The following is a 288,358-nucleotide window of genomic DNA, read 5'->3' on the forward strand; positions in this document are numbered from 1 at the left end:
TTCTCTTTCATAGGTTGTTTACAGCTATTTGGTAATATACATTTATGTTCTTGGATATATATTCTTGTTCTTACCCATGTAGGAGCATATATATATATATATATATATATATAAAAAACTCAATTAATATATTGGAAGAGAGAAATGCATGCACAGAGGCATTATTAGTGCTTTTTGCTGAATGAAACTCCAACCTTTGTATCTTACTAAAGCACAGGACCCTGAGAAAAAGAACAGAAAACTATACACAAGTCAGATCTTTGTCTTCTTGGGATAATCACACTTCATGGATATGGCAGTAGGATGGTTGAGCTTTGGTACGCTATAACTAAGCTTTTGTCTCTTGTGTGGTACTTCTGCTGTTCACCATAAACAAATTCTCACGCTTGTCACTCAGTTTTAGATGCATTTGATGCTCCCTCATCCAAGCACACTCTTCAACTCTTTGTGTATGGGATAACTATGACAGTCATTGTCAGGAGTTAAGATCTAGATCAATAATATAGGATGTCAAGATTAGTGAATGCATTTTGATAGACTAAGTTGCTGAGAGATAGTCTTGCTAAACAGAACTCAGCAAACATTTTGTGAAATATTCAGCAGGGCAGCCAGCATCCGTGGAGTGAGGAAGCAATTTGATGTTTCTCATCAAAACGTAATTGACTGGTTCTCTCATGCACAGATACAGCATCTGCAGTAGTTTGCTTCTAAAATACTTACTGTGACTAGACTTGAAATAAATGAAAAGGTGTGGCGGCTCACCACAAGACAGGCGAATCGGCCCCACTTGTAAGCCATGCGGCGGGGCAGCCGGCCAAAATGGCGCCATCGGGAGTTTCCCTTCCTCCCAGCATGGGGATCAGAAGCCCGCGCTGCGGGACCATGTGATGCCCGGGTGACATCAGCATCCTCCAGCGCGGTTCTCAGCCAGGACTGGGCTGGGAGTATAAGTGCAGCCCAGCAGCCTGCAATGAACCAGTCTGCTCACTGAGCTCAACCCGTCTGGTTGTGTGTGTTCTTTCAGGAGCAGAGTAGCTGCTGCTACAATTGGTGACCCCGACTGGTTCAAACGTCTTTGTACCTATCATGAGCCTGGAATCAGCGCTATAACCGCGAAACTGCCTGAATTCTGGGATCAGGAGCCGGAGACCTGGTTCGGCCACACAGAAGCTCAGTTTCACCTCTGCCAGATTTCGTCCGACACGACCAAATTCTACTATGTGGTCGCTGCCATGGACCAGGCCACCGTCAGACGTGTGCTGCACCTCGTTCAGCACCCACCCGCCAAAGACAAATACGAAACCATCAAGCGAGTGCTTACCAATCCCTCGGACTATCCAGACACCAGCGTGCCGCTTGAATGCTGCACCTCGATACCCTGGGGGACAGGTCCCCGATGGAGCTGATGGACGAGATGCTCACGCTCATGGGTGAGCACACCAACTGTTCACTCTTCGAGCGCATTTTCCGCGACCATATGCCCGGGGACATCAGGCCGCTGCTGGTCCAAGAGAGCTTCACCAACCCGAGGAGGGTCACCCAGAAGGCACAAGAGCTATGGCTTGCACGATTCCCGGAGGGCTCAGTGGTCTAGCAGGTCACGAGGCATGGGCACGACCACACCAAGCCCGCCCCTAGCACTGCGGTAGAGCATCCGGCCCTACAGGGGACCTCAAGAGCATAAGCAAGGCCACAGCATCTGCTCAAAGCCTCTGCTTCTACCACCAGCACTGGGGAGCCAAGGTTCAGAAGTGTCATCAGCCCTGCTTGCTCCAGGGAAACACCCAGGCTGGCTGCTGTTAATGGCTGCGGCGGCTGGCCAAGGACACAGCCTCCTCTACCTGCGGGACTTAGTCAGCGGCCGGCAGTTCCTCGTTGAGACTGGAACCCAGATCAGCGTCATCCCAGCCACGGCCGTCGAGTCCAGGAACCGACCTCATGGAACTCCCCTCCGTGTGGCCAATGCAACAGAAATCCAGATGTATGGAGACAAGACAGTCCACTTCCAGATTGGTCAACGAAATTTTGCGTGTAGGTTCACCATCTCCTCCCTCCCAACTGCCATCCTGGGTGCAGACTTCCTCCTCGCACATGGGCTTCTGGTGGACATTCGAGGTTGGCACCTGGTGGACGCCCGTACCTTCCAGGCCTTTCGCCTCGACACCTCCCACTCGGAGCAACTGCAGATGGCCATGATCAGCACGCCCAGAGATGAGTTCCAGCAAATCCTGAATGAGTTCCCGACACTCCTCGAGCCACAGTTCTTGCTGCCTCACTGCGCCACAGGGTGTTCCACCACATCACCACCCAGGGCCCACCGGTTCACGCCAAAGCATGCCAGCTCCTGCCTGACAAGCTCCAGGTTGCGAAGGAGGAGTTTTTGCACCTGTTGGAACTGGGGATCATTTGGCGGTCCGACAGCCCGTGGGCCTCGCCACTTCACCTGGTCCCGAAAGCCTCCGGCGGCTGGAGTCCCTGTGGAGACTATTGACGGCTCAACAAGGCAACAGTTCCTGATTGTTACCCCATCCCGCACATCCAAGACTTTACGGCCAACCTGCATGGTGTGAGGATTTTCTCCAAGGTTGACCTGGTGCGCAGATATCACCAGATCCTGGTGCACCCTGAGGACATACCCAAGATGGCCATCATCACCCCCTTTGGCTTGTTTGAATTCCTGCGCATGCCGTTCGGGTTCAAGAACACCGCTCAGACCTTCCAGCACCTCATTGACTCTCTGGGTAGGGACTTCGATTTTGTCTTTATTTATTTGGATGACATCCTCGTCGCCAGCAAGGACTGGGGACAACACAAGGCCCATCTACGCGCCCTTTTCTCCCAGCTGGCTGATTTCAGCCTTCCATCAACCCGGCTGAATGCCAGTTCGGGAAAGAGTCCATGCAGTTCCTGGGCCATACCATCACGGCCGATGGAGCCATACCTGCTGCTGCGAAGGTCGCCGCTATCAGGAAGTTCCCATACCCGGACAACCTCAAGGGGCTGTAGGAGTTCGCGGGTATGGTCAACGTTTACAACCACTTCATCCCAGGAGTTGTGCGCATCATGCAGCCGCTATTTGCCCTCATCGCAGCCAAGTAAAAAACTCTTGGTTGGAACCCAGAAGCCTGCACCGCATTCAAGGCCACCAAAGATGCCGTCGCAAAGGCGACCATGCTCGCCCACCCACACACCAACCTGCATATGGCACTCTCTGTTGATGCCTCTGCCACAGCCATCGGTGCCGTCCTGGAGCAACAGGTGAATGGATATTGGAAGCCGTTTGCATTCTTCAACCACCTACTCCGCCTGCCGAAACGCAAGTATAGTGCCTTCGACCGCGAGTTACTGGGCATGTACCAGGCAGTGCGGCATTTCCGCTATTTTTTGGTGTGGAGGACTTTTACCATCTTCACTGACCACAAACCCCTCACCCAGGTGCTCACGATGGCAAAGGATCCCTGGTCAGCCCGCTAGCAGTGTCACCTCTCCTTCGTGTCAGAGTTTACAACCGACATTCGGCAAAAGACCGGGAAGGACAATGTGGTTGCCGATGCACTCTTGCGACCAGCCATCTGCGCACTGATGCCCGGCCTTGACCTCGACCAGCTCGCCCAGGACCAGAACTCTGATGAGGAAATGAGGGCCTTCAAGACTGCCATCATGGGCCTGCGGTTCCGAGACCTCCCGACTCAAAGCGACGAAGACACCATCCTGTGCGATATCTCCATGGGCACCCCACGACCAGTAGTTCCCCAGTAGTGGCGCAGGCAGGTCTTCTATCATATCCACGACCTTTCACATCCGTCCATCAGGTCCACGGTCTGGATGGTGGCAGAACAGTTCATATGACATGGGCTGCATAAGCAGATTGTGGGCTGGGCGAGAACTTGCACACATTGCCAGATGTCCAAGGTGCACAGGCACACCAGGGCGCCCTTACAGGAGTTCAACCACGTCCGGGAATGGTTCAGCCACATTCATGTGGACATCGTCGGGCCCTAACCCATTTCCAGGAGCAACTGTTACCTGTTCACGATGGTGGACCGCACCACTCGATGCCAGATGCCTCCACTGACTCCTGCTCCTGAGCACTGTTGCATGGTAGGGTCACCCGGTTCGGCGTCCCGGGTCACCTCACCAGCAATCGGGGTGCCCAGTTCACATCTGCGCTCTGGGCACAGCTCACCAACAGATTGGGGATCCAGCTACACTGCACCACGGCCTACCACCTACAAGCCAATGGACTAGTTGAACGTCTGCACTGCCAACTTAAGTCGGCACTCATGGCTTGCCTCACCAGTCCTGACTGAGTGGACGAACTGCCTTGGGTGCTCCTGGGCATCCGCTCCACTCCCAAGGAAGATCTACAGGTGTCATCTGCTGAGCTGGTCTATGGCGCACTGCTGGCACTAACTGGTGAGTTCGTCAATGCACCTCACAATCCCCAGTGGTCGCCACACGATCTACTTCCTCACCTCAGGGCATGCTTGGACTCGTTCGAACCCCCACCACCGCCCAGGCATGGCACCCGCCTGTCTCACGTTCCCAGCGAACTGCTTTCCGCGGAGTACGTTTTCATTTGGCGGGGCCCGACCGCGGCACCTCTGGAGTGACTGTACAAGGGGCTGTACAGGGTTGTACAGCGTTCCGGCTCCACGTTCACACTGGACATTGGCGGCAGGCAGAAGCTGTTTACCGTGGACAGGCTGAAGCCAGCGCACCTCGATCCCACCAAGCCCGTGGTCGTACCCCAGCCTAAGAAGCGAGGCCATCCAGTGAAAAAGGACATTGGCGCTGGTTCTTGGGGGCGGGGGGGGGACGGGGCGGCTATATGGTGGCTTACCACTAGGCAGGTGAACCGGCCAGGCTTGTAAGCCACGCGGCAGGGTAGCCGGCCAAAATGGCACCGTCGGGGGTTTCCCTTCCTCCCAGCTTGGGGCTCAGAAGCCCGCGCTGGGGGACCACGTGATGCCTGGGTGACGTCAACGCCCTCCAGCACGGTTCTCAGCCAGGTCCGGGCTGGGAGTATAAGTACAGCCCAGCAGCCTGCTATAAACGAGTCTGCTCACTGAGCTCAACCCATCTGGTTGTGTGTGTTATTGCAGGAGCCAGTGGAGCTGCCGCTACAAAGGCTACATTTTTTCCATAGCAAGGCAGGCATATATAACAACAATTAAAACCTAATTTATTTTGTTTAAACAACTTATATTTGAGAAATAATACAAAATAAAGGATAAGACTGTTGGGTTGATTATTTTATCACAATGAACCAGAATTTTTTCTGCATAAATGCAACACTTTGAAGGTACAAACTCTAAATAAAATCTGATTGTGAAACATAATCAAAACCTTTGTGAGTGAACCATCCAATATTCCTGTGTTGTGAGGAGGGGAGTGGGGGAACATGAAGAACATGCTAAGGGAGATAGATGACAGACATACACCAACACAGAGTGACATCAAGTGGCATGCAATGAATGCCTTGACATCACTTGTGCAAACATCATTTATCCATCTTAGGTCCCCATCAGGTGCCAATCATTGATATAGATGTAAGCCTTTACAAGATAACTGGGACTGCTTTGCCACTTAAAAGAGACCGCCTTTACCTCGCCCTTGTTCTTTCTTCAGGTGAGCCTTTTTTAAGGATGTGTTCATTCCCATTCACCAGTTCTATCCCCTCTCCTGATCATTTCCCAGCTCTTATTATTTTGACTTTTGATTCAGATTTCAGATGTTAGAGTATATAGATCATGTACAACCCTGAGATTCTTTTTTTTGCAGGCGAGGCAGAATTGCCCCTATTGGCAGTGCAAAAAAACCTCATTGCACACATGAAAACAAGTAAAGAACTGTAAATAAGCTGGCTGCAATACAGAGAGACAGAGAAAAAAAATAAAGAAAGAACAAAAGTAATAGTTCTTAAATAAGTTTCTGATTGAGTTTGTTGTTGAGGAGTCTGATGGTGGAGGGGTAGCTGTGGGTGCAAGTTTTGTGGCACCTATACCTTTCATGATGGTAGCAGTGAGGACAGAGTGTGTGCTGGGTGCTGGGTGATTTCTGCTGTTCTCTGATGGCACTGTTCCCCGCAGATGTTCTCGATGATGGGGAGGGTTTTACCCATGATGTCCTGGACTGTGTCTACTACCTATTGCAGGGATTTACGCTCAGGAGCATTGGTGTCCCCATACCTGTCTATAATGCAGCTGATTGGAACACTATCCACCACGCATATGTAGAAATTTGCCTAAACTCTGGAAATGACACCAACTGAAAACTCAACCTTCAAAGGGTTCTCATTTCCCAATGCCCAAATTTTACGATTTCCCTCCTCAAGATTCCCTTCCTAACCACAAATATACACACACTTCCCTCTCATTGCTATAAGCTGTTTCAGTATGTTTTTTTTTTAGCTTTTTCCACTTTTTGAAATTTTCTTTCCTCTAGAATGGTCACCATGTTTTCAGCTGACAAACTAACTCTGGACATCTATCAGCCTCACTGCCTGCCCTGTGGATATTCTTTTATCGCCACTCCATTCATCATCCTTTGAGTTAACTGCCCTGCTGTTGTGGCTCAATGTCATATTTAAAAGTAACACTATTTTGCTTTTGGGATATCTGATTATTTCTAACCATCTGAGCTTCTATGGAGCTTTTCTCAGATGTAGGATGAAAGATGGTCTGCTTGTGAGTTCCTGGATGATTTTTCATGTTAATAATGATTTTCACAAGTTTTCAACTACAAGTTGTTTATAATGAACATTTTGGAAAATTCCCATTGAAATTTATATTGCTTGATTCCTCCCCACAGAAATAGAGACGAATGGACCTTTAAATACAACAGTTGAACTTTTTACTCTGACGACTCAGTGAATTGCTTATTTAGACAAGGGCTGAGGGAGAGCAGATATTAACAATACCAATGGTACCAATGGTGTCGAGAATCCTTCACATTTTTCTGAGATTTTCAGGTGCACTTTGCTTCAAAAATCATTACATCTTACCCTGCAAAAATTACATAAATCTAACTAATTTTTCCAATATATGTTTTAGATGCAAGTTCTTACTTACATTCTACCTGGTCATGTTCCAAATTGAAACCCTTTTGGGAAAATTTAAGGGTTTTACTGAATCAAATTATTGGGAATCGAGTCCAGAATTGTTTCACTTAGGAAATATTGTGGAATTAAGACCTAAAGTGAGGCTGTCAGTTAGAGTTTCTTAAAATTGCTTTGGCAGGGGCCAAGAAACGAATTGCAGTTACCTGGAAGTCTGATTCTCTTTTGGAAGTAGCCTGTTGGAATAATGAAAGGCATAGTTATCTTCCCCGGGAGAAAAATCACTTACAACTTAAAGAATACGTACAACACGTTTTTGCAGGTATGGGAAGCTTACTTACAAAGTGTAGGGGTGAATTCTTAATAAACAAGATATTCATTCTATTTATTTTTTGTCCCTTCATTTTCCCTCTTTTTTGTTGGATTGGATAACTTTGTTGATCAAATCAACATAAAATATTTTTAAAAAATCATTACAGCTAACTCATATTTCCTGATCTATTTTGAAGAAAAAGTTACAAAATTGAGAAGCATGATTAGTATCTCTTAAATAAGCAATTTGGAGGATATGATGAACGTTTTATGAAGTGTTAAACAGAAGTATATAATAGAAATTACAGTAGCTTGCAGAGGATACAACAGTGAAATGTTTCTGTTGCTGTAATGGGAAAAAAAAGCGAGGGAATGAATAAGAAATCAAGAGAATTTTAGGGTAATTTCTGTTGCAGATCCAACAAAGTTATTGTCAATTTATTAGAAATCATTTGGTAAGTTACTAAACATAAAGCATCCAATACGACTTACTCACATGCTCTGTTTCCAAACACAGAGGCCGGATTCCTGTGTTCACTTTCCACACACAGGGCCCTGTTTCAACACAGAGGTCTTGGTTCTCAGTCTGCCTCCCCCATCCACTGCACATTTTATTATAATGCTTATAAATAATGTGTATTGGGGCATTACTTGAAGTAACATCCAACAGGCTGTAAAACCTACCAGTCCAGTATTCTTATAGTCTTGAATGTGTGGGATCATAAAGCGTTATTACAGAAAAAAAATGAAGCAAGCTACTTAAAAGGGTTTCTTTTAACACTGTGGCAAAGAAATATCTTTATTTCAGTTCCACACATGCATATTGCCAGTGTTTAGAATCAATCAATCCAGTAAATGGCTCAGGTGAAAACTAACCCAGATTGCGGACGAGAATGTGGAACTCTCAATGACTGGTTGAGGTCAATAGCAATGATGCACTTCAGTGGAAACTAGACATTGGCATGAAGAGAAAGGGGTGGAAGGAGTAAATCTTGATAAGATGACACAATAACATGTTTGTGGAGGCTTCTGTCAAGTTTTATCACCATTATAATTCAAAAGATTTATGTCTTTTAAAAAAAGAAAATCAATGTAGCATCACCTCCATTTTCACCACAGGTCTGAGTAATATGAATGATAATTACAATGGTTATGTGGCTCTTGCCTACATTATGTTTCTGAATTCGGCATTTCATTTTGAGTGACATATAGTGAAGCATATTCAAGGAGAACTTTGATAGCAAAGATTTCTTGTACGAGCAAAGTCAATTTGCGTTGAATATAAATTCAGTTTTTTTTATTAAGAGAAGATTGCTGAGTATTATAAAATTAAAAGTCAATTAAACCTGAATATTGCAAATTACTTCTGTAAATCATATTAATAACCAACTCTCATTCTAATTTGCTACTTTGATAAAAAATTTTTTAAAAAGTGTCAGAGAAAGTACCATCAGTCACGATACAATGTGGCTTAAAGATTGAACCTGATAGCATACCAATCTTGTTCATTTCTGGGTTTCCTTGATTTATGCCATATTATAAACTCACAAGGTTAATGAGGTTATTGTCTTTCTGTTGTGTGCAGATATTAAATTCACATTAAGCTTCTACAATTTTGTATTATTCCAAGAACAATCATAGTTTAATACACAAAAGTGCCAGGGAAACTCAGCAGGTTATGTAGCATTCTTTATGGCAAAGATAATAACCAAAATTTCAGGACTGAGCCCTTTGTCAAGGAGAACTCCATTTGGACCCACACCTCCTCCCTCGTCACTATTTGGGGCCAAGTAGTGTGGTATTGGTTGATAATATCATGAAATAAATGAGCTGTATAAGTGTAATAGAGTTAATATGTTGGATACTTTGAAACAATCATTATAACTGTATTAAGTAAAGGTAGAGTAGACTTTTAAACAATTGCTGTGTCTGTACTAAGAAATAGGCATTAGTCATGAAAACCCCCCTGGACAGGGCAAAACTATCACAGCGAAGCAGCATTTCACTTATGAATCTTCAGCAATAACTTACTGCATCCATTTCTCCTGTTGTGACCTCCTCTACATTGGAGAGACTGGACGCACATTGGGAGATCATTTCATTAAAGTACCTTTGCTCTGCCTGTGTGATAGCAGGTTCCTCCCAGTGGGCAACCACTTCAATTCTGCACCCCACTCACACATTGACATGTCCGTCTATGGCCTCATGCACTACTAATTAAAGGAACAACACCTAATATTCCGTCTGGGATCTCTCCTTAGCATTATCAACTTTTCTGGTTTGTTACGCCTCTCCCTTCTCTCTCTCTCCTTTCCTCCAGCTTCCCACCACCTTCCCACTCCGTTGAGAAAGCCATCCCCTTCCCTTATCACTTCACAGATTTTTTTTCTTCTGCCATCCCATCATTATCCAGCTGTGACCTCTTGCTTATGGGCCTGTGCTCCTCCCTGTAGTGTGTGTTGAAAGAACCAAAGACTTGTTGATCCAAACCAAGGCTTTTATTAACTAAAAGACTGGAGCATATCACAAGTAGGTCGACCAGTCCAGAATGACCTGGTCTGGCTAGGAGCAATCCTTTAGGTGTGACTACACTCTCAGCCAATCACAGTCATCCTACACTACCATCTGTACCTATACACATTGGTGATAGAATCTGTACTATCACACACCCCCAACATTTTATTCAGCCGCCTGCCTGCTTTTTGCTCATACCTTGATGAAGGGCTCAGGCCTGAAATGCTGGTTATGTCATAAAGAATGCTTTATGTCCTGCAGAGTTTCTCCAGCACTCCTGTATATTAAACTCCATCACAGCATCTGCAGACTTTCCTGTTGAACAACAATCATAATTTATTCCACTCTATGTAAATTGTGACTGAAGCACATTCCTTTGTGTGCTCACATTACTGCTTTACACCTACTGAAATTGATTTGCCAACTCCCACTCAAGAGCTACAAATATTACTGTTAAAAATAATGTTATTCCAGTTTCCATTTTGTTGATAATATCCACAAATTTCTGTGTTCTGAGTTCTAATTTATTGCAATGATGAGGATATCATTTTTGAGCTGCATCAACCTTCAGGATTCAAAGTCTTTTGAGAAATATCAAAGATAATCTTCCATAATCCCTTCAATCCCTCAGAATGTTTCAGAATGCTTCCTGATCAATCAAATCTTTTAAATTGCCTGTGCTACATTACCTCGTTGCTAATTTTCACACAGCAAAGTTTTAGTTAATGATGAAAAAAAATACGAAAAAAATCTACAGACGCTGGAATAAATAAAATGAAAATACACAAATGCTGGAAGAACACAGCAGGGCAGGCAGCATCTAATAGTTTTGGGTCAGGACCCTTCGTCAAGGCTGGTGAAAGAAAGTAATGTTCAGAGATTTGAAAAAGGGGGTGGGGGGAGAGAATGGGGGGGGATCTGTGGTAGGCTGAAGGGAGAGAAATATAATCGGAAGGAATGCATGGAGTGCCTAGGAGGAATGGAGGGGGAGGGGAGGTTAGGAGATATTTGGAAAATATAAATTGTGAAGGGTGTTATATACTGAGGAAAATATGTGTGAAAATCATAGGATATGTGTGAAAATCATAGGGTAGTGATCATGGGAGATTTTAACTTCCCACACATTGATTGGGATACCCATACGGTTAGAGGGCTGGATGGGCTGGAGTTCGTTAAATGTGTTCAGGATTGTTTTCTAAATCAGTTAGTAGAAGAACCGACTCGGGATGGTGTAATACTGGATCTCCTGTTAGGGAACGAGCTAGGTCAGGTAGCGGACATTAATGTTGGAGAACCAATTGGGTCTAGTGACCATAATTCTTTTAGTTTTAGGGTAGTTTTAAGGAAGAGCAAGGAGAGGCCTAAAGTTGAGGTTCTGGATTGGAAAAGAGCAAATTTTGTAGGAATAAGAAGGGATTCGGGGAGTATTGAGTGGGACAGGATATTTTCAGGTAAGGATGTTAATGAAAAATGGAGGATATTAAAAAAAGAAATTTTGAGGGTACAGAGTAGTTATGTCCCAGTCTGGATCAAAGGAAAGGCTGGAAGTCATAGGGAGGCTTGGTTTTTGAGGAATATTGGAAATTTGGTTAGGAGAAAAAGGGAGGTGTACAAGAGGTATAAAGAGCAGGGAGCTGAGAAGTTGAAGGAGGACTACAAGGAGTGTAGAAGGAATCTTAAGAAAGAAATTAGAAAGGCCAAAAAAAGGCATGAAGAGGCTTTGGCTGACAGAGTAGAAATAAATCCAAAGGGTTTCTATAAGTACATTAAAAGTAAAAGATTAGTGAGAGATAAAATTGGACCCCTTGTAGATAGCGAGGGTAGGCTGAATGAGAAGTCTGAGGAAATGGGGGAAATTTTGAATGATTTCTTTGCCTCGGTATTCACTAGGGAAAAAAATGTTGAACCAGTTGAAGTAAAGAAAAATAGTGGGGAGGTCATGAAGCATATAAGGATAACCGAGGAGGTAGTGATGGCTGTGTTAAAAAAGATAAAGGTGGATAAATCTCCCAGACCGGACAAAATATTCCCTAGGACACTCAGGGTGGCTAGTGGACAGTTAGTGGGGCCATTAACAGAGATATTTAGGATGTCACTGGCCACGGGGGTGGTACCAAAAGATTGGAGGGTGGCGCATGTGGTTCCTCTGTTTAAGAAAGGGTCCAAATGCAAACCTGGGAATTATAGGCCTGTAAGTCTGACGTCTGTGGTGGGCAAGTTGATGGAAAATGTTCTGAGGGATGCTATCTACAAATTTTTGGACGTACAAGGATTGATAGGGAGTAATCAGCATGGTTTTGTCAGGGTTAGATCATGCTTGACAAATCTGATTGAGTTCTTCGAGGGGGTTACAAAAAAGGTTGATGAAGGGAAAGCTGTGGATGTTGTCTATTTGGACTTTAGTAAAGCTTTTGACAAAGTTCCCCACAGGAGGTTAGGAAAAAAGGTGGAGGCATTAGGTATAAATAAGAAGGTAGTGAAATGGATTCAGCAGTGGTTGGTTGGAAGGTGTCAGAGAGTAGTGGTAGACAATTGTTTGTCCAATTGGAGGCCGGTGACTAGTGGAGTTCCTCAGGGTTCAGTCCTGGGTCCACTATTATTTGTTATATATATTAACGATCTGGATGTAATGGCAGAGAATTGGATAAGCAAGTTTGCGGATGACACAAAGATTGGTGGTGTTGTGGACAGTGAGGTAGATTACCGTAGATTAAAAGGTGATTTAGGAAGGCTGGAGGTGTGGGCTGAGAAATGGCTGATGGAATTTAATACAGATAAATGTGAGGTGCTGCATTTTGGAAAGGCAAATTTAAATAGGTCATATACATTGAATGGTAGACAATTGAGGAGTGCAGAGCAACAAAGGGATTTAGGAGTGATGGTAAATAGTACCCTCAAGGCTGATACTCAGGTAGATGGTGTGGTGAAGAAGGCATTTGGAATGTTGGCCTTCATAAATCGGAGTATTGAATTCAAGAGTAGGGAGGTTATGATGAAATTGTACAAGGCATTGGTGAGGCCAAATTTGGAGTACTATGTACAGTTTTGGTCACCAAATTATAGGAAAGATATAAACAAAATAGAGAGAGTGCAGAGAAGGTTCACGAGAATGTTGACAGGATTTCAGGGTCTGAGTTACAGGGAAAGGTTGTGCAGACTGTGACTTTTTTTTCTCTGGAGCGTAGAAGATTGAGAGGGGACTTGATAGAGGTGTTTAAGATTTTAAAAGGGACAGACAGAGTAAATGTGGATAGGCTTTTTCAATTAAGAAAGGGGAAGATTCAAACTAGAGGTCATGGTTTAAGATTGAAGGGGGAAAATTATAAGGGGAACATGAGGGGAAATTTCTTTACGCAGAGGGTGGTGGGGATGTGGAATGAGCTTCCGGCAGACGTGGTTGAGGCGGGATCATTGGTTACATTTAAGGAAAGACTGGATCGTTACATGGATAGGAGGGGACTAGAGGGGTATGGACCGGGTGCTGGTCAGTGGGACTAGGAGGGTGGGGATTTGCTAAGGCATGGACTAGTAGGGCTGAACTGGCCTGTTCTGTGCTGTAAGTGGTTATATGGTTATATGGGACTATTTTATGCTGGAGCATGAACACTAACACTGTAAGAGCCACATGACACTTGAGAGTGGTGCATGCACAGTGAAAGACATTGTATCTATATGCAACCCAGTAGCCTGTAAACCTATAAGCCTTTCTAGTGTTTATCAAGAATTCAGATGGTTCAACCAGGACATAACATGGTGGCAGCGGTGGGATCGATTGAAACTCACACTATATAGAAAAAAATTCAAAATAAACACAGAAAGAAGGAAACAAAGAAAAAGCACCACTATCTCATGACTAGTGCTGGAGAATAAGGATGGCCTCAGCATTAAACCCAGTAATGGGCAGGGAAGCCAACTGCGTCATTGAGGCTTTCAAAAAGTTCAAGCAGAAGTGCAACCTGGCATTCAAAAGTTTCCTCAAGGGAATCACACCTTCTTTGAACAGGGGAGCGAGGACTAGACCTATTTAATAGCTGGGAGCTGACTGAAGGGGAAGAAAATAACCCAGAAAGGATATCAGAAAAATTACAAATCCAACCATAAAATAAAGTGATATGAGTTCCGGGGATTACAACAAGAGTCTGATGAGTCAGTAGATAATTTCCTCACAAGGCTAAAGAACATGGCTGCAAAATGCAAGTTCAAAGAAATCGAGGAGAGAATAGTCGACCAACTAATCTGGGGAAGTGCTCATCCTGAAGGGCAGGAAGCTCTCATAGAAAAGACAGTTTGAAACTAGCAGATGCCGTAGATGCTGCTAGGGCCTTCGAGGCCACTCGGAGGCAAATGCAATCCCTCTCCATGCAGGCCAACATGCATCACAGAGATTGAAGGGTCAATGCCATAAAGCGCACGCAGAGAAAGCCGCAGACATTTGAGGACTGTAGGAGGTGCGGCAGAATACACCCCTTCGATGACTACAAGAAATGCCCCACGTATTGTTTGAAATGCAGGACCTGTGGAAGGGCCAATCACTGGGAAAAGTTGTGTAGGTCTGGCATGAAAAGAGAAAGAAAACAAGAATACAGAAGAAAAGTACACCACATCAAGGGAAGCGACAGCAGTGACACCGACACACTTATGCTCAATATCAAAACAATACTCCTTCATGAGTCACCCAAGAAAGGGAAGCGAGAAATAAAATGATTGCACACCAAGATCAAGTGAAAAGAAACATCAGAACCAAACCGACAACATTCAACTTGAAAATAAAAGTTGGACACTGAATCACAAAGCAATGTCCCACCGCTCAACTGAGAGCATGGTGTATGGATACCCGAAGCCATAAATGTCACGCTCAAAGTCTATGGTGGCTCCATAATTAAACAAATAGGAAGAGTCAAATAAAAGGCAGACATAAAGAAAAAAGCATCACATGCACATTTTTCGTGGTTGATGCTGACAGACCAGCAATCCGAGGCCTGAATAGTTGGCAAGATCCCCCAACTCTTCCTCTGGTACATCGGGGCGGCCTCATGCACCCGCCATGAGCTTGTCAATTTCATTAATTTCCACCCTGACCTCAAACCCACCTGGTCCATCTCTGATGACTCTCTCCCTTTTCTGGATCTCTCCGTCTCCACCTCATGAGACAGACTCTCCATTGATATTTATTACAAACTCTCCACGCCCACAACTACCTGGACTACTCATCCTAACACCCTGTCCCCTGCAAGGACTCCATCCCCTTCTCTTAATTTCTCTGTCTCCACTACATCTGCTCCCAAGATGAGGTCTTCCAGTCCAGAGCCTCTGAAATGTCTGCCTTCTTCCACAAACATGGCTTCCCCTCCACCACTATTAACTCAGCCCTCACCTGCATCTCTTCCATTCCCCGCTCATCTGCCCTAGCCCTCCCTGCCCCTAGAAACAATAAACACAGAATCCCCCTCATCTTTACCTACCACCCCACCAGCCTCTGCATCCAACACATTATCCACTGAAATTTCAAGCAATTACTACAAGATCCCACCACCAGATACATTTTTCCTTCCTCCCCTCTCAGCCTTCCATAGGGACTGCTCCCTCTGTGACTCCCTTGTGCACACTTCCCTCCCCACCCATCACCTTCCATTGTGATCATAGGAGGTGTAATACTTGCACCCTCACCTCCTCCCTCACCATGGTCTGAGGTCCCAAACAGACCTTTCAGGTGAAGCAACACTTCAGCCATACCCCCAAAGAACTGATTTACTGCATCTGGTGCATCCTCTGTGGCCCTCTCTAGATTGGAGAGACCAGATGCAGATTAGGAAATCGCTTTGCCCAGCACCTCCTCTCTGTCCGCAACAAAAGCAACCTCCCCATACCACACCCTGACCACCCGCAGATTGGAGGAACGACACCTCATTGTTCATCTGGGCATCCTCCAACCTCAGAGCATGAACATTGAGTTCACTGCATTCCATTTTTCAGCTTGCTTTTTCCCCTCCTTTCCTTTAACTAGTTATTCCAGTTCCTACTTCCTTTCTCTCTCCACCTAGCCTAGACTCCCTCTTCCATCTATCGTCTCCCTCCCTCCCCACCCCCTTCTGTTCAGTCATCTCTTATGTTCCCCCATACCTTGATGAAGTGCTCAAGCCAGAAATGTTGGTGATGTATCTTTACCTTTGCTACATAAAGGCACTGTTTGACCTACTGAGTTTCTCCAGCATTTGTGTGTTTTTTCACTTAACCACAGTGTCAACAAAATCCCGTATTTTACCTTGTAAACAATGAGATCAGAGAGAAGAAAATGTCCAAGAGGATCAATAGATACATCTCGCTTGAGCAACACCCTCTGATCACAAACAAGGCTGAACTCATGGACATGTACATGACACAGTTGGGTGCTTTTGAAACTTCGAATGCCATATAACTATAGACCCAGAATGCAAACCAATAATCCACTCTCCACAGAAGGTGCCAATAGAGTTGAAGCAAAGACTAGAGCAGGACCTTAAAGAAATGGAAGAAAAATGAGTGATAGCGAAAGTGGTTGAGCCAACCGACTGGGTGAACACCATTGTAATAAAGGAAAAACCAAATAGCTGCCTAAAGATGCCTGGACTACAATGACCTAAAACCAAGCAATCAAAAGAGGTCACTATCCAACACCAATGCTGGAAGACATCACTTCTGAACTATAGGATCCAAAATCTTTAGCAAATTAGATGCAAAGAATGGATATTGGACTGTGAAACTGGATGAAAAATCGACACTACTCACAACATTCATTACTCCTTTCGGCTGGTACAAATTCCTGCAACTACCTTTTTGCCTAAAGGTGAGTACAGATGTCTTCCAGCAAAAGATAGATGAGACCTACAGAGGATGCAAGGGCGCAGCCGGCAACATCCTGGTCTTTGATAGAGACGGGAAAACCCATAACTTTCACCTACACAAAGCCTTGAAGAGAACAAGAGGGGCTGGCATCAAACTCAATGGAGACAAATGCATCATTAAGGTGGAGGAGTGCCAGTTCTTTGGAATGGTGTACACACCTGATGGGGTCAGGCCAAGCCCAGATAAGGTAACAGCCATTGCTGAAATGGACCACTCAAAGGACATAAAAGAACTAAGAAGCTTCCTTGGCCTGGTCCAGTACATGGGTTCCTTCACCCCACACATGGGAGACCACACAGCCAACCTCAGAGAGTTTCTGGAAGAGGATGTGGAGTTTCAGTGGTCACCATCGCATCAACGAAATTTCGACAAGCTTAAGGAAGTGGTCTGCAGAGAAACAGAACTGAGCTACTACGACAGAAAAAATGCTGTCACATCACAAGTAGACAGTTCCATCAGAGGCCTCGGGGCAGCATTGGTGCAGGAAGGAAAACCGATAGTCTTTGCCTCAAAAGCCCTGACAACAGCAGAGACCCGATAGGCCAGTATTGAAAGGAAGATCTTGGCAGTCATATATGGATATGATAAATTCCACAAATTCCTCTATGGGAGACAGTTTGTTGTAGAGGGTGATCAACGCTTACTAGATCACATCCAGAAAAAGAATCTTAGCAAGGCACCAGTCAGATTACAGAGGATACTCCACCGGCTCTAATGTTATGACTTCACCTTGAAGTACAGGCCAAGGAAGGAAATGGTGCTCGCTGATGCCTTGTCACGTCTTTCCCCAAATAAAAAATACAAAATAAAAGACAAGAAGATCAAGGTACATTACCTCATCAGCGTGACCAGTAATAAACTAAACCTGATTAAAAAAGAAACCACAAAGCATGAGGTGCTGCAGCTGCTCTCACCACAGGTGATACAGGGATGGCAAGAAAGGATAAAACAGGTGCAGCCAACAATACATCATTATTAGTCTATCACAGATGACATATCCTGGAGAACGGTGCACTGCTGGCAGGGTCACAGCTGATAATACCAGACACAATAAAAAAATTCTCCAGAAAATACACCAAGGCCACATGGGAATGGAGAATGCAAACTCAGAGCAAAGTCAGCTGTTTATTGGGGAGGCATGTATAAGGACATTGAAACAATGGTGGCTACATGTCAGAAATACAGAAATGCACAAATGATTCCCGCTGAAATACTCGCCAGGCCATTACACACTGTGGGAGCAGACCTATTCACAGAAAACCAAGAGTGGTATCTCATCGTGTCCTGCTACTACTCCAAATTCCCCTTCATCAGGACAGTGAAGAACCTGAGACCTGCTGTATGAGAGCTCTTCATGGAACAGGGGATTCTTGAATAAGTGATATGTGACAATGGGACCCAATTCACATTGCATGAATTCAGAGAAATAGCTGCAGGATATGGGTTCACCATCACTACATCATCAACATATTACCCCAAGGGCCATGGATTAATTGAGAGGCATGTTCAGACAATTAAACCCACTCTCACTAAGTGTTGAGAGACAGAGGAAGACCCCTACCTTGCTCTTCTGTCACTGTGAGCAACACCCTTGGGGGCCGACATGAAGTCCCCAGCAGAGCTTCAGAATGGCAGAAAGTACAAGACAACCCTACCAAGCAAAATCTATCCACCAGACGACCAAGAGGAAGTAAGAAGAAAGTTGACTAACAGACAAGAGGGAAGTCGTCAACATTACAACAAACATGAACAAACATTACCAGAACTCTTCACAGGGGAGCATGTGCATGTTCAAGAGCTAGTGATAAAAACCTGGAGTCCAGTAAAGATTGTTAGAAAAGATGAGATGCCAAAACCATACTTCATTGAGACAGAATCTGGCAGGCAGGTGAGATGAAACAGGACCCACATTCTCCCAACACCAAATCTGACACAAAAAGAGCTAGAAGCATCAACAACTTGTGAGGGAAAGTGAGATGAAACCCCAACCAACAACACCGCAACGACTGCACAGCAAGCAGCAGGAGAACCGCAGAACCAAACAGTTGCAACAAGGTCTACGAGGTGGAGAAACAACATCCTACCACCAGTGCGATTCTGCTGAAAAGAATATAGATCTGCAAATGTGTAAATAGAATAGTTAATTCTTAATGACAGTTGTAGATAAAGAAGCAGCAACGATTTATTTTTAAGAAACCTTAAGTTATAATAAATTTTTAAAATGTTAATAATTTTTTTAAGGAGGGATGTCACATACTGAGGAGACCTGGGACTATTTTATGCTAGAGCATGAACACTAACACTGTAAGCGTCACATCACATTTGACAGTGATGCATGTGCAGTGAGAGACATTGTATCTATGTGCGACCCAGTAGCCTGATGTGAGTAAAGAAATGTGCTGTAAACTTACAAGCCTTTGTAGTGTTTATTAAGACTTCAGGTGATACAACCTGGACACAAGAAGAGGAAAAGAAGAGAGGGAGGATGGGGTGAGATGGGGGAAAAAAGAAATGGGGTGCGATGGTTAACAGAATTGGAGAAATCAATGTTCATGCCATCAAATTGGAGGCTACCAAAACAGAATATAAAATGTTGTTCCTCTAACCTGAGTGTAGCCTCATCTTGATAGAAGAGTCAGCCATGGATGGACAGATCAGACTGAGAATGAGATGTAGAATTGAAATGTGTGGCCATTGGGAGATCCTGCTTCCTCAAGTAGACAGGGTGTAGGTGCGCAACAAAATGGGCACCCAGTATGCGTCGGGTCATGTCAATATACAGAAGGCCACACTTGGAGCACCGGATGCAGTCTACCAACCCAACAGTCTCTCAGGTGAAGTGTCGTCTCACCTGGAGGGACCGTCTGGGGCCCCGAATAGTGGTGAGGGAGGAAGTGTAAGAATGGGTGTAAAAGTGATGGGGGGGAGGGATGAATGGACATGGAAGTTGCGTAGGCAGCGGTCTCTGCAGTAAGTGGTGGGGAGTGTGGGATCTCACTAGATATAGCTGAAGTTGTGGAGAATTATATGTTGGACATGGAGGCTGGTGGGGTGTTAGGTGAGAACAATGGGAACTCTATCCCTAGTAGGGTGGCAGGCAGATGTGGTGAGAGTTAATGTGTGTGAAATATGGGAGATGTGTGTGAGGGCAGAGTTGATGGTGGAGGAAGGGAAGCCCCTTTCTTTGAAAAAGGAAGACATCTCCTTTGTCCTGGAATGAAAAACCTCAAGTGCAGATGCGTCAGAGACGGAGGAACTGAAAGAAAGGGATAGCATTTTTTGCAAGTAATGTGGTGGGAACGAATAGTCCAGGTAATTGTGAATGTTTGTGGGTTTATAGAAGATATTGGTAGCTAAGCCATCTCCAGAGGTAGAGGCTGAGAGATCAAGGAAGGGGGGAGTGTTCTAGTTAATCTATTTTGGAGATAGTTGTAATCCAGATGTACACACAAATCCCTAAATTGTTCCTAAGCAGACAGCCATCAGACTTGTTGGTACAACTGCTCTCACAGTGGTTAGCTGTTACTTCATATCTCCTACTGAAAGAAGAATAACAAAGCTAGGACAAGCAACTTACTTGTGTTGTATTTTTTATTCAGTAATTTTATTCAGTAAAGTTGAAGTGCATCGAAAATGCCAGCTGTTTGTGTGAATGATAATTGTCATTGTTCTTTCTCACATAAAGTCAAATATAACGTGAACTTGTACAGTTATTGCAGAACACTTCAAAACACTGATGTGCCGAGGGATCTCGGTCCATTGGAGGTGGCCATGCAAGAAGATAAGGTGATAAAGAAGATGAATGGCATGATTGCCTTCATTGGGCTGAATATTGAGTACAAAAATAAGAAAATAATGTTTCAGATATATCAAACTATGGTTAGGCAGCACTTGAAATTCTGGTTGCGTCATTACAGGAAGCATGTGGAGGATTTGGAAAGAGTTCAGGAGAGGTTTATTAGTATGTTGCCTGGTTTAAAGGGTATGAGATGAGGGGAGACATTGGAAAAACTTAGGTTGTTTTCTCAGGATTGTAGGAAGTTGAGGGAAAATCTGATGGAGGTTTATAAAGTCATGGGAGGCATTGTTAGAATGGACAGTCAAAATCTTTTCCCCAGGGCTAAAGCATCACATGCTAAAGGACATGTGCTTAAGGTGAAGGGGAGGAATTTAAGAGGATGCGTGGGGTGATTTGTTTAAAACACGGAACAGTGGGTGCCTTTAAAAGACTGCTAGGAATAGTGCTGGAAGCAGATACAATAGTAGCATTTGAGGCTTCTAGATAGGCACATGAAAATAAAGGGGATTGAGGGATATCTATTGTGCAAAAGGAAGGTTTGATATGGACATCATGGTTGGCACAGACATTTGTGCTGAAGGGCCTGTTCCTGTGCTGCACTGTTTTATGGTCAACAATACTAAATCATTGCTAAGTTATTTAAGCAGCCATGCCTAATACCAATAGTATCCCTCCCTGAGAATATGCCCATTCTTACATATTCTGCAACCCTTACACTTAACTTGAATGGTTTACTGTGGCCTCTCCTGCACCTGATATAGATACACCAGGAATTTGGTTTAGACCAATGGTTCTTCACCCACAGAGCACCTCAAGTACTCTTTTATCATGGTTCACTTATATCAAATCCATGCACCACCAATCCTGGGGTTTTGGTGGGGGGTTGGGGGGGGGGGGGGAATCAGGGGAAACAGGACTGTGGTGAGCTCGAGACTTTGGAGGAAAAATTTGGTTGTCAAATTTACACCCTTGTTTTTATATTTTACTAATTCATCATGTCAAGTTGATTGTCATCTGATTGCACAAGTTCAACCTGACAAAATAGTGTCCAGTCTTTGATGCAAAACATGCAGACACACAACCAGACAACACACAGACAGATAAACAGAACAAGCATTTTTCATATATACAAATAAATTGTAAATAAAAATAGTTTCATAAGTATGAGAGTCTCGGATGGTTAGTGTGAGCTGTTCCTTTGATTGTTCAGCATCCTCAGTGCCCATGGGAAGAAGCTGTTTCTCAGCCTGGTGCTAGCTCTGATACTCCTGCATCTCTTCCCCAATGGGAGCAGCTGAAAGATACTGTTTGTGGGATGGAAGGGACCCTCAATGATTTTGTGCGCCCTCCTTAGACAACGATCCCAGTAGATCATGTTGATAGGAGGAAGGGAGACCATTATGCCAGTAATATTTGTCTTTATCCCATCCATAAAAGATGGGAGATCTATCTATGGATCAGCACGTATGTGGATGACAGGTTGAAAAATACTGCTTAATGGTTTCAAATGTTGTCAATGACCCCTATTGTCTAATACTACATTATCTAAAAAATTGGCTCTGGCTTTTGAGCTATCGAATGTTCCATTTGAAATGTGAAACATAATGACTGTCACAAACCACCACAGTGCACTTACCAATGAATTGGCCTGTTATTGACTGCCTGGGTAGTGGACAATTGTTTTGATGAAAATGGAGATTTCTTTTCAAAAATAAATAAAAAGTCAGTACTTTGGCTCCACATACACGTCGTGGATTGGGACCTGAGGCCAAGGAGGGTGACTCAGATGCCTGGAACTTGGGTCCACCGCTGGAACGGACAGGAGGCTGTGTTGAATACAGAAGGGGACAGCAGGATGCACAGACACTCGATGTCTCTGAACATTTCTGTTTTGCTTCTTTCTCATCTTGATAGGGACACTGGACTAATGGCACCTCTTTGTGTGTCCTTAGAGGGCAAACAGGGAAAAACAAACCTTGTGTAATTTGTGTAGATGAAAACAAAGGAACATTGAACAGACCTGCCTCATTTTTGTTTGGCATTCAGAGGGATGCATTGGCACATCTTATGATAACTTTGATGAATTAAAGGGTACTCATCATGAAGGAGAAGATAACAATATTAATTCTAAGTTCATGCCTCAATTCCGAACCTTTCCAATTGATATTTTATGCTCTAGAAATTCTCTGGAATCGTGGGTACATGAAAACCAAACATCTCTCATTTTCCCAGGTATACCTGAAACCTTCGATGTCATTGGCCATGCCCTTTTCTTTGGATTCTCCTATTAATATGGTTCAATGCTTCAGTGAGACCAGGCATTGCGAAGGGGGTGTCTTCCAATGCCATTGCTTCTCACTCAATTTCTAGGTTCTCCCTTGACTCCTCCTATGCCTCATCAGAATGTAGCCCATTTGGGCCATCATCTGATGGAATGATGTCTGATTACATGTTTATGGTGTCAACACTCAAGTTTTACCTCACCACCACCACTCTCCAGCACCCACTGCCTCCCCTTAGTTTCTTCTATGTTTTGGTGAATCAATGTTGACATGAGGAGCAATTTGACAATTGCTGTCTGTAAGGAGTTTGGACATTCAGTGGTGTATCTAAGGTATGGCAGATATGGCATGTGCCCTGGGCCCCACTTGAAGGGGAGCACTATGAGCAGTTTCTATTAAAGTCAGACAAGCCATCCTCAGATAGTGGAAAAACAATTTTCTTCAGATGTATGATCTGCCTTTGATTATCATGTGTGAGCAGCATTAGGATGGCCATATTCTTAAATCACATATAAATTATTATGTAAAATCTATTGCTGGGATCTACATGACCACATAGTTCACAGAATCACTGCACAGTGTCAACTGGCAGTAAGACCATTCTCCTATATAAACTAGGGGGGGAGTCTAGAATTTATGAAATTCTATGAAATTTAATGTTCTCATTAAAAGTCCAAGTTTGTTAAAATCCAAAGGTGATGGCTGGACACAGTGGAGTTCATCAAATAATATGTGATAAAAACTATCTGGTAGTGTTTGTGAATTGTGAAAATCACTCACTCAACTTGGTGGGTGCACATGCAGACAAGCAGGAACCAATGATAGCCATGTTCTTTGGAACCATAGAAGCTCCCTACATGTTTTTCTCTTGTTCAGCACCGTGCTGGGAAAACCTCAAAAGCTCCATACCTGTGTTTGTTAAGTCAGAGTCTGAAACCAGGTGGATTGCAAGGACAGAGCTGTGAAACCCATCAACAAGTACCTTGAAGAAATACTTCAAGTTCTCCAGGACATGATAGACAATGGAAATAAAGCTAATGAAACAAGAAGTGATGCAAGGCAGCTGTATAAATGCATGTGGAGTTACGATTTTCTTACTTTGCTAGGATTTTGGAACAAAGTCCTCATTCGCATTGACTGTACGGCTGTAGGATTCGAGCATGAATTTCCATGATGCTTCCCTGAATTTGAAATCCCTCCGAGATAATTTTGATGATGAAAGAAAAGTGTTGGTCAGTGAAGAAGGACTTGGTCTCTGTCAAGAATGGAATTGAAAGATGTCAGGGACGAAAGAAATGAATGGCTGATGAGAACTCAAGAGATGCTGGGTTAACAGCTGAGGAGGAAAGATTCATGAAGGAAACTCTCGACTGTCTTGACAGTCATGGATGAAAGATTCGCTTGTCTGCATGACACTGATGCCAAGTTTGGGCTCCTTCTTGATGTTGAGAGATTGTGTTATGGCATCAACAGTAATGACCTAAAGAAGAAATGTGAAAATTTGAGCAAATTGCACAGTGCTGATGTTAATGGACAGCAGCTATTTGAAAAAAAAAATGGATTGCAGTATGTTACTATCAAGGCGAGCCAACATAAAAATATCAAGACCTGAAGAGCTTCTCAAATTTATCATTCAGCAGGAGATGAGAGCATCTTCCCCAATCTTTGCATGGCTATTCAGATAATACTAACCATCGCAATTTCCATCACCAGCTCTGAGAGATCATTCAGCAAGTTAAATCTAATGCTTTCATATTTGAGAGCTTCCATGAGGCAAGGCTGACTCTGTGATCTTGCTCTGCTGAGTATAGAAAGAGAAAAAACTGACGTTGATCACATCATAGACCAATTTGTATCAGTGAAAGCAAGAAAAGTGCAGTTATAATTTTCATGTAGTGCCATAATTTGTTAATTAAAATATTAATGAGTTTGACTTGTATTTTTTAATTGATATTATGATAAAGTTATCTAAAAGATGGGTGTCAGGACAGGGGTGCATTTCAGTGCTTGCCATAGGCTCTATTTTCTGAAGATACGGCCCTGTGTACATTCTCCCCTCGTCTGTATGGATTTTCCCATCGCTTGAAATATACCGGGGATTGTAGGTTAATTGGGTGGCACGGACTCGGGCTGAAATGGGCTGTTACCATGCTGTATGTCTAAATTTAAAAATAAATATGCAGATATCCAAAAGAGAACCATAGAACACAAGAGTATAGAACCAACCCCTGAAGCCCTGCTAGTTTGTGCCAAACTATTATTCTACCTAGACCCACTCACCTTCCATCTGTGAACATGTCTAAATTTTTCTTAAAATTGGAATTAATATTGGAATTATTAACATTTGGAGCTACTCTCAAGTATAAAAAATTATAGAACAAAATACTAAGAGCAGCTACATAGTCCTGACCCCCCCTCTCGCCTATCATATGAGGTTCCCATTCTGCTCAGCTACCTTTGTGAGAAGTGACATTGCCATTCCCAGACACAATGCAGATGGGATCAGGAAATAGGCTGGAGACACAGTGGATGGGACAGAGACACGGAGAGGGAGAGACATTGAAGATGGTGTTAATTGAGAGCATGTGGGTTGGGAAGACGGGGGGGGGGGGGGGTGGGGGGAGGAAGAGAAAGAGAGAAACATATGGAAAAAGAATAAAGTTCAAAGTGAACAGGAGGGAAAGGGAGACAGATGGAGGCTTACAGAATGTAAAGGATGGAGTGAGGGAGAGACACACATAGAGATCAGGGAAAGGTGACGGGAGAAGAAACAAGCAGAGCAACCAAGAAAAGGAAAAAGTAAGAGAAGCATAAAAGAATGAGGGGGACGAGACAGGCAGTAGGGAGAGATGGAAGGAGAGGAAGAAAGAAGGCCAAAACTTACTATAAATGAAGATATAGGCAAATTCTATGAGATTGTGGCAATTTTTCAAGCACTGATCACCTGTGTGGCCAATAGTTGCTTTGCAGATTGTTTCCTGATAATATTTGACCAATGGTGACTGCAGGGAGCCCTAGAGGGTCTCCTTGCCCATACTCCCCTCCCAGGTTAGAAGGTTCCATCCTTTTGTTGCAGTCCCTTTCCCTAAACCTGGGCGCAGTCTCTGTCCTCTGTGCAACCACTTGCAATTAAATGGCCTTCTGCAGAGCACTTCAAGGACTGGATGTTGAGGTGGTAGTTGTGTGGCTGAGTCCTGACACCAGACACAATGGGTGGTGTATGAAGGGGCTGATACCAATGCATATTAAATGATGCACTGCAATACTGCCAGCTTTTCAAAACAACATTAGAAATACATACAATGCACCTTATCATCAGACCAGTGAGGTGTTTGGAGGCTGAAGGACTCACATCAGGTTGTGCATTGCTGGAGACTGGCTTGTGGGAATCTGGTGATGGGATTGGGATCTGTGAGGATCCCAAAGATGAGATGGGCTCCTGAAAGAACTCGGGCTTTCACAGCTTCCTAGTGGTATTGGATGTTTGGAATCACTACTGGAATGAACAGGAGGCCCATGGGGGCATGGGGGTGCAGAGGTTGGAGGGATGCAGGAGGAAAATCTACGGGCACTCATCTTCTCTGAAAGGACTTGCTTTTTCTTACTGTTAGTTGTGCCGGACAATACTAGTGGTGCCTCGAAGTATGCCTTAACGACCATCAAAAGTTGACTACTTTCTTTGTTTTTATGTGCTTAATAATAAAGGAATCTTGAACAAATCCAGGATTTTATCTCTCCTTATTCTAACCTCTATCAGACTAAAAAGCTCAGTGAGATCTCTGCTCAGGATGTGTGATTAAAATGCCATGAGGGTTGGATGCAACACTGCAATCTCATCTGAACCATTGAAGGAAAGACCTGTCAACTGCATCTTCAGCAAAAGCCCATTCAAGCTGGAAGTCAGTAGGATTTGTTAATTGTGAGATTACTCAGCTGTCCTATCTGTAAAACTTAATGGCAGTTTGTCTTTTATTCTTGCTTTCAATCTATCTCATGGTAACCCTTCTTTTAATAAAGTTAAACTTGCACCAATTGTTCTCACATTCAAAGGTCATGCCTTTCAACTTGGTTATTTTTCTTGCTTCTGAAAGTTCAGGGGCTTAAAATTCTACTGTGTCTCAATACTCATTGGCATGATACAATGAAAACTTTTTTGTAAAAGTCGACGTTAAAACACAAATAATCAACACAAGTGGGACATTGTTGGTACTGGACAGGTTTTCTGGACTACTGGATGTTATTTATGTGAATGCTTGGACATGAGTTTCCTTTTAAAAGTTCCAGAGAACCTAGTAACTTTGAAGTGTGTGAGAGACTGGGACCCTGCCGAGTTTAGAGGGAATATGGAAATCAAGGCCTGAGTAAATTTCAAAGGAACAGGAGATCCCACACCCCAGGTGAGATACAAGGGAGAACAGGAGCTGAGCGTAAGTGCCCTTGTCATGAATGCAGGCACTGGGGCCCAGGTGCGCTGAAGAGAGTGCAGGGATTCAGGCTCCTGGGAGGTTCTAAGGACCAATGCAATGAGGGCCCACCAAGATTAGAAGGAGAATGGCCTGGTGAGACATCAGGATTTCCAAATAGACAGACAGTAGATTATCAATGTTGTACTGCACTCGGTGTGCAGGTGGCTCACATCCGTAGGTTAAACACAAGCCTTTTGTGCACATAATACAAATGTACTTGGATTCCAGCCATGAAAAGTGGCATCACATGGTCTGTAATGCTTGATTAAATGAAATATAGAATAGGACAACATAGGAAAAGGTCCTTCAGCCTACCATGTCAGTGATACCATAATAAAATGAATTCCATCTGCCTGCACATTGTCCATAACTGTCCACACTCTGCCTAAGTGCCTCTTATATTCACTGTCCTGTTTGTTTCCACCCCCTTAGGCAGTGCATGCCAGATACCTTCTACTCTCTGTTAGAAAAAAAAACAAGCCTCATATCTCCCTTAAACTTCCCCCTCCCCCCTCACTTAATGAACATCTAACTTTTGGAAACCAATCCGGTTGAGAATGAAACAAAAAAGGGTGCAAATACAACTTGTATCAGCTATGCTGAGCAATAATCAGTAGGATCACAGAATGTTAACGACATCAAGCTGACCCACATTTCACCACTGGGACTTTTAGTTCATGCTTATTGCATTAATATTTCTTTACCTACTGATCTACCAGTTACATTAAAATTAATATGCGAGGTTAACACTCTAATTAAACTACTAAAGAAATGCATTAGTGTTTATCTGCTAATATCCACAAGATTAATTTCTAGGCTATTAACATCAATATTCTAGAATGTGTCACAAATTGTTCTCAATGAATGCATAATATCTCATAAAGATCAAGGATAGAAAATTATTAAATGGTGGGAAGAGTATGAAAATCTGATCATTTTCAAGGACAATCATTTTTCATCATCATGCTGTTCGTTGATAATGTTATCTAAAAATAAAGCTGGCACCAATTCTACACAGGGTCTGCAGATGCTGGGGTGGAGGGGAATGCACAAACGAACTGTAGAAACTCAGCAGGTCACATAGAATCCCTAACAAGTAAAGGCTAAAGAACATTTTGGGCCTGAGCCCTTCGTCAGGAAAAAGAAAAATGTCAAGTGTGGTCCATAGAATACGGCAGGAGAAACCAAGCAAGCTGGTAAGGGTGGTCTGTACAATATGAAACAGGATGCAGAACAACATCTATTCCATCTGGGTACATTCCAACCAGATGACATTAACATTCACTTCTCTAATTTCCATTAACCACCTTCCCTGTGTCTCTCTTTCCCTTCCCTTCCTATCCTCCAGCTACTCGACCCTTCCTTTCCTTCTATCAGAGAGCTACCCTTCTCTCTCCCCATCATATCAGCCTTTTTTCTCTTCTATCCTTCCAACTGTTAGCCTGTGCTTTTCCCCTTCTCCTCCTCCCCCCCACCTTTTTATTCATATCTATCTGTTTTTTCTCATTCTTGATGAAGGGCTCAGTTCCGAAACAACGTTTACCCTTTATCTCCCATTGATGCTGCGTGACCTGATGAGTTTCTCTAGCACATTTGTGTATTGTATGCAACAACACCCCAAGTTCTTAATTGCCACAATATCTATTGATGCCGTCAACATGTTTCCCATCCTGGCTGCAAGTCCCTTGGCCAGGAATGAATGAGCAGAGAATATTTACAACACTATGAAAACTAAAGTTGATGTCAAGGACCCCTGCTGGAAAAGAGCCACCAATTCTTTCCATCTCTGCGAATGGCAAGATTTCAGAGGTAGAAATTCTGCCTGGGCCATTAAAAAGAAACTCAGGGTTCAGATTTATTGTCAGAATACATACATGACATCACATCCAACCCTGAGATTCTTTTTCCTTTGGGTGAAGCAGAATTACTATTTATTGGTAGTGCAAAAAAAGCTGACTCAATGTACACAAGTAAACAAATAAAGAAATGTAAACAAACCAACTGTGCAATAAAGACAGAGAGAGAGAGAAAAAAAATCAAAAAGTGCAAAAGTAAGAGCCCTTAAATATCCCTGATTGAGTTTATTGTTGATGAGTCTGATGCTGGAGGGGTAGCAGCTGTTCCTGAACCTTGTGGTGTGAGTCTTGTGGCAGTCTTTCAGTTTCAGAAGCAGGATGGGATAGGTTCCTGGGTAACCTCAGCTACTCCCTTTGCAACTGAATCACAGCTTCCTGTTCTGCAGACTGCAATCCCTGAGGATTGGTGACATCAACTCTTCCACAATGAGCCTTTAACACCCGTGCCCCAGAAAGCTCCTGTACTCAGTCAACTACTACGTACACCCATGAATGTGCAGTCAAACTTCCATCCATAAATTTGTTGACTGCGCCTTTATTGTTAACCAGGTCTCAAACAATGATGAATCAGAATACAGAAGGGAGATAGAAGGACCTATTCCTTGTGCCAGGACAACAACTTCTCCCTTAACATCAGCAAGATCAAGGAGCTGGTCATAATCTATCAAAAGAGAAGTGATGTTCATTTCCATGTTCACATCAATCTTGAGATTGACATAATGGACAGAATTAAATTCTTAGCTTTAAGCATTTGCCTATGATCTGTCCACATTGATTCAATGCCCAAGAAAGCACACCTGCACCTCTAATTCCTCAGAAGCCTGGGGAACTTAGCAGGTTGCTTACATCCCTCAACAACTTCGAAAAATGAATCACTGAAAGTATGCTGTCTGAATGCATCACCGCATAGTACTGGACCACCCAAGATGACAAGAAACTCCAGAGTTACGAACAAGGATCAGACCATTCCATACAGCACTCCCACTGCATCGATACTGTCTACATTTCCCACTTCCTTGGAAATGCAACCAGTGTATTAGAAGATTCATGATTCATCCCGGCCACACTCTCTTCACCCTCCTCCCATCAGGAAGAAGATTCATGAGTGCATGATAATGTACCAAGATATTCTTTTCTCACAGTCATCAGACTTCTGAATGAACCTCACATTGGTAAAATGATGTTGCCTTTGCTCGGTTCTAACTGATCGCTCTCTGTAACTCAGTAATCTGCATTGTGTTTTTATTGCTGTACCTCATATAGATCAACTGACTGGATTGTTTGCAAAGCCAACTTTCTCATCATAGCTCAGCACATAAGACAATAAATTGAACTTGAAACAATGCACCTGCTTTTCTGTTTTGCTTCATTTCCACTCATGGGGCTGCACACTTTCTAAAATGGGAAAAATTTCCAACATCACTTGTCATGATATTAACTAAAAGGAATCCAAGCTAGGGGAATTGATTCATGCCTGGAAAAGGAATAAAGTCTCAGTTTAGCACCCAATGGAATATTACCCACATTCTGAAAATTAGCACTCTCATAAAAAACAATTTAAATAGAGTGAGACACGAAAGACTGCAGACATTGTGATTGTGAGAAAAACATAGAAATGCTGGAGGAACGCAACAGGTCTTGCAGTGTTCATAGGAGGTAAAGATATATAACGATATATATAAAAAGATATATACTCAGGACCTTCATGATGCCATCATCATCACCCTGTACAAAAACAAAGGCAAGAAATCAGACTGCTCAAACTACAGGGGAATCACGCTGCTCTCCATTGCAGGCAAAATCTTCGCTAGGATTCTCCCAAATTCCCTAGTGTCACCGAGAATGTTCTCCCAGAATCACAGTACAGCTTTCGCGCAAACAGAGGAACTACTAACATGGTCTTTGCCCTCAGATAGCTCCAAGAAAAGTGCAGAGAACAAAACAAAGGACTCTACATCACCTTTGTTGACCTCACCAAAGCCTTCGACACCGTGAGCAGGAAAGGTCTTTGGCAAATACTAGAGCGCCTCGGATGCCTCCCAAAGTTCCTCAACATGGTTATCCAACTGCACAAAAACCAACAAGGTCGGGTCAGATACAGCAATGAGCTCTCTGAACCCTTCTCCATTAACAATGGCTTGAAGCAAGGCTGCGTTCTCGCACCAACCCTCTTTTCAATCTTCTTCAGCATGATGCTGAAACAAGCCATGAAAGACCTCAACAATGAAGACGCTGTTTACATCCGGTACTGCACGGATGGCAGTCTCTTCAATCTGAGGCGCCTGCAAGCTCACACCAACTTGTCCGTGAACTACTCTTTGCAGACGATGCCTCTTTAGTTGCCCATTCAGAGCCAGCTCTTCAGCGCTTGACGTCCTGTTTTGCGGAAACTGCCAAAATGTTTGGCCTGGAAGTCAGCCTGAAGAAAACTGAGGTCCTCCATCAGCCAGCTCCCCACCATGACTACCAGCCCCCCACATCTCCATCGGGCACACAAAACTCAAAAAGGTCAACCAGTTTACCTATCTCGGCTGCACCATTTCATCGGATGCAAGGATCGATAACGAGATAGACAACAGACTCGCCAAGGCAAATAGCGCCTTTGGAAGACTACACACAAGAGTCTGGAAAAACAACCAACTAAAAAACCTCACAAAGATTAGCGTATACAGAGCCGTTGTCATACCCACACTCCTGTTCGGCTCCGAATCATGGGTCCTCTACCGGCATCACCTACGGCTCCTAGAACGTTTCCATCAGCGTTGTCTCCGCTCCATCCTCAACATTCATTGGAGCGACTTCATCCCTAACATCGAAGTACTCGAGATGGCAGAGGCCGACAGCATCGAATCCACGCTGCTGAAGATCCAACTGCGCTGGGCAGTTCACATCTCCAGAATGGAGGTCCATCGCCTTCCCAAGATCGTGTTATATGGCAAGCTCTCCACTGGCCACCGTGACAGAGGTGCACCAAAGAAGAGGTACAAGGACTGCCTAAAGAAATCTCTTGGTGCCTGCCACATTGACCACCGCCAGTGGGCTGATATCGCCTCAAACCGTGCACTTGGCGCCTCACAGTTCGACGGGCAGCAACCTCCTTTGAAGAAGACCGCAGACCCCACCTCACTGACAAAAGACAAAGGAGGAAAAACCCAACACCCAACCCCAACCAACCAATTTTCCCCTGCAACCGCTGCAACCGTGTCTGTCTGTCCCACATCGGACTTGTCAGCCACAATCGAGCCTGCAGTTGACGTGGACATTACCCCTCCATAAATCTTCGTCCGCCAAGCCAAAGAAAGAAGAAGAATATACTGTATCTTTATCTCCAATGGCACTGTGAAATCTACTGAGATCCTTCAACATTTCTGTTTTTTCATGATTTAAGTAGTTTTTTTCCCAATAGAAAAATTATTAGAATTGTTAAAAATTATAATGTAAGTGAAATTTTTGATGGCACATCTCTGTTCTTCTCCCGAGCTATGGAACTTCAGTCTGTCAACATTCCTGCCTAACAGAGGTGGGGGAGTCACATGATACAGGGAGAGTAGGAGGAGGTAGAATCCCAGAGCTCCCAGGATCATAAGAAAATAAACTGAGAAAAAGAAACTTCAAAAAAATCACCAGAATACCTGTAAGGGATGTAGGAAGATGTCTAGAATAGAATGATGACCAAAAAAAGCAAACTCACTGGCAAAAATACAAAGGAATCAGCTTTGAAACAGGAAACCAGACTCAAGGTGCTTCATGGTGGGGAAAAATTGTGGGGCCACATCATAGCCCACTGAAGGAGTTGATGCTCCAACCAAACAGCTTGCCCAGCAAGAGATGAAACACAGGAGAAGACATCACTCCAGACTGGCAAGTAGCAGCTGAAAGCCCTGCAGGAAGCCTTGGGGAGCGGGAGAGGCTTGGGACGCCAGGTCAGGTGTCTTCACATTGTGTACAATGACTGTGGTAATACTGATGTGTGCAGCAGTCGCCGGGTGGAGAGGCTGGGGAGCACAAAGAGGAGCTGGGCTGAAAATTTATGAAGCCAGGAGGAACCACCATCGGGGCCAATGTAAGAATGAATGGCACAGCATATCTCAGTTCCAGTGGTGGGTCCAGCATCAGATCGAGTGGAGCAGTCAGTGGGATGCGAAGGAGTAGGCGGTGTCGGGTTGTGCGCGGAAACAAGCTCCAGCAGCAGGTCCAAAGCTGGGTCAGAAGCAGAGGCGAGTACCAGCAGTGGGAACAACAAGCCTGGGGGCTGTGATGAGGATCCATATGGCGATGGAGGAAGGATCCATAGGACCATAATAAAGAATTCTAATGAGGCAAAACATGCGGGGGGGGGGGGCTCAGAACCCTCCCAGCGAGATGTTATGGAGGCATTAGGCCTCATGGAGGACAGACTCTCCCAGGCAATGGATAAAAGGATTCAGGACATGGGAGGAAAATTAGATAAAATGTAGGGTGCCCTCTCAGGACAGATGGGAAGGATGTCAGAGGTAGAAGAGAGAATGGGGGCAAGCAAAGACACCATACATAATATGGGGAATAAATTAGATACACTAGAAGGAGTGGGACCATATATGGAGGAAGTTAGAAGCCCTCGAAAATTATAGTACGAGAAATAATTTTAAAATAGTGTGGCTAAAAGGGGACAGAAGGACAGAACACTGTGAGATTTTTCCAAAGCTGGATCCCTGAGGTGCTGGGTAAAGGCATATTAGGGGAAAGGGTAGAAATAGCGAAAGCATATAGGTCCCTCCTCCTGAAACCAGGAGCCAGACAGAAAATACGTTCCATACTGGTGAAACTATTACGTTACCAGGACAGAGAAAAAAATACTGGGGGCAGTGGCAGCCAGCACAAAAAAGAGACGATGTCCTATGGAAATAGAGGGGAACAAGGTTTTCTTTTACCCTGATATTGGTCCTGCACTTTTGAAGGCCGGGAAGGTGCTTGCACCAACCAAAAGGCTGATAAAGCAGAAAGGGTACAAATGTGTGTTGAGACACCCAACCACCCTGGGGTGGGGTGGGGGGTGCAGAAGTTTATTACTGACCCTGAGAAGGCACAGCAATTTGCTGGAGATTTGCGTACACTTGGGGGTAAAAAGAAGAATTAAAGCCAAAATGGGAATAACTCACAATTTTGAATATTTTTCTTGTGTATTGTAAAGTATTCTGGCATAAAAAGATGTAAATTCTGTGTTCATAGCAAATAGAAGTGAAGTGATAAGTGTAATTTTTCTGTGAGTCCATGGGAAGTGGATGGAAGAGAAGATGGGTGCGAGGTGCACAACTTGTTATAGCGGCGGGGGGGGGGGGGGGGGTGGGGGGGTGGGGGGAAGAGGATGGTGATGACCTAAAGGATCCAGTCACTGAAGGAGGGAGGGGAATACAATGCGGGCCAAGGACCATGATGGGACAATCGTTTTTGGATAACTAAATATGTTACCTCAGTATGCATTTAGTTATTTGTTTTCTTTTTTCCTTTCCTATGGTTAGTTATTTTAGTTTTTGTCTTTTTTTCCTCAGGATCTGGCATGGGTGGCTGAAGACAAAGGGCTGGATGAGACAGGACCCAGGGCAGAAGAGGTATGAAAGAAATATAACTATAATAACCCCTAGGGCAATGGCTAAAAGCATAACATTTTCAAATTTTAATGTTAATGATTTGAATGGAAAAATTAAGAGAAAAAGTGTCTTGGCACACATTAAAAAAATGGGAGTGGATCTGGCCTTCCTCCAAGAACCTCATTTAACAGAACAAGTGCATCAAAAGTTTAAAAAAAAGGATGGGTGGGCCAGGTATTAGCCTCCTCATTTGGTTCAAAGTCAAGGTGGGGTGGCAATTCTGATCAGGAAGAGTGTTCCAGTGAGAGTTCAGGGTGTGACTACAGACAAAGCAGGTAGATTTATAATGGTGCCCTGTCAAATTTATTCAGAATCCTGGACCTTAATGAATTTATACACCCCTAATAGAGATGATGAAAAATTTATACAGGATATCTTCCTGAGATTGGCAGAAGGAAAAGAGTATATTCTAATTGGGGAGATTTTAATTTTTGTCTGGACCCTGTTTTGAACAAGTCAACAAAGAAAATGGCAAAAATAAGGGAGGCACATGCCAGTATTGATGGTATGAAAGAGCTGAATTTGATTGACATCTGGGGGTGGAAGCATCCGAGTGAGAGGGATTATTCCTTTTACTCAAGACAGCATGACTATTAGTCTAGAGGGTAGGATCATGGAGGGTGAGCACATGGTGAGACTTCATTCAGAGCATTCATCCCTAGTAGTTGAGATTGAGATGCCAGATAATCAGGAGACAGTATACAGATGACATCTTAATGTATTACTGTTAAAGAAGCTGGAGTTTTGTAGTTTCATAAGAACGCAGATAGACACATTTTGTGAGGCTAACTGTACCTCTACACCAGATAAAATCCTTTTATGGGACACCCTCAAAGCTCATTTGAGGGTTCAAATAATTGGATATACTAAAACAATAAAGGAAGAATACAATAGGGAGGTGGGAAAATTAGAACAAGAGATCACTCATTTAGAAAAGGATTTCCAATAATTGGGCTCAGAAGATCAATATAGGGTTTAACAAACAAGAAGCTGAAATATAACACACTTCAAACGTACAGCATGGAAAAGCAAAAGTACTACGAATTGGGAGAAAGAGCCCATACAGTCCTTGCATGGCAGTTGAAAGCAGAGCAGGTCTCAAGAATGATCAATACGATACAAACTAGGGATGGCAGGACTTCTTACAAACCAAAGAAAATTAATGACACCTTCCAGAAATTCTATGAAGGTTTATATAAATCAGAATTGGTAGGGAAGCCAGGTAAAATTGGTGAGTTCCTGTCTAAGATAGAGTTGCCAAATTTAGATCCGGGAGGGGAGGAAGGTTTAGACTGTCCCTTCGTGGAAGAAGAAATAGTAAGTGCATTGAATTCACTGCAAACTTACAAGTCTCTGGGGAGGATAAGTTTCCACTTGAGTTCTACAAGGAATTCAAAGATTTGTTGATACCTCTTTATGTGGAGGTGATAGATCAAGCAATGGAGATCCATAGACTCCCACAATCTTTTTCGACAGCAATTATTACAATGATCTTGAAGAAAGATAAGGACCTGTTAATGCTGTCTTCTTATAGACCTATTGCACTATTAAATATGGACTATAAGATAAATAGCCAAAGCCCTGGCAAATAGATTGGTGAAGCATTTGCCAGAAATAATCAATAAAGATCAAATGGGCTTTTTCCAATAAAGATAGCCGATGGATAACATTGGCAGATGACTAAATATAATTCATTTGGCGCAAACTAGAAATGAGAGGGGTTTTTGCCATAGCCCTCAGTGCAGATAAGGCATCTGATAGATTAGGGACTTTATATTCAGAGTGCTGGAAAAAGTAGGTTAGGGCCAAATTTTTTAATTGGATAAGGGTGCTATATCAAGGTGAAAGGTGTGACTGATGGTCGAACTTCTTCAGCCTTTCCACTAATGAGATCAAGTAGACATACTCACTATCTCCAACTCTGTTTGTACTGGCTATAGAACCATTGGCTGAGGCCATTCGCCAGGATCCAGACATCAAAGGGTTTAAAGTCATCCAGGAAGAACACGATCAGCTTATACGCTGATGATATATTTGACAGACCCAGTTAGCTCGTTATCCAAACTGCGCTCAACTTTGGAAGACTATGGGGGAGTCTTCAGATACAAGATTAATTGGGACATGAGTGTAATTATGCCAGTTACAGTGAGGGGGAGGGGGGAAATATAGCCAATGTCAAGAGAATAGTTACCTAAAGTGGTTGCAAAATGGGATGAAGTACCTAGGAGTCAAAATAGATAATAATCTAAACAATTTGTACAAATTAAATTATACTCCCTTGCTGGGAAAATTTGAGGAGGACCTAAACAGGTGGATGACACTGCCCATATGCTGATGGGCAGGGTCAGCTGTGTGAAAATGAATGTGTTGCCAAGACTTCAGTATCTCTTTCAGACATTACCCGTGGCATTGCCCAGGGATTTTTTTTCCAAACCCTGCTCTCACAACTAAGAACATTCCTATGGAATGGAAAGGTAGCCAGGGTCTCTATGGAGAAATTGACCTGAAATTACAGTTTGGGCAGATTGCAAATGCCAGACTTCAAAAAATATTAATGGGCAGCCCAGTTGAGATACAGCTCCTCACTCTTTGGCGGGGTGGGAGGTGGGAAGAGGTACCACCCTGGGTATAAATTGGTCAGGACTTGGTGGACGAGAGGGTGGCAGAGAACTTTATTTATAAATGGGATTCCAAATTGTTATCTGGAAAAACCTCATATTAAAACAAATTATTCATATTTGGAACAAAGTTAATTAATATTTAGGAATAAAAGTGGAACTGTCTCCAAAAAAATCACCAACTCCAAATCGATTAATACCTTTGACAGTAGGTGACAAGATCCTGGACAACTGGAATTGAAATGGCATCAGGTGCATAGAGGACTGTTACGAGCAAGGGCAGTTAATGTCATTTGAACAACTTAGTCAGAAGTATGATTTATCAAATAAGACATTGCACTGCTACCTTCAGATAAGATCTTTTCTACAGGACAAATTAGGTCCAACCATGGTCCTACCAAAGTGCAGTGACATAGAGGCCATGATTTGAAGGGGGATCACATGGAAATTTTTTTCGGCAACGCATTTTCTGCTCCAAGTGAAAGGACCTAAATGAGGTTTTCATAAGTCAAGACAGAGATGGGAGTCAGACTTAGGAATAACAATTGGTGAGCGGTGCTGGTCCAACTTATGCTGGGCTGGCATGGCTGTGGTAATCACTGCGAGGTACAGGCTAGTGCAATACAATGTTTTGTACCAGCTGTACCTGACACTGCAAAAGATTAATGAATCTAAGCCAGAACTATCAGATCAATGAGACAGGAACCTTTGTGCATGCGACCTGGACATGTGCCAAGGTGAGGCCCTTCTGGGTGGAACTAGGCAAAGTCCTAGGGAAAATCATAGGTAAGGAATTCCCACAGGATCCAGAGTTGTTCCTGTTGGGTAACATAATGGACATAAGACATAAGCTGTCCAAATTCCAAATTCAAATTGTAATGATTGCATTGGCGGTGGCCAGGAAGTGCATAGCAGTTACCTAGAAGTCATTGCGCAGTGGAGCAGGGAAATGCAAGCCTGTGTTCCCCTGGAGAAAATTACCTATAACTTAAGAGGAAGGTATGACACTTTCCAAAAAGTTTGGCAGCCATACCTGAACCACATAGGAGCACGGTCGTGGAGAGGTCTGCTCCAATTCCTCCTCAACTCGGGAGGGGGTGAGGGGTCCATTTCATTCCAGCCTGGAATGTCAGACCTATAACTCCCTAATATGATTTATTCCTATGGTGTAAATATTTGTCATGTCTTAAGTGTTTTTCTTTGATTGGTTGCGTGTCAAGTGTTAGGTGTTGAAGGATATGGGTGGGGTGGGGGAGGAGAGAGGGAGGGAGAGATGTTAGGCTTGGACTCGATAGAAAAGCCTGTACAGAATAGTAAGGATAAGTTGCAATCGGTATAGATCTGTAATTACCGATAATGACAATGTTGTAAACTGTTTGAGTCCAAACTTGGAAAACTATAAATAAAATGTTCAAGCATTCCTACCTAACACAGATTATGACGTACAAAATGTATTTCTGTTGTCCTGTGACATTTGCTGAATTAAAGATATTTCAGTATTTTTATTATTTACTTTTAGAAACAATGCCATTACAGCGTCAGTGACCAGTCTCTGAGTGCTCTGTTTTTCTCCCACCCTCCAAAAATGCACAGGGATTATAGGTTAATGGGTGTACTTGGGCAGCCCTGACTCATGGGCTGGAAGAGTCTGTTTCCATACTGCATCTCTAAATTTAAAAAAAACTATTATAAATTATTTTAAATGTTAACAGTGGCATAGTTCCAGAGACCCTGGTTTAATCCTGAAGTCTGGTGCTGTCTGTGTGGAGTTTGTCGCTGTATTGATATTCTCTGGGTTCTACAGTTTTCTCCAAAGTGTGAGGGCTAGAATTTGGGTGCAGTTCTTGAGATTGTGGGGAGATTAAATATAGGATTCCTGTACATGTCCCCTGGATGGTCAACAAGAACTCAGAGGGATGAAGAGCCTGTTTTACTACTCTGTAATCCTTTAAATTTTTAAATAAGAAACAACATTTCATTGGTTGTTATTTTTATTGGAACCAATTCCAATACTGATCTGAAGTAAACAAGATCCCGAGGGTTCATGAATGGATGGATGTAGAAAAACACCTCTTCCTCTTGTGGTCCAACTGGGCCCACTATTTAGAATTAAAAAGTCATTTGTGTAAGACAAAGATGTGACAAAATCATTTGTCTCAGAGGATTGCAGATCTTTAGAATTCTCTCTCTCTCTCAAAGGACACTAAAAGCAGTTTTGAATGTGTTTAAGGCAAGGATAGTCTGCTCCTTGATAAGCAAAATGATGACCAGGTTTATAGAGGAATGCAGAGTATGAGTGGCTGTCAGATCAGCCTTTATAGATAGATGAAAAGATAGAGCAGGTTGGAGGAGATGAGTGACCCATTCCTACTCCAAACTTATGATTCTGTGAAATGTCATTTCAAATCAATTTTGTGGAGCTCTTGCCTCCAAGAAGAAGTCATCCTGAACAAACAGCGAGTTTGGTGAACTGACAATGTCACTTATCTTTGTTGTAACACAATGCTTATAGAGGTTTATAAAATCATGACTTTTTCCCAGGCTATGGCGAATCTAAAACTGGAGGGTATCAGTTTGGCATAGGTGGGGAAAGATGTAAAAGAGGCCTGAAGAATGCCCTCTTCACATAGAGAGTGGTGGGTATGTGGAATAAGTCACCAGTGGTGTTTCAAAGAAGGGACAATTGTAACATTCAAAAGGCACAAGAGCATGAATAAGAAGAGTTTAGAACAGCCATCCTCAACCTCTTTTTGGCTATGGCCCTTCTTCCCTATAAAGCAGTCATTTAATTGGTTTCTTCTGTACTTCTTTGCTACCAACTACATAAAAACAAAATTTTTTAATAGTTTCAGTCCATGTCTCCCCTTAAATATGCTGTGGCCCTCAGACATGGATCTGTTTACAATGGCTGGTTTAGAGGGATTTGGATGAACACAGGTGAATGGCATATGCTTGATCGGCATGGACATGTTAGGCCGAGAGTGTGTTTCTCTACTGTTGGATTCGATGATTTAGATTGTCTATCAGGTAATGAAGATGTAGAGATAGACACATATGGTTAAATTCATGGATGACAGCACCATCATAGGCAGGATTTTTAACAAAGATGAGATAGTTTAAAGAAAGGAGATTGAGAGACGTGTCTTGATGCCGAGAAAACAATCTCTCTATCAATAAGATCTGAGAGTTCTGGAAGAGAGGTGGAGCTCACTTCCCATTCCACATCAATGGTGTTGAGGTGGAGAGAGAAGTTGGTTTTGAGTTCCTGGGAGAAAACATCTCCAGTGACCTGTCCTGGTCAATGCTCTTTGACACAATGGCCAAGAAAGTGCCCTAGTGCCTCTACTTGCTCAGAAACCTGAGGAAATTTGTAATGTTACTGACTTCCTGAAACAATTTCTACAGGAGCACTACTGAAAGTATCCTAACAGGGTATGCAACTGCATGGGATGGGAACTTCTCTGCCAAAGACAGCAAGAAAGCAAAATATTGCAAATGTAGCTCAGGCCATTATACAAATCCTCCTCCCCTCCACTGACTCCATCTATAACTCCTACTGCCTTGGAAAAGCAGCCAACATATTAGAAGAGTCACAATGTCTTCATCCCTTCCATCTGGAAGGAGAGATCATGCACCACCAGACTCAAGGACAGTTTTTTCCTGTTGTTTTTGGACTCCTGAATGATCCTCACACAGGTAAAATTATGTTGCCTTTGCTCTGTTCCAACTGATCTTCCTTTAACACTGCACCTTGTAACGTGCCTTACCTGCTAAACTATGTGTGAGATTTCTTGCTTGTCTGCTTGCAAAACAAACTTTCTGACTGCAGCTTGGTGACAATAAACTTGAAATTAAAATGATAATGCCCCTGATTAAATATCACACCAACAGCTCTTACCACCATTCACTAAATTCCCTGATGCTTTGTTACTTTTGGTAGGTGGCTTTTAGGACTCATTAACATTTCAAACCAAGCAATAAGAAGTTTCAGAGAATGCATCCAGATTTTGCATGTCTCCAAGATCTATCCTAATGTTTTAACTCACAGATGTAGATAAGGTGCTCAAAACTACTGTTATGAGTCCAAAGAACCCCAAAACCCAGCAGCAATTGACATTCACCAAGACAAGTAGTTACTTAAATAAAAGTTGGTTTTTAATTATCTTTAAACATGAAAACAGAATCAAACTTTAACTTATCTCTATTAACTTAACTAAACCCAACTTAACCCCCTTATAATTCTAAGTGCTCATGTATGTAATGTGTGTGTAAATTTAAGAAAAGTTCTTTGGTTCACAGTTTAATCTCACTTCTCATTCTTCCATGTTCTCTGGTTGCAGGAAATTCTTATACTGTGCACAGGATGTAACATGTATAGTGTTCACCAGGTTTTGGTGCTCGAAAGGTAAATGTTTACCATTCAGGAAGGTTCTCATAGGGTTTTTAGTGAGAGAGATTTGTTGTTCCAGGATTTCCACAACTAATGATTTCCCCCATTAGTCACCTCAATGTCTTGCTGATAAAACTTGCCCTATCAGGGTTCTCCAGATGATAACCTCTTTCTTTCAGGCTACTACAGAGTTCCTTTCTGTTCCACTTATTCCAAGAGAAACATCAGCCATCTGCCACTCTGTAGTTTGTTTCAGTTCCAACCAGCTTCACCTGCTTGTTCCAGCTGCCTGTCTGTCTGTCTGTCTGTCTGTCTGTCTGTCTCTCTCTCTCTCTCTATCTCTCTCTCTATCTCTCCAACTGTCAGAAAGCCCATGTGACTCTCTCACTTGCAAAACTGCTGACCTTCTCCAGCATACAATAGGAGTTAATCTTCTTGGTCAAGCTGTTGTCTTTAGGTAAACAAAAATCCAGGAGTGACCTATCTGTGCACTCTGTCAAAACCCTTGGCAAAGAGCTTTTAACAGCCAGAGCCTCTTCTGCTTGTTGACATCATTTAAATCAGCATCTACTTGTGAAATATGCATAGCATTCTCCATAGTTTCTGTAAATTCACTGAATATGAATTCTTCAATATTTCAAAGTTTTAAAGTGTGTGCATGTATGTAACCTACTCTAATTTTACCAATTTATCTCCCAAATATTCTATTACACTACAAAAAGCTTCACTCCCTCCTGGCACTGAGTGTGTCTATTTTCCCCTCCCTTTGTCAGTTCACCAAACTCGCTGTTTGTTCAGTAGCAACAGCAAGTGGGTTAATATAAAGCTTAGGGAGGCTCTCTCTGACAACACTCACTGCCAGGATTGGGAGTCAATCAGAAGCATTTTTATCAAAATTACACTGCTTGGTTTTGACTGACCTGAATCAATAATTCTATTTCTCATTCTATAGATACCATCTAACTTATTATGTGTTTCCAGCATATTTCACATTGCAACCATCTGAAATATTTTGCTTTGATCTCTACAATCAATAAAAGAATATAAACTTCTATATATAGGCTATGCTCAGGTAACAAACAGATGTCCATCAGTCAATTTTGTCCCCAAGATGGAATAGACACCAAAGCTATTTGATATAGTGACTATACCTCCACACTACTGAAATGAATGGCATCAAAGCACTTTAGACTTTTAAGAAAGAATAATTACTAAAAGTGGAGAGAGAGGATGAGGGAGAGAAGGGAAACGGTTCTGCCATTCTGCCAATAGGTACATATGTCAGACTTTTGAATTTAACAATAGTGCGGGAGCTTGCTGTTATCCAGCAGTATCCATAAATTGGGTGTTTGTAACTCAGGGACAGCTTGAATACCCTCATGGAATTGAAGCTGGCACTTGTCCAGCAGAGGTAGGAAACTGAAGATAGTAATGAAAGTTAAGGTAATATTGATTCAGGTTCATACATTTAGATATTTTATAATCCTCTTAGACTGCATATTTATGATTTCACAAATGAAACTGCACAGTTAAAACATTGCTTGCTTTTATACCTTTCATTAAAATCTAAGGTGAAAGAATTGGCTACTGACCCGAGATTAAAAAAAACCCTGCAGATAATAAAAACCAGAAATACTGGTGATTCTCTTCAAATCCTATGGGAGAACTAATGTTTCAGCTCCAAGAATTTTCATAAATGTGAAACATTAATTCTATCTCTTTTGCCACAGATGCTGAGTGACCTCATGAGAACTTCCAACATTTCCTGTTTTTATTTTGAATGTGCATGTATCCAGTTCTCACTAAATATCGCAAAGAAATTTGAGCAAAAAGAGTATAGACTAAAATTTTAGTCCTTTATTGTGGGAACTGAGGACCAATTTTTCAGGTCAAATTTGGGGGGTGGAGGGGAGGGTAGACTTTTACACGGGAAATACTTTTGAGAGACTAAAATTCACACAAGAATCCAAAGGTACTGTGTGTGTGATAGTACAGATCTATCACCAATGTATATAGTGTATATAGTTACTGTATCTAGACTGTGCTTACAGCGATTGGCTGAGAGCTAAGCCACGCCTATTGTCTGGGCCTTAAAGGGTTGTGTCCCTAGCCAGGTCGGATCATTCCGGACTGGTCGGCCACCTGTGAAGAGCTCCTGTCTTTTGCTAATAAAAGCCTTGGTTTGGATCAACAAGTCTTTGATTCTTTCGACGAGCTCTACACTGTGTATGTAGCAGAAGTCCAAATGATCTCTAAATGAATAAAGAACTAATGCACACCAAATTAAAGTAATGATAGTCTGCGCATCAAAATACTCTGCCACAACCATACCGTACATGCTTTAACCACAATTTCATATTAAGCACTACAGTATCACTTTCTTTTCTGCATTTTTGTTTTTAATGCAATCAATGCATCTTAATCCATAAATTATAAAACTACACAACAATAGAAACAAAAAGAATTACCGGTAGTAATTTTTTATTCATGGTATGCATGCAAAATAGTGAAGTAAACATTTACCATAATAAGGCTTCCAAACTCAAAAGTTCATTTAAGATCTTCAGCATCGAATAAAGCGTCATAATCAAGATCCTCTTCAATTTCATCTTCTGTGTGTTCTTATTCTAAGTTACTACATCCATTCCCATAGATAATTGTCTTCTGTACTATCCAGTGCATTTGAACTTCCATATTTCTTGAATGATTTGACAATAATGTCGGTTTTTATTTTTCTTCCACGAATCAATGATCCATTCACAGATCTGATGCAGTGATTGGAGCCTGCAGACTGCCTCCTTTTGTGTATGTTTTTCTCCTTCACCCATATCTAGTAATTCCACCTTATTCTCATCATGTTCTTAAATGGCTTATTGATACTAACTTCCAAGGTTACAAAATACTTGTAGTCTGCCAAGAATTACAGCCATTTAAATGTTTTGTAATTGGAGATCATCAACCTCATTCTTCATTAGATGTGCCCTAATCTAATCCCAGATGAGCATTGGCCACCAGGTTGTAACTTCCCAACTTCCTTTATCCATCTTCTACATCCACCTTAATCTATCCAGCCTTGTGGATGTACATGGATTCTTTTTGGCAATTTCTCCTTTGGCCGAGTTTTTCTCTGAAAATCAACCATTGGCTTTAACTTAGTACCATTGGCCATAAAAGAAAGAACTAAAGTAAATCTAATTTTCTTGTGACCATTGGTTTTCACAAATACTGTTTTTTTTCTCCTTTTTGGTTACTTATTTGATTCTCTGGCATGCTAAATGTATTGGTGTTTCCTCTATGTTCCCAATACATGATAAATTGAAGCCTTCCTTCTTCCAATGTCTGATTACAAACTGGTGAAATTGTATTATTTTATCATCCAGATCAGCGGGCAGTTTTTGTGAAATCTTAGTTCTTCGCCGAAGTGCAAAGTCATACCACCTCATGAACCTCGAGCACCATCCAACACTTGCGGTGAAATTCAAAATTCTTTTCTTCTTTGCTTCATTTCATGCATGGATTCGAATGGCACCATGACTAACACATCTTCTATTTCTATCTTCACGATTTTCAATCACCCACTCAGTAACTTTTATTCTCTCTCCCCTCCCCCCCCCACTCCATTTGTGGCCACATTGTTCTTGCTGCTCCACAGTTATTTGTCTTCTCAGCAATTTTAACAACTTTTAATTTAAATGTTGCTCTATATTTGTTTTTTTTTCTGGAGTGCATTTTTAAACAACATGGAGGCAATGTTTTGAAACCATGAGTGCAGAATACAAGCTGAGGGGAAGAGAGGTGTGACCCATCCTTGCGCTGACACATTTTTGTGCCAAATCTTTACACATGATATCCAGAAAATAAGTGATTTTTGGGCCAAAAAATGTGGAGTCAATTTTTATACATGATTGAATATTACACAGTATATATGGTAGCTGAAACAAGAGGATTGCCTTTCTTGCTGTGCTACAGCTTCTCGAACAGATCAAGATCTGGTTCTGTATGAATGTGTTTATGTGATCCTAATGTGGAAGCCATCTGAAGAAACTTTGATTAAAAGTGCCTTTTGGTGGAAATATCACTGAAGGAGATGATACAAAGATGCAGGCATAGGCTATTATGTAGTTAAAACACCAGTTTTTCCAAACTTCAGATACTGCACCTTCAGGAATAGAGCAAGTATTAAGGTTTAGGAAAGTCTTTCAAACATTTTTCATGAAATAACATCTTTCAATTCATTGTTCATCGTTTGATTACTGAGTGAACTCACTGAGTACAAAAGGAGAAATTTGTACATCATAAAGTCATCAAAGTTCTCAGCTTCCTTTTCCATATTAAGGCTTTCTAGCTGTTTATAAGGTAATGATCTCTGTTAGAAGTATAGGTTGCATTGTGCTGGATCCAGTCAGTTGGTTGAACTGACAATGCCTCACCACCTGCGCATATCATCTCCAGATGTGGAATCTAGTTTGACCTGACCCTCCACACTCCAGGGGAACCACAGGAGACTGCATGAGCTCTGAGCAGGCCTGCTCAAGAATGCCCTAACCTCCTTCTATAGTTTCATGCCATCAAACCGTTCTGATCTGTTATTAATTCTATCTATTCAAATAGATGTGAATAACTGGCCTCACAGGTCATTCAGCCCACTGAGTCCATGTTGGAAATCTCACAAAATCCCTTTTTAAAAAAAATTCTCCCCACACTGTCATCAACTCCCCCAGATTCTACCACTCACCTCCACACTAGGGGCATTTTACAATGACAAATTAACTAACAGGGACATCTTTGGGTTTTGGGAGGAAACCAGAGCACCCAGAAGAAACCCACATGGTCACAGGGAATGTGCAAACTCAACACAGTCTGCATCGGAGGTCAGGATTGAAACTGGCACTATGAAGTAAAAACCACAAAAATAACAAAATCTCATTAAAAGACTGTAAAAACTCAGTCCCACCCCGGCTATTTTGTTCTGACAGCAACCATTCCCGCAAGCTGCCTTCAATCTTGCTTTACTTTACTTTATCAGCATTCTTTCACTTTTACCCCAAAGGGTCAATGACCCCATTGAGATCAGCAGCATTGCCCTCTTTTTTCTTTTCTCCAGTACAGAGCAGGCCCTCTGGCAGAAAGAAGCACCTCTCCAGCTCAAGAAACCTCAATCAAATCCCTTCTCACTTTTCTAAACTCCAATGGATTCAAGCCTGGATAGTCAAACCTTTCCTCATACGTCAACATGCCCATTCTCACATTAGTAGGGTAACCTTTGAACTAATTCAATTGATTACACATCTGAAAATAAGAATATCAATTCTGTAATACAAGTCAGATTCAGATTTATTATCAAAGTACATATGAGTCAAAACAAGTCAAGTGAAGTTTTATTGTCATCTGATTGCACAAGGTACAACCTGGCAAAACAGCATTTTCCAGTCCTCAGTGCAAAATACGCAGACACGTAACCAGACGTAACACACATACCATATAACCATATAACTATGTACGGAGCGGAAACAGGCCATGTTGGCCTTTCGAGTCCGCACCGGTTCACTGATTTTGTGCGCCCTCTTCAGGCATTGGTCCCGGTAGATCTTCATTCAGTAATGATGGATGAATTCAATGCAGGTGGAATCAGTTGTAGAATTGTTTGTGAAACGTGCAGTGCAATACATTTTACAAAATGTTATCTCAGACAAACAATTCATATGTAGGACAAGTATTCATATGTACAAATAAATAAATATTGTTTCATGAATATGAGAGTCCGGGTGGTTAGTGTGACCAGTTTCTTTGGTTGTTCAGCCTTCTCAGTGCCCATGGGAAGAAGCTATTCCTCAGCCTGGTGGTGCTGGCTCTGATACTCCTGTATCTCTTTCCTGATGGGAGCAACTAATGGGGTGGTTGAGGAGGGAGACTCTAGTGATCCTCTCTGCCACTCTTATGGTCCTGTGGATTGACCTCTGATCCATTTTTCTGCAGCAACTGTATCACATTGTGATGCAACCTGCCTCGACACTCTCGATAGAAGGTTGACAAATTGGTGGCCGGTAGCTTTGCCAGCCTCTTTCTTCTTAGGAAGTGCGGTCACTGTTGCGCCTTCCGGACAAGTGAGGAGATGTTGTGAGTCCATAATAGGTCACTAGTTAAGTGACTCCAAGGAACTTGGTCCTCTCCACTGTCTCCACTATAAAGTTGTTGATGTATAGTGGAGGATTGTCCTGAAGTCACATCACATACAACCCTGAGATTCTTTTTTCCTGCAGGTGAAGCAGATTTATCACTTAATGTTAGTGTGAAAATAAAACTACTCAATGTACACAAGCCTTTGTTATTCCTGGAAAATAGAGGCATAAACTTCTGAGGGAATAAGGGAATAAAAAAAAAATACAGGTACAATTGCCCTCTCCTTTGTATCTAAAACACCTCCAAATAAACAGAAATAAAGAATTAAAACAATAAACATATATAAAAAATGTTCAAACCTCAAAGGATGTGATAGCAGTGAGATTCTCTCTTGAAATTATAAAATGCAGCTGAGTGAAGATCACTTTTTATTAGCTCAGCACACAACAAGGAGCCACTTGATACAAATGGTATGGACACTGATGACTCTGTACAGTATTATAGACAAGTGTGTTGGAGAAAGTCAGCAGGCTATACAGCATTCAAAGGAAGCAAAAGAAGCAAACGTTTCTGTAGAGATACACCACTAGCCTACTGCAGGGGGCAACCTGTGTACCTGCAGAAGGACAAAGCAACACCTGGCCGGCTGTCAATCAGCAGACCTGAATGGACCAAGCCCCACCTGGTCGGCTGCCAATCACCCTATAAGCTAGATCTGGCCGTTTGAGGTCAGTCTCAGAGCCAGTACAGTCACTCTAAAAGCCAGCTCTGTGGAAGTTTATGTGGAATAAAGCCTGTTGAGCTGACTTTATGTATGTGTCCACTTCTCTGCTTGATAGTGCATTGCAATTTATTCCACATAAAGTTGAAGCTGTAATGGAGAAGCTCCTGAGCGCTGGGAGCCTCGAAGTCGACCCATGTCACCTGGAAGCACAGGCACACTTCAAAATCTGGAGGCACACGGTCGAAGTGATAATTGAGGCACATGCCGACGACACCCTCGACTCTGACAGGAAAAGGCTCAGCCCTACGTGAGTTAGCCTGACCGTGCCTGGCAGAACACAGGGTGAACAAAAGGGAGGTCAAAAGGTTGATCAGAGATACCTGCATCCAGGGTCTATGCTTGAGAGTTGTCAGGCAGAAGCTGCTGGAGGGCTATATCTACTCCCTGGCCAAAACAGTGGAGGTAGTCCAAGCCCTGGAGGCAGCAGTCCTGCACACCAAAGCCTCCAACTCCAGGCTTCCCCAGGTCTCCACGTGGTCAGCACAGACAGCATGCCTTTCAAAGCCTGTCGGAGGCTCAGCGGCCCTCTACGACCAGGGCCCCTCCTACCCGGTCCCGGCCATGTGCCATTGCCCCCGCAGCAACTTCTGGCCTCCCCAACCTTGGCAGCCCTACTTCTGGCCTCGCTGGCAACGATCTCTGCATGCATGCCATGTGCCCAAACCAGCCCTCGATCATGCCAGCATCACCTCGCTAAGACGCCACATCCGCAGACTACAACGATGTCACTTCTGGTCCACGGAATGGTGTCACTTCCGCCACCTTCAATGACATCACCAGCACTGATGGCATGACGTCAATTCCCCTGGCGCAACCAGGGAGGAAGGCCAGTCAGGCTGCTGCCATGAACCCCCACGCGGTGCCACCACCTTGTGCTGGGCAGATGCGGATGCCACAGCCACGCAGGCCCTCCCAGGCCTACAACAAACACAGCACAGATGACAATGACGACGTGGTCAACACGGGCACTGACCATGCCACCCTACTGACACACCCCAAGTCTCCGGATGCCGCCGATCACCACCCACCACACCCTACGAGAGCACCACCGGCCAACACTCACCTCTCACGATGCACCCATGCCTGCAGAGGATGCTGTCGGCTGCATCTTATCTCCGATGTTGGGCAATGATGACTTGGACCCCGAGATGGTCCTAGCGGCCACCACACTACCAGAGACATCCCTCATGATCTTGAGTGCTCCATGAAGGACATCAAAATCAATGGGCAGGTAAGGAAGTTCCTAATTGACAGTGGCAGCACCGAAAGCTTTATTCACCCGAGCGTGGCCCACTCCCTAAAACTCAAAATCCACTCCACCACCTTCTCTATTGCCTTCACCGCCCAAGACCGAACTATTAATACCCTCGGGTGCTGCTCTACCGATCTGACTGTGGGGGGGGGGGGGCGGGGGGGGCATGCACCAGGTTCAGGCTCCTGGTCATGCCCAAACTCTGTGCCCCAGTCCTCCTGGGCTTAAACTTCCAATTTCACTTGCAGAGAGTCACCCTTGCCTCCGGGGCCCCCTACCCCCACTCACGGTCCACAGTGCACCGTCCAACCAGCCCCAGCCAATCTGCGACCTCCATGCTGCGCATCACCCCTCCTGCCCTCTTCTCACACCTCACACCAGACTGCAAACTGATAGCTGCCAGAAGTAGGTGCTATTGTACCGTGGACAGAGACTTCTTCAAGGCAGAGGTGCAGTGGCTTCTGGCGGAAGGTGTCATAGAGCCCAGCAACAGCCCATGGAGAGGCCAAGTCCAGGTGTTCAAGGCATGAACTTCCTCAGCAAGCTGAGGATGGTCATGGATTACAGCCAGACCATCAACCAGTACACCCAGCTAGACGCTTATCCCTTACCGAGGGTAGCCGGCATGGTCAATGAGATAGCCGGCTACCGGGTCTTCTCCACGATTGACCTGAAGTCAGCCTATCACCAACTCCCTATCCACCTGCAGGACAAGCCTTACACCACCTTCGAGGTGGACGGGCACCTCTACCTGGCCGGCAGGAGGTTCACCCTCCTCACCGACCAGCATGCAGTGGCGTTCATGTTCAACACCACCCACAAAGGCAAGATCAAGAACAATAAGATCTTGCGCTGGAGAGTCGAACTGGCAACCTACAGCTGCAACGTCTAGTACCAGCCGGGGAAGTTTAACAACTCCCCGACACCCTCTCCCACACCTGCATGTCGGTCCATGTCGACCAGCTGCAGACACTGCACAAGTCCCTTTGCCACCTGGGCGTCAGCTGTTTATACCACTTTATCAAGTCCAGAAGCCTCCTGTAGACCATCAGGGATGTCAGGACCATGACCGAGGCGTGATGGGTCTGCATGGACTGCAAGCCCCGCATCTTCCGCCCATCCCAGGGCCATGTCGTAAAGGCCACTCAACCCTTCAAGCACCTCAGCATTGACTTCAAGGGTTCCCTGCCTTTGATGAATTGGAATGTCTATTTCCTTGCAGTCATCGATGAGTACTCCCGCTTCTCTTTCGCCATCCCATGCCAAGACACCTCCATGGCCACTATCATCAGGGCACTGACGCAGATCTTCACCATGTTTGGCTACTCTGCGTTCATCCACAGTGACCGGGGGGGTCTAGCTTCATGAGTGAGCAACTGCGCCAGTACCGGAGAGCAAGGGGCATCGCAAACTAGTCGCATGAATAGTTACAACCCGAGAGGTAATGGACAGATGGAGCGCGAAAACGGGGTGATCTGGAAGGCAGAACGTCTGGCCCTTAAATCAAAGGGGTGGTCCATAGAGTACAGACAGGACGGCCTCCCCTAGGTGCTCCATGCCATCAGGCCACTCCTGTGCATGGTTCCTAATGAGACCCCTAGTGAAAGCCTGTTTTCGTTCCCAAGGAAATCATGGACGGGAACATCACTCCCAACATGGCTCACGTCCCCAGGACCAGTGCTCATGCGTAGACACATGCGGGCCCACAAGGCCGAACCCCTTGTTGAGCAGGTGTTCCTCTTCCATAACTATGCCTATGTTAGGTTCACCAGCGGCAAGGAGGACACCGTCTCAACCAGGGACCTGGCACCAGTGGGAGCATCTTCCACAGCATAACAGCATCCTTCGTCCCAGGACCATGCCGACCCAACATACTCCCCTGACCCCGGACAGATGTGGGACACCTACGACCATTCCGGGCTCCCTGGACTCACTCCAACCGTGGGGGACGAAACTGCCCCCCACCCATCCAATGCCTCACACACACTTCAATTTCAGCCCACCGCACTCCACCACACCAGCTGCTCTGCCCCCCACCCCCACCCCCCATGACTAGCCCCTGCTTACCCTCACCAACCTTTGACTAGGAGCCAACCCTGCGACAGTCGCAGAGATTCCGATGGCCGCCGGATCATTAAACTTGTAAATAATGTATATATATTTGGGAATGTAACCTCACCCACAGGACAATTTTAAAGAAGGGGTGAATGTGGTGATACACCACTAGCCTACTGCAGGGGGCAACCTGTGTACCTGCAGAAGAGCATTGGAGGCCAAGGCAACTCCTGGCCGGTTGTCAATCAGCCGACCTGAATGGACCAAGCCCCACCAAGTCAGCTGCCAATCATCCTCTGGGATATAAGCTAGATCTGGCCCCTCAAGGTCAGTCTCAGAGTCAGCTCAGCCCCACTCAAAGCCAGCTCTGTGGAAATTTATGTGGAATAAAGCCTGATGAACAGACTTTATGTTTTGTGTCCGCTTTTCTACTCGAGAATGCATCACAGTTTTGAGCCTGGGCCCTTTCTGAAATGAGGATTACCCTTTAATTTTTATGGATACTGCATGATCTGCTGAGATTCTCCAGCACATTTGTGTATGGCACTTGACTGCAACATCTGTGGGTCTAGTCTTCTGGGTACTCTGAGAGAGGAAAGGAGAGGAGAGGAGGAGAAGGGAGGGAGGGGGGATAGGGGAGAAGGGAGAGAGGGGGAGAGAAGAAAGGGGGAAGGGGATGGCTGTGTGAGTGAAGGTACTCATGGATGAGGCAGGTCTGTTTTGGGCAGCAGAGATGGATGATTGAAGTTTAACAAAGGCATTGACGCTTAAACCATCTGGGAGAAATGGTACATTTGATGGAAGCCATCAAGACAATGCTACCTGATTGTATCATATATCAGGCACGTACCATTAGGGATATTGCACAATGTTGTGCCCACTCCATATGTTCTCTTTGAGTCATTGATTTTCCAATGTTTATTAAAATGACTAAGTTGATCATAAGCTATATTTTAAAATTGCAACTAATAATTTATCATAGAACATTACACAGTACAGGACCTTCGGCACATGGTGTTGTGCCAACCAATTTAAACCTACTCAACCTTCCCTACCTTACACCATAACCCTCTATTTTTCTTACATCCATGTGCCTGTCTTTTAAATATTATTCAGCAGCCTTAGCCTGTTCTCATTATCAATACCACCAACAGTTTTTGTATCATCTGTAGGCTTATTAATCACACTCCCTACATCCACATTCACTGTATCTGGAGCACTGTGAAATTGTGAAAAGAATTGTCCAAATGCAAATAACAATGCTGAAAATACATCAGTATACTGCATGAAATAATCTAGCATTCTCACATGGTATATTAATCCTATGACTGAATTATGGGAAGATAGCAAATGTACTGGAGGGAAGTGATGTTAATTCCTATCTTCAGTGTGATGGCACAACAGCACCTTTCAGCTTGAAATAACTGTGATAAAGTGGGGAGAACTCATCAAATTCTGTGGAACATAAAAGTACTGTTGTAGAAGCTGATATCACACAGAGAAGAATATCGTCAGCTTTTTAAGCACTTGCTATACACCATTGTTATAAATACAAAGTAAACTTGGACCAAACTTGGCTTTTTGAGGGATCTCTTCTTGGGTGTCATCATAAAATGGCCTGATATTTATATTCACCAATAAGATCCTGTCAGCTGCTGAGCAACATTTCAGTAAACCCAGAGGTAAAAGATGCAGAGATCAGGATGTCATCTTTCTGAAGGATCATATTTTGTGTTGGAAACAGAGTAGTATAGTTGTGGACAATGAAAAGAAGATCACTACAAAATAAATAGTTTGATCTGAAGCCAAGTACTCCACTGACTGTCTGCAGATGTTTCCCTTTGTGCTTTCATGGGATTTGATGTGATGGTCAATAGTAATGATGGCTTGTGGTTCTTGTGGTTTGATTTTGATCTCTTAATTTCAATGAGAACATGTTTTTTTAATTTTCTTTAATGATACAGTATTGTTGGTTCAAAACCATTGAAATTAAAAAGACCTTTGTAAAGTTACCAACTTTAGGCATCTTTAATAGAAAATGAAAATTCATAAGATGCAGGTCAGGCAGTACCTGTGCAGAAGGAAACAATTGATAGTTCAGGTCATTAACCTGAAATATTTAGCTTTCTTTCCACAGTTGCTTCCTGACCTGCTGAATATTTCCAGCAATAAACAATCTGCTGGAAGAACCTGGGGGTCAAGCAGCATCAGTGGGAAGAAAAAAATGTTTGACATTCAGTATTGATGAAGGTCCCAGACCAAAATGTAGACCAGTGGTTCTCAGCCTTTTTTTCCCCTCTCATATACCACCTTAAGTAATCCCTTACTAACCACAGAGCACTGTGGTATAGGATGCCATCAGTGCTCTGTGGTTAGTAAGGGATTACTTAAGGTAGTATGCAAGTGGAAAGAAAAAAGGTTTGAGAACCATTGATGTGGACCATTATATTTCTCCCACTGGTGTTATTCAACCCGCTGAGTTCCTCCAGCAGTATGTTTTGCTCCAGTTTTCTCCAGATTTCAGTATCTGTAGTCTCCTGTGTGTCTCAAGTAATTCCAGAATTCATTGCTTTTAATTGGAGTCTCTGTTCTCTGGTTGTACATACAGCTAGAGGAAAGGAAAAGATTAACTTATTCATTCTTTGTTGCAATGGAAGGCAATAGACAAGGATTTATTCTTTACCTTTTAATTCGGATTATATCTCTTTGGGTATCTACTTTTAATTATATTTTCCCCATATAATGAGCCATACAAGTACTCCCAGAATTACAACCTACTCAACTTGTGTCCATCCACACATAACAACCAATTTTTTTTTAAAAGTAAAATTTACATGGTTTACATTTTATTTGATGAACTAAAGCAAGGATTCAGGGCATGTAAAAGCCAAAATGTGTGTACTTACTTTGTTAATCAGCGTCCTGGTGTCCATAGGGTGGGCACAGCCATCTTGATTCTTGTGTGCATGCGTGAGTCTTCGGTTGGCGCATGTACAGTGGATTCGTGTATTGTTATTCAGTTCGCGCAAGTGTAGTGGGTTCGCATATTGAAATTTGGTTGATGCAAGAGTTGAGGGCGTGAATTCAAATTGTCAGGGCACTTAACTCTTGCACATGCACCAACTGAACTCCAATACACAAACCCACCGTGCATGCACCAAATGAAGACTCGTACATGCACACAGGAATCAAGATGGTCGTGCTCAGCCTATGGACCCCGGGACGCCGACTTCAAGGTAAGTACACACATTTTGGCTCTTGCATGCCTGTATGCCTGTTATAGTTTGTCAAATAAAACAAAAATCTAGGATGAAAATAAGATTTGATTAAAAAGTTTGCTTTAAGACTTTGGTTTTCCACACGCCTGGGCAAAATTCTGACTTACATCCATTCTGAGATGCGACCGATCCCTTGGTCCCAATTATGGTCATAAGCCGGGGATTACCTGTACATTTAACCCACTGTTCACATTCTGGGGCAAACGTAACTTGCGACAAATGATTGATAAACTTAAGAGTAAGAAATATGATTATGCTCTGCAAACATGACAGAATGACTGTTTTAGCTGAGGCCTGGCAATGAATTATCTTTCCATTTGTTTGGTTTGGAAATAGTACAATATTTTAAATCTCAGACAAGTTGCAGGAGCCCAACAAATCAAGGAAGAGAATAGTCAAAGTAGATGTGTATGTGAAGGAAATACATTTAGAGAATGAAACTGCATTGCACAGCAAGAGAATATTCATAGTTCTCGAGGGAATAGACACTCAGGAGGCCAAATGACAGTAAATTAAGAGATCCCACAGACTTAAAACAAGCCTTGGCTCTCAGAACGACAGTGTGTTGCATGTCTCTGCCATTTGTAGGAGCACAGCTCAAAACGGACATGCAATGGCACAGCACACACAAAGTCCACTTGGTCTGTTTTACATATACTGCCTCTTTGAAGGAGCTGAATAATTAATACCCTTTGAGTGAAACACAAAAGTCTGTAGATACTGTGATTGTAGTAAAAACATACAGAAATGCTGGAGGAACTCTGCCAATCGCGCAGTGTCCATAGGAGGTAAAGATATATACATTTCAGACGCTGTGAGACTGGCCGAGTTTCTCCAACATTTCTGCATGTTTTTAATTAATACCCATTCCCTTGTTTTATCCAACCAAGCAAAAATTCCCTTTTAAGTAATGATTCCTAGTTATTGAATCTACTTCCACACTTTACAGGCACATAAATTCAGAAGTACCAGATGTAGGAATTATTTTCCTCACCTCTTCACTATTTTTCTCATTTATTTTCCTTCTGCCCTTGTCTGCTGGATGTCTAAAACTCTGCCAATTAAAAAAAGTTTCTCCTTCCTTACTTGAGATTTTGAACATCTTTGCCAAATCTCTTAGTCCTTCCTCAAAGGGAAGGTCATTGAGACACATTTGGAGTAAAGGGTACTGTTTTGGCTTCTTATTTAAGATAGAATGTGCTGGCATTGTAGTGGGCTCAGATAAGATTCACAAGAATAATTCCTGGAATGAAGGGATTAGCATATGAGGAATGTTTGATGGCTCATGGCTCTTGGAGTTCAGAAGAAAAAGGGGATGGGGGGTGGGGGGGGGGGCCCTTAGAAGCATTTTGAAAGGTGAAAGCTTGGACAGAGTAAATTTAAAATTAGACATACAGTGTAGACAGCTGCAATCACATTGCAGCCACCATACTCACAATAGTGCACCGGCATGCGCGAGCACCCGGAGGGCATGCTAATTGAATCAAGAACCAGCAGGGAGTAGACACCACACTGTTGGCTCTCTTTCTCCCTATTTTGTTTATTATGTTTGGTTGTTTCCAATAAAGTCTTTTATTTGGTTTACCTCACTCGCCAACTTGGCTTTTTATTAAGCACACAATAACGAATATGGTGTCAGAAGTGGAATCAAGAGCACCCCAAATCCGAAGCCTTCCAATCGCAAACTGGACACAGTGAGTAACCACAACCCCGTTTGTCATGGTCGCCATAATGGTGGATGGATTTAGGTGGCCTGACTCCCTCATGTTTGATGGAAATATAGCAGAAAACTGGTGCATCTTTGAATGACATATTTATTGCAGCAGCACATAGCGACAAGGCTATAGGCTGGCGGCAAAACTCTGCATGCCAAACTGCATGAGTTTTTCAAGCTTTGTTGGGACCAAGGTAAACTGCCTCAGGATCTTCGTGATGCCACCATCATCACCCTGTACAAAAACAAAGGCGAGAAATCAGACTGCTCAAACTACAGGGGAATCACGTTGCTCTCCATTGCAGGCAAAATCTTCGCTAGGATTCTACTAAACAGAATAATACCTAGTGTCGCCGAGAATATTCTCCCAGAATCACAGTGCGGCTTTCGCGCAAACAGAGGAACCACTGACATGGTCTTTGCCCTCAGACAGCTCCAAGAAAAGTGCAGAGAACAAAACAAAGGACTCTACATCACCTTTGTTGACCTCACCAAAGCCTTCGACACCATGAGCAGGAAAGGGCTTTGGCAAATACTAGAGCGCATCGGATGTTCCTCAACATGATTATCCAACTGCACGAAAACCAACAAGGTCGGGTCAGATACAGCAATGAGCTCTCTGAACCCTTCTCCATTAACAATGGCGTGAAGCAAGGCTGTGTTCTCGCACCAACCCTCTTTTCAATCTTCTTCAGCATGATGCTGAACCAAGCCATGAAAGACCCCAACAATGAAGACGCTGTTTACATCCGGTACCGCACGGATGGCAGTCTCTTCAATCTGAGGCGCCTGCAAGCTCACACCAAGACACAAGAGAAACTTGTCCGTGAACTACTCTTTGCAGATGATGCCGCTTTAGTTGCCCATTCAGAGCCAGCTCTTCAGCGCTTGACATCCTGCTTTGCGGAAACTGCCAAAATGTTTGGCCTGGAAGTCAGCCTGAAGAAAACTGAGGTCCTCCATCAGCCAGCTCCCCACCATGACTACCAGCCCCCCCACATCTCCATCGGGCACACAAAACTCAAAACGGTCAACCAGTTTACCTATCTCGGCTGCACCATTTCATCAGATGCAAGGATCGACAATGAGATAGACAACAGACTCGCCAAGGCAAATAGCGCCTTTGGAAGACTACACAAAAGAGTCTGGAAAAACAACCAACTGAAATACCTCACAAAGATAAGCGTATACAGAGCCGTTGTCATACCCACACTCCTGTTCGGCTCCGAATCATGGGTCCTCTACCGGCACCACCTACGGCTCCTAGAACGCTTCCACCAGCGTTGTCTCCGCTCCATCCTCAACATCCATTGGAGCGCTCACACCCCTAACGTCGAGGTACTCGAGATGGCAGATGTCGACAGCATCGAGTCCACGCTGCTGAAGATCCAGCTGCGCTGGATGGGTCACGTCTCCAGAATGGAGGACCATCGCCTTCCCAAGATCGTATTATATGGCGAGCTCTCCACTGGCCACCGTGACAGAGGTGCACCAAAGAAAAGGTACAAGGACTGCCTAAAGAAATCTCTTGGTGCCTGCCACATTGACCACCGGCAGTGGGCTGATAACGCCTCAAACCGTGCATCTTGGCGCCTCACAGTTTGGCGGGCAGCAGCTTCCTTTGAAGAAGACCGCAGAGCCCACCTCACTGACAAAAGGCAAAGGAGGAAAAACCCAACACCCAACCCCAACCAACCAATTTTCCCTTGCAACCGCTGCAATCGTGTCTGCCTGTCCCGCATCGGACTGGTCAGCCACAAACGAGCCTGCAGCTGACGTGGACTTTTTTACCCCCTCCATAAATCTTCGTCCGCGAAGCCAAGCCAAAGAAAGAAGAAAAGATGGACATAGCGACAAGGCTGCCTGTACCAGGGCATACATTCTGTTAAATTTGGCAGGCCCATAAGCCATTGAAAGGGAGAGGTCATTTGTGTATGTGGGTGAAGTGTGTGACGGAAACCTCGTTACCAGCCTGGCTGAGTCAAGAGAGGACCCAGAATGTTTAAAGCATAAATTCAGATATATGTGACAATGGAAAGGCACAAAATTAACATGAATGACCAAAAGCCTAGTGAGTCGATACACTCATACATCAGCAATTTAAAAATCAGGGCAAAAACCAATAATTTCAGAATGCTTTGTGACAAACTAATAAGAGACAGAATGGCCTGTGGCATTTGCAATGATAATATTGTTACAGAGTTCTGTGTTGTGTATTGGCCTATGTGTTGTGTGGTTTTGTGTTGGAAAGTGACAGTTTGCCTTTGAGAGCCAAAGTGAAGGTGGACTGCTGAGAGAGTGGGAGACGGACTGGGCATGTGCAGAAGATGATCTGGAAATTTCTGGACTTGGAAGACAAACCATCACTGGGTGTGGCTGTGAAGAGGAAGGAGGCCCAAGCAGAATCATTGTCTGGGAGGCAGTTTAGAATGTTGGGCATTTTAAAAGGGATGAACATTCTGAAGGCAGCCAGAAGGATCTGGACCAAGCCATTGTTCCTCTCTCTGTAAGCAACACAAGAAGACAACTTTGAATCTTGTGCTCTCTCTCTCTCTCTCTGTGTCTCAAAGATCTTTTGGCTTCAGTTTACCAAACAAATTGAATTTTGTTTATGTTCTTTGCTTCGGTTGAGATCGAAGTTTTGCAAGTCTTGTGTGTTTTGTGTCTAAGTTTTACTGTGGGCTGGTTGGAAATATAACTTAGACTTTAATTACATATGTTATATTTAGGCTGGGGAATTTATTAGTTTTACACTGTTATAGAGATTTGCATAGTAACCAGTGGGCATTGTTATAAAAGGGGGGATTTTGAATTAAAGTTTGAAGGTGAATTTTCGTTAATAAAATAATTGTTCATCTTTATCCTGTGTGATATGCCTTCTTTGTGGTTGCTGGTTTAATCTTGTAAGAATATGTGGAAGGCACTCCTGTGAGACAGTAAAAGGCTCACAAAACAGTAAAAGGCTGACCGCTTCACTACAGCAGGCCACAAGCATCGACGTGATACAGGCAGGACCAGCGAGCAGACAATGGTTGGAGGGTAGAAGAAAGAGCCAACCAAGCCACCCCACACCCAGGACAATATGCAGCAATTGCAGAGGAGACCATAAACTGAGAAGGGCGATGTGCCCAGCGTTCAGACAGCTGTTCAGGAACTGTGACAAATGGAATCTCTTCAGCAAATGCTACAAATCCAGGCAGCAGACAATCTCACAGACCAGTCCCAGGAGGACCATCGACTATTTGGAACTGGAGCAGAGAGGGAGTGATGAGTACTATGTCAACGGGTCACCATGAGGACGGAAGGCAACATGGCACAAACCTGGATCATTGGTAACAACGAGGCCTTTGTGTCCATGAAAGTCAATGGCAAGACTGCCGAGATGAAAGTCAACACTGGGGTCAAATGCAATGTCATGTCACTGGGGACATTCAGCTGGCTGAGAAAGATGGAACTAGTCAAACCATGCAGCATGACCATGAGCCTACTCACTTATGGAGGCAGGAGAATCCAGACCAGCAACACAGCATGACTGAGGTGTTTCATACAAGGACGGCTTCACATGCTAACCTTCTTCATGGTCTGTGAGAACGTCATGCAAGGGGCTTGTTTCATTCAGCACAGAGGTCCATCAGATAAGCCCATCTGAAGACGATTTCTCACAGGTCTTTTCTGAATACAGTGAACTTTTCAAAGATGAGCTGGGGAGGCTGCCAGTGAGGTACTCCATGTGGATTGACCCGCAGATAAGACCCTTAGTCCAGCTGGCACATCGCATTCCAGTAGCATTGAAAGATAAAGTCAAGGCCGAGCTGGATAGAATGCAGGACTTGGGCATCACCACTCCAGTCTCAGAACCAACTGAATGGTGGCCACCAAGAAAAAAGACAGACAGGAAATCCAAATTTGTGTAAATCCGCAAGACCTCAATGTGGCCCTAAAAGACCACATCACCCCATATGCTCCTTAGAGGAGGTTGCCACACAGATGCCTGGTATTCTCGGTCCTGGATGCAAAGAACAAATTCTGGCAGGTCTCACTCGACTACTGTTTCTTGCTACTGACCTCATTCAGTGTCGCATTTGGTTGGTACAGGTTCCTGAGGATGCCATTTAGTATAATTTGGCCAGCAAGGTATTCCAAGGTCTATGGAACAAATTTTTGCTGGGTATCCCTCTGCCATCATAGTCGACAACATACCAGTAGGTGGCAGGATACTAGAAGAGCACGAAACCAACCTAAAGAAGGTGCTCTACTGGGCACAGAAGGTAAACCTGCTGCTCAACCCTCAAGTGCAGTTTGTGTATAAATCAAGTCAGCTATATGGGACACATGTTCATCAGCAAGGGCCTGCAGGTGGACCCATCCACCATCAGTGAAATGCTGGTGCCAATGAATGTGGCTGCCCTGCTATAGTTCCTGGGCATGGTGAACTACCTGGGAAAGTTCAGCCCCAACTCCAGTGAACTGATGGCCCCGCTCAAACAGATGACCCATAGAAATGCGAAATGGACCTGCCATGAACAACAACAAAATGCCTTTGACGTCCTAAAGAAACACACATCTTGCCCTCTGGTCCTCGCCTACTATGATGTATGTAGACTGGTGATGCTGACCTGTGATACTTCACAGTATGGCTTAGGGACAGCAGGCCTGCAAGATTGAAGACCAGTGGAATATGCTCCAGGTCACTTACAAACATGGAAAAGAGATATGCTCAGAAAAAGAGCTATTGGCGGTGGTTTTCCCCTGCTTGGAATTCAATGATTATGTCTATGGTAGGCCGGTGACCATAGAAATTGACCATTTATTTCTGGTGACCACAATAAACAAGCTAATTCATGCTGCACCGGCGAGACTGCATTGTATGATGCGCAGGCACCAGAAATACCATATTACCCTTGTACACAAATGTGGCAAGGAAATGCATTCAGCTTATGCTTTATTTTGGGCTTCTAGAAAATGCCCAGTCCAGCATGTGAAGGAAGAGGAAACTTCCAATGTGATGACAGTAAACCATATAACCTCAGCCTGGCTGGATGAACTAAGAAAGCACATGGCAGAAGACACAGGCCTAAACATGCTGGGCACCTTCATTAATGGTGGCTGTCTGGCCAAGCAATGCAGCCTATCACCAGGGGAGCAACCCTTCCTTCCTTACCGCAGTGAACTGCTTATTGATGAAGGGATAATCATGAAGGGCCTAACATCAATCATCCCAAGCACACTGCAGAATACAGATATGGAAATCCTGCACAGAGGACACCCTGGTGTAGAAGTGATGAAACGCAGAGTGAGGGACATTGTCTTCTGGCCAGGTATGACAGAGAACATAGAGGATGAGGTACAGTCCTGATCGGTGTGCAACAGTACCAAGCCACTCCAGCAGAAAGAGCCACTGCAGCTACACCCGATACCCAGCCTACCCTGGTTGAGCATGGCTACTGACATCTTTAAATGGTAGAGCCAACAGTAATACTAATAGACTCATATTCAGACTGGTTTGAAATATACCTGGTCCAGGATGAAATCTCTGCGGCTTTCATCACCAAAATAAAACAGCACTTTTCGGTATATGGGGCATTCATACACTTCTCTTGGACAATGGCAGACAATTCACCAGCCATAGGTTCTGCAACTTTGTGACAGCATGTGACATTACCCACATTACCAGCAGCCCAGCGTACCCACAATCAAATGGGCTGAGTGAAAGAAGGGTGAGAAGTGCCAAGCAGCTAATGGACAAGTTTCACAGAGAGAGGACAGACATCTTCCTCAGCCTACTCAACTTAAGAAATGTCCATCGCTACACCACCCTGAGCTTGTCGGCGCAATGGTTAATGTTGAGGCAGACCAGGACTACCCTACTATTGGGAAGGAGACTTCTGGAGCCCCAACCAAATGACCCGTATGATCTCAAGGCCCAGCTGCTAAACAGAAGGCTAGCACAAAAGTTATGATAAAACCAGCTGGCCACTCATCCCATTGACTGAAAGGCAAGTTGTATGGATGCAGACCACTCGGGTATAGTGGAAATGAGCTGCCAGGAACCCAGGTCATACTTGGTTTGTTCAAGGGGGAAAATGTACAAGAGGAACAGATGACACATCTTCCCAGTAAGAGAGTCAGCCCCATCTCAAACCGACCCAGACAAATTGGCATTTTTGGATATGGAATATGAGCCCGGATGACGCGAGTGGAGAAGAGAAGGATGATGCCCTTCAAACTATGGACAGCAGGGAGGAGTAACGTGATGGAGTAGTGGCCGGTCGGGAAAACCAGCCCTCTCCAGGGAAATAGGAAAAAAGTTAGGAAAAAGCAAAGCATAACAAAAATAGAGTATAAGAAATAGAAGATAAAGATACAGAGAAAAGAAAGAAGATGGCTTCTAATAAGGAGAAAATAAGAACAGCTAGAAAAAAAGAAGTTAAAAAAAGTCACCGGAGAAGAAGGAAGAAGGCCTTACCTGCAGGAAGGAACAGGATGCTGCGGTGATGAGGAGCGCCTGACCCTCGAGGTCAATACCTGCCCTACAGAGTCGCAACTCACCAGGCGGTGCACTACAAAAATGGCTCTCGGAGCCAAACAAAAGTGCGCAACTGCGCATGTGTGAGAAGTCACACATGCGAAGTGTGCAATCAGAGGAGAAAGAGGACACTGGCGGGAGGGGGGCTCAGCAGAGGAGCGGGCTGTCACAAACCGAGCAGCTGAGGGATGCCTGACAACCAGGGCTCTCAGCTGGAAGATAAGGAATACAGCAGAAGAGGGTGTGACAAAACAGACGTGGAAGACAGACGGAGGGAAGATCGACAAGAAGACCAACGTCAAGAAGCACAACAGACGAGCAGCCCAAGAGGAGAGCAACAGCAATGAGAGGCCCAGCGAGAAGAGGCCCAAAAAAGAGATACAAGCAGCTCATCAGGAAAAAACAGAAGAGATACAGACACAAAGAAGATAAGAAGAAGATACAAACACAGATACAGACATAGAAGAAGAGGAAGAAGAAGACCAAGATCTTCTCAGAGAAATAGAAGGTACAACTGATGGACAAAGAGAAATAAAAGGTAAAACTGATGGACAGAATATAGATAAAGTCTTTTTTGAAGAACAAATGAGATCACTAAAAGAATGGTTTTCATTAGAGTTTAATGCAATTAAAAGAAAAATGAAAAGAACAGAAAATAAAATGCAAAGGTTAGAACTGGTAATGACAGAAATAGGGAAAAGAGTAGAGAATGTGGAAGAGCAGGAAATGGCTGTAGAAATGGAAATAAATGACTTGAGAAAAATTGGAAGAAAGTGACAAAAAATTAAAGAGACACAAGAGTTGTTATCTCAGAAAATTTATATATTGGAAAATTATAGTAGCCGAAACAACATAAAAATAGTGGGCCTGAAGGAGGGTGAAGAAGGCACAGACATGAAGGAATTTATAAAAGGATGGATCCTGAAGGTCCTGGGAATGACAGAAATGCAGGAAGAAATGAAAATAGAAAAGGCACACAGAGTAATAGCTCCGAAACCACAGACACATCAAAAACCATCTTAGTAAAATTTTTGAGATACACAACAAGAGAAAATATACTGGAATGGGCAAGGAATAAAATTAAAGAAGATAATAAACCATTGGAATACAAGGGTCAAAAATATTTTTTTACTCAGACATAAGTTTTGAACTCTTAAAGAAGAGGAAGAAATTTAATACAGCGAAATCAACTTTATGGAAAAAGGTTACAAATTCATGTTAAGAAATCCAGCCGTGCTTAAAATATTTATAGCCGGGGAGCAAAACAGACTGTTCTCAGATCTAGAGAAAGCACAAGAATTCGCAGAACGTTTGCAGGACAGGAGAAGAGATGAAGAGATGTAACAAGAATGAAGAACAACGATAAAGTATATATAAAGATGTAAAAACAATGTATATGTAAAGAACTAAAGAGGGAAATGAGAAGGGAAGGAAGGGAGTAAGGAGGGAAAAAAAGAGAGAGAGCTTTGTTATATGTGTTAAAAAAATGTTTTCTGAAGAGGGCTGGGTGGAGGGGGGAATAATCGTCACTGCAAAAGCAGTTGACGCTGTGAACAAGATCGCAATCCAAATGAAAAGGGGATTTGTGGCTGCCCAACAAGGAGTATGGGGCAACTCAGAAAGGGAGGGGGAACTTTTGAGGTTAAGGTATTAGTGGATGTGGGAACTGCGGGGGTACTTTATGTCTTAAATGTATTGTCGTATATTTAGTGTAATAAGAGAAAACTAAGAGATGAAAATGGGGAAAAGGGGGATGGAGGTGGCAAAGAGGTGGAAAAGAGATGTATGCAAGATATTAGATGGCCATGTTGAACTATATGACTATAAACATTATTGGAATACATAAACAAATTAAAAGGAAGAGGCTACTAAATTTATTGAAGAAGGAAAAAATAGATACACCATTTGATCAGGAAATGCATCTAACTGAGGCAGAACATAACAAACTAAAGAGAGACTGGGTAGGATACATAATGGCAGCATCCTATAATTGAAAAGCTAGAGGTGTAGCCATACTAGTAAACAAAAATGTATCAATCAAAATAGAGGAGGAAATAATACATCCGGCAGGAAGGTATGCAATGATAAAGTGTCAGATATACTCAGATTTTGGAATTTTCTCAATATTTATGCACCTAATGAAGATGATCAAAAGTTAACATAACATAACAATTACAGCACGGAAACAGGCCATTAGGCCCTACTAGTCCGCACCGAACCAAACACCCCTTTCTAGTCCCACCTCCCTGCACAATGCCCATGACCCTCCATCTTCTTCTCATCCATATACCTGTCCAACCTTTTCTTAAATAATACAATTGACTCCGCCGCCACTATTTCTCCCGGAAGCTCATTCCACACGGCTACCACTCTCTGAGTAAAGAAGTTCCCCCTCATGTTACCTCTAAACCTCTGCCCCTTAATTCTTAACTCATGTCCTCTTGTTTTAATCTCTCCTCCTCTTAACGGAAATAGTCTATCCACATCCACTCTGTCTATCCCTTTCATAATCTTAAATACTTCTATCAAATCCCCTCTCAACCTTCTACGCTCCAAAGAATAAAGACCTAATCTGTCCAATCTCTCCCTATACTCTAGATGCTTAAACCCAGGTAACATTCTGGTAAACCTTCTCTGCACTCTCTCCACTCTGTTTATATCCTTCCTATAATTAGGCGACCAGAACTGCACACAGAACTCCAAATTAGGTATTTATCAGTTTATGCAGGATAATTTTTTGAAGGTTGCACACAAGGAAATATATTGATAGGAAGGGATTTTAACCTTAATTTGGACCCAATGTTAGATAAAACTAGACAAAAGACAAGTAAAAAGAATAAAGCAGCCAAATTTATGATTAAATCAATGCAAGAAATGAAACTTATGGATATATGGAGGAGGCAACACCCAACAGAGAAGGAATTTTCATATTATTTGAGTAGGCACAAAACATACTCAAGAATTGATATGTTTTTGTTGTCAGCCCATATTCAAGGGACAGTTAGGAAAGCTGACTATAAAACTAGACTACTATCAGATCATTCACCCCTATTATTAGCAGTAGAACTGGAGGACATCCCACCAAGAACATATAGATGGTGATTAAACTCCATGCTACTTAAAAGACAGGAATTTAGGGAGTTTATTGAACACCAAATTAAAACTTACTTTGAAATAAACACAGGATCAGTGAAAGACAAATTTATACTATGGGATGCAATGAAAGCCTTCATTAGAGGGCAGATAATAAGTTATGTGACTAAGATGAAAAAGGATTATAATTGGGAAATAGAGCAGTGGGAAAGAGAAAAAGTAAGTACAGAAAAGGAATTAGTAAAAAGGGATGATATAATGAATAGGAGAGAATTGGCGGACAATAAAATATTAAATATGAAACATTACAAACGTACAAGGTGGAGAAGAACATAATGAAAACAAAGCAAAAGTATTATGAACTGGGAGAAAAAACACAAAATATTAGCTGGTAACTTAAAACAGAACAAGCTAAAAGAATGATACTGGCATCAAGGAAAAAGGACAAACAAATTACATATAATCCAACAGAGATTAATGAAAATTTTAAGGAATTTTATGAACAATTGAATCAAACTGAGAATGAGGGGAAAGATGATAAAATCGAGGAATTTTTAGCTAAAATTGAACTGCCAAAATTGCAAGAAGAGGAACAAAACAAACTAATAAAACAGTTTGAAATAGAGGAAGTGCAGGATATATTAAAAAAGCTGCCGAATAATAAAACACCAGGAGAGGATGGATTTCCAATAGAATTCTATAAAACATTTAAAGAGTTATTAATTTCTCCTCTCCTTAAAGTAATGAACCAGACAGAAGAAACACAAAACTTGCCAGATTCATGTAAGACAGCAATAATTACAGTAATACCAAAGACGGGGAAGGATCCACTAACACCAGCATCATATAGACCAATATCTCTACTTAACTCAAACTATAAGATAATAGCGAAATTATTAGAAAACAGATTGGCTGATTGTGTACCTAAAATAGTAAAACAAGATCAAACTGGATTTATTAAGAAAAGATGAACAGTGGACAATGTCTGCAAACTTATTAATCTAATCCACACAGTTCAAGGAAATAAGAAACCAACAGTGGCTGTTGCTCTAGACGCAGAAAAAGCCTTTGACAAAGTAGAGTGGAATTACTTATTTAAAGTATTACAGAAGTTCAATCTACCAGAAAAATATATACATTGGATGAAAGCATTGTATAATGGACTGTTGGCGAAGGTAACAGTAAATGGATATGTATCGAGTCACTTTAAATTAAGTAGGTCAACTAGACAGGGATATCCACTATCCCCCTCATTGTTTGCCTTAGCAATAGAACCTTTGGCAGAACTGATAAGAATAGAAAATAAAAGGGATAAAAATAAAGGTGAAGGAATATTAAATCATCTTATTTGCAGATTACATCATAGTATACCTAACAGAACCACAGGTATCAGTAAAATAATTACATAAGAAATTGAAGGAATATGAAGAAATATCGGGTTATAAGATCAATGCAAATAAAAGTGAAATGATGACAATGAGTAATGCGGATTATACAGAATTTAAAAAAGAATCACTATTTAAATGGCAAGCACAAGCAATCCGATACCTAGGGATCAGGTTAGATAATAACTTAAGCCACTTGTACAAACTAAATTATCAGCCATTATTAAAGAAATTGCAGGAAGACTTAGAACATTGGAAAGAATTACCGCTAACATTGATAGGGAGGGTAAATTGCATTAAAATGAATGTGTTCCCAAGGATACAATACTTATTTCAAACATTACCAATTCCCTCAACAGAAAAATTCTTTAAGGAACTAAAGAGAATAATAAGGGAATTCTTGTGGAAAGGAAGGAATCCAAGGGTAGTGTTAGATAAATTAACAGAGAGGTATAATCAATGTGATTTACAGTTACAAAATTTTAGAAATTATTATAGAACCACACAATTAAGGTATTTATCAGATTTTTACCAGACTGGACTAAGATAGAACAGATAAAATAGGGAAAAAGGTACTGGAACACCTACTTTATAAATGGGATGAAAAGCTGGTACAATATAAAAACTCACCAGTACTGCATCATTTACTTAATACATGGAAGAAGATCCACTTAGAAAGGAAAAAAAATGAATTATCAAATACCAAAATTACTATTGATGCAAAATTCGCTAATCCCTTTTACAATAGACAACTTTTCCTTTAGAGAATGGGAGAGAAAAGGAATCAAAAGATTAGAAAACTGTTTTTTGGGAAATAATTTATTAACCTTTGAACAGTTGAAGTACAAATATGGAATAACTCATGGTACAATGTTTGCATATCATCAATTGAAAGCTCATTTAAAGGATAAATTTGGAAACAGCTTGAGATTACCTAAAGGAAGCAGCTTTAAATACGTGATTACAGACACAATGATAACCAAAAGATTTATAACCAACATGTACATCAAGCTGCAAGATAAGGAAAATGAAATAAACTATAAACCTAAGCAAAAGTTGGTAAAGGATCTAAACATAAAGATAAAAAATGAAGTATGGGAAAAGTTATGTTCTGGAACTATGAAGAATACAATAAACACAAGGTTATGCATGATACAGTAAAATTGGTTACACAGGGAATATATTACTCCTCAAAAATTAAAAAATGGGATTCAACATTATCAGATAGATATTTTCATTGTCAGAAGGAAACAGGAACAACATTACATGCAACTTGGGCATGTACAAAAGTAAATGTGTTTAGGGAAGAATTAAATCAGATATGAAATAAAATTACAAAAAATAACATACCAAAAAAGCCAGAGATATTTCTTTTAAGAAGCATAAGAAGTAGAGAATTAGGCCTCAAATTGGATAAAGTGCAAAAAAAATTCATTATGATAGCCTTAGCGATAGCAAAAAAATGTATAATGTCAACTTGGAAAATGGAAGAGCACATTGTACATGGAAATGAATAAATGTATTCCATTGGAAAAAATAGCATATAATTTAAAAAATAAAGTCACAATGTTTGAACAAATTTGGGAACCATACATGGAACATATCAGAGAGAGTTTGCCTATGACCTCCATCCCCTAAAATGAGAATGAAAATGATAAGAAGACAAAACGATTAGATTCAGTGTGTAATAAATAGATGACACATTTTTCTTGTTTATTTTCCTTTGTGTGAAAATATTGCTTTATGGTTTTATTGTATTGTATATGTTGAATATTTATGGGGTTTGGAGGGGGGGGTGTAGAGGGGAGGGAGGGAAAGGGGGGAAAAAAGGTAGAAAAGACTCATTAAATTTAATGAGATATGTTTGTACATATTTTAGTTGATATGGTTCATAGTGTGAAAAATTTAAAAAAATATATAAATAAATAAACTATGAACAGCAGAGACAATCAGGACAAGGTATCATATCACCAGAGGGCTATTACAAAACACGTGCTGGGCATGTCTGTAAGCTGAACCCAAAATACCAGGACTGAACTTGGTTTAATGCATATATTGTTGTACCAGTGAAAGTTATACATATTCACTGTATCATGCAGGGGGTGGTAGCTCAAGAAAGGGGATGTAGACAGCTGCTGCCATTGGCTGGTCTGCACCTGATGCAATCGCATTGCAGCCCCCGTACTCACAAAAGTCCACTGTGCATGCATGAACACCACAAGGGCGCGTTAGTTGAATTGAGAACTAGCAGGGAGCAGATGCCATGCTGTGGGCTCTCTCCCTACCATGTTTATCATGTTTGGCTGTGTTCAGTAAAGTCTTTTATTTGGTTTTCCTCCCTCGCCGACTTGACTCGTTATTAAGCACATGATAACGAACAGTCATCATGTTAACAGGCCCTTCTGGCCCATGAGCCTGTGCAGCCCAAATACACCAATTAACCTACAACTCCATACATTTTAAAAGGTGAGAGGAAACTGGAGTGCCTGGAGGAAACCCACACAGACATGGGGAGAATGTACAAACAGTGCCGGATTCAAACCTGGGTTACTGACACTGTAATAGCGTTGTGCTAACTGCTATCCTAACCATGCCACCCAAGGTTAGATGTGGGAAGGTTGTTTCCCATGGTAGGGAAGTCTAGGACAAGTGAATAAAACTTAAATATTGAAGGCTGCGCATTTAAAACAGAGATGCAGCAGAATTTCTTTAGCCAGAGAATTGTGAACCTCTGGAATTGGAGGCTCAGTCATTTAGGGTGTATATAAGACAGAGATTGATAACTCTCTAAATATAACCATAGAACACTACAGCATACAAAACAGGTCATTCAGCCCTTCTAGTCTGTGCAAAAAACACCATACTGCTAGTCCCACTGATCTGCACCCATTCCATAACACTCCAGACCTCTCCTATCCATGTATCTAACCAGTTTATTTTTAAAACTTAAGAGTGAGCCTGCATTTACCATGTCAGATGACAACTTGTTCCACACTCCCACCACTCTCTGAGTGAAGAAGTTCCCCCTAATGTTCCCCTTAAACCTTTTCCCTTTCACCCTAAAGCCATGATCTCTTCTATTTATCTGTCCTAATCTAAGTGGGAAAAGCCTATTTGCATTTACTCTGTCTATATCCCTCAAAATTTTGTCAATCTCTATCAAATCTCCCCTCATTCTTCTAAGATCCAATGAATAAAGTCCTGATCTGTTTAATCTTTCCCTGTAATTCAACTCTCAAAGACCCAGCAACATCATAGTAAATCTTCTCTGCACTCTTTTAATCTTACTGATATCCTTCCTGGTTACCAGAACTGCATACAATACACTAAATTTGACCTCACCAATCTCTTATACAACCTCATCATAACATCCAAACTCTTGTACTCAATACTTTGATTTATGAAAGCCAAGATGCCAAAATCTTTCTTCACAACCCTGTCTACCTGTGATGCCACTTTCAGGGAACTATGTATCTGAATTTCCAGATAGCACTTCTCAGTGTCCTACCATTTACCGTGCATGTCCTACCTTGGTTGTCCTTCTATGCCACACCTCACATAGTAAGGGTATCAATGGTTATGGAGAGAAGGTAAGGGAATGTGGCTGAGTGGCAGAATGGATCAGCTCATGATGGAATGGCAGAGAGGAATTGATGGGCTAAATGGCCTATTTCAGCTCTGATATGTTCTTATAGAACAGTTTATGATATATACCTATGGTATTTTAAACATCCTTAGCTACGGGTGAAGAGCTGGAGGAAAGCTGATGTTCTGGTGTTTAAGAAAGGCAGAGAGGAATTGATGGGCTAACTGGCCTATTTCAGCTCTGATATGTTCTTATAGAACAGTTTATGATATATACCTATGGTATTTTAAACATCCTTAGCTACGGGTGAAGAGCTGGAGGAAAGCTGATGTTCTGGTGTTTAAGAAAGGCACTAAGAATAATATGGTAAATTATAGGCTGATGAGCCTGACATTAATAGTGGACAAGTTACTGGAAGGCACTCTAAGAGACAGGATAGATAAGTACTTGGATTGACAGGGACTGATGAGGGATAGTCAGTATGGCAGATCACAACTAACCAATATGTAGAGATTTTCAAGGAGGCTTCAAGGAATGTTGATGATGGAAAGGCAGTGGATGTTATCTACATGGAAAGTAAGGTCTTTGACAAAGCCCCACGTGGGATATTGTTGAAAATGTTTAAATCACATGGTATTTAGGATGACACAGTAAACTGGATTAGACATTGGGTTTGTGGGAGAAGCCAGAGAGTGGTAATAGACCATGACTCTCTGATTGGAGGCTTGTGCCTTGTCGTTTTGCCTCAGGGATGGGTACTGCATGCATTATTGTTTGTCATTGATGTTAACAATATGGAAAATAATGTGGTAAATTGGATCATCAAATTTGCAGATGACACTAAGATTAGGGTGTAGTGAACCCCAAGGAAGGCTTTCAAGCTTGAAGCAGGATATGAACCAGCTGGAAAAATGGGCTGCAAAATGCCAGATGGAATTTGATGTGGACAAGTGTGAAGTAATGCATTTTGTAAAGATGAACCAGGGCAGGTAAGGCACTGCAGAGTGTGGTGGAACAGAGGGATTGGGGATACAGACACATAATTCCTTGAAAATGGCGTCAGAGGTAGAGAAGGCTGTAAAGAGGGCTTTTGGCCCATTGGCTGTCATAAAGCAGAGTTCTGAGAAAGGATATAGGATGTAATGAAGTTGTATAAGACAGTTTGGGTCACCTGCATACAGGAAAGATATTAATAAGATCAAAAGAGCCTAGAGAAGATTTACAAGGATGTTGCTGTGACTTAAGAAGCTGAATTATAGGGAAAGGTGGAAGACTTTATTCCCTTGCACGCAGAAGAATGTAGGGAGCATTGATGGAGGTTTACAGAATTTTGAGGGGTGTGGATAGGAAAACAGCAAACACGATTTTTTCACTGAGGTGAGGTGAGACAAGAACTAGAGAGCATAGTAAGGGTGAAAGATGCAATGTTTAAAAAGAACATATGGGGGGACTTCATCACTCAGAGGCTGCTGAGAGTGTGATTGAATTTCAACATTTAACAGAAAATTGGATGGGTACATGGATGGAAGGGATATGGAGGGCTGAGGTCCGGGTGCACTAGCACTAGGGGACTAAGCAGAATAATAGTTTGGCATAGATTAGATGGGCCAAAGGGCCTGTTTCTCTGCTGTAGTGGATTATGAAACAGCCACAGCCTGGTATCCCCTATCAGGCAGTCTTACTTTGGGATTAGTTGGTTCAGGAAATAGACCTCATGCAAGCTTAAAGTTCATCATGAAGCTAAAAGGCACTAACTTTGATCTTCTGCCCAGGCAAAATGTGCAAGAGAATGATAGAATGTAATACATTCAAAATTGGACAAAAGCCACCAAATACTTAGCCAAAGTATCACACTCAAAATGCATTGCATAGAAATGGACTCTTTAGTCTAATGTATGTTTACATCCCTTCACTACTTCTTTGACTCCATTTTGTTAATGGATTTACAAAAAGATACTGGAGAAATGCAGCAAGTCATGCAGCGTTCTTTATGTATAAATGATAAATATATATATAACCAACGCTTCGGGCATGAGCCCTTCATCAAGGTATAATCTAAAAGTAGGCAGGCATCTGAATACAATGGTGGGGATAGGGGCAGGAGGAGGAGCATAGGGCCATAGGCATGTTTCTCCAGCATTTTTGTGTAAAATACAATCACAATGTTTACAGATTTTTGTGTTTGACACTTGTTAAAGATTTTTCCAGTTTCCCCTTAAATCCATCTGTTCCTACTTCAGCTACTTCTCCATCTGTTGTGTTGGGATTGTATCAGTTCGGTGGGTTCATGGACGTTCTGACACAAATTTCACAGCCAAGGGTACTTTATGGGACACAGAAAGGAATTAAACAGGGAAAGACATCAAATTCTTAAATGTTCATGATCAAACGAAATATAACTAGATAGGCATTTACATCAGATCTGGTGGACTAAGATATCAATGGTCGCTTAATCTCTGCACAATACAGAATTTAATAACTGTAGCAGCGTAAGCTGGCACATTGAGTGTGATGATCCTGACCCCACCACTCTCTCCCTCACATGTGTACACTGCCACAAGATGGAGTTCCACACACACTCCCAATTCCCTGTACCAACTGGGTGTGGCTCTCTGCAAGTATTGTTCTAATGCAATACTACAGCCCAACTAAGTGTAGTGCACACCTTACCCATGACTCCTCCAGTGATGTCCACAGCTGTGATGTGGCATAGAGCAGTGTTCATGGCTAGGACCAAAAGGAAGAAGAGAGGCAGGAGGCTCGTGGCAGTGCTGGCTCAGTGGCCTGCTAAACTGTGTAAATGCCGCCTGCTCCTGGCCCCAGTGAAATGCAATCTTCTTCCTGAAGATGGCATAGAGCTGGTGTAGCAATATAGGAAGGTAAGGGATGTGCCACCAGGAGTCTAAATGGCCAACAAAACTGTGTTTTGGCCTTTTTGGAGGGCACTGCTATAACATTTTGTTATGTGCCATCTCTGGGATGTCCCTCTGCCCTGAGAGCCACTGGATTCCCAGGAAGAGGACCATCTGTTTGGGACCCTGTATATTTTCTGGATTGACTGCCCAGCCACAGGCATAGAGTCCTGACATCAAGGAATTCAATGTCTGCACAATATCCTCCTGCATGGGGCTCTGAAAGAGTATGTCATCAATGTAGTGGCTTACATTGACGTCAGGGAGGAGGATTGGACAATATTTTATAAAGCCCCGGTTAATCAATCCATGGCAGAGTGTGGGGCTACGGGCATATCCCTGGGGCAGCCGAAAAAATGTATATTGACTCCCTCCCCAGCTAAACACAAACTGGTTTTGGGAGGAGGGGCACAAAGAGATGGAGAAAACAGCATTAGCAAGGTCCACTACAATATACCAGGTTTGCCCTCCACTAAAGTGACCACATCGGGAACGGCCAGAGCAAGGGGGAAAGAAATTTATTTAACCTTTAATAATCGATTGTCGTACACCATGTGACGTTTTTCGTATGGACGGAGGATGCGTCGAGAGACTCTGTGGGATCTAATTATCCTTCATTAAGGAGCCCATCAATCGCCTCTGCAATTTCCTTGTTTCCTCCTGGCACCTGATACTGCTTGGTGCAGATTACCTGAGAGGAGGCGGGAATGACAAACATTGGGGAGGCCAACGGTTGGGGGTGGGGGGGGGGGTTGTCCTTGGGTACATGGGGGGATGTGTAGTGGGACTCAGCCTCTTCAAAGTCATCATTGTCGATTCACAAGTCTCCATCCCCCGACCATACATTGCTTTCTCCCCAATGCAGGATAATAGTGTAATGATAATCCTGACAACTGGAGGGAGTCCAAGATGAGTTGTTGCAGCTGCAAGTAAATTCAAAATAGATGCCTCCCATAAGGTTGTGAAAGCTATAGCTAATATAGTTGTTATAAAAGAAATCAAGTTTCTTTACTACAATAAAAAAAAAATCACATGCTAACAGGAATGGAAGAAACACCAGAAGTGTGCAGAGTGAGAATCAGTCAATAACATAGAAAGTGTAAAGTGTAAAGACTGCCGTAAATTGGACTGGAAATGTCGACCACGAGTGGAGTTTGTTCAAACAACAACTTATGCTGTACCTGCAGGCCATTGGACTCGATAGCAAACCTGATGCATGGAAAATTGCATTGCTACTTACCATTGCAGGTCCTCAAGCACTAGAGGATTTCAACACATTTGTTATTGCCAAGGCAGCTGACCAGGGTAAGTTCGACAAGTTTATGAAATGTTAACCAAAGATAATGAAACATTCCAGAGGTACGTGTTTCACGTGCGCACACAGCTGCAGGGATAGAGCTTTGATACCTTTTTAACAGGCTTGAAATTAAAAGCATGCAATTTCAGACTGCTGCAATATTCAATTATCCATGATCAAATTGTGTTCAGGATTATTGATAAAGAAACGAGAGAGAGGTTGCAGCTGCGAGTAGATTCAAATGGATGCCTCCACGAGGTCATGAGTGTTATAGTTAATAAAGTTTAGTTGTTTTAAGAGAACCCAAGTTTCTTTATTACAATAAAAGAAACATCACATCTCACCCTGATCTTAACGGGGTCTACCTGCTGGTACCGCACTTATAAACCAACTGGCAGGCAGCTTTGGTATATCAGGCTTCAAGTCTGCTGATGCATGCCGGCAGTATATAATGCCTCCTTCAGTGACTCACAGTGGTGTTTCAGGGGCTTGATCTGGTCATCTTTCTGAGTACCCTGTTTCTTTAAATCTAGTGTGATATCCCACTGGTGCCTCAATAGGGATACAAGCAATCACAGGGATCCCCCCAGGGAAACCCTGATTTCTCCAAGAGGGAGGGCGTCCTATCTTCTATCTGCAGGGATCCAGCGTGTCAACCCAGTTAGCCGGCAATGGCACGGCCTGCCAGAAAGCTGCTAACTTGCTGAACCCCTGACTCTTGTGGGGTTTTTAAATTCTGCCCCCAGTATTGCCCTGCAACTTGAGGATCACTCCCCTGCCACCTCCATTCATACACTACAACACATGCACCTGACTGAATACTCACAAACACACACTTGTTAGTAAAATCTCCCACATGGTGTGTTCAACCAAAACTCGTTGAACTCTGTATGCACCACCAATTGTTCTGTTGGGATTGTTTCAAGTTCAGTGGAAGGATGAGTCCAGCCAACTTTATTGTACACAGAAGGGAATCAAATAGGGGAAGACACCAAACGATACTCAATACTCAAACTGCTAATATAACTAGAGAGGCATTCATATTGTACCCAGTTGACTCTGATACCACTGGCCCCCTATTCTCTGCACAATATAGAGCTTAATTACTGTCACAGTGTAAGCAGGTACATTGTGTGTGATGAGTCCCGATACCAATGGCTGCTTACCCCATCACTCTCTCTCTCTTGCACGTCCACACTGTCACAATACAGGGAGTTCCACACATACTTCCAATTTCCTGTACCAAGGCAAGTATTGTTCTGATGCAATACTAGGCCCAACTAGGTGTAGTGCATACCTTACCCATGACTCCTCCACCAATGTCCACAGCCACGACCTCATGTGGAGCAGCGTTCATGGCTAGAACCAAAAGGCAGGAGAGTAAACGGTTCTACGTGTTGGACTTGACCGCGTTGTTAGCTGGGCGTCTGGTCAATGATAATGAGCCAATGATAAGGTTCCAGGGAGGGAGGTGGCCTGATCCTCTGCAATCTACATATAACATCGTCCCAACCATTCTCCAGACAAATAAGTTCCTCTTTAATTCCTATTGGAGTTTTTTTGTGACTCTTTTGACCCTATCTTTGAGCTCTCCACCATTGTGGCAGAATTGTCTCAGCCAACTACTGTTGGTGGTTGATAAGGTTGGATTAGAGCAGTGGTTCTCAACCTTTTTCTTTCCACTCACATATTACTTTAATATGCCATCAATGCTCTGTGATTAGTTATTGAAATATTTTGCTTGAAAAAAAAATTGTCGTTGGCCCATTTCCTTTGGATTTATGAAACCGTGGACATAACAAGTCAATTAGATACAATTAAAACAGAGGTTTTCAAACATTTTCTTTCCACCAACATACTACCTTAAGCAATTCCTTACAAATCACAGAGCACCTCTGGTGTCGGGAATACTTAAAGTGGTATGTGAGTGGAAAGAAAAAGGCTGAGAACCATTGGATTAGAGATACATTGACGTCATCAGCAAGGTTCCTTGTAAACCACCTCTACGGCATATTACAGGCCACCAAACTGTTAATCGTTCACATTAATTTTAAGCTTGTTTTTCTGGTGAACAATGATGTGAGATATTTTCAGTGTGATTATTGTTGATGGAAGATTAACATTGGAATGGATGGACCACATCATGGTGTATCAATTGAAAACCTTCAGCAACCTAAATCCAACTGCAGGAAGAGCTTTCTGGAGGAAAGGACATGGAAGGCATTTAAAGAGGAGGTAGATAATTTCTTAAAAAATATCAGAGAATTTTGAGCTGGACGAAGTTCTATCTTCAGCCTACGTAAGGGTGGAGTGGCCTGTTTTGATCCGCATTTATGATTTTTTGTCAAACATTGCTGCTGCTTGTTGGACAAAGCTTTTCACTTATATCCCCTACCCTGTTATTTCTCCTTGGCCTTTCCATTCTTTAACCTTAAATAATTTACTGATACTCTTTATCGAATTATGATTGAACTTGCCTTTGCCTCCTGAGGGATCCAAACCAAATGGCCTGGCTGCAGAATTCCAGACAATCTGCTGCAGCTGTAGCTCAGCATCTTCTGCACATGGCATTGGTTCACAGAAAGTTGTCCATGCATCCAGGTTGTAAGTGAGTATCTAATTTGGTAACACTGCAAGTGCCTCTTTGAACATTTTTTGCTTCCTTTGGCAGGAGTGAAAGCTTTTCTCTGTCAGAAAGTGTGCATGTGCACCCCTTCTGGCCATTTCCACAAGGGAATTATAGGGTCAGCAGGGGACAACAGTGCATGGCAAAAATGCAAGAAAATGAGAGCAGGAGCAGGACACCTCGCCCTTCATGTCTGCTCTGCTTGTCAGTATGATTCTGGCTGATCAATATTAGCCTCAACTCTTCTTCTGTCCCAGTACCACATAACCCACACTTCCTTTAGCTTTCAAATCTTTATCAATCTCTGCCTTAAGTACATCTGACCTCCACAACCCTCAGGTGTTCCAGAGAGAAGAACTACTGAAACTCAATGACTAACCCTTATTTTATAGCTCTGTCCCTTTGTGGCTCTCTTGCTGGTGAAAACATCTCAACTTCCGCTGTGTCAAGCTCCATTGGGATCTTATGTGTATGAATAAAGTCACCCCTCATTCTTCTAAATTTCAAGCACTGCAGTCTTTATCTGGTCTACTTCATGCAGTGCACAAAGGTGCTGGGGGAACTCAGCAGGACACACTGCATCCATGGATAGCAATAGGCAGTTGATGTTTTGGGCCTGAGTTCTTCTTTAGGGCTCAAAAAGGTAACTACCTCTTGCTTTCCATGAATGCTGCATGACCAGATGAGCTCTTCCAGCAATTTTGTGTATTCCTGCAGTCCTCCAGCATTTGCAGACTTCTTTGCCTCCACTTTATGACTCAGTTTTCAGAAGGCAAGGACACCAAAGAGGTTCCAAAGGACTGCAACAGGTTGCCACTCAAGTGGCAAGTGGGTGAAGCACAAGATGGGGTACACAGTGATGCAAGGAAGTGTGTTCAGTACACTGTGCGGTAAAGCAGAAGGATGAGCCTTCAGAGAATATTCCTACATCAGCGTCATCACCTGAGTAAGGTGACAAACACAGAGACATGTTGACACGTGTGCTTGGACCCTGGAAGACAAAGAACTGCTCATGCAGTAATCAAATAAAAGCCATCTGCCAAATATTGGCTTTCATAGGTATTGTGGCAGTCAATGGGCTGGTATTAGGGATGGGGAACTCTTTCTCAACTAACATGGACAAAAAAGGGTGGAATGGCCTCCTGCCTCATACACTATTGATAACTCTGCACAGATTGCTCTCCACCCTTCCTTCAGGGTGCTGGAGCTCATCCTTGCTGGCACTCAGCACTCATTGGAACTGGATCCTGGACTTCCAAATGGAAAGAGCACATTCTGTGTGGGCCAGCAGCAGAATATTGAGCACCATCATGCTGAAGCACTGGTACATTTCAGGGGCTGTGCTCTCAGCCCATTCCTGTTCATTCTATTGATCCTTAACTGCATCGCCAGATCTAGCTCCAATAGTGTTATCAAATTTGCAGATGACACAACAGTAGTTGACCTCATCAGCATCAAGGATGAGTCGCACTACAGAGAAGAGGTGGAAAATGTCGTGAAATGGTGCAAGAGTGATAACTTGAGTCTCAACCTGGACAATATGAAGGAGATTATTGTGGACTTCTGGAGGACCACAAACAACTACCCTCTTCCACTCTCTGTAGAGAGTGTGGAGAGAACCAAATTCCTTGGAGATAATGTAACTAGTGACCAAATGGGAGACTCATTTGTCATGAAGATGTAACAGCAACTGCACTTCCTGAGAAGACTGATGTGGGCAAGTCTACCAGCCATCATTATGTCAACCTTCTATAGGAGCTCTATCGAGAGCAAACTGGCTGGCTGCATCATAGTGTGGTGTGGTTACTGCAGAGAAATGGATTGGCGATCAATCCACAGGACCATAAGACTGCAGAGAGGATCACTGTAGTCTCCCTCCTTCCACTGACATGATCTTCCAGGATCGTTATTTGAAGAGGGCACACAAAATAATTGAGAACCCCTTCTACCCTGCACACAGCATCTTTCAGCTGTTCACACCTATGAAGTTCCACTGCTTTTGGCAGGACTGAAATACTTGTCCTGCATTTGTATTGTTTGTCAGTATGTGTGTTATGTCTGATTGTGTATCTGCATGTTTTTGCACCGAGGATTGGAGAACGCTGTTTCATCGGGTTGTACTTATACGAGGAGATTACAATAAACTTTATTTGACTTGAACTCAATAGACTTCAATATCTAGCAATCTATGAGATGAAATTTGGGCTGACAATGAAAGAGAGACCATCACTCCATCTATCTGGGTGTATCTCTAAGTGGTACTGGAACTGACCATAAGAAACTGCAGAGTTGTCAACACAGCTCAGACCATTACTCAAACCAACCTTTCCTACATCAGCTCAGTCAATACTTCCTACTGCTTTTTAAAAATAGCCAACATATTTAAAGACTTATCCCATCCACATTCTTTTCATCCTCTCTTGTTCATGAAGAAGATTCACGAGTGTGAGATCAACGCCAATCACATACATGAACAGTTTCTTTTGCACTGTTATCAGACTCCTCTAGGATCTTCACAGTGATCTAATTACTTTGCTCTGTACTAATCAATCTCCCCCTGTAATTCAGTACTTCTGCACTGTGTTTTATTTGTTGTATGGGATGTTCAGTTGGACTGCTCAGAATACGTGACAATATAAATTGAAACCAGAGTTCCACACAGGCTAGAAAGATAAAAATTTAATCCAGCAATTCATTTCCAGCACAAATATTCTCTGCCTCGATGAATGCAACAAATCCCTCATCAACAGCATTAACAATTGGAATGATTTTCCCTTTTTTTTCGTGTTGACAATACTATCACAATGCCATTGCATACGCTTGGGTTCAAGGTTCTGTCCTTAGCATCATTGAATTGTGTATGATGTAATTGCATCAGCCTGGAACATAAATCTTAAACAAAGATATGCAGAAGCCTCTAATACTCTAGTAGTATTTACAAATTTGAACCATCAGCAAAAATATTTACAACATATACAACACCACTGATGAAATGGGATACAATTTTTGAGTATCTGTAGGATTCCCTCTCATTGTCTCATGATAACAACTGATAAAAGCTCAAACTAAAAGAAGAAAGCATATATAAATGTTTAAACATTGTTGCCTACTGGCTGCTAGCTACCAAGTCACTGTTTGTTGAATATTAGAATTCAAAACTCTACATAAAATCATCATAAATAATGGTATTATAAGTAACAGAATATAGTTCAACATACTATAAATACAGCAAAATCTATAATTATGCCATCATAATCTGTGCTTTTGCTGGAACAGATTTAAATATCTCAATATTTGTTCCACAATTTGTTCAGGCAGTTAGATTTTAATACTTATCAAACAAATTCTGTCTCTATGCAATTGGTAATTTGTGCTATTATCACTGATCAAACCAGAATACCTATCAAAACACGTGTGCCATAGATTAAAATTTTAATTTTCTTTTGCAGCAGTAAACAATAATGTACTTTACCTGAAATTTAATGATGCAAAGCATTTCATAGATTTTTCAGGAATGTTGTCAAATAATATTTAATGACTATATCGTGAGGAAGGAATGGTGAAACATGCCAGTCAGTTTGCAGATTCTACTGTCACCACTTTAATTTATCGCATGTCTTTCAACAGCACTGAAAGAAAGTAACTCACCAATTTGCAGAAAACCAAGGTGCAGACCTCTAGCTTCCACTTTCTCAGGGTGCTTTCTTGTTAATTTAACTTTTTACGACTTCTAGCTGCCTGTCATGGTCTCATCAGTTCCATTTTTGGACTAATTTCCTTTATTCTTCCTTGGAAGGTGTTGACTTCCAATAATATCCTGTTCCATGAGGAAAAAAAAATAACTCTGTTAATATTGTGTGGCATAGTGTTTATAAGTAAAATACCTGAAGGGATGACAAAGGTAGAAATTTCCCCATGGACCGTGGGAAAAAGAATCTCTAGGTTCAAATTTCAGGTTTATTGTCAGAGTACATACGTGACATCACATACAACTCTGAGATTTTTTTTCCTGTGGGTGAGGCAGAATCACCACTTGTTGGTAGTGCAAAAAAAAAAGCTAAACCCAATAATACACATGTAAACAACTTACTGTTCAATACAGAGAGGAGAAAAAAATCAATTAGTGTCCAAAAGAGTCCTTAAATGAATCCCTGATTTAAATTATTGTGGAGGATTCTGATGGTGATGGTGTTCCTGAACCTGTTGGTGCAAGTCTTGTGGCACTTATACCTCTATCCTGATGGTAGCAGGGAGAACAGAGCATGTGCTGGATGGTGTGGATCCCTGATGATTGCTGCTGATCTCCGATGTCAAGGTTCCCCGTAGATGTTCTCGATGGTGGGGAGGGTTTTGCTTTACTCTTGGGTGCATTGGTGTTTCCATACCTGACCATGCACACTTTCCAACACAGCTCTGCAGAAATTTTCCAGTTTCTGATGTCATACCAAAACACTGCAAACTCCTAAGGAAGTAGAGGCGCTGATGTGCTTTCTTCATGATGCCATTAGTGTATTGGATCCAGGAAAGATCCTCCAAGATAGTGACACCCAAGGACTTAAATTTGCTCACTCACTTTTTTTTTAAACTTTATTTAAAATTTTATGACATGAATAAAATAAAAATTACATTTAAAGAAATAATAAAATATAAGATAATAAAAATTAGAATACTACATCATTAAAATACACAAATTAACCCCCCCAATAATTATAACACAACATTAATCATCTAATTTAAAATTAGTCCAACCCTCCCCCCAAATAAAGAGTGAAGAATTAATTAACAATATTGTAAATAAAATAGAAAGAACCCCCACTTACAAAAAAATGAATAAAACTTAGCAACAAAAAAAATTACTAACAGCAAAAAAATATCAATACTAAAATAATACCCTTAAACATATATTTAAATCAAACATAATACATGTATTTAACAAATGAAATCCACTTTAAAACTAAGTTCAAATATTAAAATCATATATCAACCACATATCTGTTATACAAAAAATCATAATTAATAATACATAAATACAGAATTTCCATTAATACCAAGTTTCCTTTATAATTCATCGAGAGAACAAAAACATCCCTTAGAAAAACAATCAGATCAACCTTTTATTCCCTTCCCCTCCCCTTATATAAAAAAAAGAAAAAAAGGAAAAAAGTTCAAACTCTTATAAAATTCTCCATATTCTTCATTTATAACATCTTCAAAATTATCTAACGAAATTAACTTAATTTTATTAAACTCTTCTCCCTCAATGTATTTGTACTTAATTTTCTTCTTTTTCTTCTTATCATCTTTCCCCTCATCTTCCTCTTCATCTAATTCAACATCCTCAATTTTTGACTTATTATCTTCTGTGACATCATCCTCTTAAAAAAGAAAAAAAAAAGAAAAAAAAGGAGAGAATAAAACCTCCTAATTCCCTCTCAATTACAATCAGAAAACAAAAAAAGTTTAAAAAAAAATTATTTATTTAAAAAAAATAATAAAAAAATCCCTTCACTTCTTAACCCAAAAATTAAAAAGAAAAAAAAAACAGGTCGGAGGTCACAACTACCTCCTCCTGTTTCAACCGCCCAAAGCGGTAACTCCCCCAAAATAGTGGGTGTGAGATAACTCACAGGTAGCTGATGACTTCTGGAAACTAGTGCCCACCCAGTTCCCTCTCCCAATTCCCATTTCATTAAACTATCATTATTATTTAAACTATTTAAACTCTTCTCAAAAAAAAAGATAAAAGATTTATTTTTTTAAATCAACGTTACCACTTCGGTCACCATTGCCTCCATTTCTTTTAAAAAACTGGATCCTACCTTACATCTCTACTCTCTTTGGAGACCTTGAAGGACTACATCGTTCCTGAAACTGCATGATTGGTAGAGACTGAGCAAAGTCCATAACCTCTTTAGGATTGTCAAAGAACTTTGGCTAATTTAGTACCGCAGAATACCTGAATGTTCCCTTATGTCTTTTTTTCCACAACCGTTCTTTCACAGAATTAAATTCGCATCGTTGAAACACAATTTCTTGACTCAAATCTTGATAGAAGAAAACAGGATTATTCTGAACCATCAAAGGAGATCTATTTTGCTGGGCATTTCTAATAGCCGTACGTAAAATTGTCTCTCTGTCACAATAGTTTAAACAACGGATCAAAACAGATCTTGGATTCTGTCCTGAAAAAAGAATTTCTTCTTAAAACTCTATAAGCACGTTCCAGTATTAAACCTTCAGGGAATTTATCCTGTCCTAACACTCGTGGAATCCATTCAGTAAAAAATTTTCTTGGATCTGGTCCTTCCATGCCTTCTGGCAAAACAACAATTTTCACGTTGTTCCGTCTAGATTGATTCTCCAAATAATCAACCTTTTTTGCTAAATTTTTATTTTGGATCTGCAATGTTTCAATTATTCTATTTTCATCTTGCAGTTGATCCTGTGCATCGACTAAACCTTGATCACACATTTCAAGTCTTTCAATGGTTTCAAGCTTAAAAGCTCCATTAATGACTTCCGCCATCGCATTAATCTTGGAAGTAGACAGGTTCACAAAATTAGCTAAGTGACTCGATACAGAATATATCTTATCTTCAAGATCCTTAACAGACATTTCAACAGAAGTAGATTCAGGCATAATGGGGTCTTGCTGTTCCTTAGAGACCACGGGATCTTCTGTCCCTTCCCTTAATTTAGTATCTTTTCTAGCAGTTTGACTTCGTATAAAAATCCCTCTCAAAGTCCCCCCAGCAATGCCAGGAGACTGAAGATCAGAGTTATCTTTAAGCCAAATCTCTTTAATCATCTTCACTGAATCGATGTCTGGAAAAACCGTTGCAATTGAAGATGCATTTTGCAGCGCCACCACTATAGCAGTCGAATGACAGCTCTTTAACTCTCCAACTGGTGGCGTCCCAACTGATTCAACTGTCTCAGCAACAACACCTGCAGTGGCCACCGTGTGAAACACTGGCACCTGTCCAGCCCCTTGTTCTGAAAGCTGTTGAGTGCGACCTTCAGAGAGCCTCACCGGCTTAAAACGAAGCTTCAATGCCGAACTCTGCACGTTCTCCTCTGGATCCATTCTACGTTGAGTCCTGGCTTCTTGTAAACAAGTAGGCTCAGACAATTTCGGAAAATGTAGTTTTTTATCAGTCTGTTGATATTTTCTTTTACCTCTTTTTTTTGCCTATAAACCATTAGGCACTAATCCAACACCTCTTATTATTTATAAACTTTTAAAAGAACTTTAACGGGCACTTAAAGACAAAACAATGAATCAGAGTCTGGAGAGGTCTGGTAGGCACTTCTGTTCCCTACGCCATCTTGCCACACCCCCATTTGCTCACTCTCTTCACCTCTGATCCCCCATTGATCTCTGGAGTGCACACCTCTGGTTTTCCCTTCCTGAAGTCAACAATCAGCTCCTTGGTTTTGGTGACAATGAGTATGAAGTTATTGTTGGTGCACCGTTCGGACAGATTTTTAACCTGACTCCTGTAATGCTGACTCATCGCCTCTTTTTATACAAAACTCTATCATGGAATCATCAGCAAGTTTTACTGAGTCATACATGTCATATTGTATGTGATGTCATGTATGTACTCGATGATAAATCTGAACTTTGAACCTTTATTTGTCCAGTGATAAAAATTGGTTGGTTCACTGGGTGAATTTTGTGTTTTATATCACAATGAAATCTTTTTACATCTAAGAGAATAAACAAAAGTTTATAATTTCACGTGAAATATAGCAGGCAATCTTCATAATTAATGGCAAGGATGTCATGACAAATTTCTGGATTGGGGTTTGAATGCATGACCTTCTCAATAAAAGATTAAAGAGAAATAAATTATTGAAGGCTTACAATCTGTGTGGAAACTGGAATGAAGCATTGGGGTTCATTTTAACCTACTGTGGCAAACTGCAAAATGAGTGGCTCGTCACTTTCACATTTACTCTCCCCGATAATGGCGGAGGTGGCCATAGCTACTTCATCAGCAACATTGTTGCAGGTGCAGATCTGGGCGAGCAGAGACCGAGCGCTGCTTTGAAGTGTTCAATTCCCTGGTCCAAAGTTGACAGTTCTGTACAGACATTAAACAGCCTGTTAAAGGAGCTGGCGGTGATTATAATTCTGCAGCTGCAGAGGTCTGTGCCCACGATGGCGGCAAGGGGTTGCAGACTTTGGGGAGCAGCAGATCAGTAATGTAGAGAACACCCCTCTTTGAGGAGGAGAAGCATGGGGAAATGATCCCACAGGGAAGGTAACCATGACAGCAGACCTGCAAGGGGCTCAAGAGCTGAGGGATCCACACAGGCTGCAGGTGAGGTGGTCAGAGGACCTGCATGGTCTACAGGCTGCTGGAGACTGGCTCAAGGGAACCAGGATTTGAGGCAATAAGGGCTCCTGAAGAGCCTCAGACGCAGAAGGACTCCTGGAGTCTGTGCGAAATCGCTGGAAGTGAATCCATGGAGACACTTAGTGACTCAAAAGAGAGTCCCTTCATAGTCACTAAAGTGTCTGTGGATTCACCTCCTGTTTATCTTTCCTTCTTGCTGTTGGGGTGGAAGGGCGACAATAATGGTGATTCTTTGCCTTTCTGGAGGCAGATAGCAATTTTGTGCATTATTGTAGTATTACAAGACAAGGAAGCTTGATCCGAAGAAATCAGGAAGTACACAAAATAAGCTTTTAAATTGGTCCATTTCCAACTGGACCAATTCAATAGCATTAAATGGACCGAGAGAAAGCTACAAATTACTATAGTAAGCATTCATATAGATCCATTTCATACATTCACTTGGTCAGTTAAAGTATGACTCGGTATAGAAGGATAATGGAGGAAAATGGGATTTTTGGAAGTGGCCACAGAGGTCAGCATATATATGATGAGCTGAAAGGCCTGTTTCTGTATTGTTCAACTGTACTACTCCATGAGTGTAGTTCTCCTGTAAAGCTGTAAGCTAGTGGTGTGACTTTTTTTTAATTGTAATTCAGTAAAACATGACAGTAATTCAATGTTGAAATTGTTTTTTTACCAGTGATGCACAAGTATGATTTTTAGTCAAAAACGTGACATCCCATTATGGTGCCTGAGCCTTTAAATGTCAGAGCTTGAGGGCCTTTCAGTCACTTGCACCTTTGGTCAGACACACCCCTCAGCATGGGAGGATAGGAGCATCTCTCATGTTTGATGGCAAGGGCCCTTAATAAAAAAAGCTGATAATGGGTTAGACTGAAAATATTTGACTGGCTTTGAGCACGATGCTATTCAGAGCAGCTCAGCCACATCATTTCCCAGCTGGTAAGTTCAGGCAAAGCAGCTCTGACTGTGTTCATTTTGTGAATTTCAAATGACTGTTTGAAAGAAAATATAGACCCTAAAATGATGTGATGTTATTGCTTTTGCCTAGAATTCCTTTCTTCTGGATTCCAGCAATCCTGTATTGCACATTACTCAGGTTGTTAATAGCTCCAGTAGAATCCACTAGATCGGTTGGCACAATTTCAATGCTGTATCTCCATTGATCACAAGACAATGTCTCTTCCTTCTAAGGTTTTATATCATACATGGATAGCACAGGTGGGAGGCAGAGTGGCCTTTCACACAACCTTTCAGTTGGTTGGTTCAGATTTGTGTCTGCTGGGATTCCAGGTCTGAAACTTTGGCTCCCCTTTATGTGACCTGCTGAGTTTATGCAGCACATTTTATGTTGCAAAAGTAAATCACAAAAATCTGTAGACACCATGGTTGAAGTAAAAACACAAACTGCTATGGAAACTTAGTTGGTAAAACAGTGTCCTTTGTGTAGCAAAGGTAAAAATACATAACTGATATTTTGGGTTCAAGCCCTTCATCAAAGTATGAGAGTATGTCGGCAGGCATCCAAACTAAAGGATGGGATGGGAGTTGGGGGGTGGCAAAAAAGGGGGGTTTGCCACTCCTCCTTTATCTTTACCCATTGCACAAAACCACTTCAATTTTGATGACCAAGTTAGCAGTTACATTTCTGGAGGTCACAAGGAAGAATGTCAATGGAAGTCAAAGGAAGATTTACTGTGGAAGAAATTTCATGCAGAGATGTTGACACTAGCATAATTGGCAAACAACCCATCTTGGTGCAGCACCTGGACCTGATTGTGTTTGCTAAGATACATTATTTGGAAGCTAAATTGTAGCCATGACTGTAGTCAAGGGCACGAACAATGGTTAATGATGAGTTTTACTCACAATTCTGCAGTCAAGATCTAGATGTAATTTGCAAAATTAAATTGTGTAATTATAATTTCTCTAAAAGCTTTTTTGTCTCTCTGCATAAAAATAAGTGATTGAAATGGTAGATTTTGGAGATCTGGAAGGCTGCTGCGGAGTCTACATGATGTCATGTTAATAAACTCAGAGGAAATCTCAAAGTCTCTGTCTTTGGGTTAATTTCCATGACAGAATAGGCATAATCAGCAGGAATCCGACTGAAACGATCTGAAAAAAGGGAAGTTGAACTCAGTAGGAATGTCCTAGATGAAAGGGTGACATTGCCCAGTGTATCCCTAAAGGGAAGGATAGCATGTGGCAGCCTCGTGTATCCGGTCTGTAACTCATGCTAGGCCAAGATGCCTGACAGGCTGAGGCAAGTGCTGAAAAGAGAAAGAGAAACTAGGGCTCCAAAAAATTAATTAGCTACGCAGATAAAAGAGTATGAGAGTTGACTTCGAGGCTCATGAAGAGAAATAAACCAGTGAGCACTCAAGTGCAATTTTTCATGTAGGATAACCCGGGGTTGTATAATCTTGAAGTTTTAACAAAAATATTTACAGGAGAAAGATGGAAAACTGCAGCATTCATTCAGCCAAATCTGATAATGTGAACCAAAAAGTTCGCTATAAGCTAAACCAGATGTCATCAGAGAGCAAGATCCAACTAAGTAAGAAAATGGATACAAATTCTCATGCAGCAGAGGACGGTGGTAGGAGATCCTATTGTACTACAAGGATCTCCAGCTGATACTATAATAGAAGAGCTAACTATTACGCGGCTACATTCGATAGTGATTTGTATGGTTGTTCGTATTGGGATTGACCATAGTTGGGGGGAGGGGAGGGTTAATTTAAAACTAATCCAAAAAATTGGGATGTTGTTCACATATTAGGGTGTTCTAAAAAAAATGGATGATGTGTCCAAAAGACACTAAACTCCAAAGAAAAAGGAGATGAAGCAGACTGAAAAAAGAAGAGGATGGAGCTGAAATGTGGCCTATCACAAGAGTTTATCGCCTAACTCCCCATACTGGGCAGTGCCTAATCTGTGCCCAACAGTGAAATAGATGATTTAATAATGATAACGCTGAACTGGGATGACCAGCAACCTATCCATACAACCTCAAGATGCCAAAAGTCCAGACATCTGAAACCTCTGTAAGGGGAGAAGGGGTTCATGAAAGAGAAATTGAAGTTGAAGGAGCCAAACGGATTATTAGCAGTACTAATGAAGACTCAAAAAATGCCCAAAAAGGCAGCCATGAAAAAGGCAGCAAAAGAAAGAAAGAGAGCAGAAGAGAAAGAAGAATATGCTGGAATACCACTGGCTGAGAATGGTCGCCAGCTGTTCAGACCTTACTGAATTATATGCTCCCCAGCAGGTGCCAGCATACAAGTGGGTGAAATAAATCTGGCTAAATCAGAACTAGAAAGAGGTCATCACTCCTTTAATAAACATGGATGGTGAGGGATTATTCACTTCCCAAGGGAAGAGGAAACCAAAAGCGGCCAAGGGAAATTCAGAAGAGTGGAGGTTTCTCCCAAAGGGGAGCAGCTTGCTGTGGAAGATGAAGAAGCACATGACAGTTCCCACTCCAGAATAGGTCCCAAGATCAGTGCAAGAATTGTGGGGAACAAGGCCACTGGGCCAGAGAATTGTAACTCAGTGAATTATCCAAAATGTGGCAGGGAAGGTAACCCCCAATGAGGATTCAGATTAGGCCGATGCCTGAAGAGTTCCCAACTCTGGCTGTGGGGATGGCATCCATCTTTATTAGCCACCCTGACCCATCAGCGTTAGTTCAGCGGAGAGAAAGTGGTACAGGCAGCCACAATCAGACTGTCCAAAACAATGATACAAGAATCTATGACCACTGTAAGAATAGGAAATAGTTATATAAATTGTCTGACTGATACCAATGCCACCCTATCTCATGTACCACCCTCTGCAGACATCCCCACTCTTGCTACTACTATTGAAACCATCAGAATAGTTGGCACTTGCAGGACAGAGCACATCTCCACATCAGCTGCTCTGCAGGTGAAGGATAGCTTTTGACAGACACGTTCATTATATCTAAAACACCCCTTTTTCTCTTTAGGCGGACAGACCCTTTGTAAATTAGGGGCAAAACTGTACAGTACAGCGGAAGGTATATACATGGAGATCTCTCCTCCCTTGATTTCTCTGCCTTCCTCAAATTAGAGTCACACAAATTTTAATGAACTGGCCAATAAAGGAAAATAAAGAACTCATATGAACCTTTGACAGCTGGATAGCAATCTCTATGCCTGGTAAGTCCTCAAACTGAATGGCACATTAATAGAATATATATATGCAATATTTGATTAATACCAGCCAAGAAAAAAAATTCCATTGCATGGCCAACATGACCCACACTATGATCAATTTGTACACTTTCATTTGAATGTTAAAGAAGAGCTGAAGGCAAAACCACCTGTACTCTCAAAGAAATGGAAACAGAGGAAAACTGAATTGAAACACAAGAGGTTGTGCCAATTTGAGAATGTAGGTTCGAACTTGGATATTTATTGTTTCAAAGTATAGGACATCCATTTTGAAAAAAGTAATGTGGAATTTAGACATATGGCTTTAAAATAAATTACTGGGAAGCATTACAATTTCACTTCACACCATGACGGCCACAGTTTCAAGTCCTTTATTTTCAACTCTATGGTGTCAATAGCCTTTGTCACATCCCAGCTCCAGGAAGGCTTTTCTCTGGGGAGCAATTAGCAATATCTACCTTTTTGACATTTGCACAAATGAAGCATTTTCTCTCAACTGAGGCAAATGTGTCATAAAATACCCTTGAGACACAGGAGTGAATGAACTTTTATTCACCTCAGATCAAACTTGGGGTGGTGATTGAGAGCTCATTCTCCTGAGCTATACTACTATAAATTACACATTAGAGAACATGGTGTTTAGTTCCTTTTGACACTGTGGCACTGTATTTTAGCTATCATAATCTTCTGGGGCATGGTGCCCACAGGATTTTCAATCAACTTCGGGTTTCCAGTGAAGCAAGGAGAATAATATCTCCAAGGTCCTAGTGTGTGTCATGTGAAGGAAACTGAAGTCCAAATTCTGCATCTTGGTACTGTTGAACTCACTAAATGGGCAGAATAAATGATGTCAAAATTTATAATTGTTTTTCTGAATGTCTATGGAATTTTTTTTGAAATTTATAGCTGGTAAGCATCTCAAATCCAAGAGCTGAATTTGAGAAGACAAGTGCAGATATTATTATTCCAACAGCAAAGAGGAAGTGGCTTGTATGTACTTTAGGGTGTGAAGCCTAACACAAGGCCTGAGGTAGGCCAACAATGGACATCAGGTGGGAAAAGCTTCATATTATTTCAAGGAAGGATGATGAGGAACAACAGAGAGAAGGTGAAGGCACAAGATAGGATACCAACATCAAACAGGTCAGAGATGGGTTATCCTGTTACTGTCTCTTTGAGATGTCCTGTATTCTGAAAGATGCACAAAAATTGAATAAAGTGAACTTCCCTTAAATCTTGAATAATTGCTTCATATGATGAATAAATTTGAATTTAATAATTTTCAGAAATCTCCAATAGCAAATTGAATTGGGACAGATTTTCAGATAATTCAATGTTCCTTTCTCCATGTCTTAGACTCACTCATACAGATGGAAGGTGCAAAATCTGGACAGTGGGGAAAGGAAGAGTATCCAATTTAGAGCTCCACAAGGTGATTACTTTAGTTCCCATTAGAATTCTATAAAACATTTAAAGAGTTATTAATTCCTCCTCTCCTGGAAGTAATGAACCATATAGAAGAAATACAAAACTTGCCAGATTCATGTAAAACAGCAATAATTACAGTAATATCAAAGATGGGGAAAGATCCACCAACACCAGCATCATATAGACCAATATCTCTACTTAATTCAGATTATAAGATAATAGCAAAACTATTAGCAAACAAATTGGTCAATTGTGTACCAAAAATAGTAAAACTAGATCAAACTGGATTTATTAAGAAAAGATGAACAATGGACAATGTCTGTAAGTTCATTAAGTTAATCCATGCAGTACAAGGAAATAGTGGCTATTCCTTTAGATGCAGAGAAAGCCTTTGACAGGGTAGAATGGAATTATTTATTCAAAGTATTACAGAGGTTCAACCTATCATAAAAATATATTAATTGGATTAAAGCATTATATAAGGGACCATTGGCAAAGGTGACAGTAAATGGATATATATCGAACCGATTTAAATTAAGTAGGTCAAATAGGCAGGGATGTCCATTATCTCCCTCACTGTTCGCTTTAGCAATAGAACCATTGGCAGAACTGATAATAACAGAAAATAAAATAAAAGGGATAAAAATAAAGGAGAAGGAATATAAAATTAGTTTATTTGCAGATGACATCATAGTATACTTTCTTTTTTCTTTCTTTGGCTTGGCTTCACGGACGAAGATTTATGGAGGGGTAATGTCCACGTCAGCTGCAGGCTCGTTTGTGGCTGACAAGTCTGATGCGGGACAGGCAGACACGGTTGGAGCAGTTGCAAGGGAAAATTGGTTGGTTGGGGCTGGGTGTTGGGTTTTTCCTCCTTTGTCTTTTGTCAGTGAGGTGGGCTCTGCGGTCTTCTTCAAAGGAGCTTGCTGCCCACCGAACTGTGAGGTGCCAAGATGCACGGTTTGAGGCGATATCAGCCTCAGAGGAGTTGGGTGTTGTTCAACAGTCAGACAGACCATAGGCCTTCCCCCTGCACATGGTGCCTAAAGCAACTGGGGGCTGGAGACCATGTGGTGACTATCAACGGCTGAACAAAACCACCACCCCAGACCATTACCCTGTGCCACACATCCAGGATTTTGCTGCAAACCTGAATGGGGCAAGAATATTCTCAAAAGTGGACCTTGTGCGAGGATATCACCAGATCGTGGTGCATCCTGATCACATCCCTAAGATGTGTATCACTCCATTTGGGCTGTTCAAGTTCCTGAGAATGGCATTCGGGCTCAAAAATGCGGCACAGACACTCCAGCGAATGATGGACGCAGAGGGCTGAGACCTGGAAGGCACTTTCGTCTACCTCAATGATATCTTCGTGGCAAGTAAAACCCAACAGGAACACCTTCAGTACCTCTGAAATTTCTGTAGTCGTCTGCAGGAGTTCGGTCTCACCATGAACTTGGCTAAATGGCAGTTTGGCCTGAACACCATCAACTTCCTGGACCACAGGATTACAAAGGATGGGGCCACACCACTGCCTGACAAGGTAGAGGCCATCCGCAGCTTCCCGAAGCCCAGTACAACCAAAGTTTGTGGGGATGATGAACTTTATCGGTTTATCCCAGCAGCTGCTCGAGTGATGTGTCCTCTGTTCATCCTGATGTCCAGCAAAGAGAAGGACCTGACCTGGGACGACGAATCTACACATGTGTTTGTGGAAACCAAAGAAGCCCTGGCCAAAGCTGCACTCCTGACCCACCCCAGACCAGAAGCACCCATGGCCCACACTGTCAATGCCTCAGGAACAGCGATTGGTGGAGTCCTGGAGCAGCAGGAAGTTGGTACCTAGTAGCTTTCTTTAGCAAACATCTGCGGCCCCCTGAACTAAAGTACAGTGCTTTCGATAGAGAGCTGCTGGCGCTGTACTAAGCCATCCACCACTTCCGATACTTTATTGAGGAAAGGGCTTTTACGGACCACAAACCATTGACTTTTGCCCTGGTTAAAATCTCCGATCCCTGGTCAGCCTGCCAACAGAGACACTTGTCTTACATCTCGGAGTACACCACCAACATCAAGCACATCAATGACAATGTGGTCGTGGACAACTTGTCAAGACACAGCATCCACTCTCTGGTCAACGGTCTGGACTTGGCAGCACTGGCAGAGGCCCAGCAGCAGGACGATGAGATCCCACAGTACAGGACCACTGTCACAGGCCTTCGGCTTCAGGATGTTCCAGTCGGCACAGGTGCTACCACCCTCCTGTGTGATCTGGCCACTGGCATGGAGGTGATGAGTTTTTGACTCCATCCACAGGCTGGCACACCCAACCATCAGGACTATGGTCCGGCTGGTGGCCAGCTAGTACATGTGGCATGGATGACCGAAACAAGTCCGGGGGTGGGCCAAGACGTGTATGCAGTGCTAAATAGACAAAATGCAGCGACACACCAAGGTCCCCGCCCCCAGTCTTTTGAGCTAACGGAACACAGGTTTGACCACATTCACGTGGACATAGTGGGACCCTTGCTAGTCTCTCAGGTTTTTGCTACCTGTTCACAGTAGTCTATCGCTTAACCAGATGGCCAGAAGCAATCCCCCTGCCTAACACATCCACCAGGTCCTGTGCCAAAGCACTCCTCTTGTCCTGCATTGCAAGATTCGGACTGCCACAGCACATCACTTCTGACCGGTCCCCAGTTTGGGGACCGACACAGCCTGTGGGGCACTCAGCTATGCCATATGATGGCATACCACCTGCAAGCCAACGGCATGGTGGAGCGTTTCCACAGGCACCTCAAGGCCGCCCTCATGATCAGACTCAAGGGCCCCAAATGGGTGGATGTACTACCACGGGCACTACTGGGCATCCGAACAGTGGCAAATGAAGACCTCCACGTATCCACTGAACTCGTCTACGGAACCATTCTCATGGTTCCTGGGGATTTCATTCCACAGGCCAGAGGACAGAAGGAGAAGACAACCACCTTCCTGAACGGGCTGCGTGAAAAGGTCGGTAACCTGGCTCCGATCCCACCATCCAGACACGGACAAGCCAAGTCCAACATCCCCAAATATTTCAAGGATTGTGAGTATGTGTTTGTATGCAGAGGACCCTACCATTCACCACTGCAGAAGCCATATGAAGGTCCCCTTCAAATCATCCAGAACAACGGAGCCAACTTCAAGCTGGACATCGGTAGTAAACCAAAGGTCTTCACTACAGATAGTGAAGCCTGCCCACACAGACCCAGCAGAACCCATGGAGACACCAACACCCTGATGCAGAGGCAGACCACAAAAGACTTTGGGGACCATACCTACGGACCCTATAGACTGTAATGCCGGTTTTAGGGAGGGGGGTCATGTGGCAGCCTGCAATTGCGGAGATTGGGCCGGCACATCGCGCGGCAGCAGACGTGGACAGAGATCGCTAAAGTGACTCCCAGGACAACGAATTGGCAGGAGTCGAAGCTGGTGCAGCATCAGATCAATAGCCCTAAAATGGCGCTGGTCAAGCTGCCCAGCTAACTCAGTAGAAACAGGCTGGGGAAGAAGGGCATTCACATGCATAGATGATCCCGCCTGCTATTGTTATTCATATGGATGACTCAGTCAATCAGCAAAAAGGGCAGGAACTTGAACAGTATAAAAGCAGCCTTTCCAGCCCTAATAAAGTGGGTGAGCTTAACATCCCGTACTCTATGTGTGTGTGTGTGTGTGTGTGTGTGTGTGTGTGTGTGTGTGTGTGTGTGTGTGTGTGTGTGTGTGTGTGTGTGTGTGTGTGTGTGTGTGTGTGTGTGTGTGTGTGTGTGTGTGCGCGCGCGCGCTCGCGCTCCGGATTTTTTTTTAAAGGTTTGAAAGGTACGAAACTTTAACACCTCCACGGTGATGGGTGATGCTACTGCTGCAAGATAATGAATTTCATGACTTGTTTATGACAATAAATTCTGATTCTGCTTTCAAACTCCTCTCCTATCCTGTAGCCTCCATTCCACCTATTGTGAAGTCAGTGAAAGGTACTTTGCAATTTCCACCAGCTTCAACAAGATTCCAAACACATCTCTCCACACCACCCTCCCAATCCCCAGCGTTATTTCTTTTTTTTAAGCACTTAGTTGAGGCTGTTCTCTTTGCAACTCCTGACCCAATCTTCTGTCCTCACCAATCACACCCCTGTTTTAGTGCCCTTTCCCATGGAAACACAGGTGCATCCCGCTTCTCTTCTTATCACTCAGGGAGCCAAGTGAACTTCCAATTGAAACAGGGATTCACATGCAATACCTCCAATCTAGTGTAGTGTACTTGGGTGCCCTATGTTTCATAACCCTTTGCTTTTTTGTTTATATTCTCACACTCTAACTCCCCCCCCCCCACCCCCCATTAACTCATCAACAGGATGATCTCTACAATTCAACCCTTGACAAACCTGGCCTTACCTGTCACATATACTCCCTTTGTTCTGGGGACACCGAAAGACTACAGGCACTGGAATCAGGAGCACCCTGCTATTGGAACCTAGTGGGTTGATAGGCATCCGTGGGAGAAAAAGAATGGTTGATGTTTTGGCCTGGAACCCTTGAAGACCAGATGATAGGTTCTAGCCCGTTAGGTTGACAATTTTTTCTCTTTCACTGATGTTGCTCAACCCACTGAGTTCCTCCAACAAAATACATTTTACTCCATGTTCTATCTTTTTCTACCCCAACTTGCTCTGCACCTTATATCCCAGTTATGGTGAAAAGTCTTCAACCTGAAACATTAACCTCGGTTCCCTTTTCTACAGATGCTGCCTTACCTGCTGACTATTCATTCAATTTTCTGTTTCTATTTCAAAGCAAATTCACCTTCAACTCCTCCAAAGCCATGAATGATTTCAGTTGGAGAAATTAAAGAACTGGGAAGGAGTTTTTTTGTTTCTCAAAACTAGTGGCATTACTACATCGATTTCCTGACACCTTTGTCAGTATTTGATTAAGGCTTTAAACTGTATGAAAGTTTTTGAATTGTATTAATCTGTCCAGACCAGCTGGTGTAATCCTGAAAGAAAAGAATGAGCTCACTTCAGTGGGATTTCCAGATACTGAGAGAAGAATTGAAAAGATAAAAAGTGGCTGAAAGGAAAACAGTAATTGCTGTTCCAAGGAGATTGCCAGTTTCCCCAATAATGGAAGATGAAAGCGGGTGCATGAAAAGATATTTGAAGTGGTTCATGTTTATTCCAGTGTTGTTGTGAGATTTAGGTTCAGAAACTACCATGGCAACAAAAAATCTGTCTTCTTGAGATGTGATATAAATGAAGCAACTACTTCAATGGCATTATAAATCATGCAACAGCAGCCCAGCCATTGCTATGCCATAGTCTTAACTGAGATCCTAATGGTCCATTGGGTGTTTAGTCAGCACAGAGAAACATTTACCAGAAGAATGTCGAACCTGCCCAAAGGCAAGTGGTTTTATTTCCACATTACAGAGGAGCACTATGAAGTCAGCTCGAGTTCTCAGAGCCCTCTGGGGAACTGCAAGAGCAGCAACCTATGTTATTGTCTGCTTCTGGGAAGTTAATATTGTGAATAGCATTTTAATTCCTTTTATTCTCCTTCTTTTCCCTTTCCTTTCCTTGTCCTACATAGGTTCTCCTTCACTCTCATGAATAATCCCATACACTTCAGTTAAATAAAACATGCCCAATACAATGAGTAGTACTTACTGAGAAAGTGAGTACTCTATGTTTATGATGTACCTGAATGGAATATGGACAACATTTTCCACATTCTGGGATTCTAACTATGAGCAGGAAAATATGATGGGGAGAGTGGGGCAGGTGGGGAGAGAGAGAGAGGTGCAGAAAGGAGAGATAATTGAACAGGAGGAAAATCAGATGGATTGGTTTCCCTGACCAGTCTGGTCTGCCCATATCTGGACCTGAGATCGAAAACCCATCCACCTGACTGCAAGGTGACAGTGAAAATGGTAGAAAGCGTGCTTGATGTTGAATGAGAGTGATGTTGAGATTCCCCTCGATCTCCGCTTCAGCGAATCGCTGCCGATGGAGTCGGGGGTGGGAGCGGCAAATACAAAGGCTACTGAAAAGAATGGGTTTGAACATTGTGATATACCAGATATAGAGATGTCACTTTAAAGACAAATGACGCAACTACTCAAGATTCCAAACCACTGGGCCATGTATACACCTGCATTGTATCCCTGGGCAACAAGACTGCATGGTATGAATCGCTGGCACGAGACAGTAGAAGAAAAACACTGATGTTGATGGGATTTAACCATAGCACTACTCAACACCTTCAGAGTGGAAACCCTTATTCTCCAACACATGGTTATTTTTATCACCTCTCCAACCACCTGACCCTCCGTAATTCCAAATTTCCCCCTGCTTTTCCAAATACAATTGATTGATCATGTCCTCACTCTCTCTAGTCACCCCTGGAATCCTGACACCCACGATCAGTTTGATTCTCAATTTCTATGAAACATACAATCACTAATCTGCTCCTCTATGAGGGCCCAGAGTTCACCAATCATTACCACTATGACCTTTAGGTCCCCACCCCTCCAGATGATCACTTGTCTACCGATCTCCCAAATCCACTGGAAAACTTGCCCCAGCCTGACCTATTAGTATCTCAGATACCTTTCACCTCATCTACCTCCATTCCACGCCCAAGGTGAAAATCGCCCATTGTCTTTGTGCCTAATAATGAATTTGCTCCACCAAGGATCAGAATCAAAATCAGATTCAGAATTTATTGTCATGAGCAAGTAATAAAATTTGTTGCTTTGCAGTAGCTTCATAGTACAAACATTCATATTATAACCATCTTACAACAATAAGTATATAAAAAAATAGTACATGACAAGTGAGGCAGTGTTTTTGGTTGACTGTTCAGGAATCTGATGGCAGCAGGGAAGAAGCTGTCCTTGTGCCACTGAGTGCTTGTCTTTGGGCTCCTGTATCTTTTTCCCGATGGTAGCAGAGTGAAGAGGGTGTGGCCTGTGTGCTGGGGGTATTTAAGAATGGAGGCTGCTTTTTTAATGCACTGCCTCATATAGATGTCCTTGATGGAGTGGTCTAGTGCCTGTGATGTCACAGGCCAAGTTAATGACCATCTGGAGTTTTTTATTGGCCTGAGATTTGATGCCTCTGTTCCAGGCAGTGATGTAGCCAATCAGAATGCTCTCCACAGTACACCTGTAGAAGTTTTTGAGAATCTTTGATGACATACCAAATCTCGTCAAACACCTCACAAAATATAGCTGCTGGCAAGCATTCTTTGTGACTGCATCAGCATGGAGGCTCCAGGACAGACCCTCAGAGATGTTGACACCAGAAATTTGAAGTTTTTAACCCTCTCCACAACTAAGTCCTCGATAGGACTGGGGGGTGTTTCCCTGACTTCCCCCTGATGTCCACAATCATTTTGATTTTGCTAATGTTGAGCTCAAGGTTGTTGGTGTGACACCACTCAAAGAGCTGATCTATCTCCCTTGTGTATGCCTCCTCATTGCCGTTTGTGATTCTGCCGATACATGTAGAGTCATCAGAAAATTGTAGATAGCATTGGAATTGTGCCTGGCCACACAGTTGTGGATGTGTAATGAATAGAGCAGTGGGCTAATTAACAAAACTTCCTACATCATGAAATGTCATTTTGCTGCCCACAAAATCAGATCCCCATGCCCTTCAACTGTTGAACTTGATTGGGCAATCGAGTTCAACAGGTGAAGGGCAATCAAGGTCAAATGACCTGAACATCACTATACAAGTAAGGGACTGTGTAGTGGAGCAGTCATTGTTGGAGCAGAGTCAGTTAAAGTGGCAATGCTTTGGCTCAAGGGGGTTTGGCGAAAGGAAGCTGAGATGGTGATGCAGGAGTTGAAGTAAGAAAGGGCCACCTTATTCAGGGAACAAAAAAGGTTCAGCAGGTAGACACAGGTAATGTCAAGTTTTAGATATCATTTTTTTCCTCTTGGGAAGCAGAGGGGGTTGATAGATAGGAGTTACAAGGACATTATCACATCTAGGAGGCTGGATTAAGGTAGATGGGTGACAGTCAGGAGAGTGAAAGGGAACAGGCAGTGCAGGGCACCCTTGTGGCCATTCCCCTTAATGACAAGTGTACCGTGTTGGATACTGTGGTAGTGGGGATCTACAAGGAACAAACCATGGCAATCATGGTCTGGTCCTGTGACTAAGAAAGGAAGGGAGGAGAAGAGGCAAGCTGTAGTGATAGGGGATTCCATAGTTAGGGGAGCAGATAAGAGGTTCCATGGAAAAGATCAAATACCTAGATAGTATGTTGCATCCCTCATGCCAGGGTCTGAGATTATCTCAGGCATTCTCAGGAGGGAGGGTGAGCAGCCAGATGTTGTCATCCATATAGGGACCAGTGACATGTTGAAGAAGGCTGAGGAAGTCCTGCAAGGAGAGTTCAGGGAATTAGGCACAAAGTTGAAGGTCAAGGCCTCCAGGGCTTTGATTTCAGGATTGCTACCCAGTCCCTGTGTTACTGAGATTAGAACTAGAAGGATAAAGCAGCTTAACATGTGGCTAAAGACATGGAGCAGGAGGGAGGCCTTCAGATTTCTGGATCATGGGCCCTCTTCCAGTGAAGGTGGGATGTGTTCTGATGGGTTGATTTGCATCTGAACTGGAGGAGGATAATATTCTTTCAGGAAGTTTTGCTAATGCTGATCCATGGATTTAAACTAGATTTGCAGGGGGATGGGAAGCAGATTGCCAGAGTAGATAGAAGAATGGGGTATGGAAAAGATTATGTGAAAATTACATGCATCGTTAGATGTCAATGGCTTGTATATGCCGGAAATTTTCTGAAGTCCAACAATTTTAATGCAATGAGTATTGAAGGAAAGCAGACAAGCTTAGAACATGGATTGGCATTTGGAATTATGATACATTGGCCATTAATGAAACTTAGTTGCAGGATGGATAGGATTGGCAACTCAATGTTCCAGCCTTCTGTTGCTTCAGATTCAATAGAATGGGGGGAAGATTGGGGAGGGGGGAGCGCGGTGGAGAAGAGGCATTGCTCGTCAGGGAAAATACCACAGTTATGCTCAAGCAGGACAGACCAGAGAGCTTGTATACTTAGGTTATATGGGTGGAGCTGAGGAATGGCAAAAGTATGACCACACTCATGGGGTTGCATTATAGACAGCTCAATAGTCAATGAGAATTGGAGGAACAAATCTATAAAGAGATAGCAGACCGTTGCAGGAAACATAAGATTGTGATAGTTGGAGATTTAAATTTTCCACATATTGACTGGGACTCCCATTCTGTAAAAGGGCTGGATAGCTTGGAATTTGTCAAATATGTTCAGGAAAGTTTTCTAAATCAATATATGTAGGTATCAACTAGAGAGATTGCAATACTGGATCTCCTATTCGGGAACAAAACAGGACAGGTGACAGAAGTATGTCTAGGGGAACATTTTGGGACCAGTGATCATAATGTCATTAGTTTCAAGTTAATTATGGAGAAGGATAGGTCTGGGCCTCAGGTTGAGATTCTAAATTTGAGAAAGGCCAATTTTCACAAAATGAGAAAGGATCAAGTTTGCATGGATTGGGATGTTGTTTTCAGGCAAGAATGTGTGAAGTAAGTGGAAGTCCTTCAAAAGTGAATTTTTGAGGGGGGGCGTGGCAAGATGGCGTAAGGATCAGACGTGCCTTCCAGTCCTCTCCTGTCTCTATCTTATTGTTTTGTCTAGAAATGCCCGTTAAAATTCTTTAAAAGTTTAGAAATTTCAGTGCTGTTAATTTAACTTATGATGGTACAATTGGTGGAAAAGAGTAAAAAAAACAGTAGATAAGGAATATCTGAAATTTAAATGTGAATGGGATGGATAAGTTTTTTTTAATATATTTTTTCTTTAACTTTAAGGTGAAAGGAGTGTTACCACTGGTGGTAATTCTGGTGTATATTATTTTGCTATTTTAGTTATAGAACGAAGGGAATAATGGTGAAAGTTATAAATTGAATTGTACAATTTTTAATGAGGCTTGAATTTTGTTTGTGGTTTATGCTCCATTTGTTGAAGATATAGATTTCGTTGTAGATGTGTTTTTATTATTCGGATATCTGAATTTTAACGTAATGATTGTGGATATTTAAATGTGGTATTGGAGTTTTTATTGGATAACTATTTAAGAGTATAAGGGAAAAATGGTGGAAGAGTACAAAAATTGAATTGTACAATGCTTAATGAGGTTTGAACTTTGTTTTAAGATGGTGGTTTATGTGACTAATATGATGATAGATGTGAAGTTAGTTGATATTTGGTGAAGGTTTATCTCTATAGAGAAAGTTTTTTTTCACCTTTTTTTCATGCTACAATTTTTTTTAAGAATTGATTATTGTTTAAGAATTTTTGATAGATAATGTTACTAACTTTACTAATTTTTTATATTAAGTTTGAGTTAAATATATGTTTCATCTTAACTCCGTTTGTTAAATATATGCATTTAAGTTTGATTTAAATATGTTTTTTAAGTCTGATATTTTAGTATTAATTACTTTTCTTTTTGTTAGTATTTTAATCGGTTATGTTTTTTTTTGTAAGTGGGTTATTTTTTCTCACATATATTATTAACTTTATTAATTCTTCACTCTTTATTTTTGGGGGGAAGGGGGGGTTGGACTAATTTGAGTTGGCTTATTAATGTGTAATAATTATTGGGGAGGGTATAGTTTATTTAGATTACTGATATTGTATTGTAATTTTATTATTTTATTCTTAATTTTTTTAATGTAATCCTATATGTTATTCATGTTATAAAATCTTAAATAAAGTTTAAAAAAAAGTGAATTTTTGAGAGAACATTTGTATATTGCTGTCAAGATTAAAAACAAGGTTAGAAGGCATAGGGAACTTTGGATTTTGAAGGATACTGGGGATCTGGTTCGGAAGAAGAGAGAGATGTATAGCAGGTATAGGCAACATGGAGCAATGAGGTACTTGAGGTGTATAAAAGAAATGCAAGAGAAACTTCAAGAAAGAAATCAGGAAGGCTAAAAGCAGACACAAGGCTGCTTTGGCAGACAATGTGAAGGAAAATCCCAAGGGTTTCTACATGTATATTTAGAGCAAAAGGAGAGTAAGGGACAAAATTGGTCTCCTTGAAGATTAGAGTGTAGACCAGTCATTTTTTTTCTTAGACTAGGTGGAGTTTTATATAATAAAAAAAATTCCTTTTTTTAAAAAATTTCAGTTTGGAGAGATGAGATCATATTTTTTAATTTTGCAATGTTATATAATGTAAAATAGTGATTTTTTTCCTTTTTTATTATGTACTTCTATTCTCCTCATGTATTGTTTGCCTATCATATAAAAAGATTGAAAAAGAAAGATCACAGTGGTTGGTTTTGCACGGAGCCTAAAGAGATGGGGTGGGGTGGAAGTCTTAAGTGGTTTTTGTTCTTCAGTATTGACTCAGGAAATGGACACAGAGTCATGGGAAGTAAGGAAAACAAGCAGTGAGGTCATGGAACCCATACAGATTAAAGGGGATTAAGAGCTTGTTACCTTAAAGCAAATGAGGGTGGATAATTCCTCTTGGACCTTGAGGGAGGTTAGTTTAGAAATTGCAAGGGGACTGGTAGAAATATTTAAAATGTCCTTAGCCATGGATGTGGTGCCAGAGGATTGGAGCATAGCTCACGTTGTTCTGTTGCTTAAAAAAGGCTCCAAAAAAAAGCCTGGAAATTATAGGCCAGATGTCAGTAGTAGGTAAATTATTGAAAGGTGTTCTAAGAGATCAAATATACAATTATTTGAATAGCCATGGACAGACTAGGGATAGTCAACATGGCTTTGTATGAGGTAGGTCATGTTTAACCAATCTTGTAGAGTTTTTCAAGGAGTTACCAGGAAAGTTGACGAAGAAAATGCTGTAGATGTTGTCTGCATGGGCTTTAGTAAGGCCTTTGACAAAGTCCCAGATGGGAGGTTAGTCAGGATGTTTCAGACACTAGGCATTCATAATGAAGGTGTGAACTGGATTCTACAATGGCTGGATAGGAGAAGCCAGAGAATAGGGTGGATGATTGCTTCCCAGACTGGAGGCCTGTGACTAGTGGTGTGCCTCAGGGATCAGTGCTGGGACCATAGTTATGTGGTGGAATGTTATTATGCCACTAGGTCACCAGGGGCCACCTCCTGGTGACCTTTTATATATAAGCCGGTCGCAGCTCATTCTCCTTCATTCTGGTCTAGGCTTGCACAGAGGCAAGGCCTAGCTGTATATATTAGCCTATTAAAACAAATGTTTTACTTGCACTGTCTCGTGTGGTTTATGCTTGTAGAGCTCGTCGAAAGAACCAAAGACTTGTTGATCCAAACCAAGGCTTTTATTAGCAAAAGACCGGAGCTCTTCACAGGTGGCCGACCAGTCCGGAATGATCCGACCTGGCTAGGGACACAACCCTTTAAGGCCCAAACAATAGGTGTGGCTTAGCTCTCAGCCAATCGCTGTAAGCACAGTCTAGATACAGTAACTATATACACTATGTACATTGGTGATAGATCTGTACTATCACAATGCTAGTTGCCATCTATTTAATAGGCTAATATATATCCAGAATGGATGTTGCTTATGCCCTCGCCCATGCTCCCAACTCCGCTGAGGCCCGGCTCAGGGACCTAGAAACATGGATGGATCCTGTGCATATGCCGCCAAGTACAGACCGGACATAAAGGATGGAGAGCTGCAGGATTGAAATGGTGGGAGAGAGTGGGACTCACCCAGTGGTCGTAGTGGACTATGAGAGGGACAGAAGTATCCCGGAGCAGGTAAAGAGAGGCCAAGGGCCCCGCCTGTTAGCTAATTCACTGGGACCGGGACCGGCCATGCAACCTAATGGGTTCCTGGTTTATAAACAAGGACTGCGTCATGCGCGAGTAGAGGGCGTACAGCAAGTCACCCTCCCGATCACGATTTATCGTCAGGGCTGTGGGATCAGATTACTACCCCAAGACACCCCCAACTATCCACGATCCCCCAGAGGGGGCCGCAGGATCAGGCCCGGTACACGCCCCCACAGCCACCGAATCAGAGGCTCGGGTTTAGCTAAGTGCTGAGGCCCGACAGGCTGGAGCTGGATCCCAGAACTCCCAGGGCAGGCATGCACTTCGGCCGATGGCAGAGATGATTTTTAAATTACGCGTGAGTTGAAGGAGCGTCAGGAGAGGAGATGCTAATGCTACTGTTAGCTCAGCTAGGGGATCGCCCGTACTCGCTTATACAAGACGCTAAATCATACCAAGAGGCGATGAACACCCTACAAAGGCACTATAACAGAGGGGGGCACAGTGAGCTACACTCTAGGCACCAGTTTATGACCAGGTCGCAGCAAGCAGGGGAGTCGGTGAGAGATTTTATACTGGCGCTGAAAGACTTAACAAGGGCCTGTACTTTTAAAGCAGTATCAGCCCAAGAGTATGCAGATGATCTTGTAAGTAACAGGATTGTGGCCAGCGTCAGATCCACAGAAATCAGATAAAGGCTGCTGGAAAAGGGGATGGTTGAGCTGGAAGAGGCAGAGACTATTGCGGAGGCTCTGGAGGACTCTGGGAGAGAACTAGAAAAGTACTTACTGCTGAACTCATTAGCCCCTCACAGGGAGAGGAATATGAATGATCAAGGGCAGCATAAAGAAGCTGCAGCCGCACTGGAGTGCTCCAAGTGCCATTTTTGCAGACAGCCCAAGCACCCCAGAGCTCACTGTCCGAAAAGTGTGGAAAGAGAGGACATTATGCAAAAGTCTGTAGAAGCCTCAAGGATCACGCCAAAGCCCTTTTTCATGCAAATGAGAGGTGGGAAAGCTCTTCTTCCACCTCAGGCAGGCAGAAGCAGAGTGCCATGTGCTGGTGGCCATCTTGGGCAAAGGATGCTGGACAGAGAACATCACAATCGGGGAATGACTACGATACAGAGTGCTACTATGACTAGGATACCGAGTACTACCAGAACAGAGAATGTGCCATGCTGGCCTCTCTGCGTTTGAATCAGGCGAGTCCACACAATTTATCGGATGCTACTATTAGTATTAAAGTTAATGGGTCGACAGTAAATTGCTTGATGGATAGCAGGAGTATGGAAATTTTCACAGACCTTGCTCTAAACACGTACCCGAGCGACCACCAGATTTTATTAGTGTCTAACAGACACGTGGCTAAGGTAAAACATTTCTGCAGGGTCACACTGGAAACACAGGGCACAGAGTATGAAGAGTTTAAGTTGCTAGTCCTCCCACGCTTCTTACTCCCATCTTACTGGGGCTGGACTTCCAGTGCCAATTGAAAAGCATCACGACAGTACATAATGGGCTGCTTCTCCCACTGCTCCTTGAGAATAGACGACATTGTAGCCTGAGAGCCCTGAATATAGAACTCCCCCACAATTTTGCGCACCTCACTCCCAACTGCATCCCAGTAGCCACTAAGAGCAGGAAGTACAGCCCGAGGGACAGAGAGTTCATTAGGACAAAAATCCGCAGACTCCTGCAGGAGGGCATTATAGAAAAGAGCTCCAGCCCCTGGAGAGCACAGTCAGGGGAGAAGCGACGCATGGTGGTGGATTACAGTCAGACGATCAACAAATTTACACAGCTGGATGCCTACCCACTATCACGTATTGCAGACGTGGTAAACAGCATTGCTCCGTATAAAGTGTTCTCTACCATAGACCTCAAGGCAGTGTACCACCAGTTGCCCATTAGAGAAAGCGGCTGGATATACACAGCGTTCGAGGTAGACGGCAGGCTGCATCAGTTCCTCCGCCTCCCCTTTGACATCACCAACAGGGTATCCCTGTTCTAGCGGGAAATGGACCACATAGTGGATGAGTACCACCTCTAGGCAGTGTTCCCATACCTGGACAATGTTACGATTTGCGGCCACTCGCACACTGACCATGACACTAACCTTCAACATTTTTTTCAGGCAGCAGAGGAACACAATCTAACGTATAAGAGGGATAAATGAGTCTTCAGCACTAGGAAACTGGCCATCCTGGGCTATGTGGTGCAGAACGGGGAAATCAGCCCGGACCTCGTCCGCATGCGCCCGCTTCTAGACCTCCCGATCCCACACTCACAGAAAACCTTAAAGTGATGTTTGGGACTTTTCGCATATTACGCACAGTGGGACCCCAACTACGCCTGCCCACTCATAAAAGCCTCAGCTTTTCCTCGGCCCAGCAGCTATCAAAGCCTTTACGGAGATAGGGATCTGATTGCAAAAGCAACACAGCGATCCATAGATGAGACGATTCCTTTTCAGGTAGAGACTGACGCCTCAGATGTAGCGTTGGCTGTCACTCTGAGCCAGGAGGGGTGACCGGTAGTCTTTTTCTCGCGGACCCTACAGGGGTCCTAGATAAGACACTTGGCAGTGGAGAAGGAGGCTCAAGCCATTGTGGAAGTGGCATTGGAGACATTATCTGGCATGTAAACACTTCACCCTTGTCACGGACCAGTGATCCATGGCTTTTATGTTCGATAACCAGAAAAGGGGGAAGATAAAAAATGATAAAATCCTATATTGGAGGATAGAACTGTCTACGTATAGTTACGACATTCTATACCATCCAGGAAGGCTCAATGAGTCCCCAGATGCATTGTCCAGGGGCACCAGTGTGGCCCTCAATCACATGTCCCAGCTGCAGAGCTTGCACAATGAGCTGGGCCACCTGGGAGTCGGTAGACTGTTCCACTTTATAAGGGCCCAAAATTTCCCATTTTCGGTAGAGGAGGTACGGACAGTAAGCAGGGGCTGCCCCATTTGTGTGGAGTGCAAACCGCAGTTTCACCAACCGGATAAAGACAGGCTGATAAAAGCTCCAAGACCTTTTGAGCGCCTCAGCCTCGACTTTAAAGGCCCGCTCCATTCCTACGACAGGAACGTCTATTTCCTTAATGCCATAGACGAATACTCAAGCTTCCCTTTTGCTATTCCGTGTCCCGATGCATCCCCAGCCATGGTAATAAAGTGCTTGGAGGTGATTGAAGATTGGAGGTGTTTTGGACAGCAAAGGTTTTCAAAGGACCAGCTGGAAAAATGGGCTGAAAAATGGCAGTTGGAATTAATGCAGACAAATGTGAGATGTTGCCTTTTGGAAGGACAAACCAAGAAAGGACATTCACGGTAAATGGCAGGGCACTGAGGAGCATGTAGAACAGAGGGATCTTGGAATACAGATGCATAATTCCCTGAAAGTGGTTTCACAGGTGGATAGGGTTGTAAAGAGAGCTTTTGGCATATTGGGCTTCATAAATCAAAGTATTGAATATAGGTGTTGGGATATTATGGATAAGTTGTATAAGACATTGGTGAGGCCAAATTTGGAGTATTGGGTAATCAGAAATGAACACATCTACAGGAAGGATATCAATGAGATAGAAAGAGAGCAGAGAAGATTTACTAGGATATTGCTCAGACTTCAGGAACTAAATTACAGGGAAAGATTAAACAGGTTTGGACCTTATTCCCTGGAGTGCCAAAGAAAAAGGGGAGATTTGATGGAGGCATTTAAAATTATGAGGAGATAGACAGAGTAAATGCAGATAGGCTTTTTTCTACTGAGGTTTGGAGAGATTCAAACCAGAGGGTCTGGGTTAAGGGTGAAAGGGGAAAAGTTTAGGGGGATCATGAGGGGGTACTTCTTTATACAGAGAGTGGTGGGAGTGTGGAATGAGCTGGCAGCTGAAGTGGTGATTATGGGTTCAAATTTAACATTTAAGAAGAATTTTTGGGGTATGTCACATGATGTGGTAGAAACTGTATGCAGTCCTGCCTCTTCTGGAGAATCAATAAAAAAGAGAAAGGAAAACAATGTTGAATAACTCAATTTGGAGGAAAACATACATTTAAAATTTACCAGAATGTCACCAAATAAAAATAAACCTGCAGCAAATACCTCTGGGGGACCAATGAGTTGGAGACAGCAGTCGGGAGCAGAAGCCTGCTAGAAGGAGGATGCCTGGGATTGAGGATTGGCTTGTCCCCTGTGTAAGTGGTTCACCCATTGGGGTGAGTGGTGGTGTGTCTTCACTGCTGGAATGACAGATATTGCTGAAGACAAGCTTGAGCGCACATGCACAGGAAGATACATGACATATGCGCAAATCAGATGAAGGCACCATCATTGCCAACACTGCTAGCGTTACTGAAGGAAGATGGTAGCAATTTGGCCCAGAGGAAGAAGAAGAAAAGTCTGACAATGATAGCACTGATAGTGAAGAAAATTACACAAGTTTGGACGAAGAATATGAACAACAAACTGTTATAGCTCCCAGTAAGGGCAAAACAAAGGAAAAAGGAGAATTAAATGTATAATTGAAGATGTAATAAAGAGTTTGGATAAGCAAGAAAAAAGTACAAATTAAAAAAAAAACAAGAATATTTTACCAGTTGTGATCCAATTGCAAGGAGCTATTGGAAGCCTGACTGATAGAGTATAGGATGTGTAGGAGAAAATGGAGGATGTAATGGATAGAACAAATTAAAATAGAGAATGAAATAAATGGATGGTCTACAAGAAGAAATAAAATATGGGGAAAAATGACATATTCAGCAGAAGGAAATAATATCAAAATTGTTGGTCTTAAAGAAGGAGTGGAACCTATATTCTTCCAGAAATGGTTGCCTAAGGTTTTGGGCAAGGATAATGTTGGAACACATATTGAGATTGAGAGGGCACATAGATCCCTTATGCCCCATCCTATATCAGTCCAAAAGCTATGTTCTGCATTGATTAAATGCTTAAGATATCAAGATAGAGAAAAAATACTCAGTGCAGCGGCAAAATGAGCTAAGGCAAGAGGAGGACCGATGGAAGCCAAGGGAGGCCAAGTACTGTTCTATCCAGATATATGTGCAGTATTGTTGACATGTAAATGGGATTTCAACCTGGTAAAAAGATCCTTTTGGCAGAAAGGATACAACTTTGTGCTGTGCCATCCAGAAAATCTGAAGATTACAATGCCAGGAAGCAAAAAGATTTTTTTTCCAGATCTTCAACATACAACAGACTTTGTGAATCAATTTCCAGAACTTAAAGATTGAAATGATGTATACATTTTAAGAATTTTTTTTCTTTTTTTACATATTTTTCTTGCATATAAAGAATGAAATATTATTACTTTAGGAAAAATCCGGAGGACTAGGGACAGTGGGGACCTGACTTCTGTTTTTGACACAACCCATAAAATGGAGAGGGGTAGTCTTGTAAAATCTATTATGAACACTGTACAGAGGGGATTCTTTATTTCTATTTCTTTTATTTCTAACTTACTTTTTTCTTTTCTCCATTGGGATTGTTGGAGACTGCATTTTACCCCCGAGGATAAGGATCTGGGGGAGGGGGCATGGGTTGAAGGGATGAGAGGGGATAAAGGATTTGACTTGATGAACCTTTGGAGGGATGAGCAACACAGTGAAATTTATAAGTTTTAATGTTAATAGTTTGTGTGGATTGGTGAAAAGAAAGAGGATACTGACACATATTTTAAAAAATGGGGTCCGACCTGACCTTCCTTCAAGAAACTCATTTAATTGTAAAAGAACATCAAAAATTAAAAAGAGATTGAGTTGATCAGGTTAGAGCTTCTTTTAACTCAAAAGCAAGAAAAGTAGCAATTTTGATATGGAAAAATCTTCCAGTTAGAATACAGGATGTAGTTACACATCCTGCAGGTAAGTTCACTGTTAGACATATTCAGAATCCCTGACCATGATGAATTTGTATGCTCTGAACACTGACAATGAGAAATTTATTAATGAAACTTTTTCACATTGGCAGATGCACATGAAAACATCTTAGTGGGAGGGGATTTTAATTTTTGTCTGGATCCAGTTCTAGATTAATCAACAATGGCAGTTCTTAGAACAAAGGTGGTGAAACCTATATTGCTATGAGTGAGAGAAATGAATTTAATTGATGCCCGGAGAAGATCTCATCCAAGGGGGAAGGACTATTCTTTTTATTCTAATAGATATGATTCTTACTCTCAGATAGACTTGTTTTTGGCATCAATTCAACTAAATGGTAGGATCATGGAGGCTGAATATAAAGTGAGATTTATATCAGTTCATTCATGTCTGGTATTAACAATCTCAATGCCGAATAAACAAAAGATGGTTTACAGATGGGGCTTTAATTCATTGCCATTGAGAAGACTGGAGTTTTGAGATGTTCTGTGAGACCAACTGTAATTCAACTACTGATAATTTTATTGCATGGGATGCTCTAAAAACATATTTAAGAGGACAAATAATGTTATACTTCAAAGATAAAGAAAGAATGAAAAAATAGAATTTGTGAGGTAGACAATGGATCCCTGACAATCCCTCTTTCTCTCCTTTCCTTTTCTCTCTTTCTTCTTCTCTTCATTCCTTTTCTTTAGGACTTTCTTCCTTTTATTAGCATTCATGGGAGGGTGGGGGGGGGGGTTTATAGCCATCATGTAACAGAGATAATTAGTTTTACTCTGTATTCAATTTTTTTACTTTGTTTTTGTTGATTGCCTGTTTGGCTTTAAAAATGTAAATAAAATATTAAAAAAAGATTTTTGACAGATACATGGATGGGAGAAGTATGGATGCTAGGACTGGGTTCAGTTCAGTGGGACTAGGCAAAAAAAAAGGTTCAGCACAAACTAGAAGGGCCAAAGAGGCCTATTTCTATGCTATAATATTCTATGGTTCTGTCTCTCACTCTCTTTAGTCTGTCCGTCACTGTTTAGACCACCAAATCCCATCTTTCCCTTCATGATATACCATCTTCCTAGGTCCAAGTTATCAATGGATAATTTATGCGTCTTCCTGCCTTGCCTTGTGCACAAACCTGTGTGATTTCCTTCCCTACAAACAATTAACCTTCCTGATTCCAGGGCAAAATCTCATTCTGGCCATGTGCCAAGCAGGGCAGTTGTAAGCTGCAGAACTTGAAGAAAATATTCAAAAATTCCATGCATTAGAAATCTCGCCACATTTGGATATCCAGGTCATAAAAGTTTACAAGGAGAATGTACCACAAAATTCCTTGACAAACCTCACCCCTTCCCACTAACCCTCTCCTCCCGTATCTTCCATCAATCCAAACAATGTACCAGTAAATATTAGACCTCAGCCTCTGTTTAATTTTCATTTTTAATTTAGAAATGCAGTATGGGTAACAGGCCCTAAAGGCCCATGAGCTTGTGCTGCGCAATTAACTGACTAACTCTGCACATCTTTGGAATGTGGGAGGAAACCCACGTGGTATCAGGGAGAATGTAAAAACTGCTTACTGACAGCAGTGGAATTAAACCCAGGTTGCTAGTACTGTAATGGTGTTGCAGCAATCATGATTCTGACTGTGTTGGCCTCTTCACTATCCATGCCGTTTGTTTAGCATGATTGGTTCAAGACATTCAAGGTCCACGGGGTCCTTTTTGGTCTAGATTATAAATTAAAAATGTGTCCTTATGTTCTAAGCACCCAGAAGTATCCTGTTACTTTCATTCAAGGTCATGGAGGTGATAAGGGCTCACACAGATGGACATTGATGGTCAAAATGAACATATGGGGCTGAGGGGCTGTATGGCTTCTTAATTCAAAAATGAGAAATAAAAGACAGGTAAATGCAATTTTAAAGAGTGATGGTTTTATGTGCTGTTAGATGATCATCAGCTACGTATTTCCACAAAATTCACAGTACTTTGGGAATGTTCTCCTGGGCATGTTTCTGAAGCATTTGGGATTGATTCGCTTCTCAAAAAGAGCAGTTAGGAGCTGCAGCACAGAGAATAATGGATGTCTGAGAGCAGTTTAATGATATACTTCATCTCTTCTGCTCCTGCCATTTGCTTCATTATGTTCCACCAGAGGAAAGAGACTTATTACTTTGGTCAAAGACTCAGAAAAGTGTCATACTTGAATATAATTTGATAAATCTATATCCCATAACTCTACAGTTGAGTTTTTTTTCATCTTCAGAGATTCCTAATCAATTCTATATCAGGAAGAATTGCAGCCCAAGTTCAGAAGCTGATATAAGAGAAACATTAAGATAGAATGGTGGATAAATTCCTCATAACTGCTCCAGCTTCACATCCACCTCTGTTGCGAATGGAATTTTTGTGGCACTTGCAATGAATTAACAGCAACAAAGTGTAAACAAGATGATGTGCGTATTGTAGTCATTCATATAATTGGGGGCGCATTTACCATTGTCTTACTGCCTCAATGATTGTAACTTTCTGAGTGAAAAATATATTCCTAGTATAGATTCCGAAAGCAAACACTACTGCTATCCAGTGAAGCCCTGAAAAGCTATGGGTACATTTACCCTCACAGGTTGAATTGCAATGTTAATACCAAAGACTTGATCAGCAATAATGTGTTTTTTTTTGGCTTACTCCTGAAATAGCACATCTTTGATTGATAAACGCCAAAGCATAAACTGGCAGGAGCTTGCTTTAATCCCTGAGGGCTAGTTGAATGGTGAAATAACCTCCAAATTATCGAGTAAAAACAGTTTTCAGAGCAACAAAGGACATTGTAGGAGGTCCTTCCACTGGTTCATTGAAACTAGAAGCCATTCTCTTCCATGGCTCTAAATGATTTTGCTCAACGCTAAAAGACTAATATAACCAGAACAAAATTGCCACTAACATCGGAATGGCTTAATTATTATAATATCAACATTTCTTTTTTCAAGAGTGAATTGAAAATATTAAGAAAATAACCAAACTAGAAATTCTCAGGTTTATTCAGGCCTACTTTAATTGATCCACCAATCAAGTTGTGATTAAGGCTCAATTTTGGCCTTGTACATCCGAATAACTAAAAACTCAAAATATAAAATGCAGCTGTTCATTTAAACCAAGTACATGTGGAAAAAAAAAACAGTTCCAACAAATTTGCTCATGCTTAATAATTAGATCACTCAGTCTCATTTCCTGTGAATGTTCTTGTTCCAACCACAACATTCATTGGCATGAGCATCAAACCGAGTGATGTTTACAGACTTTGCTATAAAAGGCTGGAAATAAAGTGAAGGACATTAACGTTGGAAACTCGAGCACATGTGCTTAAAAATGCTTTTAATGATCAGGCACATAATAGGGACATACAATTCCTCTCCTCAGGAGGATTCATACCATAAATCTTGTTCTGCCTAATGTCCCTTGAGAAATATTTCTTTTCTCCACAAATTGAGGAACATGAAGGGGCAAACAGCCCGCACCTCATTTAATGCTCTAAGTATGAGGAGTCCAAGTAGAGTGTGATACAGCATTTTGATAGGAACACTATATCTAATTTGCAGAATCAGCCCACCAGTTCCTATATTTATCATAATTAGTATTATCTCTCATTGTAGATGTCATGTTCAGCATCGTAGGGAGTGTTCCTCCCCCTGCATCTCCTTAACTAAATTCCTTCTTTACATGAATATAATCAAAATACCAAAGGTACAATACATTGTAGTGGTGACCTTGTAACTAAATCATTAATTTTGGAATAGAGCAAGTCGTTGGAATTCAAGCAGGCCCAAGAGTATAAAAATGAGATCATCTGAAGTTTGTGAATAGATACTATTTTAAATTTAGGGATACAACACACTAATAGGCCCATCCATCCCATGAGCCAGCACCACCCAAACACATCAAATTCACTTACCAATCTTGAGCAACTTTGGAACTTGAGAGGAAGACAGAGCACCCAGGGAAAATCTGTGTAGACACAGGGAGAACATGTAAACTCCTTCCAGGCAGCGGCAGACTTGATTCTGGGTTGCCAGCACTGTAATAGCTTGCGCTAACCGTGCTGATATTGGGTTAACCTATAATGGGAACAGGTGACACTACATGTTAACCCTTATCCCAGGAAAATTCATCACCCTTCAGCTACCCATTGTAAAATTCTTAATACATTAAACTGGATCAACGTGGCTTGAAGCTGAAACAGGCTCCTGGAATTCTTCGAGGACGTAACAAGGAGGGTGGACTCAGGAGAGCCAGTAGATGTGGTGTACTTCCAGAAAGCCTTTGATAAGGTCCCACACAGGAGGCTAGTTAGCAAAATCGAGGAGCATGGTATCAGGGGTAGGGTACTGTCATAGATAGATAATGGGTTGAGAAATAGGAAACAAAGGGTTGGGATAAACGGGTCATTTTCTGGATGGCAGGATGTGATGAGTGGGGTCCCGCAGGGGTCAGTGTTGGGTCCTCAGTTGTTATCATTTATGTAAATGATTTGGATGAGGGGATTAATAACTACATATGCAAATTTGCAGATGACACTAAAGTGGGTGATAGTGTGATGTGCGAGGAGGATGTCAGGAAATTTCAGGGGGGACTTGGACAGGTTAGGCGAGTGGGCGGAGAAATGGCAGATGAAGTTTAATGTGAGTAAATGTGAGGTTGTCCATTTTGGAGGCAGAAACAAGAGAGCAGAATATTACTTAAATGCCGTTAAGCTAAGGAGTGGGGTAATGCAAAGGGATCTGGGCATACTTGTTCAACAGTCATTGAAAGCTAGCATGCAGGTTCAGCAAGCAGTGAAGGCCAACGGTATATTGGCTTTCATAAAGAGGGGATTGGAGTATAGGAGTAGAGAAGCCCTCCTGCAGTTGTACAGGGCCCTGGTGAGACCTCATCTGGGGTATTGCATCCAGTTCTGGTTCCCATATTTAAGAGAGAACATACTTGCTATAGAGGGAGTGCAGCGCAGGTTTACAAGGTTAGTTCTCAGGATGGCAGGATTGTCATACGTGGATAGGTTAGAAGGATTGGGATTATATGCAAAGGAGTTTAGAAGGATGAGGGGAGACATGATTGAGGTATTTAGGATTGCCAAAGGGCTTGACAGGGTGAAATCAGATCACATGTTCCCAATGATGGTGAGACTAGGACTAGATGGCATAGTTTAAGAATACAGGGAAGGCCATTTAAGACAGAAATGAGGAGAAATTTTTTTTACCCAGAGAGTTTTGGATCTGTGGAATGCATTGCCACAGAGGGTAGTGGGGCTGGATTCGCTGGATAGATTTAAGAGAGAATTGGATAAGGCTCTTGTGGGCAGGGGAGTTAAGGGTTATGGGGATAAGGCTGGGATTGGTTATTGAAAGAGAAAAATCAGCCATGATCCGATGATCCGGTGGTGCTGGCTCGACAGGCCATTTGGCCTACTCCAGCACCTATTGTCTATTGTCTATTTTTGAATTACATTACATTAGTTCTAGTATAAGTGGACATAGGGAGTGGGGGGTGGCGGGGGGGGGGGGGGGTGGAGGAGAGAATAATTAAAAATGCAACCAATGAGAAAATAATTATTTCAAAAAGATCAACATCAAATTAGATTTAGTGGTTAGCGCAATGCATTTACAGTGCCAATGATCGGGACTGGACCTGAGTTCGAATTCCGTACTGTCTGTAAGGAGTTTGTAGGTTCTCCCCATGTTTGTGTGGCTTTTCTCCAGGGGCTCCAGTTTCCTCTTACCCTTCAAAAATCTACTAGGATATAGGTTAATGAGTGTAATTTGGACGACACAGACTTGCAAGGCCAAATTGGCCTGTTCCAATGCCGTATGTCTAATTTCTAAACAAAAATTAAGACCAATTTCTCAATTTCAACAAACCCAAGCAGAACCTCTCCGAGCAATCCAATATCTAAAGCAAGTGAAGTAAATCAGAGGAACACTGAAGCATAACTGGAATGAAGAAAGCAACAAAAATGTGTCTACCCAAAGTCTTTGATGTGGTAAGCTTCACAGGATCATTACCAAACTAAATTTGGCACAAGTTGATGAAGGGCTCAAGCCCAAAACATTGCTTATGTACCTTTATCTCTGCTTCCTAAAATACACTGTTTGACTTGCGAGGTAGTCCATCACTGTGTTTTTAACTCAATCATTTGTGTTTTACTACTTACAATCACATCTTGCTCTGAGCATTTAAACTTTAAATTCACATCAAAGTTCTCACTTAACATGTGCAAAATGGTAGTCATTCTCCCTCAATGTTTTTTTTAAAAAATACCATACATACCAAATGCAAGGGCGTACCACATTGAAGATATTTCCCTTCCCATTGCCCAGTGTTTGGGGACTTCACTGAAAATGATGGATGCTGTTTCAAAACAACTCCAAGGGACTAGGTGGAGTGAGAAGTTCAGAAAGATCTGCACAAGGAGTTTACTTAAGAGTTCCTGGTGCCTCTGCAACTTTTATGAATTGCCAAAAAATTTTTTTTGAAGTTTCCAGGTGTACTCTTTACTTTCTGATTCATGGCTGAATGTGTTACTAATTGGTTGAAGTTCAAGCATTGAAGATTAAGGTAGAACTTAAGGTAGGGTCAAGAGGTATCGATAATCAAAAATAGAAAGATGAATGTAGGTCAGAGAATACAGTTTTTAAATTTAATTTGGAGATGCTGCAAGTTAGCAAGCACTTCCAGCCCATGAGGATGTGCTTCCCAAATTCACCCACGTGACCAATTCCCCTACTGACTGACCCCATATGTTCTTGGAATGTGGAAGGAAACCATAGTACCTGAAGGAAATCCACGTGAACACAAGAAAAATTCCTTATAGACCGCGGTGTATTTGAACCTGAGTCACAGCATTGCATTCGAATATAATGCAAATTTCCCTCCCCTCCATGGACTCCATCTACATCTCTCACTAGCTGTGAAAGGCAGCCCACATACAGTTCAACCCATCACACTCAGGGCACACTCTCTTCTCTGTCCCCCTGTTGAGGAGAGGCTCATGTATATGAAAATGCACACAAATGGAATGAAAGACAGCTTTTTCCTTACAACTATCAGCTCCTGAATGAACCCCAAAACAGTGTAAAAATGCTGCCTTTTCTTGGTACTAATTGATCTTTCTTTTCATTGCAACTCTGTACTCTAAATTGTGCTATTTATTTGACTGTATGAATGTTGGAAATAACTCAGAATGACCACCAAACAACCTTTTTCTCGGTATTAAATACTTAAATTTAGACATACAGCAGGGCTTTCTGACCCACAAGCCCATGTACCCTACATTCCCCATATATTTTTGAAGGGTGGGAAGAAACCGATATACCCAGAAGAAACCCACATGGTTTCAGGGAGAATGTACTAACTCCTTACAGACAATGCCAGATTCTAACCAAGGTTACTGGTGCTGTAAATAGCTTTACATTGAACTAACCATGATGCTAACTGTGTTGAGAAAAATAAACAAACTCAATGAATGATTGAAAACCACATAGATATAAAAGGTGTCCTGCCAGTTGAGTTTTTCTTTAAAAAGAGAACAGAGTCTCTTGACAATGATCTCATGGCGTAACAGGGAAAACAAATATTTTCCATCCCAGAATCTTTATCAGGTTTTGTCTTCCAGTGAAAGGCACTTAACTCAAATGGCCTGAATGAAAATTAGTTGTCCTGATTAGTTTAATGATCCAGACATCCTTGGACAGTTAGTTGTCCTGATCATGTTAAATGATCTGGACATCCTTGGACAGTTAGTTGTCCAGATATTATTAAATGATCCAGACATCCTTGAAACAGGTGTGCAGTTGTTGTTGCTCCCACACAACACCAAGGTAGATTCTGATCACAGTGATGTATCCTTCTCCCGTGACTACACAATATCTTCCAATAGCTCCAGTTTCCTTCCATGTCCTAAACACACACCAGCTGTAAGGTGCCTCCAGAGTTGATGTGTGGCAGAAAATGTGGGGGGTGTTGAGAGGCATGTGTGAGAAAATCATTTACAGAGAGGTGAGAATAGGACCAAATGGAATGCTCTGTAAGCTAGCATAGATCTGCTGGGTCAAATGGCCTTTATGTTGTGTGGTAAGGAAATTTATGAAATATAAGAATTTCACAATTCATGTGGGATCTGCCACCTCCATAGCTGGATTGAAAATCAATAAGCAGATAGCAGGTTTCCCATTCAATAGTAAAATCAAAACACTGTTGCTGTGAAATATCCCACCCCACTTCACAAACTATATATCTGTTCTGGGAGCAGAACCTGCTCTGACCCTGAAGTACCCAAGACCATCAATCAAACAATCATATCCACTAAAAATGCGGTGTGTCAAATCTGACAATTAAGAATGGACAAAAAGATACGTTTTGTGAATTTAATCTTAGACAAAGATCCCAAAATCTGAGCTGGTCATCAGAACTGAGGAAGTTAATACTGTGAGCAATGACATTTAAAGAGGCAGGACAGAGAAATTCATTGGATACCTAATTCACCCGCATGTCCGATGTAATCTGATGCTTCATAATTGACAGAAGGTTAGATGGCTGAATGACAACAGGTGCTTTCAAACTGCCTTGTAAAATGGGGTTGACTGTTATAAAAATAAACAGTTAGCGCCCCACTTATAAGGCATCTTAAAAGGGTCTGACTTGGTCAGCATCGTCCAAAGTCAGCTGGGTCCCTGCCCTACCTCGGAGGTAGTCAGAGAACCCAGTTAAACTTACCCAGGATGCGTTCACTAGCAGCTTCAACCGCAAAATGGCCAACCCAGTTACTCCTGTGATGTCAGCGCTTACGAGCTGGCATCACAGGGAAGCTTTGGCTGAAGTATCTGCGGTGATTGGAGGGAGAGAGGGGTCACTGCCAGGGGCCGGGGTGGAGAAAAAAAAGAGGTCAATGTTGCGGGAAGGGAGGAAGAATGGTTGGCTATCATAGGTTGGGGTAGGAGAGTGCGATTGATGGTGAAGGGGGGAGACTGACAGCTGGTGTGGGGGCAACCGACAGCTGGTGGTGGGGTAGAGACCGACAGCTGCTGGGAGGGGTGGAGACCGACAGCTGCTGGGAGGGGTGGAGACCGACAGCTGCTGGGAGGGGTGGAGACCGACAGCTGCTGGGAGGGGTGGAGACCGACAGCTGCTGGGAGGGGTGGAGACCGACAGCTGCTGGGAGGGGTGGAGACCGACAGCTGCTGGGAGGGGTGGAGACCGACAGCTGCTGGGAGGGGTGGAGACCGACAGCTGCTGGGAGGGGTGGAGACCGACAGCTGCTGGGAGGGGTGGAGACCGACAGCTGCTGGGAGGGGTGGAGACCGACAGCTGCTGGGAGGGGTGGAGACCGACAGCTGGTGGGGGGGAGGGAGACCAAGAGCTGGTGGTGGGGGGGAGGGAGACCAAGAGCTGGTGTGGGGGGAGAATGAGAGCTGGTGTGGGGGGGAGACCGAGAGCTGGTGGGGGGGGGAGACCGAGAGCTGGTGGGGGGGGAGACCGAGAGCTGGTGGGGGGGAGACCGAGAGCTGGTGGGGGGGGAGACCGAGAGCTGGTGGGGGGGAGACCGAGAGCTGGTGGGGGGGGGAGACCGAGAGCTGGTGGTGGGGGGGTGACCGAGAGCTGGTGGGGTGGGGGCGAACGAGAGCTGGTGGGGGGAGACCGAGAGCTGGTGGGGGGAGACCGAGAGCTGGTGGGGGGAGACCGAGAGCTGGTGGGGGGAGACTGAGAGCTGGTGGGGGGAGACCGAGAGCTGGTGGGGGGAGACCGAGAGCTGGTGGGGGGAGACCGAGAGCTGGTGGGGGGAGACCGAGAGCTGGTGGGGGGAGACCGAGAGCTGGTGGGGGGAGACCGAGAGCTGGTGGGGGGAGACCGAGAGCTGGTGGGGGGAGACCGAGAGCTGGTGGGGGGAGACCGAGAGCTGGTGGGGGGAGACCGAGAGCTGGTGGGGGGAGACCGAGAGCTGGTGGGGGGGGGAGACCGACAGCTGGTGGGAGGGATAGGAAGACTAGTTTGCGTGATGTATCCCTTACTGCATTATCGCGGAGAGAGATCCCCCCTTAAATCGCCAGGTTGGCGATTTACTGGGGCTATCCCCCCCCCCCATCTTAAAATGTGCTGGAGGCACCTTTGCCCCACCAATCGTACCTGGTCTACCCAAGTGCTGCAGTTTTAAAGCACCTAATGTCTCAGTTTGTACCCACCAATTCCAACCACTGTGGTGGCGCACATCCTCATGGCAAACCGGCCCCGCTTGTATTGCCACGTGGCAGGGCAGCCATAGGGAAATGGTGTCGTCAGAGGTTTATCTCTGACTCCAGCATCCCTTTCAGCGCGCACCCTGTCCAGTGATTATGTCGTCACAATTCACCAGGTGACTGAGCTCCTGCTGCCTTTATAGGGGCGTGCTGAATTTGAATAAAAACAGTCATTAACGACCCTCAACATGGTGGCTGTTTTTCTTCCACTGCTCATACCGCCACAGTGGTGACCCTGACGTGCCCTGACATTTTTCTGGATTCAAAACACCATGGATTCAGCAGAAGTTAACGCTGTCTCCATCAAGCTTCCCCCCTTTTGGACCCACTGACCGAGAACGAGGTTCAGGCAGGAAGAAGCACAATTTCAACTCTGCAACATCTCCTTAGATGACACGATGTTCTATCATGTCGTGAGGGCTCTGGACTAAGATACAGCAACGAGGGTGGACGACATCATCCACCACCACCTGGCCGGAGGACACCCAGCTCCTCCTCACAGATGAAGACTTCTTGAACCTGAGAAGAGCGGAAGCCCGTGCGGATGCCCTCTGGCGCACGAAGAGGGAGAACAAGGTAGCCCTCGACCAGATGGCACAACCAGGAGCCAGCCAACCGCAAACCGCTCCCAAGACCAAGCCAGAGGAGGGCCAGTCAATCTGGTGTTCCTACCACCAGCGCTGGGGAGCACAAGCCTGTAAGTGCTGCCAGCCCTGTGGGTTTCAGGGAAATGACCAGACCAGCTGCCATTGATGGCTGCGACAGCTGGCCACACAAACAGCCTCCTTCATGTGACGGACAGATCCACTGGCCACCGATTCCTGGTGGACACAGGGGCTGAGCTCAGCGTCCTTTTCCCCACAGCAGAGACTTGTACCCAATCTAGAGGTCCAACCCTGTGGGCAAACAAAGGCTCCACCATCAGGACCTATGGCACCCACAAGGCACAGATCCAGATCGGGAAGGAGAAGTTCCACTTGAGGTTCCTCCTAGCCTCCGTGGGCACTGTGCTGCTAGGGCCAACTTCCTCAGAGGTCATAGCCTACTGGTTGACATGAAGGGCTGGTCAACACCCGAATGTTCCATTCCATCCGAATGGACACAGCAGAAGCCTGCAGGCCCAAAATCGCCAGTGTAGCCGCCGCCAAGGATGAGTTCAACGAGATCCTCCATGCCATCTTAGAGCCATGGTTCAATACTGCCCTGCCCCAGCATGGGGTTTTCCACCACATCACCACACAGGGCCTCCCGCTGTACGATAGACACAGACACTGCTGGCTGAGAAGATCCAGCAGGCAAAGGAGTTCTCCAGGCTCCAGGAACTGGGAATCGTCCGGCGCTCGGACAGCGCCTGGGCATCGCCACTCCATATGGTCCCAAAATTGTCCGGGGGCTGGAGACCGTGCAGGGACTACTGTCGGTTGAATGATGCAACCACCCCCGACAGGTACCCAGTGCCACACATACAGGACTTCTCTGCCAACCTCCATGGCGCACGGGTCTTCTCCAAAGTGGACCTCATGCGGGGACACCATCAGATCCCGGTGCACCCAGATGACGTGGGTAAGATGGCCATTATCACCCCTTTCGGCCTTTTCGAGTTCCTGCTCACCCTTCGGTCTAAAGAACACGGCCCAAATGTTCCAGCGCCTGATGGACGCGGCTGGAAAAGACGTGGACTTTGTATTCATTTACCTGGATGATATTCTCATTGCCAGTCGCAACCGCGACAAACACAAAGCCCACCTCCACACACTCTTTGGCCAGCTAGCGGACTTCGGCCTCATGGTCAATGCGGCCAAATGACAGTTCAGCAAGGTGTCCTTTCAGTTCCTGAGGCACACCATTTCAGCAGCTGGGGCCACGCTGGTGCCGGAGAAGGTAGCGGCTGTTCAACGATTCCCCAGACCATCCACCCTGAAAGGCCTCCAAGAGTTCGCGGGGATGGTGAACTTTTACCATAGTTTCATCCCCGGAGCCGCACGCACCACGTGCCCATTGTTTGTGCTCATGGCTACCAAAGAAAAGACTTTATTGTGGTCAAAGGAAGCAGACAGGGCTTTCATTGCGACAAAGGAGGCTTTAGTCAGCCCCATGCTGCTGGTGCACCCACAGCCGCAGGCACACACGGCACTCTCCGTGGATGCCTCAACTATGGCAGTGGGGGTTTCTGGAACAGTGGCTCGATGGACAATGGCGCCCACTAGCCTTTTTCAGCAAGCAGCTGCACCCGCTGGAGCTCAAATACAGCGCCTTCGATTGGGAACTCCTGGTACTGTATTTGGCCATCTGCTATTTCTGCTACTTCCTCGAGGGCAGACTGTTCACAGCCTTCATGGTTCACAAGCCCCTCACTCAAATACTGGCGATGGCCAAGGATCCATGGTCTGCCAGACAGCAGCGCCACCTCTCGTACATGCCTGATTTCACGACCGACATCCGACACAAGGCCAGCAAGGACAATGTAGTGGCGGATGCGCTCTCCAATCCAACCATCAACACTCTCGTACCTGGCCTGAATTACGAGCAACTGGCTCAGGCACAGCCGAAAAATGTGGAGACGCAGGCATTGCGGACCACCATCTTGGGCCTCAAACTCAAGGAGGCCACATTGCTCTGCGATGCCTCAACAGACACGCCATGCCTGGTGGTCCCACCGCACTGGAGGGCAAAGGTCTTCAGTCTGATCCACGACCTCGCTCACCCAGTGGTAAAGACAACCATGAGGATGATTGCGTAGCAGTTTGTGTGGCACGGGCTGAAGAAAGAGGTGGCGGAACTGGCCAGGAACTGTACCAGGTACCAGACCTCCAAGGTCCAGCGACACATGCGAGCCCCCATCCAGAACTTTGACCCGGGGGTTCGCAGATTCCACCATATCCACGTTGATGTCGTCGGGCTCCTGCCAATGTCCAAGGAGGCTTGTTATCTCCTCATGGTGGTGGATCAGGCCACAAAGTGGCCGGAGGCCGTCCCGATTAAGGAGGCCTCCGTGGAGATGTGCGCCAAGACTCTGGTCAGACAATGGATGGCCCATCTCGGAGTCCCGGCACACATCACTAGCGACAGAGTGCGCAGTTCATGTCAGTACTGTGGACTCAGATGGTGAAGCTCCTTGGAGGTCAAGCTCCACCATACCACAGCATACCACCTGCAGTCCAATGGGTTGGTGGAGAGGTTCCACAGACACCTGAAGGAATCGCTTATGGCCAGGCTCTATGGACCAGACTGAGTGGACGAACTACCCCGGGTCCTCCTCGGGATTAGGACGGCACCCAAGGAGAACCTGCAGGCTTCAGCAATGGAGATGGTCTGTGGTGTACAACATTCCCTGGCGGGTGAATTTTTTGGCCCAGACCCTGTCATCATGGCCTCCGACAAAAACCTGCTGGCGGACCTACACAGGCGACTGGCATCCCTAGCTCCCACACCCCTGTCATTCCACGGCACTCGGACTCTTTATCTCCTCAAATAGCTCGACTCGGCCCAGTTCGTTTTCATGCAGAGGGGACCTCAAGCTGCACTGCTACAGCGACTGTACAAGGGGCCATACAAAGTCTTGCTCCGGTCCAGTGAAACCTTCACCCTGGACTTTGGGGGGGAGAGAGGAACTTTTTATGGTGGACCGCTGAAGGCCGCCCATCTGGACTTATCATAGCCGGTGCAGACAGCCGTGCCCAAGCGTCGGGGGCGGCTGCCAAAGTGACAGGACATATAGCCAGTTCTGGAGGGGGGGGTGTGTGGCGGCACACATGCTCATGGCGAACCGGCCCCGCTTGTATTGCCACCTGGTGGGGCAGCCATGGAGAAATGGCGTCGTCAGAGGTTTCTCTCTGACTCCAGCTCCCCTTCCAGCGCGTACCCTGGGCAGTGATTATGATGTCACAATGCACCAGGTGACTGAGCTCATGGTGCCCTTAAAGGGGCACGCTGAATTTGAATAAAAGCAGTCATTATCGACCCTCAACGTGGTGGCTGCGTTTCTTCCACTGCTCACACCGCCACACCATCAAGGTTTACCCTGGAGGTATGAAGCTTATGACTTGTAGCAAACAGCCTATTTTGTGGCAAACAACAGAACAGAGGCAGAAAAGTAGAGGAAACAGAATTCAGCAACTTTTCACATTAAAAGTGTGATAACCTCCCTAGAAGATTCAATGAGTGGAGGTCAGTTAAACCTGAAAGCTATGTGCCAAAAATCAAATTAAATCATCAAAAGGAATGAGATATCATGAAAAGGGAGAAATCACACAATTATCATCACTTGAGCTTCACCATATGGAATCCTCTTGAAAAACACAAGAAAATGTTTCACAAGACCTGATCCAAATGATGTGAATGTCTTTATTCAACCATCAAATACTTCTTCTTCAACTGGTTATCTCCAGCTTGCAATGGAAGAAATCAATCTGTGTGTTTTGAGAGGCTCCCCTCAGTTTATACCATTCACAAGTCAACTGGGCAAGGAAATGCTGACCTAGAATATCGTCAAATGCAGTGAGGTCATTTTTTAAGCTCCTGGCACAATAATTGTGCATGGAAAATCTCCTTTAATATTTAATCAATGAGGACATTGTGAAGAAATATAGACCATGCTAATTTGTAATCCAAGCAGCCCAATTTATAACATGTAGATATGGACATTCTACTGATTATCTCAATGATTTACATGAGTTAATGATTCTCAAGCTGCTCAGAAAAATAGATGGAGGAATGAAACAGGGAAGTTGGATTGAGCAAGAGGAACAGGAGCATAGGAAAAGGAAAGTGGAGGAGGGAAAGAACATGGAGAAGTCAAAGTCAAAAAGTTCAAATTTAATGTCAGGGTACATGCATGACATCACATATAACCCCAGGATTCTTTTTACTATGTGGCAGGCAGTTATCAGTATTATAAACTGTACTCAAAAGAAATGTATTCAAAAGAGAGAAATGTAAATAAAAAAGAAATGTATACAAAGTGACTCTGCAAATACAGAAAAATATTCAGTAATAAATAATGTGGAAAGTAAGAGTCCTTAAATGATTGAATTAGTTGTTGAGGGTTCTGATAGTGCCGGGGTAGGAGCTATTTCTGAACCTGCTGGTGTGAGTCCCGTTGCAATGATACCTCTTTTCCGGTGGCAGCAATGAGAAAAGAACACGTCCTGAGTGGTGTGGATCCTTAATGATTGCTGATTTTCACAATGGTGGAGAGAGTTTTTTGCCTGTGATGTTCTGGGCTGTGTCCATTACCTTTTGAAGGGCTTTATGCTCATGAGTATTGGTGCCCACATACTAGACCATGATTCAGCTGGTCAGCACACGTTCCACAACACATCTGTAAAATATGCCAAGGTTTCCAATGTCATACCGAACCTAAGCATGAAGAAAGGAGAATGAGAAAAGAAAGAGAATGAGGATGAGAAAGTAGAGAAGTGGGTAAGCAGGACAGGAGGAAGGAAGCTCAAAGAAAAGAAAAGAGAATGGATGGGGAAGAAGAGAGAATGGGGGAGTGAGAACAGGGAGAGCAAATAGAGTAGAGGGAGAGAAGAAGACAGGAGGAGGTTGAACTTGTAGTAAGTGAAACAAGAAAGTCTGTAGATGCTGTGATTGTAGTTAATCCACAAAAAACTGGAGAAACTCAGGAGGCCTTGCAGCATCCAAAGGAGGCAAAAATATTTAAGCAATGTTTTGCACCTGAGCTCTTCATCAAGATAAGAACAAAAGGCAGGCAGGTGCCTGAATAAAAAAGGTGGTGGTGGGGTGGGGAGGGGGAAGATAGGGTGGGAGGATGGGGGTGGGGAGAACAGAGAGAGGATCTTGTAGTGAAGTGGAAGAGGAGGAATTATGAAAGAAACATAAAAAGACAGTGGAGAGAGGACAAACAAAAGAGGGAGGGTGGGAGGCAGATGTAACATTGCCAACTTTCCAATTATGCAAAGTTCGCCACATATATTTGTGGAAAAGTACTGACCTGTACATCATCAGAACAGTTTGTACTCTCTTTCATATGACCCACAAAATAAAAGATCTAATGTCAGGCTGGTCCTGAGCAAAGTGAGTCTGGTATGGTATATGTCCTGGACTTCAGCAAGGATCTGGCTAGACAAAACTGGCCTCCTGCCTATGGAAACATCCAGGGACCGTCCGATACACAAGTCTGTGCTGCCCAAATACATCAATTAATCCACCAACTCCACTCATTATTGGAGGGTGGAAGGAGACCAGAACACCCGGAGGAAATCCACGCAGACAAGGGGATAATGTACAAACTCCTAACAGACAACGCTGGATTTGAACCCAGGTCGCTGATCCTGTAATTGCATTGCACCATCCTGTGGGAAAACAAAAAGACCCAACTAAATCATGTCCTACTCAGGCACAGTCATTGCAGACACCCCTCCAGAACTGCCACTTACTACTTGAAATACAATTCTGCCAACCTTATCTTGAACCTTGAATCGTCCAACTCACACATTTCTCAAGGATGTAAATTGATTTTTATCTCCTGTACTCCCATTTCTATTTTATTTTCATTTTTTTCACTAGACATGAAGGTTAACTCAGGCTAATTAAATCCAGTTTCAAAATGTATACACTTTGAAGGCTGTGTGAATGAAAGAGAGGGTGGAAGAAGGGAATTAGAAAAGCAATCGAGAGCAACTGCCACCCATGGGTGATTTGGACATGCAGTTTGGTATGAGAGAGTGATTGGAAAGTCACAACATCAGTGCAGGGAGCTTAATGTGATGCCTTTTCATTGTTTAACTGAAGGAAGTTGAGTTTCATCCAATGGTAAATGTCAGTACAGATTTCTGACAACATTAACATTTTGGAAAGCTCCTGAGAGGTGTCAAGGATAAGGATCTGTGTCACAAGAATAGCTTAAATAACCAGGAGATAACCAGTCAAGCATAATCCCTGCAAGATCCTAACTTACTGTTGCCTGAGATGATCAGATGATGATTGAAGCTAAGAGTCTTGTACAATCCATGAAAATAATAATATTCCTCTCAGCTATTTTTGGTGGATATCTGACCTTTATCCTTATTATTGCCAGAGGTTTTTGTGTGTGGAATGGAACAAATATTTCTTTTATCCATACAATATCAGTGAAATGCATTGAAATTGAGATATCATATGGTCTGAGAAAATTGCAATTCATTCTTTCTTCCTCTTCTTTCGAAGCATCTGTATGTGATACCCTTGCTACACTTGTGATATTTCCATTTCCTGCATCAGCAACCCTTGCAATTTTGGAGTGAGAATGACAATTTAATGCCAAATTAGGGGCTATTTTGGTCAGTGGAGTTGAGAGTGTTCAAGCTCATTACACAGGGGACAAAACAGTAAAATGAGCCTCCCATTCTATTAATTTGAATTGGATTCAAACGGAAGGCCCCAGGGAAAGAAATGTTAACTCATTGCACCTCCGTATCTCCAAGTATACTCGTTTTATGTAATGGAAATGCTTTACTTTAATTTAATATGCAAGAAAAAAATTTACAATACCTGCCCAATTTTCTTCTGTACATCTAAAATGAAATCAGCTGCATAGTGAAATTACTGTGAAAATCTATTGAATTTTATATTTATTCAGAAGTAAATGGGGGTCAATTCTTGAAGGGCAATCTTATTGAAACATGCAAGATAGCCACAGGGCATGATAGATGGTGAGATGTTTTCACAGTGGGGAGTCTTGACTCAGGGAGACAGAATTGCAAGACAAGAGATTGGTCATTTAAAAGCAGTGGGTATTGAACCGCTGGAATTCTTTGCCCCAGAGTGTTGTGGTAGCCAGTTCATTTAAAGTGCAGGTAGCTAACTTATTGAAAAAAAAATCAAGGAATGGAGTACTCTGGGTAACTGGTACAGGAGAGTTGTTGAGTCCAGCAAAAATCTGGCACAATCGTATTGAATGGCAGGTCAGACTTGAGGTGATGCCAAATCTTTCTTCAAATTTCTTGCATTCTTGATGAATATTAGAACTAACTTTGAGTATTCCGAACTCAAAAACTCATTAACCTTATTTGACTGGGTCATGCCAACAATAGTTCAAGCTTGCCCATGTTCCAGGAAGTAGGCATTCACTGAGCTCTGGTGGGTCAGTCCACTTACTGGTAAGTGACACCCTTGCCCTCAGCTACCTGATTTCATGCAATGTAATGCCAAGATGTGGATTGGCCAAAAGAAACTCCCCCAATAAAGTGCTGAGGAGGTGTTTGTCAAAAGGCCAAGCAGTGACCTCTGCCCTGTGAAAACTTTTGAGTGCTTCTGAATCAGAAAAGTTGTAAAACCATTCAAAATGTATTAAGGCTTGGGTACACATCTTGATTGCTGTGGACTTTGGATTGGAGGGCCTGATTTTGAGATATAAAACTCTGGGAAATGAAATAACATTGAAGCAGTAATAAGAAATCTTATAAATTAAAGTGTCCTCTTCAATGATTGGGACAAAGACACTTTATTTATCTCTGTGCTCCACAGTATTAAATTAGTAATCAAACGATTCACATTTGATTAACGTGCATATTCCAGATTTATTAAAGAATATTCGTGTACATTTTGGTTTGACCATGATGAAATTTCAGCACTTTTTTATACATTGTCCCCTCATTCCAGGCGCACCATAATATTTGGGACCTAGCAATGGTATGTATATTAAAATAGTCATGTTTAGTACTTTGTTGCATATACCTTGCATGCCATGACTGCTTGAAGTCTGTGATTTACAGATATCACCAGGTGCTGAGTATCTTCTCTAGTGATGCTCTGCCAGGCCTCTATTGCAGCCATCTTCAGCTCCTGCTTGTTTCAGGGTCTTGTTACCAGTAAGTTTTCTCTTTAGCATATGGAAGGCTGCTCAATTTGATTTTGATCAGGTGACTAACTTGGCCATTCAAGAATTTTCCAGTTTTTAGCTTTGAAAACCTCCTTTCTTGCTTTAGCAATGTGTCTTGCTGTTAGATGAAGTGCCATCCAATGATTTTGGAGGCATTTGCTCAAACTTGAGCAGATAACATGTTTCTATACACCTCAGAATTCATCAGCAGTTACATTATCAATGAAGATAAGTGCTCCAGTACCTGTGGCAGCCAGACATGTCCAGGTCATAGCACCTCCACCACCATATTTCATAGATGACGTGGTACGCTTTGGATCTTGGCCTGTTCTTTTATGCCTCCACATTTTGATCTCATCTGTCAACAAGACCTTTATCCAGAATTCTGCAGGCTCTTTTAAATACTTCTTGGCCAACTGTAATGCCATCCTGTTTCTGTGGCTAACTAATGGTTTGCATCTTGTTGTGTAGTGTTCATGGTCTTTTCCAGACAGTACATAGAGCACTACAGCACAACATGGGCTCTTGATGTTGTGGTGACCCATATATTCCTTAAAAAGAGTACTAAACCCATTGCAGTGAGCAGGAATTCACTGAATGTGTGTACTTTAGATGGCTGGATTCTCCCTTGCCTCTGCCCTCACCTGCCCCAATATAAAAATGGTTTTCCTGCCTTACCTCAGATTCACCTGAGGACAATTGTATATACCAGCCATTGATTGTAAGCTATTAAAAGTGTGTTTGTGCTCCACTCAAGTCTCTGAGTGCAATCAGTCACGTTACAATTTTAATAGCTTAACTTTTGAAGCAGGATGGAAGCCCTGTTGAAGCCAGGTATGCTCCAGGTCGACACTCTGTCCCCAGAGGCCTCGGAGGAATTCACCTACTGGCTGGAGTGCTTCCAGTTCTATCTGATGACCACGCAAGATGTTTTAAACTCCGATAGTCTCTGGCGGACTCCACTTCTCTCGTGAGTCGGCCCCAAGGGGTTTGCGGTCATCAGGGACTGTGCAACAGATGAGTCTGCCATAGAAGGCTGGAAGGCTCATTACATGAGGCCTCAGAACAATGTGCTGGTGAGACACTGGCTCTCTCAATGTCGGCAATGTCCAGGTGAGTCACTGGACGATTATGTCCTTGAACTCTGGGCCCTGACTAGGAAATAACACTACAAAGTGGTCACAGCCTGTGTGAGAGAGGAGGAACAAATCGATGATACCCTCGTGGTAGGAGTGAAGTCGAGGTACATGAGGCAGTGACAGCACCCTGGAACTGGAAAAAGCACTTGAACAGATACAAATAGGAGCTGACAGCCTCACAGGCGAAAATGGTGCCTTTTAAGATTACCAGGTCTGTGGGGAGTCAGCAACCCCTGCAGTCCCAGCACCGCCTGCTACCTCTGTGGGCAGGCGCAACATTCCCACATTTGATGCCCCATGAAGGACACCGTGTGTTCAAAATGCAGTAAGGAGGGCACTGGGTGAAGGTCTGCTGAGCCAAGGGGAACCCAAAGAGGACAACCGCGTGTGCAACCCTTGAATCGGTACATGACCCATGCCTGAGTCTCAAAATGCTGGCCCCAGCCTCTTCGTGCTGCTCACCTTCGACATCTTGTTGTGCCTCGTGGTGAGACCCACCACCGGAAGTGAAGCATCGTGGGAAGCAACGGCATCCATCTTTCTGCGCCTCATGGTTGATGCCACCTTGACCTCCCTCGGATCATGAGAGAGGGCGCCATCTCTCCATGCCTCATGGTGTTTTTTTAAACTTTAAGATTTTATAACATGAATAAAATAGAAGATTACATTTAAAAAAAATAAAAATAAGATAATAAAATTACAGTACCACATCGGTAAACTAAATAAACTAACCCCCCCCCAATGATTATTACACAACATTAATAACCTAGTCTAACCCCCCCCCAAATAAAGAGTGAAGAGTTAATAAAATGAACAATATTATATATAAGAAAAAAAGCCCACTTACAAAAAAAGATAAAACATAACAAGTAAAGATACTAACAAAAAAAAGTTATCAATACTAAAATATCACACTTAAAAACATATTTAAAGCAAACTTAAATGCATATATTTAACAAACGGAGTCCACTTTGACCTATAAAAAGACATCTTATCCTGATTTGAAAAAGATATCCTTTCCTTGGTCAAACAGGATTTCATCTCCAAATGCCACCTATCTAAAGTTAATATATTTCTATCTTTCCAAGTAAGTGCTATACATTTCTTGGCCACAGCTAAAGCTAAATAGATAAAGGAAATCTGATAATCTTTTAAACCTAAATCAATTAGTGATTGCATATTCCCTAATAAAAATATATTAGGATCTCCATGCCTCATGGTTGACGTCATCTCATCTGCCCATGAGTCAAGATGGAAGAGTCACCATCAACATGGGGAGCAACGTCGTCCTTGATCAGGCAATACCTCACCAATTGAATAACTCGATGATGGAGGGGAGGATAAATGGACACTTGACTGATTGTTTGGTAGACACTAGCTCCACTGAGAGCTTTATAAACTCTGTGACTGCTCTGCAGTACAAGTTATTGTATTTACCTTGCATTGCATTCGCACTGTGCGGTGATGCAGGGATATTGTATAGTACATCTGACTGTGAAAGTTGGGGGGGGGGGAGTTTTGTAAGTTCTGATTGAACTGAAGGATTTGTGTGCTTCTGCATTTTGGGCCTGGACTTCCTGTGTCACCTTAAAAGCATGACCACTTCCTCCAATCACGGTGCAGAATGGAGGGTCCCAAAGGCTGATGTCACTTGCAGTCTCTCCACCCTAAATATTGATTTCCCTCCTCCCCCCCCCCCCATTGTTCCCAAGCCTGACTCCCAATTGCCAGCTGATAGCCACAGAGCAGGCAATACAGTGCCAGGGATCGGGAATTTATTAAAGCCGAGACACAGTGGCTACTTAAAGAAGATATAATTGAGCCCAGCAACAGCCCATGGACGCTGCAAGCAGCAGTTGTGAAAGGGGGAGAAAAGTCCAGGTGAGTGATTGACAAGAGCCAAACAATTAATTGCTTCACACTCCTGGATGCATACCTCCTCCTTCGAATTTTGGAGATGGTAAACAAAATTGTACAGTATTGGGTCTATTCGACCATCGAACTGGAATATGCATGCCATCAGTTACCGATCTGTTCTAAGGACTGCCTCTACACAGCATTTTAGGCAGATGGACAGCTTTATCAGTTTTCGAGGATCCCTTTTGGAATCACAATCCAGAGACAGATGAGCAAAATGGTCGATGAATACGGGTTGAAGGCCACTTTCCATTATCTTGACAACATCACCATTTGTGGGCACACTCTGGAAGACCATAATGCCAACCTTCTGAAGTTTCTCCACACAGTCAAATCCCTGAATCTCACATAAAACTCCAGTGTTTTCCGAACTAAACATCTGGCTATTCTGGGCTATGTGGTGGAGGATGGCATAATTGGTCCTGACTCCGATTGAATGTGCCCCTGTTAGACCTCCTGATCCCGAAGACCAGGAGGTAGCTGAGCTTCTTTTCTTACTACGACCAGTGGGTCCCTCATTAGGCAGATATGGTCTGCTCCCTCTTAAAGTCCACCTCCTTCCCACCATTGGATGAAGCCCAGGTGGCTTTCGACTACTGTTAGGAGCTACATCGCAAAGGCCACCATGCATGCGGTGGACGAGAACGCACCCTTCCAGGTGGAAAGGGACGATCAGATGTAGCTCTGGCCACTACCCTTAACTAGGCTGGTTGCTTTTTCTTCCCCCACACCGTACAAGGCCACAAGCTTCAGAACCTATCAATGAAAAAATAGCCCCAAGCCATTGTAGAGGCCATCATGCACTGGAGGCATTACCTGGCTGGCAGAAAATTTACATTGCTCACCGACCAATGATCAATGACATTCATGTTTAATAACACAAAAATAGGTAAAATAAAGAATGACAAGATTGCAAGGTGGAGGATCAAACTCTCCACCTATAATTATGATATAGCATACAGACCAGGTATTCTCAATAAGCCTCCAGATGCTCTGTCATGAGAAAGCTGTGCCTCTGCACACACTGGCCAGATGCGGTCACTGCACGATGAGCTTCGCTACCTGGGCATCGCATGGCTCATTTCGTCAAGGCACGCAACCTCCCCTACACCACTGAAGATATCATGGAAATGATCAGATCCTGCCTTGTGTGCACTGAGTGCAAACCGCACTTCAACCACCCCGAAAAAAGTGCACCTAATAAAGGCATCCGGCCCCTTTGAACAACTCAGTGTTGATTTCAAGGGACCTCTCCCTTCCTCCAACAGAAACATGTGTCTTCTTAACATCCTCAATGAGTATCCCCTCTCCAAACATGACAACCACCACAGTTATCAAGGCCTTGCATTCTATTTTCACCCTGTTTAGGTATCCCAGCTATATACATAGCAACCAGGGCTCATCATTTATGAGGGAAGGGCTATGCCAGTACCTGCTCGTAAGAGGCATTTCCTCAAGCAGGATGACTAGCAACAATCCCTGGGGGAATGGGCAAGTTGAGAAGGAAAACACAGTGGTATGGAAGGCCGTGAAATTGGCTCTACGGTCTAAAGGCCTTCCAGACTCATGTGGCAAGAACTCGTGCCACTGCGTTTCTCTCCATAAGGTCGCTTCTCTGCACTGCGACCAATGCATCTCCTCACGAGCTAATGTTCACTTTCCCGAGGAAATCTACGTCCAGGACCACCCTCCCAGCTTGGCTAAAGGTACTGGGGCTAGTCCTGCTGAGAAAGCATGTGAGGAGTAAGACAAGCCCACTGGTCGAAAGGTGCACCTGCTGCACGCCAACCCAACGAATGCCAACATGGTATTCCCTGATGGCAGAGAGAATACTGTCTTGATCAGAGGCCTGGCACCCACCAGAACTGATAATCCAACACTTCAAACAGGGCAGAAACCATCAAGTACCCCACCCAGAATTCCAGATGATGCAGCTCATGAAGTGGGTCAATCCACTCAGCGACCAGAGCTGGAGCCCTCAAGACCCAGTAACTCAGCACCACAGGGAGTCCAGGAAGCCCAAAGTTGTCCATTACTGAAACACTCAATCAGAATAATGTCCTCGTGACAGACTCAACTTGTAAATATTTGTAAATTATTGGTGTTTCAAATGTATGGTCTCTGTTTTTCACCCGCAGGCTCTCTTCTGAAGGAAGGGGTGAATGGAGTGAACAGGAATTCACTGACTGTGTGTCATTTAGATGGCTGGGCTCCACCCTCATCTATCCCAATATAAACCCTGGTTTTCCAGCCTTGCCTTGGATTCATCTGAGGGCTATTGTGTCTACTGGCCATTGATTGTAAGCTATTAAAAGCATCTTTGTGCTCCTCTCAAGTCTCTGAGTGCATTCAGTTGCTGTGCACCCACCCTACTCTGCTACATTCTATTTTTCTTTCATCCAAGTGTCTGTCTAAGAGTCCCTTAAATGCCAGCTGCAAGGTAGGCCCACAGCTGACAATGATCCTTCAGTCATTGACATTGTGGCGCACTGTTAGCCAGAATCAGACACACACCAAGATAAAGACTGTACAACAGGCTTTAATCCACAAAGACTTCCACAGAGCCAGGCTGGCTGTAGCTGCAGCAACTCTGAGTGAGGCCTCGGGAGGCCGGCGCGGGCTTCTATCCCGGAGGGTGATCGACACCCGACCAGGTGGGGCTTGATCCCTTCAGGCCGACTGATTGGTAGCCCAGCCAGGTGTTGTCCTGTCCCCTTACACTCCTGCAGGTACAGAGGTTGCCCCCTGCAGTAGGCCGGTGGTGTAACACCACAGACATCCCTGCACTTGCCTCCTGAAGACAGTTTCTGATCTGTTGGACGGGCATCTTGGGATTTTTCTTCATGATGATCATCTGCAGTGGAGTCTTCCTTCGAATACCAGTCCATTTGTGATTACTGAGCTCACCAAAACACTCATGCTTCTTAATGTTCTTCTAAACAGTTGATTTTGGAAATCCTAAGGTTTGGGCAATGTTTCTGACTGTTTTCTTCTTGCTTTTCAGCCTCATAACAGCTTCTTTGACTCTCATTGCCACAATTCTAGTCTTCATGTTGTAAAATGGCAACTACAGATTCCAAAAGTTGAGAAGCAAACTTAGCACCAATCAAGCAATTAAACATACCCGAATAACCATAAATGAAGCCAAACATTTTAGTGTCCTAAAAGTGCTGTAATTTCGAAATGGTCCAACCAAATAACCTTGAATAAAATCTGGAATGTGCACTTACATGTGAATTGTTTGATTACAAATTTAAAACTGTGGAGCACAGAGGCATATACAGGAAAAAAAGTGTCTGTCCCAAACATGATGTATGTGCATTTGTGTAATATATATTTATAAATGTGCTCTTTACTTCATTATATAATGGATATTCAGAAGCATTGAAAAACCTTAATAGTTTATGGGGTGTAGCATCGGCAACTGCCAAAGTCTTCCAGAGAGTCTTTTTTTTGGGAGGAGTTTGTTCTGACCTGCCCATGACAAATGATTAGACTGAGGATTGTGCCATATTTCAAGCCTTGCTGCTTTGCACGAAAGTGCTCGTTAGCCCAGTAACATTAATCTCACTGATACAGAGAGGTTACCTCAGGGCAACAGGGAATGGGAGTGGCCAATGTAGACTGTAGATTCAATTCACAGTATCTGGACCTCGACATTAGGATTCACCTTTCTTCATCTACCACACCACCAGCCTCTGCATCTAACCTATCATCTTTCACAATTTCTACAACTATTATGCGATCCCACCACCAGCACATCTTCCCCTCTTCTTCCTTCTCTTCCTTCCACAGTGCTTGCTCCCTCCATGACTCATCCTTCCTTCCAATTGCCCCCTCAGTACCTATTCCTGTGGCTGCAGCAAGTGCGGCACTTGCGCCCACATCTCCTCCCTCATCACTTTTTGGGGCATCAAACAGCCCTTCCAAATGAAGCAACACTTGACTTGTGAACCTGCAGGGGTCATCTACTGCATCCGGCGCTCCTGCTGTGGTCCCCTCTACATCAGAGACTGGATGCAAACTGTGAAATTGCTTTGTTGAGCACCTTCACTCTGTCTGCTGTGATAGTAGGGATCTCTGAGTGGCCACCTATTTCAATTCCCCATCCCATTCCCATGCTGATATGCCTGTCCATACTCTCATGTACGGCCTAACTGAGACCACCTCAAGACCTCAACACCTCATATTCTATCAGGGCACTCTTCCACCAGATGGCATCAACATCCCTCTGCCCTCCCCACCCCAGCTCTCTCTATTCCTCTGTCTCCTTTCCTCTGCAATCACAGAGGTACCCCCTCCCCCTGTCAACTCTTAGGTTTTCTCTCCTGCCCTCCTATCTATGTCCCCCTCTAGCCTCTTGGCTGTAGGCCTGTGCTCCTCCTCCTGCCCCTTCTTCTCTCCTCCCCCCACCTTTATGTTCAGGTGCCTACCTGCTTTTTGCTTGTACCTTGATGAAGGACTCAGGCCTGTAACATTCATTATAAATAAATCTCTCTCCTGTGGATGCTGTTGGACCTGTTAGTTTCTTCAGCATTTTTGAGTATTGACATTAATCTGGAGACTGCACAACTTCTTGCGATACAGGCTGTAAGGTAAAGCATCAAAGTCTGGTGACAATATTAACAATCATCTCCCGAGACTTTGAATGACTGGCAGCTTATGACTGTCTGGATGGGAATACTAGAATCTGAATCCATACTCCTCTTTCTTCAATTTAAATGATCTGGAGCATAGCAAAAAAAGTCAGACCGGTTTTATTTATATTTTCTGCCAAATGTTCTCAATCTTTTGTAAACTTCTCCAACAGTTTCATTTTTAAATTTAGACATATGGCACGGTAACAGGCCATTTTGGCCCACATGTCCAAGCCGCACAATTTACACCCCCAGTACATTTTGAATGTTGGGAGGAAACCGGATCCCCCAAGGAAAACTCTTGCAGACACAGGGAGAACACATAAACTCATTAGAAAGTGCGAGATTCAAACACCTCTGATGACTGGTGTTATAAAGGTGTTGCACTAACTACTACACCAAAAGTGCCCTTTTCCAGGAAAGCATGAAAAAAATCTTGCATTTATGGTGTGTGCTGAACCAATTGAATGAATGAATGTCTATTGTCATATACACAAGTGTAATGTACAGGTTTTACTTGTTACAGCTTCCCAGTTTGAAGGGAGCTACATGCTACAAGTAGTGTGAAACCTCGTTAGAACGCGATTCGTTAATCCACGGAATCGCTTAGAGTGCGGGTACCTGTGAACCCCAAACTTTGCAAATAAGTTGATTAAAATTCAGAATACCAATATTAAAAGAATGCACTTGCTTTCTTTCATTGAAATTGTTAGTTATAGATAGCAGATCCTTCAAAAACTGGTAATGTTTGGGTTTGATTATCCGTGGGCACTGACATATATGGTTCTGTTCCTCGACTCGGCTGTAATGCGATATGAAATCTTGGACCCCAACTACTGCGTTCTAATGAGGTTTTACTGTATAATTAACATGTAAAATTCCATAAAGAGAAAACAATTCAGACTAGAGTAAGTGAAAAATAAAAATTAAGTAAATAAATATTGATGATTGGTAATCGTCCAAAAATTGTGCTCTGCAGACATACCTTCACAGCCAATAAAACCCATTTGAGGTGTGGTTACTGTTGCAATGTGGGAAATGGTGATGCAAATGTGCACAGGAGTGACAGATTTTTGTTTGTGTTTATGGATGAAGAATTGAACAGACTTCTTTGATTAGTGCTATGGGATCCAGTCTTACCTTGAGAGCTTTGAATGGGGCTTGTTTTAACAATCAAACAGTCATCACTAAGTTTCAATTATGCAAGAGCAAACACTCTTTTCTAAATAAAATCACATTCATATCCGACGTTGGTCTTAAAATATGACCATAAAATTCCAAACAATGAGAAACTTAGTGGGCCAGGCAGTACCCCTGGGCAGAAATGGTCGGTGTTTAAGGGTCTTGACTGATTATTTCTACTTGGATGCTTCCGGACCGGCCGAGTTCCTCCAGCATCTTGTTGATTGCTCAAGATTCCACCATTTGCAGCTTTGCGTTTCACTATAAAATTACACATGGGAAGCTGAAGCAAATGTGATTAATGGAAACTAGTTAACAGTCACAAAGAAGCATATTAATTTGATTGAATGCATGTAAATGGTATGGGTATTTTTCATGAATAGCATCATGGTGTTTAAATAGCCTTTTCAAGCAAAATTTAACAAGGAACCATATATTAAAATGACAGGGCAAGGTCTCCCCCACCTCCTTCTCACCATCACCCCCCACCACACCCCAAAAATCGATCTGATCTACCGAGATTGTTGTTTCAAAAGGTGATCATAAAATCATTGAGAACCTCTATCATCCCAAATCCTGTTGGGTAAGATATACTGAAGTATCAGAGCCAAAACCACCATACTGAGAAACATTGCTTGCCATGGGCAGCGAGATTGGTGAACAACTGATAAACAGCTCATATAAACCTTCTGAGATTCTAATATGTATTCAACAATATTTATCTATTTTTATATATGTTCTGTGTATATGTATCATTTGAATGTGTGTTGTGGTATGTCTGTATTTTTGCATTTTTTTTTTGCACAGAGAAATGTTTCATTGAGTTGTACTTATGCAATTGGATGATAATAAACCTGAACTTGACAGAAAGTGGATTCCTAAGAGGAAGGGATATGGAGAGATTTAGAAAGGGAATTCTGGGCCTGAATCACTTGGCAATTGAAGGCAAACCCATATATGCTGCACTGAAACTGATCAGTAAAGTAACACACAGTTCATAGGATTAGAGGGTGAGGCTAGATGACTTAGGAAGATTTTGAAAACAAGGTTAAGAATTTTGTAAATGAAATATAGCTGAACCTAGTAAGTGCAGAGGTGATGGGTAAATGGCATTTGGTGCCAATGCTATTCGGCAAAATTGCCATTCAGCAGATTTTGAATGTTCTCAAGAATAGAAGGTTGGTACTGAATGATGGTGAGGGAATGGCAGTGTCAGTTTGAACATTGTGTTGGTTGATGAGAAGTTTGAAGGTGATGCCTTACTTACCTCCCTTTCTGTTGAGGAAGATTGTGGGCTTGTCACTGCCCTCAGCACTGTTGCCATAGAGAAATACTAATCCAGCATAAACTGATGAATGAATGACTTTCTATTCTCTATGGATCAGTAACCCTCTGTTATATATCTCCCGAGGGCTCTTGCGGTTTCTAAGTCTTCATTCCACTAAATACTGAAAATTAATAAATCATCTTTATTTGTATTACTAAAGAAATAAAACAGAATCTATTGCCCGTATCAGTAATGTTGCTGCAAATTGCCTCTTCTCTGAAATTATGGATTCACGTTAATGTTTGAATTTTATTACATTTTATAAAATAAAGTACAGGAAGCATCTCAGAATTCATTATATACATTTATTAGAATGTCTGTGCTGTAAGTATGATATTACTTTGGGTATTTTATTAGGTTTAAAACTGAAGTTCAAGGGGAAAAAGTAGAGTGAGGATTCCAACTGTTGCTTCAAACTGGAAGTGATCTGACACGTAAAGACAAATGAACTTAGCAAGTAATGCTCTCCGTAGTGCTTTACTGCCATCTCAACTTTTCACCCTGCACGTCAACAACCTGCATGAAACAATAGATATTTGCAAATTTACTGTGCCCTCCATAATGTTCAGGACAAAGTCACATTGTTTCTTATTTGCCCTTGTGCTCCCAGTTTTAAATTTATAAATCAAACAATTTGCATGTGATTAAAGTGCACATTCCAGATTTTATTAAAGGAAATTTGTGTACATTTGGATTTGACCATATAGAAATTACAGCACTTTTTATACATAGTCCCCTCATTCCAGGGCATCATAATATTGGGGACAAAGTAATGGTATGTATATTAAAGTAGTCATGTTTAGCACTTTGTCGCATGCAAAGACTACTTGGTCTGTAATTCATAGACATCACCAATTGCTGAGTATCTTCTCTGGTAATGCTCTGCCAGGCCTTTACTGCAGCCATCCTCAGCTCTTGCTTGCCTCGGGGCTTCTCCCTTTAAGTTTTCTCTTCAGCACATGCTCAATTCAGTTTAAATTGGGTGACTGACTTGACCATTTGAGAATTTTCTTGCTTTAGCAGAATGATTGGGATCATTATCTTGCTGTAGGATGAAGTGTCACCCAATGAATTTGGAGGAATTTGCTCCAACTTGAGCAGATAGGATGTTTCTATACAACTCATAATTCATTTTTTTAGTTCCATCAGCAGATACATCATTTGTGGCAGCCATACATGCCCAGACCATAATACACCCACCACCATGTTTCACAGATTTGATGGTACACTTTGCATCTTGGCAAGTTCCTTTACATCTCCACACTTTGCTCTTGCCATCACTCTGATACAAATTATTCTTAATTTTAAAAAATCCAGATGTCAAATAGAACCTAGTTGTCTCATGGGGAATCATAAAATATCAAACACAAGTGAGCATTTTTGAGGAGGGGATGAAGATGATTGATGAGGGTAGGGCAGTTGATGTTGTCTATACATCTTATGGTTGACTGATTGAGACGATCAAAGCACATGGGATCCATATTGATTTGGTAGTTTGAATTCAAACTGATTTGGACTACAGATAACAGTCAGAAAGTGGTGAAGGGGTGTTATTGTAAAGGAAGGTCATAGTGGTGATCGTAAGGAAGATTGTTAAAGAATTCAGTGGATGGACGGAATGAATGCAGCCTCTTCATAGAATTCTGGTAATGATCAGTGGCATTTGTTCTAACTGAACATAGTTAATGAGCATTTTTGATGAGATTGTTCACCCAGATATAAACTGAACTGCACATAGTTCACAATAAAGATTTTGCTCTCTGTGAAATGACTGCTAAGTTTCTGATCGTATCATCTTTTTAAACTTCTTGATGGATGTTATTTAATGAAATTACAGAATGATTCCAGGTACAACATGGATTAGCTGTGTGAAGTTTTACTCACCTAAATGCAGAGAGCAGCTAATGAGAAGATTTCTCACTACACACCATCATCCTCTTTCTGTAGAAAAGAGATTTTAAATATTTGTATTGCAGTTGCAATTATAATTAAAGACCCTATTTGGTTGATAAGGAACACCTTTGTGGATGAATACTAGAAAATAAATAGCAAATGAAATCTGATCCTGAAGATAATTAACAGTCACTATTTTATCAGCAACATGCTTCTGATTGGAATTAACATCAGAATTATGCACCAGCTGAATCATTTTATCAAGTGTTTATAAAGATTAGAGTCCAATGTAAAAATCACAGAACATTACAGCACAGAAACAGGCCCCTTTGGCTCTTTCAGTCTGTGCCGAACCATATTTTTTTGCCTAGTTCCACTGACCTGCACCCAGTCCATACCTCTCCCATCCATATATCTGTCCAAATTCTTCTTAAATGTTAAAATTGAACCCACATTCACCACCTCAGCTGGCAGCTTGTTCCACGCTCCCACAACTTTGTGTGAAGAAGTTTCCCCTCACATTCCTCCTTTCACTCTTAACCCATGTCCTCTGGTTTGTATCTCACTTATCCTCAGTGGAAATAGCCTATGTACATTTACTCTAGCCCCCTCATAATTTTAAACACCTCTATCAAATCTCCCCTCATTCTTCTGCAGTCCAGGGAATAAAGTCCTAACCCTGTAACTCACTTCCTGAAGTCTGGCTAACATCCTAGTAAATCTTCCCTGTATTCTTTCTACCTTATTAATATCTTTCCTGTATTTAGGTGACCAAAACTGCACACAATACTCCAAATTTAGCTTCACTGAGGTCTGGTACAACTTTACCATAATATCCAAGCTTCTATATTCAATATTTTGATTTATGAAGGCCAATATGCCAAAAGCTCCCTTTACAATCCCATCCACTTGTAATCCCAATTTCAGGGAATTATGTATCTGTATCACAGATCCCTCTGTTCTACCACCCTCCTCAGTGCCTTACCATTCACCATGCATGTTCTTTCTTGATTTGTCCTTCCAAAATACAACACCTCACACTTGTCTGTATTAAATTCCATCTGCCATTTTTCAGCCCAAGCTTTGAAAACTTTCCTCACGCTCCACAACATCTCCAATCTGCAAACTTGCTGATCTAATATACCATGTTATCATCCAGATCATTAATATACAGGATAGATGACAAACAACAATGGCACACCATTAGTCACAGGCCTCAATTCTGAGGCAAAATCAACCACCACTTCTCTCTGGATTCTCCCGTCCAGCCATTGTCAAATCCATTTCACTACTGCACCATAAATACCTAGCATCTGAACCTTCTTGACTAACCTCCCATGTGGGACCTTGTCTAAAATCAATGTAGACCACATCCACAGTCTTTCATTCATCGACTTTCAAGGTAATCACCTCAAAAAACTATGCAAGATTGGTTAAATACAACCTACCATGCACAAATCCATATTGACTATCCCCAATCAATTTCTGGCTATTCAGATAATTGTATATCAGATCTTTTAGAACACCTTCCAATAATTTACCTACTACTGATGTCAGGCTCCCTGGCCTACAATTTTGAGGGTTACTCTTGTAGCCTTTTATAAACAATGGAACAACCCTCCCATCTTCCAGCACCACACATGTGGCTAAAGATATTTTAAATATTTTTACCAGAGCCCCTGAAAATTTTACACTAGCCTTCCTCAAGGTTCAAGAGAATATCTTGTCAGGCACTGAGGATTATCCACCCTAATTTGTTTTAAGACACCAAGCACTTCCTTTTCTTTAATCTTTATAGGTTCCATTGTTAAAATTTATATTTCTATGCTAATCCAGAAATGACAGTTATGAGAAAAGCATCACTGATTTTGTTTTTATTAAATACAGAATTCCTGAGCTCTAAAACTTGTCATTAGGAAAAATCCCATGTGTATATGTACTGAGCAGCCCTGCTTCTACTAGACAGGCTGAATCACCAATTAAACTAATTATCCCAAGTCATCATCCAAAGCCACTTCTTAAAACTGAAGCTCACAGAAGGCAGATCCCTTGTACAAATCCAAGGTTTCAAATGTGTTACAGCAATGTGTCACAAATGCCCCCAGCCCCCAGCCCCCAGCCCCCAGCCCCCAGCCCCCAGCCCCCAGCCCCCAGCCCCCAGCCCCCAGCCCCCAGCCCCCAGCCCCCAGCCCCCAGCCCCCAGCCCCCAGCCCCCAGCCCCCAGCCCCCAGCCCCCAGCCCCCAGCCCCCAGCCCCCAGCCCCCAGCCCCCAGCCCCCAGCCCCCAGCCCCCAGCCCCCAGCCCCCAGCCCCCAGCCCCCAGCCCCTGAACTGAACTGACTTTTGGCTGACAATTCACAAGCACACTAAAATGTACATTGTCCTGAGCAGCTTACAAAAGTGTTAATGGCCCAGAGCTCCTTCCTGAAACTGGTTTAACAGCAGTACAGTAGATTTACAGAATCCAATAATGCCTTTTTACAGAGAAGTGCTAACTGACTTTGTCAGGTTGAGCCAATGACATGTCAACGAGCAACCCATTCATAAAAGGCTTCCCGCCCTTGTGCAGCTGATTGAATCTCACAACCTGTCGGTCACGATTTGAGTTAATAATGCACGAAGGGTGCACACACCAATACGGATAGTACCAGTTAAGTTTCGATGTAATATTGTCCCAGCCTAGAAGTGTTTCTCCCCATTGTTAACCTTGATGGCATAAGATTATGGTGAGACCAACCATTGTGATAATTAGAGACTAAAACTCAGGCATACAGAAAGTGGATGTTACCATGTATTAGAAGCAATTTTTATATACTTTACCAATTTCCTATGCAAGAAATTATATCTTTTAATTATGACTCGTAAATAACTGTTTGACATCAGGCATTTTCCTGTCTTTCGAAAAGAGCTATGCAAAATGTAAAACAAGCTTCTAACAATAAGATCAAAGAGATGCCAAACAGATTTGTATGCAAGAATATTCCTTAAATGTTGTACTATTTCACTTGAACCTTCAAATGAGGTTCTGGTATTAACTAGAGTGCCATTGCAGCTACCTGACATTAATATTACTCATTCCTGCTAGCGCAATTGCAATAAAGGTTTCTTGATTCCTCTTTGGTTCTTGTGTTTGCCTTTCCATCTCGCAGCACTGTCAAACTATCACACCATGACCTAGCTCACTGCTTGTTTTCCTTACTTCTAATGACTCAGCACCCTTTTTCAGAGTGAATACAATGAAAGAAAACAAAATCTCACCCCATCTCTTTTGACTCCATAGAAAGTCAACCATTCTGATCTTCAAGGGGACCAATTTTGTCCCGTACTATCCTTTTGCTCTTAACATACTTGTAGAAGCCCTTAGAATTTTCCTTTACATTGTCTGCCAAAGCATCCACATTTTTTTTGTTTAACCTTCCTGATTTCTTTCTTGAGGTTTTTCTTGCATTTTTTATGCTCCTCGAACACCATTTGCTCCACATTGCTTATACCTGCTATACCCCTTCCTCCTCTTCTGAACCAGATCCCCAATATCCTTGGAAAAACATGGTTCCCTATGTCTTTGAACCTTGCTTTTGATCCTGACAGGAACTCTCAAAATTTCACCTTTGAAGGTCCTCCACTTAACTTGTACATCCTTGCCTGAAAACAATTTATCCCAATCCATGCATTCTATATCCTTTCTCCAATTTAGAATCTCAATCCAAGGCCCAGACCTATCCTTCTTTATAATTTATTTGAAACTAATGGCATTATGATCACTGGAACCAAAATGTTCCCCTATACATATATGCCTATCATTTGTCCTGCCTCATTCTCTAATAGGAGATCCAGTATTGCACTCTCTCTCTAGTTGGTATCTCTATGTACTGTTTTAGAAAACTTTCTTGAACACATTTGACAAATTCCAAGCAATCCAGCCCTTTTACAATATGTGGAAAATTAAAATCCCCTCCTATCACAATCTTATGTTTCTTGCAGCTGTCTGCTATCTCCCTACAGATTTTCTCAATGACTATTGGGCAGTCTATAATACAACCCCATGAGTGTGATCAAACCTTTCCTGTTCCTCAGCTCCACCCATATAACCTCAGTAGACGAGGCCTTTGGTCTGCCCTACCTGACCACAGCTGTGATATTTTCCCTGACAAACAACACCACTCCTCCCTCTTTCACAGTCCATTCAATCACATCTAAAGGAACCGAAGCCAGGAATATTGAGCTGCCAGTCCTGCCCTTCCTGCAACCAGATTTCAATAATGGCCACAATGTCAGAATACCACATGCCAATCCATGCTCTAAGCTCATTTGCCATTCCTACAATAATCCTTGCCTTGAAATAAATGCACTTTAGAAAATTTTCATCATGTACATCTCATTGACTTCTAACAGTGCATGCAATTTTCACATAATATTTTCCCTCCTCCACTCCTTTATCTGCTCTGGCACTCTGGTTTCCATCCCCCAGCAAATCTAGTTTAAATCCACTGGAGCAGCATTAGCAATTCTTCTCAAAAGGATATTAGACATCCTCCAGTTCAGATGTAAACTATCCTGTTAGAACAGGTCACACCTTCCCTGGAATAGAGCCCAATGATCCAGAAACCTGAAGCCCTCCCCAGTGCATCGTGTCTTTAGCCATGTGTTCAGCTGCATTATCCTTCTATTTCTAATCTCACTAGCACATGGAACAGGTAGCAATCCTGAGATCACAACCCTGGAGGTCCTGACCTCCTATTCCTAAATCCCTGAATTCGCCTTACAGGATCTCCTCACCTTTCCTACCTATGACATTGGTCCTTACATGGACCATGACATCTAGCTGCTCACCCTCCTTCCTGAGAATGCCATGAACTCGATCGGAGATATCTTGGACCCCAGCACCAGGGAGGCAACCTACCATCCGGGATACTTGATTTCTTCCACAGAACCTCTTATCTATCCCCCCCTAACTATGGAATCCCCGATCACTACAGCTCACTTTTTCTCTTCCATTCCCTTCTTAGCTACAGAACCAGGCTCTGTGCCAGAGATCTGATCGCCATGGCTTGTTCACGTTAGGTCGTCCCCCTAACGGTATCCAAAATGATATATTTATTATTGAGGGGAAGGGCCACAGGGGTGCCCTGCACTGCCAGCCTGTTCCCTTTCCTCCCTGACTGTCACCCAACTACTCACCTCCTGCCTCCTAGGTGTGATAGTGTCCCTGTAACTCCAGTCTATCACCCCCTCTGCCTCTCAAATGATATGGAGTTTATCTAACTCCAGTTCGAATTCCTTAACTTGACTTGTCAAGAGCTGCAACTGGATGCACTTCTCGCAGATGAAGTCATCAAGGATACTGCTGGCTTCCCTGATAACTCACATTTTGCAAGAGGAGCATTCCTCTGCCTTGGTTGCCATTCCCACTGTTTATGACTGGAGGAACAAAATATATATCATAAAGGTGCCCTTAACTGTGCATACCTACTGAATCCTTTTTGTTCCTTGAAAAAGGTGGCCTTTTCTTTCTTTAACTACTATTCCTTGCCTCTTACCTGTTCTTGTTGAAGCCCCTTGAGTCATAGCCTGACCACTCTGAATCAGTCCACTCCAAATCAGTCCACTCCCACGATGGCTGCTCTGCTACACTGTCCCTTACTTTTATAATGATACTCAGCTTCATCCTCCAATCAGCTTCTAGCTGCTGCCTTGCCCCTTTATACATTCTAACTGCTGCCACTCCTCAGGCCAGCTGACCTCTATTGCTCCAATCAGCTTCTTCGTCCAATCCAATTTATCCTTGAAATTGAGCCACTTTTGAAATGAAGATGTCAGATTATTACTCAATATATCAAAGTGTTGGAAATTGACTTTTTTTCTTGCATAAACATAAAATGTAAATTATATGTTTTTAAACATTTTTTTAGACAGCTTGGTAACAGGCCATTTCAGTCCATGAGCCCGTGCCACTCAATTACACCCAATTAACCTACAACCCTCAGTATATTTCAAATGGGAGGAGGAAACCGGAGAGCCGAGGCAAAACCCACTCAAATGCGAAGAACGTACAAACTCCTTACAGACTGTGCAGGATTCGAATGAAAGTCCCGATCACTGACCCTGTAAAGATGTTGCGCTAACCGCTATGCCAACTGTGCTGCCCTAACTGTTTCCTCTCATGATGGTTGACGGTTCATTAGCTGAGCTGCTAAGCCATGCAGGGTGATGAAGGCCTGATGTGTTGACTTTGCCATCCTTTGGAATGGAGTCTCCCATTGGCCTCAAGGTTTGGTTAAGTCAAGGAAAAAAAGCAAGAATTCTCAATTAGAATATGCATGAGTATACCTCTGACCCAGCAAATGACCATTTGTGTGAGATTGGGGGCTACAGGTGTGGTGATATGTAATTACACCACTAGGTCACCAGGGGCCATCCCGGTGATCTTGTCTATAAAGCAGTCCAGAGCTACAGTCTCGCCTTCTAGGTTTGTCTTGCAGAGAGACAAGACCTCTTAGTATACATATTAGTTTATTAAATTTTACTGACAATAACCACAACAGCAGTGCGAGTATAAGACAGCTTTAATAAACTAATATGTACACTAAGAGGTCTTGTCTCTCTGCAAGACAAACCTGGAAGGCTAGACTGTAGCTCTGGACTGCTTTATAGACAAGGTCACCAGGATGACCCCTGGTGACCTAGTGGTGTAATTACATATCACCACAACAGGAACATTGATTCATCCAGTTTCCATTTCCTGGATTAGTACTCAAATAGACTGATAAGCAACTATGTGTTTGAGGCGATCTGCCACACACAGAAGTAGAACAGACAGACACACTAAATCAGAGCTGTAGTTCAAAACTGCCTTTAAAGGCAGAACTGCCTTTTTCAGCATACTCCACACCGACTTCTATGCACTTCTAGTTCCCGGCACTTCCTCCAGAAATGTCATCACCCGCACATACAAAAGACTCTTCATGTGATGAATCACCTAATTTATTAATTATGCATTGTAATAAAACATTTTACTTTAACCAACGCAACTGAATGTTTCATTAGAAATGGAGATAATTAACAAGATAATTTGATCCCCTGTATCCTGAGGTTAAACTATTTGGATATCCTGGTAGCAGAGTTCACCCAATAATGATAGTCTATCTTTGAAATATTTATAATTCAGTAATTACTTTAATCCACAGGCAGTTCCATTAAATTTAGTTCTGCCTGCAATGCCAAATTCCTATTTGGATTAGTACAATAAGACACACATATGACCTCATTAACAGCTTCACTGATGCAACTAAAACAGAACTACAAAAGGTAACAAGAAACATCTGATGTAATCACTAGTCTCTTTCCATTCAGACAAAGCAAGATACAAATTACTGTGCTAAATTAATTTTAAATTATTTGTCTCATTTATTAAATGAAGGCTTTCCTTAAGGCATAAATTCCTGCAGCTGGATATGTTTTTTTTTTCATTTCAATTTGCCCATAGAAGAAACCATTCCAGTGATGATGCTATAGCCTTGTCTCTCCATTCTGTCCTGACCCACCTGGAGAATAACACTTCATATGCTAGGTTGCTATTCATCAACTTTAGCTCAGTGTTTAATGTGATCATTCCCCAGAGGTACGTGGAGAAGCTGACCTCACTGGGACTCAACACCCCTCTCTGTAACTGGATTCTAGACCTCCCAACTGAAAGACCACAGCCTGTTGGGTCAGTAGCAGAATGTTGAGCACCATCACGCTAAGTTTTGGTGCACCTCATGGTTGTGTGCTCAGCCTGTTACTGTTCACGCTACTGACCCACGACTGCAATGCCAGATCCCCCTCCAACAGTGTCATCATATTTGCAGATGACACAACAGTAATTAGCCTCATCAGCAACAACAATGGGTTGAATTACAGAGAAGAAGTGGAAAACCTTGTGAAATGGTACGAGAATAACAGCCTGATTCTCATTGTGGACGAGACAAAGGAGATGATCGTGAACTTCAGGAGGACCAGGAATGATCATCTTCCAGTACATGTGAATGTCAGTATTGGAGAAAGTAGAGAGCACCAAGTTCCTCGGAGTCTACTTAACAAGTGACACATCCTGGACACACAACATCTCACTTGTCAGGAAGGCACAACAGTGACTGCACTTCCTGAGAAGACAGAAGTGGGCAAGGCTACCGACCAGCTTAAACAGGATCTCTATCAAGAGCATCCTGGCTGGCTCCCCCACAGTGTCGTATGGTTGCTGTAGAGAAGTCAATTCACAGGACTACAAGTGTGGCTTAGAGGGTCACTGGGGTCTCCCATGCAACTCCCCCCCCACCCCCCCTTACCATTGATGTGATCATGGGATCATTGTCTGAAGAGGGTGTGCAAAATTGTTGAGGACCCCTACCACACCGCATACAGCATCTTTTAGCTACTCTCATCGGGAAAGAGATTCAGAAGTATCAGTACCACCAGGATAGAAACAGCTTCTTCCCATGGGTAGTAAGACTGCTGAACAACTAAACGAACTGCTTATACTAAACACCAATGGCTCTGGTATTTATTAAATAATATTTATTTATGTATATTTGTCTTGCATATGTATTGCTTGTCTGTATGTGTGTCTGGTTATGTGCTTGTACCTTTTGCACTGAGGATTAGAGAACACTGTTTCGTCGCATTGTACTTGTGTAATTGGATGATAATAAATTGAACTTGAACTTGAAGTAGAGGCTCGGTGATTCTGGTAGAAATATACAAAACTAGGGAAGGCACAGACTATGTAGATAGTAAGAAATTTCCCCTCATTGCAGAAGTGTTTAAGTGTCTGGGTGGCAGGGTTAGCATAGCGGTTAGCACAACGCTGTTACAGAGCCAGCGATTGGGACCAGGGTTTGATTTTCACGCTGCCTGTAAGGAGTTTGTACATTCTCTCTGTGTCTGCATGCGTTTCATCCAGGGACTCCAGTTTCCTCCCACCATTCAAAATGTACTGTGGGTTATACGTCAATTGCGTGTAATTGGGCAGCACGGGCTCGTGGAGCGAAAGGGTCTGATACTCTGCTGTTCAGGAGCAAGTTTGTCGGATTCCAATTGGCCACCCAGTGGACTGAGAACAGGATAGGCTGGAGGTGATGTGCTAGAGTACTAAGACGGCCCTGAATATGTATAACCACAGCCCAATAAGTTACGTGAATCTCAACCAGTAACCATGGAAAAGCTGAACACAAGGTGAAAGAAAACCGACTTACTTCGTAACAGAGGGTGCAGAGTGACGTATGGCTGGACCCACCAAAGGCAGCAGTGCAGGCAAATTCTGGTGCCCTTTCTTATAGTTATAACATCAACCTACTCCTGACTCAAACAATATGAGCACAGCACACGATCTCTTACTGAAGCAGCCTGGAAGAGTTGAAGGAGGACAGTTATGTCATTAGTTGTGCAATTTGTGCTCTGGTGTCAGATACTAATTCTCCCTGCAAACAGCAGAACAGGTTAATGATAACATCCCCATTGAAAACAAACATTTTTCAATGTGCCCCTCAAGGAGCAGAATGATGGTTAGTTCCTAAATGCCTTCACACTCATAAGGTGTTCCGCATAGATAGTTCATTTGCTTTCTTTCTACAGCTGAAGCAAAGGTTTGATGCCGGTATATAGGATAGCATATAGATCAGTGGTTCCCAAACATTTTTGGGATGCCACCCCCTTGACCTCCAGGCTACAACCTAAATGGCCCCCATATAACGGCACCCCATATACCCACCCACCCCCCCCACCACACAAAGGCACTGTGGGAGGGGAGTAGTGGCGATGTTGAGAGGGGATTAGTGGTGGCGCTGAGAGGGGAGGTAGTGGTGGTGGCACTGAGAGGGGAGGTAGTGTGGTGGCACTGAGAGAGGGGTAGTGGTGGTGGTCCTGAGTGGGGGGGGGGGGGTTAGTGTCTGGACTGCGTGTAGGGGTGGTAGAAGCTGAAGCGCTGAGCGGGGGATAGTAATGCCAGTACAACATGGTGGTCACAGAGATCAGCTCTCGCGAGAATGCCTTGTCGCCAGTTATTTTTCTCACTACTGCCACCCCCGAGTCTGGCCAGAAAATTACTGCACTGACTTCTTCATTAAATTTTGCAGAAGACTGAATATTTGGACCCTCCCCACTTTCCCTCACTGCCCACTGACTGCCCCTTTTCCCTTTCCACCACCCATAGTGGGGGGCAGCAGCGGCCACTTTAGGATTCACTAATTTAGATCATGGCACAAAAGAGGCCATTCAGCCCATTGTATATATGCTCATCAAAATGGTCTTTCGGCGAATAACACATTCCTTCTGGCCTGCGGCCTTCAAAGTAATGGCACTTCATGTGGGTCTTCATAACAAGGTAAGGGGTTTATGCCATAGTTCAATTAAAGAGGTGATTTTCTACCTCGAAAGACTTAGTGAGCCCCTATGTCAATGGAATCTCACACTTTCTTCTAACCTATCATATCATACTCCATAATTTAATATTTGGAGCCTGTTTTGAATTCCAGAACTGTTGCTAAGCACATGACAATGTTATTCTTTAAACTGTTAAATTGTTCAAATGCATTAAATGCTACTATTCCTGCCCAATGTGACAGCTGCGTAGCCACAAGAGAGACTAAATCATCCACACCATGTTCAAGATATTCTGGCCTTTGCCTTGTACCATTCCTTTACTGTTCATAAAAAGCATAAATTAAGCTGCAGTGTCCCTGACAACGAAACAGCACAGTACAAAAAAAATAACACTGGGAAATTAGTTATAATATTCCTTTCTCGACTGACATTGCTGTCAGCTTTCTAAATTCAAACTCAGCCAACCAAAGATTTTTCTTTGTTTGGACTGATTACATGTGAGTAAGCCAATCTAAAATTGTCAAGTTAGCCAATCCTTAGAGCTGATGGAAGGCCCATATGCTAATGAATTTTACAGATTTCAATTCCACACACACAAAGTGTAAAAATACTTCCTCCATTCATTTCACTTTGGCAAAAACAAAGATGAGCTACTTTTTCATTTTTATGTGGCTTTATAGAAGAATGTCAGATCTGCTAATGGCTGCTTCTTCATTCATTCCTGGTTGTCCATTTTTTAATTTAAAGGAGAATGAAGTGCGGTTTTCAATCTAACACAATAGAAAGCAACTGCTTTGGCCAGAAATCAATCAATATGAATCGTAACATGATGATGACAAACTGATGTACGTAATCCTAATGCTTTTTTAGAAATAAACAAATGGTATTAATTTTCTCAGTGGACTTCAGGTACAAGCACTGTGTAGCAAGTACTCAGAAAAAAATGTGTGATTTTGCCTGCTCTAATGGAACAGCATCAGTATAATGAGGGGAGAATTTAGGGTCAATGACCTTTATTGATAATAATGCTGAAGGTGCCTGCAGTCAGTGTATTTAAAATATGCTTCAGGTCAGTGATCATCCACACTGAAGATGTGTGGCAATGGAGACTGTCTGGGAAAGAGCATTCAAGGAAACTGGGTGGCTCTGAAGACAAAAAAGCAAGCCATTTCTGCTTTGGCTCTGATATGGATTTGTCCACGTTGAGCCAAGAGGAACTGCTCTTTCGCTGAGTGCCAGATTAAGGTATTGTGTCGCCTGTAGCATTTATTTTAAAGGGGCCCTAAATTGTGCCAGCTGGCATGCGCGAAGAGGGGGAAGTGTGACAGCACCGCATGAAGTGTCGGCTGGCACATATGCAGTGAGAGGGAAGTATGACTGCGGCACCCCCCTCCTACTCTGCCGAGAGAGTTTCTGATGCTGACCCTGCATGTCCATTTTGGTAAATTTGAAATAGTCTTAATTATTCTTAACAAAATGATGCTAGCTTTCTCAGATCACTATATATTCAGAGATTACCAATGGCATATCTAGGGATCACAGTGTCTATGGCAAGCACTAAAATTGCACCCCCTGTTAAAATGTACTTCACATTTTGTTAAAACAAAACTTGCTTATGGTAGCGGCAGTGGTGGCTGGTGGCTGCCTCAATGTGGGAGCAATGCCCGTCTTCATTACCCATAATCCCCCACGCAGCCGGAACCGCTCTGCCAGCAGCAGGGATATGCAGAACGGTTCCGGCTGCGTGGGGGATTATGGGTAACAAAGATGGCCATTGCTCCCACATTGAGCCATCGCCGCAAACTGCCGGGGCGGTCCTGAAGCCGCCCGATCAGATACCGGACCGGCACTCTGGTGAACTCCAGCAGCAGCGGACCTCTGCTGCCACATTGAGAGTTAGATGGGGGGGGGGGGGGGGTGGGCGAGGGAGGTAGGTGGCTGGTGGATTGGATGAGGGGGGAGCTGGATGGCCGATGGGGTGGGGGGGTCAGGCGGTCGGCCGGGACTAGGAGCGAGGCAGTTGGGTGAGACCAGGAGAGTGGTGCTTTTAAGGTTAGCAATTATAGCCTATTATCACCTTTAATCAGACTATTGTGCAGCACAATAGTCTGATTAAAGGTGATAAAATTGGCTAAAATTGCTAACCTTGAAATTTAAGCTGAGTGATTTTAGTCAATTATCACCTTCAATCGTGTTTATTAACACAGACTATCATAACCGCTGTACAAAGATAAAACTGAAATTTTTTCTCATAACTCATAGTCTACAAAAGCAGGGCCCTTGAAAATCCGTAGCCTGTAGCATATGCTACTTTCGCTACTACGTTAACCTGGCCCTGCTTTCACTGTTTGGTAGTGAACAGAGGCTATCAACAGCTAGAAGAGGAAATCTGCTCCACAGTCAAGGGCAGCACAGAATCCCCACTACTTTATATCAGAGACAAGTTACAGGACGGCCTGTGCTCTACACAGCTGCTCTGGGGAGCAATTCGTCCTGTTCAAGCACTGCAGTGTACTTTAGCAACTGGAATGACTTCCAGTATCAAGAGGAACATAGAGCTTTTCTTTTCAGAGAGCTTCAATGGCAACCAGTTTCACCAGCCCACACACACTACAGTTTATACAAATGCAATATCCTGGCTGTATCAGGTAACATTGTGTGTGTGGGATGGCAGCCAATTAAAAAAAAACATTTGTTAGTTTGCAATCTTTGGCGTGTGTGGATAGGAGCTCGTTGTTTATCATTTCTGCAAAAAACGTGTCAATAGAAAGTAAAAGTTGGATACATAATTTAAAAAAAATATTATGTCATTGATGATGAATGCTTTGACAATTCCAAGTACTCTGCCAAACCTTTGAGAAAAGTTTATCCAGATGGGACTTCGAGATGGCTGAGATGAGGTATTAAGTGGCAATGCCTGGTTAGAGTGCTCTTAGCACAGGATGTCATGTTGATAAATGAGAGAGAGCCTCAGATATAGCAAAACCTCAGGATCATCAAGGCAAATTAAATTGGTTTGTAATGCTCACTAACGAGGCTGCAAATCATTCTAGCTAGCAACTTTAATGAACAAGCAGGAGTCAGGATTATGAGGGCTATTTAAAATCAAGCAAGGCTCTCATTGTTCACTGGCTATTTAATATCATTTGACATGACGGTTCACCTCCTGATTCCTTGAAGCCTTTTCATCATCAAGAAGGCACAGTCAGGAGTATAATGGAACATTGGACTCTACCCTGGCTGAATGCCAGTGATATTCGGAATGTTCAACAGCACACTGGACACCACACCTATGTGCCAAAACATTCATTCTCACCAGCACCAATACTGCAGTGGGTACCCTGTACAAAATGGGGTGCAGTTGCAAAAATGGGTGGCACCCAAGCTTGCAACCATTGCCTCAGTGGCTTGACTTGATTTATTGCCATCCTCTGGGTCGAGGCTTTGGAACTCTGTTCTCAACTGCTTGTTTGGAAGTATGATTATCCCAACAATGCTTAGCTCATCACAACCTCCTCAAAGATGATTAAACAACAAATACAGGTCTTGCCAGGATTGTCTGTATTGAACAAATGGTCTATACGTACATATATTTGGCAGAGGTCTTTGTGATCAGATTACTCTGTTTTGAAATCAAAGACAATGGAGGCTTTACATCAATCAACAGAAATAAACCAGTGCTGGCTCTCACACATTGCATGGTCCAAAGGGTCATTGCCCATCCCAGTCTTTCCACTGGCTTCTATCACATTGGCAGCAGCAGTTGACATGGCTGCTGGGGAGATGGAATAAAGTAGAATAGATGCCCTCTTTGCTGCTGTATTTTGATGATACACATTGCTTGAGTGCTTTGAGCTGCTTGACTAGTAGGGCATTGGTGCAATGGCAGTGGAAGGAACCCAAGAAACCCAAAGGAGGCTGAGAACCTGTGATAGTATGGGATCCCATCACCTCTGTATATATTTGTATATAGTACATGATTGGCTGAGAGCCATAGCCCCACCTACTGGCCAGGTCATAAAGTGCTGCACCTAACCAGACCCAGGTCAGTCTGGACTGGTTGACCTCGATGGACTACACTCCAGTCTTTTGGTAATAAAAGCCTTAGTTTGAGTCTACGAGTCTTTGAGTCATTCGATGCACTACAGAACCCAAACCCTTCGTAGCGACTTCTTGAACGAGCAGCATTATGCAAGGGATCTTATGGAAAACATCACACTAAAAAAAAATCATCATCCATGCAAGCTTCCCAGATTCCACAGTTGCTGTTTGGGATTACCTAGAAATTACTGTAATTTCATCCATCAGCTCATGATCCTGGAGTGCACAGGTATCCGTTTGAAAATTACCATCCTCTCTGAGTCAAGTGGATGGATTTTATCAAGTCATTTGCTCCGTCCTCCTGCCGTGACCTGCATCCTTTCAGGCAGTTGGCTCATTGCACCATATTTGGCTTGTTTCCATTGAAGGCTTTTATCTTGGCAGTTACCCTCCTCCCAAGCAAAGAGCACAGCCAATCGAGTATTTGCTCTCGATAAAGTGTCCTGATCCAAAACGTTGACTGACCCTGAATGCTGCCTGACCCACTCCAGCTTCTCAAGCTTTCACATGCCTTTATAGTGTGCAAAACTGGGTTGGGGTCACTTTATTCAACAAGGTTAGTCCTTCCCCTGTTTATTAGATTGGGCATTTTCTGCACTTCGTTCTGATCTGGAGCATGACCTCCATCTTCTTCTTTCCAGAGTGATACCACTGAGAACCTGCAGCTTTTGCTTTTATTTCCAACTTGCATCATCCATTATAATATTGCTATTTTTCCCAATTTATTTCAGAGTGCATAAAGGTGTCAAGGCCCATTTAATCTTTATCTCCTTACCTAACAAGGTGCAGAAGGCAGCAAAGTTCCAGAGATTAAGCAGATCCAATAACTCACTTCTCACTAGAAATAAAATTGTGATTTAAAAGACCAACTTTATCTTTGAAGGATTTGTGAAATTGATTAATAACCAATCAGTAAATACAGAACGACATCACTTCACCACAGCAGCTTGAGGCAACTCCACTCACTTTTGTGCAAACACAAGATGAAAGGGTGGCGCGGTAAGCATCACAATTAGCGCAATGTCATTACTGCATCAGCTACCTGAATTTGAATCTGGTGCAGTCTATAAGGAGTTTGTGCTCTAGATGCTCCAGTTTCCTCCCACCCTTCAAAACATATGGGGATTGTAGGTAAATTGCGGGGCATTTGGGTGGCACTGGCTCGTAGGCAGGAAGGGTCCGTGAAAGTGCTATACATCTAATTTATTTTATATAGAGAAAGATTTCTGTTTCCCTCTTCCTGCCACATAAGTGTTGAGGTTAATGCTTTCATTAGCAGGTAGAATGTCTGGAAGAGGGGTTAGGCCCTTTCATACCAAGCCTCCGCCTGGAGGCCAGCTACAAACATGGAGGGAAAAATATAAACTTGCCTTGCATCACATTCTTGTGGAGCAGTGCATTGTAGCACTCTCTGGAGCTAATGGAGGCGGGGTGGCTGGTGCCATAATGCTGCCCGCCAAGTCGATGTCAATCTTATGCGCCAACGTGGAAAGCACCCTGTAGTGGATCATGGCAACCCCAGAGCAGGTAAGACAGATGATTGCAATATTTGTGGCCAATCTTAGTGCCCAGGCAGAACCATCAATGCCATTAAAAGTCATGCTCCTTCGTCTCAGGCTGATGACATTACCACGATGTCATCAGCCCAGCCACTTGCAGTGGCATTACGTTCATGCTAGATGGCGGAGCACAGCGCTCCACTGCTGATCTTTCCCCTGAGGCACCTTGGAGTTGGCCATGGCATATTCATAGAAGTAGGTTTCCCAACATAAGGACGGAGAATCTTGGCCTTTACAGTTGGGCTTTTTCACTGGATGAAAGGGCCTGTTATCTAAAGCTAGGGTACAGCAGCAGCTGGTGAACTGTGTTCCTAGGTTGCTCAGAATATCTCTAGATGAGCCAGTCCTTTGGCTGACTGTTGCACTTGTAAGTGCTTTGAAGCATTTTCCTAATTTCAGAGATGGAAATGGGACCAAATAACAAATTTATTATTGACAATGTTTACTCCTCACTCCATTGCCAGTGGTTAATATCTGAATTTGGGTATTGCTGTAAAACCTCCGCCTGGAGGCCAGGTACAAACATGGAGGGAAAAATATAAACTTGCCTTGCATCACATTCATGTGGAGCAGTGCCTTGTAGCACCCTCTGGAGCTACAGTTGATTAGAATAATGAGCAAAATTGTGCAACTCCTTCCCATCAATAATCTCTTTACCAATAGAGAAGAACGATTGTATAATCAATGTAAAACATTTCCAGATTATTAAATAAACATTGTATTTAGACACAAATGTTAGATTGAACATAGACATTATAGTTGAAAAGAATCAGAGATCCAGAGGCAGAAATATCTGGGCACAGCTGGACTGATTTGCACAAATCACTGAAGGTCACACAAGTGCCAAAAATATGCTGTTGACCAGATGTAGAAAACTTAAAAAAACCTCAGGACAAAATAAAGACTGATTTGAATTAAAGATATAGAACACATCTTATCTGGAGGTTGACTCCCAATCTAATTCCTGCAATATAAGCAAACGACACTAAATCTGTGAGCATATGGAGAGTGTTCAGGATCAAAGGTGGACTCCACTTCCAGCCAATGCTGCTGCTGGGGGCGCCAGCAAAATGCTTCACGTGAGACAGCTGAGAGTGGGGTAAAACAACTAAAAATATTTTGCCGAGGCCACGGACCATTCATATAGTCTATTCCATATTCCTGACTGCTTCCACAATCACCTGGGCCTCCTTTTCAATGGCTGAGTGCCCTAGCTCAGAGGCGTGGAGGGTCCTGGAGAAGAAGGCGACGGGGCGCTCCCCCTTGTTGTAGGTGGAAAGGGCTACCTCGAAGGCATCGCTCTCCACCTGGAAGGGGGAGTCCTCATCCATGGCCTTCATTGTGGCATCCATGATGTTTTGACTGATGCGGGTGAAGGCTGCCTGCGCCTCAGGTGGGAGGGAAAAAGTTGTGGCTTGGGTCAGTGGGTGGACCTTGTCCGAGAAGTGAGGAACCCACTGTGAGTAATAAGAAAACAGGTCCAGGCACCTGCGGAGGGTGTTTAGTGTCGGGGGGAGGGGTAACTCCATTAATGGGTGCATCCTTTCCGGATCTGGGCCAACGACTCCATGGGCCACGATGTACCCCAGGATGGTGAGGCGGGTGGTGCTGAACACACACTTCTCCTTGTTGTAAGTGAGGTTCAGCTCCGCGGCCGTCTGGAGGAATTTTTCCAGGTTAGCATCGTGGTCCTGCTGGTCACGGCCGCAGATAGTGACGTTATCCAGATAAGGGAACGTCGCCTTCAGCTTGTGCCAGTCTATCATGCGATCCATCTCCCGCTGGAAGATGGAGACCCCATTCGTGACCCCAAAAGGAACCTGGCGGAACTGGTACAGTCGCCCGTTGGCCTCAAAGGCGGTGTAGGGCTTGTCCTTCGGGTGGATAAGGATTTGGTGATACATCGACTTCAGGTCAATCATGGAAAAAGCCTGGTAGCGGTCAATCTCATTGACCATGTCGGCGATCCTCAGCAGAGTGTAGGCATCCAGCTGGGTGTACCGATTAATGGTCTGGCTGTAATCCATTACCATCCTCTGTTTACTTCCCCCTTTGTCCACCAGGACTTGGGCTCTCCAAGGGCTGTTAATGGGTTCCATAAGCCTTCCACCAGGAGTCGCCGCACCTCTGCCTTGATGAAGTCCCTGTCTGCAGCGCAATAGCGCCTACTTCTGGGGGCGATCAGCTTGCAGCCTATCGCAAGATGTGGAAAGAGCACCGGTGGGGTGATGCGCAGTGTGGAGAAGCTGTAGGTTGGCCGGGGCTGGTAGGTTGGCGTGCTGTGCAATGTGAGTGGAGGTTGGGGCTCCCCGAAGGCAAGGGTGACACTCTGTAGGTGGCACTGAAAATCTAGGCCCAAGAGGAGTATGTGTAGAGTTTGGGCATGACCAGGAGCCTGAATCCTGTGTAAGTCTCCCCTCCCACCGTTATATCGACCGAGCAGCGTTCGAGGGTACCAACAGTCTTATCCTTGGTGGCAGGGGCAATCGAGCAGGTGGTGGGGTGGACCTTCAACACCAGGGAGCCAAGCAACTCAGTGTGAGGCCTCGGGAGGCCGGCGCAGGCTTATATCCCGGAGGGTGGAAAGCTGCAAAAAAATAGTTGACAACACGAATGAAGTACAGTAGGAATCATGTGAGACACTTAACCTCTGCAAAAGGCAATACCGGCAGTTGCAAAAAATTAGAGTTGATTACAGATAATTACAGTTAAGGCACATGAGAAATCCAGAACAGTATCAAACATTTGAGAAGCATTACTGAAACTGAAAATCCATATTGTAAGTAGGTTGTTGATAATTGTGAGAGTCTATAGAGCTAATCCCAAAGTCTGGTAGGAAAGAGTTAACTTTAGAAAGTCAAGTAGCAGCTAAAGTCTACAATGACACACCGGAACTGATAGGTGGCGCTCTGCGGACCAACTGTCCATTGCTGCTTAAAGTTTGCTGGTTGGCTGCCCGGCCAGAGGGTGGTGGTGTGCTGAGGGGGAGACTAACTTGTTGTGATCTGTTTTGTCGACGGTCAAAGGACTCAGAATCATCATGGACAGGTGGTATTTTTAAAAAAAATGTTTTAGTTCTCAGGTTAAAACCTGGGTCACAAAGCCTTCCATCTGTGGGGGGTGGGGAGGTTGCTGGCTGCCCTCTGGGTAGCATGTCTCGCAGTGATTTTTCCTTGGGGGAGTAAGTGGTTGTCTCCCAGATTGGGGCTTCTTCTCTCGAGGAGGGGTTGCTGTTCATTCCCAGGTCGAGTGGTTTTCCTTGGGGAAATAACTGGCAAGTTTTAAAAGTCTGTGTTGTCAGCTACAGATAACTTGATGATAAATGATCACTTCAGGTTGATGGAGTTCGGGGTCCGGTAACATTTTGGAAAAACTGAGGCTCCAATGCTATGCTATGTTGAGCAAATACACACAGCCTTTTGATATATGCAGACAATTAAAAATGTTACAGATACTTGTTTCCCCTGACGTTACAGTTAGTTGGCCCAACATGCTGCTCCGTTCATGAGGCATAAAATCATCAGTTTAGGTCTCCTCTGGGTCATCAAAGAGGCGAGTAAGATGTCAAACGGTCTTTCAAACTTGTGACAAGTTTAGAGTTTATCCAAACAGTTACCTTCCACAATGCTGCGCCCTTGCTGTACATTTAGTCGACTGTTAAGGGTAAAGTGATTGGCCTCCTGGTAATTTATTTGCTGACTTTTGATGTTACACTGATTGATTTGCAGTTATTTGTAGCTATGGTCGACTGGAGGCAGTGTGATATTCAGGTCAGCTGGGTTAGACAGTTTGTTGTTTGTTGTTTGTAAAAGCAAGCTGCTTGTGCAGAAGCTCGTCAATGTTGCTGTAAGCAAATTAGGTTGAGCCTGGGCTTGCAGAGTGTCCATTGTAGGGTCTAGCTACTGGCTAGACCCGTCGGGATCATCAATGTGGCAGATGATATTTGTGCTCATACGACATCATGTTAGGAATAATGAGACCACACATGAAGTTGTCAGCCAGCAAAGAGTAGAACCGTTTATTTACGTGCTGTCAGGCTTAATGTTGATGCACAACATGTGACCTGGCATCATGACATCTGAAGTACAAATGACCTCATGAATGGACCAAGGCTTCTCAGTAGACCTACGGGTTCTGCTGAATCACTATTCCTCATGGCTGTAATGGCTAGTTGCCAGTAGATAGGAGACTGTTGTGTCTAGCCGCCACAAGACGGGAGCTGTCAGCGCTGGTTCTGCCCACTCCCTCCAAGCGTACTGCTACAAAAGTATGATTTCATCATTGCGCTGGGAGAAAGGTTGTGGTATAGGGATTTTGTAATTATAATTTAAGATAGATCAGCATGAAATATTCAATGGACTCTTCTCTGAAGAAGTTGCTAAAATGGAGCCAAGAACTATGTGATGGAAGAAAGAAGGTGAGAGCTGGAGGTGGGCTGGACAGTGAGGAATTTCTTGCATCATGTGCAGTTGCAGGAAGCACGAAACATTCAGTGTCTTCACATCATTGCATTTACCCTACCTTGTCTGTTATACTTAGATAAGCAGAAAGACCAAAGTATCTGCATGGGTGGGCTGAGGAAAATGAAGAGAGACATATGCCAAGAAAGCATAGGCTACCCCCTTGAGTTCACCAGCTCACTGGTGTCTTGTAATCTACCAGCATTACCTAATTTTTCTGAATGGTTTCAACATGACAAACACATGATGGAACGACTGCCAAATTTTCTCTGATTTGTCCTTGTTTCTCAAAACATAGGTGATTATCTGACATTGCCAGAATCAGGGAGACTCATTATTTTTATGTGCTCAGGAGCTTGAAGATTTTGGGTGCAGTACAATTTGCACAACCTTTACCAGACATAGTCCATAAAACTGTTTAAAATCTTCGATAGTGTTTATCATTGCATTTGATCTCTTGGCTTGAGAAAGTTTTGCACTCAGCGCCCGGACAAATATTAAAAATGACTTTTCCTCCAACTCAAATTAGAAGAAGCAAGCAAATGGGATTCTATAAAAAACTCCACCGACTGTAGGCTGCAATAACTCATCTTCTCATTCCCTCTCCCTGTTTATTGTACAGCAAACAGATCACAGAGGCACTGTAAGATGCTACATAAATGCAGGCTTAGATTTATTCTTTCTTTCTGCAGCAATAATAACATGACAAATGAGATACTTGACTTCACTGAGTACAAACACAAAATGTTGGGGGAACTCAGCATGTCTCACAGTGCTCATAGGAGGTATACTGTACAACTGACATTTTGGGTCCGAGGCATTCTTCAATTGTCACATCTTGGGTTCCAATCATGGTTCAAGTGACAATCCGTGACCAATACCACGTTACAAGACAGCTGTTAAAATCAGTTCCCCATCCAACCCCCATTTGTTCTCTCAGGTCCAAAAGCAATATTCCTAATTAACCCTAATGTTCCAGCAAAGAATAATAATACAGATGTGTTCTCGAAAAGCTGTGACCAGTAAGGAAAAGATTTGGTATTTCATTGTCAGATTAGATTACCACTTCCTTGACGAGCACAGACAGTGTGGGCCAAATGTCCTCATTCTGTATTGTAAATTCTTTTTCAATTCTGTTCTTTTTCAATGTTTATCTCTCAATAGTCATTAAAAATTCATAATTAAATTACTACTCTTGGGAGACTGGAGTAGCAAATTGGCTGTCGGGTTTTTGATATTGCAATGGTGACTGCACAACAATAAAACCTGAATGGTGTTAAAGCCTTTCAGATTTCATAAAAACACAAGTAATTTTTCTTCTTTCTTCATGCTCCTGCCATGGAAACATTTAGTCTCCATTAAAGCCAGTCGCTGACTAGCGCTACAGCACTGAAACAGTGAAGGTTTCACCAAAACCAATTGTGTGACAAGTGCTTTTCGTCCATGGAATCAACTGAAGTCAATATCATTCATCCTTTTAATATTTTACCCAGAGTGACACAAAGTCAAAAATGCAACAAAGTAATGGTTTCAAAAATGATGGAAATGGTGGAGAAAGGATTCACGAGAAATGTTTCTGAACAAAGAAACCTGCAGCAGAAAATAATATTCAGGATCTTAAATACTGTTTTTAAGGACTGGGCTTGAATTCTTTGCTCCATGGAGCTACGGAGGAGAGGACATTGGTTGTATTTGAAGTGGATTTGATGGATCATATTTTGAAAATTCAGTGGATAAGGGTGATGAAGATCCTGGCACAGAAAAATTGAAGCCTGGTGTAGATCAGCCATGGTGGGATAGGCTTGAGAGGCTGAGCGGCTGACTCCTGGCCCGTCTTATGTCACATTAATGTGCTCTGAATGCTAAGATGCCTTTTTGCATGCACATGCAACTAAATACAATATTGGGATGAAATGACAGGAGTGACTGCATTTCAGAAGCTGCTCCCAAGGATGTGGCAGAAAGGTATTTAAATGCAAATTCTTTGTCCTTTCATTATTTATGATTTAAGGAAGGTAGCATATTTATGCGTATACAATGCAAGCGTTATATGATTTTTTTTTTACCAACCAGGTAACCCACTGCGCATTACCTCTGTAAATGTGCTTTATCAGAACATTTTTACATGTTGAATATAAAATTCAAGTTATTTGACCATCAAGTGGTTCTTCATTAAAATTTATTTTTAATTGCTTGAATGGAATTATCAAAAAAATTCTGAAGTAAAAAAAGACATCTGAAATAACAAGTAAAATGATGGACAACATGTTGAAGTCAAAAACCGTAGAACATCTGAAATAACAAGTAAAATTATGACATTGTTTATTTGTCTTCTTCATTATCCTTCAAAGTCGGATGCTTGTTCATTGTCTACGTTAAAATACGTTAGGATAGCCTGCAACAGTACTTCTATTACTGTAGTCGGTACTGACACATCATTGCTGTTACTGCTTTCATCATCAGTGGTGGAATCCCCATCACCAGTATATAATACCATACACACACAGTATATGTGTTTGCATGCTATATGAGAACTATTTTACAACATTTTAGACTTTCTGTGCATTATTTGCATGTGCATGTGATATGAGTGAAAATACGGTACTCTGTGTCTGAGCGTAACAGAATTCATTCAGTGGAATTAACATTTATGTCATGGTCAAGAATAAAATGTATACAGAAAGAAATACAAAAAGAATGGTCCAGAATTTCACCAGTACATGCAGAAGGGTATCGAGATGGTGCTGTTATGAGCCCAGAGGATCCCAAAACCCAACAGCAATAGTTATTCACCAAGACAAATGATTACTTAAACAAAAATTGCTTTTAATTATCTTTAAACATGAAAACAGAATCACACTTTAACTTATCATTATTAAATTAACTAATCGAACTTAACCCCCTTCTAATTCTAAGCGCACATGTATATAATGTGTGTGTAAGTTCCGAAAAGTTCTTTGATTCACAGTCCAATCTCACTTCTCATTCCTCCAAATTTATTGGTTGCAGGCAATTCTTATACTGCGCACAGAATTTAACATTTATGAAGTTCACCAGGCTTTGGTGCATGAAAGGTAAATGGTTACTGCTCAGGAAGGTTCCTTTTGGTTTTCAGAGAGAGATTTGTTGCTCCTGGACACCAACTGATTCCTTTTAATCAGCCATGTCAGTGTCTTGCTGAAGAAACCTGCCCTCTCAGGGTTTTACAGATGATAACCTCTTTCTTTAAGGTCACCACAAAGTTACTTTTTGTTTCTCTTATTTCAAGTGAAACATTAGACAGCCAGTCCTCTCCTCTTGTATGAACCACAAGGGCTTTGACCAGGCTAAACTAAGCAGTCACAACCCATCTTCCAAATGGGGTTTTTCCACAAGCTTGTCAGCTTGTTGTGTTCCAGTTCCAGCTGCTGACTGTAAAATTGCAGAACTGATCTCTCTCCCTCTCTCTGAGAGAGAGAAAGCCTGTTTTTCTCTCTCTGCTTGCAAAACCACATGACCTTCTTAAAACAGCAAGTTCCCCTCCAGACAGCCTACGGCTCCGACGAGTTCTTTCATCTGTTGCTATTTTTTAAACAACAATCCAATACTGAAGTCTCTTGGGTACTCTCCAAAGCTTTTGCAAAGGCTCTTGCCACCAACATGTCTAGCATTAGCAGAGCTTCAATATTTAAAATCTGTTTTAAAGTGTTTGTATGTGATCTACACTAAAAATTTATTTCCCGAAAACTATCTATATACAATACAAACACAACATAATCTGCCACAATGCAGGCAGCAAGTTCATAATTTTATTAATTGAAACACTTGGCAATTCAGGGAAATGATGGAACATCCCCATATAAGGGAGGATCTTTCTTTCATGCTCTCTGTGTGAGCATGCGAGGACATTAGGCATGATTGATTCATGAGTCAGAGCATAGAAGCAGGCTCTTCAGCCCATCACATCTATTCCAATCACACCAATCCCACTTCCTTGTATTAATTCCATATCACTCTATATCCCACTGGTTCAAGTACCTGTCAAAAGATCAGGCCATGAATAGGGCTGTCACATCGTTGAGGGTAGGTCTTGGGGGATGGTGTATTAGAGAGGTGGAAGGCCGGGTTATCAAGTTTAACTGATTGTCAGTTAATAAATCAGAGGGCTGGGATTGTCAGTAATTGGAGGGGTGAGGAACTACAGCCAGGGATGGGTATCAAGTGGGTAAGGTCATTTGAAAGCTGGGCAAACATCTCTAATTTGAGGTTGAAGGAAGGAGCTTCTGGAAGTACTCTGCAGATCAGACAGCATCTGTGGAGGCAAAGAGATGGCCAATATTTTGGGATAATCGGAGGATAGCCAGTGTAAAGAGATGAGGGGGAAGGGTGAAGCATATGAAAGGTAGATCCAGGTGATGAGGTGTTGATGGACATATGGAACTAGTGGCCGAGGTAAATGAGAGGCAATAAGTGGAGACATAAAGGGCGGTAAAGTGAAGAATCTGAGAAGAAAGTTAGCTGATGTGTGAGCCCAGATAATAAACGTAATAATAAAGGTTCCATCCTACATTTAAAATGTAACATAGTTTTACTTTGTCTACCATAAGGAAGACAGAGAGTCATCACTTTGTCCACTCCCAATGAGAATTGAACTCATGACCCCTGGATAACAAGACAAATGTTCTAACCACTGAGCTATCCTAAAGGAGGGATGGAGGGGGAGATTGGGCGGGAAGATGGGGGCCACAATGGTTTCAGTATGTATGTTAGACAGATGGAATCAGATGGGCCAGGGTAAACTATGGGAGTAAACCATAGGCAACAAGGAGTTAAGCAGCATGTAATGGACAAAGTGGGCAACAAGGTCAATGGATGTAGTTGTTGAAGGTTATTTTACCCTAATCCCAAAGGTATCACTGCAGATGTTCCCCAGAGACATTGGTTGCAACTATTTCTTTTCTTAAATTAATCTTCAAAAGCTTCAAGTGCTTATCCATCACTCAGTCAAAATAGGTAGTAGCTATTTCAACACTGAATTGTGTTTCTGTCTTTAGAATAATTGGATAGATTATGAATGATTCTACTTGCCCCCAGCATTTACAAGGTCCACTGCAAGTCTGAACTAAATAGGTGCACGCTTTTGTTTAATTACTCAAAACACAAATCCTGATAATTTTCCATGACTTTGAGTTGTGCAAAATAAGACCGTCTTGTGAAGTAGACATACAACTTGTCTTATGTGCTTTGCCATGACAAGTAAAACAAAATGAAGTGTGGTTTTTATAAAACAAGGGGAATAAAACTGCCTACTTTCTATATGTTCAGCATTAACTGATCACAGAGAATGGATTTCAGTTTCAAAACTGTAGTCCTTGGTGTTTGCCATTTTATTAGTGATGATTATTAAGACACACTGTGCTTGGAATTTCTGACCAAATTGTTTTGCAGCTTTTATTACCATCTTGGGGCAGCTTAGCTTTTTGGCCACCAGAAGCCAGGGCATGGTTCTGAATAACATTCCCAGAAGGTTATGATATTGCTTCGTCGTTAACCTTATTAGAGTGGATTTGGTGGAAAACAAATGACTGAAATTACAAGAAAATTTATCAAAAGTACCATTTCCTGTTCTGGTAACAATGAAAGGATTTGTACTCGAGGTAAGAGGGCAAGTTTGTGCATAGATTCCAGCGCTATTCACCTACAATCAAGCAAATTCTGAGGAATTTCAAGTGCAAATTTTATCTATTAGAAATAGAACTCTTATAATTTTTTTTGGAATCGTTTGAAAAACAGCGTGCCAGAATTTAGCCATGTCCAAAAATCCACTTAATCGCTATGGTAGATTTATCTGAATTGCTTTTCAAATCAGAACTTAAAGAGGGAGTTTGAAAATTGCTTTTTTTCCAGCCTATTGTCTCACATTTGGAAACTGTCAAACCTAATTTCCATTTAGAAAATGGTTTTCTGTTCTTGATACCTTCCAGGGACTATTAAATGACTCAGTTTCAGTTCTCCTATCATATTATCCCAGAAAGGCAGCTCAAATGGCCTCAAGAAATCTTACTCAACAATAATATCAAAATCAAGCATGTCAGGAAGAAGACAAAGTGAATACTGTATGGCAGAGGAAGCAAGGCCATGGACATGAGGAAATTGTCAGTTGATCTGCCTTGCAAAGCTGGCAACCATGATACAAATCAAATCGCAATTTAAAATTGTACTGGTTGGAACCACATCATTCAGATGGATGAGAAAACAAAGGAAAGGCTTTAGTTTTAAAAGCACTTTTCCAGACTTCAGTATAATACTTTAAAATGTCATTTTCCTCGCTGGGAAACAGCAGCCAATTTTTGAACAAGACAGTCCCTGATACAGTGCTGTGAATGATGAGGTAACCTGTTTGCTTTGATATTATTTCAGGAATAAATGCAGAATGTCACAGTTGTTACCGCCTTGCTTCACAGATGAACCTGATCCTGACATTTTTTGGGTTGTGTTGCCAACCTTCTTCAGGCAAATTACCATCTGTCTTCTTAATGTCCAAGGAAATTCCACCTCTTAGGAAGGCCAACCCAAATACCTGAGCAACACACCCCTCCATCCTCAGTTTATCAGCAGAGGGGTTCACACATCATTCTGGAGGACAGAGCATCATCTCTCATCTTAACAATGCACTGGGATGTGCGAGTACATCCCTACCATAATCGGTTCAAATTTCTTTTCAGAGTCCCTGAAGAAAGTCATGAAAATGTCAATGTCTTGACAACTATTATTTACAAATTCATACACAACCAAGTCCCAATTCAGGCGGTCTTACAATATTGTCTAAAAATATTCCCACTGTAGACAAGGCTCACAAGCCTGTAACTGCTAGCTGTAACATTCTCCCTAGCTTTGAAATGAACTCTAATACTTGCTCTATTGGGTTCTGACACCCAGTCCTACATATGAGGAACATTTTGCTTGGAAGTTCTCATATTTTTATCCTTTCTGCTCTCAACACATTTTGCCCATTGCTTCATAATAATGTGATACATAGTATATGAAAAAGTAGGTGGGTGAAATAGTAAGTTCACAGATGACACAAAGATTGGCATGATTGTGGAAAGTTCAGATCAGCTATTCCCAATCATTTAATTTAGCTTGACCCTCTTAAGACTCTGTTCAAAGTTCATGGTCGAGTTTAGTTATTTTCCCCCTGGCTACAATAAAAACAAAAATATTTTATGATTTCAGTCTGTGACCCCAACCCCTCTAAATGTGCTGTGGCCCCCAACGGGACTGAATAGCCAATGTTAATTACTGTCTACACCAGCCAATCTCAATGGATATGACAGAATTTTGATGCATCTGTGTGCACTTCTTGTGTATATAATAAGCTCTCATTACTCATTGGGATATAGATATTGGCAGAGAACTGGCAGATGGCATTCAATCTGGACAAGTGTGAGGTGTTGGACTCTGGGAGGAAGTCCAATGTTTGGGGAACATATTCAGTGATTGCATTATCACGCAGAGAGATCTGAGGGTCCAGATCCATTGCAGTTTGAAAGTGGGCACTCAAGCAGAGAAGGTGATAAAATAAATGTATGTTATGCCTGCCCTCAGTATAAAAGTACAGAAGTCATTTAGTATGGGGAACATATTCAGTGATTGCATTATCACGCAGAGAGATCTGAGGGTCCAGGTCCATTGCAGTTTGAAAGTGGGCACTCAAGCAGAGAAGGTGATAAAATAAATGTATGTTATGCCTGCCCTCAGTATAAAAGTACAGAAGTCATTTAGTAGCTGTATAAAACTTTGGTTGGGTCACATTAGGAATACTGGATGGAATTGCAGTCACCTCATTATGGGAAAGATTTGGCAGCTTTGGAAAGGGGCAAATAAATTTACTAGGATGTTGCCTGGTTTAGAAGGCCTAAGTTATGGGGAGAGATTGGATGTGTGGATTGTTTTCTGTGGGGTGTAAGAGGCTGAAGAGACACCTGATAGAAGTTTATAAAATCAGCAAGCAGCAAAATTTTAGTTTGATTTGTACATTATATTCAGCACAGACACGTGGGCCTGTTCCTGTGCAGTACTGTACTATGTTCAACAATAGCAAATCATTATTAAGGCATTTAACCACATTAGCATCCTTCTCTGTATCAAGACCTTCACTTTGACATTCTTTATATTTCATAAGAGCTTTTGGTGTTATTTTACCTCACCTGGTGGTATGTGATCTGTTGATACCTTGAAGAAGAGTGTAGGTCCGAAATGTCAGTTTTTTGCTTACCTCCTCTGGATGCTATGTGATCTGCTGAGTTCCTCCAGTCTTTCTGTGATTTTACTGCAATCACAGCATCTGCAGTCTTACGTGCTTCACTTCATCTGTGATCATGCACTCTTTTCCCCTTTATTTCATTTCTCAGTACTCATCCTTTTATTACCATTTCATTTTAATTTCTGTCTGTTTTGTCTTCCTGGGATCACTCTTCTTTCTCGTGTGCCCAATTTTGCAACAAAAGCATCTACAATCTGTAAGTCTGCCTTTACTGCTTTATCTGCCAACTCATGAACCTGCTCCTCCTTTGGCCAGATTTCCCATCAACTCTTTGAACTTAGCCTTCCTGTATTTTGTAAGTCTATTCCATTTCAATGGCCACTCTGAATAATACTCTTTAGCTTTTGTCTCATAGACATTTCTTTTCTTTCATTGTGCACTTTAAATGAGAAGATAAGAGGTCTGTCACTGTTTCAGAAAACCCTTTTCATCTGATGACATCCAGCACTAGAAAACCAGTGTGGAAATCAATCCATTTCTATGTAAAGTGCTGGAATTACATTCCACAAAATGTTGTTTCATTTCACTGGCTGTTTTTTGCAATAAAACATTCAGCTCCTCTCACGCATTCATCCAGGAAATGAAAAATACATCCCCTATATTGTACTGTCATTGGTTTTACCTGTTGACTCATTTCATTAAACACATTCCTTTAAATACATTAGTGTTTAAATTAGATTGCCCAAATTGGGTAATTCATCCTTGAATCCTCACAAAAAGGTCAGAATTCCATTAAAAATAATGAACATTTCAGAAATCTAGAGTTGAAAAGGGACAATGTTCATTAGATCATACATTTGAAGTCGAGTACACAAACTAAACAAAGGACGTCACCCGTTCATTGGTTTTACCTCTGCTGTCTTTGTCAGGATTATTGAGCACTTATTTATTTTTTTCAACTTACTTGTTGGTTAATTATTTCAAACTGCTATTATTTTAATCAGCAGATAAATACAGTGGTTTTAAATAATTAGTTGAGCCTGAGGTAAATAGATTTATCAGGTTTTGATCCATTACTTTCAGGGATTCAGAGCAGAACATGCCTTTAGGATATTAAACTATAACACAATATGGACTGCAGATGAGATGAGGGAGGTGTGAAGTTCATGGGTTAAATGACTACTTTTAATTTTAATTTATCTTTCTTACATTTTTTTTTCATCTTAATTCAGAAACCACATACTGTGTGCCTTGTCCTACTCTGCTAAAGACCACAAGAGATCAAGTCAGCACAGTACCCAAAATCTTGTACATATTACTTTCCTACACCACCTGCAGACAATTAGCTGCTGACCATATTGTTGCTATATCATTTAAAATCCAGTCTCAACATGTGGCATACACTTGGTGGAAGAAATCGATAGATCAGTAAGCATAATTGGGAGAAATGGTCAGTCAACATTTTGGATAAAGGATCCAGATCTGAAATGCTGACTGAAAATTTCTATCCACGGGTGCTGTCAGACCTGTTCAGTTTCTTGTCTACTCAAGATTCCAGCATCCGCAGCTTTTGCCTGCTTCTGTCGCACACTCTTGTTGTTTTACATCAAAAGTAGCTGCTGGACTAGACAAAGGTCTCTCTTAAGGGCATAAAAACAAAATATAATAAATCCCCTGGTATCTGGGGATTAGTTGGTTGCTTGAGACTTATTCTTAAAATGTCTAACCAATCACTTGCACAAAGAATAAACAGTTTAAAATACAAAAGACAAAAATATTATATTGTACTTAACACTGAACAAACCTCACTTGCATAAATATATAAACCTTAAAGCATTTTAGTTTGTTTTCAGTCACATTCTTTGAAACTGCAAAGAAATGTCACTGCATCAGGAGGTTCCTCCTCCTTCACAGAAAGATGAACAATTACATCATAGATAATTAACAACCCACTTCCCCAAGTTTACAAATAACACCTCTGACCGGGGCAGCACTTACTAAGTAGAGATAAGGAGACACTTTAAGAGAGTCATCCCTATAGCATCAACCAGCTCTTCATCCTGTATGACGCTATTGCTGTTTCATATAACTTTATTCAAACAGCTAAAAGCCAAGCATGACCAAGGCACCCACTGTCTGAATAGCTGCTCTCATCTTCACCAAAGGTTTATGTGTTACTTCATTTACTTTTACAATTTTATCCATTATTTTATTTTTAATTTTAATTTTTATTCATTTAACATTTATTTTCCTTAAATTTTTGTTTGCTTGTTGCTTGAATTCTGGATACAAGGGATTTTACTGTTAGTCAAGTCAAGTTTATTGTCATCTGATTGCACAACCTGAAGAAACAATGTTCTCCAGTCCTTAGTGCAAAACATGCAGACATACAGCCAGACATAATACACACACACAGACATGTGCAGGACTCATACACACACACACACAGACACACACACACACACACACACACACACACACACACACACACACACACACACACACACACACATAACTGACAATTCAGGCTTGAGCCCTTCATCAAGGTATTCTGGTACACCATTGATGAAGGGCTCTAGCTCAAACTGCCAGTTGTATTTTTACCTTTGCTATATAAATGTCACTGTTTGATCCTGCTGACTTTTTCCAGCTTTGTGTGTTTTTACCTCAGCCTGCAGCTTGATAGTGAATCCCTTTCCTGATGCTGTGTGTGGAGTGGAAGGGATCATCAATGATTTTGCATGTTCTCTTCAGACAGTGATCCTGGTAGATCATGTCGATTGGTGGGGGAGTTGGGGGCAGTGGGGAGGGAGACTCCAATGATTCTCTCTGTCATTCTTATGGTCCTGTGGATTGACCTCCAATCCATTTCTCTGCAGAAACTGTCCCATAATATGATGCAGCTAACCAGGACACTCTTGATAAAGTTCCTGTAGATCAGTTGACATGATGTTGGCTGATGGCCTTGCCTGCTTCAGTCTTCTCAGGAAATGCATTTGCTGTTGCACCTTCCTGACAAGTGAGGAGATGTTGTAGGTCCACAATAGATCACTCCAAATGATCTCCAAAGAACTTAAAGAAATAACTATAATGGTCAAAGATACCCAGATATTGAATGTAAATAGAATTTAAATAAAAAAATAATTCTGAACTGCACACTTTAAAACATCAAAATGAGTTATGCACTACTTGGTTAATTACAAAACATATTTTTGCCTTTTTTCTCCATTATGTGATTCTGAATTACTTGACTATGCTTTCAGACACCTAGGTATAATGATCCCTGCCGAATATCGCCCATAAATTCCATATGCCCTCTGCAGATTGGGGTCAGCTATACAAAAATTGTGGCGTCACTTTTCATTTCAGAGGAATGCCATTCACCTGTATCCAGAGCCAAGGGAACACCACAACCTCCAAGACGTAACTTGTTATTGTAACATCACATGGGCGATCTGCCATATAACCTCTCCTAGAATCCTCTACAACTGCAGTTGTTGCTTGAATTCGGCTATAACCAATTATCTTTTGCTGTTAACCATCCAGTGAATGGGTGGGTGTCTGTGTATGTGGGTGTTGATTCTTGATCTTTGCTTTCACTTAATTTTGTTAATTGAAATATCCCTTCACTATACTTAAATTTGTTAAGCATGAATTCAATAGTTTTGTGTCTGTTGGATTCTGGCATGAAAGTCATTCATATCAGGTTTTTTGCAGCAAGTTTCAAGATATGATATAAAATCTGACATCATGTTTCTGAATTTTGCCTTACAATGATGCAGCACCCATTTTCAGTCCTTGTGTGGATCATTTAGTCATACTGTAAATGAACCCACCCTGGCCAGTCAGAAACTGAAAAACAATCAGAAGTCAGAAATTTGGGACAGGCCAGTCCAATGCCCTCAATTAACCAGGTCCATTTACAGGATGCACTCAGTCTCTTTCCATTTTCTGTTGTCTGGTACCAGGCCAACAGTTCTAACCTCCCTGTCCGATGCTCTCAATTAACCAGGATTTTTCTTTCCACAGAATGTACTCAGTCTCTTTTCATTTCCTATTACCTTGAACCAGACCCACAGTCCCTGCTAAATCACAAATTTAACTTGCTTTAAATCACTGAATCTGTAAATGTTTCCACTCTGAAACTTAGGAATGTAAGGAAATTGCTAATCGATTTATGAAAAAGCATTTATGATTTTGCTCCATGTTGTACCAGGGGAAATCTTTCCATACTGCACCTTGCATCAGGTTTCCTCAGTTAATTAGTTATGTTCCTGCTTCTCTTTTCCTGAGCCAGCAAAAACGTTTCCACTTCTATGATTTAAAACAGAGATTATGTCATATCCCATTGGTATTTTTTTTTAAGATGTGAAGAAAGCCAACTCTTTTAACTACACTACATAGAATTTCTAATTGGCGCAGTGTCCAACAAAAGTTACTGACAAATGGAACCAAAGTGCACAAAGAAGTTGAGTCACAGAATGGTCAAAGCAGAGGCCATCATTTCATTACTAGCATTAATTGAATTGGCCCATCAAGCCATTAAATCAATTCAGCTCATCCCACTTCAGTGTTGTCTCATTCCTTTGGCTGATGCACCTCTCATTCCAGTTAAAATACATTCTATATGTTTTCTCTCTTTAGTTTTCTCCTCAAAATTAAACCACCAACCTGTGCATCTGTGAAAATGTGGGAGGAAATTGGAGCTTCAGGAAGAAATCAGTGGATGAAAGTGCAAACTCCACCCTGACAACACCCAAGACCAGGACTGAACACAAAGTCTTTGTTGCCTGCTAGCAGTGGATAACCTAACTGTATCAATATGTCACATTTCCTCTTTCAAAAGAACTGAATGAGCCCAAAGCCCATGCAGAGATCACATTTTCCTTTTACTATCTTTTCTCCAATGTCATTCTTAGTTTTCAGCAGACACTTTTTTTTTGCAAAAGATAAGCAATAAATTAAGCTGTGTGAGAAACATCCGATGCCTTCTTCAAAAACTTATTGTCAATGTACATGCAGTAAAATTCCTGGTATTTGACACCTACGGGGATCAGAAGATGCCAGATAAGTGTGTTTTCCAGATGCTTGAGATTGTATTTTACGTGAATAGAGAACCAACAGTGAGGTGCGCTAATTTTAAACTTCCATATTTTTTCCTGTTTATTTTCCACTTTATTTTTGCCTGTTGCTTGAATTTTGGATAACAGGGATTTTACAGTACTTTCTTTATGAGAAATGGGTGCACTTTTCCACCTAATGGCTTGAATATGCCTGAGATTGTCTGATCTTGGAAGCTAAGCAGACTCAGGCCTAGTACTGACTAGGAATACCAGGTGCTATAGGTTTCTGTGAGGGGTGCTAGACAAATTGGAGACTCTCTGCCTGCCTTACGGAAGACAAATGTTAAAGAATTTCATGTGTGTTACGTACTAAATGTGACAATAATGGAACCTATACTTTTATCTTTTTAATTGTCAAGAATTCCATGGGGAAAGTAGTGACATTGCTCATTTTACTTTAACAGCAGTTTGAGGTGAAGTCCTGGTTTAGAATCAATGGTGATGGCTACTGCATTACATTAAAATGCTTCACAGCTTTGCCAGCATCCTGCAACTGCTAATACAAATTACAATGTACAGTATAGGTTTTGCACTTTGGGGCCATGCCATGCTTTTCATTGAAATATACTTCTGGCAGAAATATTACCTCTTCTGGCTGCACATGTGGCATGCGTTAAATTTATTGAATATTTTGGCACTGACTTTCATTGATTCAAAATTTATGTGAATACATTGATTATTTACCCATATGTAAGGGTTTAAGTGCTATGTATTGCATAATTGGTTTATGATTATATCTCGTCCAGGATCAGTGTTTTTTTAACATTTAGCAGTTTTGACATACAGCATATCAGACAGGACCGACAAGATTTTAGGCTATTATTTGCACATTGGGATACAACCTGGTGCTTGGCACCATGCCAATACAGTCACTGTCACATCCCTGCAGTTTTAATGTCTCTTTGAATCTACCATCACCTTTATTTTTCAAGAATAGCAGCAACAAAAGGTTCAAAAAGCCCATTGCACTTTCTTCAATCAACTGAGCTGGTTGAATTATCACATTTTCTTCAGCAAAAATTGAATCTTAAATGCTTGCTGACCCACATGGAGTGAGGCAATCAGAGACATCACCCTTTAAAGGTATCGATGATCACTCTCTTTCCAAACATTCTTTTGCGTTTTATTATCTGCTTTTTTTTGCCAGCTTGCCCAGAGAGTCCACAAACCAATACAATCAATCCCCCCTCCCTCAGGGATGAAAAGAAAGGGCAAAATTGAGAGAGATCTTTGGATCTATTATCAATAAACTCTCAGCTGAAGGCTCAAAATGATACTGCAGGTATTTGCTTTCTCTGTTATCTCATTTAGAGCTTTCCTCTTAAATTCTGAATTACGTACATTTCCAATGCAATCCTTTCAGTGTGTAGTGCTACCAATTAGACCTGACAGACCAGAAGTTGAGATTAGTAAGCTTTAATCGCTATAATCTCACAGGCGTATTTTATATGCAATTGGCCCAATTCCAAGGCAGTACTGAAGGAGGGGATTGGACATTACCAACTTCATTAGAATCCTGAGGGGGAGGAGTTACAGTATCAGGAGTGGACCAACCAGTACAATATGTTCCACCACAGAGTGGAATTCGAATGAAAACATTCAAGACATTTGATGCACCATCAATAATCACAAAAGACTGAAGTTGTGGATCTGATAGGCTTTAATTAACTATAGACTGGAACAGCCATCAACCTCATTGACTGATCGAGGCAGAGTGGAATGGGGAGCATGCAAAGGGCTATGGGTAGGATCGGTCTCGGGAGGGGTGTCCAGCCAGCAGCAGCCAATCATAGCATAACAGTGGTTTACCACAATGTTGAAGGTGAAACAACAGAATGATTTGCTGGGATTTTGTCTAAATGCGGTTTACCTCAAGCATTGACTCAGATTCCCCCTTTGGACGCAACCTTTTACCCAGTGACAATATTGTCTCACTTGAATAATTATTTTTACAGTTCTCTTATTTGTTTTCTTCAATGCATTTTATCCCAAAAGTACAAAATTTAATTATAAGCAAACTGGGGACACATGGAGAATGGAATCCAACATTTTACTTGCTTTGGGTTTGAAAGTTTGAAGTGCTTGCAAGTAACATAAAACAATGATAAATTTTATATTGAATGTTCAAAATGATGATGACCCAGCAATAGCACTCCCCTCGTGTTTTAGTAACTACCAGTTTGACTGCCTGCCATACAAGGCTCTTCTGATGGCTCTATAATTGTTGATTCACCTGATTAGCACTTACTTCTCTTTCAAACTGGCAACTCCAGGGAAGAAATCAGCAGTGTCATTAGGCAATGAGGCAGAAATTCTGAACACTAATTGGCAATGGGGAGACCTCACATTCAATGGCTGCCCCAACAGAGAGCTGTTGTGGCATGTTATATTCCGGTGACAGACACAATAGGATACAATAATGGCTCAGCATTGTTGGAATCTAGGGGTTAAAACAGTATGAAATAAATGATTAATTAATAAGTGTATCTTCGTCCGCGAAGCCAAGCCAAAGAAAGAATTTACTGCATGGTTCAGGGAAAAAGGAATGTGATTAAGTGGCAATCACAGCAGGGAGCAAAGTTGGCTGAGCAAAATTGTCTCTCCAAAATACAGGGAGAGGAAATGCATAAAACAATTTAGGAGGAATGCTCAAACTAAATGAGGTGGTGAGTAGCACAGGAGACACAGGCCAGATCAGAACAAAGAATGGCCTATAAGAAACAAAGGGAATGGAAAACAAGTCTAGGAGGAAGATTAAGGCAGGAGGAGGTGTTAAAGAGAACAGCAGAAATTGGCAGGACAAGAACAGAATGGTGATTAGAGATATCTGGGGATGAAGTAATTTCTGATCAACACAACGGGATAGTCTGGCCAGGAGGATTAACATGGGAGTGCTACACCCCAGATATCTGCAAAACAGGAGATGACTTGTGATAACCCTTATGCAAAAAGATCTAGCAAAGGAAGACAACTTTTGTTCTGTATGATAATGAAATCTAGCAAAGGAAGCCAACTTTTGTTCTGTATGATAAGGTTGACCTATATAAACTGAACCAACTGGACAATAGGGGTCAGTCTTGGGGAGTAGCTCACTGTGCAAGTGACCTATGAACTAATGAGTGACCCAGAGCTCTGTTAAGTTTTATTCTTGTGCTGTGTAATAAATTGACTGTTGAACCGAATACCTTCTCCTATCACTTCATTCAAAGAACGCGCTGGACTCAGACTACACATAGACTAAATTAAGAGTAAGTTAAAGCCAGAGTCCGACAGCATGCAGAGTTATCAGGATAGCACTTGAATAACCAGAGAAAGAAGTTCAAATCCCTGCACAGCAACAATGGAATTTAAATTTCGTTAATAATAATAGAATTTGTTAAAAAAAACCCCACAAAATTATGACTTAAAACAACCAGATAGTTTAAAAACCATCATGGTTTACTAATGCCCTTTGGAGCAGGAAAGGCCCTTCCTCGGACATCCTGGTCCATGTGGAACTTCAAGCTATACCCATGTGGTCAATCTGATAAACTCTTCCTCACCAACATTTGCCTGCCCTATTGGATTCCTCCTGAGATATCACTGGTTCATTCCTGGTCACTCTGGAAACTCCCTCCCCAGCAGCACAGCAGGAACAACTTCACCAGAAGGACTGCAACAGTTCAAGAATGCAGCTCAACATCATCTCCTCAAAGGCAATTAGGGTTGAGAAATAGACAGTGGCCTTGCTACTGGCATCAACCTGCCTCCTCACCAGAGCTCTCTTCAGCTCAACAAGCTCACTTTCTCTCCTTCCATGTTCTGATGAAGGGTCCTTAACCTGAAACACTAACTCGGTTTCTCTTCCCAAAGATGCAGTCTGACCTGTGAGATATTTCCGACATTCTCTGTTTACTTCTGTGTTGATATTCATTTGCAGTGACCTTTCCTTTTCCATGATTAACCAATTAAAAACCCATCCTGCATGGAGGGAGTTAACACCTCCACATTGTTTTTCATCCTCCAGATACATCAACCAGCATGACCGGATGAAAAATATTCTGATGCATCATGTCAATCACACATTGGACAACATCAATTCTTCTGGAGCTCTGCAGTATCAGACTACGTTCAACATTATTCCCAAGGCTATCATCATCCTTGCCTGGGACAGCTAAATACAGAACTGGAATGGACTCCACCAATCTCAGATTTTTCAGGTTTGTGCCCAGCTTGCACAACCATAATGCCCCCTATATTACTCACCAAAAAATTGTTGACGTTATTGATAAGCACAGATGAGGTGTCAAAAGAGTGAAGGGTAGCTAATGTTATGCGTTTATTTAAGAAAGTCTGTGGGGACAAGATGGGGCAGAATCTACATGTATTTAGAAATTGATTAGGGAGAATCAGCATAGCTTTGTGTATGGGAAATTGGGTTTGAGGAATTTGAGCGAATTTTTTTGAAGAGGTGAACAATAAGATTGATGAGGTCAGAAGACATGATCTACAAGGATTTCAGCAAGGCCTTTGGCAAGGTCCTGCATGGTAGGTTTTTCTGGAAGGTCAGATTGAATGGGATTCAGGGTAAGCTGGCCAACTACATACAGAATGGGTTTGATGGCAAGAGGCAGAGGGTGCAGAGGAGAGTTATTACACAGGTTGATCAGTGATGTGCTGCAGGGATCCATGCTGGTTCCACTTTTGTTTGCAATCCAGATTAACAATGGCAATGCAGCAAGTTTACCAATGACATAAAAATTGCTGGTATGGTGGATAAGGAATAAGGTTATCTAAGATACGACAGAATCAAAATGAACTAGGATGGTGGGCCAAGGAACGGAAGATGGAATTTAACTTGTCTAAATGTGAGAAGTGTCACATTTTCAAAGGTTAAACCAGGACAGGGCTTTCAGGATGAAAAATAGTGGCCTGGAGAGTCTTGTAGAACAGATGACTTGGGAGTACAGGTACACAAATCCAGTGACAAAGGTGGACAGGGTATGGAAAAATACTGTACACTTGTCTTTTTTCTGTTTCAGATGTACAGTATCTGGAGTGTTTGAAAATTTTTTTTGATTTTAGATCTACTTCTGATCATAAGAAAAAGTTATCCAGTGTCTGGACTAAATTCTGTGACAATGTACATTCATTATTTATTTTAGTATTCAAACAAAACATTGTATAACATAAGACATCAATGTACGTATTTCTTTGGTTTCTATTTTTTAAGGATGCAATAAATGATCTTGAAACCAAGATCATACCAGCCAAATTAGTAAAAATACTGAGGAGGAGGAATTCCTTGAATGTTTACGGCACGGTTATCTAGACCATTATGTCGAGGAACCAACTCGGGAGCAGGCCATTTTAGATTGGGTATTATGCAATTCTTCTTCTTTCTTCTTTGGCTTGGCTTCGCGGATGAAGATTTATGGAGGGGGTAAATGTCCACATCAGCTGCAGGCTCGTTTGTGGCTGACAAGTCCGATGCGGGACAAGCAGACACGGTTGCAGCGGTTGCAGGGGAAAATTGGTTGGTTGGGGTTGGGTGTTGGGTTTTTCCTCCTTTGTCTTTTGTCAGTGAGGTGGGCTCTGCGGTCTTTTTCAAAGGAGGTTGCTGCCCGCCGAACTGTGAGGTGCCAAGATGTACAGATTGAGGCGATATCAGCCCACTGGCGGTGGTCAATGTGGCAGGCACCAAGAGATTTCTTTAGGCAGTCCTTGTACCTCTTCTTTGGTGCACCTCTGTCACGGTGGCCAGTGGCGAGCTCGCCATATAACATGATCTTGGGAAGGCGATGGTCCTCCATTCTGGAGACGTGACCCACCCAGCGCAGCTGGAACTTCAGCAGTGTGGACTCGATGATGTCGGCCTCTGCCATCTCAAGTACTTCGATGTTAGGGATGAAGGCGCTCCAATGAATGTTGAGGATGGAGCGGAGACAACGCTGGTGGAAGCGTTCTAGGAGCCGTAGGTGATGCCGGTAGAGGACCCATGATTCGGAGCCGAACAGGAGTGTGGGTATGACAACGGCTCTGTATATGCTTATCTTTGTGAGGTTTTTCAGTTGGTTGTTTTTCCAGACTCTTTTGTGTAGTCTTCCAAAGGCGCTATTTGCCTTGGCGAGTCTGTTGTCTATCTCGTTGTCGATCCTTGCATCTGATGAAATGGTGCAGCCGAGATAGGTAAAGTGGTTGACCGTTTTGAGTTTTGTGTGCCCGATGGAGATGTGGGGGGGCTGGTAGTCATGGTGGGGAGCTGGCTGATGGAGGACCTCAGTTTTCTTCAGGCTGACTTCCAGGCCAAACATTTTGGCAGTTTCCGCAAAACAGGACATCAAGCGCTGAAGAGCTGGCTCTGAATGGGCAACTAAAGCGGCATCGTCTGCAAAGAGTAGTTCATGGACAAGTTTCTCTTGTGTCTTGGTGTGAGCTTGCAGGCGCCTCAGATTGAAGAGACTGCCATCCGTGTGGTACCGGATGTAAACAGCGTCTTCATTGTTGAGGTCTTTCATGGCTTGGTTCAGCTGAAGAAGATTGAAAAGAGGGTTGGTGCGAGAACACAGCCTTGCTTCACGCCATTGTTAATGGAGAAGGGTTCAGAGAGCTCATTACTGTATCTGACCCGACCTTGTTGGTTTTCGTGCAGTTGGATAACCATGTTGAGGAACTTTGGGGGGCATCCGATGCGCTCTAGTATTTGTCAAAGCCCTTTCCTGCTCACGGTGTCGAAGGCTTTGGTGAGGTCAACAAAGGTGATGTAGAGTCATTTGTTTTGTTCTCTGCACTTTTCTTGGAGCTGTCTGAGGGCAAAGACCATGTCAGTAGTTCCTCTGTTTGCGCGAAAGCCGCACTGTGATTCTGGGAGAATATTTTCGGCGACACTAGGTATTATTCTATTTAGGAGAATCCTAGCGAAGATTTTGCCTGCAATGGAGAGCAGCGTGATTCCCCTGTAGTTTGAGCAGTCAGATTTCTCACCTTTGTTTTTGTACAGGGTGATGATGATGGCATCACGAAGGTCCTGAGGCAGTTTTCCTTGGTCCCAACAAAGCTTGAAAAACTCATGCAGTTTGACATGCAGAGTTTTGCCGCCAGCCTTCCAGACCTCTGGGGGGATTCCATCCATACCTGTTGTTTTGCCATTTTTCAGTTGTTCAATTGCCTTATATGTCTCATGCCGGGTGATGATCTCATCCAGCTCTAGCCTTAGGGGCTGTTGAGGGAGCTGGAGCAGGGCGGAATCTTGGACTGAGCGGTTGGCACTGAAAAGAGATTGGAAGTGTTCTGACCATTGGTTGAGGATGGAGGTCTTGTCGCTGAGGAGGACTTTGCCGTCTGAGTTGCGCGTTCTTGGAGGCTGCCTACATCTGCCAGGCGGACTTCACTGATAGCGGCTATGTCGATGTCAAGTCTGAGGAGTTCATGTGCAATGAGGGCAGACCGACGTTCAGGTCGGTGGCTGTCAGCCTTGTCTAGCATGGTTCTGATGTTCCAGCATGCTAGCTTGAGTTTGTGAGCATCTTTTGAAGGGGAGGACGTGGAGGGGGTGGACGTGGAGGGGGAGGACGTGGACCTTTCCTCGGGCCTGCGCAAAGGAGCTTTTAGGTGGAGTGCAGTGCACGCAGTACTGGCCCCACCCTTTACACCATGGTTCGTGTGCCGTGGCCAAGCAAGCTGGGACGTGGCAGTGAGGTCCTTGGGTCGTAGGTTTTATATCGGAGTGGCCTTCTCCTATGCAGGTTTCTTACCTGGGCTGGAGGGGTCTGCCTCCCCTCCTAGGTCGGTCCATACTGCCCGGATCAGGGTCGAGGCCGCCGCTGCTCTCCCTGTGCCCGGCCTGGGGCCGCCGCCTCCAACTCTCTGCCCGGACCGGGGCCGGGGCCACCGCTGCTCTCCCTGTGCCTGGACTGTGGCCACCGCCTCCAACTCTCTGCCGGGACCGGGGCCTCCGCCTGCCTCACTCGACCGAGGCCGGGGCCGCCGCCTCCCCCTTGCTCCTGCCCGGATCGGGGCCGCCGCCGCCCACCCTCTGCCCGGACCGGGGCCGGGGCCGCTGCCGCTCTCCCTGTGCCCGGACCAGGGCCGCCGCCTCCAAATCTCTGCCCGTAGTGTTAGCAACAGGACTCAGCGCTGACGGTCGGGCTCTTCCAACACGTGCATTATTTAAAGGGGCTAATCAACAATCTTGTTGTATGAGGCCCTTTGGGTAGGAGCGATCACAATATGATCGAATTCTCACTCGACATGGAGAGTGATGAAATTAAAACCGAGACTAAGGTCCTGAATTTAAATAAAGGGAATTATGATGGTATGAGACGGGAGTTGAGTAAGATTGAATGGGTGGTGTTTATGGGGGAGTTGACTGTGGATAGACAATGGAAAGCATTCACAGATCTAATGGAGAAATTGCAAAAATCGTTTATACCAGTTTGGCATAAAAATAAACCAAAAAAGGTGACTCAACCATGGATAACAAGGGAAATTAGAGACAGCATTAGGTTCAAAGAGAGAGCATATCAATTGGCCAAAAAAATTTCCACAACCGAAGACTGGGAGCAGTTCAAGATGCACCAAAGGAGGACAAAGGGATTAATCAAGAGAGCAACAATAAATTACGAAAGTAAGCATGCGGCAAATATAAAAACCGACTGCAAAAGCTTTTATAAATATGTCAAGAAAAAAAGATTGGTGAAATCCAGAGTAGGTCCCTTGCAGTCGGAATCAGGGGAATATATAATGGGGAATAAGGAAATTGCAGACCAATTAAATTCTTACTTTAGTTCTGTTTTTACAAGAGAGGATACAAATAACCTCCCAAGGATGTTGGGAAACATAGAGACTAATGCAAGGGAGGAACTGAAAGAAATCAGTATCACTAAGGACATGGTCTTGGGGAAATTGATGGGATTGAAGGCACATAAATCCCAAGGGCCTGATAATCTACATCCTAGGATACTTAAGGAAGTGGCCATTCAGATAGCAGATGCTTTAAGAATTATTTTCCAGAACTCGATTGACTCAGGATCAGTACCCATGGATTGGAGGGTAGCTAATGTTACCCCACTATTTAAAAAGAGGGGTAGAGAAAAAGCGGGGAATTATAGGCCAGTGAGCCTTACATCAGTAGTGGGCAAAATGATGGAATCCATTATTAAGGATGTAATAGCAGAGCATATGACTAGCAGAGAAGGGATCGGATGGAGTCAACATGGATTTACAAAAGGTAAATCGTGCTTGACAAATCTATTGGAATTCTTTGAGATGGTGACAGGTAAAATAGATGGGGGAGAGCCAGTGGATGTGGTGTTCCTGGATTTTCAAAAGGCCTTCGATAAGGTCCCGCATAAATGACTGGCTTCCAAAATCAAGGCTCATGGGATTGGGGGCAAAGTATTGATGTGGATTGAGAACTGGCTGGCAGGTAGAAGACAGGGAGTTGGGATAAATGGCTCGTTTTCTGAGTGGCAGGCAGTGACCAGTGGGGTGCCACAGGGATCTGCACTGGGACCCCAGCTGTTCACAATTTACATTAATGATCTGGATGAGGGGATTGGATGTAATATCTCCAAATTTGCAGATGACACTAAGCTAGGAGGGGTTGTGTGCACGGAAGAGGGGGTCAGGAAGCTCCAGTATGATTTGGATAAATTGAGGGACTGGGCAGATACATGGCAAATGCACTACAATGTGGATAAATGTGAGGTTATCCACTTTGGTAATACAAACCGGAGGGCAGATTACTATTTGAATGGCAATAGATTAAGAGATGGGGAAGTGCAGAGAGACCTAGGGGTACGTGTACACCAGTCTCTGAAGGCGAGCATGCAGGTACAGCAGGCGGTTAAAAAGGCAAATGGTATGTTGGCCTTCATATCAAGAGGGTTTGAGTATAGGAACAAGGATACCTTACTGCAGCTGTACAGGGCCTTGGTCAGACCACACCTGGAGTATTGTGTGCAGTTTTGGTCACCTTATCTAAGGAAGGATGTTCTTGCAATGGAGGGAGTGCAGAGGCGATTCACCAGGCTGATATCTGGAATGGCAGGAATGACTTATGAGGAAAGATTACGCAATTTGGGATTGTACTCGCTGGAGTTTAGAAGATTGAGAGGGGATCTCATAGAGACATATAAAATTCTGGCAGGACTGGACAGAGTGGATGCAGATGGGATGTTTCCAATGATGGGAAAATCCAGAACCCGGGGCCATGATTTGAGGATAATAGGCAAACCATTTAGGACCGAGATGAGGAGGAATTTCTTTACCCAGAGGGTGGTGAATCTGTGGAATTCATTGCCACAGAGGGCAGTAGAGGAAGGTTCATTAAATATATTTAAGAGGGAATTAGATCTATTTCTTCAGTATAAGGGTATTAAAGGTTACGGAGAGAAGGCGGGGACGGGGTACTGAACTTTAAGATCAGCCATGATCTCGTTGAATGGCGGAACAGGCTCGAAGGGTCGAATGACCTACTCCTGCTCCTATCTTCTATGTTTCTATGAAAGTAAAGCTATTGACTATCAATTTTCTTCAGTTTCACAACAAATCCATTGAATGACCTAATATTGACATGTTGTACAAATGAAGGAAGGAGTAACAACGTGAACAAATTCTGTCCATGAAGTGCATAAGAAAAAATATTGATAACCGGCTAAGCTTCAACACCCAGCTGAATAGGCTGTCAAGTCTGTCTAAGAAATGAATATTGATATATTTCAATTTTCTGAAATTCATTATTCAATACTACATTTATTAAAACAATTACAAATGGCACAGTGAGTAGATGCTATTGTTTTTAGAGTGTCAGAGACCCAAGTTCGATCCTGACTTTGGATGCTGTCTGAGTGGAGTTTGCACTCTTTTTCTGTGACTGGATGGGGTTTCCTCTGGATGCTGACCAGTGCACTAACCAGCTACATCACGGTCTTGTATGGGGACATTGATACCCCTGAGTGTAAACCCCTTTAAAAGGTAATGGGCACAGCCCAGGACATCACAGGAACCACACCCCACCCCCACTATCGAGAACATCTATAGGGAACACTACCATCGTAGAACAGCACCAATCATCAAGGATCCACACCACCCAGAACACTTTGTTCTTGCTGCTGCTGCCATCGGTGCCACAAGACTCACATCTCCAGGTTCAGGAACAGCTGCTACCCCTCCACCATCAGACTCTTCAACATCACTTAATCAGGGACTCATTTAAGGACTCTTACTGTGCACTTTATTGATTTTATTCTCTCTGTATTGCACAGTTCATTTGCATTCATGATCTGTTTATAGTTTTTATTTGTTTACATGTTTACATTGTACACTATTTTTTGTTGCACTACCAATAAGTGGAAATTCTGCCTTGCTCGCAGTACAGTATAAAGAATCTTAGGGATGTATGTGATGTCATGTATGCACTCTGACAATAAATCTGAAATCTGCGACAGTTTCCTCCCACACCCCAAGGACATCCAGGCTAACAAGTAAATTGGCCTCTGTAAATTCCATCAAGAGTGCAGGCGAGTGGTAGAATCTGGGGACAATGATGGGAATTTGAGGTGGGATTAGTCTGGGTAGGTGCAGACTTTGGGCTGAAGGGCCTGTATGTATGGATTCATTGAGCATTTTTAAACCATTTTAAAATATTAACTCAGTTCAATTAAACTCTTCTCCAGATTACTTCCTTCTTCCTTTGCTTCCTCACACCTGTTTCCCCTTTTCCACAAGTGACCCTTAGAACACTACAGCACAGAAACTGACCCTGTGGCCTTTCTAGTCTATGCCAAACTATTATTCTGTCTAGATTTACTAACATGCATTGAGACCATATCCATTCATACCCCTCCCATTCATGTACCTGTCCAGATTTTTCCTTAAATTTCAAAATTGAGCCCACATTCACCAATTCAGCTGGCATATCATCCCATACACCCCTCAAACTCTATGTGAAGAAGTTCCTGTCATGATAATGAATATGTATGAGATATACCGGAAGTCACGTGGTATGAGAGAGAGATAAGAACACAAGCAAGAGAACAAAGGAAATGGGAGAATAAAAGACACTCAGAAGTTTACCTAATAAACTTGTGTTTAATGTTTTATTAACTTCACATTTCGGGCCACAAATGTGACATTGGCGACGAGGATGAAAGAAGCTTGAAGAAAATTAAAGACTAAACAAGATTATAGAGGTTTACAGACAACTTCAAGGTGATAAGAATTTTCTCTGTGTCTCAGTACTTTTACGGCTGGAATATTTCCTCATGGCTGGGGCAGAATTGATCGAACAAGACATTATTGAACCGGTGGAACATTCGACACAATGGGTCAGTCCCGTAGTAATTGTGCCCAAACCAAAGGGTGACATAAGACTACGTGTTGACATGAGAATGGCCAATGAAGCTATAGTTAGAGAACGACACCCTAAACCAACGGTGGAGGAAATACTTCAAGAACTAACTACCAGCAAGGTATTCTCAAAAATTGATCTGAAATGGGGCTATCATCAATTAGAGCTGGATCCAGGTTCCCGAGATGTGACAACATTTGTGACTCACTGTGGATTGTATTATTACAAGAGACTATCATTTGGAATTAATGCAGCTTCGGAGATCTACCAGTATGAAATCCATCGAGTGATTCAAGGCATTCCTGGAGTTGCCAACATTTCTGACGACATCATAGTCCATGCAGCAACGAAGGAAGAGCATGACAAACGGTTGAGGCGTGTACTATCTAGACTACAGGAGGCAGGCCTTACCGTGAATGGAAACAAGTGCCAGTTCGGTGTGTCAGAAATGGACTTCATGGGACACAGACTTACACAGGAAGGACTAAACCCTGCAGAGGCCAAGGTGAAAGCTATTGCAGAGGCACGTGCACCTCAGAACGCAACAGAGGTGAGGAGTTTCCTGGGATTGGTCAATTTTTGTGCAAAGTTCATTCCTAATTTCGCTACAGTGGCAGAACCACTAAGGAAACTAACCAGGAAAGGTGTACCATTTCATTTTGGATCTGAGCAGAAGAAAGCGTTCACAGTGCTGAAGCAAAGCCTGACAGATGCAAAAACTCTTGGATATTACGATCCGACGGCATCAACCAAAGTCATAGTGGATGCCAGCCCAGTTGGTTTAGGAGCCGTGTTGGTCCAGATGCATGATGGAGGACCAAGAATCATTGCCTATGCCAGCAGATCGTTATCAGATGTGGAAGGAAGATACTCTCAGACAGAGAAAGAAGCACTCGGACTTGTATGGGCCTGTGAGAGGTTCCATGCATATTTATACGGCATTGAATTTGAACTCATCACAGATCATAAGCCATTAGAGGTGATCTATGCACCTAGATCCAAACCATGTGCCAGAATGGAGAGATGGGTACTCAGACTACAACCCTACAAATATAAAGTAATCCACATTGCAGGGAAAGCAAACATTGCAGATCCGCTGTCCAGATTGGTGAAGGATGGAGGTCCACAATCCAAGTCAGAATTGGGAACAGAAACAGAGAGCTTTGTACGCTTCGTAGCTATTCAGGCGACACCGAAAGTTGTGACTACGAAGGAAGTCGAGAGAGAATCCGAACGTGATCCAGAACTCATGGAAGTAAGAGAATGCATACAGAGTGGACAATGGGACAAGTGTACTCACAAGGCTTACATTCCCATTAGAGACGAACTTTGTTGCATCGGACAGTGTGTATTAAGAGGTTGCAGATTGGTGATACCACAAAGATTGAGACCGAAGATCGTATCCTTAGCGCATGAAGGACACCTAGGTATTGTTGGTACCAAGCAAAACCTCAGGACCAAGGTATGGTGGCCAAGTTGTGATAAAGACGCAGAGAAATTTGTTAAAACTTGTCACGGATGTCAAATCACAAGTAGGAGTAATCCACCAGAACCGATCCGGAGTACGCAACTCCCGACAGGACCATGGATCGACGTAGCTGTTGATTTTCTTGGACCTTTACCGACGGGTGAATCAGTTATGGTAGTGATAGATTACTACAGCAGATACTATGAGTACGTGGTGTTGAAGTTCACAACCACTGAAAAAACAATACAAGCGTTAGCAGAGATATTTGCAAGATATGGATTATCTGTTACATTATATTCTGACAATGGTCCACAATTCATTTCAGAGACATTTGCAGAATACATGAGGACCACAGGTATCCACCATCATAAAGTAACTCCGAAATGGCCGCAAGCCAATGGAGAAGTAGAGAGACAAAATCAGTCCATTGAAAAACGATTGAGGATTGCACACGCGGAAGGACAAAATTGGCGAGAAGCATTGCTATCTTATGTGGCTGTCTATCGAGCAACGCCCCATGCAACCACTGGAAAAAGTCCTGCAGAAGCATTTTTTGGGAGAAAAATCCGCACAAAAATGCCAGAAATAAAGGAAATCCGAGACGACCAGGAGATGAGGGACCATGATGCTGAAAAGAAAGGTGCAGCAAAGCTGTACACAGATTTGAAACGTGGAGCCAAGTACTCAGACATCATGCCAGGAGATAATGTTCTAGTGAGGCATGAAACTGGTGGTAAGCTAGACACACCTCATTACCATCAACCCTATACTGTCGTATCCAGAAGCGGCAGTATGGTGACAGTCAAGTCTCCGACTGGAGTCCTGTATAAGAGAAATGTATCAAGTGTAAAAAGGTACCAGTCCAGAGATACATCGAGCGAAGAGGTTGAAAGGCCAATACGAGATGCTGAAACTGAGAGACCTGATGATGTTCCAGAGGCAGTTACCAGCACTCCTGATGAAGTGACTAGAGCGCCAGAAACACCCGAAGCCGTGGCGAGCAGTATTTCCGACGCTGAGAGTGAACAACCGAGAAGCGATGACAATATCGCAGGCAGGCCGAAACGAAACCGGAAACCGCCAAAACGATACGAAGACTTTGTGCCATAGTTTTAATAAGAACTTTGGGACAGTATTTAATCTTATATCATAAAGTGCATGTATGAATGCTGTAGGAAGTAAATTTTATGTAGTTGAGTTATAGTATTACCATTAGTTACGATGTTTGTAAATTTCTGAGGGATATTGATAAGTGAAGGTAAAGTTTATTTCTGATTAAAGGAGGGATGTCATGATAATGAATATGTATGAGATATACCGGAAGTCACGTGGTATGAGAGAGAGATAAGAACACAAGCAAGAGAACAAAGGAAATGGGAGAATAAAAGACACTCAGAAGTTTACCCAATAAACTTGTGTTTAACGTTTTATTAGCTTCACATTTCGGGCCACAAATGTGACAGTTCCCTTTGATGTTTGCTATATACTTTACTACTTTCACCCTAAGTACATATCCTCTAGCTTTTAATCTCTCCAAACCTCAATGGAAAAAAAACTGCATGCATTTACTTTATGCATACCCATCATAATTTTAAATACCTCTATCAAATCTCCTCCTCATTCATCTATGCTCCAGGGAATAAAGTCCTAACCTATTTAACCTTTCCCTGTAACTCATCTCTTCAGTAACTGGCAGCATCCTTGTAAATCTCGTCTGGACTCTTTCAATCTTGTTGATATTCTTCCTCCAGTTGGTCGACCGAAACTGCACACAATCCTCTAAATTCGGCCTCACTGAAACTGCACACAATACTCTAAATTCGGGCTCACCGATGTTATATACAACTGCAAGTTCCCCTTTCTGTGCTGGGTCTAACGTGTTGCAGGCTCAGAGGGCAGTTGCCCCACCTGGAATGCTCAGGTACAGGCACACATTTGTGCTCAAAGCCCCACATCAGAGCACAGTTGGGATATTGCTGGTCGCTAAATTTCAGATCTTCTGTATTTGAGGGAATCTTGAATTTGATTCCACTTGCCAGCAATGCTTTGTGGAAATGCTAACATTTCCTCTTAGAATTTGATCACCATTTAAATTATTGAGATTTCAGTGATTGATAATGTTCCTACAGTTTATCAACTAGCTCAATAATATACACTAGCTTTCATATCAACCCTTGAACTCGTGAAACTATTTTTAAAAGTCTCCTCATCTGAGACTGTGGAGAAGACTTTGATCTTGTTTGAAGATGAAGTAGACAAGTTTTTAAACCATCAAGGATTTAAGGGCCACAGGAACTGGTGGAGTTAAGGTTTGGGGCGGGTTTGATCATTTTGTATGTGGGACTGGCTTGAAGGGCCAAGTGGCAGCCCTCTCTTATTTTCCTCTATTCATTATGTTCTGTTCAATATATTTCCTTTCAAATCAAATAAATAAAATATCAAGCTGTTTTTATAATGGGTGCCTGATCTACAACCCCATACTTACAACAATGTGGCATATTCAATATCTGTTCTTTCATCTTAAGTTTGAATTGAACTAAATGTTTAATCTTGTTCTGCAGTAACATGGATTTGACATTTATAGTCTGGCCAGGACAGGAAATGTTTGCCTAATGGTCTGGGTGACAGCTCCCACATGAAAAGGCGTTATATGTGAGACATATTTCAGATATGCATGGAATGCCTAAAAGTATTCGCAGACTTCTGGTCATATCTGGAATCTATCAGAGACTAGGGATTGTAACTTGGCTACAAGTTGGATGTTTCTGGTGCTAAACTTTGTGTTTGTATCACAAAAACTGAATGCTTTTTAAAACAAATTGCAAAGATTCTTTTAACAATTTTCTTTAAATTTAAATTTAAATATACAGCCCAGTAACACACCCTTTCGGCATATAAGCCTGTGTTGCCCAATTACACCCAATTGACCAACCAGCACATCTTGAATGGTGGGAAGAATCTGGAACACCTGGACAAAACCCATGCAGGTACAGGGAGAACATTCAAACTCCTTACAGACACCACCAGATTTGATTCCAGTCACTGGCGTGGTAACATCGTTGCACTTAACTGCTATGCTAACCATGCAGTCCTTTACTTGAGACAAGATCTATAGAATCATCGTCAACAGCACAGAGAACAGACACTTTAGCCCACCTCATCTCTTGCTAACAAAACTGGCACTGTCACCATCTTTCTAAGCGTTCCTATCCAATAAATATGTCAAATACTTTTTGAATTAAACTGAAGAACTTCAACACAAACAAGAAATAAGAGGGTGGAATGCAGTCATTAAGCATATGTAACATCACAGAAGGATTTAATATTGGACATGATATCCAATTCTTAACACAATCTGCTGGAGGAACTCAGCTCATCAAGCAGCATCAGTGGAAGAAAAAGGATGGTCAATGTTTCGAACTGAAGTTCTGTATGAGAGACTTTTTGATATATATCAGACTATTTAATTGCATTTATCCTTTTTGTCTTTCCCTCCTTTCTTAAATCATATTATTACATTTGTTGCCTTCTGATTTGGGGGAACCGTTCAAGAACCTTATGGAATTTTATTGATTGTTAACAATCTCTTTCAGCTCCTTGTTGATGCTTCTGTATCTTCTTCCAATGAAGACTGATGCAAATTGTTTAGTTTCTCCACTATTTCCTAATTCTCCAACATAATTTCTCTTGTCTCAGTCTACAAGGAACCCACATTAAATTTGCTCATCTTTTTCCTTCATATTAAAGCTGTTGCACTTTCTGGGTATCTTACTAGAATGCTCTGACATTTCATTTTCCCTTTCTATATCACTTTCTTATTACCTCTCAGCTGCCTCTTTTCCTCTTGGCAGTCAATGTCACGGATGCCAACAGCTCTTTCATGTTCCATTTTGGTGTCCATTCATCATGCAAGCTCAAAGCAAAATAATAAGCAGTGCTCTCTCCCATTCTCATTATTCATTGTATCCATCAGAATTTTTCAATTGTGTGTTGTTCTTGGTATGCCCTTTGTGCACTGTGCGATGCACTGAAGTGTTTTTTCATGCTGTTATAATAGTGGTCCGAGAACTGGGAGAACAATCCATTCAGGACTGCTTGCAAAACCAAAGCAATCTGTGCACATCATTCTATATTGCGATTTTAATTGAAAATATTAATAATTATGACCAAATAGCAGGCACGGTGGCTTTTATTTCATTAAATGCTACATCTGCACTTCATTTAAAAATAGGAGTTGCGTTCAGGAGCCAATCTTAACTGCGAATTATGTTTTTGTCCTTAATTGAGATGTGAACATTCATGTTAGTAACCAGTTACAAATTGCTCAACGTGCTATGAATAATCCGATTATGTCGAAGAAAAGTACAGCGCTTCAATTTGCAAAGCTGTGTTTTTCCCATCTTGATGGATAATATTTTAATATGATTGAACACTCCCTCAGTAAACAGGCTGCCTTTCACACAACAATGCTCTTTTCAACCAGACAAATCTTGGTAGTTCTTTTGCTTTCTTTTCTCTTTCATTTGGAGATGTGAGTTCAACAATGTTTGGAAATGTTTTCTTTTTTATTAAATTGTTATTACTTCAAAATATTTATATTTTTTATTGGTGGAAATTATTCCTACACAGAGCAATAAGAAAAGGATAATGTTGGCAAATAAAGGAAAGCAGGAATCAGTCAAAAACAGAAATATATAAAACAAAAGCACTATGAAACAAATTTTACAGCATTAAGGTTCTTGATGGCCATTCCCTGACTTGATTATATTACATTCTTGCTGATGCATTGCTCTATTTTCAGATCACTGAAACTCAAACCTTTGTCTACTTGGTTAACAGAGGTTTCTCAATAGTGAAGTGAAACATGATGGTCTTCAGACACTGTGATTGAAGTTAAAAAAAAAACACATGCCAGTCTTGCAGGGTCTATAGGAGATAAAGATATATAACCTATGTTTCAGGGCTGAACCCTTCTTTAAGGTATGATATTTTGTGGTTTTACTTTTCTGTATGATGACAACCTATTTGAATTCTCTAATCTTTGTTTTCCATTTCATCTACTTAGCGATTTGTACGTGGTGACCTCACAGAAACTCACCACGATCTCAGAATCTTATTGCTTCCTTATGTAGTTTATTGCTACATCACAGTGCACTGTGTTCCAGCACAGACTAGAACCTCTTGTGTTTGAACTAACCGTGCGTTGTCTTGCATTGCATAGTAGAGCCCAGCCCACCAATTAGTTTTCCCCTCTTAAAGTCCTCAATCTGATCCCCTGCTCCCCTCCCCATCCCTAGCTGTTTAGTGTGACCCAGTGCAAGTGGCAGGTTGCACAAACAGAACACCTTTGACAGGTTGTCATTGTTATTGAATGAATGTCAACATTACCCTTGCGACTCATTGAAAAACACACTTAAAAAAACGCCAAAAAAGCACATAAATTAAAAACCTTCAAATCAACCTAATTGAATCAAATGAAAAGCTCTGATTACCTTTCCCCTGGCAGCTAATTTATCCCATTATTCTAACAGGAAGAATGCTCTTGCCAAGATTAACCTGGCACAGGTTTGACAGGTAGAGCAGAGCAGAACTGGGAATTCTGCTGAAGCTGGCACTCTGCCAGTGACTGAGGGAATAACCTAAATGCAGGGTTTTCTGTCAGCAAAGGTCTACAGATCTCAGTGGAAAACCTACCACAGTGTCCTAAATTTCAATTAATGGTCCAGTCATTTACTTTGCAATACCTCATTCTTTTCCTTGTTAACTGGTGATATATATTATGCTTAGTTTACTTTTCTTTTTACCTATTATTCCTTTTTGTACACAAAGTTCAAACACAAGATAATTTGACGAGCTTGGATAAACTTACAGCCAAGTCATTAATCCATGTTGTATACTCACATGGCAGAGGTCGACAGCATCGAGTCCACGCTGCTGAAGATCCAGCTGCGCTGGGTGGGTCACGTCTCCAGAATGGAGGACCATCGCCTTCCCAAGATCGTGTTATATGGCGAGCTCTCCACTGGCCACCGTGACAGAGGTGCACCAAAGAAAAGGTACAAGGACTGCCTTAAGAAATCTCTTGGTGCCTGCCCCATTGACCACCGCCAGTGGGATGATATCGCCTCAAACCTTGCATCTTGGCGCCTCACAGTTTGGCGGGCAGCAACCTCCTTTGAAGAAGACCGCAGAGCCCACCTCACTGACAAAAGGCAAAGGAGGAAAAACCCAACACCCAACCCCAACCCACCAATTTTCCCCTGCAGCCGCTGCAACCGTGTCTGCCTGTCCCGCATCGGACTTGTCAGCCACAAACGAGCCTGCAGCTGACGTGGACTTTTACCCCCTCCATAAATCTTCGTCCGCGAAGCCAAGCCAAAGAAGAGAAGAAAAAATACTCACATGAATTGAAATATTGAAATGCGAGCATAAAAATCAAGTCAACACATTTCAATGCTGCATACCATGTTTGCTCACAGTGTAGATTAATGGCACCTGTTATTGCCTCATCAGAAACTAGCCTGTTAATCACTCAACATTGCATTTTATGAAACAAAAAGAACCATCTTTAGAAATAGACACCATGGTTGAAATGATTACTTTGAAATTAGGTGCACATTCAAAGTGATTGCAGTCAAGTAGTGCAAATTGGGGACTAAAGATACCACAGCACCAGAATTAAAGACGACAAAAGTATGATTGAGGGAGGTGGAGGAGTGCAAGCAGGATTGCTTTGAATCAGAGGACTAGACCACATTCAAAAACTCATCCTTAGTCTTGAATGAATATGCACCATGCATCAGTGACTTTATTAAGACCCCCTGCGTGGACGAGTGTGTGTTGAAGTGCACATACCAAGTATTCCCCAGACGGGAGCCTTGGATAAACCAGTGGATTTGCAACCTGCTCTGGGTGAGAACAAAGGTGCTTCAGGCTGGGGATCAGGATTTTTACAAGAAGTCCAGATACGATCGGCAAAAGCCATCCCTGAAGAAAAGTGGCTACTCTGGAGGAAGCCAGAGACAGAGACAGATACACACCAGCTATGGCAGGGAGTGCAAGCCATTACATCCTACATAGTGATGGTGAACACTATAGATGACTGTGACGCGTCATTACTTGATGAGCTGAACACTTATGCCTGGTTGAGAAGAACAGTGCCTACTAGAATCCATGAAAAGGCTGAGGGCACTGTGATGTCTATCTCTGAGGGAGAAATCAGAACATAATTCAAGAGGGGGAACTCTCACAAGGTGTCAGGACTGGCGACATACTTGGCAGGGTACTGAAAATCTGTGCCAACCAACCAGCCGGAATATTCACGGGATATTTTCAACCTCTCATTGTTGCCGTCAGAGATTCCCACCTGCTTCAAAAGTTATTATCCTGGTGCCCAAGAAGAGTAGTGTGAGCTGTCTCAATCACTACCACCCAGTTGCACTAACTTCTACTGAGATGAAATGTTTTGAGAGGATGATCATGGTCAATAGTAATATGTACCTAAACAAAGATCTGGACCTGCTGCAATTCGCCTATCGTCACAATCATTCTGCAGCAGATGCAATATCACATGTTCTCCACTGAGCTCTGGATCACCTTGAAAACAGCCACTCATACATATGGCTGCTCTTCATTGACTACAGGTCAGCCTTTAACACCATTATTCCCGCAGTGCTGGTCAAGAAGCTACAAACTCTGGGCCTCTGTACCCCCCTCTGTAACTGGATCCTTGACTTTATCATTAGAAGGCCAGAGTCAGTAAGAATTGGAAATAATGTCTTTTTCTCACTGATTATCAACACAGGCACATCCCAAGGATGTGTGCTTAGCCCACTGCTCTACTGATTATAAACCCATGACTGTGGGGTCAGGGACAATTCCAATCCCATCTATGTTTGCTGATGACACCAGTTGTCAGCAGAATCACAAATGGCAATGAGGAAGCGTACAGGAGGGAGATAGATCAGCTCGTTGAATGGTGTAATGACAACAACCTTGCGCTCAATGTCAGCAAGACTAAGGAGATGATTGTGGTCTCCAGGGGAACATGACCCAGTCCTCATTGAGGGCTTAGTAGTGGAGAGGGTCAAGAACTTCCAATTTCTGGGTGTCAACATCTCTGAGGATCTGTCCTGGAGCCTCCACATTAATGCAATCACAAAGAAGGCTCACCAGCAGCTATACTTTGTGAAGTGTCCGAGGGGGTTCAGTATGTCACTAAAGACACTTGTAAACTTCTACAGGTGTACAGTAGAGCATTCTGGCTGGTTGTGTCACTGGCTGGTATGGAGGCACTAACTCTCAGGACAAGTATAACTCCAGAGGGTTGTTAACTGGCCTGCAACATCACAGGTACCAGAATTCACTCATCAAGGACATCTACATGAGGTGGTGTCTTAAAAAAGCAGCCTCTATCCTCAAGGACACCCCACCACCCAGCCCAAGCCCTCTTCACTCTGCTACCATAGGGAAGGTGGTACAGGAGCCTAAAGATGAGCACTCAGCGGCACAAGGACAACTTCTTCCCCACCACCCTCAGATTCCTGAATAATCAATACATGAAAAACACTGCCTTACATTTTGTGCACTATTATTTTAAAATTTTTATAGTAATGTTGTAAGATGATTATAATATGGATGTTTACACGATGATGCTGCCACAAAACACCGAGTTTCAATACTTGTTCATGACAATAAATTCTTATTCTGAGTTGCTTTTCCTCCAGTTTTGAAAGTTCTAATCTTGGCAATACTTAAGGACATGGACAGACATGTCAGAATGCCAACAGGGTATGAAATTAAAGTGATTGACCACTGGGAAGTCTACAGGATAAAGAAAGCAGAATTTTTAAACAACATTTACTTGGGGGATGAAAAAAGGGAGTCCTGCCAGAAAAACACTAAAATTATAAATTGTAAACAATAAAAGGGTGGATAGTGATTCTAACAACTGAGAGGGAGAGAAGGAGGAAGAGCTCTGGAACCAGAGAGCCGGAGAAAGGCAAGCAGTGAACAGAAAATTAAAATCATCCAGTAAACTCTGGGAGTCCTTAACTGGCCAGGCAGCTTCTGTGGAGAGATGAACAGAATTTTTCAGATCAATGACACTTGATAAAGACAGTCAATAGCAAGGAAGGAAACATACGAACACTGATATTTTACAAATGCAGAACATAGGAACATAGGAAGTAGGAACAGGAGTAGGCCAAAAAAGGCCCATCGAGCCTGCTCTGCCATTCAATACAATCATGGCTGATCTAATTTATGACCTAACTCCACCTACCTGCCTTCTCCCCATATCCCCTAATTCCTCTATCATGTAAAAATTTATCTAACCAAATTTTAAATATGTTTAATGAGGTAGCCTCAACCACTTCCCTGGTTAGAGAATTCCAAACATTCAAAACATTCAGGAAAATAAACAAATAAAACAGCCAGGGAGGCACAAAATTATTTGCTTTAATCGAAAAATTTTCATTGAAAAAGAGAAAAAAAACTCTTTGGGGAAGAGATGGAAATAAAAATATTATAACAGATCCAATGATTGTAAAAGACTGAAATGGCAAACCTGGGCTGCTTCACGTGCTAAACAATGCAACATTTGCACTGCACCATTGAGACATCATGCAGTGTAATATTAGTGATGTCAGAACAAACCTATAAATCTTCATTGATCTGTCCATGGACTCCACTCCACTCACCTGCCTTTTCCACATAACCCTAAATTCATCTACCATACAAAAATCTTTCCAACTGTGTCTTAAATACATTTAAATGAGGTAACCTCTACTTCTTGCTTATGCAGATAATTCACTACTCTGGGAAAAGCAGTTTCTCATCATTTCCATCCTGAATCATCTCCCCCAAATCTTCAAGCTGTGTGCCCAAATGCTCACCTACCAGAGGAAACAACTTTCTTGCCTTTACTTCATTCATCCCTTTCATAATTAATTGGTTTTCTCTCTCTCTGTCTCTGCCAATTCACTGGCTGAGATCTTGTGAACCACAGGCTTTGCCTCAAGTGTAGCATGGCTGAGAGGTGGAGAGATGGGCAATAATGACCATCTACATTTTTTATGTAGTCCTGAAGCCCATTTTACAACTCCAAAGGCACCTGTCTTGCTTCCACTACGAGGATTTTCAACAACAGTCTCAGTAAAAGGTCTTTCAGATCCCTTGAGATCTTTTTACATCTCTTTTCTTAATAACTTACCAATTTGCATCTGGATCTAAAGCCCCTCTCCATTGCCTTTCATGGGCATCCTCAACTTGCTCCATGCCTGGAACTTCATATATCAGAGGGCAGTGTATGGCAGCAGTCACGTAGACCAGCTATTCTCTACAGGGACCCTACAACTCATAACCCCCCCCACCTATCTACCCCCCCCCCCCCAGGGGCCACATCACATTGAAGCAAATGCCTTGTTTTCTTTTAATCTTGCGCAACATACATTTTTTGAATGTATTTGGGAGGAATGTAGTATAGAAAAAAACAGATCTTGACTGCTGCACAGGGAAGAGGGCCCATAAACTTTGAGCAGAGGTTGAGAATGGTTGATGTAAACCAAGACAAGCAGAAGACAGGCAGCCAGATGAAATACACCAGGGTGGTGGATTAATGAGCATGTGTTTAGCATATTGATTTGATTATTATTATTTGATTATTAACATTTTAATTACATGCATGATTTGTCCTCAAATGAACTCAGATTTACAGCACGGTGGTGACCCCCAGAGAGTTGTCTCAGTGTGAAATTTGTGTTGTCTTTCTTTAATCGTTGGAGGTGGACAAGCTGGAAGTCCACATGGAATAACTTTCTTGAATTATTATTGAAAAGGTTGGGTATTGCCTTCCTGACAGCTATATTTTTGCTGGTATCTTTTAAATATTTCAATTGAACCACTACTTCTGCTTCCTCCAGCAGTTTATTTCACATACCTACTACCTTCTGTGTTTAAAAACAAAATGTTGCCTCTCAGTTCCCCTTTACCTGAAACCTTTGTCTTTAGTTTTAGGCGCATCCACCCTGAGAAAATGAACATGCTCTTCATGAATTTGTACATCTCCATAAGCTTCTTATATTTGAGGGAAAAATCCCAGCCTCACCTGAATATTCAAGCACTCCAGTCCTGGTAATGTCCTTGTGAATATTTTCTGTATCCTTTTCAGCTTTCAGGGTGACTGAAACTTGCACACAACACATCGAATGTGATCTCAGCAACTTCTAGCACATGGTTAAGCTCATCTCTTCCTCTGTGTCAGTTCCCTAAAGACCAAAAAAATTATCCACCTACTCTAAATACTCCCACAGCTGTCAGAATCCAAACAATGATTATCTTTCTCCTTCCAAATGATAGAGGAAGAACATTTTTCTGTATTTTGCCAATTTGCTGAATTCTATTTGGAAGATGGTGGATTCTACACCATCTTGGTAGATGCAAGACAACAGTGAATGCAGGTGGTGGTAATTGGAGTGGGGCTTTGTACCTTTTCTAATGTCTAACAGCACTCTAAAAGGTAATCTAGGAGTATGATTCAATATCTGCATGCTTTTCTTGAAACATTCAAGCCTAAAAGTAATTGAAAATTTGGGCAAAGTCAGGAATCAAGTCCCTGCCTGCAGCAAATACTAGGGTGAACCTGCAGCTACCTTACTAAATTATTATTTCAAGCCAACTTCAAATTTATGGTGATGTTCAGGATGTAGCTGACAGTTAGAATGAGGAATAAAACAGGCACTCTGAGAATAAGCTACTTTCTTGAAGAATTTTTTTTTTCATGCCCTGTTCTGTTGGTGGCTACTTTTAAGTTAATTTACCTGAAAATGGATGGCATCTATTTTTATTGCAAGCAGCTACAAATGGAACAAAACAATGTAGAATGGTAACTGTTAGAAATAGAAAGCTTCTGGTTGAGGTGCATGACTGGAAAATGATAAAGACCAGGAGGGGTCTGCACTCTGCTGCTGTTCAAATAGACAGTTAAACTGGATTTAAAACTGAACTTACTGTCCATTTGCAAATTCAGTATTTTTTTTGCTTGAAAGATGAAGAAACTTTTCTTGATTAATTCCTATACACGAGCCAGATTATGAGCAGACTGGAAAAAGGATCTGGAAACAACATTTTTTGAAAAGATTGCAGTTTCAGGACTGCTGCAAGCATGGAAATGTCTGTGAAATGCCACTGGGCATGGTGACTTGAATAACTAGCTCATATTCCTGTAAACCATTTCAAGTGGAGAAGGCTATATGCATGCTGATCTTGGCTTGGGAAAGAAACATATCAAAGTGTTGGCTTGCATGCATTGAGTGCTCCTTCCATCCATGGCCAAGATAGATCAGGCGAGGCATTTGATACCTTTGGCAATCTGCCTCTGGCAGAATGGAAACAGAGTAATATTTGCTGATATTGACCTTCACACAGCCAAAGGCATCAACATCACCACATTATAATGCAAAGCTACAACTGAAGCTGGATGTGCTGGGACTAGTTGAATAGAAATGTTGATCCATGTTTAAAATTGCATCATGATCCTGATACATTAATTTCACCCATGACATTGAGACCCTTCTTTCATGGACCTGCCTTTCTTTTCCTGTGTATTTTTCCAATTAGGTTGGATGGTGTGGTAAAATACTGTTGCTATACAATGATTGACTACTGCCAGCTGGACATGCCTCCCGAGACCTATCCTACCCATAACCACTTGCATGCTTCCCAGTCTTCCTGCCACGATCAGTCGATGAGGTTGGTTGATGTTCCAGGTATGCTCCATTTTGCTTTGAAAAATATAGTCAATAAAAGCCTATCACAACCATAGTCTTTTGTGGTAATTGATGGTGCATCAATTTTATTGACTATATTTTTCAAAGAAAAATGGAGCATACCTGAAACCAAAGAGACTCAACCTAGACCCTTAATCCTCTGATGCCCTAAACACATTTGAACTCTGGCTATGTTGCTTTGAGGACTTTCTGACGGTGACTGCGAACTTTTGTTAACACAGATAAGGACAGACTGAAGCTTCCCAATGAACAATGATGCCAAATTGTAGGCACACTGAAGGTCCAATATCACAGAAGGGTGAACAAAGTCTACGCATCGCATCTCCTGGCCACCAGAAGGCAGTGACCTGCTGAGTCGAGCACCGAGAACTTACGGGCCCTCCAGGCCCTCTGCAACTGTAAAGCTGTGACAGCTACCCAATATGCAGAGGACCTCATTCACGGTGCCTATGTGGCTGGCATTCATTCCGGTTACATTAGATAGTGACTCTTGGAGCAGAAGGTACTTGACCTGCAAGGGGTGGTTGAATTAACAGAGGTGGCCTTCCAACGTTCAGATGACTACCCGGCCACCTGTTGGCCACTATCTTGGGACGGGGAACCACATTGTACCATGAGCGAATGGTCACAGGCATCATCGCAATCCTCTAGTGACTGCACCTCAGCCGCCATAGTGGACGATCATCCCAAATGCTACTTCTGTGGGCAGGGTAAGCACCCAAGGAAACACTGCCCTGCTGAGGTGGTATGCTCTAGGTGTGAGAAAAGAGGATATTATGCACTGTCTGCTAGTCTAAATTACCCACGAAACCTAACAGCACTACATGCAGAGAACCACTACCCTGGGCAGTGTGATTGGTGCCATCCCCTCTGTGGACCAGCAACATCATGTGCACGTCATGGGGGCCGCCATTTTGGACCATGTGGCTGGTGCCATCTTCTTGGGGCTGCAGCACCGTGGGGAACGGCAATGGCAGTCATCTTTGGAAATCAGACAGTCTCAGACAGCGAGTCCATTCTGGCCTCCATCACCCTCGACCAAGAAGGACTACACAACACAACCTCGCCAGGTCAATGATGGACGTCCAAATAAACTGGCATGTAACAAGCTGCTTGTTTGATAGTGGGAGTACAGAAAGCTTTATTCACCCTGATACAGCTAAACACCTAATCCTCGAAGTGCGGTCAGTCAGCCATAAGATATCACTTGTGTCTAAATCCCATATGGCAGACATCCACAGGACCTGTGTGGTGACCTTGACAGTCAGAGGCACAGTTTACAAACAATTCAGGGTCCTTGTTAACCCATAGCTCTGCACCCCCTTGTTGCTGGGGGTGGATTTCCAGTGCCAACTTATGAGTGTTACATTGGAGTTTGATGGGCCCCACCCCCCTCACCATTTGCAATGAACAATTTCTAGATGGCCCTCTGTGGATCCTTGACCCTCAAGATCACCGCTCCACTGCAAACCTCACTCCCCCCGACTGCAAACCAATGGCCACCAGGAGCAGATGACTCTGCACCATAGACAAAGCATTCATCAAGTCAGAGCTTCAACGTTTGTTGGGTTAGGGCATTATTGAAGCTAGCAATAGTTTCTAGAGGGCTCTGGTGGTCATAGTCTACAGCCAGACCATCAACTGGTACATGCATCTCGATGATTATCCCCTCCCCAGCATATCCAAAATAGTTAATCAGATTGAACAATATCAGGTATTCTCCACAATCAACCTCAAGTTGGTGCATCAGCAGCTCCAGATACGCCCGGAAGACTGCCAGTATACTGCATTCAAGGTGGATGGCCATCTCTATCACTTCCTCTGGGTCCCCTTTGGCATCACCAACGGGATCTTCATTTTTCAGTGGGAGATGGACCGCATGGTGGACCATTATAAACTGCACGTCACCTTTCTATATCTTGACGATGTGACCACCTGTGGCTATGACCTGGCAGGACCATGATGTCAACTTTCGAAAATTCCTCCAGGCTGTGAAGATCCTGAATCTTACTTATAACAAGGAGAAGTGTGTGTTCTGGACAACATGACTAGCCATTCTTAGCTGCGTGGTTGAAAACGGGACCCACGACTGCATGTGCCCTCTACTGGAGCTGCCACTTCCCCACACCCTCAGAGCCTTGAAGAGATCCCAGAGTTTCTTCTTGTATGGGTCAGTGGGTCCCCAACTATGTGGACAAGGTTCACCCATTGGTCAAAGCTACCTCTTTTCCCCTGTCAGCAGAGGCTCATGCAGCCTTTGGCCGTATCAAGGATGACATTGCCAAGGCAGTGATGCATGTAATAGTTGAGTCCATACCTTTCTAGTGGAGAGTTATGCATCTGACTTCACCCTGGCTGCAACACTCAACCAAGCGGGTAGACCCATTGCCTTCTTCTAACGCACCCTCCAAGGCCCTGAAATCTGCCACTCCTCAGTCAAAAAGGAGACCCAGGGTATTGTGGAGGTGGTATAATGCTGGAGACACTATCTCACTGGCAAACATTTCACTCTCCTCATGGACCAGCAGGTGGTTGCCTTCAAGTTCAACAACAAGCAGAAGGGCAAAATCAAGAATGATAAAATCCTCAGGTGGAATATTGAACTGTTCACCTATAATTACGATATCCTGTACAGGCATAGCAATCTTAATGAGCCCTTGGATGCTCTCTCCCATGCGACTTGTTCCAGAATCCAAATGGACAAATTGTAGACCCTCCACAAAAACCTCTGCCACCCCAGAGTGACTAGGTTCTTCCATTTCATTAAAGCATGGAACCTAACATACTCCATTGAGGAAGTCAGAGCAGTGACCAAAAAAATGCCAGGTCTGCGCTGAGTACAAACTGCACTTCTACCATTCAGATAAGGTGCACCTGATCAAACCTACTTGCTCCTTTGACCACCTGAACATAGACTTCAAGGGGCTTCTCCTTTCCTTGAATCAGAATATATACTTCCTCACCATTGTCAGTGAGTATTCCCGCTTCCTTTTCACCATTCCTTGTGTGAACATGGCTACAGCTACAATCATCAAGACCCTTCATAATACCTTCACTGCTTCATCCACAGTGACCAGGGGACCTCATTCATGAGCAACAAGCTGCAGCAGTATCTGCTGGCCAGGGGCATTGCTATGAGCAGGACCACCAACTACAGTGGGCAAGTGGAAAGGGAGAATGCCACGGTCTGGAAAACCAACCTCCTGGCCCTGATATCACGAGGCCTCCCCATCTCCCACTGGCAAGAGGTCTTCCCAGACGCACTCCACTCCTTCTAGTCATTATGCATAGCCACTAACAATACGCCTCATGAACATACATTTCTTTCACTAGGTGGTCTATGTCAGGGACTATGTTGCCTGCCTGGCTGAACTCCCTGGGACTGGTCCTGCTTTGGAAGCATGCCAGGGAATCTAAGACTGATCCCACTGGTTGAGAGGGTCCAGCTCCTCCACTCAAATCCACAGAATGCTTACATTGCCTTCCCTGATGGGTGTGAGGACACAGTCTCCAACTGGGATTTGGCACCATCAGGTGTCCCTCTGACCGCAATTGACCATCAACAGACACTCTCCCCCACTGAACCTTCCACTGCCCACACTCTCTTCTCCCGGTACCTGTCCCTTCCTCCCCCCCCCCCCCCCCAGTGAACTGTAACCGGTGACAACAGGACCAGACACACAAGCTTCCTAGGGCACCATGATGGTTCCCCAAACCATTACCACGTCATTGGCTGTGGCAGAGGAGAACCTCTGACAGATTTATTTATGTTTCTGTGTATATATTTGCTTTGTTTTTTTCTCTCTCTTTCACCCTGCTGGACTCTTTCTAAGAAGGAAGGGTGAATGTGTTAAACCACTATTATACTATGATTGGCTATTGCCGGCTGGACACACCACCCGAGACTGATCCTACCCATAACCCATTGCATGCTCTCCAGTCTTCCTGCCATGATTGGTCAGTGAGGTTGGTTGGTGCTCCATTCTATAGTCAATAAAAACTTATCCGTTTCACAACCTCAGTCTTTTGTGGTAGTTGATGGTGCATTAGGTGGAAAATGCAATACCACGAATGTACAACAGATTGGGAGTTAGGAGACTGAAAAGCTGATGAAATGGTTGGAATAGTTAACAGGGGTGAAGGAGATCTCCACGATAACTGAGCCACCTATCTCTTTTATAACTACTCCTATATTTACTTTATTCTAACTTTTCTGCCTTCTACTCTATCACCCTGGGCCACTGATACAGCTTATAACCCTCTTTTTTCTACCTATGAGTGCTATCTGACCTGTTGAGTTCATCTAGCAATTCTTTGCTCAAGATTTCAGCATCTGCATCTTTAGTGATCAATGGGCTCTCTTCCAGGGAAGGTGAAACGGGACAGTTTGTCTTTGAACTGGAGGGGAACTAATATTCTTGCAAGAAGGTTTGTTAATGCTGCTCTGGTGGGTTTAAATTAGATTTGCAGGGGGATGGGAACCAGAGCAGATAGAGGAGTGAAAGATAGAGAAGATGATATGAAAATTGTATGCATTGTTAGAAGTCAATGGGTTGTATATGGTCGAAATTTTTTAAAGTGCATCTATTTCAATTCAAGGAATATTGTAGTTAAGGCAGATGAGCTTAGAGTGTGGATTGGCATGTGGAATTATGATATTATGGCCATTAGTGAAACTTGGTTGCAGGAGAGGTGGGACTGACAATTCAATATTCTGGACTTCCATGGCTTTAGACGCAATAGAGTGAAGGAGGATGAAAGGGGGAGGAGTGCCAGTGCTCAGGCAGAACAGACCAGAGGGCTTGTTTATTTAGGCTCTATGGATGGAGCTGAAGAATGGGGTTGTATTATAGACTGGCCAATAGCCAATGAGAATCAGAGGAGCAAATTTGTCGAGAGATAGTAGATAGCTTCAGGAAACATAAGGTTGTGATAGAAGGGGCTTTTAACTTTCCACATATTGACTCTCATACTGAAAAAGGGCTGGATGGTTTGGAGTTTGTCATATGAGTTCAAGGAAGTTTTCTAAATCAATATATAGAGAGGTGCCAACTAGAGAGAATGAAATACTAGATCTCCTATTAGGGAATGAGACAAGATAGTTGATGAATGTTTGGGTCCAGTGATCATAATGCCATTAGTTTCAAGTTAATTATGATGGGTCTGGGCCTTGGGTTGAGTTACAAAATAAGAGAAAAGCTAATTTTGAAGAAATGGGAAAGGAATGTGAGGATTGGGATTAGTTGTTTTCAAAAAGTTGTGCGAGATAAGTGGAAGACCTCATAGGTGAAATTTTGAGAGTACAGAGTTTGTATGTTTCTGACAGGATTAAAGGCAAGGTTAGCAGGCATAGGCACCTTAGTTTTTGAGGGATATTGGGGATCTGGTTTGGAAAGAGAGGTATCGCAGGTATAAGCAACATGGAGCAAGTGAGACACTTGAGACATAAAAAATGTTAGAAAGATCAGAGTGGCCAGATTTGTATGGAAATGAGGAAGATCTTGAACATTTTTTTTCCTTCAGTATTCATTCAGGAAAAATGCAGAGTTGTAGAAAGCAAGAAAAACAAGCAGCGAGGTCATGGAACCTATACAGATTAAAGAGGAGAAAATGCTTCCTGTCTTAAAACAAATAAGGGTGCATAAATCACCGGACCTGACAAGATATTCTCTCGGACCTTGAGGGGGGCTTGTGAAGAAATTGCAGGGGCTCTGGCAGAAATACTAAAATGTTTCTTAGCCATAGGTGTGATGCCAGAGGATTGGAGGGTGAAAAAAAAAAGCTCCAAAAACAACCCTGGAAATTATAGACCAGTGAGACTGACATCAGTAGCAGGTAAATTATTGGAAGGTGTTCTAAGAGATTGGATATACAAAGATTTGGGTAGCGATAAACTGATCAGTGATAGTCATCATGCTTTGTGTATGTTAGATCGTGTTCAACCAATCTAGTAGCTTTTTGAGGAGGTCACCAGGAAAGTTGATGAAGGAAAGACTGTGGATGTTGTGTACATGAACTTTAGTAAGGCCTTTGACAAGGTCTCATATGGGAGGTTAGTCAGGAAGGTTCAAATGCTAGGTATTCATGGTGAAGTGGTGAACTGGATTCAACAATGGCTGGACGGGAGAAGCCAGAGAGAAGCCACGATGATTGCTTCTCAGTCTGGAGGCCTGTGACTTGTGTTGGGCTGATCAGGGATCTGTGCTGAGACCATTGTTATTTGTCATCGATATCAATGATCTGGATGATAATGTAGTAAATTGGATCAGCAAGTTTGCAGATGATACTAAGATTGGAGGCATTGTGGACTGCAAAGAAGGTTTTCATAGCTTGCAGAGGGATCTGGGCCTCCTGGAAAAATGGGCTGAAGAAAACGGCCGACAAGTGTGAGGTGTTGCATTTTGAAAGGACAAACAAAGAAAGAGCATACATGGTGAATGGTAGAGCATTAAGGAATGCGGTCTAACAGAAGGACCTGAGAATACAGATACATAATTTCTTGAAAGTGGCATCACAGGTGGATAGGGTTGTAAAGAGAGTTTTTGACATATTGGCCTTGATAACCCAAAGTGTAGGAGCTGGTATGTTATGATAAAGTTGTATAAAACATTGGTGAGGCTAAATCTGCAGTATTGTGTGCAGATATGGTCACCAAACTTCAGGAAAGATATCAATAAGATAAAGAGTGCAGAGAAGGGTGTGTGTGTGTGTGTGTGTGTGTGTGTGTGTGTGTGTGTGTGTGTGTGTGTGTGTGTGTGTGTGTGTGTGTGTGTGTGTGTGTGTGTGTGTGTCGCACGCCTTTTATACTATCACCAATTTTGTTTGCGTGGTCTAGAGCTAATTCACTGGTGTAGCATATCTCACAGCAACCTCACTCTTATCATTAATTCTGAACACAATTTGATCGCAGATCATTGAATCTTGCAGCAATCCCGAATTGTATGTTCTTGGTTTTAATTTTAAGTCTGTTAAAAAAGTATCAAAGCTCTCTCCTGTCAGGTGCATGCACAAGTAGGACACATACCTCTCGAAGATTTCATTTTTCTTTGGTGAACAGTGTTCATCAAAGAGCTTGATAATTTTGTCAAATTTACTCTGGTCTTCTGCCTCGGCAAAAATAAATGTGATGTAAACCTCTAGTGCTTGAAAACCCACCACAGTAGAAGCAGTGCAATCTTCTGTTGTATCCGGTTCACTATTGATTCCAATGGCTTGCAAGTACAGCATAACACTTTGTTTAAACAGGCTCCACTCATTGTCAACATTTCCAGTCCATTTTACAGCATTAGGAGTTTTTAAACTCTCCATATTTTCACACACACACATGCACACACCCTTCTCTGCACTCTTTATCTTATTGATATCGACTGTTACACACAATGCACACTGTGGGTTTCTTTTTTCTTTTATTCCTCTGCATTACAGAACTTTGTTGTTTTTTCCACTCTCGGCTGTTTTCTTTCACTCCTGGCACCATGTGGTGTTTCTTTTATTACAGTAAAGAAACTTGGGTTCTTTTTAAAAACGACTAGATTTATTAACTAAGCAACCAGCACTAAAAACAGAACATACTCATGCCAGACCTCACGTGGATGCATAAATCTTGAATCTACCCATGATGCAACAGCATTCCCAAGATGCAACATTCCCAGATGCTACACACTCCATCTCCACCTCCTCCTGGTTGTAGCATTCTATCACTACAGTCCAAATTTCATGAACTGAGTCATAGGGAATGGTTAAACAGGTTAGGACTTTATTCCCTGGAGTGTGGAAGAATGAGTGGAGATTGATAGAGGTATTTAAAATCATGAGGGGGATAGACAGAGTTAATGTAGATAGGCTTTTTCCACTGAGGGTGGTTGAAATACAGAGTACAATGGTTAAGAATGAAAGGGAAAAGTTAAGGGTGAACATGAGGGGGATCTTATTCACACAGAGAATGGTGAGAGTGTGGAATGAGCTGCCAGCTGAGGTGGTGAATGTGGGCTGAATTTTAACATTTAAGAATAATTTGGACATGTACATGGATGGGAGAAGTATGGAGGCCTTTGGAGTAGATGTCGGTCAGAGGGACTAGGCAAAAGAAAACTGGTTTGGCACAGACTAGAAGGACTGAAGGCCCTATTTCTTTGCTGTAGTATTCTGTGGTTCAATGGAGCCAGGTTTGGAATCAGAAATACTGGAGATTAATTAGAAAACAAACATACAAGTCCGTTCCCTTTACACTGACATAGTTGGTTCTCTGTAAAATTGACCGTATATACTTTAAAGCAAGTAAAAATAAAATCTAAGGTAAAATAACAAATGAAATAAAATTTAAAAGCAACATCCAAAAGTCCAGAAAAATTTCTCATTCAACACCAAAGGTCTTGACAGAGGTGGATTAACTTTAAAATATCATTTTTATGAATATTATAGTACTAGAAATTACTAGAAAACATTAAAATGAAGGAAAATGAACAAACTATTTCAGTATACTTGTCTTTCAACAAGGGTGAAATTTCCATTCAATAACTGACAATGTGCATCAACAAAGCCAGACATCAAAGGGAGTGAGGGAGGGACGGAAGGGAGGGGGGGGGGGAAAGGGGAGAAAATGACACTGTACATATTTAAGAAGAAAAATGTCTGTATGTATCTTGGTCAATATGGTTTATAGTGTGAAAAATAAAAAAAAACAAAAAAAAAACAAAACCCAAAGCCAGACATCCAAGGCAAGTCCAGCAGGAAAGTAAGCAGCTTGTTTCATTGGTTCATTACTGATCTCTATGCATGGATGCAGAGTTTAGGGATGTGGTGACCCTTGAGGAGGAGATAGTCAACAGCTCTCAACAGAAGCATTCACTAAATTAGGCCCATGAGAGTGAAGACAGCTTCACCATTAAAGCTTCACCTAGACTGGCCACTAAAGTATTCATATTTAGGTATGTAGGGGAGAATAATGGAGCATCAAGAGGGGGAGGAGTGGGGAGAAGCAAGGTAGAGGGAGCATCAGCATTTGACCAAGCCTTTGTTTAATCTTTTCTGTGGCAGCACAGCTGTAACTAAAAAATCATTATTTAGCAACGGAGGCACAACACAAACTCGACTGAAGAATTAAATCCAACTGCATAGCTGGAGAATATATCAAGAAATGGATGACAGTGTATGAAGTGGGATTCATTGCACATTGCTATAAATGCTTCTTTCAACAGAATTCCTTATCATATCGCCTACCATTTTATATTTTGTATTGTCAACAGTTTAATGCATGGACACTTTAAACATGTTAAAATATTTTTCCTTTGAATGTCTGTGTTCTACATATTCATGAGTCACACAAGCTGTCATTTCAAATGTTGTGACCCTTATTCTTTTTTGAAGATAAATACAAACACATGCAGTATATGCAAAATGCACAATTTTAAAAATCCATTGAATGGTGATAACATCCATTTGTACACATATAATAATAATATAAACATATGTATTGTATATCTACCCATCACTACTATTTTGACAGCGAATGCCTCAATTTACAAAAGGACAGTATGAAGTTCAACAGGAGTAGAAAAGTGAAGACTTACAGGTGTTCACCTGCAAAATATTCAGCAAGAAATTTTGTGATCAACTTAGGATTGTTCAGGTAAGAATAATTATTCTCTCAACATTTAAGAAGCATGCAGACATTCACTTGAATTGGAAAGTTAAAGAGTGTTACAGACCAAATGCAGGTAAATGGAGCTGGTATAGAGAAGTATAATTGTCCATAAAATTTTAACTTCTCTTTCATATTACAATACAGTAATTCACTGCTAATCATGAAACAGGCTGGACACTTTTGGAAGAATGAGCTGCCATTTAAATCTAATCATGTAAACATCACATCAGACACAAGAGCAACTGCATCTTTGGAAGCTGAATTGGAGAAGGTGCCTCAATGAAGTGACTCACCAGCAGACAGGAGGTTAGCCCAGGATTCCATCATTTCCAGCTTGACCAAGGGTGCATGCATATTTGTGTTCCTGTGTAGAGGTCTCAGATATACAAGCTATCAAGCAAGTCTGACAAATGTCTATGGAAAACAAAGAACAAACTGTATTTATTGAGTACCTTTAATGTAACAAAATACAGTAAAGCTCCTGTTACCCAGAATTCAAGCCACTGGCACCCAAACAACTGGCAAAAAAAATTACATAAAATAAGTATATTAAAAAATATGGAAATTTAGAATTGGCACACCTCAATGTTAGTTTGCCAATCATGCAACACCCAATCTGAAGCAACGGAAAAATCCACTTATCCAGTTCCAATTCGTATCAATGCTGGATACTGGGATTTTTTACTCTATCCAAAAGAAGTTTCAAAGTAGCATTGTCAAAACATAAGTAACAGAACCAGGAACAGGCTAATTGGCTCCTCACCCCCAACTATTCTGTAGGATCATGGCTGATCTTTTACCTCATTGCCAATTTCCTGTCCAAACTCCATATCTCTCGATTTCCTTAACATCCAAAATGATTCAATCAGGGACTTATTTAAGGACTCTTGCATTTATTGATTTTTTTAATACTCAGTATGGCAGAGTTCGTTTCTTTACATATCTTTCTTCCTTTCTTTTTCAATCTTTTTATTAACATTTCATAATATGCACAGCATAAGGAGAATAGAAATAACACAATTAAAATGGTACATCCAAGTCCACATAGTATCATATATAAATTCAAAAGAATGAAAATGTGACATATTAGAAACAATTCTCCTAAGAAAACAGAGATAAAGAAATAATATATAAAGCCCCCTCCCCAACTAATCTACTACAAAAAATAATAAGAAAACAACCGAGTTTGCCTATCCCAATGATCTGTCAAATATTTTAAAACATAGATCAAGTCCATATCTACAGATAACAAAAATGACATGAATTATATCATGTCAATTCATATCCCATGAAAGTAATCAATAAATGGTTTTCATGTTTTTTTCAAATTTAGTAGTTGTATTTTAATTATGACTTCTGATTTTTTTTTCCAGATTTAAGGAAGACATAACATGAGAAAACCATTGAAATAATGTAGGAGAATAAGAGTCTTTCCATGCAAGTAAAGTAGCTCGATATACAGAACAAGGTAAACAACCTGCATCTGTAATTTCAAAAAAAGAGCAGTTAAGGAGTTAGGTTGTAATTGAATTACCAGTATCATTGATAGAGTTTTAAAAATATCTTTCCAAAATGTTTCTAACAGGGGACATGTCCAAACATATGAAACCACATCAGTATTGTATCTGTTACAAGTAGAGCTTGTATTAGGAAAGATGCGAGACCTATAAACTCTGTGAACTATTTTAAACTGTATTAAAGAATGATGTTCACAAAGTGAACAAGTATTAACTAGTCTAAAAGTTCATCCCCATGTTTCAGGAGATAATATTAGTTGAAGTTCCGATTCCCATGTTTGTCAAATCTTACCTGTAGGGACTGATCTCAAATTTAATATGAGTATAGATGGTTAGAATTAAGCCCTTCTGAAAGGGGTTTAACTAGAACAAAGTGTCAAGTAAATCTGGTTGTTGTGATGTTAGGTAAATTAGACATTGCCATATTCAGGAAATTTCAAATCTGTAGATATCTAAAAAAAAATGCATGTATGGTAAATTATATTTGGTAGAAAGTTGTTCAAAGACATCAAACCACCTTCAGCAAATAAATGTACAAAAGAGATAATTCCTTTAGTCTTCCAAATAAAGAAGGCTCAGTCAAGATTAGATGGTGTAAAAAAAAGAAATATATTTTGCTAAGGCAACATTTTTTAGTCCAATAAACCAATACAGAATAACTCTGATTATCTAAAATTGGATTCTCCAAAATACTAATTTATCCGAATTTAAAAAAAAAATTCAGATAATTGAGGATATCTGAAATATGAAATTCTCATTTATCCTAAAATTTTTTTGAGCTGAACTGACCTCACAAGTTTAAAAAATTGTACCCGACTTTAAATTAGAACGATTGTCCTCATTTCAGGTAACTCTCTCCCCTCTCTCTTTCCATTTCTTTACCTACCTCTATCGACTTTTCTCTCTGACTCTCCCTCTCAAACTGCATGCCACAGTCTCCCAACCACAAGCTGTTGAAAGAATCCCTTGTCCCAGCATCATCAAGGAGAGCAGCCTTCTGGCAGGAGCAGGGACATTGGGCTCCCAGCTGCAGTGGGGCCTTGGTGGGGATGTGTTGGTGATTTCCGGCAGCCAGCATTTTTTTTTGGTGAGAATTAAACATTATTTTAATGTTTAAAAAACCTTCTCTTGTTGTTGAAACACTGTTACCAGTGATTTGCTGTTGCTACTGGGCTGTTTTTAAAAAGAAAGACCAGTTATCTGAAAAAACCATTTATTCAACATAGGCCTGGTCCTGACCATTTCAGAAAATCGGAGTTGTACTCTATGTAATGAATATTCAATAATTGGATTTGAAATATACTTTCTAATCTTAGATAGTCTGAAAGGTAATGCTGGTCATAAAAGGGAAGCTAAGGAATAATTCTGGACCGATTTCAATTGCAAATTTATGCAGAGTGGACGATCAAATTTATCAAAGTAATAAATAAATAAATAAATTTTGAATATTAACTGGCCAGTAGTAAAATCTCAAATTCGGTAAGGTCATACCACCACCCTTCTTAGGTTTCTGTAAGTGAACCTTATTTAATCTGCCCTCATTATCATTCCAAATATAAGATTAAATCTTAGAATAAATATTATCAAAATAAGATTTCAGAATAAAAATTGGGACAGCTTGAAATAGGTATAAAAATTTAGGTAATATTATAATCTTAACAGCATTAATATGACCAACCAAATACAGTCAATGGGGACCATCTAGTAAAAGATCGTTTCACAAAATTTAATAAAGGAGAACATTTTAATTTAAATCAAACTTTAACTTTCCTAGTGATTTTTAACAGCTAATTAAGTAAAATACTCTTAAAATATCTTAAATGGCCTATTATCATAAGTAATTTCTTTACATATCTTTCTGTCTACAGTTCTTTCGTTGTTTACTTGTGTACATTGTGTACATTGTGTGCAGTATTTCTTGCATAACCAGCCCCCCCCACATCTCCATCGGGCACACAAAACTCAAAACGGCCAACCAGTTTACCTATCTCGGCTGCACCATTTCATCAGATGCAAGGATCGACAACGAGATAGACAACAGACTCGCCAAGGCAAATAGCGCCTTTGGAAGACTACACAAAAGAGTCTGGAAAAACAACCAACTGAAAAACCTCACAAAGATAAGCGTATACAGAGCTGTTGTCATACCCACACTCCTGTTCGGCTCCGAACCGTGGGTCCTCTACCGGCATCACCTACGGCTCCTAGAACGCTTCCACCAGCGTTGTCTCCGCTCCATCCTCAACATTCATTGGAGCGCTTTCATCCCTAACGTCGAAGTACTCGAGATGGCAGAGTCGACAGCATCGAGTCCACACTACTGAAGATCCAGCTGCGCTGGGTGGGTCATGTCTCCAGAATGGAGGACCATCGCCTTCCCAAGATTGTGTTATATGGTGAGCTCTCCACTGGCCACCGTGACAGAGGTGCACCAAAGAAAAGGTACAAGGACTGCCTAAAGAAATCTCTTGGTACCTGCCACATTGACCACCGCCAGTGGGCTGATATCGCCTCAAACCGTGCATCTTGGCGCCTCACAGTTTGGTGGGCAGCAACCTCCTTTGAAGAAGACCGCAGAGCCCACCTCACTGACAAAAGGCAAAGGAGGAAAAACCCAACACCCAACCCCAACCAACCAATTTTCCCCTGCAACCGCTGCAACCGTGTCTGCCTGTCCCGCATCGGACTTGTCAGCCACAAACAAGCCTGCAGCTGACGTGGACATTTACCCCCTCCATAAATCTTCGTCCGCGCAGCCAAGCCAAAGAAGAATAAGTGGTAATTCTGCCTCACCCAGAGGAAAAAGAATCTCGAGGTTGTATGTGATGTCATGAATGTACTCTGACAATAAATCTGAAATCAGAAATGTGAGTACATGGACTCACCTCCAGCACTCCTGCAGCCAAACCCAAGCTCTAGATCCAAATCTCTGACAATCAGGAAGCCTTCAGCACACTTGGCACCCTTTCGCGTCTCAATTCCAATCCCTGATACCCCTTCAGCCACTCTTGAGCCAGTCTCCAGTAGCCTGGTGTGAATTATTTGACCACAGTCATCAACAGGCTCACAGCTCAGTTCCTCACCTCAAATCACCAAAATCCCATCGCCAGAGTCCCTCACTTGTCCGCTGCCCTGATCACCATTGCATGGAATGTCCCCACTGCTCCTCCTTCTCAAACGGGGGCTGTTCTCCCCATTTTCAGGTGCCCTGCACAGCTGCTGCCAAACACAGATGCCATTATCCTGGACCCAGACTACACTGACAGGCCACTTAAAACTATTGGCAGTTAGTCTGGGTGAGAAAACCTTGTGGAAGAGTGCTGTGTCTTCTCTCCTCGGACTCTGTGGGTGCACATCAGGGGTAGCATAACAATTTCTTATATGTGTGTAGTGCGCTGTGGTACAGCAAGCAGACACAAATCACAGGAAAGACTGTACTACAGGCTTTAATCGACTTAAACCTTGTGCACCAGTTGTAGAATCTCAATGGCTCCATGTGTGACTGGCCCAGGAAGGGCCAGATCAAATCTATAAACACATCAGTGATTGACAGCCGGCCAAGTGTAGTTGGCCTTCCAGGTTGTTTACCTGCAGGTACAGAGGTCACCCCCTACAGGAGGCTGGTGGACATGCGGTCCAGTGCTGTGGTTGTATCACCACAATGGGTACCTCTGGGATGAACACACTCAGCAACTAGGTCTACGCAGCCCTCTTGGTGAGAGAAATTCAAAATTAATTCCTTGGTGAAGTTTTCAGGCAAGAGTGACTGACTTCAAATATTCTATTAAACCATACCTAGAGGGGAGCATCTGGGTAAATGACCTCATGCTTGGTCAAAGGAGACACATTTTAAAGTCTTAAAAGAGGAAAATGCAAGAGGAGGATTTAAAAACACAAGAACAAAAAGAAAATCAGAGCAGCAGTTGGCTTTCTGGCTCCTCAGTTCCACAATGCTATTAATCATGATTATGGCTAATCCAGCCCAGGCCTCAACTCCTTTCTGTGCCAGATACCTGCAGCGTTTAATTTCCTCCATTCCTTCCTGAACCCTGCCTTTGGTATTCTGCTGAAGTCCTCACCCATGATTAACTGTTCTCAGCAACCTTGCATAAACTTAAGGCCTCCAAATGTTAATGTTTATTGTCATATGTATTTTACAATGCACACAACCCTGAAATTCTTATTTGATGCAGCTGAATGAATGCACACAAAAGTATAATAGTAAACCAATTGAATTAAATTAAAAGATAATAAATACAAGATTGATAATAAAAATTCACAGTGATCTGAGAGCAAAAAGGTGACTTGCTAAGTACAGACAGTCCATGATTTGTGAATAAAGGAGAGGCTCAAAAGCCTAATGGCTGATGAAATAAACTGTTCTTGAAACTAGAGTTGATGATCTTCAGGCTTTTGGGGTAGCAGGGTGATGGGAGTCCTTTATGATGTTGGCTGCCTTCTTGAGGCAGCTCCTCTCATTGATGTCTGCAATTGTTGGAAGATTGGAGCCTGTTTACCTTCTGCAATCTTGGACACTTGTATTGCCAAACTGGGCTGTGAAGCAACCAGCCAGAAAACTTTTCCTTGGTGAGGCTGAGACTGTTTTCCTGGCATCACCCAACTAGGTTAATTTAATTTTAATTTTAGATAGACAGCACGGTAATAGGTCCTTTGAAGCCTTCTTTTCTTTGGCTTGGCTTCGCGGACGAAGATTTATGGAGGGGGTAAAAAGTCCACGTCAGCTGCAGGCTCGTTTGTGGCTGACCAGTCCGATGCGGGACAGGCAGACACGATTGCAGCGGTTGCAAGGGAAAATTGGTTGGTTGGGGTTGGGTGTTGGGTTTTTCCTCCTTTGCCTTTTGTCAGTGAGGTGGGCTCTGCGGTCTTCTTCAAAGGAGGCTGCTGCCCGCCAAACTGTGAGGCGCCAAGATGCACGGTTTGAGGCATTATCAGCCCACTGGCGGTGGTCAATGTGGCAGGCACCAAGAGATTTCTTTAGGCAGTCCTTGTACCTTTTCTTTGGTGCACCTCTGTCACGGTGGCCAGTGGAGAGCTCGCCATATAATACGATCTTGGGAAGGCGATGGTCCTCCATTCTGGAGACGTGACCCATCCAGCGCAGCTGGATCTTCAGCAGCGTGGACTCGATGCTGTCGACCTCTGCCATCTCGAGTACCTCGACGTTAGGGGTGTGAGCGCTCCAATGGATGTTGAGGATGGAGCGGAGACAACGCTGGTGGAAGCGTTCTAGGAGCCGTAGGTGGTGCCGGTAGAGGACCCATGATTCGGAGCCGAACAGGAGTGTGGGTATGACAACGGCTCTGTATACGCTTATCTTTGTGAGGTTTTTCAGTTGGTTGTTTTTCCAGACTCTTTTGTGTAGTCTTCCAAAGGCGCTATTTGCCTTGGCGAGTCTGTTGTCTATCTCATTGTCGATCCTTGCATCTGATGAAATGGTGCAGCCGAGATAGGTAAACTGGTTGACCGTTTTGAGTTTTGTGTGCCCGATGGAGATGTGGGGGGGCTGGTAGTCATGGTGGGGAGCTGGCTGATGGAGGACCTCAGTTTTCTTCAGGCTGACTTCCAGGCCAAACATTTTGGCAGTTTCCGCAAAGCAGGACGTCAAGCGCTGAAGAGCTGGCTCTGAATGGGCAACTAAAGCGGCATCATCTGCAAAGAGTAGTTCACGGACAAGTTTCTCTTGTGTCTTGGTGTGAGCTTGCAGGCGCCTCAGATTGAAGAGACTGCCATCCGTGCGGTACCGGATGTAAACAGCGTCTTCATTGTTGGGGTCTTTCATGGCTTGGTTCAGCATCATGCTGAAGAAGATTGAAAAGAGGGTTGGTGCGAGAACACAGCCTTGCTTCACGCCATTGTTAATGGAGAAGGGTTCAGAGAGCTCATTGCTGTATCTGACCCGACCTTGTTGGGAAAGGGCTTTGGCAAATACTAGAGCGCATCGGATGTCCCCCAAAGTTCCTCAACATGATTATCCAACTGCACGAAAACCAACAAGGTCGGGTCAGATACAGCAATGAGCTCTCTGAACCCTTCTCCATTAACAATGGCGTGAAGCAAGGCTGTGTTCTCGCACCAACTTTTGAAGCCTACATGCTGCCCAAATACACCCATGTGAATAATTAACCTAAAAACCTCGTACATCTTTGGAATGTGGGAGGAAATTGGAGCACCCAGAGGAAACCCATGAAGATATGTGGAGAATGCAGACCCTGACAGAGGTGGTTTCGAAAGAGGAATGCTGGCGCTGTCATAGAGTCGTGCTAACCACCACATTAACCATGTCACCGTGTTCTTGATCTTCATCCTGCAGTCTGACTTGGACTCAGTTATCCTGCCGAGCAATCAGCAAATTTATAGATTGATTTGGAGTCAAACTTGGCTGGGTAGTCATGGGTGTACAAGGAATAGAGTGGGGGGCTAGGCACACCTCTGTATGGTGCCTCTGTATTGATGGTCAATGCAAAGGAGGTTAACTTAGCATTCGAATTTCAGTTGACCTACCATTTGACTAACATGTGAGCTTCTGTAGAAACATAGAAAGGCATAGCACAGCAATGAATCCTTAGAATCCAGCTCATCCATGCCAACTATGATGGCCTCCTATCCTAATCCTATTGCAGAACAGAGAGACCACGCTTGGTTCAAAATCAACAGTAACTGTCCATCTGCGATTGCATTAAAGTGGACAATGCACAACTTACAAATTAGGAGCCAAAGCTCAAACTAGACCGCAAATATCAAGGAGCATGAATCACAGAGATGTGACTAATGTTTCAAACCTCCTTCCCAATCCTTGGGTACATCCTGTCCCAGCTGTACTGCAGGAACGAGTGATAAAGTGACAGTAATAAATTAACTTGCACAAGATCAAAGAGAGAGAATAATATCTAACCAGAACCAAACTAGGGCCTTCACCAGGTAGTAGGTTCCTGGAAACAGGGAGAAAAATCTGAGCTAATTCTGACAATAAAATCCAAAGGAGCTACACTTGGTTTACATGTTGTTGGGTTATTGCATGAGCATTTAGTTAAGCATTTGGTACCAAGGCTGTAATGGTATTTAGTACCAATTATAAAGGGGTGGAAGGAAGTAGCCCTGGTAATTTTTGACATTTGTTCCAAATGTCAACAAGTTCCATGGTTTCAGGTCAAACCTGCTCCTGATGTCCACCAACTGTTCTCCCTCAATTGATAGACCAGCACTGCTCTACGCCGATCAATACCCAGAAGGATCACCAAAAGTAACAAGGGTGTGGATGAAAGTCTTCAGAATCCATCATCAGGCTTCGTCACTGACAAAGCTGGCCACGTCTTAAGCATATGGCTGCCAGACAAGATGATTGAGGTGGTCAGTGACCGAACACAAAGGATAAGTTTACTGGAGCTGATCTTCATCAACCTACTTCAGCATCTGTCTATGACAAAACTGTAAAACATGACTAACATCCTTCTTTGTGGAGACAGAGTCCCATCCTTACTCCAAGTACATTATCCACTGGATTTCAGAGCTTAAAACAAGGTAGCTGCTATGGACCATCAGCAGTAGAAATATACATCACAATATGTGTCTTCATATCCTGGCACATCCCTCACTCTACTATTATAATCAAACGAGGGGATCAACCTTCCTGTTTCTAGGAACCTGCTACCTGGTGAAAGCCTTATTTTGGTTCTGGTTTGATGTTATTCTCTCTCTTTGGTCTTGTACAAGTTAATTTATTACTGTCATTTATCACTGATTCCTGTAGTACAAATCTTTTAAACCTTATAGCTTTACGAATGAGCACATGCCGAAGAGTGAGAAAAAGTGTAGAATAAATGAGATGCATGGGTTTTAGTAGTTCTCACTGTCTCTTAATGAATCATTGTATTTCTTTCTTTTTAAAATATTTTTATTGAGTTTAATATACAAATCCTACAAACATAGTCTTTAATAAAACAAATAACAGGAACATATGGATAGAAAATAAGTAAAACTACATTAGACTATCCTGTGATCTAAACAAAGGGTAATTTCTGTGTAATTTAAGAAATGATCTGATAACCATATTAAACCCATATTTAACAAGTTAATCAAAAAAGAATAAAAAGAAAAAAAAGAAAAAAAAACCCATAAAAACCATAAAAATAAATCTAATCTATCCCCTCCCTCTAATCAAGGTTACCTTGTAGAAACGGATATAAAGATATGGATCAAATAGCGACCTTCAAGCACTAAACAGAGACTCTCCAGAGCATCCAAACTTCTTAAATCTTCCAATCGTGAGAGTATTCTATGAATGGGCCCCACAGCTTTTCAAATTTAAACTTTCTATCTATAAAGTTGCATCTCATTTTCTCCAAGTTTAAATAGGACATTACATCATGTAACCACTGTGCATGAATAAGTGAAGAGTCTTCTTTCTATTTTGTACTTCTGATACTCGTACACATACTACAATTCTTTATTCAATGCATGCTGGAGGGAGGTGAAGTGAGAGTGGCCAAGGCGGGATCAGTCCTTTAATATATTGGCTGGTTTTCCAAGGCAGCGCGAGGGCAGGGCGCTTTGTGCATTCACAATGGTGCTGTGGAATGAACTGTGGTCTGGAGTCCTTCTGTCACTGGGCATTGAGGGGCTGAGACTGAGGGGAAGCCCCTCAAACAACAAAGGGGAGGTGCCACAGTGGTGGCAAAGATGAAATTCGAGAATGTATGCCACAATGTACATTGATGGAAATCTAAGAATATGATACCATTGACATGAAAAAAAATCTCAATGGTTTTCTTTTTTGTAAATAATTTACTGTGAATAAAATCTATTTTACCTAAAAAAATCTAAAGTTTCTTTCAGTCTTGGGTGAAGCTGTTCCCCTACCACGCAGCGATAACACACAAAAAGATACATTTAATTGTGCATTTGAAGAAATTGAGGGACACAGGTGATAAATGTGGAGTGGCATTAGGCCACAAAATCACGGGTGAACAGAGAGCTCAGCAGGGGACACAGTCTTGCAGGGGAGAATGTTGAGGACAATCGTGGAAGAAGTGCGGTCACCAAACCTCACTGATTGCTATCTGTGGGAAAGGAAGCTGTGGATTCAGTTGCAGAAGAGGATGCTGACCCAAGGGTTCAGAGTTTGGGGGTTTTGAAGCAGAGTTTCAGTCAATGAATAAGTGTGGTTTCAGTGTCCTTGCTGCCCAGATAAGATCAGATATATGAAATAAAGCAGACACATTATAATAGGTCAAAGGGACCACACCAGGCTGTTGGCCACTTTAGGTCAAAGGGACCACACCAGGCTGTTGGCCACTTTAGGTCAAAGGGACCACACCAGGCTGTTGGCCACTTTAGGTCAAAGGGACCACACATTATAATTGCCTTTAGGCTGCTATAGGGCAGAAAGATATTCCCCATTAACATTGCCTGACGCTCCTTACAGTCAGAAAAAGAGAAGCAGAGAGTTACTGAATGTTCCTGCAGCTTCTGAATCCACACAAGGACTTCAGTTCAACTCATCAGCAACCGGAGCCCAGATCCCAATCCCTGAACCAATGAGTAAAAGCCTTGGGCCCTTAGGGAACCCGTCTCCACCCTAGTACCCTCTCAAAACCTGGACCTGTGCTTCATTCTGATAAGCTGGTGGCCCACAGCCTGGTGTGGTCCCTTTGACCTAAAGTGGCCAACAGCCTGGTGTGGTCCCTTTGACCTAAAGTGGCCAACAGCCTGGTGTGGTCCCTTTGACCTAAAGTGGCCAACAGCCTGGTGTGGTCCCTTTGACCTAAAGTGGCCAACAGCCTGATGTGATCCCTTTGACCTAAAGTGGCCAACAGCCTGGTGTGGTCCCTTTGACCTAAAGTGGCCAACAGCCTAGTGTGGTCCCTTTGACCTAAAGTGGCCAACAGCCTGGTGTGGTCCCTTTGACCTAAAGTCGCCAACAGCCTGGTGTGGTCCCTTTGACCTAAATTTGCCAACAGCCCATAGCCTGGTGTGATCCCTTTGACCTAAAGTCACCAACAGCCCACAGCCTGTGGATTCTGCTCCCGCAAGTAATCAACAGCTCATTGCCTTTGTGTATTCTTCTTCAGCTGCAGAGTCCCTCGCTGGACCACCACCATCCTTAAGGTCATCATCTTTGCTTTTTAGAGGTGTTTGTTCTCCCTGTTACTGGTGCCCTGTGCCAATCACTGCTTCCCCGGAGTCTGCAACCCCTTGTGGCATCTGCAGAATACAGACGCCGTCAACTTCGGCTCGTACTGTATGTTTGCAGAATTTTAAACACAGTGGACTCCTTTAACAGGCTGTTTAAAACCTGCACAGTGCCATTGGAGTTGAGGATTGGCAGTAGGACCCTGCAGGGGAGTGCTGTGTCTCCGCTCCCTACTCTTCCCGGGTCCAGATTAGCAATGCAATGCTTTTTTTTTCCTTTTTTGTTTAGCAGGGCTGAGTGTAGGGCCAAGGAGACTGTGGTTGCCATGGGTTTGATGCAGCAGTAGGTGAATTGGAGTGGGTTGAGGGTAGCTGGAATGTAAATGATCCACGACCAGCCTATTGATATACTTCATGGCAGAGGAGTTCAGATTCACGGGTTGGCAGTCACTTTGGCCGGTTATTATGAAAACAGTTACTCCACAGAGCTGGTGTCAGAATTAATCACAACCTAAGCAGTCGGCTTCCTTCACTAAATAAAGGTCAACAACAAATTGATGGATCATGCAGTAAACCCACAGACTGGCACCAGCTCACTGAGGCAAGGGGAACAGGATGTTCCAGAGCTGTACAAAACCAGGGAATGCATGCAGAGAAGATGCAGATGTTGCCCACACCTGGATTCTCCACTGAGTCAACGGTTATGCTGTTAAGATGCTAAGAGCTAAATAAATACACTTTGTACCTTTATGCTGGCATGTTCAACGAAAAATCACCAAACTTCTAAATTATTTTAATTAATTTTTTGTGTTTTTTTTAAAGCAATTTTACATTTTCTCATTTTGTTTTTCTATTTTTTCTTCTCAATGCCTCTGGCCTTGTCACTGTTTGCACTCCCTTTGGGGGGATGAACTGTCACAAAACATCATTTTAACCACAGGATTTACTTGGATAGCAATTGAGAAGCTTGGGGCAGGAGGACTGCAAGCCACTCAAGTGACACTTTGCTACTGAATTGCCCAAGATGGATAGGAGCTCTCCATGTGGTTGTTGAGGTCTGGTGTCAGTGGTCCTGTACTCTAGACTTCAGTAGTGACAAATAAAGGCGTGAAGATGTTCTGAATTCTTTGTTATTCCTGTCATAAATGTTAATTTATGCATCTAGTTATAATAGTGATCTCATGTTGCCCTTGCTGGATACCTATTGATTCTTCCACTGAAACACTACTCTGGCTACCATACTTCAACTTTGAACTTCTTGCACATTAGAGCTGATGAGCTGGACAGCTTGGAAAACCTGCCAATCACACTGTTACAGGTACAATTTGACAAGAAACAAACAAAGTGGAAGCTGATAATTACCATGAAAACACCTGCATAATCAACAGCTTGTGTTCTATTTACTTAACATATGGAATTACATCATCTGGACAGTTTAAATTGATGAAGATATCAAGATTCCTATTGATTATAGGAGAATCACAGGATGAGAAAGCAGGAAAGGAAACTATTTTCACTCAAGTCAGATCAGGTGAAAGAAGCAAGAATATAATTGCAAGAAAACAATTGCATCTCTAAAAGCTGCTTAATACCTCAAGTAATGAGCATTCAGACACTCTCGCTATCTTGACATAGTGTTTTCCTGAAGTTTAAGTCAAATAGCAAGTTGTCTAAATGATCTAAAAATAACTTGGAGACAGATTATGTTAAGATTCCATTGACAACAGTAGGAACTAGCTGCAGAAGTAAAGCCCGCTTATTCCTTTGTGTTTATGATGAAGTAGAAATGTGTTTTTGGCATGTAATCCAAACAATGGAGTGAGAAAACTATCTAACTTGGTATGGACGGAAACAAGAGGAATAAAACATGATGCAGAAGCAGGACTTTTGGCCCATCTAATCTGAGGATATAAACATTGAATTCTGGAGTGAGTTTTGGTCTACTGCATTATTAGTCGTCAGCATCATCTCAATGGCTCGACAGTTTTACTGAACTGCTTACACCAACCATCCGAAACTGCTCAGAAAAATATTTATTTATTTTCTATTGATGAAATACTTGTCCTTTATGTGTATTGTTTGACTGTATGTGTGTTATATCTGGTTGTATGCCTGCTTTCTTTTGCTCCGAGGACCAGAGAACATTTTTATTCGGTTGTATTTGTGCAATCAGATGACAACATTCTTGACTTGAATGGTTGTCCAGCTGATCAAAAGAGTTTGAATTGGCTGCTTGAGTAACCCAAATTTAATTTGTTCCCCTTCTGAGATGGAAAGGTAGGGCCTTCCCTCTATCAAATACCATTTTGCAGTGAGCTTATTTGGTAATGATTCATTGAGTGCTTTGAGGAAGGTGAAGGCATTCGCCCATACTCACAAAGGGCAGAGCAGTATGAATCATTCAGCGGCTGTAACTATCAACAAATTGCATGTTTTTATTTCTTGTAAATGTAGACTATTCTTGCTTTAGAACGGCCATTCTCAATCCTATTTTGGCTCTGGCGCCCTTTGGACTTTGCTCAAAGTTTATGCGGCCCCCCCCTTCCCTGTGAATCTTTCCTTTAGTTGGTTTCTTCCATAGTCCTCTCCTTCCATCCACATAAAATACCTGAAAAATATTTCATTTCAGTCCATGGCTCCCCCTAAATGTAGTATGCCTCCTAGGGAGGCTTCATGGCCCCTGTTGAGAATGGCTGGTCTTGGAAGATGGATGACCAATGGACTAACACTGCAGATCTCACCATTGTCTTTCATACAGAGAATTTTTTGGATTGATGTGCAGTGGAGATTCTTCAAATATAGCCTGACACACAATTGATCATTGTATTTCCCAGCAAATTTCCAGCTATTGAAGCTTCCTTCTGTATGGGCTTTGAAAAGCATGGAAGCAATGCTTCATTAGGTCCACTGGAACAATCTGACAAATGTATGGTGTGCAGAGCTCAAGATAGCCAGCCATTCAGAATTGTGTTGCAGTCTTAAGGAATTAAAGACTAATCTTTATGACACTACTGCAAATAACCATGGAGAAACACTTTAATGGTATTTATTAAAAAAAACCTATTCTGCTTCAATTTTCCTGATATGGAAGGAATACAGAGTAAACATAGAAGGCATGGCAAATAGTTGTCTTATAGCCAGCCAAGAATAATGTGGTGAATTTGCAGATTTGATTTTCAGCTGTTGAGCGAGGGACAGTTTGCCTACCAGTTCCATGTGCGCGAATTCAGGTAGTCAAGGCAGAATATCGTGAGACGATATCCCCAAGGATAAAATCAAGATGGCAAGCTTGGTGCAGCCACTCAGCAATGAGAACAAGATAGTGAACTTCATTTCTAAAATTGCGACTGTCATCAGCTTCCACTGCATGGTCAATGGACAGACATTGGACAAGAGTTAAGTGGGGGGGGGGGGGGGTGTCACACAATCCACAGTATTGAGATAAAGCACAGAGCAATCATATGATGCAAACAAAAAATACATTAATAATTGTTAACTTATGCACTGCATGGAATCAAATATCTGCCCAAATGAAATAACACATCATCTGAAACAGCACACAAGGCAACAGTCGAGAATGATCTTCTTGACCACAACTTATTAAGAAGATATTTATACTGCAACTATATTTGTTATTAACTGTGATGTGCTCTATTTAGATTGTGAAATGACTTCTTTCTTCTCCACGACAGTTAAACTCCCAAGAACCCAACAGACACTGAACTACTTTCAACTATAAACTTGTTTAACATTTTGTATGCAAAATTTGTTAACATTAAAAATTCTTTCAAAAACATTCTAGCACTGGCCACCCCGTTACTATTTGAACATCTACTTTAACTTAATGGAATTCAAATGGGAGTAGCGGTTAGCACAACACCTTTACAGCGATAGTGATCAAAACTGGACCTGGGTTTGAATTCTCTGCTGACTGTAAGGAAGTTTTACATTCTCCCTGTGTCTGTGGGGGTTTCCTCCCACCCATCAAAAACATACTGGGATGCTGATTAATGGGGTGTAATTTGGGTGGCTCAGAATCATAGGGCTGAATTGGCCTGTGGCAATGCCTTTTTCATGCAAACCTACCTATTAATTTAAATTTGATTATTTTTAGTTTATCATGTTATAGTCTAAAGGCTATTCTGATTAACATTAGTTTGCAGATTATTCCATTGGATATAATCTATAGGAACATGAGTTTAGATCAACCATTCTCAATGCCCTACAGCTGTTCTGGGGCTACAGCACATTTAAGTAAAAGCCTTGTTTTCATTTCATATAATATATATATAAAACACACACAAACACGAACAGAAATACAGAAGCTATTCTGCAAGATGCACATCACTAATTAGCCACAGAAATGATGGCCAGGTTAACACTTTGCCAAATACTTAAAAGAGCCTCCAGAATTCTGGAATAGGGTTGAGTGGACAGATAGGAGTATCAGAGTGAGGCAAGAGCAAAGTGTGGAGACGTAAATGAACTGGCCCAGATCCAAAGCCATGGTCTGCATCTTGCAGTATAGCCTCTGTATTTCTGTTCGTGAAGTCTTCTGAGGACAGTAGGCATATTCTGAGGCATATTCACACCTGCCTCCCACAGAATGTTTCTGATCTGTCGGACATACATTTGGGGATTTTTCTTCATTGTGATGAGAATTTGTCTTTCATCAGGAGTGGCGGTCTTCTTTGGAATACCAGTCCCATTGTGATTATTGAGCTCTTTCTCTTAATGATGTTCCAAGCAGTTGATTTAGGTAATCTTAAATTTTGGGCAATATCTGTTACTGTTTATTCTTTTTTATCAGCCTCATAATGGCCTCTTTGTCTTTCATTGGAACAACTCTAGTCCTCATGTAGGCTTCAAAGGTGATCAAAAGCTCAGAATCAAGCCTAGCATATACGTGCAACAATTAAACATACCTAAGTACTCACAAATAACTGTGAAGCCAAACATCTCAAAATGAGGGGACTATGTATAAAAAATCCTGTAATTTCTACATGGTCAATCCAAAATGTATGCAAATGACTTTGAATAAACTCTGGAATGTGCACTTTAATTACATGTGAATTGTTTGATTACAAATTTAAAACTGTGGAGCACAGGGGCATATAATGGAAAAAAGTGTCATTATGGAAGGGTGTGGGTGTATATATACATATATTTTTTGACTATGTGGTTGGAAGGAGAGAAGTACAAAGAAACCAAAACTTCACTGCTTCACAGGGAAGAGGGGCCATAAACTTTGAACAGAGTCCCAAGGGGGCATAACCAAAAAAAAGGTTGAGAATGACGGGTTTTTATAGTTCTCTTGGAATTGCTAGCACTCCATCTGTGGAACCTGGCTGGAATTCAATTATCCTCCAGTTCTGGCAGAGGAGCATCACCACATTCAAGAAAAACCTTAATCTTTTGTTTCTTTACTCCCCCCCAAAAAATTTAATGAATTTTACAGCAGTGCATCAGGCCTCATATTGGTTTGCCTCATTAAATAACATGTATTTAATCAATCAGTGCATGCAAAAGGACAGAACTGGAAAAGTGGTCAAATTTATAACTTCTTTCAAATACATAGATCAAAATCAGAAATTTTATTAAGAACTCAATCATTTAAACCTAAGCCTTTTTGCAATACTTGCGGTTTCTGAATTGAATTGATAAATTTAAAGTGGTCTACTTGAGGATTTGTGTTTTATTGCCTATCACTTACTGCTGTTTTCCTCCAGTTTTTAATGCTATTTCTGCACACACCTCTCATGAGAGCATTCCAACATCCACCAGTCTAATCCTACAGCTGCAAGCAGTGGAAACACTGCATTCTATCAAGTCTGGCAGTGAGTGCTTTTGATTTGAGACAGGGTCTTGAGGAAAAGCAAATATGGCAAAACAGGAACTGAGCATCCACCTGGCAAAATTTTGGCAATGAGTCAAGTCTGCAAACGCTGTGATTGTAGTAAATGCACAAAAGTGCTAGAGAAACTCAGCAGGTCCTACAGCAGCCACAGGAGGCAAAGAAATACAATCAACGCTTCAGGCCTGAGCCCTTCATCAAGTAACAAGGCCCGAAATGTTGGTTATATATCTTTGCCTCCTATGGATGCTGTCAGTACCTGCTGAGTTTCTGCAGCACTTTTGTGTATTAACAAGAACTTGGTCACACTGTTTGAGACATAATGTTTGGGAATGCCTTTTGCATGCTGGTTTTAGACATGAAATTATTACCACTTGTAATTAATGTAACACTGATATTCAATTTCTCTTCTGCAGATTCATTTCAAGAATGTTTTCACATTTCAATCATTTTCTGTACTTTGATGAAGGGCTCAATCCTGAAATGTTGGTAATGCACCTTTGCTACATGAAGTCTACTGATAAACCAGCTGTGTTTCTCCAGCATCTTGTGTTACTTCAATCACTGTGACTGCAGATTTTTGTGCTTTACTTTATTTCAAATAATCACGACTGGTATTTTTAAAAAATGAGATATCATTGATGCACAAAGTAGGCAACCAGAAATTAGGGGTTCAAGTTCTTTGGAAGGACCAAGCATGAAATATTGAAAAACACATTAGTTCAGTACTGAGAAAATTGTACTGAAGAAACTTCAGTCCAAAATTCTCCTAAGAGTTCATAGAATTTGAGTCTGTTATTCCAAAAGAAATCACTTAGTCCACTGTGCTGTGCTGTTTGGTTCTTAATCTTCTGCTAATGGAAACTGCCTTTTACAACTCTCTCATGATCCTATATTGGAATACTCCAAATAAATCTGCACTGAACCTTTAGTTATGAAGGAAACTATCTCTAATTGTTCAGTCTGTCTGCTCAATTCTTTTTAAATGCTAAATTTTTTTTATATATAAAATAGTTTTGACATTTCTAATGCCAGAACACAATATTCCATCTAAAACCTCAGCAGTGATCTCTCAAAGAGAATTTTCTCTGGACAAGCAGCAAAGCAGATTAATGGTCCACTTCTGAAATATCTTTTCACCATGAACAATGGTTAAAGTGCCTTTGTCATTTCCATGCTTATCAAAATGTTAATACTTAAGCAGTTAAATCGAAAAGGCTGTGGACCCTCTGATTGTAGTCCAAAACATTAAAGTGCTGGATAAAATGCAGACACAGAGCATCTATAAGAAGCAAAGTAGTATAACCAACGTTTCTGACGAGCTCTTTGTCAAGAATGGCTCGGGCCCGAAATTATACATGTAATCATAAATTGAAAATGCTGGAAACACCTCAGCAGGTCAAGTACCATCTCTAAAAAAATGAGAGTTAATGTTTCAGCTTCAAAACCCTTCAGCTTTTTGGATTGAATGGAAATTCTGATTCCCCCATCAAGCCAACCACATGAATACCAAATTGGTGAAGGTACAATGGAAGGAATCCACAGGCTCAAAGAGGAATTCAAACCTGGAGCAACTAGACCAGGGAACCTTGTCCTTGCAGGTCTCTCCACAGTTGACAGTGGAGATTTTGACCAATCTGTGGGAACAATCCTCCTGCTTAAGTAAGCAGGAAATTTCCCTATTCTTAATTTATTCTTAATGATGCTTAGTAGGTTGGAGATTTTGAGAGAAACTGCAATACTACTTGACAGAACCAGGGCAGTGACCATCTTGATGGCCCAATGATTCAACTGTTACAGCTGAAAACCAAAACCTGTCTGTAAGTTGGATAGTTTTCTTCTTTTATTCTCTTTATAACTCAGTGTTAATTGAAATTTCAGATAGATATATTAGAAAACCATATCTTGCTCCAGTCAATCATCTATCCAAGTAAACCCCAGAATTTAGCATGAACTGAGACAGCAGATGCCAGAATCTGGCGCAACAATCAATCTGCTGGAGGACCTCAGCAAGTCATGAAGCATCAGTGGAAGAGAAAGAAATTATCAAAGTTTTCAGGCTTCAAAAAGATTGTAGACAACTAAGATTTAGTTCCATGAATTTTCAGGTAACTACAATGTCTTCATTTCCACTTTTGTTGCCACTCATCAAAAGGTTAATCTCTTCATTAACACTTGGTTGACTTGTTTCAGTTCCTCCTCCACTTACCCAACATCCTTTAACATTTTTCCATCATCAACTCAACATTTTCCTGTGAAGGCACTGAACAACTTGCTTGTCACAGCTCATTTTTGATTGCTTTACCTGTTTACTTTCCTGCAATACTTAGTCAGAAATGAAATCTAGTTCTCCATGGAGGAGACACTTTACTGGGAACGCATGCCATTTGTTCCGATCTGAGGATTTTGCATCTGTAAAACTTCATGTACATCTTTTGTGCTCTCCTCCAAATTTCCTGAGAAATGGAGCACTCCACAATAGGATTGAGGCTCCACGTATCACTTGAATTTGTGAAGAGTCTGCTGGTTTAACAGTAATGTAATGACGGTGGAATTTGGCACTGCATTATATCATTACTCTAACCCCAGAGACCAATCAGATTGGCAGGGGATTCAGACACCCCTCTGTTAGTCACAGACAAGCCAATGTCAGAAAATGTCACAAAACACACAACAAAGAACTTCCTTGCAAGCTTTAAAATGATCTGAACCACGCCCGAGGATTTGATACAGATAAAAATGAATTTATCTCATCAACAGTGCACATGCTTTGTTCATCTCAACATTGCAAGTGTTATGAATGGATAACAATCATTCTTTGATTTGTCTTGTTACCTGAAGCAACAGATTAGACACCAACAAGCACATGTGGTGCATACAGACTTCTACATCGGATCAGTTTTATTGGGTCATGTTGTTTGCAACTCTAATGAGTTCATATGGACAGAGATGTACTTAATATTATGCATCAATTTTTCCCCTTCCAATGTGCCACTGGATAAAGTAAAATAGTAACACAGAGTCTGAACAGAACAAAAACTGGAATCCAACACAAAGCTCTCCGAATCCCAAGCACAACTATTATCATTGTTACTGCCCTCTTAATTTCTATGAAATCACTTTTCACCTAACAAAGTTTCAAGAGCAGAGGAAGCTGTGTAAAGCAACGAATGCTGGCAAGAATATAATGCAAACTTTCCTTCCCTCCATGCGCTACACCTCCTGCTGCATAGGGATATATCACCATCCCCCTCCAAGCAGGGAAAAGACAAGAAAGAAAAATTACGCTCCAATAGGATTAAAGACAGTTTCTTCCTCACACCCATTAGGCTCCTCAATGAACACCAGGACCAAGCTATTATCATGCTGCCCTTGTTTTGTACCCAGTGATCCTCCTCCTTCATTGAATATAACAGAACAGTACAGGTCCTTCGGACCACATATTGTGTTGACCTACAGTGCCCTCCATAATATACTCTTTTCCTTTATTTGTTCTTCCTGTACTCCACAGTTTTAAATTTGTAATCAAACAATGCACATTCCAGAGTTTATTCAAGGTTATTTGCATACATTTTGGTTTGAGCACGTGGAAATTACAGCACTTTTTATACATTGTCCCCTCTTTTCAGGACATCATAATGTTTGGGATATTTGGCTTCACAGGTGTTTGTGAGTACTTGGGCATGTTTAATTGCTTCATTGGTTCAGGTATAAGAGAGCAAGGCTTGATTCTAAGCTTTTGATCCCCTTTGGAGTCTGTAGTTGCTATTTTTTTCTACATGAGGACCAGAGTTTTGCCAATGAAAGACAAAGCAGCCATTATGAGGCTGAAAAAGAAGAATCCAACAGTTCAATACACCACCCAAACTTTGGGATGACCAGAATCAACAGTTTGGAACATCATTAAGAACAAAGAGCATACTGATGAACTCAGTAATCACAAAGAGACTGGTATTCCAAGGAAAACCTCCACTGCTGTGACAGAAGAATTCTCATCATAATGAAGAAAAATCCCCAAATGCCTATCCAACAGATCAGAAACATTCTTCGGGAGGCAGGTGTGGATATGTCAATGACTACGGTCCGCAGAAGACTTAATTGAGAGAAATACAGAGGCGACGCTGCAAGATGCAAACCACAGAAAGGACGGCCAGATTACAGTTTGCCAAGAAGTATTTAAAAGAGCCTGCAGAATTCTGAAAAAGCTCTTGTGGACAGATGAGACCAAGATTAACGCGTATCACAATGATGGCAAGAGCAAAGTGTAGAGACATAAAGGAATTGCCCAAGATCCAAAGCATGCCATCTTTGCCATAGCTTGCATCTTGTAGTGTAGCCTCTGTATTTCTATTGGCCATAGGGGAGATGCCGGAGGATTGGAGTATGGCAAATGTTGTTCCCTCATTTTTAAAAAAGTAATAGGGAGTATTCTGGGAATTACAGACCAATGAGTTTTATATCAGAGGTGTGCCAACTATTGGAGAGGATTCTTAATAATAGCATTTGGAGAAGTCCAGTCTATTCAAGAATAGACTTTTGAGGGAAGGTCATGCCTCATGAATCTAATTGAGTTTTTTGAGAAAGTAACAAAAAAAATTGATGAGGGTAGGGTGAGAGGTGTGGTGTATATGAGTTTTAGCAAGGCATTTGACAAGGTCCCTCATGAGAGACTCATTCAGAAAGTAATGAGGCATGGGCTCCATGGAACCTTGGCTGTGTGGATAAAAAAATTGGCTTGCAGAGAGTAGTAATGGAAGGAAAGTATTCTGCCTGACGATCAGTGACTTGTGGAGTATTACAAGGATCTGTTCTGGGACATCTGCTCTTTGATTTTTATAAATGATCTGAATGAAGAGGCGGAAGGATGGGTCAATAAATTTGCAGATGATACGAAGGTTGGAGGAGCTGAAGGTTGTCAACAGTTACAATAAGATATCGACAAGATGCAGAGTTAGGCAGAGAAGTAGCAGATGGTGTTCAATTCGGATAAGTGTGAGGTGATGCATTTTGGAATAACAAACCAGAAGGCTGAGTATAGGGTTAATGGGCAGTTACTTAACAGTGTGGATGAACAAAGGGACCTTGGGGTCCAAATCCATACATTCCTCAAGGTTGCCACTCAAGTTGATAGGATCATTAAGAAGGACTATGAGATGTTGGGTTTATTAATAGGGGGACTGAGTTCAAGAGTAAAGAGTTTATGTTGTAACTCCACAAATCTAATGGTGAAACCACACTTGAGTTTTGTGTTCAGTTCTAGTCACCTCATTATAGGAAGGAGGTGAAAGCTATGGAGGGTGCAGAGGAGAATTCTACCTGGATTAAAAAACAAGTCTTATGAGGCAAGGTTAACAGAGCTGGGACTTTTCGCTTTGGAGCACAGAAGGATGAGAGGAGACTTAATAAAAGTCTACAAGATTATGAGAAGCATAGATAGGGTAGACAACCAGTCCCAGGGCAGAAATAGCAAACACCAGAGGACATGTGTACAAAATGAAGTGAGGGAAGTTTAGGGGAGACATCAGGGCTAAGTTTTAAAAAATCCAGAGAGTTGTAGGTGCCTGAAATACCTTGCCAGGAATGATGGTGGAGGCTGAAACATTAGGAGCATTTAAAAGATTCTTAGACAGGGTCTAAGAAAAAAGAGGGTTATAGGGTAGAGAGGGTTTGGTACTTTAAAAAAAAAATGGAATATATGAATCAGTACAACATTGAGATCTGAAGAGCCTGTACTGTGGTGTAGCGTTCCTATTCTATTTTCTAAAGAGAAAAGTCCCAGCTCTGCTAACCTTGCCTCTTAAGTCATTTACCAATCCATGCAACATCCTGATAAATCTCCTCTGCACCCACTGTAGTGCGTGTCGAAAGAACCAAAGACTTATTGATCCAAACCAAGGCTTTTATTAACTAAAAGACTGGAGCTTATCACAAGTAGGTTTGCCAGTCCTGAATGACCTGGTCTGGCTAGGAGCAATCCTTTAAGACCTGCCGGTAGGTATGGCTACACTCTCAGCCAATCACAGTCATTCTACACTACCATCTGTATATATGTACATAGACACATTGGTGATAGAATCTGTACTCTCACAACCACACCATAGCTTCCACATCCTTCCTGTCATGAGGTGACCAGAAATGAACACAACATTCAAAGAGTGATCTAACTTAAACATAACTTCTGATCACATTTGAGAAGATCTTTGAGCACATGCGGATTCTTCAATTCTCCAGTACATTGATGAAGAAGTTTCTTTTCCAGTGCAAAGCAGTAGGTAAGGAGATTTAACATCCATATCAACGTTACTGTGTCCATTTATGGATAAAGTTTGAGTTTATTTGTCACATTTTACCTAGAACAGTGAGAAGGGTTCTTACAGGAACAGTCTAATATATAAACTCTTATCCTTCATGCAAACTTACAGGTTCAACATGCCAGTCTCCATTTCAATTTTCAAAGGGTTTTGCTGTCCATTCAAGTAAAGACATACTTGAGGAAGTCTAGTCTCTATTTATAGGAGATGCTGGCAATACTGATCTACAGCACTAATCAAAGAGTTGCAAAATTAGACCAAATATATGACCACCAGGCATTCTAATTTTGATGTTACTCTAATCCTAGAGCTGATTCTTCAGATTCAATAGAAAATCTTATTGCCTCAAAGGTTATTATAAATGTGCTGAAAAGATGATTAGAAAGTCGGAAAGATTTACATGGTTGTGAGCTTACCAGGCTTTTTGGTACCAGTGGAATAATATGATCTGATTACAAAGAAGTAGGCTGGCATGTCTTCTGTTGAAAGTAGATGCAGCTCGGTTTACTTTCCCAGTCAATGATTGCATGCCTGAGCGATGATTGAAAATAAATCAATTCATAATGAGAATTTTACATTTTTTCAGATTAGTACCTTGCCTTAGTTTTAGAAGCTATAAAAGTGCAGTGATAAAACAAATTCATCCAAACTCTTGCAATGAAATACAAAGCTCAATTTGGTATGCACAGCCTCACAATTTCAGTCTCCCTGTCCAAGATTTGGGAGCGGACCAGTCAAAATTCAATCCATTATAGCTCTGGACAGTAGATTGAATATTTTTTGTATTTCTTGACTGTATTTTAATAAATAAACATCCTCCATTATGTGAAAAAACCCAACGCAAATTGAAACAATACCCTCGAATGGAATCAGAAAGGTCTTGGTGTTTTTTTCCTTGTTTTGATAGAATTTGTAAAATGAGCCACACTCCAGCATTCCAGTGCAATCATATCAGAGATCTGAAATACTAGCTGAGCTTTCAGCTCAGAATCAGGTTTATTTTCCTGAATTTTGGATTTTGCAGGACAAGGTTCTAAATTACTATAAATTATAATTCTGTAAATACAAGTTTTAAAATAATAAATAATTAGTGCAAAAAAAAAGAACTGAGGTAGTGTCCATAGGCTCATTGTCCAAAAATCTAATGGCAGAGGTGAAGAAGCTGTTTTTGTAAGATCGAGAATGTGTTTTCAGGCTTCTGTACCTCCTTCCTGACTTTAGTGGTGAAAAAAGGTTATGACCCAAGTGCTGAAAGTCCTTGATGATAGAAGCTGCTTTCTTGACGCACCACCTCTTAAAGATGTTCATAATGGAGTGAAGACTAATACTCATGATGGCACTGGCTGAGTTTACAACCCACTGTAGTCTTTTCCTGTCCTGTGTATTAGCATCTCCATTCAGACAGTGATGCAATCAGTTGAAATGCACCCTGCAGGTGACTTGCATAAATTTGCAAGAGTTTTTGGTAATATACCAAATCTTAAATTTATTTAATTTTTAAAAAACATTAGACATATACCATGCTAACAGGCCATTTCGACCTATGAGCCCATGCCACCCAATTACACCCTATTAACTTACACCCCCAGTGCCTTTTGAATGGTGGGAGGAAACCTTAGCCCCTAGAGAAAACCCACGCATACAAATTCCTTTCAGACAGTGCGGGATTTGAAACCTGGTCCCAATCACTGGCACTGTGAAGGTGTTGTGCTAACCGCTACACCAACCATCCCACCCTCTTCTCAAACTCCTAACAAAATATAGCTGCTGGCCTGCCTTCTTCATGATTGCTCCTGGATAGGTAATTGGACATGTAGACACCAGGAATTTGAAGGTTTTTACCCTCTCTACTGCTGACCCCTCAATGAGGACTGGTTTGTGATCTCCTGGTTTTCTCACAAAGATTTCCTTAATTTTGTTAACAGTGAGTGCAAGGCTGTTGCTGTGGCACCTCTCAACTAACTGATCCATCTCACTCCTGTACGCTTCCTCATTGCCATTCTGACAACAACCGTGATGTCATTGGCAAATTTGTAGATGACATTTGAATTGTGCTTAGCCACTGAGTCATGGGTGTAGAGAGAGTAGAGCAGTGGGTTAAGCATGCTTCCTTGAGGTGCATCTGTGTTGGTTGTGTGGAAGTAAAGATTTGCTTGGTGGAGATGGATGTGGATTGATCAATGTTAATTAATGCCTCCATGTAGCTTGCTTCTTTGTCAAAGAATGCAGTGGGTTGCAAATATTCAGAAGGTGAGGGACTCCATCATTTGTGTTGCTGGCCAGCAGAGCTGATAACTTTCCATCAACTTGGAGTTTCCTTAGATCAGGTGATGTGCAAAAACAATGCCTGAGGAAAGGGAACTTGTTTACTGATTGGTTCACATCATGATGCAATTTGTGAATGAATAGTGCGTAGCTTGATGCTGACAATGTAATGTGTTTCATGAGGGAAAAGACTATTTTATGATTGGTCAAATTAGATTGTGACAGGGTATACAAACTGATGTAATTATATGCTTGGGGTTCTCCTGGATCCCACATAGGGGTGATGGACCTACCACCAAGTTTGTGTGTAATAAAGGATGACCGGGAAACAAAAATGCCTGAGTCCTCCATTCCTTATGGCACTTTTGCTGAAGAATAGAGCACCAGCCTGAACCTGGATGAAGGGGGCTGAAAAGCAACCATCCACAATTGTTAGTGAAGAGGGAATGTTGTTACCGATCTGCACCAACTCTGGTCTTCCGATGAGGATCAGGTTGCAGAGGCCCAGGTTTTGAAGCTTGCTGACCAGGACTGAAGGGATGATGGTGTGGAAAGCTGAGCTGCAATTGATGAAAAGCAGCCTGATGTATGTGTTGCTGTTAACCAGATGATCCAGGGCTGAGTGGAGAGCCAGTGAGATTGCACTGATTAGGGCAGAACTTTCAAATGTGGCTTCCGCCAAAGTTAATGCATAACTGCAAGTATTTTAATATACATTGTTTGCATTAGCCGAATTACAGCAGGAAGGGTTTAAGGTAAAGATTGCACAAGTACCATTGTTGTTAGGCCATTGTACCATAGTGTGTTGACAAATATTGTATAATTTCAAGTATTTAAATCTGCTTGTGATAAACTCATTGATATTTCTTTGAAATCACAATTTTTTTGTGTAAAACCCATTGCTGCTTTAGTGGCTTCTTTTTAACCAAACCTTAGCAATAAAAGAAATCCATATTCAATCTGAAAATAATTTCCCTTGCAGGTATAGCTAATCTATGATAAACATGATCATAGATCAGTACATCCACCAGTGTACATGCATGCACAAGCAGAAGTTCAGGTGTGCCTATGCATCCAGATGTACACGCGCAGGCTACAGTCATGCATTAATAGAGGCGCCAACGCTGGTCACATTTAACAATAACTGGAGGTCATTTTGGTATCAAAGACTTCCCTGGACCCTCCAAAAATTGTCCCAGACATCCATTGAGCTTTTCCTTAATCTGACATAATTGAGAACCTGGCTGCATACCTTTTATGGATATTGGCACTTTTACAAGACAACCACCATTCTTCCACAATTCATGGGAGGTTTTGTAAAATAAAAAGCTATTTAAAATTCATACAAATGCTTGCATGCAAATAAGTTTATTGCAATAGGTGTCGTGTATTCTATTTTGAAAGGTTTAAATTTCATAAAATAAACTTTGGGAGCTGCATGCATTTAACTGGGGCATTAGTTTTAAGCACAGGATAAGGAAGTTTGAACTGATTCCAAGTTTATCCAAAACTCATCACACCCATTAGATTGAGATAATGCACAAAGCACTGAATGTTTCTGCCCTGTACAAAACACAAGAAAATTTTAAAAAATGGAAGAGGTTACAAAACATGGATGTGGTTAAAATTCTCAAAGGTGAAGGAGAATTTACTGCTGTTAATTTTTGATGAAAACTATGAAAGAAGTTTATATAAAATATTTTTGGGAGCTTCAATTTAAGAAATGTATGTGTTGTTTCTAGCAATTCTGAATAACTTTTGTGAAGACTATGACATCAGCTGCTACAACTTAAAGGTAAATTAGCAGGCTAGCCAAATGCAATCAATTAATTTGGAAAGCTGGAGGGTATATGATTGAATCCTTACAATATTGGCTGACTACATTTGTAATCAATTAACAAGTTGTTTATCAAGTAACTGATGCATTCCTAATCGTACAAAAGTGCAAAATCAGACACCAATTCAAATTACGAGTGCTTCTTGAATGTAAAAGTTATTCATCACTTGGCCCTGAATCAGAAAACAATGCTCTGGAGCAGAAAAGTGATTATCTTACAGACTAGTGGAGTGGAGTACCCATAAGCAATATCACTGGTGAAGTCATTGGGAACAATGACTTCAGAGGAACAAATGTTGCCCAACTAAAATTCAAACGAGAAGGAATGCATCCTTGCTGTGGTCAAAGGTACAACAGAAAGACATTTGGATTTAGAACATTGGTGATATTAGACAAATGCCTGGCCCAAAAAAGCTGGTTGGAATGAAACACATCTTGTCGTTTATCCTGAAAAGGAGACAGACAGGGTGAAAACATTATCCTGCAGGAAGTTTACCTTTTGTGATTTGACTTAATTTGAACATCCTCAGCTCCCAGTATAGCCAGCTAGAGATGCCTGTAATCCACCCTAATAGGGTCAAAGAGATGCAGTGAAGGGCCCTTGCCTTTTGTCCTGTTTCCAGATTTATTGTTAGAGTGCATACATGATATTGCATACAACACTGAGATTCCTTTTTCCTGCAGACAAGGCAAAATTGCCACTTACTGGTAGTGAAAAAAAGCTGTACACAGCATATGCATGTTAACAAATAAAGAAAAGTAAACAGATACTGAATGTAACAAATTATGCAACAGAGAGAGAATAAAAAAAAATCAGTAAAGTGCATAAGTAAGAGTCCTTAAATACGTCTCTGATTGAGTTTGTTGTTGAGGAGTCTGATGGTGGAGGGGTAGAAACTGTTCCTGAACCTGGTGGTGTGAGTCTTATGGCACCTATACCTCTTTCCTAATGGCAGCAGTGAGAACAGAACATGTAATGGGTGGTGTGGATCCATGATGATTGCTGCAGTTCTCCAATGGCAGTGTTCCCTAAGATGTTCTCTATGGTGGGGCAGGTTTTGCACTTGCTGTCCTGGGCTGTGTCCACAACCTTTTGGAAGGCTTTACACTCAGGGGTGTTGGTAACCCCATACAAGAACATGATGCAGCTGATTATTACACTTTCCACCACATATCTGTAGAAATTTGCCAGGGTTTCTGGTGTCATACTAAACCCCCACAAACTCCTGAGGAAGTAGAGGCGCAGACATGTTTTCTTCCCTATACCATTAGTGTGCTGGGTCCAGGATACCTCCTCCGAGATAGTGACTCCCAAGAACTTACTCACCCTCTCCACTTCTGATCCCCCAGTGATCTCTGGATTGTATGCCTCTAGTTTTCCCTTCCTGAAGTCAACAATCAGATCCTTAGTTTTGGTGACATTGAGTACAAAGTTGTTGTTGGTGCACTATTCACCCAAGCTTTCATTCTTCTTCCTTTTTGCTGACTCATCACCTTTCTTTTTCAATCCACTACTGTGATATTGCAGCCAATTTGTAGATGGTGTTATTGTTGTACTGAGCCATACAATTGTAGGTGTAAAGTGAGTAGAGCAGGGGGCTAAGAATGCAGTCTTGTGGGTTTCTGTACTGATAGAGATTGTGGAGGAGATAATCTGACCAATCCTCACATGATCTAATTACACAGTGGGGTGTTGAGTCCCAGATCTTGGAGTTTGCTGATCAGTATTGAAGGGATGTTGGTGTTAAATGCCAAACTATGGTCAATAAATAGCATCCTGATGAATGCATCTTTACTGTTCACGTGTTCTAGAGCTTTGTGTAGAGCTCGTGAGATGGCAACCACCATACACCTGTTGCTACGATAAGAAAACTGGAACGTATCCATGTCACTACTCAGACAGGAGCTGATATGCTTCCACACTAGCCTTTCAAAATACTTCATCATTGTTGATGTAAGTGCTTCTGGTCAAGTCATTAAGGGAGGTTTCCATACTCTTCTTGATTTGGTATGATTTTTTTTCCAAACTTTATTTATTGAAAAATTATTGGTAAACATACGAAATACACTTCACAACAAAATTTTTATATATATGAAAATAAAGAGAAAAAAAAAGAAATGAAACCCCACCCTCCTTCCCACCCCTTCAGTCAGCTCTCTTAAGGAAAGCAAAAGAAATATATATGAAAAAAAAATCAAAGTACGTCAAAATGCATATATTCCAAATATAATGACCACTTATTAACAAAAAAAGAATAATTATCATGCAAAACATAGGTAATTTTATCCATAACCATGCAAGCTTTCATTATGCCATCACATTATACTAATCACTGTATTATCCTTCCATGTACTTGCTATACATTTTCAAGCTACAGACAATGCTAAATATACAAATGCAATTTGAAATTTATCCAACCCAATCCCTTTAAAGGAATCACATAACCCAGTAAAAAAAAAACAGATGGATCTAATGGGAACTTAATCTTATACAATTTTTCCAAATTTGACTTAATTTATTCCCAAAATGGTTGTACATACATACAAGACCAAACAGCATGTAAAAAAGTTCCAACACACGTACCACATCTGAAACAGGAATCTGTATTACTAAAGCCATAATTTTTCAATTTCTCAGGAGTTAAATATAACTGATGCAAAAAATTATAATTAACCATTCCGTATCATGCATTTATCAATCTAGTAACACTATCATGACACATGTCCATCCAATAATCTTCAGGAAAAACAAAAGTTAAATTATTTTCCCATTTAAACTTAGATTTCTCCCATTCTGACAATACTTGATAGATAACAGAAATACAACACTTTTTAGGCATAGAAGAGATCAAAGACTCAAACTCTGACAATACAGGTAAAATCATCTCTCTATCATACATTTTTTTTTAACCAATGATTGAAGTTGATAATAAACAAATAAAGAATTTTCGGCAATATCAAAACATTCTTTCAATTGAGTAAAAGAAAGAAATTGACCGTCTACAAAACAATCCTGCAATATTTTTATACCCTTAAATTCCCAATTCTTTAAATAACTATTAAACAATGAAAAAGGAATAAGCTGATTATTATATAATGGTGTTAAAATAGATAATTTACCCTTTGATCCTATAATCATATTCTTTTTTGTTCATAACATCAATAGATGTTTTAATATCGGCACATTATACTCCCATAATAAATCTATATTCCACCAAAATATAAATTGACATACTGCAGTTTCAGAAATACATGCCATCTCAACTTTAGCCCAACTTGGAGATTGATCCAAATCCATCAAACCACTAACAAATTTAAGTTGGGCTGCCTCATAATAATTCTGAAAATGAGGTAATTGTAATCTACCTAATGCGTACTTCCAAGTAAGCTTTTTTAATGCTACCCTTGGTAATTTACCTTTCCATAAAAATTCCCTAGAAGCTTTATTTAAATCCTGGAAAAAGTTCCTTGTAAAGAAACATAGTAGCAATTGAAACAAATATTGAATACATGGAAAAAAAGATTCATTTTAAAACAATTAACCCGGCCAATTAAAGTTAACAGAAGGACTTTCCACTTAATTATCTTTTTCAACAATGGAACATAATTTAATTTATATAAAGATTAATACTCAGTATTCACAATTATTCCTAAATATTTAATTTTATCTGTCCATTTCAAATTAATAACATTTTTATAAACTGAATAATCTCCTTCACCTATCGGTAAAATTTCACTTTTATCCAAATTAACTTTATACCCAGATAATGATCCATACTGTAATAAACATTCCTGGAAATGCGGCAAAGATTGTTCCAGATTTGTTAAGTATATCAAAACATCATCTGCAAATATCTTCATCCAAAATTCTCATCCCTTGTATCTGCTCATTTTGCCGTAGTAATTGAGCTAATGGTTCAATGACCAACGCAAAAGGGCTGGTGACAATGGACAAACCTGTCAAGTAGAATATCTTAATTTAAGTGATGATGAAATCTGTCCATTTGTCACCACCCTAGCAGTCAGGTTTGTATATAAAGCTTTAACCCAGCCAATAAAAAAGGGCCAAATTTAAACTTTTCCAAGACCTTAAATAAAAAATTCCATTCGACCCTATCAAAAGCTTTTTCTGCATCAAGTGCAATCATCATTGGATGGTTGGGCTGCTGTCGGTATGCATTGGTCAAACTATTTAGTCGAAGAATATTATCCGAAGCATGTCTATTTTTAATAAAACCTGCTTGATCTACATGTATCAATTTAGGTAAATATTTAGCAAGCTGATTTGCTAACAATTTAGCTATTATTTTATAGTCCAAATTCAATAAAAAAATAGGTCTATATGAAGACACCTTTAATGGATCTCTTTCTTTCTTTGGAATTACAGTAATTAAAGCACTAGAACAAGATTCTGGTAACTCATAATGTTCAGTCACTTGTTGTAATACCTCCCCAAACACCGAAGATAAATCTTCATAAAAATCTTTATAAAATTCCACCGAAAACCCGTCATCTCCTGGTGACTTACCATTTGGTATTTTCATCATAGCAGTCTTAATTTCTAGGTCTATGAACAAAGCTTCCAAATCTATATTATCCTCTTCATCTCATGCTGATAACTTTAATGTAGATAAAAAAGAATCAATAGATCCATTATTTTGTTTCCCCCTCAGAAGTATATAATTTTTTATAAAATGAATAAAACTGTTCATTGATTTTATGAGGTTTATAAATAACTGTTGAATTCTTTTTAACAGCATTAATAACCCTGTTCCTCCTTTAACTGCCACGCAAGTACTTTATGCGCCTTCTCACCCCACTCATAATATCGTTGCTTGGTTCATTAAGTAAACATTCAAATTGATAAGTCTATAACATATTATATCACAATTTCAATCTAGTCAAAGCTGTCTTCTGATCTTCTGTCACTCCCTTCTGAAATTCCTTCTCCAGTTCATCAATCTGCTTTTCTAATTTAATACTTTCAGCCACATACCCTGTCTTAACTTTAGTAGCGTAACTAATTATTTGTCCTCTAAATAAGCCTTTAACGCATCCCATACTACAAATCTACTTTGAACAGAGTTAACATTTTCCGTTAAGAAAAAAATAAATCTGTTTCTTAACAAAAGCAACAAACTCAGGTTTTTTCAACAACATTGTATTAAACCTCTATCTACAAGATGGACATATCACCTCCGAACTTCCACAAGAAAAAAAAAATAAAGAATGATCGGATATTACTCTACTCTTATAGTCTTCCTGCAATACCTTTCCCTGTAAATGTGCCGATATAAAAAAAATATTCTAGAAAAGGAATCATGCCTAGAAGAATAAAAGGAAAAATCTTTCTCTGTAGGGTTAATACTTCTCCAAATATCTACCAAATTTAAGTCTTTCATTAAAGCCCCAATTTGTATCGCCATCTTTGATATTCTCATACATTTTGGGGATTTATCCATCAACGGGTCCAAAACACAATTAAAATCTCCCCTAACTAAAATATTTTCATTAGCTTGACTTAATGGCAAAAAAGCATCTGAAATAAAACATTCATCATCTACATTAGGTGCATAGATATTAATACTTTCAGCCATATCCCCTGTCTTAACTTTAGTAGCGTAACTAATTATTTGTCCTCTAAATAAGCCTTTAATGCATCCCATACTACAAATCTACTTTGAACAGAGTTAACATTTTCCGTTAAGAAAAAAATCAATCAAGGTCCAAAGCTCATTAAAGATTTTACAGTCCACTTTTAAAACCCTCCCAGCATTCCCCTCTACATTCTTTAACTCAAAAGATAGATTGTTATGAACTAAAATTGCTATTCCTTTTGCCTTAGAGTTAAATGAAAAAGAAAAAAAAACATGACCAACCCAATCTCTTTTCAATTTCAAATGTTCTTTTTCAGTCCAATGTGTTTCTTGTAAAAAAGCAATTTCAATTTTCATTTTCTTAATTTCAGCTAAAACTCGCTTTTGCTTAATTGGATTATTTAATCCCTGAACATTAAAAGTTGCAAACTTTTTAAGAAACTATCAATATAAGGACATAATACCAAAAAATGCTCTCCTGTTAATAAACAAAATCTACTGTCCCTCCCCTAATGTTATAAAAAAGTTAATATGAAAAGGAATATAATTAATTCCCCCCCCCCAAAAAGAGAAAAAAAAACACCCAAAGGTAGTAATTCCTTAAAAAACTGGGTGTGGTACACCCCATCAGTGGCAGATGACTATCAAAGATATCAGTGCCATCCACCTCCCCCCAGCCAGAAATACAATATATATAATAATGTAATTCAACATCATTAATATATTCAGCCCTGGGACTCCAGTCCCAAAGATTGATTCAAATCTTCAACATCACTAGGACTGTGTGTCAAAGCCTCCTTCTTCCCATTCTTCCCGTTCTTTCCATTCTGTCCATTTCCATGTCCATTGGCCCTTCTTTTAGGTGACGACGGTGAAATTCTTCCCTGACCACGTAGATCCGGTAACGAATTAGCAAAAACCAATGCATCATGGTCATTCTCAAAAAAATTGAGGTTGATAATTGCCATAAAAATCCTTCAACACTGCAGGGTATCGAAAAGCAAATTTATATCCTTTCCACCACAGCACATCCTTGGCCGAATTAAATTCACGTCGTTGTCTAATAATTTCTTGACTCAAATCAGCATAGAAAAAAAACTATTATTCCGACTCATCATTGGGACTTGACTTTGTCTTGCCTTCTGTATCACCAACCGTAAAATCATTGATAATTCAAGCACCAAATTAACACTGCTCGTGATGGTTGACCCGGTAACGGTTTCCTCCTCAACGCTCTATATGCCCTTTCCAGTACCAAACCACCTGGAAAGAACTCTTTACCTAACATCTCAGGGATCCAGTTCTTAAAAAAAATTATTGGATCTGCATCTTCAATATCTTCTGGAAGGTCCACAATTTTTACATTATTTCTCTGACTTTGATTTTCCAATGAATCAATTTTTTTTCAATAAATCTCTCTTTTGAATTCCCAATCCACGAACAAATCTTCCACTTTCTCTATTTTATCTTTATTACGTTCAATTTGCTCTTTACATTCAGAGAAAGCCGTCTCAAGCTTTAAAAAATTTTCTTGTACTACATCTACTGAAGTAAGGCATTTATTAACATCTCTCTTAAGTGTAGAGATATCTTCAGAGACATTAAACATTGTAGATTGAATTTGAATCATTTGATGAGACATAGTATCCATATGGTAAGCAATCCCTTCCAGCACAGTAAAAATAGAATTCAGACCGGATTCCAGTGCCATATCTTGAGACCCACCTTCTACAAGCTCCTCCTCCAATTGTTCCTGTGAACTGGCCATAAAAGGCAAGTCTTCTTCTTGTTTCAGCATTGTCAGGGCTTTTCCCGTGCGGCTGCGGGTCTGGATCACATCGGGGCGCCGTCGCTCAGGCCCCCCTGCACACACGCTCCAATAAATCATGGACCCTGGAAGCACCGCGCATGCCCGGCAGGGCCAGGGGCTGCACAGGGGGGGGGGGGGTCTACAGCACCTTTCTGCATGTCCCTGATTCCCCCGACGGCAGTACAGGCCCAAGGGGTCTTTGTTCAGCGCCCGAAATCGCGAACGCGGGGGTCAACGTCGGTTGATTTCATCAAGAAGCTGATGCCATCTTGCAGGGACAAGACCGGCGCTGGCATAATAGCTGGAGATCTCTGTGGCTTGGAAGTTCCTGACGGCAACTCCATGGTTCCAACTGGACAGGTAGGCCTCAGTTCTTCAGCACTTTTAAAAAGTTGTTTTTTCTGTAGTTGAGTCTTAGGTTTTTTAATATTAGCTGCCATTATAGACAACTAATGTACTTAGAAGCAGAAATAAAACGTTTATATACTTAAAGTTTGAAAAAGGGTGTTTAAAAAAACTGGCTGGGGAGGATTAGAACCGCATGTCTGCCCTCTACGCCATCTTGCCACGCACCCCCCCCTGATTTGGTATGATTGACACTTGTTTGAAGCAGGTTGGAGTGAGACGTTGAAGATATCCATGAAATCAGCTTGTCCACAAACTCTTTCTGCACAGAAATAATCAGCAGATTTAATAAAAGATGTGAAATTCTGAAGGCATTTTGCTGCACTGGGTGGTGAATATTTTTGAAAAATACAATTTTTAAAGTCCTCATTGTGAGAATAGAACATCACAACAGAATGCGGACGAGTGGTGGGAGGAGGGGTCAGCCTGAATTGTGATTTCTGCAACATAAAGCAACATGTTTACCCTATAGTAGCGGTTCTCAACCTTTTTTCTTTCCACTCACATCCCACTTTAAGCAATCCCTATGCCATCGGTGCTCTGTGATTAGTAAGGGATTGCTTAAGGTGGCAGGTGAGTGGGAAGGGAAGGTTGGAATCACTGCTCTAGACCCAATTGTTACTGAAATATTTTGCTTGAGAAAAATTGTCATTGGCCCATTTCCTTTGGAGTTATGAAACTGCTGCAACCGTGTCTGCCTGTCCCGCATCGGACATGTCAGCCACAAATGAGCCTGCAGCTGACGTGGACATTTACCCCCTCCATAAATCTTCGTCTGCGAAGCCAAGCCAAAGAGAGAGAGATGAAACTACACATAATGAGTCAATTAAGTACGATTAAAAGAGTGGTTTTCAAACTTTTTATTCCTACCCACATACCATCTTAAGCAATCCCTTACTAGGGAATACTTAAAGTGATATGTGAGTGGAAAGGAAAAGGTGCCCTATAGGTTCCTTGGCTTCAGGAATTCTAAGAGTTGTGGTTCTATGGTGTCAGAGTCAGAAGGTTTCGAGTTCATTGAATTCAGAACAAGACATGCCCCTTCACCATTTGCAATGTAACCTCTGTCGTTCTCTTCATGAAGTCTTTTGCAAACAGTTGTCATTGACACATCCATAACTTCCTCGAAGAGTGTTTCTGATCTGTCAGACATACATTTGGGGATTTTTCATCATTATGAAAAGAATTCTACTGTCATCAGAAATGGCGGTCTTCCTTGGAATATCAGTCCCTTTGCGAATACTGAGCTCACCAGGAATCTCTTTCTTTATTTTATAATTTTATTTAATAAACATATCACAATATTTCAAACTCAATCCAAATACATGTGATATTTTATATATAAAAGAAAAACTACCTCTAAATCCCCTGTCCCCCAACCTTCTACAAACTTAAAAAGAAAAAAGAAAAAGGAAAGGAACAAGAGAACAACAACAGGAGCACTTCACTTTCTAATGCTTTTAAACGCATACATAGAGACTGATAAGAGAAAGGGAATGTTTAAGATTCATCTAAATTTTAATGCCAACAGTTTGTAAATGTGGGCTCCATATTTGACAAAATATATATCTGTTAAATTGTAAGTAATTTTCTCAAATAGAATACAACTCCAAGCTTCTGCATGCCATCTATCCATTCCCAAGTCAATATCCAACTTCCACATTATAGCAAGACATTTTCTAGCCTATGCCAAAGCAATTTGAACAAATTTTACTTGATACATATTCAATTTTAATTAGGTTTAATCCCTCTAACATCTCCCAGTAAAAATAACATTGGATCCTGTGGGAATCTAACTCCCGTTATTCATTCTAAAGATTCTCTTTCTTCTTAATGATGAAGGATTTTGATAATCCAAGGGTATGGGAAATATCTCAAACTGTTTTATTCTTGTTTTACAGGCTCATAATGGCTTCTTTGTTTTTCATTGGCAAAACTCTGGACCTCATGTTGAAAAATGGCAAATACAAACTACAAACGTGATCAGAAACATAGAAGCAAGCTCATCTCTCTTATATACAGTAAAACTTAATTAGAACATGGTAGTTGGGGTCCATGATTTCATACCACATTACAGCCGAGTTGTGGAACAGATGCATATATGTCAGAGTGCCCACGGATAATCAAACCCAAATATTACCAGTTTTCGAAGGATCCACTCTCTATAACTAACAATTTCAATGAAAGAAAGGAAGCGCATCCTTTTAATACTGATATTCTGAATTTTAATCAATTTATTTTAGAGAAATATTTTTCCCAATATTTTCCTTCAAAATTACCACTTAAAAGGAGCTGTAACCAACTGCTACAAAGAACCACACACATACACCCATAGTGTGGCAGGTTAGGCTCACTCCTTTATTAGGGCTGGAAAGGCTGCTTTTATACTGTTCAAGTTCCCACCATTTTTTTGCTGATTGACTGAGTCAACCATATGAATAACAGTAGCAGACAGGAACATCCATGCATATGAATGCCCTTCTTCCCCAGCCTGTTTCTGCTGAGTTAGCTGGCCAGCTTGACCAACGCCATTTTAGGGCTGTTGGTCTGATGTTGCCCCAGCTTCTACCCCCACCAGTTCGTTGTCCTGGGAGTCACTTTAGCGATCTCTGTCCGTGTCTGCTGCTGCGCGATGTGCCGGCCTGATCTCCGCAATTGCGGGGCGCCACAGAACCGCCATTACTGATCAAAGCGATATATAACGTGGATGTTGATTGGCCCGGGGATGTCTTAACAAAGTCATTTCTGTTTTTATCGACCAATCAAAAGCTCCATACTGTTGACTTCTTGCAAAGTTTGGGGTCCACAGACACCCATGCTATAAACGATTCTGTGGTTTAACGAATGGCATTCTAATGAGGTTTCAGTGTACCTGCTCCAATGAAGCAATTAAATATAACAGAGTACTCACAAATACCTGTGAAGCCAAATGTAGCAAACATCATGCTGCCTTGAAATGATGGGATTATGAATAAAAAGTGCTGTAACTTTTGCATGGTCAAACCAAAATGTATACAAATAACCTTGATTAAACTCTGAAATGTGCACTTTAATTACTCATGGATTGTTTGATTACAAATTAAAACTGTGGAGCACAGGGGCAAATAAAGGAAAAAAGTGTCTTTGTCTCAAACATTATGAAGGGCACTGTATGTTTTGATTCCATAAAACCTCTCCAGCATTTTAGGTAAATTCAGATTTGTGGATATCTGGGTGGTTTGCTTGTTTTTAAATAGGACTGAATATCCACCCTTCCATCATGTTTCCAGTTTGCAGATAAAGTTAACTTGATATAACCTCCCATGTTTGCCACCTCGGTTCTCAAGAGAAAAGAGTAGAATCCTGTCAGCATCATTATTTTCATGTTTTCTGGGGTAACATTAATTTGGAAATATTGTCATTCATCAACCTTGTCATCTCAATATACTTCACGTTCTCAGCCTAAAACCATAATAAGATCATCCCTGCTACTTTGACAAGATCGTGCATGGTGGATTGGTCCAGAAAGTTAATGCTCAAAGAATCCAAAGCTGATTGGTGAACTAGGACAAAAACAGGCTGGGATTGTAGGGATCATCACAACTTGCATCAGCTTCTCCTCATCTTGCTTTTAATTTTTTAAATTGTCCTTGTTTGTTCCCCTTTTCCCAATGTAATAGCTTCCTGAACTTATTCAATATAGTAAGTGAGCTTTGATGTACCTTTTAATTCTATTGGGAATAAACTTGGCCATATGTTAATATCTGGCTGCATCATGGTCTGGTATGGGAACACCAATACCCCGATCATAAAGCCCTCCGGAAGTAAGTGGACACAGCCCAAGACATCACAGGCAAAACCCTCCCCACTACGGAGTACATCTACAGGGAACACGGCGATTAGAGGGCAGCAACAATCTTCAAAGACCCACACCACTAAGCACACACAAACTGTTCCCACCGCTGCTGTCAGGAAAGAGGTATAGGGACCACAAGACCCGCACCACCAGGTTCAGGATCAGCTGCTACCTCTCCACCATCAGAATCTTCCAATGACAAAGTCAATCAGAGATTCATTTAAGGGCTCGTGCACTTTATTGATTTTCTTCTTTCTCTCTCTGTATTGCACAGTAAGTTTCTTTTACATCTGCCATCTATTTAAAGTTCTTTTATTTGTTTACACTGTGTAGAGTTTATTTTTTGCACTATCAATAAGTTATAATTCTGCTGTGCACTCAGGAAAAAGGAATCTCAAGGTTGTATGTGATGTCATGTATGTACTCTGACAATAAATCTAAAAATCCATTGGCAGTTTCCATTGGCATCAATCTCTTTCTTAGACAATGCCAGCAGGAATTAGTTGCTAGAGTTCCTTCAGACAAATTCCAAAGGAACAATCCCATAGCCTCCTCTTTCTCCACAAATATATATTTGCATCTTTCATATGCACTGCAGGAATGTCTAAATACAATTCTTGTCAACTCATTTATATTTTCTAGAGTCAAAACTCTGCTCATATATTTCACTCACCTGGGTCGCACAAAAAGTGAGCCAGGGTGCCATGGAGAAAACGCTGGCTCCTGAGTTGGGGCAGGGGCGGCCGATGTGGGACATTGGGGCAGGGGCGGTCAGCGCGGGAATATGGCCTGACATCCTATGCCAGTCACTCCTGCCCTGATGTCCCACGCCAGAGGGGCTGTCAGGCCAGCCGAGGGGGCTGCCAGGCAGACAGCGGGGACTTGGGTCGCCAGCTGATTGTCATCAGCCCGCCCCCTGCTAGGCACCTGAAAGCGGCTTAAGCTTTCAGATGCTTGGGGTAGCACTTGGAAGCGGAGAATATACCTCCCCGAGGTGGGTTGAGTAAGTACACCTCAGGGACAGGTTCTCCGCTTTCAGGTGGCCTCCCAACAGCCGCATTCGGGTATTTTATGCAGCTTTACATTCGGGTATTCTGGCTACCTGAAATCGGCTATGGATAGCTGGGCTGAATGGTATGTTCCTTGTTGTGTGATTATGACTAAACATTCACTCAGTCATCTGAATAAGCCATGTTTGTGAGTTATTTTACAACAACACTTGGTGCCATTATTGTCAATGCTCATCAATTTATTTGTTGCTGCATTAAATTCCATTTCTGATTCAAATGCCAATGGAATTTTTTTTTCAGGAAACTTTATAGTATTCTCAGGGTTCTATTCTTTTTAAAATGAAGGCAATTTTATCACATTTACAAGACATCATCAAGCACCCATAATGTGATTGGCATTGTGTTCGTATGGATTTTGAGCTCCGCATGATGCTATTGTTAAAGTATTGTTAATCAGAAACATTTCCTGCCTGCATAAAAATCTATTCCTCATCTGGCAGACAGCTGCAAGATTTAACATCAATTAAAATGATCCCAGCTAAGCTCTGTAATATGTCTCCACGCAAACTAGTCATTGCAAATAAATTGTGGCAGAGAGCAGAACAGTCTCTTGACTTTCCTTTTGGTATTATTTGGTTTTGGGAAGTCTCTATGTCTGAAAGGGGAAGTGGAAATCAACATCTGTTCTGTAGATCCAAGGCATTCAGCACACCTTGTCTATGCTGACCACATCCTTCAAGTCGTTCCTATCTCTCCAATTGTCTTTTGAACTTTGCAATTGTACCCTCTTCTATAGCTTCCTCTGGCAGCTTGTTTAGATACAGACTACCCTCTGAGTGAAAACATTGACTCACTGACTCCCTTAAATCTCTCCCTTCTCAGCTTACACCTATGGCTCCAAATTCTAGAATAATGAACCCTGGGAAAAATCTGAGTGTTCACTTTATCTCATGACTTTGTAACCTCTTAAAGTAAGCCAGCTGGTGCATGAGCTCGGGAATAAAAATCTAACCTATCCAACCTCTCCCTTAGGCTCAGTTCCTCCCGTCCAAGCAGGATTCTGGTGAATCTCCTCTGCACCCCTTCCATATGACTCCCTTTTCTTCTGCCCCTCCCAGAAGGCAGGGTGCTTTATTGTAGACCAGAGAATAATCAGAGCTGCAGGTCACAATGTTGCTCGGGAAGAAAGCAGTTATGGTTGAAATGAAAGAAATCACCAGCAGGCTCCCTCTGGAGATAATCATCAGCTGTAATGAAACCCTAAATAAAAAAGCCCAAATGGTTCCAATAAAATCTTTTATTTCTATTTAATCAAGGTCAGTGCAAACACCAACATTCATGCAAGGCAATGGACTGGAAAGGAATTGGGCAAGAGAAAAGTCTTGCTGTTTCAATATTCACAGGAGGCATCTATTTTCAGAAATGTGCCTATAAACTTAAAAATCATTTTCAATTATCTGCCATTTTCTTGCAATGAGCTTGGGTATTTTGGTTTTCCTTCCAAAAGTATTTTGCTGCATTTGTCTTCCAACCCCAGAGAAAATTAGGGTGGATGAATTGGATTTTTATTTGTCAAATTCTGTCATGGCTCATGAACTTCAGGTGTCTTCTGGTTATTCATTTCCAGAGGACCTCTAAGAAATCCAGCTAAGCACCACCCTTCGACATTAAGCCTTGTGAATAGAATGCCAATCAGTTCTTGCATCAGACCCAGTAGTCAGTGTTTAGATCTCATTATTAGGCAACATAATGACACTTGTCCCACTGGAAATATTCAACTCCTCTGGATGGGTTTCACTCTTGCATCTTTTCCTCTGGCCAGGAATGATAAATTTGCCCAGATAAATGCTTTTGATCACTGGTCAAAGATAAATTGATAGTTCAAAATAGTGCAATGCAAGGGAATGTCCTGCCAAGGGAAACTAATGCTTACAATAAATTAGGTTATTGGATGAATATCACAAATATCCCTTGCCCTGATCTGCCAGTGTAACCACAGGGGAGGAGTGTTCAGTCTGCTGGTGGGCTCAGAGGCAGATCCAATTTTGCCAGCTTTTTGTTGTCCATGATATGAACTGCAGCTACATCAGACGCCCATGATGCCAATTTAAACTGCAGATCATCTTCACCTCTCCATTCCCTAAATGCTTCTTAAATATTCCAATCAGATATACTTCCATCACTTCCCCAGCTGTATGATCCAGGCTCTGATGACTCTGGTGCAAAAAGAACATGTCTTTTAATTTTTTTTAAACTAACATTTTCTCTTTCAGGTAAAACCCAAGGTATCTGGCATTTAAACAATTCCATACTGGGAGAAGAATCCAAGCAATAGGCCAGAGAACCTCTTGTGTCCTCTCTAAGTCCTCCATATCCTTCCTGTAATGCAGTGACTATTTCAAATGTGGCTTAACTAAATTTTTATGCAGCTGAAACAGTTTTTATGCTCAATACCCCAACCGATGAAGGCAAGCACACCATACATCAAAACTTAAGAGTTTGCCCATTGTGTGGATTGAGAATTGGTTATCAGTGACCAAAGAGTAGTCAAGCAGATTTTTCTCAGATTTGCAGGCTGAGACACATGGGGCACAGTGGATATTACTGCTAATGTCCCAGATCATCATTTTCTAAATCAACAATTTGGCTGCTACAAGTCCTATTTCCACATTGGATGATGATACAGAAAATAGGCAGGATTGTGGTTAAGAAAGTAGTAAAAAGGCTTCAGTCAGATTGCAACAAGCTCATGAATGGTTGAAAACATGATATTTAAATGTTAAATTTAGACATGCAGCACCATAAGGATCCATTCTAGTCCACGAATCTGTACCCTCTAAATAGACCAATTAAGCAACAAGCCCCAGTTGTTTTGAAGGATGGGAGGAAACCAGAGTACCCAGAGAAACACACTCTGACACAGAAAAATGCAGTCTGAGCTGGATTTGAACCCAAGTCGCTGGCGCTTAATAGCAATGTTCAAAATGTGATACTTATTGTGTTGCGCATGTAGATGGAATACAATTTGGAAAAGTGAGGTCATCCACTTGGATGCACTTCAAAACTTGAGCTTACTGCAATTACATGGAGCACTGTTGAATTTAGTGCATGGTTTTGATCTCCTTACTGAAGGAGAAAGGTTATACAAGATATAGAAGTGCAGTGAAAATTCACTGAACTAGTTTCAGGGATGCTAGATTTGCCATCTGATGAGAGATTGAGTAGATAAGGCTTGAAAACAATGTAGCTTTGAACAAAGTTTTAATTTAAAAATTAAATATAATTTTTTTTAAATTACAACAGTCAAAACTGATTCTGGCCATTGAAACCTGTGCTGCCCATTTACATCCAATTAACTTTTCACCCCATACATTTTTGGAGGTGGGAGGTAACTGGAGCATCCAGGGAAAATCCGGACAGGTCACCGGGAGAATGTACAAACTCCTTACAGGCAGCGCAAGATTTGAATCCAGGTCACTGGTGCTGTAATAGCATCACACTAACCACTACACTAACTGTGCCACCTCAACTCACAGAAATTACAAAAATGGTGCAGGGTTCAGCTGGATTCAGGGAGGGTGTGAAGTTTCCAAAACCAGAGGCCATAGTCAGAGAATAAATAATAGATTAGTTAAGACTGAGCTGAGTAGAAATTTCTTCACTAAGACACTGATCAGCTTTTAGCATACTCTACTACAGAAGCCTGCCTTCAATTGGGTTTTCCCAATGAGAAGCCCTAGAGAACAATGAAATCCAGAACTTGCTGAGTGCCAGAGCAGAGGCATTTAAGTTTGGAGATTGAGAATATGATGCAAGGAGTAGACATGATTTACATAAAGCCTGGCAATGTGGAGACTCTAGACAAGAATGGAAACAATAAGGATATTTGACAGATGTAGTAGGGCATAAATAATATAACTTGCAACAAAATCAAATCTGTTACAGTAGGAGACAGTCTCTCAAATGAAAACAATGCCTTCTATTCTCGATTAGACCACTAGAAAAAGGAAGAGCCATTGTGCACCCCCCCCCCCCCCCCGTCCCTTGATGATCATCTGATCTCAGTATCAGAGGATGACACAGAGGTGCCTTCATGAGAGTGAATCCATGGGAAGCATCCAGTTAGGATGGAATACTTGGCTGAGTAATGAAAACATGCTGACCAACTGACCAGTGCATTCTCAGATATCTTCAACATCTCAATCTGGTAGTGCATGGTTCACACCCATTTCAAACAGGCATCAATGTACCAGTGCTCACGAAGAGTGTGGTAACCATCCAATTGAAGTAATTGGAGGAGTTATTCATTTATTGAAATCATCCTCAATTTTCCAAAGCAAGGGAAGATAATTCAAATTATATAAATTCTATGCTATTATCTTTCTTAATACCTAAATATTTTATCCCATTAAATGACCACTTAAATTGAGAGTCTCTTTTAATATGATCATAATTCCCACCCATAAGAGGCATAACTTTGTCTTTTATCCCAATTAACTTTACAGCCCGAGAAAGTCCAAAATAATTCCAATTTAGATTGTAATTTTTGTAATCTGACTGGGTCTGTCAGATGTATCAAAACATCATCAACCAATAAGTTGATTTTAGGTTCTTCCTGGTTAACTCTTAAACCTTTTATGTCTGGATTTTGGTGGATAGATTCCACTAATGGTTCGATAGCCAGGACAAAAAGAGCAGGAGATAATGGACAACCTTGTCGACTAGATCTGGACAATTTGGCCATCAGTGATTACTTTTGCTTTAGGCACATGCTATAGAGCTTTACCCCAATAAATAAATACCTCTCCTAGTCCAAACTTTCCCAACATTTTAAATACATAGTCCCATTCCAGTCTGTCAAAAATATTTCTGCATCTAGGGCCAGAGCTACACTCAATTAATCTCGTTTGTGCCAGATGGATGATACTGAGCAGTCTGCTAACATTGTCTGCAGACTGCCTCTTCTGTACAAAACCCATCTGATCTATATTTATTAATTTAGGCAAATATTCTGCAAATCTATTTGCCAGAGCTTTAGCAATGATCTTATAGTCCATATTTAACAACAATATGGACATATAAGATGATGGTTTCCAATGGGTTTCTTCTTTTTTGGGAATCGCTGTAAGAGTGAAAGGGTTGCCATTGCTTGATCGAGTATCTCCATAAATAGAGGTAACAGTAAATCTTTAAATTTGTAATAAAATCCAGGTGGGAACCCATCTTCTCCCGGGGATTTATTAACTTGCAAGGATAACAATGCTTCCCCTATCTCAACTTAATTAAAGGGAGCAGTTAAACCCTCTGTTCTTCTAGATACAAATTTGGAAGATTCAATTGTGACAGGAAACTGTCTTTTATTCAAATCCCCCACTGATTAAGATTTGTATAAGTTCATATAAAATTGCTTGAAAGCATCATTTATGTCCTTTGATTTATAGGAGATCTTGCCCACATTTGTCCTAATTGCATGTCTTGGTCTGATTTCAACTGCCAGGAGACGACCTTGTTAGCTCTTTTCCCTAGCTCTTAATTCCTTTGCTTAGATTTTGTTATCATTTTTTTCCATTCCATACATGTTTATTCTATTATACTTGAGCTTCTTACTAATTAGTTTTCCATGTTTTTCCACAGAGCTTCCTTGTTGAAGGTCCTTTTCCAATTTGTCCACCTCCCTCGTATTTTTTGAAACCCTAGAGACATAACTAATAATTTGGCCACTTACATATGCCTTTAACATGTCCCGAAGTAAAAATTTGTCTGCAGTTAAGTCAGAGTTAGTTTCACAGAACATATTAATTTGATTCCGAATAAAATTACAAAAATTCAGCCATTTCAACAACAAAGTAGTCAAGCATCATATATGAACCACCTCTTCACAATGAATGGTGAATACAAGAGGTGAATGGTCTGATAAAAGTCTTGGTTTGCATTTGATTCCTATGATCGTACTGTGCAATCGAGCTAAAGTCGATATCTATCCTTGAGTAGGAGTCATATTGTCTTGAATAAAAGGAATAATCCATCATCCCAAGATGAAGTCTCCTCCAGATGTCCATTAAATTAACTCCCTCATTAATCCAAACACAGCTTTAGCTGCTTTGTTTTTTTTTCTCTTTTACCTGATCTATCTAGAACCAGATCCAAACAACAGTTAAAATCTTCACCCACCAGAATGTTTTCATGAGAATCATTCAATCTTAAAAAGTTGTCACTAATTGTATAAAAATGAATACATTGCCTAAATCACAATATCTTTTCCAAAATTTACATGCTTTATTACCACAATGATTCTTTCGGAATTTAAATATATTAAAAAATTTTTGTGGAGGGGTAAGTTTCCCAGACTCTCTATTGATAAATTAACCTTGAATTATGAACTGAACAGATGAAAGCTCCCAGACTTTAAAAATTATTGGGCAACTCATATGAAGTTCATCACTTCCTCTTTGATGGATGAGACAAGTCTTCTTGGGTAAAATTGTAACTGGTTGGTGAGAAGATGGCAGTTCATATTCTATATTAATGGAATTCTAAATTACTATCTGGTCCTAAGGAAGCCCCCTAACTAAAACATATTATTACCATTTGGAATAAACTCAATGGTCAAACTGGTGTTGCGGGGACCTCTTACCCAAAACACCCTGGGCTCAAAATAAATTCATTCCATAAACAATTGATAATAAAATTCTAGAAACTTGGTCCCAGAGTGGGATCAAATATATCAAAGATTGTTTTGAGTAGGGACAACGTATGGCATTTGAACAAATCAGGAATAAATTTGAAGTTTTAAATATATAATTTTTCTGCTATCTTATAACCATATAACCATATAACCACTTACAGCACAGAACAGGCCAGTTCAGGCCATGCCGTAGCAAATCCCCACCCTCCTAGTCCCACTGACCAGCATCCGGTTCATACCCCTCTAGTCCCCTCCTATCCATGCAACGATCCAGTCTTTACTTAAATGTAACCAATGATCCCGCCTCAATCACATCTGCCGGAAGCTCATTCCACATCCCCATCACCCTCTGTGTAAAGAAATTTCCCCTCATGTTCCCCTTATAATTTTCCCCCTTCAATCTTAAACCATGTCCTCTAGTTTGAATCTCCCCCTTTCTTAATTGAAAAAGCCTATCCACATTTACTCTGTCTGTCCCTTTTAAAATCTTAAACACTTCTATCAAGTCCCCTCTCAATCTTCTACGCTCCAAAGAAAAAAGCCCCAGTCTGCACAACCTTTCCCTGTAACTCAGACCCTGAAATCCTGTCAACATTCTCGTGAACCTTCTCTGCATTCTCTCTATTTTGTTTATATCTTTCCTATAATTTGGTGACCAAAACTGTACACAGTACTCCAAATTTGGCCTCACCAATGCCTTGTACAATTTCATCATAACCTCCCTACTCTTGAATTCAATACTCAGCTAAGATCTCATTTAAGGGATAAACTAGGTCCAGCACTGACCTTACCACAATGTAATGAAATAGAGAGTTTGGCTTGAAAGGGGATCAAAGAAATTTATCTCAAAAATTTATTCCTTACTTCAGGTGGAAGCCTCTAAACAAGGAAATGATACGTCAAGAGAGAGATGGAATCAGATTTGGGTAGAGAAATTGATCCATTTTGGTGCTCTGACCTATGTCGTGACAGCATGAGCAATACAATTACACGAACCTTTATCCGGAACCCTTGGGAGACAGCGTGTTCTGAATTTCGGATTTTTCTGGATTTCAGAACAAAAGCCCAATTGTAAACTAGACATCAAAACAGACGTCCTACTACGCGAGCAAGAACATATGTTCCCTTCTTCATTATCGAATCCATTCTATCATCACAATCAATATCTTCATTTTTCGCCCTATGTAGTGTTTTCCTATTTTTCATAAGTTTGTGATCATTACTGTTACAGTAAAATTTGTCTTTGTTTCCTTAAGTCATACAAGTGTTAGCTCCGATACCATATTCTTCAGTGAGCCGCACCACAATCAAGTTTCTGTAGTAACTCCACTTTCTGCATTATTGATAATGTTAAATGTTTCCTTTTCTTTATCTCACTGTTATCCATTGGGGTTTCTGCAATTCTTTTTGACATTTTTAAAGGTAAATTATGTACAAGGTCACAAGAAACAACACAAAGAGAGCAAACAGCAAATGGCCGTCTTCTCTCAATGACTGCTGAGCCACAACTGACGCTTGACGGTAAGCGGTGGCCTGCCTGTCAAGCGTTGCCACATCATACCTGCGTGAGTCGCATCACCAAACAAGTGCTCCACAAAAAAGCCTGGTTTTTGGAGCTTTCTGGATTTTAGATTTCCAAATTTTAGGCTGGTGCAATATCAATTTTTGCATCAGCTGGACTTTACTCCACAAAAATTAAATACATTGAAATCTTAATGATCCAATTTATGTTTTCAATGCAGTCAAGATATAGGGACCTTTTTGCATTTGACGTGGTCATGCCCTAAGGTGAGATCTTTCTGGGAATATTTGGGGAATCTCCTGGAACAAATGACCATAATTCGATACCTTCAAATGCCAGAATTGTTTTTATTGTGGAAATTAACAGACATAAGACCTAAAATGAGGCTGTCAGTGTATCAATTGAAATTTGGTAAACTCACTTGAGCGGTGGCCAGGAAATGCAGAGCCATTTCTTGGAAATCCGATTGCCAACTGAGTTTGACCAGCTGGAAGTCAGACATGCATAGTTGTATTTCCCTGGAGAAGATTACTTACAACCTCAGAAATTGTTACAACATATTTTTTAAGAATACTAAACCCATATTAATGATATATGGGGGTTCACCTTTGATGATTCCTCCTCCTGTCTCCAATTCCACTATCTCCAGTATCCCTAGTGATGTATATGTCAAGACATTTATCCCTTAAGGGAGAAAGGAAGCTCTGGATGAATCACGTAATGTTTCATCTGTGTGTAATTAATGCTTTTGGAAAACAGGTCATTTTGTTACATCATATGAGAGAATTACCTCTGGCTTTTTTCCTTTTCCTTTTGGAGGGGTGGCTTTCTTTTTTTTTCTGTTTCCTACTGTACTTTTAAGGATTGGCACAGTGTGCAATTTTATATTATAAACAATAGTACAGATTTTGATAAATGTGGGAATGTATTGATTGTATATCAACATGCAGTTTGGTTTTGGTATTTTATTGTATGTATATCTATAATGTTTCTTTGATTTTGTTTTGTAATTCCATGTTGATTGAAAATTTAAAAAGAATGAAAAAAAATGTTGTAACCTGCCGAAAAGACAACTGACCAGTGGGACTCACATCCACAGTTATGAAGAGTTTTGAGAGATTGGTGTTGAAGCATATCAGCTCCTGTCTGAACAGTGACATGGATCTGTTCCAATTTGCCTACTGTAGTAACAGGTCCACAACACTGGCTCTGCACAAAGCCCTGGAACACCTGGACAGCAACCGTCAAAATGCATGTTCATTGGCACTAAGAGGAATTAGGATTTAACTGAAAGAGAACTCAGTCCATAAACCTCCTACACGCAGACTACTCCTCAAGGTAGAGAATCAAAACCAAAACCAGCAGGGCAAGGCTTAATTTATCACCTTTAGTTGATATGACTAACTTGTGCAGATGAAATAGCTTTAGAACATAAAGTGGCTGAAGGCTAAAGATATAGCTTCTGCTATCCTGCCTCATTGAGAAAGTCTAATAAGACTGAGATACAGCATGGAATCAGGCCCTTTGACGATCAACCACCCATTTATACTAATCCTACATTAATCTCATTTTTATTATCCCTACATTCTCATCATTCCTGCCATCCCCCAATTGTCACTGGCCAAAGAACCCATCAATCCGCAAACTGTGCAGGAGATATACATTTGTGACCACTTTTTACTCACACACACACACACACACACACACAAATGCACACCACACACACACAATGGATCATAGTGGCAGAGATAGTGATGGAATCAGGTTCAATCCCACTCTCAGGAGGTGTTTAGACAGACACTTAAAAAGGGAAGACACAGACAGATACAGATCAAAATGTGGCCAAATGGGATTTGGGTAGATGCGCAAATGGTTGGGAGATGTGATGTACAATAAATATCATGACTCTTAAAAATTGTCTTTTGCATGAGAACCTCTGTTCTTTATGACCCAATGACTGAATCTGAGTTGCAATATTTTCAGGTGTAATTGGAGACTGCCAACCTCCCTGTAAACAGAGGCTTAAGTGATAAGCACCAACAACTTATTGCAATAAAGTCGAGAATGTAAAATCGCCTGTCTCCATATCCACATCTCCAACCCTTTCCCTTCCTTCTATGAGAGAGACATTCTCAACCCTCTCCCCATCACTTCTCAGCTTCTTTCTCTTCACTCTCTCACCTGTATCTTACCAGTTAGACTGTGCCCTTTCCGTTCTCTCTCTCTGCTATCTTCCGCCAGAAAACTTTTTTATTCAGGCATCTGCTGCATGTTTCTTAGACCTGACAAACAGCCCAGGCCCAAAACCTTGGCTGCCCTTTATTTCCTATGGATGCTGCATAACTTGCTGAGTTTCTCCAGCATGCTTCTGCATTGTAATACAAAATATCCAGTCATTTATGTAGTGGCAGTACATTGCACAGAAGACTGATATGCATACCCTGAGCTCCATTGTGTTCATAATTTTTGGATCAAATTCACTGTTACTCAAGGCTGTCTACCTAGCACACATGTGATTGGCATCTACAACATTGCTTGCATGCTCCAGAGAGCCTATGTAAACAAAATACATGTCTCATCATGTTGGTGACCTCCCAGCACACTTCTTGCCTTTCCTTAAAACTAACTTGATAATTTGCCATCCATTGGAAATTTTATCCTAAGAAGAAATTCACAAAATTTGATTTGAATACAGTTTCTTAAAATTTAGGCTATAGAGCCCATTTCCACACAGTAAATCTCTGATGATCAATCAAAGCAAAATGTCTTCTGGTTGTGGAATCTGGATTTCCATTCATGCTGAATTGCTTGCAGCACCTGCAGAAGAAATTCTATTGAAGCAAGGATGATTGATGATTACGGTGACGTTGATTTGCAATCTTCCTTCAAGAAGCTAGTCTTTCAACAAGCTATACAGCCATCTGTGAGAAGAACAGAATCTTCAGAATGTTTATTACTGTGCAATATTCAAAGTCTGAATCCAGTAACCCAAAGAGGTGTGAGTGTTGCAATAAGCAATGCTACACTTTTGATTCTTATTATGTAGCCAGAAGAGAACATCTTCGTACTTTGCTCGATTTCTAGTTACTTAGGAAAACAACCAAAATCAGTGAACTACTGAAAAATTACTTTAACGCTCTTTGAAGGATCAAAACAATTTAGACAAATGGTAAATTGAAAGATTAAATACTGTATGGGTTGTCAATTAAAAATGTCTTTATCGTTGACAGTTATATTACCATGCAAATGTAAGAACAGAATCCAAAGAGTATTTCTTTTCATTTCTATCTGACGTGCACAAGTAGCTGAGTGTTTAGGCAGTGTATGTTTTAACATTGATTAAAGATGTAGTTGATTGCAACTTTTAAATTAAACAAACATTTCTACATTGCTTTGAGGATAAATCAATATAAATCAATTCCCTATTTAAGTTTTTTTTATTAACTATTTAAGATGCCTTAAATATTTCATCATGCCAAGCTGCTGTAATAGATTTGGGATACATTTGCTCAATAATGGATTTAAAAATTCTCGATTGCAAATGAGGCCTGATGTCAAACACTCAAGTTTTTGTCCTCAGAACAAAAATGCAAACATAAACCTAAAAACTGAAACAAAAATTTTCAATTGTTATTGTAGTTGCTGCCACAAACATAATTTAAATAAAAGGCTCTGGAATAAGAAAAGCACCCATTGTCACTGCAGCTGGGGGAGGGGGGGGGGGGTGGGGGGTTGTAGGGCTTCAAGTTCACATCATCCTTGTAATGCCAACTGACCATGAGTCCTGGGGCCTGTGCTGAGATGATGCTGGACCTGCTCCACCTTGGGGATAAAGTCTGCGGGCTGAGAAACCCTTTGGAAGTGTTATGACGTCACTTCCAGTTTCGGAACGGCCAAACAAGAAGTGACTTAAAAAGTGGTCTCAAGAGAGATTAAAACAGTTCTTTGATGGCTACAACACGAGTCAGTGTTTTCCTTTGTCGTTCTGCCTTAAAAGGCACCACACTCATTTCCATTTTGTATCGATTTGAATTGGTAAGCATTTTAAATTCGGGTGCAAGCATAAACGAACTGTCGAGCAAGTCGGTCAAAATTTTAAGATGCATGTCTTGACCACAAACCTGCTTTTCCATTGATCTCAATCTCACAAAGGCCCCTGTCAGCTCAGAAGATGCTGGATATTTTGAGCTCTGTCCAATGGCCAAGTCTTTCAAAAATTATTTCCCCCCCAACCCCCACCCCCCCACTTCTGACATGACTGGAGTGACTACCTAAGGATTTTCACCCCTGGAGAGGGAGGTTTTGCCACAGACAGCATTCCCCAAGGGTTAACCAATTGATTAGGTACGAAATGAAAATTCATTTCTCTTGTCAGGATTTCCTCGCCTCAGGTTGTTGTCCATTATTTGCCTTTAAAAAGGCAGATAGAATTGAAGATTCACCAAAAGTCTGACATACACCAAGGCATTTATTTTCCAAAATTAAGCCAAATGGAATTCCGGTGTCCTGAAGGGCAGCTGCACTAAAGATCGAAACTGTAGTTGCAAACAGAGGGCAAAAATCTTTTGACCTAATTGAATTCATTGGGGTATTAATTGCCTCAAATAAGCATAATGATTTAAGACAAATGATCTCAATCCATATGGATAAAAGTGTGTGGGTAAAATTGTAACATTTACAATCAATTTTGAAAGCATTGCTGTGGTTGGTGGTGGAGACTAGTACAATAGGGCAACACCTTGACAGCAGCAGCAATTGAGATCCGGGTACAAATCACACGCTGTAAGGAGTTTGTATGTTCTCCCCATGTCTGCGTGGGTTTTCCCTGGGGATTCGATTTCCTCCCTCTGATCTGAAACTTACTGGATGCTGTAGGTTAATTAGGTATAAATTGGGCGACTTGGTCTCGTGGACCAAAATGGTCTGTTACTGTGCTGTATATCTAAATTTAAATGCAAGTACAAGAAAAATAGAGAGTTGTGGATGTGAAGTGTGGAAAATTAGATGATTATAGAACAGATTTACATTGATTAGCATAAGCTCGTGGGCTGAATGGTCTGAATTGTAGTTTTTTAAAAAATTATTTTTCAAGTGAATCTTTTCTGCAATATATTTTTAAACAGGTGGCATTACCGTGCATTGGCTCACAGTGTTGCACAGATGCAAATATTCTAAAATCCATCAAACATCTGATGAACATGATAGATCCTGTGAGCTGTATCTTTCTTCGTGCAGAAATAGGGAACAGTGTAAACTATTGGAAGTTAAGGATTACATACAATTTGGTTAAATTATGTTGGCAGTCTCTAAATTATATGATATATTAAACTGGAAACTGCTATAGAGTAGCAGAACCTTACACCTGGTCATCTGCACAATCAATAGAATAGCCAGAAAGGAATAAAATTGAATCCAAACCATTTTAGAAGAAACCTAGTAACAAAGAAGGCTCTGAGAATGAAAACTTTACTTTCCATTAACCTATTGGCTGTGATTCAGGTCAAAATCTGTTGAGTAACTTATTTTTTTAACAATAGTTTTGCTATTGGTTATTATGCAGAACTAAAGCTAACCTAAAGCTATGAATTGGGAACACAATTTAGACCATTACTTAAAACTCCTCTCCTCTTCCAATACTTCCCACTGCTTTTGAAAAACATTCTCTGTGTTTAAAGACTTCCCAATCTAGCCATCATCTCCTCATTCTCTTTTCACTGGGAAGATTCACAAATATGAAATCCCACACCACCAAATTCAAGGACAGCTGCCTTCCTACTGTTACACTCTTGTCTTTGCTCTGTGGTAACTGATCTCTCCAACTCTGTACTGTTTTTACTGCTGCACTCTTCTTCTTTGGCTTGGCTTCGCGGACGAAGATTTATGGAGGGGGTAAATGTCCACGTCAGCTGCAGGCTCGTTTGTGGCTGACAAGTCCGATGCGGGACAGGCAGACACGGTTGCAGCGGTTGCAGGGGAAAATTGGTTGGTTGGGGTTGGGTGTTGGGTTTTTCCTCCTTTGCCTTTTGTCAGTGAGGTGGGCTCTGCGGTCTTATATATGGATTAACTAGCTAGATTGCATGCAAAATTAACTTGCTCGCTGTATCCCTGTCTACATGACAATAAACTTGGAACTTGAGACAAATGTTTGCAAAATTATGACTGATATCAGGAAGGCTAAATAATCTATAAATCACATGGTACCTAGTCACCATGGTGAAATAAAGCTCCTCTGCAGATTTTTATTCAATGAAATGGAAGGTGCATCAATTGAATCAATAACCAAGCTATGACATATACATCATCGTTGGGCCTAGTGGTTAGTGCAATACCTTTACAGCACCAGCGATTGGAATTGGATTTCAAATCCTGCGCTGGCTGTAAGAAGTTTATATGTCCTCCCCATGTTTGCGTGAGTTTTCCCCAGGGGCTCTGGTTTCCTGCCACCATACTGGGGTCGTAGGTTAATTGGGTGTAAATTGGGCAACATGGACTCATGGGCCGAAATGGCCTGTTATTGTGGTGTATGTCTAACTTTAAAATTTAGAAACAGCTCCTTCAGCTGAGTGATTTTGCTCTAACATGTGCTTTCTCACACTCATCCTGTTCTATACAACTTTTCCACAACCAGTCCCGACATCTCCAATCATCACCCACTAACACCAACTCAAATTCTATGAGCTCCATCACAGTACTTGCTCTTTCCAAAAATACTCCCTCACCAACTTGCCATGCACCATCATATTACCGCTCCCCCATTTCATTGACATCCCCAATCTCTCTCACCCTAACTGGACATTGATCAGGAAATGATACAAGTCTATTTACCATTGTACCATTTCACATTCCGACTCACTTACAATTACTCCTTATCATTTTCCCTACTGCCACAATCACAATATTAATTGCAGAAACATGGTGAGAAAGTGCAACCCAAGTGGTGTAATCAGTGAGACTTCATCAGTCTAAGTACAAGTGACAGAGTTAAAAATAACATTTTGATTTAGGATCAGAGAGCACAGAAATGGACCCTTGGACAATGTTCATGCTGTCCAAGTGATTATAGATGAAAATAATTGCAATAATTTAGTCAAAAAGAAATGGACTATTGACTTTTTAATCAATAGAATACTATTTAATCGAATAATTTTTGGATTATTGACTCATTTGTCAATAAAATAGATTACTGACTCGTTAGATCTGTACCTATACTAATATGCCATCTACACTCCATGCTAATCCAATTTACCAGCACTCTGTAGCCTATTAACTGTCAAAGATTGAGAATTATAGAGAAGTCAAGTTGTTGAATATCAAAAAAGAAACTTTGTGATTTCTACTTTTAAGGATTTAATAGAGTTCATTGAAGGACAAGTGGATGTTGTCACAGATCCAGTGTATGTAATTAAAGGTCCTCAAACAGTGAGTAAAATAAGTTGAAAAGTCCAAATCGTATTCTCAACCAAAATTGAAGAGAAGTACATTTGTAACAGATTTGTGTTCATCTTTAAAGTTAAAATCTTTAACTATAAAATATTTATTTCTTAGTAAAGAAAGTTGTAGAGTTAAAATATTGTATCCGTGTTCTTAATAAGTTAATTGTGGGCTGGATACGGGGTCACACACCAGTCACAGCACACTTACAGAGAACCATTGTACTCAGAGAGAGTTCATTCTCGGAGTCGATGCATCTGGAAAACGGAACCATAATGGAACTGAAGTGTTCTTAATAGAAACACAAGAAGAATAATTTGCTTTATTAAAAACTGAAGTATTCAAGTACTCAAGAAGAACTGCTGAGTGACAAGTTTTTGCTTGTGTCATCAGACTTCCTGGAATCAAACAACTTAAGGCACTTGAACAGAGATGAGGTCAGAGGTTGTTATGGATATGGAGTGGTTCTGAAGAAAGGCAGGAAGTTTTGCAGAAATGAAACTAAAACTGTGGTGATATCACATCATATGAGAGAGAATTATATATGGAAGGCAGAGAGACATCCAGGAAAGACAGGATTGAAGCAGTACTCTCAAGAAAGGGAGGGAGATGCTGTTCTATATTGTATTATATTTATCATAGGAGATACACAACATAAATGACCTTTAAATAAGTAAGACAACTTCCAACTGCTATTTTAAGAGAGACAGCCTCATGTGCTCAGAGGATGGTCACTTCTGTTTAAGAAATAACTAATTGTGAAGATCACAGTTCTGCAACCCAAGCAAGAAAGGGGAAACTTGTGAAAACATTTGTGAAGATTCTCTCTAAAAGGCAGCTCATCACGAGACTTGTGAGTTTAAAGAGATTGAAGATATAATGTTTAAAAGTGCTTTATAATTACTTCTGAACCACAATTTAAAATGATCCTGAAGTTCAACAAGATGTTTGAAACTGAACTTTAAAACTGACTTTTCAGACTCAAGTATAAATGGAAATAGTTTTGGAGTTTAACAGACACATGTTTACATTTGCACACAGTGGGGTTAAATTTAGAGTTAAGAAATATTATGTTATTAATAGTTTAATAAAAACTATTATTTTGAATTTATCATTGTCCGGTGAATGTTCCATTGCATTTCCTTTTTTAATACTAATAAGGTTTGCTAGTTTGTAACACACTTCTCTGACAGTGGCAGTTAAAGAAGTTAAGAAAAATGAAAGTTCACCTGTGGAGAAGAAATGTTTGTAATGTAATAATAAGCACAGATGGAAAAGAGAAAAAAAATTGTTTTTCTGAAGGAAAATGGAGGATGTTTTGGCCATCTGTGTAAAAGACACATCAGCAAAAACTGCAATAAGTGACTCAGCTGCGACATATGTAATCAAAAGCTTCCCAAAATTCTACACATCTTCAAGGAAAAGAAGAATACGAGAAAGGAACAAACAATGAGGAAAGAAGCAGCTGAAAACAGTGCTAAAGCCTTGGTATTGACAAATGGTCTTACTGGGGCCGATGCAGGTAACTGTACACTCTCAATAGTGCCTGTACAAGACCAATAACAGGAATGCAAAGGTATCTACACATGCATTTCTTGACCCAGGGAGTACTGTGTCATTTTTCACTGTGGGTCTTATGAAAAGGCTAAATGGTGAAGGAAAAAAAGTCAAGGATTCTATTGAATCCTAGGGGACAAGAAAATGTCATTGAAATTAACATGGTTTCTGGGTTAGAGGTTTCTTCCAGGCATAAACACACAGAAGACTACGCCTATGCATAAATGAAACTTCCCACATCAAAGTGATGTGGTTCAATGGTCATATCTGAGAATGTTTATATACTGGAAAATAGTTCTGAGATACTAATTGGTTCAGATGTATCAAGGGCTTTGGAACCACTGGATAAAGAGTTAGAGAGATGGACCTTGCTATCTGGATGATTAATAGATGATTAGGAGAAAGAAGAGGTTCAAAATCAATCGTCTATAAGTGTCAATGATATCTGTTGTGAAATTCAATGAACCATTGAAACAACCATTCAAGATTAACTTTCCTGAATGCCTTGATAACATTCAAAATCTCAATACAATTTTAGAATGGAAAGCAATTATAAAGGGAAAAAGTTGCATTATTCTAGTCAAAGAATTTGGATTATAGACTCGTTAGTCAATAAAATAAACTATTGACTCATTCATCAATAGAAGACTGATCTTCAAGCAAGACAATTTAGTCAAAGAATTTGGATTATTGACTCGTTAGTCAATAAAATAAACTATTGACTCATTCATCAATAGAAGACTGATCTTCAAGCAAGACAATTTAGTCAAAGAATTTGGACTATTGACTTGTTAGTCAATAGAAGATAGAATTGAAGACAAATTTGGAAATCATATTTGGAAGAAAAGACTGGATCAATTGGGTTCTGTTTAGAGCAAATTGATTAGGAGGCACAAATATCAACAACCAAGATGAATGAAGAAGTGGTAAGCCATTGGAAGGTCCTTCTGTGTGTTTATTATAAATTAGAAAACAGTTTGATGCAATTGCCGCTTGTTCTATGTGAGCCTCTTTTGGTTTTTGAGGAATTGTTGTGCATGTTTGGTGTCCAAGTGTGATGAATGACACAATGGAGGAAACAACAGTGGTAGGGGCTAAGGAGCTAATGTGGTAAGAAGATGAAGAAAATGGAACTTATAGAAGAACTGAGAAGCCAGCAATTAGATACAAAGGGAAACAAAGCAACTCTTCAAGCAAGACTGAGGGAGGATATAGATAAGAAAATGATTAGTTCTTAGAGATACATATCCCACAAAATTACTGCAAAAACCATTAATAGAATTTGAGACCAAGCTCTCAATAGTGGAGACATGGTCAAAGATTAAAGAAACACATGATGTACAGGACCTAATAGAACCTAGTGATAGTGGGTCAAACACTTGCAGCAATAGAAGTAAGAAAAGCTCTAGAGAAGGTTCCAAAGTTTCAAGTACTGAATCAATGCATTTAAAAATTCAAGCAGATGTGGCAGCTCTTAAAGTGGAAAAGGAAATGCTTCAGTTTGAATTGGACTTAGAAGATAAGAAGGAGCAGCTAAGAATAGAGGAAGTGCAGCTAAAATTTTAGATTGTTCATCCTCCACACCACCATCTTGTGGTATAGATTCAGTCACTATTGAGAGGTTTGTCTCAAATTCTATTAATGGTTTTTGCAGTAATTTTGTGGGATGTCTATCCCTACCAAATGTAATCTTATTATCTGTATCCTCCCTTAAAACTTGACGCTTTCAATAATTTACTTTGAACACCAAATTCGACTGAAGCTTCTTGTGCCTGTGACCTGGTCTCATTAACAGCAATTTTTCTGTCAGTTCCAGTTGCTTCTTTTGTTGGAAGTATTTGACACAATTGGAACTGGTCAGAATGAGGCCAAGTTACAGACACTATAAGGCCTATTTTTGTTTTATTAGTATAGAAAATTCATAGAGGTTGCAGAAGAGATGCATGGAACAAGATTGGACCATATTGACAACTCGGGATGAGGACTACGAGGTATCTATGCAGGCAAATAAATTATGAAGTTATTGTGGTGTGATTTAGTCAACACTTTCTTATTTGATGGTCCAAGTGTACAAGCTAAAGCAGATATGTGTGATTTTGTGGGAGGTGCATAGAGTTGAAGGTAAAAGATTCAGATATGAGGTACATAGAGTCTAGTCAGCAGGTGAAATATTCTGTTGTGGGATTTACTAATAATTCCTTTCTTCATCGATTTTAAAGTCTTGAAAATCTGTCCCAAGAAGGATCATCTGAGGGAAAACATGATGAGCACTGATAAACCATGATTATTGATGGGGCCTCTGTTGAGCATTTTATTTATTGTTCATTTGCTGCAATTCACCTCCAGTTATATCGTTACTCTTACAGAAAGTAAATGCATCACAACTTGAGCAGAAGAACAACCTCTCGTTCTTATCTGATGCAAGAGGACCCCAAAATACCCACAACAGTTCAAATCTGAAGTATTGCTTCACCTTCTCCAAGAGCAGATCTCACTGAAAATCATGAGACAACATTACGATTGATGGCAAAACACTGCAGATCTTGTTATTTGCATAATGCAGTCATGGGAGAAAAAATAAACTGCAAAGAACAGAACATGTGAAACATGTTAAAGTAGCAATTCAACACAAATACACCATGGCTATTGTTTCTGCCAAGGAAAGATTGGGAAAGAAACAACTGCAAGTTGAACTTTGAAAAGTGGCTACAGTAAACTCATTTATCCAGCAAGATTTTGGATTTCTCACGCAACAATAATACATGGGGAGTTTACAGGACTGAAATCATCCCTTTGGCTCATCATACTCATGCTGAATTTTTTGTCCATTTACATTGTTTCTATATAGCCACATTTTCTTCCATAACTTGTCTAATTAAATGTCAATCTAAATGCCTGTAATACATTGTAACTGTTTCAAATTCTACCACCTTCTTTGGTAACATATTACACATTCCAACCATTCTCTTTGTAAATAACTTTGATCCTTTTAAAAATCTACCTTTCATCTTAATATAATGACCTCCTGATTTTTGATATCCCCACTACAGAACAAGATTTTAAAAATGATCTACAATGCCTCTCAAATTTTAGATACTTTAGAATGACACCCCTCAGCCATCTTTGCTACAGGAGAAAACATCCCAGCCAATCCAATCTCTCCATATATCTAAAGCCCTTTAATCCAAACAATTTCCTGGCGAATCTCCTCTGCACTTTAACTGCATCCTTGTGTGACAAACAGAACTGCACATAATCCAACTCCACCCCATGCAGCATTCTGTGATGTTACCACATGTCCCATATCTTGTACACTACGCTCGGAAATGTGAAGGCAAGTTTGCTCGTTCTTTTTTTCACCACCCTATCTTTCAGTATTGCCATTTTCAAGGAACAATTACAGGAATGATTCAGAGGATTTGAAAAGGCTACAAAAGAGATTTGTCATGTTTTTGTGTGGTTTAGGGAGAGTATGAGCTACATACAAGAAGATGACTAACTTGGGTTTTCACTGAGGTGAGGCTTGATAAAACTCAAAGTGACACAGATATGTTAGGCAGAATTTTCCACAAAAGCTGTTAAATAATAATGGACATGCATTCACGATACCAGGAGGAATAGTTTAAAGGAGATGAGTGGGACAGGTTTTTAAATTTATTTATTATAAAGTGGTAGATGCCTCGAACTAGCTGCCAGTGGAGGAAGCAGATACAATGGTATTATTCAAGAAGATTTTACATAGACAGTGAATGTGTAGCAAAGAGGAATATGTATCAAACACAATCAGCAATCTAGTTAATTTGGCATTGTGTTCAGCACAGGCATTGTGCACTGAAGAGCCTGTTTTGTACAGTATTTTGTTCTAGGAACTACATGAACACTGAGCAATTTCATAAAAATGTCAAGCATTCTTGAAAATGTTAAAGATATTGTTAGTCTATTTACTTCATAAACAATAGCAGCAACATCCTCTGAACATTTGACAATTCACAAAGCCAAGAACAGTCATTTGTTTTGCGCTGTATTTAACATTAATGTTAGAATTATAAGACATTGCTATTTAAAATGGAAAATAAATGATATGCCCAGCAATCTAGGGTTTATGTATTGAAATATTCACAATACATACAACAATTATTTTTCGCAATCCATGTTGGTTCGCGAATGTGAGATCCGACGTGCAGCCATTAGATCCGTTAACTTGCGAGGAGCAGCACGCGTTTTTAGCATGGGAGCAGAAAAAGTACCGAATGAGTGGAGATCGCAGTAGAGCGACTTCAAAAAAGCACTAAAATAGTAAGGCCTGCAGAAGCAGAGCCCTGAGGGAGATTGCAGAAGAGCGATCCACAAAAATGGAGTCAAACCCCCCCCACCGAACGAACCCTCTGGAGAAGGAGGTGAGCAGTAAAGATCCCGGGACTGCTGGTAGGAGATTCCCGGGCCCCAATGAGGGGAGGCCAAGATGTAGCCCTCCGGAGGAGGAGGTGTATGGGAAAAGGCCCGAGACAATTGGTGGAAGGTTCCTGGGTCCCGACGAGGGGATGGGGAAGAGGCCGGGGGCGAGCTCGAGGTGGAAGGCCTCCAAGAGGAGCCCCTGTAGCGCTTCATTAGCACCAAAATCCAGTAGGCCTACAAGGGTTGCAGTGTCCCAGATGAGGAGCAGGCGGCAGTGGCCTACCTTCGTTGAAGGTGGCACCCAAGTCAGGCTGCACCAACCAGGGTTTGTGGAAGTCAGGGTCTCAAAAAGCAAGCAGTGATACAGTTATGCCGCTGCATGTGGCGATCGGACCTCAGAACATCGATCGTCAGTGAAAGGAAGGGGCCCGCACAAGAGAAGGTAGGACCTAATATAAACCTAATGCATCGCGTAGTGAAGCCACCCGCTTGACGAGTGAAAATAACAGCCAGCCGCAGAAAAAGCCCAAAGAAGGGTGTGGTCTCTGTATGACAGGCACCCGCTCAATCGGGGTCTGAGAGTAAGGCCTGCCAGAGAGCAGAGCTCTTGACTAGCGATGAAATTGTAAGTCGTCTGGATAAATTGGAGGAACTGGTGACGGCCATGGTGAGTAAATTTCCTCACCATCAGAGCAGGGGGAGAACCTTTATAATTATATATGGGAAGATGATAAAGGGCTGCTAATGGAGGCTGAGCCACCCAAATCCCCATACACTGCTCAGGCCATTCAGGATGAGAGCCATATACTGACTATTGCTGTAAAATTTGCAGCATTGAAGGGTATGGGCCAACCTCTAGAGGATTATATTGCGGGGTCAATAACTTGTATGTTATTGAATACTTTTCAGGAGGTGGTACTAGAAGAATCCCATCAAGAATTACCCCTGCTCTGTTAACTGCCCCCTCTTTTGGAGGTGCCAACAGAGGTAAACCCCACAATATGGGACAATTTGAATGCTCCCACAAGGGCAAAAAACTACAGGGGTCTCTGGTTAAAGGTATCACTGCATTCACATAAACACTCTCACATGGTTTATCAGAGACCCAACAAGATGCTCTGATGCTGTTATCCCATGCAAACTATGAACTGAATGCCTTCAGGAAGGAGCTGATCGAGCCCTACCTAAATGTAAGATACGCTCATGTGTGCAGACGATTTAACCCAGTAATGAAATTTCTATTTGGTGACAATCTCAGTAAACAGATGAAAGATTTGAATGAGCAGGCAGAGGCAGCGAATAGCATGGTTAGAGGTCCAGGAGCACAGGCAAGAGAACCTGTTATGTTTCACCCCTATTGCAGGTGTGTGGAGGAATTTAATTGGGTTATCCGAGGCAGTTTCCTGCTCCAAGCGGCAACAGCCACCCGCAAACAAGGTGGGACGAGGAAGTGAATGCTACACAAAAACAGTTGAGTGCACTTGATAATTACAAGGTTTTAACTGTTGACGGTCGATTAATGCTATTCTATGACAGATGGTGTAGTATTACCACTGATGTTTCTATTTGGCAGAGTGAATAGTTATAAAATCGAATTTGATTCCCAGAAAACGCTTCCAATAAGGAGGAAGGGTCTATATACATATATCTTTGGCTTGGCTTCGCGTACGAAGATTTATGGAGGGGGTAAAAAGTCCACGTCAGCTGCAGGCTCGTTTGTGGCTGACCAGTCCGATGCGGGACAGGCAGACACGATTGCAGCGGTTGCAAGGGAAAATTGGTTGGTTGGGGTTGGGTGTTGGGTTTTTCCTCCTTTGCCTTTTGTCAGTGAGGTGGGCTCTGCGGTCTTCTTCAAAGGAGGCTGCTGCCCGCCAAACTGTGAGGCGCCAAGATGCACGGTTTGAGGCGTTATCAGCCCACTGGCGGTGGTCAATGTGGCAGGCACCAAGAGATTTCTTTAGGCAGTCCTTGTACCTTTTCTTTGGTGCACCTCTGTCACGGTGGCCAGTGGAGAGCTCGCCATATAATACGATCTTGGGAAGGCGATGGTCCTCCATTCTGGAGACGTGACCCATCCAGCGCAGCTGGATCTTCAGCAGCGTGGACTCGATGCTGTCGACCTCTGCCATCTCGAGTACCTCGACGTTAGGGGTGTGAGCGCTCCAATGGATGTTGAGGATGGAGCGGAGACAACGCTGGTGGAAGCGTTCTAGGAGCCGTAGGTGGTGCCGGTAGAGGACCCATGATTCGGAGCCGAACAGGAGTGTGGGTATGACAACGGCTCTGTATACGCTTATCTTTGTGAGGTTTTTCAGTTGGTTGTTTTTCCAGACTCTTTTGTGTAGTCTTCCAAAGGCGCTATTTGCCTTGGTGAGTCTGTTGTCTATCTCATTGTCGATCCTTGCATCTGATGAAATGGTGCAGCCGAGATAGGTAAACTGGTTGACCGTTTTGAGTTTTGTGTGCCCGATGGAGATGTGGGGGGGCTGGTAGTCATGGTGGGGAGCTGGCTGATGGAGGACCTCAGTTTTCTTCAGGCTGACTTCCAGGCCAAACATTTTGGCAGTTTCCGCAAAACAGGACATCAAGCGCTGAAGAGCTGGCTCTGAATGGGCAACTAAAGCGGCATCGTCTGCAAAGAGTAGTTCATGGACAAGTTTCTCTTGTGTCTTGGTGTGAGCTTGCAGGCGCCTCAGATTGAAGAGACTGCCATCCGTGTGGTACCGGATGTAAACAATATGCAGACTACAACTGATGGAGGCAGTACATGCTGAGATCATGGCATTAAAAAAGAAAAACGTGATTGAATTTTGTAGTCATGAAAAACATGAGTTTGTATTAAACATCTTCACGTGACCCAAAAGAAGTGGCGGCACTAGAGTGATGTTGGATCTAATTGGATCTTAATGAATATGCCTTGTAGAGGCATTTTGAAATGTATAACATGTATACTGTGATGCCGATGCTACACAAGGGGTACTACATGGCCTTGATAGATTTGCAAGACACATACTATTTGGTCGTGATCTGCCCACAGTACAGGAAATTCTTCAAATTTACCTGGAAGGGAGAGCTATGGCAGTATAAGACTTTGCTGAATCGGCTGAGCTCGGCACCCAGGGCATTTACCAAATTACTGAAGCCAGTGTTTGCTAGGCTCAGGAAAAAGGGGCACATGGTAATGTGTTACTTCAGCGATACCCTCATCATGAGCAGATCGGTCAAAGAAACAGAAAGAGCAGTAGCAGCCACCTTGAGATTATTAAGCCATGAGGTGTTTCTTATACATCCCAAGAAATCAGTGTTGGTGCCTACTAAGAGGTTAAAATTCATCGGCTTCATTATTGATACAGAAGCCATGAAAGTTATTCTGCCAGAGGATAAAGTGACAGAGATTAGGTCAGCCTGCAGAGGGCTCATGACAGAGTCTCGTCCCTCCATAAGAAAGGTGGCCAGGTTGATTGTGAAACTGGTGGCAGCTTTCCCAGCAGTACAACATGGCCTGCTACATTATAGGTTCCTGGAAAGGGACAAAATATCAGCTCTTTAGGCAGTGAGGAGACATTTTGACAGGCCCATGAGGCTAACAAGCGAGGCCAGATCCAACCTAGCATGGTGGATCGACAATATCTCGCTGGCTTACGTGAGGATCGAGCTCAGAAAGGTGGACCTGGAGATCAGGTCAGATGCTAGTGGAGAAGGTTGAGAGCCACGAATCTAAAGGTCTCTGTTGGAGGCAGATGGATGGAAAGAGAACTCAGGGAGGCCTCAAAATCCGGTATTAATTATTTGGAAATGCTGGCGGATTGTTTTTTTTTAAGCACTGAAGTCTTTCTGTGTAAGGGAAGCAGACATTCATATACTACTGTGGTTGGAATAACACTTCAGTAGTGGCCTACCTCAATAATATGGGATGTCTCAAATCTCCTTCCTATAACAAGTTAGCCATTGAGACTTGGCACTGGGTTACTGCCGCCTACCTGCCGGGTCGGATCAACGTACAGGCGGACCTGATGTCCAGAAAATTCAATGATAGGACTGAATGGACTCTGGGTAAGAAATATTTTAAACTCCTAGCAGACTCCTTTGGCATGCTGGAGATAGATTTCTTTGCATCCATACTAAATGCCCAGGTTCTGAGGTTCATGCCCTGGCTGCCAGATCCCCAAGTGGAGGCCATTGATGCCTTTACTCTATATTGGTCAAAATACAATTTTTATGAGTTCCCTCTGTTTGCCTTGGTGGTGAAGTGCCTGAATGAGATACAGGAAGACGGGGCTACGGGATTGTTGGTAGTGCCAAATTGACCTTCCTAATGTTGGTTCTCCATACTTCTTAGGCTTATGGTGGGAAGTCTGTTGGTATTCATGAAAAGCAGAGATCTGCTAATCCAACCGGTGTCAAAGATTCTCATCCATTGTTTCACTTAAGTGTGTTAGGTTGCAGGATTGGAGAGCGAGGATTGATATAAATGCTCTTCAACCTAGAAATTTGGACATCCTGTGGGCATCTTAGAGAAAATCTACTCAGAAACAGTATACCTCCTACGTGGGGAAATGGAAAGTGTACTGTGCCCAAATCGGACTGAATGAACAATCAGCCTCTATCGAAGGCGTGCTGAGTTTTCTAACCGATATGTTTTATGTGCAAGGGGCCAGCTGTAGCATGGTGAATACGGCAAAGTGTGCACTGGCTGCTTTCTTGATGCTCCAGGACTCTGAGCATGAAATGATGAACCACCCCGATCAAAAGATTCTTGAAAGGAATATTTCACTTGCGTTCTTCGGTACCCAGATAGAAAGAAATTTTGGACATAAAGATTGTTTTGGACTATTTTAGGCTATTTTCATCAACTTCCAACTTGGACTTATGTTGCCTCCCCCATAAGCTGATAATGCTAGTGGCCTTGACATTGGCCGAGAGGGTACAAACTTTGTCTTGTATTCATATGGACTATATCCATTGGGAGGAGGATTGTGTAAGCATTCAAGTTACAGACATTTTGAAACATAACAGGCAAGGGAGAACTGGGACAAAATTCTCATTGTATGCCTACAGGGAAGATGAAAGATTATGTGTGTTGGATTGTTTAAAAAGATACATTGTAAGTACAAAACATATGTACAAAACATATAAAGAGGTATTTCTCATTTAGTCTTATATGTTATAAGAAACCGCATCAGTGGCTACCCTTCAGACATTGGCCAGATGGCTGTGGGAGGTCATGAGAGTGGCTGGAGTAGATATTTCTCTGTTTGGGTCCCATTCAAATAGAGCAGCAGCAACCTCGGCAGCCAAAGGGCTGAGGTCCCTATATAGGATATCCTTCACCAGGTGGGATTGAGTAATGAAAGAACCTTTAATAGGTTCTACAATAAGCCTTTAAATTCAGAGGGGCAGAGTTTAATGTCTCCATCCTACATGCGGCAGATTGACAAAGGCAGCAGACAGGGGACCCATTGAACTGATTATGGTCTGTTAGACCACCCAAAGGGGATAAGCCACTGAGCTACAAACTCTCACGTTGGAGAACCAATGTACATTGCAAACAATAATGGAACATTAAATGAGCACCTACCTGTGCGAAGTTTGATGATTATTATTCGAGGAATGGGAGTTGGTGAGTCAATGTGCCCACCACACCCTCCCTTTTTTCCTGTTTACAGTAAATATGTTTGTTATGTAATAAATAATGTTCAGTCACAGGTTTGTGTTATGGTTGATTTGTCAAATTTAGCTCATTTAAGTTCAGGGGCTTCTCCCCTCTGGACTGTAAAGGAATGGCTGCACATTTACGGATGGGATCTCACATTGACTCTTCAACTCCTATTGCTCGAATAATAATCATCACAGGTAAGTACTCGTTCAATGTTCCTTTTTTGAGCAATTTTCATGCAACCAGCACATCATCTCATTTCTCCCCCCCCCCACCCCCCATCCTTTGAGGACTGGGGAGCATATGCCACATCATTGTATCAAGCACATCTCTGAACTATTTTGCAACCTCTATAACGAGAGTGGTGGGTACTTGGAAGGTAGTACCAGGGTGGTGGTGCAGGCTGGTACAATAGGGACATTCAAAAGACTCTTAGACATGGATACAAGAGAAAGAGAAGTTTGTGACTGTGAAGTGGGGAAGGTTTAGTTTGTTGTGGAGTAGGTCAGCACAACATCATGGGCCATAGGGCCTGTACCATGTGTCATGATTCATGTTTTACAGGGTCATTAATGTGAGATTAAGTCCAGGTACTTGACCTACAACTCAGACAAAAATAAAATCTTAGGGTGGCTCAAGTTAAATAATGGTGCAAAGCCCAATAACGGTGAGGGAGCCAATCATCTCCAACCTTGTACAGTCATTATTATTCAGAAGTCCCTTTCACACCTCTGATTCTGTGTGGGGTAACCAACTAATTTAGTAGGTCTGTTCCCGGTAATCATGCGGAGTGAAATGTCCCAACCTGGCACGGTGAGTTAAATTCAACCAGGCTCTGACACTTGGTGGGGGCAAGTGTCAGAGCTTGGTTCAGTTAACTCACTAATCACCTTCTGGCAGTGTGAAAGCACAACGGTGTGAAGCAGTGTGAAAGGGGCTATAGGATCGTGTCAATTTTGACGAGGCTGAAAGCAATCCAATTCCAATGCACAAGATCCAATGTTTAAAAGGACATATTAAGACAAGTTGCAATACATGGGGAAAATACACTGAAGGGATTTTAATTCGAATGTCCCCTGGCTGAGACCAGAGAAAATTTTGAATAATCCAACCCACTCATGCTCCAATCCTCTTGCATTTTGCTTTGAAAAGCAAAATTATGCAAAATAATTAATCTTGGTCAGAAACCTATTGCAAGAAAATGATTTGTGCCATTACCTGGAGACATTGCAATAAGGAGCCAATAGTTCTATCTACATTGACCTTCAGCACACAGTCTTGAAAGCATGTCATTAGCTTGGTTCCAAGAAGAACATTTAAAAAATATCCATCTTCCTTCAAATAAATTAACTGCTAGACAGAACCTTCAAATAATCCCCACTGATGCATGGGAAGTGGCATTATCCTGGACAGTTGTACAAAACTGACTACTAATCACCTAAACAGATATGTATTGAATATCCTTGCATTTATGAGCAAGGACTAGGTTGCCTTGTGTTCTCATCAATTATCTCTTGTGCTTTCAGGAATCTTTTGATGCAGAAAATTGTGGAACATTGGCTTGTCACTTTTCCATTAGAAATTAAATCAAGGTGGTTGCCCTAATTAACCAAAGAGCAGCAAACATTCTGCTCTGGACACTACAGACTCTACATTTAAGATTCCCTCTTGTGGCAGCTTTGAAAGACTTAGAGGCCAACAAATTTGGATTGGTTCAGTGTCAAATACAATCTTTCTGATTTAGATTCTTTTACCTTGAAGAATAAATGATTGGATAACCTCCAAATATAGGGTTAGAAGATCATACTACAAAATTAACCAGGTTTCAGTGCCTCTCAATAAAATTCAAAGAAACCCTGATGCAAGAAATCTGAAATGAAAAAAAAAGACATTTAGAGACACTTAGCAGGTCAGGTAGCACTTGTGTAGAATAATTGATTCATCACCTCCATCCAAACTCAATCTGCCGGAGGACCTCCACCATTCTCACCTTCTCTACATCAGATTCCAACACCGGCAGCCTTTGACCTTCTGATCATCCACTCCACCGTGTGACATCATCCTCCACCCAACCCCTTTGTTTTTTTTTGCCTCTCTCTCCCCACTTTGTTCAGAAACTACCAATCCTCTGCCTCTATCCAAGCGGCTGGTTAGGGGTGGGCTGATGACATCATGACGACTCCATCAGCCAGCGACCCATCTCCTTTTTCTCGTCCACCTACTCACCCCCTCCCTCCATGGCCCCCATAGGGTGCAGGGGTGGCAGGAGGGCGGCCGGCAGATATCAATAAATTATTTCTGTCCAAACATCCACCAATTTTTTTCTCCCACTGATACTGCTTGAACATGCCGAGTTCCTGCAGCATATTGTTTTTAGCTCCCGACTCTCACTTCTGCACTTTCCTCAAATTCTTTTTCTATTTCTTCATCATGAAGAGTCCCTGACCCGAGAAGTTACATTCATCTTTCTATGAATTCTACCCAATTGCTGAGTATTTCCATCATTTTTCTTCTCCTTTAATATCATGTTATAAATTTTAACCTGCCAAATGCTGAATTATGCAATTAGTGTTTGGAATTAAAGTTAACTACACATTGAATGGCTGCATCAGGACAGCAAGAATATGGAGTCATTACCACTTAAAGTTAGTGAACACATTGTGACTGGAACAAATTGTGACCTAAGAAACTATAAAGTCAGGGCATGGAACACAAAAACAGGTATTTTTTGCAACTTTGCCAAAGACTGGCTTGAATGCACTAAGAGGATTGTACACAATGCTGGTTGCCACATGATAGAAATGATGTGGTTGTGCTAAAGATTGCAGGGATTGACCAAACTTTTGCTTGGATTGGAATACTTCAGTTGTGGGGAGAGATTGGACAAGATTAGTTTGTTTCCCCTCAAAGGAGGCTAAAAGGTGACCCAGTGGAAAGGTGCAGAATGTTAAGAGGTATAGATGGGGTAGATAGTCTGAATTTTTTCCCCATGGAAGGGTTATAAAAAAACAAGAAGAATTACATTTAAGATCAGAGGAAGAAGTTTTAAAGATAAATTTTTAAGGTAAACTGATCACACAAAATCGGTCATATCAGGAACATGCTGCCAGAGGTGTTAAAAATCAAACATATTTATGATATTTAAGAGACATTTACACATTCAAATAGTCAAAGAACAGACACTTAAATGGACTGAACATGGACAAATGAGATTAGTGTAGATATGCAAAAAGCTCAGTATGGATCAAAGAAAAATAGAGGGTTATGGGGTAGGGAGGGTTTAGTCCTTTTTTTAAAAGGAATATATGGGTCGGCACAACATTGAGGGCCAAAGGGCCTCTACTGTGCTGTAGTTCTATAGACATGGGCTAAACCACCTGTGTCTCTGCTGCAAGACTAGCCCTTTTTGGTTGCCAAGCAGATTCTAGGAAGCAAGGAAGTCCGTGTTTGTTTGGTGATCGAAGGGATGTTGGGTTGAATTACTTGCATCACAGATGGAGAATTTTTCACTCCGAGTCCAGCTAGAAAATGGGCAGAGATTCCTTATTCCCTTTGTCATCCTCCTCACTTTACAAATTGCACTAATGTCCATACCTGCATGATAACAGTAATCCGCAGGAATGCAGGCACAAAGACCTGTCTATTATTGAGATCAAAAACATAGAAATGCTGGATGAACTAAGCAGTATTTCTAGCGTCCATAGGAGGTAAAGATATAAAATTGGTCTTCTGGCCCAAGCCCTTCTTCAAGATATGAATAAAAAGCATGCAGGCACCAGAATTAAAAGACAGGGGAGAAGGAAAGAAATGGCAGTGGGAGGAGCACAGACCAATAGACAAAAGACAGCACATAGATAGGAGGGCAGGAAAGAAAAAGGTAAGATTGATCTGGGAAGGGGTGGTTCTGTGAATGCAGAGCTGGAGAAAAGGGAGACAGAGCTAGAGGAAAGGAGAAACAGGGATGGAAAGGGGTGGCACTAAACACAAACTGGAGAAGTCGATGTTAATGCTTTCTGGTTGGAGGGTGCCCAGACGGAACAGGAGGTTTTGTTCGTCCAATTGTCTGGTGGTCTCAGTCTACCAGTGCATGAAACTATCGATAAACATGTCAGCATGGGAATGGGGCAGAGAATTGAAATGGGTTGTAAAAAAAATCCATAATGATATAAAATAATAAGAGATGATTAAGATGAATTCAAAGAAAAACATTTCAATGTTTGTGTCCCTTTCATGGTTTCCCAAAGAATGAAAAAATAAGATCCAATTCTGCATGGATATTATGACATATGATGTCATAGTAACTCTAGTAACACTACAAATAATATTTCTCCTTAAACGGATTGGCACAGTGGACAGAGCGAAGATACTCAACAAAGCGATATCCCAGTCTGCATCCAGTCTCAGTCTCTTTGATGTAGATGCAGTAGATGACCCCTGCAGATTCACAAATGAAGTTAGACCCCTATGATTGTTGCGGACAGAACTGAGATGCTCAGTGAAGCAGTTTACCAGTCTGCATCCAGTCTCTCCAATATAGAGGAGACCACAACAGGAGCACTGGGAGCCCAGTCTCCTCTACATTGAAGAAGCTGGACACAGACAGTCAGATTGCTTCGCTGAGCACCTTTACTCTGTCCACCACAATCATTATGCGGATCACTCTGTGACAACTAATTTCAATTACCCATCTCATTCCCTTTCTGACATGTCTGTCCATGGTCTCATGCACTGCCAGAATGAGACCATCCACAAATTGGAAGAGTAACACTTCATCTTCAGTCTGGGCACCCTCCAACCAGATTGCATTAACATCGATTTCTCCAGTTTCTGTTAGCCTTCTCTTTTCTATGCCCATTTCTTCTTTTGTCCAGCTCTACATTCACAGACCTACCTCTTCCCCGAATAATTCTCATCTTTCCTCTCCAGACCTCCTATCCATGTCAAATTATTCCCTTTTGTCTGTTGGTCTGTGCTCCTCCCCCACCCTTTCTTTCCTTCTCCCCAGACTTTTAATTCAGCCACCTGTTTTCTTTTTACTCATACCTCGAAGAACGGCTTAGGTCCAAAACCTTAGTTATATATCTTCAAATCTTATGAACACGTGATACCCACCGAGTTTCTCCCACATTTCTGAGTTTTCCTATAATCAGAGTGTCTGCAGACTTTCGTATTTCACCACACTATTGAGACACCACTTTTTTCCCTGCACCAACTGTAATGGATCATCTTTGATACTTATTACTGGTTCCATACAGGGGTAATGTATAGCACTGGAGCTATTTTTGTATTTGAAAGTATTATTTGGCTGCAGCAAGAATTTCCATGTACATGGTGTATAATAACAAACTGTCACGTTGCTACTCACATTACGGCAGAGTATAGGTCCTTTAGCCCACAATGTTTTGATGACCAAAGTAAATCTAATCTAAAACAATCTTATGTTTCTCTACCATACGCCCATAACCTTCTTATTTTCTTACATCCATATATCCATTGAATAGTATAGTACCCGCCTCCACCACCACCCCAACAATGCATTCTAGGCACCCACCACTCAGGGAAAAAATAAACTGACGTCTGACATCTCCACTAAACTTTCCTCCACTCACCTTAAACCAATCATTCTCAGCAGGGCCATATGCCTTACCCCCTGGTACAAATTTCTTTCCAATATGCCTACATTTCCCACTTGTATTATTGATAGCAATGCCAGATGGTTTTACCTTGAAATTTCCTGAAGGTGGCAAACTTCTTCCAGCTCCCCTGCAGGAAACCACATTTAACCTCTCTCACTTGCTTTCTCCCACACATTACAATGGTTTCACCTGCAAGAACAGTGCCCCAAACAGACCAAAATTTCAACTTCTTTGCAGGCGAGATCAACAGCTGAATTACTAAACTTCAACACACTGCTGTGCTGATCTTGGCTGAGATTTCTTGGCACCAAAAATAAAAGCATATTTTAACAACAGCTACAACCGTCCAAAAGTTGCTCCACGTGGAATCTTTCATCCTCCCTTCCCAATGAGGAAGGAAGAGACATCATTTTCATGTAAAGTCCTGAAATGAGGGACAATATCAATTCTTGAAAAACACACGGCACTGGCAGTTTTTAATAATGGGCAAGTCCAAAACTGGGTGCTGTTGTGTCACTGCACAAGTAATGAAAGCAAGAAATTTACCATGTTCACTGCAGAAGTTAACATTAATTATTTCATCAGAAAATCCTGCAAGCTTTAAATAATCCACAAGGATCGAAATACTTAATGTCACATTTGCAATAAACAGAGTTACTGCTGAATTTGACAGACACGAGCATCATGTTATGGTAGGCCAGTCAGGAACAGATCCAAGTAATTCTTCGGTTCATCTTTATAAACTGAAGTGCTTGCAAGCGTACATTTCCCTTTCTCTGTGATGAGAGATTAAGCTGCTGCCTCTTCCAGAATGCAGACAGCATGTACAGTGGAGCAGAAGAATTTATTGTCTGGGTGCTATGCATTTAAAGTGTTTATTTTGCAAGACTGCATGACAAATAAAAGAGCTTAGTGTGAATGTGTAAATGCTATTAATCAATATCAGAAATGAGGTTTAGAAACTTGGCAAATTGGTCTGTTTATTCCCTCCATCCCAGTCATTTTCCCAAAACCAATGATGAATGAGGATGGACAAAGCAATAAATAACCATCTTCCAATATGTGTACCAATGTTACGAACCAAATAAGTTTTACAATAAGCATTGCATCCTCAAGCATCATCTCCATCTCAAATTCATTTCCAGCAGAGTGCCAAGTAGTGAAATCTAACTCAGTTGATTCAACTCATGTCAAGTTGCTCATATTCCTTTGTAATTCTCATATTATGGTGTGGCTTAGACCAAGAACCAGCACAAGTAAAGTCTTGTGTTCAATGACCACTCACAATGATAATCTACGCTAATTTGGCACCAGAGCACTTAAATTGAATCTAATTTCAACATTATCAACTGGGACTCATGGAAGATCTAGCTCTGAGCAGAAAGGATTCCCAACCAAGGTAGGCTATTTTAGAAACCCTATTCCAAAATTTTAAAACATGGGTCATCAACAGGGGAAAATGTCCAATAACTGAATTAAGTTGGGTGTTCAGTGTGCACATACATTACTAAAGTCCAATGTGTTATTAGGCCTAAAAGGTCTTAACCCTGACTGTTCAATTTTTTGCCTGTTCCTCCATCACCCAACATAGCATGACAACCATGAAAGGGAAGGAAAACTAAGGAAATGAGAGAACCTTTGACACGAAATGCCTGATGCCTATTTGTTAATATGTACAGCCGTGACCACAATTACTACAAATCATGTTGCTGCACCAACAGACAAGGTCACCAGGAAAAGCTTCTCAGACAAGGTGTAACACTATTGCCACACCTTGTGTTATCAACACATGTCTGACAACACTATGGAGAAGTCCCATTTTTTCAATGATTGTCAACCTCAACATGAGTGGAAGACTCAACACCATAAATCCTGACAGCAGTCTGTTCAGAGTTCATTTAGGCTGGCCTGTGTTGAAATCTGAGCTTCCCTTCATATCCCAATTGGAGGTTTCAATCACAACAACTATGTGGCCAGACAGCTGTGTGGTGCAGTAAAAAGATTCAACAAACAAACATTTTCTGTGCTGTAATGTTCAATGGTTCTCTTCCCTGAGAATGACAGAACAATGTACTAAAACCTGCTCCTGTGAGAGAGATGTCCCCGAGTTGCACTGTCCTGTGCTAAGACACAGTCAATGTTGATAGTATCAGTAAATCAGTGCACGGTTCACTCACAGGGGAGGTGTTACTCATATGATCTAAAACTAAGCAAGAAAATTATTCACCAACATCCCTCTCAAGGCACTGAGATCAATTATAACTTTCGCTAAGCAATGACCTTGAAGAGTTAACCAATTACTTGCTTTCCACAATCTAGAAGGCCAAAATCAGGAGAATAATGGAATATTCTCATCTTGTCTGAGCTCATAGAGCTCTAACAATCAAGATCACAATTAGCAGCACATTCTCTCCCCCTTCC

At 41.9% G+C, this 288,358-nt stretch overlaps 1 long non-coding RNA gene across 1 annotated transcript; it reads right to left on the reverse strand.

Annotated features, from left to right (window-relative positions):
* Positions 1 to 24,547: 24,547 nt before the first annotated feature.
* On the reverse strand, positions 24,548 to 115,886 carry LOC138763379 (uncharacterized). The gene is made up of 3 exons (XR_011357518.1): positions 115,143 to 115,886; positions 82,083 to 82,251; positions 24,548 to 24,650 (listed from the first exon to the last, which is right to left on the reverse strand). It is a non-coding gene; the product is annotated as an uncharacterized lncRNA (long non-coding RNA).
* Between the last annotated feature and the right edge of the window lie 172,472 nt (positions 115,887 to 288,358).

Source organism: Narcine bancroftii, chromosome 1 (assembly GCF_036971445.1).
Source record: "Narcine bancroftii isolate sNarBan1 chromosome 1, sNarBan1.hap1, whole genome shotgun sequence".
Taxonomy (NCBI): Eukaryota; Metazoa; Chordata; class Chondrichthyes; order Torpediniformes; family Narcinidae; genus Narcine; species Narcine bancroftii.